The 288,358-nt window shown below is 36.3% G+C and overlaps 12 protein-coding genes and 1 long non-coding RNA gene across 23 annotated transcripts; 8 read left to right on the top strand and 5 right to left on the bottom strand.

The window, feature by feature from the left end:
- Nucleotides 1-106,170: 106,170 nt before the first annotated feature.
- Nucleotides 106,171-107,508, bottom strand: LOC126912949 (uncharacterized). Its single transcript, XR_007707572.1, has 2 exons — nucleotides 107,114-107,508; nucleotides 106,171-106,338 (listed from the first exon to the last, which is right to left on the bottom strand). It is a non-coding gene; the product is annotated as an uncharacterized LOC126912949 (long non-coding RNA).
- Nucleotides 107,509-111,129: 3,621 nt separating this feature from the next.
- Nucleotides 111,130-111,981, top strand: LOC126912868 (uncharacterized). The gene has a single exon (XM_050707186.1). The coding sequence runs from the start codon at nucleotides 111,130-111,132 to the stop codon at nucleotides 111,979-111,981; it is 852 nt and encodes a 283-aa protein (XP_050563143.1).
- A 31,591-nt stretch (nucleotides 111,982-143,572) lies between these two features.
- Nucleotides 143,573-150,561, top strand: LOC118276217 (uncharacterized). Its single transcript, XM_035594453.2, has 3 exons — nucleotides 143,573-143,757; nucleotides 147,204-147,666; nucleotides 149,265-150,561. The coding sequence occupies exons 1-3, from the start codon at nucleotides 143,688-143,690 to the stop codon at nucleotides 149,380-149,382; spliced, it is 651 nt and encodes a 216-aa protein (XP_035450346.2). The 5' UTR covers nucleotides 143,573-143,687; the 3' UTR covers nucleotides 149,383-150,561.
- Nucleotides 150,562-151,504: 943 nt separating this feature from the next.
- Nucleotides 151,505-155,628, bottom strand: LOC118276224 (crossover junction endonuclease MUS81). The gene is made up of 3 exons (XM_035594460.2): nucleotides 154,325-155,628; nucleotides 153,570-153,996; nucleotides 151,505-152,596 (listed from the first exon to the last, which is right to left on the bottom strand). Exons 1-3 carry the CDS (start codon nucleotides 155,359-155,361, stop codon nucleotides 152,222-152,224), a joined length of 1,839 nt encoding a protein of 612 aa, XP_035450353.2. The 5' UTR covers nucleotides 155,362-155,628; the 3' UTR covers nucleotides 151,505-152,221.
- Nucleotides 155,629-155,951: 323 nt separating this feature from the next.
- On the top strand, nucleotides 155,952-167,011 carry LOC118276253 (RNA polymerase-associated protein CTR9 homolog). Its single transcript, XM_035594499.2, has 19 exons — nucleotides 155,952-156,126; nucleotides 156,215-156,313; nucleotides 157,954-158,193; nucleotides 158,282-158,550; nucleotides 158,890-159,085; nucleotides 159,180-159,407; nucleotides 159,614-159,820; nucleotides 159,913-160,067; nucleotides 160,361-160,531; nucleotides 160,983-161,197; nucleotides 161,498-161,655; nucleotides 161,943-162,071; nucleotides 162,468-162,911; nucleotides 163,130-163,344; nucleotides 163,845-163,971; nucleotides 164,385-164,629; nucleotides 165,009-165,125; nucleotides 165,235-165,336; nucleotides 165,597-167,011. Exons 1-19 carry the CDS (start codon nucleotides 156,091-156,093, stop codon nucleotides 165,817-165,819), a joined length of 3,576 nt encoding a protein of 1,191 aa, XP_035450392.1. The 5' UTR covers nucleotides 155,952-156,090; the 3' UTR covers nucleotides 165,820-167,011.
- A 392-nt stretch (nucleotides 167,012-167,403) lies between these two features.
- On the bottom strand, nucleotides 167,404-174,664 carry LOC118276401 (solute carrier family 35 member F2-like). Its single transcript, XM_035594699.2, has 4 exons — nucleotides 174,523-174,664; nucleotides 173,787-174,154; nucleotides 170,440-170,588; nucleotides 167,404-169,895 (listed from the first exon to the last, which is right to left on the bottom strand). Exons 1-4 carry the CDS (start codon nucleotides 174,581-174,583, stop codon nucleotides 169,727-169,729), a joined length of 747 nt encoding a protein of 248 aa, XP_035450592.1. The 5' UTR covers nucleotides 174,584-174,664; the 3' UTR covers nucleotides 167,404-169,726.
- On the bottom strand, nucleotides 174,621-175,477 carry LOC118276402 (uncharacterized). The gene is made up of 3 exons (XM_035594700.2): nucleotides 175,267-175,477; nucleotides 174,995-175,186; nucleotides 174,621-174,770 (listed from the first exon to the last, which is right to left on the bottom strand). Exons 1-3 carry the CDS (start codon nucleotides 175,323-175,325, stop codon nucleotides 174,677-174,679), a joined length of 345 nt encoding a protein of 114 aa, XP_035450593.1. The 5' UTR covers nucleotides 175,326-175,477; the 3' UTR covers nucleotides 174,621-174,676.
- Nucleotides 175,478-175,707: 230 nt separating this feature from the next.
- Nucleotides 175,708-177,224, top strand: LOC118276220 (THO complex subunit 7 homolog). The gene is made up of 3 exons (XM_035594455.2): nucleotides 175,708-175,877; nucleotides 175,960-176,083; nucleotides 176,203-177,224. Exons 1-3 carry the CDS (start codon nucleotides 175,868-175,870, stop codon nucleotides 176,687-176,689), a joined length of 621 nt encoding a protein of 206 aa, XP_035450348.1. The 5' UTR covers nucleotides 175,708-175,867; the 3' UTR covers nucleotides 176,690-177,224.
- Nucleotides 177,225-179,234: 2,010 nt separating this feature from the next.
- Nucleotides 179,235-236,055, top strand: LOC118276225 (5'-3' exonuclease PLD3). 11 transcript variants are annotated; one of them, XM_035594461.2, is made up of 11 exons: nucleotides 179,235-179,574; nucleotides 221,743-221,855; nucleotides 223,113-223,277; nucleotides 223,886-224,063; nucleotides 224,155-224,289; nucleotides 224,537-224,659; nucleotides 225,096-225,164; nucleotides 228,479-228,610; nucleotides 233,296-233,435; nucleotides 233,867-234,032; nucleotides 234,311-236,055. In XM_035594461.2, exons 1-11 carry the CDS (start codon nucleotides 179,311-179,313, stop codon nucleotides 234,584-234,586), a joined length of 1,761 nt encoding a protein of 586 aa, XP_035450354.2. In that variant the 5' UTR covers nucleotides 179,235-179,310; the 3' UTR covers nucleotides 234,587-236,055. The 11 variants fall into 11 exon arrangements, with proteins under 11 accessions (XP_035450354.2, XP_050563482.1, XP_050563481.1 ...); XM_050707525.1 differs by lacking the exon at nucleotides 179,235-179,574 and adding an exon at nucleotides 180,236-180,377; XM_050707524.1 differs by lacking the exon at nucleotides 179,235-179,574 and adding an exon at nucleotides 220,080-220,222.
- A 680-nt stretch (nucleotides 236,056-236,735) lies between these two features.
- Nucleotides 236,736-253,640, bottom strand: LOC118276240 (structural maintenance of chromosomes protein 3). The gene is made up of 23 exons (XM_035594483.2): nucleotides 253,487-253,640; nucleotides 253,260-253,374; nucleotides 252,972-253,111; nucleotides 252,386-252,544; nucleotides 251,887-252,012; nucleotides 251,267-251,434; nucleotides 250,889-250,980; nucleotides 250,494-250,647; nucleotides 249,880-250,109; nucleotides 248,986-249,195; nucleotides 248,563-248,662; nucleotides 248,130-248,276; nucleotides 247,254-247,412; nucleotides 246,502-246,660; nucleotides 245,166-245,377; nucleotides 244,650-244,812; nucleotides 244,085-244,248; nucleotides 243,433-243,640; nucleotides 242,662-242,838; nucleotides 241,924-242,060; nucleotides 238,591-238,771; nucleotides 237,320-237,502; nucleotides 236,736-237,162 (listed from the first exon to the last, which is right to left on the bottom strand). The coding sequence occupies exons 1-23, from the start codon at nucleotides 253,499-253,501 to the stop codon at nucleotides 236,950-236,952; spliced, it is 3,612 nt and encodes a 1,203-aa protein (XP_035450376.1). The 5' UTR covers nucleotides 253,502-253,640; the 3' UTR covers nucleotides 236,736-236,949.
- LOC118276241 (gastric triacylglycerol lipase) lies at nucleotides 239,291-241,301 on the top strand. Its single transcript, XM_035594484.2, has one exon. It carries the CDS (start codon nucleotides 239,930-239,932, stop codon nucleotides 241,259-241,261), a length of 1,332 nt encoding a protein of 443 aa, XP_035450377.2. The 5' UTR covers nucleotides 239,291-239,929; the 3' UTR covers nucleotides 241,262-241,301.
- A 4,441-nt stretch (nucleotides 253,641-258,081) lies between the features above and the next one.
- Nucleotides 258,082-266,123, top strand: LOC118276407 (organic cation transporter protein). Its single transcript, XM_035594706.2, has 7 exons — nucleotides 258,082-258,588; nucleotides 260,538-260,748; nucleotides 262,429-262,529; nucleotides 263,439-263,590; nucleotides 263,685-264,311; nucleotides 264,414-264,595; nucleotides 265,442-266,123. The coding sequence occupies exons 1-7, from the start codon at nucleotides 258,419-258,421 to the stop codon at nucleotides 265,643-265,645; spliced, it is 1,647 nt and encodes a 548-aa protein (XP_035450599.2). The 5' UTR covers nucleotides 258,082-258,418; the 3' UTR covers nucleotides 265,646-266,123.
- A 424-nt stretch (nucleotides 266,124-266,547) lies between these two features.
- LOC118276354 (histone-lysine N-trimethyltransferase SMYD5) lies at nucleotides 266,548-276,117 on the top strand. The gene is made up of 7 exons (XM_035594629.2): nucleotides 266,548-266,743; nucleotides 266,817-266,944; nucleotides 267,997-268,233; nucleotides 268,557-268,794; nucleotides 271,548-271,725; nucleotides 272,169-272,383; nucleotides 272,668-276,117. Exons 1-7 carry the CDS (start codon nucleotides 266,705-266,707, stop codon nucleotides 272,785-272,787), a joined length of 1,155 nt encoding a protein of 384 aa, XP_035450522.1. The 5' UTR covers nucleotides 266,548-266,704; the 3' UTR covers nucleotides 272,788-276,117.
- Nucleotides 276,118-288,358: the final 12,241 nt, after the last annotated feature.

The following is a 288,358-nucleotide window of genomic DNA, read 5'->3' as shown; positions in this document are numbered from 1 at the left end:
TACGGTTAAAATACCTTTATACACCTAATAATTCAAAAGATATTATGTAAATATTAACTATTTTAAAACGGTTTTATTTTTCATTGTTCATCAACTTATCTGGAACTAGCAGCCGACCTATAAAACGTAACAAAGAAAAATAAAATAATTGGACATAAATCCGTTCTCATTAGTTTGCTGGTAGAGAAAAGAAATGAAATAATATTTTAATGACATTCGAACTAAACATGTCTCTTTGAAATAACTCCCAGGAAACCGTGTGGTGATGACAGAGTAGACAATACTTTTTTGACCACCACTACTCTTTCCGCGCGCTGGGTTTTGACTACACATTTAACAAGACATGGTAACAACGCTCTCTGATAAACCAGAACATTTTTAAACTTCGATCTGTAGCTATACGCCAAGCATGGAGATTATGGCACACCGTCTTAGGAAGTTATCCAGCAGTGAAAGGCACAAATATGGAAGAACTTTTTTCCAATCACATCTGGCACATACTGAACGTCCAATGATGTGTGCTAATTCCCTATTGGACGAAGAACGAGACTTTCTCACTAGTGCCATTCGATGAGCAAAAATAAGGTAGGCCTCATTGTCATGGGCTGACAGACTGATATTCGAATCTTACTTAACCGTACTTACCGTGTAATCAACATATATCTTAGTTATCGACAATATTCATTTATCAAGTCTACGAGTACTTTCTCCATATTTCTCAATAGGAAAACATTTCAAGAAGTAAAAATGCTGATGTCTATTCCACTCCAACACTTTTAAAATTCAAACTAAAGCAAACTCCACAATATTTTTATTTTCCCTTCATATTCTGAACTCCGTGGCTTCACTTGAAACTTTGTGAAGTACGCGTAAAATCCATTTCCTGTTTTGAAGCCATTTCTGAGAAAACATCTGACGGTTGCCCGGTTGGTTGGTTATAAAATGATGGTTATATTATTATTGTATTTGACTTTATATTCCATTTCTATGGTCATAAGCTTGTTTAGGAAGTGTGTGGTACTGACATTGATCTTCAGGTTGGCCGGTGTGGGCACCAAATTTAAGGCGACGACCAGCTCGCGCGCTGGTTTCATCCCAGAGGGTCATGGCCATTCGGATGATCCGTGGGTACCGCACGATCTCCGGGGAGGCGGCTAACCTCCTTGCCGGATTACCGCCGTGGGATCTGGAGGCGAAAGTTCTCGCGGACGTATATAGGTTACGTGCGGAGGCGCATCGCCGTGGCGAAACTCCGCTGCCGCGTCAGATCAGTGCGTGGCGGGATGAGCTCCGGCGGGATCTCATGGCGGAATGGAAGCAACGACTGTCGCAACCGAGGGCTGGGCTCGCTGCTTGATAGTTTCAAGAATATAGTCAAAAGTTTCTACACTCATTCTGAGTGTAGTCGCTAGAGATTTGTCACGGATTTTGTCTCTGTTCTTCGAGGCCTGAGGCCTCAGGTGCTTACCGGCCTCGGAAGTTTCGGTAGCGTACCTGTTTCGGATTCGGCGGGAGCGGGGCGGCGGCGGCGGACCCGTTCTCGAAACTAGCGGGCAGATCGCGCGGCACTACAGCGGTGTAGTGTTGTGTTCGTGGTTGTGTTGTCGAGATATTTGTTTTTATTAGCGAACGAAATCTTTTTGATTCAAATTTATTCCTAACGCTCGATTTACTGTGGGCAAAAGAAGAAGACCTACTATAGGGCAAGGAAAATAAATGGCGAGTTTTATCGAAATTATGAAGAACAGAGACAAAATCCCGACAAATTCTACGACTACACTAGAATGAGTGTAGAAACTTTTGACTATATTCTTGAAACTATCAAGAGTGATTTCAGTTTTTGCTTTAGTCTTCAATATTCAGTTCGTTTTTTATTTCTTCCCATAATTGGTTAATTTTTCTTCTATTTTTATGGTTCACATCTTTGCTGTTCCGTATGGGTGTCCTCTCAAAGATTGCCGAAATCATTTGCTCTTGCACGTCCGAGGACATTTTGATACGTCACAAAAAAATGTAGGTACACAACACGATACACAATGCAGACGCGCAACGTGCGTACGGCGCGTCGCGTTCCGCGCGCGCCTCAAAGAGCCAGACCACCACAGATGGGGCCCAGTTGGGCTGATGCCTGATCCGGAGCTGCGGACAACGTAAAAGGTTACCGGGGCTCCGGCTCAAAGCAGGAGAAGGAACGGGGTGGTTTTTAGTCAGTAAGAGTCTGACACTCCCTCCCGCCTCACCCAAGGCGGGAGAAGTCATTGGATGATTTTCCCCCAGTCAAAAAAAAAAAAAAAAAAAGGGGTTGGATAAATCATAATTTGGTAATTTACTTTTAGTGTGTTTACTGAACAGATATAGGGACATACTTAGTAAGTTCTTTTTTGTGTGTGAAAAGTAGGTTTAGAGGTTTAGAAATCACGTACTATTGCTCACCTAGCCAAGTTATGTCAAGTCTGTGGATGACGAGCAAGGGTAACTCCGCCTGGCCAAAACCAGACCCGTGCGTACGGCGCGTCGAGTTCCGCGCGCGCCTAAAAGAGCCATCAGACCACCACAGATGGAGCCCAGTAAGGCTGATGTCGACCCGGAGCTGCGGAGCCCCTAAACCCGCTAGGGTTTAGGGGTTCCGGCTCAAAAAGCGGGAGTAGGAACGGGGTGGTTTTTAGTCAGTAAGAGTTTGACACTCTCTCGCCTAGTTTGTTTCGCCCAAGGCGGGAAAAGTCATTGGATGATTTTATTTCATCAAAAAAAAAGCAAAGTCATTTTTTTACAAGTAAAAAGTATAATTATACGGTTGGTGTGTTACGCTAAACATGCAATTTAATTAAGCTTTACATACACATAATTAGGTTAATTAGAGTCTGTGTTTAAAACAGCTCTATACAAAATTTCTCTTTACATTCTTACCTGCATCCCAAAAAGGTTGACCTACAGGATGTTGCTCAATAATTTATTATGATCTTTATAAATAAAACATTGTAATAAGGTCCTAATTTGCACGACATACGGCACCCACGTCACTTGTCAAATTTATGTTGAAGACGTAATGTGTTTTGACGCTGTTATAGCATCCTCAGCTGGCGCAAATAAATTTTTATTACGCACATATTTGACAGCATAAAACATTACGGGAATATTGCCTTCATACTGAACGGTGGACCTGTGTTCTGTATTGTACTACTAAAGTTGTCAAGCTTCCCTTTATCATTTTATTGTTGTTACATATCATTTTTATATCTTGTTCTAGAAAGTCGCAAAAGCTAGTCACTTTTGGACCCTTGAAAAGGGAACGACATTCTTATTTGGCTTAGCAGGGGACTTATGAATGAGCTATAAACTAATATTTCTATAAGAAATCATTGCTATGTTATCAAAATCATTTGTTAAACAAAAAACAACAGTAAACAATCTACTTTTTAAGACTCAAAAACCCGTGACAAAATACATTGAATTACTTACAAATATTGCAAGAAAATGAATTTCCCTTAACAAAGTAAACACTACTGCGACACTACTTTATTAATTACTTGCTTCATAAGGATATGTGAGAAAATGAGAGTTCCTTCGGAGTGTATTCTGAAAGTTATACCACAGAGGAAACTAGACCGCGGCAACAATTTACATTATAATTAAAGTCATTTTCGAGGAATTCTCTGACTTTTAAAGGAAATTAAACTTTCACAGTCAAATTCTGTGAAAGTATTTTAATATGACACTGTATATCAGTTGTTCCAGTGACGAACTTATAGAATGTAAAATAAAATAAATAAATAAAATAAAAGTATTTTGTTTTGGACGTTGCACCCATATCAATTGTTGGTTAAAAACACCCTGTTTAAGTATACAGCTTAGGTGAACGGCATTCTTGATCTCCCAATTTTTAGTTGGGTAAAAATGTTATACAAATTATTGTGTTAACCATAAGCTCGTAGACCAAACTGTTTAAACTGTTAGTAACTATTTATTATTGTTTTTTATAACTTTTTGTGATTTTAACGGCACTAGGCGATGTTGTCTCTAAGCTACAAAGTCCTTTAATAAATAAAAAAACCTTACAGCTTTATTATCTGAGCAACTAAGAGACTCAATTCCTGCCATCGCCCGCCCAAAAGAGTAGGGTTAGAGACCAATGTATCCACTTTACCAAAATCCCGAAGTTAAATAACAATTTGACGCTAGGAAAATCGGTGAAAAATCGTTCATAACACTTATTAAAAGTAGTGAAATACTACATAATGATATGTAGTCAGTAACTAGTGCAGTTGAATCTGCCACGCTCACGGTTCCAGTGAGCGGCATAATTAGTAACTTCACAACTTCGTGACAGTATTCAAACGTATTAGCCCTAATTAGTACGTGATGCATATTAATTTTAATGAAGTTTTTTATATATCTTTCCGTTTGTTTTTCTATCTCTCTTTTTTGCTTAGTAAATTAGTGTTATATGTACTTATGTGTATTACATTACATAATATAAAAAATATAAATGTAAATCTTTACTTGTTAAGATGTTTATCCTTCAATCACGTTGAAACTACTGAACGGATTTTGACGAAATTTTGTATACAAACAGGGTTGGGCTGGATTTTGATCTTCTTTTAAACGCGGGTGAAGCCGCTAGAAGCTAGTGGCAGAAAATTTTTAATATGTTAAATTATGCGAGATCAATAAAAATAATACGAACCACAGTATTTCCATTATTTTAATAGTATTAAAAAATATATTGTTGGTCATTTACCTGTACACAGTTTTCACGTAAGTTTAAGTTTACAATTCAATGTGCCAATTCAATACAATTTAAAATCCAACATTAAAATAGTTTCATTGTTAACATATACATTCTATTACTATAAAATAATATGCAAATTAGAAAATTCACCAACTAACAACAACAAGTACCAACAATGTAATTTATTGTTGCACTTAAAATAAAGCTGTATTTTATAAAGGCAATAAAACTCAAATTCTTTAAGCAGTATTAAAACAATTGAATGTTTTCATTTATCTTAAATACAGAATAAATTATTGTTAGATCCAGAATTTGGATTTAAAATAAATGCTAATAAGACAGGATTGAAAAACGAGACTCTGTTGCACTATAAACTAATTAAATTAGAAAAGCAATAAGGTTTCGAGTGTATAAATAAGAATTAGGCAGATGAGGGGCAATATTTTGTGCATTTTTTATTCAGATTTATTTGGTACTAGTGGTCGAAATTCGACCATATACGATTTAATTTACAATACCACTTAACATACGTTCAAGGATAATTTTTATTTAACTCAAACTCAAACAAACTCTTTTATAAAACTCTATTCATATGAGACGTCAGAATATCATCGCAATGTCTATTGATTTTGACGTTTTGTCAAATACGATCAGATACTATGCATGTGTGTGTAATGTTTTATTTATTGATTTAATGTACTTTATAAGCATTATTTTTGAAAAATATTAGCGTTTTGCACTTCTCCTACACATAAACTATAAGTGTACCAAATTTTATGCTCCTACGTCCGCGCAATTTTCGTAAAAAGCGGTCCAAAGTTTTTGCATCACGTATTAATATATAGATTATCAATTTTCTTTTATGTTTTAATCCAAGATAACTCAGAAACGATTGCGATTAAAACTTATAAATTTCGGGTTAGTTTGCAATATAAAACTTTTTATATTATGAATAACTTCTACGACAGTGATAATCGCGTCAATGACATATTTATAGGTACTAAAAGTACTATATAAAGTCTTTAATAACAAAACATTATTCGAACAAAAATGAAAATATGTATTTCAATACCTAGCGGTATCCGGGAAATGACAAAAGTAAACACATAAACGTGCACACAGGGGTTCCGCGGTGATATAAACATTGAGACCGATTATTTACCGTTTCTATTTGTATTGTCAATTACTATTCACTTCCCCGTTTACAGTAAACAATAAAAGTCGGGCTTCTGACTCCGTGGCTTCGCTCCGACAAATATCTTCTACAAATAAACTCTGACCCAGTCCGGAGCAAGGAGTAACAATTTTATTTTGATCTATTTCCAAACTTCCATCCTCTTTTGTTTTCTCAAGCTGAACGTATTTTATGCCAGGATTTGTTTTAAACTTTCGCAATTTCGTATTGTTTCGTCTGTTTTGCTTCTGTTTTAAAATCTGATTTATTCGCTAAAGAGACAACGTTTTTGCTTTCCTTTTTCGAATTGAGATTGTTTCAAGACTGCGAAGCGTTTTTAACGAGGTTGATTATTGTGCGGTTGATTCTACTGATTGTTTTTGTTGATTTCTCCCTTTGTTGTTATATTTTTTTATGTTATAAGTCGGTAAACAAGCTGACGGATCATTTGATGGTAAACAATCGCCGCCACCCATAGCCACTCGAAAAACAGGAGGCGTTACAAGTGCGTTGCCGGCCTTTTGGGGGTTAGGAATGCAATGGTTGAGGAATCGGAGATTGGGAAGATTAAGAAAGGGGAGGTGGGGTAAAATTGTTTCACAACATCTGTTTTCTGTGAGGTCATTGTATCAGTCCGATTGGACGGACCCGAAGCATGGCACTCCCACACTTAAACTATTATTAGTACGAGTTAATCCAACCAATTATTGGTTCTCTATTAGATCACGTAGACTATCTTGATGAAGAATAATGTTTAGTTGAAGTTAAAAACATAAATCCTTAAGACAGCATTTGAATGGAAAGCTGCAACTAACTTGGTAAAGTCAAAATTAGTTTTCGATTTAAGTAATTTAAAGTTCTAAATGACTTAGCTCGTAGTCAGTGAAACATATTTCACTGAAGACTATGTAATTTAAGTGAGTGCTACTGTTTTTTTTTGTCATCTTTTCTTCAACTCTAATCTAAGCCATTTATATACCTATATATGAAAATTTATTGGTCTTGAATCAGCTGTGAAAGTCCAGAAAAAGGTTTAAAAGTTGAAAAAAAAAATTTCACCTTCTTCTTCTCTTCTCTTCGAAATAAAAAAATGACTTTGAGAAACACAACGTCACACCTTTTCATCCCCGAAGATGTAGGCAGAGGTGCACATTACGGCACGTAATGCCGCTATACAGTGTACACCCACTTTTCACCATTTATGTTATAAGTCCCATATAATAGGGGGTGAGCTTATTTGCCATATTTCGAGCACAATTCCAGACTCCGTGCTAATCCGAAAAAAGCCCAGTAATACTTTGCCCGACCCGAGAATCGAACCCGAGACCCCTTGTCCCTCACAAACACATTTAATTGAAAGCTTACCCCTAACACTCTTAATACTGAGGTATCTCAGGAAATTAATATGGAATCTGTGAGACACAATTTAATCTGAATTATACCATATGGTGTGACATGGGCTTAGAAAATGAACTGGATATGTTCATCTGTATTAATATTAATAGGTATTTAACACAAGACGAGTACAAGTAACTTTGAAAGTGTATACATTTACATATGGACAGTTAAAAGGAAATAGGGTATAAGCGACAAAACATGAAATGTTCAGGAGAGCTGTTTAAACTCGTCGGTCGTCGAAAGAATACTAGGAAAATGTTTTTTTTTTTTTTTGCTATGGAATAAACGCCTAAAATGTCATCGTAGAGCCATGAGAGTAAGCGCATTCGAAAGAGCGGAATATTTTACGTAGGTTAGCATAATAAACCCATTTTTGACCAAAATGCCGCTTATACCCTATTTCCTTTTAACCGTCGATATACATACCGTACTTATTTAACTAAGAATTTAGTTATTCAACTTAAATGTATAGTAATTCAAAAGTTATCATGTAATATCATCTGCTACGTGTTTTGTAAGTCAAATTATTCATCTAAAGTTTATTATATGTGTGTGGTGTTTCTATTATTTATGTTAGTGTTAGTGACATTTGAATTTATGTGCTTTAACTTGTATGGTTGTAAAATAATTTTAAAACTACAAGTAACTACTCTGAGACTGCCTAGAACATTTTTATGTTTATCGAGATCAAAACGTTAACGTTTCAAATGAAATGCATGCACGCAATGAAACAACTAATTAGAGGGCTATCTGATTGGTTGTTTCATTGGAACTGGCCAATCTGAGTGCCGAACATAGCAATGTTTTAATCTCGGTAAACGTATAAAAGCTCGTACTAAGCCCTCTGAACATTACCTTTACTATAATCTATAGAAGAAGTAGGTACAGTTACATAAACTGCAGTATACCGGCAATATATTGTTCAAATTCAAATTGTTTATTCGTGATCCACAGGTTACATAAAGGTCTTAGGTAATAGTCTTAGGTCTTAGGCTCATTCCGTGATCCGCCACATAGGGCATACAAAATTGTTACTATTACTATGTCCATAGTACAAACAGACATACTTTACAAAAAAAAAATGTTGTATATTAATTATTTTCTTAAAAATAATAACTGTTATATACATTTTGAAACAAATTAAAGTTTACCTTAAAGCATCAAAACAAACTATTAATAGAAACATAATCCTTTTAAATAGAAGTACTCAAAACGTACTACAAGTCACGAGGACCATCTAAACTAATTCTCAAATAGTAACAACAAGAGTAATAAAGCAAAGATTGTTGAATTTAAACAACAATTTTCGGATAAAATTACAAACACTCTGTATGCACATGCTGTTCAAGAGATAAGTCGAACCCGTTTGTTAAAACTTTGCACGATTTATGAGACTTAACTCTTTTGTGCTATATCGTGAGACTAGGTTTTGTCCGCGGCTTCCCTCGTATTAAGAAGTATTATTCTTAATGGCATTTGACAAAATCCTTTCCTAGGGAATGCCTAAGTTATAGTCGTTTTATGCATGCAAATTCTCAGTCCAATCAGTATAAAATTGACAAACTTTCATCCCCTATTTTATGCCCTTTGGGGTAGACTTGATCAAAATCCTTTCTTTGTGGATGTCTACGTCATAGCATCTACTTGCATACCTAAATTTCAGCCCAATACGTCCAGTGGCTTGGGTAGTCCAATGGTTTAAGTAGATCCTCTCAATTGTGACATGTATTTATTAAGCGTTATCTTTGTGTATGTTTCTCATTTCGCGGGTCATATTTTGCCTTCTATGGACCAATGGCGGTCCACGGATTACCGGTTTAGAACCATCTAGAGTGTGTTCTTCAGTTCATTTCGGTGTTTCTTCTCAGAATAATCAGATCTTAAATACCGGTCTCATCTACCTTACAAGTGATTAAATATTGACGTATAGTATAAAAGAGCATTGTAAATAATTTCCTTCCAAAGCAAAACTGTTATCCTTTCTTTAATTATGTTAATCCTTATTTAAATCTGTCGTCATTTTAAATCACAAAATGAACCTCAAAAATCTTTTGCATTCCATTGCCTTAGCGGATTCTTAGCATTGAGCACAAACGGTCTAAAGGGAGAGAGATAGCGCTAACTGCTTTGGAAAAAAGACAGTGCAGAAAGTATAAGAGCTGTGAAGGAAATGAGGCGAGCCTTTGTCGACAAAATTATATCTTTAATGCGCACTGTAAAATGTCTACTGACATTTCTTTATAGCATTGAATTCTGACCTGATTGCCTTGTATATTAATCGAAGTGTATTATTAGGATTTAGTTATTTGAGAATTTGAGTAGACGAGTAGCGTGGTGGTTGTAGTTTTATTCATGTTGATATCACTATCGTACTCATATTATTTGTAACTCAATGGAATTGGTGAAAATTTTGTATATTATGCGTCTTACATATCAACGTAAGCGCCTTTTAATTTAAGGCTCATTCTTCTAAGAAAAAGTCTGTAATATATTTAAATGAATCCTGAATATAACGAACATTTAAGATAAAGTACTCTCGTATCAACCAAAAGAGAAAATACAAGGAAATATCGAAGAAAGGATTAATAAATTGACGTGACGACGAAAAAAGAATGAAAAATGATGATAAATTTTCTTTACGAGGATTTCATATAATACACGTATAACAAATGTAGAGTTGACAACGATTTATGTGATCTCTCATTATTTATTTTATTTTATGTGATACATAGATTTCCTATCCATCAAGTTATAGGTATTAAGCAATATCAACAATAACAATTGGATATAAAGTCCGATAGGAAATGCCGGCCTCATCTAAAAGTAGTTATTTAAGAAATTGACGTGTAAAAGAGTTACATTGTAACCTATTTGCAAAAATAAATATCATTTATCATTTATAAGGGTGTCGTCTGCATAAGAATGATTTTTAAATCGCCACACTCGATAGACAGATTAAAAGTCGCAGCTTAAAATGTTCCATTTATATACAAGAAAAAAAAAACGCGTGTTTAACAGAAAAAAACTTGCCATGATATGTTCACTTCATTTAACTCCAAAAAAAAATGGTTTTGACACTTAAGAAAACATTTTAAAGTTGTATTTTGAATAACACATTTTTTATTGATTTAAAAAATGATACGATAAGTGACATGTCACTCACAGTATGTCCCATTGTTTTCTATAAAGCATCAACACAACAACGTGAGCCCAAAAAAAAATTAAATTAACAAATGAAATGGAATTTTCTTTAGCATTGAACACATACAATTTGAAGTATTTACTTCAATTCACACACGCAGCGAACCATGAAGATAGATAGCACCCAAAGGACTTTTAATGTAGGTAAACGAACACGAAATAAATTTGCCAAAAATCTCTCAAAGGATGAGAGACTTTGGCGAAAACATTGCAGGATTAAAGGATAGGGAAGGCTCTGTAATGATTTAATTCTCAAATCTCTTTGATTATGTCGAGGCTGTGTTTTAAGAACTCACGTTTTAGGTAAAGGGATTTTAACTTTCGTATATGTTGAAAAAAGGTTATTAAAATACTTTGAGCATTAAAATTTTTGTCAGCGATTTTTTTTTTTTTAGCTGGTTTTCTTCATTATAATATTATATTAGTAAAATTTCATTACGTTAGAATACAAAGATAACTCAGATATTATTCTTGTAAAGTTCGAATCAATCAAAACTAGAGTTGTTCAATTCTTGGATGAAAAACTAACTCTGTCAGTTTGATCAGTATAATGTCATAATGGTTTCTAAATTCGGTCCCATTCGTCCCGATCCCTTCAACCGTATAGACGTTAATGAGTGACCCACACCATAATTTACACAAACTGATACAAATTTCATCCCGATCTTTTCAGCCGTATGAGTGATAAACATTCATAAAATTAGTAAGATGTCTCTCTACGAAAAACATACAGACGAATAGAAAACCTCCTCATTTATCGGTCAAAAATTAATTCTTTTAAAAAATACCCATGAAACATGTCCTCACCTACCTATAGTAAGAAAACAAACAAACAGAACGATTCATGTATGAACGCTATTTCCCCGTAACTTTGTAAACGTTACTTTGGCATTGAGAGATGTCGGAAGTCGTAAAATTGTGTTGCAATTTATGAATGCCATGTTACTCGTACCAATGAATTATTGAATCCGAATCAATTCATACGTAGTCAAAGAAAATATGGGACGAGGAAAATTATTGCTTTTAGCCTTTGTACTTTGAAGGTGTTATTTTTAACATTTTTCAGGCTTGAAAATTTCGTACCTTTCGGCTTTTGAAAAGTCATATTCATTATTATACCTATTTATATTTTAAATATTAAAATTGTTGTAAGCAATGCATAATTAGGTCACTATTTAACATTCTCTTACTATATAGAATAGAATTAGGCGTTGCTTTGTGGAAATTCACGCTACACTAACAATACAATATATTTTTTGGTTTTCATTTCATTTGTCGATGTATTTTTAGCATGCAGTGTGCCCTCACAGTTTCACTCTCGCCGCTTATATCAACTATCAAGCATTAGTTTTTATCGAATAAAAAAAAATCGACTCTATCTCAATTATAATTATAACGCCAACAAAGTGACAGACAGAAGCTAGTTCCACTTTAAATAAATCCCATTCGCCAAAAACAAAACAATACACACTGCTCTCTTACACATGACGTGTAAATCACAACACACCCACATTAGGACATGACGAGTGAAACATTTACACCCGCTGAGTACACAGAAAATATCAAAAACCGCATTATGTTGGCAACGCCACGGAAATATCATAACACTCCAATTGTGTTTGGTAGGAAGTGCGGGTGTTTGGACAGCGAGCACCGGCCATTTTGTGGGCGTTATGCGAAAGGTGATCATGCATTTAATGTAATTTTGCACGCTTTAAAAACACGTTATGTGGATGGTTGTAATGTTGAATCTGAGGGAGTGTAGATATTTTTAACCTGTTTTAACATTCAATCATTATTTGCAAATATCACTACAAAGTATTGGTAATTCATGTGCATTGAAGCTAAAGACATATTGCGGGCCATACAGTTCTGTGTATTTAGTATTCAATCACCTCTAACTGCCGTTCTCAGTTATTTAATGGTTGCTTAACCCAGTCCTTAGCAATTGTTTTCTATACAAAAATAGTTTAAGCAATCATTAAATATCTCTGAGTACGTCCGTTAGGTGAATTACTAAGAGTGCAGAATAGAAGCGCAAAATACCTTAACTATAGGTATAAGTTATACCTATAGTTATACCTATAGTTGTTATAATATTCAAGTGTTATACCGTATAACACTTGAATATTATAACAACTTAGACGCCAAAAATACCTTAACTATACACTTGAAAATTACGAACTTAGACGCCATTAGTGGTAAAAAGAAGGCAGTTATAAAGAGTACGCTTATAAAAGGGGAAGAGCCGGTTCCGTAGAAGTTTTAAAGACAATATTTATTTTTCAATTTGAAGCCTCAAAATGTCGATGATGGGAAAAAAATCCTAAGAAATTTTCATTGTTGATGCCTTTTCATTCCCAAAATGCTGATCATTGCCTTTTGTTGTTTCTTATTCTCGTTTCCACCATAACTTTCCATCAATGACAAACTGCAACTTTTCCTTGAAGAATAATTTCGTATTGACGAAACAAATTCATTAAAAAGTCATCAGCTCTCCCACATTTTATTTTCGCATAAATATTATTTTCTTCTCGTCATGTTTCGTTACAACAAAACACAATAGGACGAAAAAGTTTATTAAAAGGGAATAAATTTTCAAGCAAAGTCTTTCAAAGTACTCAAGTACTTAGGGCCACTAACAAAGCCTGGGACGATATAAAATACTACAATACCACATTGTCTATAGTTTCTACGTAGAAAAAGTAACTAAGAGGTAAGAGGACCGATCGCATAAATGTAAAGCTACGCTAGGTTAGGAATGAGTGATCACTCTCATTATAAGAATGATAATAATTTCTTTATTTTATATTTAAACTCATTGTTCGCTCGTTGCACCCATAGTATACTCCTGTCTGCATCACCTAAAGGTCAGAATGGGAGATAATGCAACATTAAGTCCGCCTGATGTATGAATGTGCATAAAGCTTAAATAAATAAATAATCATACAAATAATGAGGGTAATCACTTTGGTAAAGAACACATTTGTATGTATTTAGTTATTGGGTTTTATTGCCAGAATAAAATACCAAATTTATTGACAAATTTTTTCTACGTTAAATTTTATACCCTGATTTTTCTATTCTGTTCAATTCGATAAATCATTTATACGATTTGTCAACTATGCAGTCAAAATTGAAACTTCACAAACCAAAAATCGTCAGATTGTTCTTTCTATAAAAAAATATTTAACTTAGTTGTTCAATCACTACGTTTCTTGTATTGCTAATGGTACCAGTACAGATTTGTCGTAAAAACTCTTGATTAGCAGCCAAAGAAAGTGTAATTAAATCCGGAGTTCCTTCTTTATCATAATTTAGCCAGACATTACTTCGTAATTACCAAAGGGAGCATGACGATGTATAATTTAAAAGTAATTTGTCTTCAGGAAAATGTCAAAGAAAACAGCTAGAGTCGCGAAAAAATGGGCATTATTATTTTTTGCATTAACGAGTAAATGTATCATTAATTGGATTTGTTCTTAGAAATATGTTTCATACTGAATGCCTAATGCATTAACTTTTATTAATATTAATATGTAACTGACTACAAAAATATTGTTAATGAATGTGATTTATTTAATTAAAGGTTTCTTTTTACTTTGACTTGCAAGTAAATAGAAAAAAATATATTTTTAGAGTAATTTACTGTATATTCAATTCATACTAATAATTTCTAGAAATCTCAAAGCATAATACCGTTACAAAATACTGAAAAAGGTATATTATGTACATTTTGTGGCAGCAATAACCACACTCATCATTATTTAAAATTAACGTAATGAATGGAAAGTTGTATAAAACTACGTTTAAAAAAACCGACTTCCAAAAAATAAAAACCTAAAAAGCAAAAAATAACTATCATTTGATTGTAGGTACTGCCTGTGTCTACCCACTGATAGTTGAGAAGTCGGTGCCACAACCTTAAAATATGAGGTATCACTCCGGTCGAGCTGGCCCATTCGTGCCGAAGCACGGCTCTCCCACACTTAAAATCCACATAGCAACAAATATTAATCATTGTTCCGTACTAAGTAAATACAGATTAGAATACAAATATGGCCTTTTCAGTAAATTCTATTTAAGTACAAAGCCTATGTAGGTCCAAATACCAAAGCCTACCCTCATCAAGTAGCGCGCAACAATTAAAATCCTCCTTTACACAGCCTTTAAAGCGTTTTTATATAATTTGAATTGCTAAACAGCGTTCCTGAACAGATATTAAGGAATATCTTCATTTTATAAGAAATTGCTTTCAAAAATAACGTATGAATATAATCAGTGTACGCTTTTGATGAAATTGTTCGAGGTGTGCGTATTATGTACAGTTCGCAAAGAGAGTAACAATGGATATTGTAAACGATACTCCTAACTTTATAAACGTAGCAAAAAGTTGAACATGCGATATGAAAGTTTTGGGTACTGAGAATTTGTAGGTAATTCTAACCTTTCGTCTGGCACTGATACTAAGTTACCTAGATTTTCGATAACTATTGTTCGAGTTGTTTTGATATAAGTATTAGAGTTAGGACTACATTTTAGCACTTGAAAACATGTATTATGGTACGTTTTATATAGAGGTTTTCAGATACTTTTTGAGATATTCAAGAGAAAAGTCTGTGCGTGAAAGAGAAGGATTACAGCTGTTAACCCACAAAATAATCTCGGTAAGGGTAAGATAGGTTTATTTCACAAACCATTTTTTACGCAAAAAACGTAATATATCAATTTACTCTACAAAAAGTATGTCTTTTTTGTCGCTCCTACGTCCTCAGTACTTTACTTTTGATAATGTGTGAAATGTGAATTTATCTCGATCGCGATTACGGACGGGCGTCAGAACATCAATAACTCAGTAATACGAAAAGCGTTTACGAGTGAAAAGAAATTGAATGTCTCGGAATTATCAAGTCGTGTTTTGGTGTGTGTATAGATAAATTTCCGGATATATGCGAAAGCTTCTGCATACTAGAAATACTACTTAAGTTATTTCTCGTCGTCTTTTGCAAAAAGCTAGGTAATGGTAGGGTAGTCTTTATTATAGTGAAGTCTCTATTTTACTAGAGTTGCGGACTGCCTAGCGGGTTACCGAAGCTCCGGTTTAAAAAGCAGGAGTATGAACAGAGTGGTTTATAGTCAGTAAGAGTCTGAAACCTCCTCTCGCTTCGCCCAAGGCGGGAAAAGTCGGATGATTTTTGCCCCTAAAACACCAAAAGTCTCAATTTTAAACTTCGAGTCTAGATTTTTCATTAACTGATCAATTAAAAGTACGATATTTAATGTATTCATTTCAGAAGTTACTAAAAATATTTACATTTCATTGAATACAACTACAGCCTTTTAAGGTTTCATAAAATAATTCCATGTCCAGATTTTAGCACAAAATTCCTTCTCGAAGTTATATTTAACATCAGAATTCGTGGAACTCAACGAAAAACAAATGAACGTGCTCCCGTATCGTATGCGGTCTTATTACTCAAGTGACCACTCAAACACAAAGCAGGCTCATCTAAATACTTGCACTATTCAAAAACGCATCATATTTCATGGTCTACAGGGTGCAATTTCCACTAAGTACCCCAGTAAAGTTTCCGGAGTATAATACCCTCGTAAAATGAATTGTGTATTTTAATAGCAATAACAAGAAATGGGTTTTGCATCGAAATATCTAATCGATTAGGAAGTTTATCGTTATACTTCTAATCGATTACGCTGTAACTTCCATGTAAATGGGATGTTAATAGTTTCTCGATACTAGAAATTGTAGTTTTATGTCTGCTAATGATAGTTTGGTAGGCAATAGATATGATTTAAGTACTTACTCATGATCGGTCTATTAAGCTGTCTGCAGACTGAAGATATCAGTGTAACACAGATAAAATCTCAAGATAAATATAATATTCCTTGAATTCTCGTATATATCTATCTGCATGCGTATTTCGACAAAGTTATTTGTTTTATACTAAGTGTACTTCTTTTATACTTAAGTGTGCGAGAGCCATGTTTCGGCACGAATGGGCCGGCTCGACCGGAGTGATACCACGGCCTCACTGAAAACCGACGTGAAACAACGCTTAGGTTGTGTGAGTGAGGTTACCGGAGGCCCAATTGCCAATTCCGCAACAACCCTTAAATTCTGAATCCCCAAAAGGTCGGCAACGCAATTGTAATGCCCCTGGTATCAAGTAAATCCGCCTTGTATATTTCATAATCACTTTGTACTTAATAAATATAATCTACCTTCTTTTATCTTGAGTTTCGCTCGATTCAAATCTAGAATCTCAAGAAGCTAAGCTATCTCAATAACACTTCTATAAAAACGTAAAGTTGAATGTCTCACAGCTAATATAATTAACATTACGATGGCCATTTATCTTCAAGTTTTAATTATTTTAAACTTAGAAATGTGCACTTTAAGTCTCTTGAATAGTTCTCTAGCAATCTACACCTACACTCTACGGTGCTCGGTAGTAAATCGTCTGCACTCATCAATTCAGTGTTGAACGTATTCGTGAGTTACCTTATAAAGTAGTGTGTAAATTACGTGAGGACGTTATTCGAGTTTTAATCTAAAGTATGCTTTACAGCGAATTTGGAATGCTATACTCTGATATATCCTAACATAAACTATAATATCCCAATTTAGTTTTACTCTTAAAAGAGAAATCATCCATTGACTTCTCCTGCCTCGGACTCGGCAAGAGGGAGTGTCAGACTCTTACTGAATAAAAACTATCCCGTTCCTACTCCTGCTTTTCGAGCCAGAGTCCCACTAGGTAGTCCGCAGCTCCGGTTCGGCATCAGCCCTACTGGGCTCCATCTGTGGTGGTCTGATGGCTCTTCGAGTCTCTAAAAGTGAAAATCTCTAAAAACGGACTTGTGTGTCCTTCCTTCATTAACATGCCTGCACGGTTGGCGCAGTGGCTGGGTAACCAACGTGTAGCGGGTTCGATTCCCGCATGGAACAGCTCTTTGTGTGATCCACAAACTCTTGTTGGTCCTGGTTCAGGTACCACGTGTATGTGAACGTGTGTCTTTGTAAACGCACCCACAACACAGAAGAACATGCTAGTAGGTACATGGCAAAGCTAAAAACATACAAAAACGTCAACAGCTCTATACAATTCACTATTGGACTCTGTCACACTCGGACTGAGGTTTGCATCAAATCAACAGTCTTCATATCACAGATACACTAACAGCATCCTTTACACAATATAGGTACACATCTCAACAATCTCCACACGTTGTCACAGAAGTCTATTTACTTGGTCTCCGGAGCGTGAACTAAGTCAATTGTGTTCCGTCTACTTCGACGTTAAGACACACTATGTATAGAAGTCACGCTGGTTGAATATTTGTGTCAATATGTTATTGCCTATAGTCGTATGTGTTTGTGTATGTACATAAAATATGAGTGTAATCCCCTAAGGAATTTAGGGAATCCTTGTCTTATTCCTCTTTGTTTTGACTGAGAGAAAGTGCACGTATAAATCTGTCAGGCTTTGTTTGTAAACTATATCAATGATTACATAATATAACACCATTTTTTTGGAAATGTATACAGTTGTTCGCATTAAAGTATCTTACAAAACTTAAAATTAACGATAATAGGGCTTTTTAAGGGGGAAATCATCCAATGTATTCTCCCGCCTTAGGCGAGGCGAGAGAGAGAGTGTCGGACTGAACTGATTAAAAACCAACCTGTTCCTACTCCTTCTCTTTGAGCCGGAGCTCCGGTAAACCCGCTAGGTAGTCCGAAGCTTCTTTTTAACATCATAAACAAACAAGTAAAGTCCCACCAATCTATTAACTAATGTCCTCAAAATAGTACATAAGCGGGCGACCGATGAACAGCTCTGATACCAGGCAATTACGCCTGATTGCTTTCTAATTAATTAGAAGAAATTTTCATCAAGAAACTTTTTCACACAATGTCCTCATCACTACATATTATAAAACTAAGACGCTTTTTCTGTCCCTATCTCCCTTTGTAAAGTTAAATCTTTAAAACTACGCAACGGATTTTGATGCGGATATTTTTAATAGATAAAGTGATTCAAGAGGAAGGTTTTATATGTATAATATATCAACGTTGCACCCATGCGAAGCCGGAGCGGGTCGCTAGTACAAATTATATAAACGTCGCTAGTACAAATTATATATACAAAAATCGGAAGCGATAAAATACCGCTTTCATACGACAGTGAACAGTTATCCTACAATCTAGTAGGCTGCGTTCAGTCTGGCAACATTCCAGAATTGCAATACGTAGAAAACGGACTTGTAAATTACACCTACCATTGATCCAAGTTTTGAACTGCATTTTAATGGCACCCCTTTACGCTTCCTAGAAACAAGTAACATAGTATTCATGCATAGTTAATACGTAACGTGGTTTTCCCAAAGGATATAGGAATAAAATATAAAAGAAATAAATCCACGGAGGCGAACGCTGCAGGTTATTTTGTGCAGATTAATTTTTTTCCATTACTGTGATGTATTTGTTGGTATTTCTTTCTATCTATATTTAAATTCGTTCTTACAAACATTCAGTAGCGAAATAAAAATATGTCGTGTTATGTTTTGGCAATGCAGATAGCATTTACACTAAAAATATTTTATTCTTAATGCCATTCCATAGCTAAGTAGTCTAAAACAATTAAAAAGTAATTACCTACTAACAGCTTACACATACAGGCTATTTTCCCAACAATTTCGACGACAAAACTCCCCTACAAAAGCAACTTGAATCTATACCAACCAGAAGGGTTAATACGAGTTTGTTTTACGTTTAACAAAATCAAAACGAGAGCGCTTTCGGCGATCTGATTGGTTAGTTCATTAGCGCCGGCCAATCAGAGCGCCGAACGCGCTGTCGTTTCGTTTTCGTTCAACGTAAAACAAACTCGTACTAAGGGTACAGTATAAACCTAAAACACAATGTTTAACTTCCATTACTCTTCATATACATCAAAGCGTATATTCACAGTACATAAACTGCAGTAAAACAAACAAGAAGTTACCGCGCGTGGTCGCTTTTGTTGCAAATTGAGAGGCGCGCCGTAATATTGCAGTAGATACTTGTACTTCTGTACTCCAAGCTCTAATACGCGTTAACTTAAAGTGATGGTGGTATCGTTACATGGTTGCGTACTTGTGTTCCGATACCCTTTGAGTTTCGTTTCAGATATAAGTAGCTACTTAGATAATCATCATAGAAAATCACATTACTGTTCGTCTCGCTAATACTCTTGATCGCTTGGACCGATTTGGCAAATTTTGGTCTAGAATAATTATTTGTGGAAGCCCAGGAAAGGTTTAAAAGTTGATAAAAAAAATTAAAATAATTTCTTTATTATATCTATAGGTTATAGGACCTTTGTTGATTTTTTAATAATGATAATCAATGCTATTTTTTTACTGCCTTAATCTTTGCTTTACAATGATGATGATATGACAAGATGTATTAATAATTTATACCCTTAATGCATTTGCTTACGAACTAATTTACCACAAAAAAACACTAGAGAAAAATGTTTAAAAAAATATAATTAGTTAAACACAATCAAACAAGATACTCAGTGTAAAAGCGCACACATACAAACGGAGGTAGCCGCTGCAACGTGATTAATTACAAAAGTAACGTAATTAAAATGGTAGCAACGAAGATTATGTTAAAATTGCTTTTGTCACTTTATTTAGGAAAACTACATATTCAAAACCCTTAATTTTATTTGATTACGGACTGATTTAGCACTAAAAAACATTAAATAGAAACATTTTAAAAAACATAATTAGTTAAACACAATCAAACAAAATACTCAGTGTAAAAGCGCACACATACAAACGGAGGTAGCCGTTGCAACGTGATTAATTACAAAAGTAACGTAATTAAAATGGTAGCAACGAAGATTATGTTAAAATTGCTTTCGTCACTTTATTTAAGAAAAACTAAAAATTTAAAACCCTAATCCATTCAATAACGGACTGATTTACCACTAAAAAAACCCTAGAGAAAAACGGTTTTAAAAAACATAATTAGTTAAACACAATCAAACAAGATACTCAGTGTAAAAGCGCACACATACAAACGAAGGTACCGCTGCAACGTGATTAATTACAAAAGTAACGTAATTAAAATGGTAGCAACGAAGATTATGTTAAAAATGCTTTTGTCATTATATTTAGGAAAACTAAAATTTAAAAACCCTTAATTTATTTGATTACGGTCTGATTTAGCACTGAAAAACTTTAAAAAGCATACCAATAAAAAAACCCTAGAGAAGAACGTTTTAAAAAACATAATTAGTTAAACACAATCAAACAAAATACTCAGTGTAAAAGCGCACACATACAAACGGAGGTAGCCGCTGCAACGTGATTAATTACAAAAGTAACGTAATTAAAATGGTAGCAACGAAGATTATGTTAAAATTGCTTTTGTCACTTTATTTAGGAAAACTAAAATTTCAACACCCTTAATCTATTTGATCACGGACTGATTTTAGCACTAATAAACTTTAAAGAGCATACCAATAAAAAACCCTAGAGAAAAACGTTTTAAAAAACATAATTAGTTAAACACAATCAAACAAAATACTTAGTGTAAATGCGCACACATACAAACGGAGGTAGCCGCTGCAACGTGATTAATTACAAAAGTAACCTAATTAAAATGGTAGCAACGAAGATTATGTTAAAATTGCTTTTGTCACTTTATTTAGGAAAACTAAAATTTCAAAACCCTTAATCTATTTGATTACGGACTGATTTAGCACTAAAAAACTTAAAAGAGCATACCAATAAAAAAACCCTAGAGAGAAACGTTTTAAAAAACATAATTAGTTAAACACAATCAAACAAAATACTCAGTGTAAAAGCGCACACATACAAACGAAGGTAGCCGCTGCAACGTGATTAATTACAAAAGTAACGTAATTAAAATGGTAGCAACGAAGATTATGTTAAAAATGCTTTTGTCATTATATTTAGGAAAACTAAAATTTAAAAACCCTTAATTTATTTGATTACGGTCTGATTTAGCACTGAAAAACTTTAAAAAGCATACCAATAAAAAAACCCTAGAGAAGAACGTTTTAAAAAACATAATTAGTTAAACACAATCAAACAAAATACTCAGTGTAAAAGCGCACACATACAAACGGAGGTAGCCGCTGCAACGTGATTAATTACAAAAGTAACGTAATTAAAATGGTAGCAACAAAGATTATGTTAAAATTGCTTTTGTCACTTTATTTAGGAAAACTAAAATTTCAACACCCTTAATCTATTTGATCACGGACTGATTTTAGCACTAATAAACTTTAAAGAGCATACCAATAAAAAACCCTAGAGAAAAACGTTTTAAAAAACATAATTAGTTAAACACAATCAAACAAAATACTTAGTGTAAATGCGCACACATACAAACGGAGGTACCGCTGCAACGTGATTAATTACAAAAGTAACGTAATTAAAATGGTAGCAACGAAGATTATGTTAAAATTGCTTTTGTCACTTTACTTAGAAAAACTAAAAATTCAACACCCTTAATCCATTAGATTACGAACTGATTTACCACTAAAAAAACCAGAGAAAAACGTTTTAAAAATTATAATTAGTTAAACACAATCAAACAAAATACTCAGTGTAAAAGCGCACACATACAAACGGAGGTAGCCGCTGCAACGTGATTAATTACAAAAGTAACGTAATTAAAATGGTAGCAACGTCTTCTCGATTGATTTATTACTCTTACATTTCCTTGCAACTTTAATTAAGAGAACAAACTCGAATGTATGGTCTGTTAAAAGTGAAATGACAGAGTTGAAAATGTTTTTTAATTTAATTACGAGTGATCTGATTGTGTTTTTGCGAAGATTTTTGGTTGATTTGAGGGATACGCTTTTTTTGAGGGGGAAATATCATCCAATGAGTTCTCCCGCCTTGGGCGAGGCAAAAAAGAGTATCAGACTCTTACTGACTAATAACCGTTACTACTTTTACTTTTCGAACTGGAGCCCCGGTAACCCGCTAGGCAGTCCGCAACTCCAGGTCGGCATCAGCCCTACAGTGCTTCATCCGATGTGGTCTAATGGCTCTTTAAGGGCTCCTTGAGATCTCTCTGTACGAATTTATGTAATGTAATATTGAAATTAGTCGCACTGGTGTGAATAGGCCTACAAAAAATCTTGCGATTTCATGAAAATATCATAGGTATCAATGCAGTCAACAAATCCACAAAACAGCTTTCCTAAAGAAATAATTACTTCAAGCAATATAACTTAAATTCCTTACAAGACACAATTACCTGCACAACTAATGCCATTAAGATGTAAATTAAAAAAGATGTTAAGAGAATGGCTTCAAGTACCTTGAGACTTCAAGTACTCACAGTACCTTCCATTTTTATATAAAATGCGCTCTCTTTGCTCCGGTTAATAAGTGCTTGAATATTTCCTCGTAGCAAGGCAAACCTTTTACTCTCATAATTACTCTAAGTAAGTCAGAAACGCACTAAACGTAGAAAGCTTTGTGGGGAAACATTAGTACTGGTACACTTGTGGAGGGCCGATTGTAATACAATGCTGTTTGTGGAAAAATGTGAGGGAAGTCGTCTATATATTTACAAATGAATGTATAATGATACACACATGAAATGAATGTATGTGAGAGTCTATAGGTATATATACATTGAATTACGAATTATCGTAGTGTACATGTACATGAATTATCGTATCGTATTAACATCACTTAACACATCTGACACTTTATCCCACGGGACCCCGGGTGAAGCCGCTGGCAGAAGTTAGTTTTAACTATTGAAACTTCTGCATTCTATAACAATATACACGTATTATTTACATCATCAGCCTATAAATGGCCACTGCTAACCAAACCTTCTCGCACGGAGAAGATTTTTTTATTAATCACCACGCTTGCTCAATCCGGGTTGGTGATTTCAAACTTATAATTAGAAATTATAAGCTCAGGTTTCCTGTTGTTTCCCTTAACCGTAAATAATCTTAGAAAGTATCACCAAAACGTAAATAAGTACACTTGGAACCCACGCCCCACTCATGTAAGGAACTAATCAATCAACCCTAGATTTTGCTCAGCACTACTTTCGGTACTTCATTCTTAGTCTAGAAGCAATTAAGATAACACACGAAACCTAAGTATATAATTCAATTAAGACATTTCTTAATGACATTCCTCGTTTATCACGTGCAACGTCTGCATTGTCAGTTAACACCGTTACTGAATAGCAGTTAGATTAATTAATCAAATGTTCACCTGAATGTGCTATTAAAGTGTTTGTACTGAATTAATGTCGGGGGACCACACTCAAGAGAGTCGTGTGTTGACTTTGCAAATTACTCTACTAATGGCCACGTTGCTGTTGGATTTAACAGAGATGGGATTTTTGGTTTTGTGGGTATAAGTGTTATATATGTACATATAAGACATATTAAATGGTTGATTTTAAATATTTGAGTGTGATTACATATTATTATCCTAAATTGAAATACATTCCAGATATTAACTATATAAAAATTATAACTATAACTAAAATGTTTACAAATTAAAAATACGGACCCAACGGCCCTAAAAATAAAATAAAATTAAATTAGTTGTAGTTATAGTTGTACGGTTCATTCAAATAACTGTTCGACAAAGGTGGTCGACTACTTTCGAGCTACGCAGGGGACCATGATAATCAAGTACAATTTAACAAGTTTCTTATCCCTATTTATAAATTGTGGGTAACAAACTTGGTAAGGTACGTTTCGAATATGTAGTTTGAATAGTTTGCCATAAAAAAGGGAATACATTCAAAATGTATTACTCCAGTTTTCCAAAACATACCTTACGTTACAATTTTACAGTCCGATAGCTGAAGCCAATATTGGCTCCTCTCCATTTTCCGAATAACTTCCTGGAATATGTCTCATACCTTTCCTTGAGCTCAAAGTCATCCCTTTGTTACTAACATTCAAGTGTATTCATACAAGTTAAGCCTCGCCCTATCGTTTCCTGGAACTATACATTGGGCAGCATCTCATCCTACACCTTTCTGTCAAATATCTGTATTAGATTTTCAACTTTATATCTTTGACGTAAAGTCGAAAATTATTGTTTTAAAGGATAGCTTGACATGCTAGTGTCTGTATATACAATGTTGCAGTTGATTGGTTGTCTAAACTCGATACTCGTCAGGCTATCTCGAAGCATATGTTCATGCATCCATATCAGATGATATTGACTGTGTCGGTGATGGTCGGACAATATTCTAATAACTTACTGCCTCTATTGTGACTGGGTTTTCAAATACTGACAAATGTGTTGTTGGGAACTCTAGTTCTAGCTTTAATAGAGATTGTGTTTTTTTATTTTATTTTTGAATTATTTTGTCTACATCGTTTGATTGTTGTAGCATGATGAAAGTACAAAGAGGAAATGGCATAATGTGATTGTGCACAGTAACGCAAAAAAACGGCTCTGTCCAATGATAAGCAAAAAGGAGTGGATAGGTTATCGGCACAGGAAACGGCACATTGAAATCTGAACAATTGGCAACCTTTTGCTAATATAGGACCGCTAGATGGAAAGATAATAGAAAGGGGTGTAGTTTGTAACGTCCCGCACTCCCCGTAAAAAAAAGGTATGAACATCTCCCTTTTGTATTTGCTTCATGTGTTACTATAACTAGTATTCCATAAATCGAACAAATTATTCCAAATTTATACAAATTCTCTTAACGACGGTTTAGTTGAAAACTACCAATGTAACTAGTAAAACTAAAAAAATCATCCATTAATATATCCCATCTATATACATTCCGTGTATATCCGTCTTAAAATATCAAACTATTTAAAATTAGTTTTTATTCCAAAAATACTCCTTATATTCTACAATTAATGCAGATAAGCTACTTAGCACAGTAAGCCCCACTACAATGAACGTGGTACCAAAATGGTGCTTTGTGTGCAGCATGAAATCTATAATTAATTAACTAAGACCTAACGAGGCAGCGATGGGCGAGGGTTGTCGGAAACCAATCAATTGATGACTCGCTAAGTTAACTTTGTGGGGACTTGGAAAATTGATAACTATCGCTACTTAGGACCAAGTTTATAGTGGCTAGTTTGAAGTAGGGGTTGTATTGATAGGAAGTGTTGCGATTGAATTGCTTGTTGCTAAGTAAGTGTTGAGACTGATAAAAATAAGTGCTATGAAAATTCAGGATAATGTTAAATAACGAAATATGTAATAAATAGTAAATAATAATTATTAATAGGGTTAACCCCCATTATTGCATTCACCAGTCACCTTCCTATTATTTTAACAAAAATAACAATACATTGAAAATCGCATTTCATATTACAACATTCTAGGAAAATAATATTAATAATATGAAAAATCGAAGTTCAAATAGTACACACACACACTTCACTAGCAAAATAGTACAGTAACAATTTCCAAGAACTCGCCACAAACGCTACAAATAGCGTGAATAATAATTATAATCTCTCTAAATTGACTAATTGGTAGTGGCTGAACTATTCAACGCCCTCAAATAAGCACATAAGCCAAGCGGACATTTACACAAGCCGACGTATGTTGATTCAAAACCAAACGTTGAACATTCGAATCTGTTCAGAAAACTAATAGAAATTCAATAAAGCAACCACAATTCAGCTAAAGCTAATGCCTAACAAGTTTTATTGCGTCGGAAACTTCTACGGGTTGACGTTTTGACAGTTTTACTTCAGCGAATTTTAAAATTTTCGTTCCGGAGAATCGACAGCACACGTGACGCTACATCTTTTCTCGTGTGATATTAAAGTATTGAAGCTAGCTAGCATATATATGCCCGAAACGGAGTGCTGCGACACGCGAAGGCGACTATTATGAAGGCCGCTCGGCAAAACGGGGCGCCTTTAGCAGCAGGGCGGCAGATGACCGCCTTGCAAAAAGAGCTGGGGGAGATGCGGCGGGAGATGGCCCGGTTGACAGCCTCCAATACGGCTATGGAGGCCGAGCTTCGGTCGGCTAAGGCCGAGCTCGCTGCTGCTCACGGAGGTCGAGGCCAGCCCTCACAGTCAGCGGAGGCTGACATGATCGGCCTGGTGCGGCGGGAAATGGCTGCGTTCCAGCAACGGTTTGACGTGCTGGAGAGCAGGATTCTCCGCCCCCCACTTGCAGCGAGTCAAGCAGCGCCAAGAAGTTTTGCAGCTGCAGCGGCGACCAATTCTGGTCAGTCAAGCCGCTCTGCTCAAGGCCAACCGCCGGCGAGAGAGCTGGTAGCCTCGCCAGCGCAGGCTCCAGCTGCACCGGCTGCCAAGGCGCCGAAAGGTCGTAGGCGCAGGGGCACAGTGAGTCAGCCAGCTGTTGCCCCAACCGGAGTAGAGCCTACCCCGGTCTCGGATTTTCTTGTTGATGGCGGCGAATGGCAGGTGGTTGGAGAGGCTAAGAAGGCCGCCAAAGAGGGGCGAAAGCGCCGGAAAAAGGAACAGCGGCAGCGGCGGCAGCAGCGGCGCAAGGAGAAGCGCGCTGCGGCAATGCTTGTCGCCCCTAAAACCGCGGCGGTAGTAATAACTCTACAGCCCGACGCGGTTAAAAGGGGCGTCACGTACGGCGACGTCCTCGCCAAACTAAAGGCGGCGGTAAATCCTGCGGAGTACGGGGCCCCAGACGGGTTTTCTATGAAAGTCACGGCGACTGGAGCCCGCCTACTGGAGGTCCCCGGCGCGGCCAGCGGTCCATCCGCTGACGCTCTTGCCGAAAGGCTCAGGGCGTGTCTCGGGACGGACGAGGCTCGCGTGTCCAGGCCCACCAAGTGCCTAGACTTACGCATATTGGGCCTGGACGACTCCGTGACGGCGGAGGAGATAGTGGCTGCTGTAGCCAGGACGGGAGGGTGCCCTGCAGACCAGGTGAAGGCAGGCACCATCCGTGCAGACAATTCGGGGTTGCGAACGGTTGTTGTGAGCTGCCCCGTCTTAGCAGCCAAGAAAATAAAGGAGGGTCGAAGGCTCCTGGTGGGCTGGGTCTCGGCGCAGGTCAAACTGCTCGAGCCTCGGCCTATGAGGTGTTACCGCTGCCACGTGGGTCACCACGTGAGCGTTAAGTGCACCTCAGAGGTGGACCGCAGTGACTGCTGCTTCCGCTGCGGTCAGCCCGGTCACAGGGCCGGCTCGTGCTCCGCCCCGCTACACTGTCAAGCATGCGCGACAGTTGGTAAGCCGGCCAATCACCGGGCCGGGAGCAGAATCTGCTCCCCTCCTGCCAAAACCAGGGGCAAGGCTAGGCCCCCGCCACCCCCGTCGTTCCCGTCGCCGCCACTGCAGTAGCAACCGCTTCCCCTACTGCTGCTGTCGCCGCGGCCGCTGCCGGCTGTAATGCCGCCGAGGAGGTCGTGATGGATTGTCAATAGTGACTTCATTACGCCTCCTCCAGGCGAACATCAACCACTGCGCTGCCGCTCAGGACCTACTAGTCCAGAGCATGGCGCAGTGGTCTCCGAGCCCTATTTCGTCCCGCCCAGGGATCATTGGGTGGCGGACTTGGATTGCTCGGTGACCATCATCTCGTCGGCCGCCGCCGGTACCCCGACTCTTGAGGGTGCTCAAAGAGGCCGGGGTTGTGTCGCAGCACGGTTCGGAGAGATCGCTGTGGTGGGCGTGTATTTCTCTCCGAACCGAACTCTCGCCGAGTTCCACAACTCCCTGAGGGAGTTGGTTGACGTCGTCGTCGGGTTCCGTTCCCTCCCCGTGCTTGTCCTCGGGGACTTCAATGCCAAGAATCTGGCTTGGGGTTCCCGGATCACTGACACGCGGGGTAGGATGGTGGAAGACTGGGCTCTGGAAACGGGCCTAGTCGTCCTGAACCGGGGTTCTGTTCCCACGTGTGTGCGGATGCAGGGTGAATCGGTGGTGGACATCTCGTTCGCCAGCCCCGCTCTGACACCGCGTGTCGTCGACTGGTGTGTCATGGAGGAGGTGGAGACATATTCCGATCACCGGTACATCCGGTTTGATGTCTCCGCCGAGTCCGCGGACCCACCGGTCAGACAGGCCCCATGTGGCCCGCGTTGGGCGCTGAGGCAACTGGACCGGGAGCTATTCCTGGAAGCCGCCATCGTGCAGGCCTGGGTGATACCACCGGACAGGCCTGCTGACATTAACGAGGAGGCACGGTGGCTCCAGGACGCCATGTACAGGATTTGTGACGTGGCGATGCCCCGGGTCCGTCCAGGACAGCGGAAGCGCCAGATGTACTGGTGGTCGCAAGAACTAGCTGCTCTGCGCAGTGCGTGTGTTGCTGCGCGACGCCAGTACACAAGGCACCGCAGGCTTCGTATCCGTCCTCCAGACGCGGAAGCTAGGGAGGCGGAGTTATATGAGGGGTACAAGGCGGCGAAAGACGCCCTAAAAACGGAAATCCGGCGGGCCAAAATGCAGGCCCGCCAGGAGATGCTGGAGACTCTGGACAGAGACCCGTGGGGACGCCCTTACCTAATGGTGCGTGACAAGCTCCGCACACAGGCTCCCCCGCTGACACAGAGTCTCCGGCCAGAGGTTGTAGAGGAGGTGGTCACCACCTTGTTCCCCCAATCACAGAGGGGCTACCGCCGTGCATGACTCCGCCCCCTGCGGTGCCCGATGCGGGCCACAGCGACGACGACGACGACACAGCACCAGAAGTGACCGAGGCAGAGCTGAGAGTGGCGGTGCGCCGGATGGGCGCCAAGAACACCGCCCCGGGACCCGACGGATTGCCTGGCAAGGCATGGGTCCTGGCTTCGGAGACTCTCAGGCCTCGACTAATTGGTCTTTTCAGCGCATGTTTGGAGAGGGGCCAGTTCCCGCTATCATGGAAGGCGGGTAAACTGGTCCTCGTGAAGAAGCCAGGGCGCCCTGCGGACTCTCCGTCCGCGTACCGGCCCATCGTGCTACTCGACGAGGTGGGAAAACTATTTGAAAGAATAATTTCAAACCGCTTCGTCGCGCACCTGACGGGAACAGGGCCGGACCTCGCGGACGGCCAGTTCGGTTTCCGCAGAGGGCGCTCCACGGTGGACGCCATCATGCGCGTGAGGGACCTTACGACGGGGTCTGCAGTGTCCAGGGGTAGAGTCGTCGTGGCGGTGTCTTTGGACATCGCCAACGCCTTTAACTCTCTGCCCTGGAGCTGCATTTTGGAGGCACTACGATATCATCGGGTGCCTACCTATCTCCGTCGTATAGTCGAGGCTTATCTGACGGACAGATCCGTCATCTACCCCGGTCACCGAGGTGAGTGGAACCGGCGAGAGATGTCGCGCGGTGTTCCACAGGGATCGGTCCTGGGACCGCTCCTGTGGAACATAGGCTACGACTGGGTGCTGCGCACCGACCTCCCGAGCGGCGTCAGCGTGGTTTGCTACGCTGACGATACGCTGGTACTAGCACACGGGAGGTCGCACCAGGCGGCGGCCGACCTGATGATGAGAGCGGTTGCGATAGTCGTTGAAAGGATCCGGCAGCTGGGACTCGAGGTGGCGCTTCATAAGTCCGAGGCCATGTGCTTTTATGGCCGCGGGAATGCGCCACCTCCGGGTGGGTTCCAGATCATGGCAGGAGGGGTTTCCATCGGCGTCGAGGTGACGATGAAGTACCTGGGACTCGTCCTCGACAGTCGGTGGAAATTCGAGGAACATTTCCGACGTTTGGCTCCCAAGTTGGAACGGACCGGGGCTGCCCTAAAGCGGCTCCTACCCAACCTTGGGGGACCAAACGCCTCCTGCCGGAGGTTGTACGCGGGGATTGTGCGGTCCATGGCCCTCTATGGGGCCCCGGTGTGGGCGCCAAATCTACGGCGACGACCAGCTCGTGCGCTGGTTTCATCCCAGAGGGTCATGGCCATTCGGATGATCCGTGGATACCGCACGATCTCCGGGGAGGCGGCTAACCTCCTTGCGGGATCACCGCCGTGGGATCTGGAGGCGAAAGTGCTCGCGCACGTATATAGCTTACGTGCGGAGGCGCATCGCCGGGGCGAAAGTCCACTGCCGCGCCAGATTAGTGCGTGGCGGGATGAGCTCCGGCGCGATCTCATGGCGGAATGGAAGCAACGACTATCGCAACCGAGGGCTGGGCTCGCTGTTATAGCAGCGGTAAGTCCCCTCTTTGAGGAGTGGCTAGAGAGGCGTCACGGCGTCCTCACCTACCGCCTGACGCAGGTGCTTACCGGACACGGAAGTTTCGGTAGGTTCCTGTTTCGGATTCGGCGGGAGGAAACGCCCGGGTGTCGGCATTGCGTGGATCACCCGGAGGACACGGTGGAGCATACAGTAGCGGTGTGCCCTGCATGGGCTGAGCACCGCCGTGTCCTTAGGGATGTGATCGGCGACGGTGACCTCTCGCGTCCGGCTTTGGTTCAGGCCATGATGCGGAGCGAGAGGGAATGGGACGCCGTCTCCTCCTTCTGCGAAGCAGTCATGCTAGCTAAGGAGGAGGCGGAGCGCGTGAGGGAACGATCCTCCTCACGCCCCAGCCGCCGCAGAAGACACTCCGGGCGTCGGGGATCGCGTGACGATCTCCGGCCACCGTAAGTGCGGGTCTGCGGACGGCGAGCAAGGGTAGCTCGCCGCCCGACCAGAACCAGACCCGTGCGTACGGCGCGTCGCGTTCCGCGCGCGCCTCAAAGAGCCCGACCACCACAGATGGGGCCCAGTAGGGCTGATGCCTGACCCGGAGCTGCGGACAACGTAAAAGGTTACCGGGGCTCCGGCTCAAAGCAGGAGAAGGAACGGGGTGGTTTTTAGTCAGTAAGAGTCTGACACTCCCTCCCGCCTCACCCAAGACGGGAGAAGTCATTGGATGATTTTCCCCCCTCAAAAAAAAAAAAAAAAAAAAAAAAAGCTAGCATATTTATTTAAAGTTATAAATTGATTTTGGAAAAATAAATTTATTTTGTTGGTCATAATGGTGTCTCATTAAAAAAAAAACGTGCCAAGGGTAAGGCAAATAATACAATGCTTTGAAAAAAGAATATAAACTAAATTCATTATTATGTTATCGGCTCACTCATGTAACTGTTTGACGAGAAACTCGAATAGTTTCAAGTCATTCTAGAGGCTCGATACCATAAGCATTAATTTAGGATATCTCAAGAAAGTTATAATAAAATTATAAACTAAATTGTTTTCTTACATAATAAAATTAAAAAATAAATCTTAACAACCAACAACTTCATAATAATTTTATTCACTCAAAAAATGGTACAGAAAAAAAAAATGTTGTTTTACAAATCCTATGGACATTTCGAGTACACTTCAAGCCGTAGCTTCTCTCACCGGTTGCAATGTAGTAATTTAGGCCACAGCTTAGTCCGCATCCGACAGACGTGACCAGTCCAATCCCACTTTAGTTCAAGGGCTTTATGAGCAACCCGGTGATTTACGACGAAACAGAACGTGGTCCTTTGAACCGCGGTTTTTTATCCGTCTTTTTTCTGCAGTTATGGGATGTTTCTATCTTTTTTTATTTTACCTTCACATTTTTTAAAGACTTTTCAGGCATTTCCTGTTTTTATTTATAGTGCATTTTTTTATTATTTCGAGTAACGATACTTAACACTATAAAATGTTAAACACTCTACTCCTAGACTGTTCAGAAAATATTTCATCGTTATTTTATAGTTCGTAATATTGTAACAATTGAATAATCGATTTAAAACTTCGTAGAATAATTAATTTTGCAAACAGGCTCAGCATAATATACATACGTGGGTCGTCTAAAATATATTGCTAAGTGGTCAAATATCCATGAACGTAACAAAAATATTAATTGTTAAAATAAAAAATAAAGAGGAAGCATATATGATCTGGATTTTGCGTATATTAAGAATTTATGCAAATAAATGTACTCTTTACATAATGAAGGAAAGTAACGGTTGGTCGGATGGACGCTTTTGGTGAAAAACAAGGGCTGTTTGACGAGAATACTTCATTTACATGATTTTTTTTTTTCACCAGCACGAGAAAAATATGAGTTTATTTTTTACTGAATTTTTGTATAAAAATTTTGTAAATGGACATTTTCTCTTTTGTTATTTGCTCTTTGCTTACTTTAAAAAATGTGTAATGTTTTTCCATCATATTGCGGCATAAAATAGGAACACGTTAAAATCTTTTACCGTATACTGAAAACCACTATAATATTGAATATTTTATTCAATTTCGGTAACATTTTAAAACAATATCTTTAAAACCCTCCGGCTCGAAGGACCAAAAACCTATCTCAAAAAGCAAACAAAAAGACCAAAACTCAAATCGCTTGGAAAAACGAAACAGCCCCAAAAAGAAACGTTTCCCTATGTATCAACGTTACTTGAAGAACGTGATAAGCACAAAAGAAAACTCCACAGCTTTCAAGATTACAAGAATTTACGACAATAGTTCACGGTGTACGGATACTACTGAAAGTAACCCCTTTTTCCCTCGATCGAGCTATGTACAACAGGTACATAGTCCTATTCTTTATTTGGGTATTGGAATCCAACTCAGGACTAGAATTGGAATAAAATGATCACGTTCCTTTTATATTGTGTCGTTTTTATTACGTTGTGATCGCGCGGTCACCGCCTCTATTCTTCGCTACGTCCCAAAGCAAAAAGAAAAAATATTACGCTACACGTCTTTCTCCTCGCACCACGTAAAACCGCAGAGTCGTGTGAACGAAGCTCCGTGCTACTTTGTAATTTAAAATTACTGAATAGCAAGAGAAAACTGACCCCTTTTTTAACCGACTTCATGTTGTATTATGAACAATGTTTACATAACAAAAAATAAGGATAAACAGGGACGTGCAAAAACTGCTTTAAAATAAAAATAAAACTTTTTGTAAACGACAGTCTATATCAGTGACAACCGCCGTCCTGACATCAAAAGACGATACAATAAAAAAAGCCTTTGTGCCGCCTAAGCAACAAAATGACCAAACATAACCCACAACACACAAGACCTATCTTTCCAATACCTAAGAGCAATTTATTTTGAAGCAATACATCTTCGGTGCCCACGACGGAGAAAGGTTCGCAGAAAGGGTAAAATTCTTAGTGTAACCCGACAAATTTATGCCCGTCATCTATATTTCCAAAAGTTGTTTGACCCCCGAAGACCAACGCACAGGTGAGCAATTTCAGCGACCGCAAACATAACTTTGTCGCCCAATACGTTGAAGAATGCGAGTCGTTCAGTCAATGTTGCCATGTCGAATATTTTTCGGTACATTTTGTTGGACTAAAAATATTTATAGTAACTACAGTTGCGAATATTTTGTTTCAGTTAAAAAGGACCCTTTGATCGGGGAGTCGGACGAGTCCTGTAAATATTATATTGAATCGCAAAATATTCACTTTTAAAGTTCACTTGCATGGTTTTACTTTGCGAATAAAAATTTGTAGGTCGATGGAATTTTTGGATTGCATATATATGAGTTACTAACGTCGCTTAATTTAATAAAGCATGAAAAAGTCTGCATATTTGTGACGATGTACTAGAGTTTGTGGCTCACGTAACACACTTTTCAAATCCGGCTCGATTGACGTGGCTGTTTCCTTTGATGCTGGACGTCAGTTCCACTAAGCGGATGACGAGAGGGAAATACAACTCGCAAACAGTTAAGTTACAGTCACAAACTATAGTACAGTACGGTACAGTTAAGTAATTTTCCATCAACCTTAATTTTTAAACAGAATATTTGTCTCAAAGATAATCCGTATTTTCTCCGAACACTGCCTGCTTGAATTTTTATATTATAAAATGTACCTAGCTGGTAAATGATAGAAGAAAAATATAATTCACTTTACTTTTCCACTAATTTACTGCCTTTGATAATTTTTCCACTAATATGACTTCTATCGTAAACACAAAGAGAATTTCTTTTAGATAAAATGAAACACAGCTAAGGATCGTTAACATAAACATAATATCAAGATTTTAATATGAAAAAGTGTTTCATAAATAAAGGAACATCTTATAATTGTGAGTGCAAGTCTGCTGTAGCAATTATTTTATAAGGAAAACAATACTTTCATTTCAATACCAATACACTCATGTTAATTAATTTCCAGTATTACTAAAGAAATTCCTATTTACTAAAGTATAGATACTTGTTGTAGGTTAAAGTGAGACTAATTGAGTTTTTAAGATATTTTGGACAAACCATTTACCTTAAGCTTAATCTTCATTAACATCTGAAAACGTACGATCATCAAAACGGTTCAATGATCAGAGATAATTAAAAACTCATAACAGCCTAAGAATAGATAATGGATAGGTACTATCAATCATAATTGCTCAGAACCCAATTTATAAATTGTATCAAGTCTGAAATAAACCTAGACTTAGTGCTGACCCTAACCAGGTAGAAAAAGAGCTAGATAAAGATCCAATATTCTCTAATTAAGATAATTAACGTTAACGCCTTAATGGAGTAACCTAGGCACGTAGCTCCGAATTTATATTCCCGGTGAGCAGAAAATGTTTTTAGGTTAATGTGAAAATTAATTAACGCATAGATTTGTGCTGTAATGCTAGGTTTGCATTTCAAATGTATTTATGTCTAGAATGTAGTTATTTCTTCTATTCTAGTCTGTATGAATGATTCAATTAGAAACTCTAATTATTGTTGGTAAACATAACCAAAGTATTGGATTAAATTTCCGAGCTGCCTGAAGTATGTTTCATAGTATACATACATGAATATATAAAGGAATTTCACCAAAATATATTTTATTATTACTATTTTTGTATTGGTATTAGGTCAGCGTTTGGCCGTTATCTTGCCTAGTAGTAAGCGATGATGCAGCACTACCTATAACTTTATTTTAGTGGTTTAAAACGGTTGACTTCATTACATGTTTAGCATAGGGTTTGATGTCACTTCTACGTATCTTTTTATTTTTGTTGGGTATTCCTAACTCATTTTCATTACTAATCAAACAAAACTGAACTAAAATAGGAGCATAACTAGCGGTATTGGCATAAATTATGATTTGTATTGAAACCTACACGTGCCTCCTATCGGTATTATTCTATCTTCATGGATGAAATAAATGTGTGTGTGGGTAGACCACTTAAATTAATATGGTTCATTTACTGATGGTGTATTTATAATTATAGTTTTTCAATAGCGCGACCGTTACGACATTTTTTAGTTAGAACTTAGTATTTATTATATTTTTTTGAATACGCTTTCTTAAATTTAATACAAAATCAGTTACGACTTAAGATTATTCTTGTTGCCAATCTTCGAGCCTGTCTTCTAGACACCCACACATACTTAGTCAGTCTCTCACTAATCCCATCTCCTATTATCCTCCTAAATTGGATAACGTAATACTAGTATGCAATAAGACATGTCAGAACATCATTTGGTCCTTTAAACATGAATATTTGATTCCCAATACCTTCAATCTGCGTCGAATACAATTATATGTGATAACAAAAGCTTTTATCTTAATCTGCTATTCATTGTAACGTGAGCATTGTTGGAAAATAGGCTTTATGATTTAGTACATTACTTTGAAATTGAGTTGTGACAGATAATTGACAGAGAATACCTAGGATTTGGGTCTGTCTTATATTCCCTATTATGGACAAGAATAATAAGAGCAAGTAAGAGTTTTATATTAGACCATACTCCAAATAAACGATAATCTTTAAATGATATCGGAAATTAAACAGATTTCTCTTTTATGTCTTTGATTCTTAGCGTAATAGTCGCATTATTATCAACCGGCTTCTGCCAGCGGCTTCACCCGCGTTTTCGTGAGTTAAAAATTGCCCTAACATCAAAATCCGTTCAGCAGTTTAAATGTGATTGACAGAAAAACCTCCAAACAAAGAAACTTTCACATTTATAGTATTAGTGTGATTGGAAAACTTAAGCTTTTCCAAAATCTACGTTTATTCTATACACATCTCTACAAAACAAATATATTTTCCAGCTAGGCTAAGGAGTGAGCTAGCAAAGGGGTTTATGTAAGGACATAAACCCCGAAACAATTTCCCAAATGACTTTAAAAGAACACGTAAACGATTTTATTCGTTCTCAAATGAACATGGTTAGGTTAAGCGGCCATGTTGCCGATTGACAAATGGGCGACAAACTGAGATTGATAGGTGTTCCTTGTACCCTCTTGAGTACGGAACCCTTATAAATTAGGTAACTGCAATACGGTATCCTGTTCTTAGTATACCGTAAGGCGCACAATCGATGAAAATATCACCCGTAATCCATAAATGGCGACTTTTATGGCCTTTATGTCGCAGATTTGTGTAAAGAAGATGTATTGGGCATTTGATTGTCATAGTGATAGAGCGTCAGGTGATTTTGTGAATTCGTGGTAAAGCGTCTGCTGTATCAATTCTTATTCTAACTTGGAACATAATGTAAAATGGGACATAAAGTGTCATAAAATATACTATAAAAATTTTCTTTATAGTTTAGACCTCCACGTAATATAAATGTTTTATGATAAAGAAGTTCAATATATTTAGCATTTTTTTTTAAGTTTTTTAAGACCTTACATGACCTACTTTGAAAAATCATCAAAGGTATATGTAAATATTCTTCCTGCTCATTAGACTCTTCTACAGCGACTGTTCTTTAATGCAAAGGAACTGGTCTTTTGATCCGCAGCCATTTTAAAATGAAAGTGGTCCTTAGAACGTTGTAAACTCAGATTTACAATGTCATCAAAAAAATTGGTCCTACAGAAACTTGGCAACGTTTTGAGGTAATATAATTTTATTCCTTATAAAGTTTGGAAAACTGTAGGCGTTACAAATCAAACTCGATTGTTTTATAATCCGATTTTCTTTGAAATATTTGTAGATTAGAAAATTTATTTATTTTGAGTTTGAAAGTCACAAATGTCGTTTTTGCTTAACAGTACGTAATTACATTAGAACTAATTAATAAATGACTAGAAAGCGCTGGTCTCTCACTACCATTACTGTTACTGAAAGGTAAATTAAATAGTATAATGACACAGTACTGAATGTGCATCAAATAACATCATCATATCGACGTGGAAGTAATTCACCCCGAATTACTTCATGTCAATTCCAAATTAGTCAGCTATTAGTACAGGTAAGATGCGTAACAGACAGTGTTTTTGAGTTGCGTTTTTTTGATAAAGTGTTTTATAAAACAAAATAGGTACTTAATAATATTTTTCTATTGACATTTATTTAGATTAACAAAGCTAAAATTTTATTGCAGTATTTATAAATCGAACATGAATTTTACTGAAATCTGTAAATAAAAGCGTGTTAAAACACATTTTTTAACCAAAAATCTATTCCTAGCCTACAAGATTTAAAAACCTGTAAAACATTTCTAGTTTTCCTCCATCGGCGCGTTTACAAACACTTTCGTTTGCACACGAGTTTCGGAACACGGTCTATTATACAAATATTGGGTCCGTGGATACCTAAATAGAACGCACAGAAACCAACCGATTTAAAACGTAAATTCCCTAAAATCTCTTTATCTCACTTTAAACAATGCGATTTCTATTCTATGAGGAATAAACTTGCTTCCATATTGTTGCTGGTAACGCAAACTGCAAGCCACTAAACCCGAGCGTATAAACGCGCGAGCGATACGGTCTGAATCTGCCTTTACATTAAATGCTTAGCTTAAATTTCCATATGCGTTGAGCTTGTGACATTTGAAACATTAAACCGTGGTTACGAGTAAACTGTTAAATGTATGCACAAGGTATGTTTGTGTTTGGAGTCTCAAAATTTATTGCGTAATGGGTTTATGGGCGGCATTCATTCACAAAATTAGCTAAGTATAGTTTCAACCTAAATAATTTCTTATGGCCATTCTGACAAGGTTCAATTCGACACTGAGACTATTATATGTAAAAAAAGTATCACACGTCGTTTTAATATAATTTATTTTGTACAAAAATTTGAATTGTGCCCGGTATACGGCAATAGCCTCACCCCCTATTACATGGGACTTATAACACAAATGGTAAAAAGTGGATGTACATTGTATAGCAGCATTGTAATCGTACCGTAATATACACCTCTGTCTACAAAAAGCGTGACTTTGCCTATTTTGTACAAAAAGATATGAACATTTCCATCCTACCAATTAAGAAAGTTTTCTGCTGCTACTCAAGGTCAAACCCAGGATCAACGCGACTCCGTTGGGTGACAAACTCATGAATAATGGCACCATTAAAGCTTGATAGTACACACCCGAAGTGATTATACGAGCACGTTCCTGAAATACCAAGCATTTTAGTATGTTGTGTACCTAAACTGAATATTTCCACAATATTTTTTGTTTTCACAATGTTTTCCATAATTTACGAAAAAAAAAACCGAAAACACTGTAATTCGTTGAATATTAAGAAACGCTTAAGTTTAGCTTTTTAGTTAACAAAATTTTAATTTGTCTTAGCTATGATAAGATAAAGTAAAAAATATTAATTCCTGCCGTAAAATACCTAATAGGGTTGATAACGGGGTATGAAAATTAAAAATGTATTTAGTCCGTTAGTTAGGTAAAGAAAACATATTAGACACGTATTTTTTATTATGTCATTTAAGATAACAATACCTCGATAAAACTAATCAAAGTTTAGAAGTGGGAGCTAACCTAATTTCTACGTTAAAATAAAATCATTATCCACAAGACGGACATTAAAATAAATATTACTCATCTGCCTTATTATAATCATTCAGCCACTCATGAACCACATAATTTCGTTGAGAAACAATAAATTGATACCTCTCTAGAGATGAAGAAAAATACAGAGAGACGTCAGAGTCGTTCAGGATCGATCGTGGATTTTAAATAATTGTATTGGCACCGACCGATCTGTTTGATCCTTCAACGGTAAAGACAATCGACAGCTCGTAATGGTGTTAGGTACTATGAGTAAAATAAGAAGGCTTTTAATTTTAATACTCTTTTACTGGCAACGTGCCTTGAACTAACTTGACGTGTGAAAGTCACTTTTGTCAAGGTTGGTTTGTATGATTTTTAGGTACGATAATATAGGTATAAGTTTTTTTCGTTGTTGAGATATTACTACTTAGGCAAAAAAGTATCTTGTGCCTTTGTCAGGTCGGAAAGTATTCAAACTCTTTTTGTATTTTATTAAATTCCTAATCCCCAAAGGCCCGCAACGCACTTGTAACGCGTCTAGTGTTTTGGGTATCCATTGGCGGCAGCGATTGCTTACCATAAAAAAATCATAACTCAATGTAAATACGATTATACAAACTCGAATTTTTAGAAAAAAAAATCTATTTTCATTCCATTGATGGCTGTACAATTTTATTAGAAATAGACACGCAAAATAAAGCGCTTCCATTTAACACAATGTCAGCTTCATACAGCGGAAATTACTCGACACGAATCGAATGGCGATAAAATACACTAGAAAATGATGTGTGCGGAGAAATGACGTCACAATATTTTGTTCTTTAAAATTCTCTTATATTTTGATGTAACTTCTATTTGTGAGTTGATTCACTAGGTTTTTTTTTAAAGTCTTCATTATTGTATTATTTTGGAATATTCGAAAAATCGCTGCTAAACAGCCGCCTAGTAGATTTGGTCGTCGAAGAAACAGCGAGTTGGCGTTCCATTGTCTCTGCTAACCCCCATAGGAGACAGGCGTGAGGTTATGTATGTATGTATGTAGAAATAGCGTATGTTTATATGAAGACAATCAAACACATTTTCGCATTTGCAAAGCGAAAGTGAGCTATTATTGAAAATAAATTCTACCATTTAAGTTAAAACTACTATAAAAACATTAAATTTGATTAACAATAACTATGTTAACTATATTTACATATCGCATACCTACATCCATAAAGCCATTTTCAAACTGAAGCTCTGAGGCCTCGGCCTCGAATTTTGCGGGCAGCGGGGCGGCGGCGGCGGCGGCGCGGCAGCGGCAGGATCTTTTGCGTATATTCAAATGGACCGGTTTTCGAAAACAGCGGCGCGGGAGCGGCGCGGGAGCGGGCAACGAGCGGTGCACTCCAGTCAAGCGGTGACCGCCCGCGTTGCGCGTCTGCATTGTAGTATAGTGTTGTGTACCTACATTTTTTTTTGTGACGTATCAAAATGTCCTCGGACGTGCAAGAGCAAATGATTTCGGCAATCTTTGAGAGGACACCCATACGGAACAGCAAAGATGTGAACCATAAAAATAGAAGAAAAATTAACCAATTATGGGAAGAAATAAAAAACGAACTGAATATTGAAGACTAAAGCAAAAACTGAAATCACTCTTGATAGTTTCAAGAATATAGTCAAAAGTTTCTACACTCATTCTAGTGTAGTCGTAGAATTTGTCGGGATTTTGTCTCTGTTCTTTATAATTTCGATAAAACTCGCCATTTATTTTCCTTGCCCTATAGTAGGTCTTCTTCTTTTGCCCACAGTAAATCGAGCGTTAGGAATAAATTTGAATCAAAAAGATTTCGTTCGCTAATAAAAACAAATATCTCGACAACACAACCACGAACACAACACTACACCGCTGTAGTGCCGCGCGATCTGCCCGCTAGTTTCGAGAACGGGTCCGCCGCCGCCGCCCCGCTCCCGCTCCCGCGCCGCCGCCGCCCCGCTGCCCGCAAAATTCGAGGCTGAGGCCTCAGGCCTCGGCCTCGAATTTTGCGGGCAGCGGGGCGGCGGCGGCGGCGCGCGGCAGCGGCAGGATCTTTTGCGTATAATCAAATGGACCGGTTTTCGAAAACAGCGGCGCGGGAGCGGCGCGGGAGCGGGCAACGAGCGGTGCACTCCAGTCAAGCGGTGACCGCCCGCGTTGCGCGTCTGCATTGTAGTATAGTGTTGTGTACCTACATTTTTTTGTGACGTATCAAAATGTCCTCGGACGTGCAAGAGCAAATGATTTCGGCAATCTTTGAGAGGACACCCATACGGAACAGCAAAGATGTGAACCATAAAAATAGAAGAAAAATTAACCAATTATGGGAAGAAATAAAAAACGAACTGAATATTGAAGACTAAAGCAAAAACTGAAATCACTCTTGATAGTTTCAAGAATATAGTCAAAAGTTTCTACACTCATTCTAGTGTAGTCGTAGAATTTGTCGGGATTTTGTCTCTGTTCTTCATAATTTCGATAAAACTCGCCATTTATTTTCCTTGCCCTATAGTAGGTCTTCTTCTTTTGCCCACAGTAAATCGAGCGTTAGGAATAAATTTGAATCAAAAAGATTTCGTTCGCTAATAAAAACAAATATCTCGACAACACAACCACGAACACAACACTACACCGCTGTAGTGCCGCGCGATCTGCCCGCTAGTTTCGAGAACGGGTCCGCCGCCGCCGCCCCGCTCCCGCTCCCGCGCCGCCGCCGCCCCGCTCCCGCTCCCGCGCCGCCGCCGCCCCGCTGCCCGCAAAATTCGAGGCCGAGGCCTCAGGCCTCGGCCTGAGGGGCGGCGGCGGCAGCGGCGCGGCAGCGGCAGGATCTTTTGCGTATAATCAAATGGACCGGTTTTCGAACACAGCGGCGGCGGAGCGGCGCGGGAGCGGGCAACGAGCGGTGCACTCCAGTCAAGCGGTGACCGCCCGCGTTGCGCGTCTGCATTGTAGTATAGTGTTGTGTACCTACATTTTTTTTGTGACGTATTAAAATGTCCTCGGACGTGCAAGAGCAAATGATTTCGGCAATCTTTGAGAGGACACCCATATGGAACAGCAAAGATGTGAACCATAAAAATAGAAGAAAAATTAACCAATTATGGGAAGAAATAAAAAACGAACTGAATATTGAAGACTAAAGCAAAAACTGAAATCACTCTTGATAGTTTCAAGAATATAGTCAAAAGTTTCTACACTCATTCTAGTGTAGTCGTAGAATTTGTCGGGATTTTGTCTCTGTTCTTCATAATTTCGATAAAACTCGCCATTTATTTTCCTTGCCCTATAGTAGGTCTTCTTCTTTAGCCCACAGTAAATCGAGCGTTAGGAATAAATTTGAATCAAAAAGATTTCGTTCGCTAATAAAAACAAATATCTCGACAACACAACCACGAACACAACACTACACCGCTGTAGTGCCGCGCGATCTGCCCGCTAGTTTCGAGAACGGGTCCGCCGCCGCCGCCCCGCTCCCGCTCCCGCGCCGCCGCCGCCCCGCTGCCCGCAAAATTCGAGGCTGAGGCCTGAAAGGATAAACGCGAGACGAACACGTAAATGCGCGCGAACGTCCATTGTTTCACAAAACAATGCACACTAGTGTTGTGCTGATTCCAACATTAAACGTAAGCCTCATGGACACGCTTCAATGACGTATATGAATGGTTGACTTATCCATTCAGCCAATCAGAATGAATGAATAGCAACGAGTAGGCCCGAAAAGTAAGAATGACCAGAATGCTTTTATAGGAGAAATGCACTCAATATAAACAATTTGATGAGTTATTCCATTACTGATTATTGAGAAATAAGAGTGTACGGACATAATAGTGTCTTAGTGTTTGTGTATGAATAATACTCAGAAATATTACGGTACCGATCATTTACGTAATTTATCTTTCAGACAGACTGTGTTATATTAAGTGTCACTGTAAGAATTCTTAATGGTGTCCAGTAAATATTTTTTTTAAATATATATATTGAGTCTCCATAACAGCAGATTAGTTCCATGTTCTAAGAAATCATTTCAGAAGAAACGAGTCAAATATAAAAAATATATATATAGTAAGGTAGAAAGAGAAATAACATATTGTAGTGACAGAAACGTAATATTGATACAACCATTTCTGGACATTGTAAATTGATGTCATAGTACTACGTGACATTGGCAATCTTTGCAGCACTTAAATAGATCTATCACCAACCTCGTATTGGCTACAATAGCCCTGTCAGTGATGATTGATCGGACTGGACATAGAGTGGGATGCCCGTTTTAAGAGAACTGGGTCGCCCTATTTGGTTCAGTACTAGAGGTCAAGAGATTCTAATGGTATTTTAGAAATGCTGCTTGAATTTTCCCACGTGTATGGATTGATTAACTTGTACAGATTGAATTGTAAAGCGCTTTTATTAAATAAAAAAAATCTAATTTTATCTCAATTACTTTAGAATCCTTTAACGATGGAAATAGAATCAGGTATGCTTCAGCACGCATACACCGGCTCAGCCGGAGTAATACCACGGCTTCACAAAATCCCTGATTCCCCAACAACCCTTAAATTCCTAATCCCCAAAGAGCCCGGTAAAGCTCTTGTAACACCTCTGGTGTTTCGGGTGTCTATTGGCGGCGGTGATGGCTTACTATCAGGTCAACCATCTGTTCGTTTACCGGCTTATACCATAAAAAAAACGTAACAATCAGCAAACCATTTTATTTCTTGTTTAACATTGACAAGTGCAGGTATTTTTACACTGAAAGTGTTTCATCGCAGTAATCTTCTTTAGTTCTAAAATTATAGGTGACATTACTATTCAATTTAATATCAGAAACAGCAGATTCACCAGAATTACATACCTTCACATACCATCAAAGATAGTTCAACTATTCAAGGACGGGCATCCCAAAGCCTTCATATAAGTGGCCGCAAATCACTACATAGCACTGACCCATTAAAATTGTGTTACCAAAGTCTCTCCAACAAAATGTCCGGATCCAATTTGTCTTACAATAAGTTCAGAAGATCGAACCGCGGCTGGTAGTCAGGGTGATAGCAATTTGCGGCCGCTTCGAGTGGCCATTATGAATCCATAATAAGGTCACCATCGATTTCCGAATTACAAACGACTAGACGTTCTTTTTACAAGGAATAGGGAACTGGTGATCTGTTGGCTGTGTTAGTATGTAGAGGAGACCTTTGAATAGAAATGTGGACATTTTAGTCACTGAGTTGCTAGATGCTACTAGGCATTCCAGGAAAAGGTTTTAATTTTTTATATGGTAAACAATCTGACGGGTCACCTGATGGTAGGCAATCACCGGCGCAGATGGACACTCGAAACACCAAAGACGTTACAATGGCGTTGCTAACCTTTTAGGATTTAGGAATTTAAGGATTGGTGGAGAATCAGGGATTGGGAAGAAGAAGATTAGTTATAAGATACCAATCATATTATTATTTGCACTACATTTTAGAGCATGTTATATGGTTGCCTAAATAGTTTAGCTCAAAGCCTCAAAGAATTTATTGACTTGTCACGCGTGTCGTGCAGTTAGTTAAGTAAGAAGCTGCTCTAGGGAACACAAAAGTCCTTCAAAAGTTGAAGTTGCGTATACAGTATTTCATCAACGCTATATCTAGTTTTTTCTAACATTAGTTCATCGTCGAAGTCCACATGTAACAAGGTTTGTTGGTGAGTTTATTATACCCGTGGGAGACCAGCCAACAACTCAATATCTGCGGTAATAACGTGTCTACTAGAAATGTATTAAAAATGCTTTTGTATCTGGATAGTATTGAATCATATACAAAAAATTTGGAGATAAACCTAAATTCGTTATGTACAATTAGGATATTTTTTTATTATTATTACATCATAATTATGTAAGTAGGTAATATATGTACAATGCAAATTAAATACATTTAAAACGTTTAAAAATGCCTTGATCATTAGATATCTACTTTCTGCCCATTTTTTTATTCATATCAAAAACTAAAAGAGCAGAAGTTATAACTATTAGAGTAACCTAGTAAATAGCCAACTCAATTTGTCAACTAATGAAATTTGTAACACATAAAAAACAACATAAGTATTTTTGAAACTAGATGTGGTCACCACTTCCAACTAACTGTTTCATTTACTTTTTTTAGACTAAAAATCGTCCCATTTCTTCTCCCGTGTCGAGCCGGAGCCCCGGTCAACCGACGCTTCCGTACTGGTTTATACAGCGCAACTAAATTCACTAAAAACATTTTCCATTTGCATTGACACAGAGCATAAACTTACTCCCAGTTAAAATTTCACTCGACCGACCAATAGTATACACATCAAACCAAAAAAGCGCTTAAGCTACGAAAATATTCCGTTTGAACCGAGAACTTATTTAGCTTCGTTTTAAAATTGTTTTGCACTAAAATACTGTTCGGATATAACTGGCTAACTCTGTTAATTTGATTTTTTGCAGTTTTCGTTTCAATGTATTTGCAAATGGAACAATTTTAAGAGTTATTTTCGCATGTACATTTTCAATTAAGTGTCTTGTGTTTTTAGTATGACTTTCATTTGTTTTCGACTCAAGCTATATGGTGCTCCCACACAGCGGTTATATAACGTTATACAACAATGTGTAACAATAACATTTGTGTTTAAACAAATTATAACAGTGGTTGTAGAGTATGTTACATGCTGTTATAAATGTTACACATTGTTGTATAACGTTATATAACTGCTGTGTGGGAGCACCATAAGACTGCGGACGACAAGCAAGGATAGCTCGCTACCCGACCAGAATCAGACCCTTGCGGCGCGTCGCGTTCCGCGTGCGCCTCAAAGAGTCATCAGACCACCACAGATGGGGCCCAGTAGGGCTCGAAAAGCAGGAGTAGAAACGGGGTAGTTTTTAGTCAGTAAGAGTCTGACACTCCCTCTCGCCTCGCCCAAGGCGAAAGAAGCCATTGGATCTCTCTGTCTTTCTACATTAAAAAACTTAAGATTGAAAAATGTAATACGTTTCAGTTATGATTTACCGTTTCAATCTGAGACTTTCGTGCAGACTTGTCGTATTGCTAAATAGAATGGAAATCCAATGCAACAAAGACCTCAAACCTTCCTTTAAGTCCTTTTATACGTTGCTCTATGGACAAGACAACTTCAAATTGATTTATGCCTAAGCTGCATCGACGATGGTCGGTACAGTAGACAATTAACTAAGCTACCGTCGACTGCCGCTTCATTGTCATGCATTACCCCTTTTGTTGCCTTAAGACAATTTTCAACCGATTAATTCAGCTCTTTGTTGCTATTAATTGGGTGCAAGGAAAACAATAGACCCGGATTAAAATAGTGTTGGGTACTTTAAGGTAGATATTGTTTTAAGGTTAATTATAACAAGGGATATTTATAGAGGACTAGCAAACCCGGCGAACTCCGTTTCGCCACCAATGATTTTCCCTGTTTTCCTGCTTTTCCATTGATTTTTTTTTCCTGAATTTTCTGAGCCCAAGACCTTTCCATGGAATGCAAAACCGTGAAAATCGGTTCGTGCGTTCTGGAGTTATAGCGTAAGGAAGGAAAACCCGACTTATTTTATGTTATAGATTTAAGTTAATACAAGTAGTAAAAAATATTTTATTTGGCCATCCCATACTTAGGTAGGTACAGCAATAGAACCAATAACTTAGATGACAAAAAATGTGCCACAAAAAGTTAACAAATCCTTTAAAATGTTTCATACAACTCAGTACCTTTCAGAACTTTTCATCTTGAGTTATTATATTCACAGAAAACCTTTTTCACATATGAAAATATTCATAAAAAAATCTTGAAGAGTAAACTTATAAAATTGTAATACTAATAACTTAGTTTCGGAAAGCCTCCACAAAATTACATTACTTACCCACTTGGCTTCAGTACCAACGTTTGTTATGAAATTTCAAGTGCACTCCGTTTCGGTTGGAACTTTTTCAATATAGGTATGCTTGAAACACTTTTTGGGTCAAACAAACCCGTATACGAATTGAAATAACACGTTCGTTCCACAAAAGTACTTTGGATTGGTTGAAATCTTTAGTAACAGTTCGCATAAGCGGTTCGCGGTAAGTAGGGTTATTCTGTTCCACATTTGAACACTTACAATAGAGATGATGACGGGGTATAAAAATGGAAAGTATATTCAGACTGTCAGTTGGGTTATGAAAAGACAATAGACACGTATTTTTATTTAAAAATGTAATCAACTTCAGGACATCATGAACTAACTTTAGTTGCTTAATATACATGAACCACCACAAATATATTAGTGGAAATATTTTTAATCTCTTTCTAAATATTAATGTAAAATGTTCACAAAACTATTTAAACCGCAGCGCATTTCTACATAGTATGTAATGCATTTTTGAGGAAACCACTGCTAAGTGATCTTGTTAGAGGATCTAAAGTGAGCGGTTACCTCTGCATTCCGGAGTTAAAGCTAAAAATTGTGAGCTGAATACGCTTAGTATAAAGATAAGATATTTTTAAAGAAAACCAAATAAAAAGTCTTTGTCATTTAGTATGTGGACATAAAAATATGTAAATATTTATCACAACATTTCACATTTTAACTTATGTTAAAATATTAATTATTATGTTATCGGCTTACTCACGTTAGCAGCAGTCGCGGAATGCTACTCATGAATATGAGCCTCTAGCATGCCTTGAAACTAGTCGAGTTCCTCGTCGAAAAGTTACGTGAATAAGCCGATAACATAATAATTAATTTAGCATGTCTCACAAAAGTTATAATAAAATTATATTAACATACTTTTGCTGACATATTAATCACAATAATTATATTTTAATCAAAAAGTTATTATTAAACTATATATTTTTATATCAAATTAAAAGTACTCTGATTATTAGGTAGATGATGAATGATCTTTTTGGAATTCATTAAGATTAATTGGACAAAAGGATATCTAGGTATTAGCCGTTTTTAATATCATAAAATAAGTCCTTCTTTTTCACAAAGACACGGTCATTGCCCTCATCATAATTAACAATCTCATGACGTTCACAGTTGAACACAGCCGGGTATCATCTCTGCCCGGGATTGCGAACGGCAAGCAAGGGTAGCTCGCCGCCTGACCAGACCCAGACCCGTCTGTACGGCGCACGGATCTGATTAAGCGATCTGATCACTACTGATGGGGCCCAATAGGTCTGATGCCTGATCCGGAACTGCGGACTATCTAGCGGGTTTACCAGGGCTCCGGCTCGAAAAGTAGGAATAGGAAAGGGGTAGTTTTCAGTCAGTATGAGTCTAACAAGCCCCGCCCAAGATGGGAGAAATCATTGGATGATTTTACAGCTCAAAAAAAAATCCCACTCACAGTGACAGTATTTCGAAATCAATAACGAATTCAATACATTACATACATAGAAATTACGCAACCACCATCAAAGACGTCACCAATTTCCCCGCTCACAAACAAGGTTTCAAAACACATTTTCCTTAATAAAAACATACAAGGGAACACAGACCAGCAAAGCCCTCCCATCCAATCAATCGGATCGTATAGGTACCATGAATAGCCAGCCTAATCACTCGGCAAAGTACTATCTATGTTTATACTTTCACTTTTGAGATACGAAAAACTTTCGGCCTCATTCGACGAACCTTAATGAGTTTCGGACCCCTCTGTATTGTAAAGAGTAGGAAATGAAGGACGTGGCTAGAGTAGTAACTAGATTGACCAGAATTTCAGCGTAGATTTGTACGAGTTGTAATGTATTTGATTACCTATACGTTGATTTTGGGCACACCTGGGATTTGGCGTTTTGAATGCGTATAATTACTGTCTTGATGATTAATTAGGATTTTCGTTGTTATTCTTTAAGAATTTATGTGTAATTTTTATATGTGTGGGAGAGCCATGCTTCGGCACTAATGGGCTGGCTCAACCGGAGTGATACCACGGCCTCACAGAAAACAGACGTGAAACAACGCGTTGTGTTTCGTTGTGGGAGTGAGGTTATCGGAGGCCAAATTATCCCCCTCCCCAATCTTCCGAATCCCTGACAACCCTTAAATTCCTAATCCCCAAAAGGCCGGCAATACACGCCTCTGATGTCTCTGTCTATGGGCGGCGGCGATAGCTTACTCAGGTGATCCCTTTGCTCGTATACCAGCTTATAGCTTATACCCTACAAAAACTCTTTTCCTGCCCCAGTATGTAACCCAAGAGCTTTCAGCTCAGCAATCAAAAACAGTGACAGCAAAACCAACAAGATAAATCTACAGTGTTTTTATAAGGAAGGGGTATACGATCCCTTAAGAATACCAACAGACAATAAATAAAGAAATGAAGAAGTATGAAACCCCCAAAAGTCTCGTATTACAAATTAAATTTAAAAAGTTGAGGAAACCCCTTACTCTTGGCCCCTGCTCTTTACTGAAAGAAACTCGATACCAAAGTAAATTATCACCCTTTTAATACCAAACAAAGTTTAAGTTAATTGTGTAAATAAACGTCTTTAAATAAACTTTAAACCAATATCATAACCATAGTTTAAAATGATCAATAATAATTTAATTTACTGTCTAGTTGGCGCAGTGGCTGGGCAACTTGCTGCCGTACAACGCTGCAGCGGGTTGAATTCCCACACGGAGCAACACTTTGTTTGATCCACAAATTGTTGTTTCAGGTCTGAGTGTCATGTGTATGTGAAATTGTACGTCATTTCATTAAATGAACATATTTTAACGTGACCCCTCTTAAGTCTCAGAAAATTACGGGATATTTTATAATTATTGAAAAACTTTTCTCCTTGTCTATATACGGCTAGGGCTTTACATAGAGAAGCGGAACATACCTATTGCAACATAATGCAATGTAACGTCACGCGTTTTATCCCCGAAGGGGTAGGCAGAGGTGCACATTACGGCACTTTACGCCGCTATACAAAACACATTGATCATTTAATTAACTCCATAATATTGGCATATTTAAAATTCGTCGGCTATTTATACCCAGTTTCACTTTATCCAAAACCATATTAAAATTCCAATTACTAAACCAACAAAACGGCTTGTTTTAATTATTTAGTACCCACATAGATAAACCGCTAACCAATTTGAGTGAATAATTAATAGCAACTGATATTAAAATGATAGTGTGTTATTGTTAGACTCGTTAATAATCGATTTATTAAATAATGAATACCTATTATTTAACAATACCTACGTTCTTCATAGTGAAACCTAAAACCACGAACACAATTTTAATCATAAAGGTGTTTATTGTAATTAATGTCTAATTATTATGTGTATATGATATGAATTTGACTGCTATTTTGGTGTAATGGATTGAATAAGAAAGATGTGTCTTGGCTTTTAAATTATTGTTAGGTTGTCTGTTTGTCGTTCCCAAAACGTAACTGTTACCGTCGCGTCTCTTTTCGCACATAATGTTCATAATCATGGCACCTGACGTGGCTCAAAACTAGTCGAGATACTTTGTCGAATAGTATCGTCAACACCGTACATTATAATTAAGTGTGGGAGAGCCATGCTTCGGCACGAATGGGCCGGCTCGACCGGAGTGATACCACGGCCTCACAAAAAAGCGACGTGAAACAAAGCTTGCGTTGTATTTCCTTGTGTGAGTGAGGTTATCGGAGGCCACATTACCCCCCTTTCCAATCTCCCCGATACCCGATTCCCCAACCCTTAAATTCCTAACCCCCAAAAGGCCGGCAACGCACTTGTAATGCCTCTGGTGTTTCGGGTGTCCATGGGCGGCGGGGATTGCTCGATCCGTCTGCTCGTTTACCGGCTTATACCATAAAAATAAATTGCTATAATTAGGCTGCTCGACAGAAACCTAACATCACTTTCAGTTAATGTAGAAATCCTACCTACCAGACTAACCTAAAAAAGATAAAATTAGTCGTCATCCCTATTCTAGACAAAAAGTACATTCGTTCAAGTTGCCTAACTACAAATAAAGTAGAACATTTATTTAACTAAGACAAATACGTGTCTTGGATTTAGATACCTATTGGTTTATCCAATTCTATTGCTTGAGAGAACGTGCAATCAATCTGGCGGGATAATTGAGTCTGGATAGTGATGTAGTGTATCATAACATGGATATCACACCTAGTACATGTATCTTTGAAAGTAAATAACAGTACATGTACCAAAAATACATGTCCCATTAACTGATGGCTTTTTTTTGACGTGGGAAAATCATCCAATGACTTCTCCCGTCTCGAGCCAGGCGAGAGGGAATGACTAAAAACCACCCCGTTCCTTCTCCTGCTTTTCGAGCCGAAGCCCCGGTAAACCCGCTAGGTAGTCCGCAGCTCCGGATAGGGCATCAGCCGTTCTGGGTCCCATCTGTGGTCGTCTGATGACTCTTTGGGGCGAACTGATGGCTATACCTATTAGATTGTGAATTAGGTATATTCACAGAATATACAAAAAGTTTTTGTATAATTTTCGTTGATCAACAATTTACGCTTGAAAAACTGGACCGCTATAATAAAAGAAAACTATAGTCATTTACATTTACATAAAAACTTGAGGAACTTATCCTTTATTTTTTGCCTTAATGAAGATATTTAAGAGATTTACTTAAGACGTTAATGGAATGATGAAACAACAAAAACTTACCAACAAAGAAAAAATCACTATAAATCCAGTTCAAACAACATACGAACAATTTTCTTTCCAGCTTCGTTAATGTTCTATTCATCTAAGTTTCTTTATTATATCGAATGTAAATTGAATCCACATCCAATACCAACTGGCGAAGTAAAGTGCAAATGAGGGTTCTTTCACTTCCAAATGCCAATGAAATTAATTATTTAGGTATTCCTTGTCGAAGCAAATTGCCAACGAACGCCTCCATTCATTGACTCTTAATAAAATCTCTAATACCCATCATTGTAATTTGGACCTTATACTTTAATCATAAGAGTCATCGATATTGACATTGTTTAATTATTCGGGGACTTTATATAAGTGACAGGGGACGGTTTATGTGACATAATCCGTAAATTTTATGTCGTGGAAAATTGGGTGCTGTTTATCAATGTTGATTTGAGATCGGTGGACAGGATGACAGTTCGACTTTGAATATCATTACATTAGTGTAATGACCCTTATGTCAAGGACCGAAGGATCAGCGAACGATAGCACTGACAAATTGTTTAGCGTGGAATAGTGATGCGGGCGTTAAGTGAAGCTAAAATGTACTTTATTTTCAAAGTAATTAAGCTCCCTTTTATCGACTTATTGGCTTGGCTGCGGTAATCTGTTAAGCCTCCTTAACTAAGTACGGGCTAAAATATTGGGCCAGATTTGTTGATCACCAATATTGGGGAATAATTTAGTACATTCACGATGTTATCGTCACTAAACTTATTACTTACACAGAAACATTAAAATTTCACAAAATTGATGTCTTTGTTACTTACCTTAAGAAACTTTTCTAATTTTGGTTACAAATTTTGTAATACAGAATTGAGCCTGATATCTGACAATTGAATTAGACTAAGCATTTATACAGTGAACGTAATAAATTAACTATAAGTATTTCTATTTATCCAATGATGGACTGAAATAAATATATAACGTTGATTGCACGGAATACAATACGAAATTACTGTATTGTATTGTATTGTATTCAGCACGTATTTCTACAACGAAATACTTCTCGTATCTTACTTTTGTAAATGGATTGGCATCTTGCCATAATTTACTGCCACATATTCTTCACAGTAATAAACATTTATCTCGGTTTAGAAAATGGAATAAAAATGTAAAAACCGACGTAGCAACAACAGAAAACATTTTAAGAACTCTATAGGTTTAACCAAAATTATTAATTCTCAGTCTTTTTGGGTCAGTGATATTCCGTATTTTCGAGGAATTGTTTGTAAAAAAAATTAACATAAAACCTGGCATGCCAGGTAGAAACAGACTTTAGAAAAATTTCATTATCACGCGTAAGTCATGATAATGTTTAAAAATAAAGAAGATAAAATAAAAAAAAAAATGTCTTTTACGTACTCCTACACTAACTCAACAACCTTACACAAACTTCATAATTCACAGAAGTCCCATCACTGCACTGGACCAAAAAAGGGTAGACATAAACATATTATAAACAACCACTACATCATACTACGGTAGACTTGTAAGTTCCCGTGCGTGCGGCGCGTCGCGTTTTGCGCGCGCTTCAAAGAGCCATCAGACCACCACAGATGGGGCCCAGTAGGGCTGATGCCTAATCTGGAGCTGCGGACAACCTAGCGGGTTTACCGGGGCTCCGGCTCGACGGGCAGGAGTAGGAACGGGGTGGTTTTTCAGTAAGAGTCTGACACTCCCTCTCGCCTCGCCCAAGGCGGGAGAAGTCATTGGATGATTTTCCACTCTAAAAAAAAAAAAAAAAAAAAAGACTTGTAAGTTATTTTATCAGCCACATTATGAGGATCATTTATTTTCTCATGATATGCCAGGATCATTGAAAGCTATTGCGAGGAAGTAACCATTATGGGCCCACTATGGAGTTATTGGGGTGTAAAGAACGTCGTAAAAGGACACGAGGGTGTTATTGTCAAAAACTCAGGATCTTGAAGGAAAATGTCTTTGTATGTGTGGACAAGGAGATGCTTGAACTTGAAAGATGGTTAAAATTGTGGTTATACTAATAACAACGAATATTTCTTAGATTTCTATTCCATATTATCATATTATGTCTGTTCTTTACATAATCTCGGGACCACAGGGTCCCGGACCTTTGGAAGGCGTACGAGGGGCCGAAGCCAACTCGCAGAGGCCCGTTGAACAATTTTGATCTAAATGTAATGGGACATCAGCCGGCGATTATCCCTGTATGCACTATGGAAGTACACCAAAGGACAATCCCCGGTAGATGCAGGACTATTGCGAGATATGGTAAAAGGAAATGATAGGGATATGGGTGTGGGTGGCTGTGGAATAGTTAACCGGTTAACTATGGGGACTATGGCCCCTGCCCCTGACCAATATTGAAAAATACGGATAAACAGGCAGGGGGTGACTCGCAAACTCAATAGTGGGCCCCCGGAAACGGCCGCTAGCATGTAGCGACAAGGGAAGCAACATCCGTTGAGCTGCTTGAGGAAGGGGGGGCATCCCACGGCTATCAGAGCAATCCCGGAAGTACGGTCAAGACCCCTACCAGCATCTTACTGGGATACGTCCTTCCCCCAAGTGGAGCTGAAGGCAACTCCACTCTTGCGAATCTCCACTCAAACCAGCCGATTAAGGCAAGAGTGAGGTAGGAGAGGCCACTCCGGATAGTCACGAGTACTAACCGGAGTTAAAAAGTAGGGCCTCTCCCGGGAGTCAGGTCCGTGGGGTCGCCACTGCCCAACAGCTCGCCACAAGCTGCCTTTATTATATTCCATATTACATATCTTATTCCATACCATCAGTAGATCCGTCTGCTCGTTTGACCCCTATTCCATAAATAAGTAAAAAAAAATTAAACAAGAATACATTACCACTTGGTCATCTTATTGGTCGTAATTCTAACTATACCAACCAGTTACCAGGGCTCCGGTTCGAAAAGCTGAAGTAGGAACGGGGTAATTTTCAGTCAGTAAGAGTCTGACACTCCCACTCAACTCACCCAAGGTGGAAAAAGTCAATGGACGATTTTCTCCCTCAAAACACAAACTTCTAACTACACATATCCAATTAGGTACTAAAGTTTAGTATGAATGAATTTGGCTTACATTGGCAAATTCCTGAACCAAGTATGAAACTCGTCGCACTCATACAATCGTACAGAATCCAAAAAGCAGTCCATGGAACAGTAACACATTTCAATATCCGCGTATTTCATTCGCACTCAATTGTGAAAGAAAGCCATCCATTTGTTTGAATGAATGAAGTATTTCTAACCGAAGAATTTTTCAATACACTTTCAATTACATAGAGAACAGACGGTATCTGATTAAGTTTGAAAAGCTGCGCCAAGATTGAATTGAGTTCGTGTGTCGGGTTTTGAGAACCTTTTAGAATAAAGGACACAATCTCAAGCTATTGTTTGCGTCGAATGATTACCTAACGTATTATTTATACGATGAGAGACTGATTACTGTTGTTGATTTGCTTTGGGGGGTATATAATTGGGTAAGATTAATAAAACTTTTTTTAAACGTTGCCCCACACTAGGTTCTTTTCATGTGCCGTAGGTGCGTTTAGTTGCCCCACACTAAGTTTTTCTCCTATGACAGACACGAAACGAACGTTTGTATGCGTGTCGTAGGTTCGTTTCGGGTCTGTACCCGGGAACAATAATTTGTGGATCGCAGTAAGAGTTACTCAGTGCGGGAATTGAACCCGCTACACGTTGCCCAGTCAACCGCACCAACCGTGCAGTCAAGTCAGGTAGATTGCACAGTCGAAAACAAATTATTTAGACTTTTCAATTTGATAAAATATTTAAAAAATAATCATACCCCAATATCTTTAATATTGTTTCCTGTATCTTGTTTCCTTTTTACCAATAAAACACACGTAACACCAATTAATTATTAATGAATTATCACTTATAAAAAAACATAATAATATTCTGGATAATTTAATTGTTTTTACCGAGTTTCGAGTTCCGATATCAGAGAGAATTAAGTGTTGAAATGTACGAAATCTGAACTTATAATGAGACTCATTTCGATTTAATTCCTCAAAGGGCACAGAGGATTTATTTTTGGTATTCCCGTATTCTATATGCAAAGCTTATTACAAATAATGATAGACATTGTATTATTTGTATGTAGATGTGGAACACTGTTATGTTTGTGACTGTAATTAGGATTTTTTTTTATATTCAGAGGCACAGCTTGCTCCTAATAGTACCAGTTAGTTTTAATGTTAAGGCCAATACATTTTTAGTATACAACATTTTCCAGGACGAAAGGCTTTTTATCTTTTTTCATGATATCTATAAATATATACCTATTTAAAAGTAAACTTGAACCTTCTGTACTGCTATCTCTACTGCCTACCAAGCGAGAATAGAATGGCAAACTGTTTTAAGCAGTGTAGGCCCATAGTCCAGAACTGAACTGTGATGAGCTATTGATGTTGATGATGATAAAGATGCACCCACGGAATTGAAAAAGCCTTACGATTTTTATTAAAATTTACGTGAGACGTACTAAATTAATTATTATCTTATCGGTTTACTCACGTAACTATTTGACGTAGTCGATGTCAGTAGCAGCGCGACAATCACCGCGTTGTGTGTCGCGGAATGCTGCTCATGAATATGAGTCTCTAGCATAGCTTTAAATTAATCAAGTTCCTCGTCAAACAGTTACGTAAGTAAGTCGATAGCATAATAATTAAGCCTTACGTTATTATTGTAACCGTAAATATTGTACTACCAAGTTGTTTAAAGTTTATTTTATAAATGAAATATTCCAGGAAGTGTAAAATTTATTGGTTTACTCCATAATAATATTGTTTGCAGTTTCATAATAAAATTCTGCGTAATATTGGAAATGCCTTTTGGTAAAATCGAGTTTAACCGATGCTTATCTCTTGTTCGGTGGGTTTTCGTAGATTTATTGGAACAACAGTATTATAATTTTATTACGAATTCCACGATTCTAGAAAACATTAAGTACAATCCTTTCTGATCCGAAGCTGCGGACTACCTAGCGGGCTTACCGGGGCTCCAGTTCGAAAAGCAGGAGTAGGAACGGGGTAGTTTTTAGTCAGTAAGAGTCTGACACTTCATCTCGCTTCGCCCAAGGCGAGAGAAGTAATTGGATGATTTTCCCCACTCAAAAAAAAAAGAAAAGTACTATCCTTTCAGTCACTCTCCAAATAAATATACCAAATAAAGGCTATCATTTAGGTACTTAACAATATAAATTCCTTTATAAATTCAAAATGATTATACAAACGAAAATGACCTTTATAAGCACGTGTATAAAAACAAATTGTTAACTTATCATATTATACAAAATGGCCTCAAAAAGGGCAATTTACGGTAAAAAATGATGAAATAAACGTAAAAGCAAAGAAACGCTTACGGTACTCGAATGAATCTGCCCTTTGATGTTACCTAAATGCTGGGGGCTTAATACTTTCAAATCAAAACACAGCATCAAATGAAATGCTTTATTTTTCTTTATATTTGCTCCATATATTATGCTGTATTTTACGTACAAACAGCAGTCGGATGTGATTAAAAATCAGTGCTGACTTACATAGCAGGTTGAAAAGGACAGGATAAATAATATCTTGCTCTATATTTGTTTCTGGATTCATGAACTAAGTGAGTCGATCAGGTGGTCAATGTATTAGGTAGTTAATATGTAATTATATTTTAACGAAGATTTTTATGCACGTTGATCGCTACTACCTAGCAGGTTTAATAGGGCTCCGACTCGAAAAGCGGGAGTAGGGACATTGCGGGTGTAAATCAGTAAGAGTCTGACAGTTCCTTGCACAAGGCGAGACAAGTTATTAGATAATATTCCTCCCTTAAAAAAACACGTTGATCGCTACATAAGATGAATGTAAAAATTATTAAGTACAGTGTTAATATCTATGTAGATTGTCGTCAAAAATGATTCAATACATTCCCAAACAATCTACAAGGCTTTACTTACCAGTCTAGAATTCTAGATCACCTAAATACACCTGTAGTCAGCACTAAAGCTACCGAGAACGGTCCTTACCGTCGTTCAATCATTAAATTAGGTCGGCCGTGGACTGTCTAGGCGTGTGAAACGACGCTATTCCATGATTTGGCTAACTAAGAACAATTTGCTTTACCTCGTTTAATCGTAACGAGCGATCGATACTAACTGGCGAACGTAATACCTACAGGCTGAACCTAAATGGTAAATTACTGGTGCTAGCAATACCTGAACTGCGTATTGCTATTTGATACTAGCTTTATTACGTAGCTATATCTGAAATACTATTACTTTCATTAGTATAGAAGATTTACGGAATATGATGACTGTGTTTATACGCACCTTAAGTTTGGTAAAATCACGTACTTATAAAAAATGATCAATACCTATGCAATTTTTGATGATCAAATTACTAGGTATGATAAAAAAACATGCTTAAATGATTATGAAGAGGAAATAAAACGTGATTGAAATCGTTTGACACAATTGCACCAAAAATAATTTTAAAATAGGCTAGTTTCCTACTCTAGTATATTATTTTTTCGTAACGTTAAATACAATATTTTGCATGAATATTGTATGAAATAGTGCGTTATGACGTCTTCAGATTTTACGCTTAATAAAGCTAAGTCGCTTCGAAATAATTAATTTTTAACTGAGGCAACTACCTGATTAAAAAAAACTGACGATCCACAGGATTATTAGACATTTTGTAGGTTTATTTAACATCCCACTTCGTTGTAATATTCTTCCTAAATACTGAAGCAACAGTTTTAGCAATGATTCGCTTTAAGAAATTTAAGATTAAGGAAGACAACAAAACCTCGTAATTTAATTATTTAAAAATAAGAAAACCATTTAAAAAAAACATAACCATTAACAATCCATTACAACAGAAATGACCAAAAAACAAACAAAACGCTGCACAAAAGTAAAGCCTTGAAATAAATGGATACTCATTTGAATAATGCAGTCGCCAGCAGACGAGTGCGATACGCCATTAGAATAGTGTCCCAGTTCCACTTAAATGCGTGCTGAATGCATTCCTATTGTTAATTCAGAACAAAAAGTTCCATAATTACTCTAACTTGTTCTTCTGCTTGGCAACAACGATTTGATTTTATGAAACTGTTTCAAGTGTCAGCGTAACTCGGTGACTAGAATAGAAGTCCTGAGTGGACTTGTATTGGATTAAATCTAATTTGTACAGAAGTAAGGGCTCAGAAAATGGCTGTTTAAAATTATATTATTACGTAATTTTATCATATTTGAAACTGATTGTTTGTTTTTTTGGGCTGCGCCGCTAAATTCAATTTTTCGTGAAAGACTTTAAGGTAGATTATGTAATTTCTATACCCATATAATATTATAAATGTGAAAGTTTATTTGTTTGTTTGTTTAGATGTTGGTCCGTCAATCACGCTGAATCTAGTGCTAGGATTGCTGTTTTATACAGGGTATGAGTTGACTTGGGTGAAGCCACTGGTAGAATCTAGTTTTGGTATAAAAGTATTACTTAAGCTTAATTTCAATATCTCCGCCATTAAAAGTAAGTTCTTCTCCAATTTAAATCAGACAAAGATAACATAACAGGTAGTAAGTACTTATCTGTAAGACCTAAATCTCAGGTCTCCTCCTAAACCCTCCTTCCTCCTTTACCTTTTCAAGAAAAAAAAAATAGAATTGAAAAAATAAAACTGTATCCGACTTTACACTCGAAGTGGAAACGACACTTGACATTTAAGAAATCCGTACCTAAGCTCTGAAGACAGAAAACAAACTACAACGACTGAGCCTACTCGCTTAATCGGTAAACATAACAACACGACTGCTATTGTATGAGAAAGATAGACATTGTCCTTACTGTAAAGAAACTTTTTTTTCAATTTTGTAAATAGATTTATTAAAGTAAGTTAGCCTATAATGAAAGATGGAGCTCCGGACTACTAGCGGATTTACAGGGGCTCCGGCTCGAACAGCAGGAGTAGGAAAGGGGTGGTTTTTAGTCAGTAAAAGTCTGACACTCTCTCTCGCTTCGCCCAAGACAAGTCATTGGATGATTTTCACCACTTAAAAAAAGTCCCATTATTGAAAGCCATTAAAATATTAGTTGTGTATTAACAGTAACACAGTCATTTTTAATTCTCGTCGACAGTACCCTTAATACGAGCTTGCTTTACGTTTAATGTAATCGAAACGAGAGCGCGTTCGGTGCTGTGATTGGTTGATTTGTATGAGCCGGCCAATCAGAGTGTACGCTCTCGTTTCGCTTACTTTAAACGTAAAATAAACTCATACTAAGCGTACAGATTGTACAAAGTAAATACTGATTTTGAGATTGATAAATGACTTGACCTTGAGACATTGGAAGTCTTATGACAGATGATGATAATGATGACTTTATAACGTTCTTCATTATAAAAACCAGTTACAAAAAGTAAAATGCTTTTAACTTTACAGCTTGGAAATAAAAACACGTAAAATTATCATTAGAATTCGGCTTTGAAATAAATAATTCGGTGAAGTACTAACTAATCTTCCTTGAGCATCATAAAAGAAAAATCTCTCAGTTTTCTGAGACGCAAATCCCACGGACATCTTGAAGGGAATTAATTAGTGGAAGTGGATAAACAGGAGGCCTTGAAAGAATTCAAAGAGCTACCGGCCCTTCAAAGTATAGTGAGGCGCCATCTGCCGATGGCCTTAGAAAAACAAAGTAATGTTTTTTTTTATTAGCTATCATTTTTATTTGAAGATTTAGGTTAGGTCATTGACACCGTAAAAGTGTTTTATATGTTTAGGCCCGTGGTATTTAACAAAAAATCTTCTCGTATCATTTACAATCGTATTAGCTTCTTCATATAATTAATTAGATTTAGTTGGGATTTTAATCGTATACATTAACATAATCACCAGTTGGTTTTGGCAACAAACTTGACTTAAAACAACATTACGAAATAAATAATTCCAAAACTTCTATTATTTGGCTAAATTAAATATTACGATTGTCAATTTCAATATGCAAATGATATTTCGTCGTCCTTATTTAAATCAGAGGGGAAGTCCAAAATATCAGCTAACTCCAAAACAATGGCCGCAATGAATCAAATTCATCAACGCATTAATTTAAACTAAGTAAGGATATTATGACCTGATGAGATCTTCATGGAAATTTGATCATTATTCAGGATATATTAAAGATTAGAATTGATGAAAACAATTTTCTATTCTTAGCTTGTTATTAAAGACCAAAATGGGGTATCATAAATAAGTACTTACAGATTTTCTAATACTTACAGGTTCTTGTTTAATTTACGTGTGAGAGTCATGCTTCTTACGGCTTCACAGAAACTAAGCGTGAAACAACGGCACTTTTTATGCGAGGGGAAAATCATCCAATGACTTCTCCCGCCTTGAAACGACGACGCTCGCGTTATGTTTATTCTGTGTAAGTCAAATTCACGGAGGCACAATCTCCCCAAAGCGACAACACCAACGCAATTGTAATCCCTCTAATACTGCCTGTATTCATGAGCAAGACTGATAGCTTACCATCAGGTGATCGGGCTACTAACAAACCCGTAAAACCTGTCTTCATAGAAAATAAAACACTACCAGCAAATACCTACTTCAAGATAATAATATTATATAAGTTCCCGAGTAGCTCAACAAAATGTATCGCATCCTGATAACTTGGAGACACACTCGATCATACGAGTGACAATAAATTAATAAAGTAATGGAGTGTATATGAAATATTCAACACACCACTTCATATATTCGCTGGCGGGAACATAAATCTAAACTGTAGCGACTGGACACTATATTTTCGCGGCAAGAGGTGCCGAAAAGGAAATGTCGGTCATTCGTGCATTTTATTTATGGTCTCTTATCATATTAAATTATCGGATAGCGTGTCGGTGTTTTGATGAATTTGTGTTGTTATATCGTTGTGGCGATGTAAACTTGTAATATGGACTTGCAGGAAAATGTTTTAAAAATAGAAAATATAATAAAAACTCGTTTCAATCAGTCGATCTGAAATCATTGAACGATAGTTATTTTTAGCAGTTTACGTCTTGTAGTTGATACTTGATATATAATGATAATTGGTACCCACTTTAAAATTGGCCTTAGATACTACTTTAAACACGACTAAAAACAAAACACACTTTATTACATGGCAACAAAGGTCCTTCAAATCTTTGCAATCCTGCAAACCAAAACACTACACACGAACTCCTTTTCTAAAATCAGGGCAAGGACTAACAACGTTCTTTGAGCAAAGCAATCCATTAACATACGTTACTAAATTGAGCTCACGGTCTGCATCTCAATACCGTCGCATGTCCAACTGGAATGAAATCTTAGAAATGAGGGGACTCAGATATCTTTGTTCTAATGTTCTGCTTTCCTTTTCCGTGGCCTTTTCTTTACTTGGGTGTAATTAGAATCATCGTTTTGAGTGAAGAGATGGTTTGAATCATTAAGACTGTAGATGATACGGTTAGTTGAATGGTTTTAGATTCGTTTATAAAACTCTTTATTGTACACCATAAAAACACAAAAGAAACATTCAGAAATTGATAGAACAATGGTTATTAGATTCTTGATATTTTAATTAATTACAACACGACAGCATTCTGCGACAGACGACGCGGCGACTATCACGCTGCTACATGAATATGAGCCTCTAGCGTGGCTTGAAACTAGTCAAGTTCCTCGTCAAATAATTACATGAGTAAGCTGAGAAACATAATATTGTAGAAGTCACAAAAAATCAAAACCAAGATACGATATTTCTATTTAGTATCTAGTTTAGTACAAAGGGTATTTCATCAACTAGATACATTTTTCAAAGACCTGATACCTAATAAAGTATGTAAATTGACGTGTAACCCACATACATATTCATCTCAGCTCGGATCTTGTAGGTTCATCCCTGAGGTATTAACAATATTCCATGGCAGCGATAGTTTGTAACCTCGTTAAGAAGTTCCACAGAAGATTTTGATAGTTTTAATTATATTAAGCCTGTAATTTACTGGCTCTTAGCACTAACTGAGATTTTGTGCGAACTGAACTTTAGTTAATGGGATTAAAACATTACATACCAACACGGTTGTAGGGAGTTATAAGCTTAGAGAAGCAAAGGGTTACCATAATGTTGTTGTATAAATTGACTGCACGGTTGGCGAGGTGGCAGGGCAACCGGCTGCCGAGCAACATGAAGCTGGTTAGATTCCCGCACGGAACAACTCTTTGTGTGTCACAAATTGTTGTTTCGGGTCTGGGTGTCATGTGTATGTGAACTTGTGTGTTTGTAAACGCACCCACGATACAGGAGAAAATCCTAGTAGTCTGGAGCAACGCAAAAAAAAATGTTTCTGGTTGACTTTCACTAGCACGGCCTTGCCAAACACTTATCATAGCTGTGTACAGATATACAGACTGAGGACGAATGTGATATTACATTTACATAAAGTGTTGAAGTAAAATTTAACACCAACCCTAATCAAATTCAGAGAATGAGCACAAATGATAACGTGACCCTAGAATAATAATAATTATCATCAATAACACCAGAACCACATAACTTTTGAGGGGATATCAGTTATTCAAATACTCCATGTCATCATAACTTGTGATCTCGAAACTTTATGAAGGTCGAAACACAATAAACAACAGCTATACAGATCCTAAATAATAAAATTAGACCTTAAACTAATTTACCAGTTTGGAAAGCGAATTAAGCGACATTCAAACCTTTTCATTTCTAGAATTAATTTCGGGACGAGTTGGGTACCCTTTCAAAGTCGACAAAATGAAATCCTTTTTTCGAGAATTCACTGAATTGATAAACATTATATTAAATTGTGGCTTCATGTATTCGTTTACGATGTTGCCATGTGACTTTTGCTGACATTAACTGTACATTTGTGACCTTCAATTGTACAGGTGTTGGCTACAACGTGGGTGTTCAGTGAAGACAATTATCACCATTTTGTTATACTATTGAATTGTGTCTAGTATATTATGGCAATAGGCTCACCCCCTATTACATGGGACTTACTTATAACACAAATGGTGAAAAGTGGGTGTACATTGTATAGCGGCACTGCGTGTCGTAATGAGCACCTTTGCGTTGCGTTTGTTATACTGACAACTCCAGAGCTTTAGGTACTAAAATTTACCTACAAAATCACTATTCCGCACACATCTCTTGCTTAATGACTTAGGTACGTATTATTTTCTTCATTTAAGTTCTCCAATTAAAACATTTCTTTGTTTTTTTTTTTAAGAATACTGAATGACACGAACTTAATTATAATTTTATCACAGTCACGTACATTTTTGATGCCACTTACTTACTTGTTAGAAAAAAGCAAAATCAGGATAAATAAAATCCAATTAGAAACAACAATCTCTTTTATTATTTCGTTCACCTTTCTTGTGACTCGACTGAAAACGGTACACTCTAACACAGGGATTTAAGGTTGATTTTGACCTGATCACCAAGATTAAAACACATATAGATCTAAAGAGCCTGGCTCTGGGGATTTTTATAGACATGAAAAAAGCCTTTGACACAGTAAGCCATCACAAGCTGTTACAGAAATTAAATAACATAGGTGTCATAGACAGGGCCCTCAAAATGCTCTCATCTTATTTAGAAAATAGAAAACAAGCCGTGAAAATAGGTAATTACACAAGCTCAGTTAAACACGTGCCATTCGGCTGTCCTCAAGGATCAATTTTAAGTCCGCTATTATTTTTAATATATATTAACAATATTAACCAAATAGGACTGTCAGGACACCTAACATTGTATGCGGATGACACATGTATTTTCTACTTCGATAAGTCCATTCACAACATTATAAGTAAAGCACAGAAAGACCTGGACTTACTCAGCGAATGGCTAAAATATAACCTATTGACAATAAACACAACAAAAACTTCATTTATGATATTTGCCGCAAAAAATAAACCGATACCCGAACACTTACCTCTCACAATCAACAATGACGTAATAAAACGCTCTAACTACGAAAAATATCTTGGTCTGTGGGTAGATGATAAACTCACCTGGAAAAATCACATCGATCATGTCAAAACAAAAGTGGCATCAGTACTGGGTGCTATACACAAAGCTGCAGGTTGTATTCCGAAAAAGATACGCTATATCATATACAACTCATTAGTCAAATCACATCTGGAATACCTAATTGAGATCTGGGGATCAGCTGCTAAGACTAACCTAAATCCACTACAAAGAACCCAAAACATGCTCATTAAAACCCTATTCCATTATAAATATTCTACACCAACAAAAACACTGTATGAGAAATCTAAATTACTCAATCTAACACAACTATACACATATAGCACATGTGTTCTCATAAAAAACATCACCAGTCATGCCATTCAATCAAACATACAGTTACATAGAAAAAAAATCACACACAACTTAAGAAACAAATACAAACTAGAACTAAAGACGGCACGAACAAATTATGGAAAAAAAACGCTTTTGTTTGAGGGAGCACAGCTGTTCAATAGATTACCGGACGACATAAAAAACTGCGATAACATTAAAGCATTCAAAATTAAACTTAAAGAACATGTTCAAACATTGTAAATCTCAATCTCATTAAAACAAAATGAATGTAACTTCTTACCGCACTAGAGGATATTGTCATATTGTTTTGTCATAGAAAATAAGGAACACTATGTATCTCATTTTAAGTGAACAATGTATATATGTTCTTATGAGAAATAAATATCTTTAAACCCATTTTTCCGCATTTTTTTTCTAAGTAAATAATTTATGAAGCCAAGATTGGTAGCGCAGACGATACTCGGATTATCGTTGACAAGTTGACAGAAGTGACGTTCTTGGGACCCTTGTCATACTGCCTTTGGTCTAACGCTAGACTAGAATGAAATTACAATCAGGCTTGGAGCTCAATCTCCTCGCTCGAAGTACGTGGCTTCTCTGTAAGGCTTAGACGTTGTGGCACATACACAGTGCACACGGTTCACGGATGAATCGGGATTATATGCAATTAGGTTCCAGCTTGTTGTTGGATATAGTGATATTATTTTTATCGAGAAACGATGTACAGTTATGTCCATACGAGTTGTTGGTATTATAATGAATGAATAACCATATTGTATAAAGGGTGCTTTCGCATGATTAGCTGTTAACAGCGAGTAGTCCGCACCCGCGTTATCGGAAGTCTCGTAGGTATTTTAGAACTTAACACGTGCGTGCTAATGAAAGGGGATTGACCAACTTGTATGGGACTTGGCTATTTTTGAACAAGCACTTCAGCTAATAATATATATATGTTTGATTTATTAGTTCATATCAGTAAGAATGATGATACAAACTTAGTTTTGTATCAAGATTTATATTTAGATATTTTTTTACATTTTATTTAAACTGGTTATGCATGAAATAAAACATTTTTTTCTATTAAAATGCATTATTAATCCGATTCATATGTAATTAAAATATGGTCAAGGAACTCGGCAGGTGGATTAATAATTTTCTGGTACCTTGCCCAGCTCAAAAACCAAATAATAGTTATTATATGTGCACATCAACCTACTGTTCTACGACCCACCATGCAGTTGCAGCAATATTGTTTTATGGCTGTCCTGCCTTTAGTGTTATTTTCATATAATATATATACAAAATATGTTTTCCTACTAATGTGTCTACTTTGTATTTTCCCACGCAATAAACTGCAGTTGCAACACTCACAATGCAAAAGAACAAAGCGAATAATATCTATTCTGTCATTTTGACGAAAAACACAACAGATTGACAGCAGATTGGCAGCACTAAAGTCAAATTCAAAGCCAACTACTACAAAAACTTGGTCTTATCATAACAAATACCAATAATTATCGAATTTTTATAGTGCTAATTCCTACAAAGTTATTAGCATCAGACATTTACTAAAATATAAATAAAATTATTGGTAAATTACATTTTTGTTGAGCAGCCTGTTCAAAAATAGCCAGATTTGGACAATCTCCTTTTATTGTTTTGTTTAAACATCCTTTACTAATTACCAGTCACCCTATATAAGATAAATAATATTCATTAATCCAACTGACTCCATGTTTAGCACACTGGAGTGACAACTGGTTGAAGGTACTTTTACTTGTCATCGGTTAGATTTAGGCAAGCAACGACTTGTATGACCCACAAATTGTTGTTCTAACTAAATGATGTGTATGTACATTTTTTAATTATTTCTAACAGCATCCTAGACAATATCCTAAAGTACTGTAAATAACTAAAATGAAAGAAACAAGCAAATGTAAATATAACTTGTTGATACATTTTTCAAAGAATAAGGTAGTAATTGACTTGACAGCAACTCTTGAAACGAACTGAGGAACTAATATTTCACAGAAGAAGCCTCCCACACAGCTTAAGGGCGCTTTTTCACCAGGGTTGTGCTATGCAGCTATGCTACAAAGATATAATAGCTAAGCTGTGGAACTATGTGACCGTTTCCACTGATACTAAGCTATGTAGCGCGGAAGACATCACGAGTAAGCCGTCCATAGCACACATCCCTAGAACGCAGCCATAACACTCATCTTTCCATATAAAAAATATAACTTAGCTGAGTCAATTTCCAGCAGTGCTAAGCTATATGTGTCGCGAAACGCATCCACAGCAACGTAGCATAGCACATCTCTGTGCTGAAAAACACCCTTAAGGTAGTTATCTACCGTTATCGTCCCACGCCTGCATTTCTTAACTTTTAGTTATAATAATATTTATTCCTTGTGGGCGTAATCTGCAATTATGTGGATAGGTGAAAATGAATACTGTTGAAGATACTGACCATTCTATACTAAAGACACCCACGTGTTTATGATATTTTAGCAAACAATTAACTCTGAAGAACTAGAACGTTTATCAAACAATTTCTTGCTTTTGAAGAGAAGTACCTAAATTAACGTGAACTAGGTTTTACTGAATAACTACTTCTAAGAAGTCCTTTGATACCTTATCTAGTAAGAATTTAATACTTCATAGCAAGTCTTACTTGAGATTGGATATTATTATTAATCAGTAATCTCTCTCCTTCTCTCTCGCCTCACGGAGAAGTCATTGGATAATTTACACCCTGAAAAAAGAAAGGTTTAGGTTTATCGGAGGATTACTGACACATCTCGATATTTTTATGGTATAAGCCCGTAAACGAGCAGACGGATCACTTGATGGTAAGCAATCGCCGCCACCCATGGACACCCGAAACACCAGAGGCGTTACAAATGCGTTGCCGGCCTTTTGGGGGTTAGGAATTTAAGGGTTGTTAAGGAATCGGGGATTCCTTAACAACTTCCCAGTCGGGAAGGGAGGTTTGTGCTTCCGGTAACCTCACACATATAACGAAACACAACACAAGCGTTGTTTTATGTCGGTTTTCTGTAAAGTCGTAGTATCAGTGCGGTCGAGCCGGTCCATTCGTGCCGATAGTCACCACATCGTAAATACGGCATTATATCCCATACAATCAAATACATGCATATGCAAGTAAATACCCCAACATCTCACTATTCACCCGAGCTGATTGGTTTGACCAAACAGCAGCTCTGCTACCAACACACTGCGGTTAATGATCATACAAACTCAACAGTCCAGACAAACAGAACATATTCATTAACAGAATAATGCACCTTGTTTACATGTACTGTAGGTGTAATTTGCAACTGCATTTGTATTGATTACGTACAGATAAAAGTGATTAATACACATTTTATCAGATGAATAAATATAAAGTTTATTTGTTTGCGTTCGGTGTTTTAATGTTTTGCTATACAATGATTAAATATTAAAAATATTAAAATTTGTTCATTAGTGATCATCATAAATGCCAATAACAATTGCCACTAAACTGTCAATTCCACTATTCTCTAAATAAGAAATCAGACGCACAGAACAACAATCTTCACCATCAACAAACTCATAATGAAACACTTAAAACAACAAATTATAATCTTCGAAAACCAAAGCAAAAACATCTTAAAGATAAACAAAAGCTAAAACGAAAGCAAACTCAACCTTTGTAGGTGGAAATTTTAATAACAAATCATTTCCACGTCCACAAGGTTAAAATCTCATTTTTCCAAGAAACTCTAGGTACCTTAGTATCATGTTCATTTAATGCAAATTTTTCAACAAAAGCATTTCTCCCGAGGTGTAGTATTTTTACAGCGTTCGAATAATGAACTCGTCCATCACCGAGTATCCTTAGAAAATTGTTGTTTAAAAAGAAATGTACTTGTCCGGGCGCCGCCATCATGGTTTCGCGTTGTAATGCTTTGTTACTGTAGCTGTTTTTTCTTCTCAATGCTGTTTGTATAAATCTTGTTCATGAATTTATTTTATTCTGTCTGTGTTCCGTGTTTTATAGTAATGTGAGTATCATTAATTATAGAAATTATTTAAAACTCCTTCATTGGTTTCATATTTAAGTGTGGTAGCGCCATGCTTCGGCTCGAATGGGCTGGCTCGATCGGAGTGATATCACGACCTCACAGAAAAGCGACGTGAAAATAAGGCTTGCGTTGTAATTCACACTCACACAACAAAACATTGTTGTGTGAGTGTGAATTACCCCCATCCCAATCCCTTTTTTCCCAACAATTATTATATTTCTAACCCCCAAAAGGCCCGCAACGTATAGGGAACGCCTATGGTGTTTGACTATTACCGGACGTTTACCGGCTTATACCATATAAAAATCGTTAATTTCCTCATGATATATTCATCTAATACTTTTACTTAGTGACATTAATTGAATAAATGTTATGTCTCATTACACACATTAATACAATCACGTACGAAAGATACATTCCATTTCATACATAAGTTAGTAGTAAGATCAAGTCGTGACGGTTGCTCAACTTTCTTCTCCCACGTCATCTCACTTAAAACTAATTGAAATTATTAACTATACGGAAGACAACTATTAATTTCAATCTACCCTTACACTTGAACATCGTTCTCAAATACCAAAATGTACCCCTCAATTTCTACATGCCTACACAATTAAGAACGACATACCTACGTATATATAAATTTGGTTTAGAATCACCCTAACTCATATAACTGGATTGAATCAAATTAAACTGGATTTCTCAACCATAATAATTCTAATTGGCACAGAAAGAGCGCAACGGAGCGTGCCGAGGCTCATTTTAAAGTTAAATAAAGCAAATTGACGTTTATACCTGAAGAACTTTGTGTACTGATAATGATAATGAATATTTCTTAGATCAATTATCAATTCTTAAATTCCTTACCATCTATTGCTTACCATTTGGTGATCCGTCAGCTCGTTTACCGGCTTATGCCATAAAAAAAAAAATAGTTGTTGGTACAATATATTTTGATGGAAAATGTGAATATTATCCGTAACAGCACACTTCTGATCTAGATCCCCACTCTCCTCCGTATAGGAAGATTTGCCATCACCACACGGCTCTATAACATCATTCACACTTATCATAACAACATACTTTTAAGTACCGGACTATGAAAAAGCTTTACCACACTTCAGATCGCAAATTAAAAGGCAAAAGATTACAATTGCCTTACTTATTATACCTCTAGTTAAAATTAAATACTGTTCATTAATATATCGCTTTTATACAAAATGTTTCCCTCTTGAGGGAGTAGAAAGCCACTTAATATTCGCAGCAAGGATCCTCTGATCTCAGGGTCGGATCCCCTCATCGTCAATTAAGGCCTCCTTCGTTATAAACTACATCAATTTCCCGACTACCATAGGTATTTTGTTACAACGAACCGAACTACTTAAATAAATTATTATTTTAAAAAAAGGTCTGCGCAGTTGGTCAACCTCTTTATAGATGGCTTTTTAATAAAGGTAAGGCCCTGTATCCATTTTAGAAATAAGATATTTTGGATTTTGTGGTACTTTATCACATCTGTTGATTTGATTTATAACTTCTAGGCGTGGATTAAATTTATAATTTTCTAGGAACAGGACCTAAATTACGGAAACCAACGACTTATTTATAAGAACCATATTGCAGTATTTTCAACCAATACAAATATCTTTTTCTTGCTCGAGTTCTTACACAATCATCATTAGTCATGTAGTTTTCTTATAGACAAGGTAGGTTATTGTCTAACATTTCTAGTGAATGACTTGGAATTAAGGCATAGTCTAACTACCGATTTTAATAACCGATCTTAATCCAAAATCTTTGAATCGATCTCCGTTTTTGATAGAAACTCTATAGAACTAAGAATCTAATACTCTATAGAATGAAGATCGGTTATTGAAATCGGTCGTAAGGGGATAATCTAACTATCGATAATCCACTACAAGTTATATTACTCCACCAATTACCCAACAAATGCAGAGAAATCCGCAAATTCATGAGGAACTCAGTAACAGGTACTAACATTATGCGGACAGGTCCTAAATGAAACACGTGCATGTCGTTCAAACCGGTAGACTTGTGGTTTCTGTGGCTAATCGTATTAGGAGAACAGAAACATTTCGGTTGAGCTATTGAAGTATAGCCAAATTGAAATGAGAAGGAATTACATGACCATTTATTTCTAGAACGAACTAAGATATTGTAAAAAAATATTAGGTATGTACCTTTTATGGTATAAGCCGGTAAACGAGCATACGGATCACCCGATGGCAACCAATCGCCGCCGCTCATAAACACACAAAACTCCAGAGGCCTTGCCGACCTTTTAGGGTTAGGAATTTTAGGATTGCTGGGGAATCGAGGATTGTGTAGAGGGTTTACAAACATACTAGTTCATATGATATTTGTATCATACGGGAACGGGAAACTCCAGTAAAGTGTGCAAAATCGCGGGGAGAAGCTAATAATAAATCAAAATCGTCTTAAAATATTGTGTTACATCTGTATTGCCTTTCAAAAGAAATGGGGACATTGTATTTGTAGTTCATCAACTTTTAGTTTTAAAAATAACTACTTACATAAATATATTCTAGAGTACGTGCTTTTGTAAAAAAAAAACACAGAATCATAATAATTAGAAACATAATAAAAAAAAAATATGTGCAAAACCTAATCTCATGCATCAAAAACATATCTTGTTTTAACAAACCACAAGAGAAAAGCGAATTACTCCCAAATAAAAAACCAGTACATCATACATTTAGAAAATATTACAAGAAACAAAAAATCTCTTTCATTCTATTCGTGAACCAATCTCGTACATAAGATGGTTATTAAATTTTCAACCTCAGACAACAAGTCTTGCACGACCTTAGGGCGGTTACATAGTCATCTTCAAACATGACATAAACCATTTTAACACTTATGTATGTTCATACTTATTAAAATATTTTATCCATATATTTACTTTACTTTCTTTACTATGTTAAAATAAATCTATTGTTATCCACTCGTAACTCCTCTCTAATTACGGTTATCCATGGGTAGTGCTGAGCACTTAATACGAATTTGTTTTACGTTGAACGAGAACGCTCGACGCTCTGATTGGTTGGTACATTAGAGTCGGTCAATCAGAGTACCGAACGCGGTCTCGTTTGGATCTCGTTAAACGTAAAGCAAACTCGTATTTACTAAGCCTTCTGATTAATAACATATTTGTCATAAGAAAATAATAATAAATAATCAATTTTAATAAAGGCCATCATTATGCCCAGGTTCATCGTCAACTGAGAATAGACCTTCCACTTTATCTGTCATACATACATAGTTACATATTTTAGTTTCCTTGAAATTACCATTTTCATTTACAGTTCAACCATCAAGCAACAACATGAATACAGTGTGTAAAGTCACACAAAATAATTATGTCTACTTGTCACTCTGTCTGTCACGTATGTAGCCGCCCTAACATGGTCACAGTGCCCGGGGAATTCAGGCTTCACCTGACTTTTATTACCGTCATCTATGTTTTATTTAGACCCATTCTTTTGCTGTCGCTCGCTTTGTAAAGGATACGTGTGATATTTTATCTGTCTCGGTATGTCCTTATATTTTACTCGTCTTCTGAATTGTGTAGATCATTTTGGGCGGTATTTAATAAAAGCAATGTCATCATATTATTTAGTTTTAGATGTTCATACTCATAGCAGTAGGATACAATCTAGAACATACACATACACAACCTTCTAGAGATATACTTATATAGCAAACCATAATTATATTATGTTATCGGGCTTACTCACGTAACTGTTTGATGAGGACGCGACTAGTTTGTAGCCATGCAAGAGGCTCATATTCATGAGCAACATTCCGCGACACACGACGCGGCGATTGTCACGCTGCTACTAAATAGTCGAGTTCCTCGTCAAACATTTACGTGATAAGACTTAAGATAGATATTAAAATGATTTAATTAAGTGTAAGAAGCCTGAAACGCCTGGTTATTAAATATTTGATGAAATTTTAATATAAGAAAGGTCAACAAGACTTTTAAACACTTTTTACCTGACTGATTTACCCTTTACAGTAATAACTAGCAGTACAGTCGATATAAAAATATACTCAAGTATTAACAAATTGATTAAAACTAACACTCTAGATCACACTAATTTGACGGAAGTAAAATATTTTGCTAAATAATATGTTGTATAAAACTACGTGTAAAAAAACCGACTTCCATAAACTGAAAACCTTAAAACTAAAATTAGATTATATTAAAACTTAAGTAGAAACCTATGTACACTGTAGGTATAGGTAGTATTGGTAAGTTATATTATGTTCTGAGTTATTCCAGACCAAACTCTACCCCTGTTTCAAATTTCTTCTCGATCCCTTCAAACGTTTTAACATGTAGGATTAACAACCAAACATACAATCTTTAGCATTCATAATATTTGTAAGATAGTAAGATAGTTACTGGTATTACAAGTATTTAACACGACACGACTGTACTTTCACTCTTAATTAAATTCGTTTCTATTTTCTACTTAATGAAATTTTCAACTCGTTTTTAATACCAAAAATTTGCTTCCACTCTTGCCGATATTATCCAGTCGATTGAAATCAGTGGGAACTTTACAAGTCTATTTTAGTGAAGTGGAAAGCCTTACACGAACAAAGTTAAACCAAGTGAAAATTTAAACGGAGTAATTAATTTAACTTTCATAACAGGTTTTAAAGTAATTTAGATACTTTATAGATTACGAATTGGTTGATAAAGACTTATTTCATCTAAATATTAGGGTGGTATTTATGTATGTCTTCTTAGGCCTTGCATGCAATCGTAGTATGGCTTTGGCTTAAGTAGTGTTAGGGTAGTTTCGGAAACATGGTCTGAATATAAAGGCTTAAAACTAACAATTACCAACACAACGTCTATGCACTTTTAATTTCTATATGTCTCTTAGACTCTAATAATATATAGTCGCGGAAAACATCGAAACCTAGACGAAATTTTTTTTAAACTATGACGAAAACTTTATCTTAAAGCCCACTATGAATTACTAAAATACACTGTAACAATCCAATATTGAACAGACACCAAACCGTGACCATCTCAATTCCACAACGACGTATGTCCCCACTCACTTTCTAACACCCCACTATAAATCAGGCATCCATTCGGCTTACTAACTCAATTGCACGCCCGCACGTCTTCACCCTATCTCAGATCAGTTTACACTCCCCTTGATAAATTAAACGATTTATGTGAACATCTCTGTCTTACTACACCTTGGTGATAAGAACTGACTTGTATGCCCAGCGATGGATGTGGTTCACTGATTTGTAGTCGTAAATCAGTCAAAACGTGACGTGACTTTCTTACACAGAGTATTGATAACATAATGAAAATTATGAGGTGAATTTTGGTTGGAGCTGTAAGTTTTAGCAAAAATATTTTAGAAGCAGTTCTTTAACAACATTTTGTTTTTCGTTTTTTTTTTGTGTGTAATGAGCTGGTAAACGAGCAGATGGATCACTTGGCGGTAAGCAATCGCCGCCACCCATGGGCACGTGAAACAACAGATGCTATAGTGTGCGTTGCCGGCCTTTTGGGAGTCAGGAATCTAAGTGTAAGGAAACCATATCAAAAATGAGAATGAAATACGTCTTTATTACAACAAAAGAAAGGCCATAAATTCTTGGCAGAACCAATACGTTTCCCAATGAAGGCAGTTTGATAAAGCCCTACCTTTTCCGAGCTATCACAAAAGTTTTAAGACTAAAGTCTAGACACACAAATCATAGAAGCTTCTACGTTGCCAAACAGGTTATAAATAAGAATTATGGTCGTATAACAATTCAAAAGAATTTCAGCTACATTTTCTCTTCAATGAAAGACGTGAACAATGGAATTTCTCTAAACATTGTTGATTGTTATGATCAAAACGTACTTTGTGAGAGGTAATGTTTTAGTTCTATTCGTTTATAATTTAAAGTAAACTATTATCGCCACCTTTTATTTAATGTTTTTAATTTCAATTAATTATCAAGTAATCAAGTATTTATTACATCTATAATGTACACAGATGATAGAAATACAGTTTTAAATCATAATTAGAGACTCTGTCAGACACAACATATTATAAAATTAATAGGAAAGAGGAAGGGCTTTTAGAAATAATTTAGATCTAGAATAATATTACGACAGACTTAACTTGGGGACCAGATGTGAAAAGTTTGAACGCAATCATCTCCTAAAGTACTGCGTATTTGTGTGCGTGATAAATTGTTTTTAAACTCTTCCTATCCCTTTAATGATTAAAGGCGTAACTCACAACACCCATTTACCGATAAAACAAAGCACTACAATCACCGTACCACATGTTTGGCAACGTTGCAGAACATAATTTTGCAGAGAAACGTAACACGTCGTGTATCGTGTTGCGCAAACATCCGTAGTCAAACATTCGTTGTTCTTCAGTGTACGTTGATTCTGTTGCATGTATTGTGAGGAAGCTGGTTCGTCTTGGCGTTGCTGGTTGCATGTTTATTTATGTGATGTTACATAATATACATAATTTCACGCCTGTAATTATTCCCCCTAGGTGTAGTACCAACATACACAGACCTGTCACATAAAATAATAGTGGTTAATGGTTATACATGATGTTCGGAGCTCGGAGGTTTAAGATGCCCGCTTCTCATACATGAGAGTGCGGATTCGAAACCTACCAACGGCAAGTACCAATGTGACTACTTGCGATTTATATGTACTTTCTATGTTTAAGTATTTAGACGACACTGACAAACAGTGAAGTTAAACATTGTGAGGAAACCTGGGGTTATATATTTTTATTATATGTTTGAACACAAAAGTTAAAAGTTTTAAAAAGTTTTTACTAACAACCATTTAAGTTTAGACGGATCAATCAAAACGCAATTAAACTATTCCATGAATAAAAATATGACGGTATAATCCGGTTAAAAAACTGATGTATAAAAGTTTAAAAATTAAATAAAAAAATACTGAATATTTCAATGCATACAGGTGACAACAATCTCCACGTATAAACACGACGCGACGCTTCATGGAATTTGTGACAAATAACTAAAACATTCAAAATTCCACTACAACACAACAGAATGCCTAGTATTTGTGAAATAAAATTAAATTATATTATGAAACAAGTGTGGGAGAGCCATGCTTCGGCACGAATGGGCCGGCTCGACCGGAGTGATCGAGCCTTACAGAAAACCGACGTGAAACACTGCTTATGTTGCGTGTGTGAGTTGCCAAATTATCCCCCTTCCCAAACTTCCCAGTCCCCGATTACCCAACAACCCTTAATTCCTAAACCCCAAAAGGCCCTTTTAACGCCTCTGGTGTTTCAAATATCCATGGGCTGCGGCGATTGCTTACCATCAGGTGACCCGTCTATCCGTTTACCGGCTTATTCCATAAAAAAACAACATTTTATTTTATTCTACGAACTGAAATGAATGTAGGAATGATATTGTTCCTAGCGCCACACTGCGCGGTTGAAAATACTTCCGAAAACAGTGGTGAGCTCGTTAACTCCAAATAAAGTGTGAAATGAATATTCGCTTTCCGAGCGCCTAGCATTGTAGCAGCAGTTTTAATTGTACTTAACCAACTTCATTTACAAACTAGCGCTAGTTATTTAAGTGATTTTAATGTAAGATATAAATATTTGATCCCTTATAGTAAATAACAGTTTAGTAGCGTTATAGTAAACCTTGCTATTTATTTGGATGTAAGAAGTTGACTTTTTAAACGTTGCCCTACATTAGGATATTTTCTGTGTCGTGGGTTTGTTTACAAACATAGAAGTTCATGTCGTAGTCGTCGTCGTCGTCGTCACACCAGACCCGAAACAACAATTTGTGGATCACACAAAGAGTTGCTCCGTACGAGAATCGAACCCGCTACACATTGCACGGCAGCTGGTTGCCCAGCCACTGTACCAACCGTACAGTCTACTATTAAATTATTATACTTATACATTTTCTTGTTTTTTTATTTGATCTGTAATATACGACAATAAATGGTTTCATAAACAATATTCTTACTACATCTAGCGGGTTACCTGAGCTCAGGCTATGGCTCCGGCTCGAAAAACAGGAGAGGAACGGGGTGGTGTTTAGTCAGTAAGAGTCTGACACTCCCTCTCGCCCAGCCCAAGACGGGAAAATTGACACACCCTGTCACTTTTCCCGTCTTTTCTTGTCCTGTAAATTTTCCATTTTATAACATTTTTAGACTAAACCCTAAACTTTCATCCAGTGACCATATTTCCTCAGTTTCTCTTTTTGTTGTGTGTTAATCCTTCTCTCCAACAATACATAGTGCCCCATTCACCTATGGTGGGTTGCCAGTACATTTTTACGGTAGCTGGTTTACGTTTATTGTGTCTATAAACTTTAAGGCTTGTAGTTGCCAAGATTGGGGGGTGAAAGTTTGCACGGCTACCGAAACTGGGATTAAAAGTATGGGACTACTTTAGTAAATGTTTAGTGCTGTTTGCAGTTTTACAAAAGAATATGCTTTGATTGTTTCAATCATTTTATTACTAAAATTCTAGTTTAAAACTGTGATTAGTTTCCGAGAAACTTTTTTACTGTCTCTTGAATTTTCGATGATCTAATTCAATGTTTCTCAAAGTGAGGTACGTTCGCTGTCACTTGGAAATTTTAATAGGGGTTCGTGGAGCCGAAAGTTTGAGAAACCCTGATCTAACTGTATTTCTTTATTGTCAAGCGTGGATATTGCGACAAATTCCTATTTAAAATGTATTGTACAGCAGAGGACGAGGATGTATTCTGTCTAATGGTGATGATGGAGAAGCTTGACTTGAATATAGTAGGAACACAAAATACCCTTTGCCATAGTTTGAACTTGTGACAAAATATGTATGTTATACATACTTCTGCCTACATGAAACGAGGAAGACGCGTAATAGCGCATTGTATCTAGTTATCCCTTAGGTTCTTAGTTTGATTACGGTCTGCATCCCGTCTCGAAAAGGTCTTGAATGTTAGCAATAGACATATCATAGACGTTTCACTAAAACAACCCATTCCACCCTGATCATAAAGCTGAATTTTGATCAGCAAAGCCATTCTGAAGTAAGTACGAACATCAGCATAATGTCTGACTGGAGTGGTCAACAGTTAATTCTACATAAACCTAAATGTCCAGTACTAAACATAAGTTACTAGAATAGACCGCTATTATTTGCGAAGTGTTTATTTTATGTCATAATCAACATACATCCAGTTTGTATGACTGGTATTATCTTAATCTTATGTAGCGTTTCCAAGACTTCTACTGAAGACAAATGAGGCTCATTATCCCTTTATGTTTATGAAATGTTTATGTCTATTTTCATAATCCTTATGAGTGGGTCTTGGTCTCATTACCTCAAACGCAAACAACTGTTGCTCACTTAATATTCTTAAAGCCTCTATGTACACATATATCTTTATTGTTTCACAATTTTTCGTTCAGAAACTAACTCCCAAATGTCTTCCCTCCGGAGATGCGGACTACCTAGCGGGTTTAAATGGGCTCCGGCTCGACAAACGGTGTAAGAACGGGGTGGTTTTTAGTCAGTAAGAGTCTGACACTCCTTCTAGCTTCGCCCAGGGCGGGAGAAGTCATTGGATGATTAACCCCTTCAAAAAAAACACCTCTTCCTTTATAACTTAAAGACAATCAACGTCGATTACACCAAATCATCAATCCCTACATATACATGTAAACAACAACTACATAGAGTTAGCAACACAATAGACCATCCATCCTCAACTCCGAACAATACCGTCCTAATTGACACCACTCTAAACCGAGATCAAGTATCAAAACTTCACAAACCCAGTTAGCACCCGTACAGTGCAATCAGCCGATAGATAATTGAAATTATAACAAACGAGTCGTTAACCGTAGCTATCTTTACATAAAGATAACTAGTTTTGATGTTTACAAGCAACGGAGCGAGTTTATTACTTAACTGGCTATTACTGGAGGATTGGGTGCCAACTATTGCATCTCGAATATGTATGCAAAAATTTTAATATCGATAAAACGTTTTTAGCTTGACATTTTAGATGGTGGTTATGGTTGTAATCGATATTTTTATATATTCGATGGTCGTGCTAAGTGTTGAATATGAATATGAAGTAATTGCGTCAACTGGCTGTTTGTTGAGTAGGTATTCATAATTACATTATTTCTTGTAAGAATATTGCTAATCGATCTTTAGGGATACGAATATTTTATTATTATGACGTTATCGGCTTACTCACGTAACTGTTTGACGAGTAACTCGACTTGTTTCAAGCCATGCTAGAGGCTCATATTCATGAGCAGCATTCCGCGTCCCATGAGGCGACGATTGCCGATAATATTTTTTTGTCTGGATTGTTAAATTGGCCGACGTTTGGCCGCTATCTCGCCTGATGGTAAGTGATGATGCGGCCTACGGTGGAGCACGTCTGCCCATAAGCAACCTATTATACGATTAAATTATACGAATATTTGTCTGGACTGCTTCGTTGGTCGAGTGGTCGCAAGTGCGACTGCCGGACAAGGGTCTCGGGTTCGATTCCAGGGTCGGGCAAAGTATTACTGGGGTATTTTCGGTTTTTCGAAAATTTCTCAGTAGTAGGAAGTCCAGTAATATGCTCACACTCTATTACATGGGTTTTAAAACACAAATGGTGAAAAGTGGGTGTGCACCTCTGCCTACCCCTTCGGGGATAAAAGGCGTGACGTTGCTGCTTATTTACGGATATTTGTTTACTTCGTATAAAATGACGAAATTATCTCATGTCACAGGTTTTAATCTCACACATATCAGTTACTGCAGGCCAACACTTCAAAGCCGTTGACTGACCTACATTGGCACGTAATTAAACAGCTTACAAAGCGACTTTCCGTAAATCCGGTACAGCAGAGCCGTGCAAAAATACACGTTCAATCCTTGTTTCCCATAATTTTCGACGTCGGTCCAATAAAATGTCGTTCCGGGAAGTTAGTCTCACAATACGACACGATAAAATGCCAACAGTCCCTAATAAATACTTTGGACAAATGCCGTTTTTTAGATTTTGTTGGTTTTGTAAAAAAAAAATTACAACGTTGTTAATCGGGTCGCGAGCGCTGCCTGATGTGCTAAGGTTGCTGAAGCTTGGGTGTAATCCCCAGGGCCAAATAATAAATATTACAAAGGTTTCTAATGGACGATGAAGGTATAGTGTTACGCTTATCATTTCATAATTATCATTTACCATACTCTCCATGCTTGGCAGATGGGTTGAAAATAGCAGTTGAAAAGGTTTAAAATCCACCACGGCCTAATCTCTGTCTAATGTATAGTCATTTAGACGGCTTTAACCAAATATTTGGGAACAGTGACAAAAATGTACTCAGCCATCACACCAAAGAGCCATTAGACCACCACAGATGGGGTCCAGTAGGGCTAATGCCGAATCCAGAGCTGCGGACTACCTAGCGGGTTTACCAGGGCTCCGAATCGTAAAGCAGGAGTAGGAGCGGGGTGGTTTTTTGTCAATAAGACTCTGACACCGCCTCTTGCTTCGCCCAAGGCGGGAGAAGACATTGGATGATTTGCCCCCCTCAAAAATAAAAGCTACACCAACATAGTTATCAATAAGCTATTATTATCTCATACTACGTGGAACTCGAACGATTTCAAAGTGAACTATGACCGACTACCTAAGGTAGCGTTGTCTCCGAAGATGCTAACTGACTCGTGTGACAATTACGGAGAGCAATTAATGATGTTATTGTTGATCGAGTTTGCTTACGTTTGTGCCGTTTCAAGACGATGTCGTGTCGAGTTTCCTTCAGTAAACTTCGTGTAAATGATTTTAAGATAGCCTCGGTTGTAGTGATTTGATTTATATGTTGTAGACTTATGTACAAGTTCGATTTGATTCTTGAAACTTTTGAGAAAATTAAAATTAATTGTCACAATAAAAAATATTACATAAACATGAGGTTTAAATAATGAAATCTGTATAATAGTTGTAGAATGTTCTTTTTTAAATATCTTAGTTACCTGAGTGATAGGTAAAACAAAATACATTCAATTGATCTTCTCAGTCGTTTTCTTCATTACTGAAGGTCGTGTCTAGTCTGGTGCATGCGTCACTTGATGTACGACCCTCCTCCAAGCGCTCCTCTTATCCAAGCGTTCAATTGATATAAGTTTTTAAACTGACATGGTCACTAACACTATTATTAGAACTTATTACGGGATATTTACCATGTTTATTCAATTTGGTGAGTTTCCGATATTTAATCCGTGATCATGGCGCTTGCAACAGTGCAAATATAATATAAATAATACTGGAAATATCCCTCCTGAGTTCTCCTAATGTTCAATATTATTGTACCTTTAATTGTAATAAACCAACCATATTTACGGAACAACTTGCTTAACTAAACATTACCAACATAACCCTTACACTTTCATATTGTTTTGTTGACAATCTGTATGAGAGACGAGATACTTGGAGAATATTGTCTGACCAAGAATAGATCAACCTTTTCCCTGGCGTACGTGCTCCAAGTGACGAATAAGGGATTATAGCAGATGGAAACGAAGAGCTCTTACGGGGAAATCAGACGCCTTAAGGTCAAGCAAGGCTTTCTTAAATATTATATTGTGAGTTTACACTATTTAAATTGAAACAAAAAAATATTTTATTAAACTAAGTGTGGTGTTGGTAAACATTTTTGTGTGGACAAAATAAATAGTAATGATAAACTCGGCCGCTAACATAATGTTAAACCTATTTATGTAAACAACTCCAGTAAATTAAGTGCTATTTTATTTTAATTTTTCATCTGCTTAAGCGTACCCAAAATGTTTTACGAACGAACTTTGAATATTTAAACGCCCGAAATATTTATTTGCTCCCAACTTAGCACTTCGCCCGTTTCATACGTACTTTATTAAATGCTAATCTGAATGACCTCATAAAATCTCCGACATCTTGGTAAATATATGAAAATTGAACATTGGGAACTCGTGCAAGGGCCTTTATTCGTGAGCGCTAATACTCCCTGGGGAGAAGTTCCCGAAACGTGATTATGGCGTGCCCAAAACAAGTTGTTCATTGGAACAAAACAGTCCGTTTTAAGTGACCCATTTTGTGCCACGCTTTGTGGGGAAGTGCAAAATCTTGTAGACTCACCAGAAACTCCCATTCGATTGCACTCACGATCGATTTATTGGCTACACCTCAGTTGAAATTTACTGGCAATACTCTCACCGTCCCGGTCATATAAAATTCAAAACGAACGTATATTCACATTTGGAACGGCAAATATAAAACTGTGGTCGTTCTCTTTCGAAACTGGTGATATTTTCCATATATTCGTTTATTCTTAAAGCGTGGTTTTGTTTGAATATATTGTATTTTATTGTTTGTGGTATTGAAGTAATCTGATTTTGTACAGAATTTTATTAAAATATATTATTTGTTCTGTGTCCAACGTGATGTGATTTATTGTGTTTACAAATTGAATTAACGTTCAAAATAAAATTTCCCATCCAGCGTAAATTATTTTAGAATTTGTTATACGAGTACAATTGAAACGCACATAATTCGTAATTTCCAACAAGTAGGTACTTAGAATTATTTACGTAGAAATACGGCAAACAGCTCCAAAGCGATTATTTTTGAACAATGTACCAAACAATCTATTTCTTTAAAAGCAATTGAACGAAACATTTACACTCGAGTGTTAATCTAATCAGGTTCCAACAAAGAGCGGAGTTCAGACGAGATTGACGTCACTAACCGAACGTTTCTATCACATGTAACAGCAGCCACAAGGACTTAGCTCAAAGTATTATGAAGCCAAGTCTTCGGAGTTAGGAATGAGATTTTCACACTTGAGCGGTGACCCCGAACGCGAAGGAACATGTATTTTGTTTCACACTCCAATGCTTTCGAGACTCGAAGCTGCAATCAGTGTAGTGTACTTACAACACTCGGTGCACGAAATTTATGTGACGTCATATTTGTTGGGATTGTTCTCGCTTTTTGCTCTCTGTTTGTGAAAGCATTACTTAAGAACATTTTTAGAAATTGAACTTGTAGACAATACAATAGTTACATTATTGGTATCAACAATCCATGACGGTATATTAAACAAATTACCACAATATGCACTTGGATGGATTAGAGATGGAAGTTTGAAAATTCCAGATTCATTCAAGAGAGCTCCGACTCTGACAAAAGTAGCCCAAAGTCGGCTCTTACACCCGCGGTAATCGACTCTGCCGTTATTACATAACTTAAGTATGCATAAGAGTTTACATATGGTTTAAATACACGCTGACTAACAGTGAATTAAATGAGAATTTTCTAAAATGGTGTGGAGGTAATAAGTTTCCTAAAACTACACTTTTTCTATTTTATTTTTACGCTGTAGCAGCGTGTTCGGGGTAATTCCTTTTAATTAAATTTTTACTTCGCTTTTGCACCACGAAGGAATTATATGGAGTGTGCATTGTCGAATTTCACTTACAATTTTCACTTAGAGTAACTTCGCTTTAATTATAATTGTAGAGTAGCAGTGGTAACAAATGTTTTTACGGGTATGAGCGCACTATTAAAGTGCGACGTATAATCGCACATAATCACAAATCTAAAAACGTAGCGGACATTTTGGAGGGAAAACAACCAGTGACTGAACAGTCTTAGTTGCGACTGAACAGTCGTTGTTGCGACTGAACAGTCGTTGCATATATTAAAATGAAAGCCCAAAGATTGGTTTAAACTAATTAAAGATTTATTTTAAGTAAGAAATTACAAAAAACGTAGCGGAAATTTTGGAGCGAAAACAACTAACTACTGAACAGTCGTAGTTGCATCTAAACAGTCGTTGTTGCGACTGAACAGTCATTGTTGCGACTATATAGGCAGTCGCAGTTGCGACTGAACAGTCGTTGTTGCGACTGAACAGTCGTTGATGCGAATGAACAGTCGTTGTTGCGACTTTCTTTCTAACGATTTATTTTAACTCTTCCGCTAACTTTTCTTAAATAGCTTATGCTTTCATACATCGCTCAAATATAGACATTCTGATCCTGGAATCGTCTATCATCAAATACAACGATAGGAACGTGATTGAATACCTTTTTGACCTCTAGAAATGGGCAGCACATGTAACACAACACGGATAGTCTGTTCCTAGCTAATTTAGCCTATATGATTGATTCATTCTAGACTTGGCACTAGGTAACGTCTACTTATGTAGATTATACCTAAACACTATTTCAGAAGACGTCTAGAATTATTGTGTTATATATACATAAGTAGTCTTAAAAAACTTCAAAAAATATATAAAAACTACGTATAAAAAACCGACTTCAAAAAACCAAAATCTAAAAATAAACAGAACGAATATTATATACTGATAGGTTATCAACCCACTGATAGGTTCGAAGCCGGTGCAAAAAAACAAACCTCCGAACGCAGTACGTCCTTCATTTCTGAAGTCGGTAAAAAATTATCAAGATCTAGTCACAGTTTTTTAACAATCTTGGTATGTATTATTTCGCAATTTACCAATAATTCTTTACCTTACTCGAAAATTCAACGCAAACTACAATGTATAATCAGCTGTCATACTCGCGACTTAACTAATGAGGCAGTAGACAATGTATACTGAAATCATTATACCAATTAAAATAAAAGTAAATAATATCCTTCATTTCATCCCTTTGAAATGAAATTAACATAATTAAACAATGACAGTTTATTGAAACATCCTTCAATATAACGAGTAATATTTTATAATACTCGGCGTTCTGAATAATAATCCGGAGCAGGCTTTTAATGGTATTAAAATTAATAATTAGGCCCACGAAGATAGCTAAGACTAAAGTAACTTTCTCATTATAATTAAATTCCCCACGGTCCATTTTCTGTATAAAAATTTTAAGTTTATTTTGACCCTAGAAAGCGAAAATTTGCACGAAACAAAATAGAAATTGAAAATGGTGTTAATTGTTCTTTTTTAATGTTGTCGCTCTCGAGTGTATAAAGTTCATTATTTTTCGTGAAATGGGTTTACTAAATTTCCCTGTAGCGTAATAGAAAATGTGATTATTTAAATTCTTTCCTTGTTTATGCCATCGCATCGTTTCATCTTCTACTTTTTTCGAATAAAATAAGGAGTCAAATTGCAACTAATCTGTTATACAGCGAGTGTATTAATATCCAGTCCCAAAACTCTCATCCCATGTAAAATATGCTTAAAAATGCGCCTGGCCATAACATGATGTGGCACAACTTACACATACGTTTACCAGAGGAACGTGTCTAATATAATGACCATTTCATAACGTCAAGCCTTGTATTCCCGAAGGAGTAGACGGAGGTGCATATTACGACACGTGATGTCGCAATGTACACTCACTTTTCACCATTTGTATTATAAATCCCATGTAATAGGGGGTGAGCCTAATGTCATATACTGGGCACTATTCCAGATTCAAGCACTTTAGTACTTTGTCCGACCCGGCAATCGAGCCCGAGACCCCTTGTCCGGGAGTCGCACTTACCACGACTCGACTAGCGAGGCTGCAATGTATGTCATGAAGCCTCTGTATCATTCTTACCAGAAGGAAGACTTCTTAATAACTTTGTTCACTTCTAAACATACTTTGTGAATTTAAAAACTTTGTATAGTTTAACAACTCACTGAATTTCAGAGCAACGACGTCACGTACTCCTAATAGACAATATGTTACTAACTTTACTACCGGAGATTCGAACGAGGAGAGACTTAAAATATAAAGATGATCACCTATGAAGACCGATCGCATACAGTGTAACTTAAATTTAAGAGCAGTTGGATAACAAAGAGCTTACAACATAACAAATTAAAAATAAATATTTGTACTTAAGCTAAAATTTCTACGTAACGTAATTCTAGCTGAGCGACATAAATTATTATCAAAATGTGAGATTATTTTTATTATATTTGTGAAGGGTCCCATGAAACAATCGAATCTTCTTCATACACAATACCAGATTAAGGATTTTGTATTAATTAATAAAGGAGAAAATTTTAAATCCAAAAAATTATATAAGTTCCCACGATCTGCAAATTACACTCAAGATCCTTTGTTCCATACCTACGCTTACTGCCATTGAGGTGACTAGATTTCAATCAAATCGAATCCTTTTTATGTGTCTGAATGACCCATTTGGCTAAAAATAGAGAGCTACCCGTTTCGCCATGTCGGCGTTTTAGAATTGCGTTAAAATACATACATGCTCCTGTATATTCAAGTTTTATTTTATTTTACAGAGCTTAAAAATAAAATATATTTTGTATCTATTTTATTTACTGAGGTACATTTTGGGACGTGATATTCGAAGTTTACTTATCCCACGTTTATTTGATCGTTTGTTACTAAGGGCCCTCTCTCAATATGTTACCATGGTCATACGACCGGTCGTGAAAAAAGATATCTAAAAAGACATCAGAACTAACTAACCGCCGTACCCAGAGTCATTTAATGATTACTTAACCCAGTCCTTAGTAATTATTTTCAGAACAAAATCGTTACTAAGGAATAGTTTAAGTAATCATTAAATGTCTCCGAGTGCGGCAGTAAGGTTCATTTTATCGCCGTCCACTACTTTTTTCCTTCTTAGCAAATAACATAGGACACAGTCTGTTTATTCCAATATTCCTGCAGGACTTCTGGTTCAGAAAATAATCTTCTGAATTCCACGCAGGCGAGGTCATTTAATATATGGTTCTAAATACATAATATCATTCATAACTAAATTTTCAACTATCAATCCTTACTAACCTTATCACACAAACATAAATTCGGCTTTATTATTCCTTTAACCAGATTTAAATTCCTTTCACAAAAACGGGGTATTTTTTGGAATTAACAAAACTATGGGTCTGATATGGGTAGAAGGTAAGTTGGCTAATCCATCATTAATCTGGGTTTAAATTTACGCCTGTCTAGTTCCCATCAGTGATTAGGGTCGCTGTTTACCGTTTTTTATCACACTTTAATCGCTTACTTTACTTAAATTTTCTTACAGTTTAAAAATAGCTATACTATGCTCTAGCGTCTCTAGCTTTTATTAGATCTAAAAAAATCTACAAACAAGGACAATAAAGGATGACTTATTTTATTTATTTATTCTTAGGATGGATTAGGATTCTGATTCTGATATGGATTAGGATTCTCAGGATGACTTATTTTATTCTTAAACATAACTTATCAACAAAATAAGATTGCATTTCAAAAAATGTCTTACATAAAGTCCAGCTTCGTGCATCAAAAATCCGTCGTCGCGTTGGTGCAAATACCAAACCATATCTGAATAAATATGTACTCAGTTACACACACAATAATGAACCTTACAGCCAAAGCCAGCGAGAACAGCTTGCATACAAACGACGTAAAATATTGATAGCTCTTCGCACGTACACGATCCAATTTACTAACATCTGGTCATTTCGAAACACGCTAGTATCAAAACACATCGTTATTATAACAACAAAGCAATACTATGTACTTTATATGAGTAGGAAGAATTTGTTGTAAAGGATTATTGTAAAATAAATTTTTCGACTGCACGGTTGGCGCGGTGGCTGGGCAACTGGCTGCTGCGTAACGTGTAGCGGGTTCGATTCCCGCACGGAGCAATTCTTTGTGTGATCCACAAATTGTCGTTTCGGGTCTGGGTGTCATGTGTATGTGAACTTGTATGTTTGTAAACGCACCCACGACACAGGAGAAAATCCTAGTGTGGGGCAACGTTTAAAAAAAAAAAAAAAAAAAAAAATTACAAAGAAGAATAGACAGTTCTGTAGTTGAGCATTGAATAATGCGTTTTTGTGAATGGAATAATATTTTAAAGACAAACGTTTTCTTTTTTAGTGATATAACTGCTTTATACCTTATTTTTAGTAGTTTTATAATTATAATGTATCTTGAAACTGAGAGATACGGAATTTCTATTTGTGCCGCAAAAACTATTATTGAATTTTCCAACAGATTGGATTTCTCAAACGAAATATCATTTCTTTACACCAAAATCAAGTCCATATTGCAATTGGAAACTGCCAACATTTCTATAAAGGACACTTTACACGCTATAACAGCTCGCTGCAGATTGTCACAGCATTGTTACGACCTACTTCAGCATCGTCGATAGTCTCTAACGGTCCCTGACATCGGTCTGTAACATCGGGCCCCTCTGATAATAGTGCTGTTTTCGGTTTCGGAAATGCGACGGACGCAAAGGAAATTCAACTGGGCGCAGGAATTCAAATGCCCTATTGGTATTCGAACTGTGCTCGGCGGTATTTATTTAGGGCAATGAACCTTAAAATACCCTTCGACAAAATACGCTGAAGGAAATATATAAGGCTGCATTGGATATACTTAACGTAGAGGTATCCTTTTTTATTTTGCTTTCATGGGAATCAGTTAAAATGTTGTGTATCTGAGAAGTATATATAAGCCATTTCTGTAATTAATAAGGATCAATAGCTAGTTTTTAGGGCCTCGTGCTTATTGCATTGCGGCGTTGAGACCACTCAAGCCCAAATCTACATATTTTGGTATTTCAAAAATTGCATAACAGCAAAAGTTCTAGAATTGTGTCTAGTATGTTTCCATAGGCTTCACCTAAGCTGTTATTAGATCTATTGTATTAACATAATTAACCTCTGTATAGTAAGACCAGGTAATGATGTCCCGATCTCAATAATTAATCTAAGCATAACAGATACGCTTGAGTGACAGAATGGGAACCACACTATGACCTTATTAGCACCTGGATAATGACGTCATCGTGCGGTCAATGATCTAAATCCGGTCATATTAATTACGATGATGATGGAGTTAAGGCACGAGCGAGTTACTTGGGAGGTTACTTAGTTGGGATAATGTAGATAGAGCACGTTAGCATATTACTCTAGTAGTTATAAGAAACTGCCTCGTGTTGGTGTAGTAGGTGCAGGCGCAGTACGCAGCTGTCAAACAAGAAATCACCAGCATCATCACCAACAGCCGGACGACATCCACTATTGGACAAGAAATATCGGATACAAATGATAAAAAAATGTTGTTAAGTTTCTTCAGTCTTGACCAAATATTTTACAAAAGCACTCAGTCTGAAATTATACCTGACCACGCCTTTTCATATAAATATAGTGTTGAGGTGCACAGGAATAGTAAAACACCAGCTTTTCACCAGTTAAGTTATGAGTCCCATATAATAGAGGTCGGTCCTAGGACAAGTTTATTTCACCGAATTCAATCGGAAAGTAACTTCCAATGAGAACCTTCCAAAAAGGTTCTATTGAAAACCGTTACAAGAATACAACATCCGCCATTTTACACGAGACGTTTCAAATACGGAAAAGGTATATTATGAAATGTTTTGTTAAAGATTTCATTTCAATTCAAATCTTCAGCTTTCAATATAGTCTTCAAAAGACGGACAATGATTAAGAATATTTTTAATCACAACTTATTTTTATAATTATTCAGTATTTGGTAGCTAAAGCCATGAAAAGGCAAAATAGTAATATTTCTGGGGATTTTTTATTATAACGATAATAAACCTTGCTTGCAATAATGGCAGGCAAATCTTTAAAAAGAATGGGGAATCTAGGCACAACAATTCAATGCAGATGGTAGCCATCGGGGAGGTTTTAGTGAAGTAAAAATGGTATTTTTTTTACTCGCTAACTTTGAAGGTTTCACTACAAAAATATATTGGACTCGAGACCCTTTCACTCAACAGTCACACTTGTGACCACTCAGGTAACGAGTGGACTACATTATAATGTATAACATCTAATCATACTACTCTAAATATTCAACATTAAAAAAACACCACCCTACGTTGAGTGCGCGGCAAATCCCAGAACATAACGTTCAGTAGAAACAGTCACATACAAACTATAAACCTTTGCTATAACAAGTAACATCACATAACTTTCGAATTCAGTAATCGTAAAGGGACCATAAAACCTCCGTACCTTGTTCAGCAGTATGAAACAAAGTAATGTTGAATGATCGCGTTGAGAGAGCCTTGAATACCTACAGCCACTTTTACAGTTTTCATAGCATTAAGAAAATGTTACGGTTTAACAAAATGTTCCTGCTGTGTTTCATGGTCTGAATTTATCAGTTTTATGTCTGCGGTGTTTTACATGTAACACAACATTGTATTGCATGTTATTTTAATCTTAATTAGATCTAAGAAGACAACTAAAGTGGTGCTTTAGTTTAAAGGTATTTCACACATGTTTATCGTACTTTGATAACTTCAAAGCAAACAAATGTAACAAATTAATCGTTCCCTACATTATTTAACAAACTAACTTCGCGCACAGAATACACACAGTGTAACCGCGTAGCAGCGTAGCTGGCGTAGCAACGTAACTGGCGTAGCACCGTAGCCGATGTAGAACTGTAGCGTGCTACGATCAGTTTGTAAGTTGATTGTTCCGGCTTTAGCTTGTTTGACTTCAAGTTTGATCTGAGTTTCGTGTTCCTGTATTCACTATGGAGTAGATCTGAATGCAATACACTACAAATTGAAATGACGTCTACAACGTATAATATTGAATTGTATTAGTATTCGACATGGAACTTGCTATCTTTGAAATGGACTCACGTTTTGCTAGATACGGTTGAATCTATATTGCTTCTATCTTTTTGAACTAAAGCCAAAGCATTAAATTTTATCATGATCTGTCCTCTACCCATATCACAAAACTTAATCTAAACCTAACATGGAAGAGGGAATACGTCAAGATAATTACGCATGTAGGAAGTTGGTAATACTTCCTATACGGGTATAACTCACCGTATCGTATCCAGAAAACGATCGTGGATAATTTATGCGCAATAAATCTCCAAAGTTAGCGTTCTAGGCATAATTTATGTCTATATCATCACACCCACTCGATAGGACTTTGACTTCACGTGGTTGAACTACATAAACTTTATTGGGCTTCGATAATTAATTGTGTTTTTGTGCGGATAGATTGGTTATAAAATTGTTTATTATGTTTTATGAAGTCTCGATAAATTGACTTTTGAAAACAATCTATCTAAGGGTATGATTCTCGGGTTAGTGATTTCAAACATGTAATTAGAAATTATAAGCCCAGGTTTTCTCACGATATTTTTCTTCACCGTTTGTCAATGGTGTCTAAATAATTTTAGAAAGTAGGTAGGTATAACTCGGAAAAACTCAAAATCGTACTTGTCTTAAACCTCTGGGCCACCTGGAAACCATACTATTGCTACTAAAATTCTAATTTTACCGAATTAACTATCGCGATCACAAACAAGTATTCCTCAAAATAATTAAACTCCAACATTTTACCAAACATCTAAAGATATTTCAGAAATTATAAACCTTTGACAGGACTCGTTAAAGTCAAAGCTATCGATCAAATAGTCATTTAATGATGATTATTTATATCAACATCAAAGGAGTAATTGTGAGCCATTTTACGTTGAAAACGGCTTAAAAGGCCTTAAATAACTCGAGTAAGTAGATACTTTTCCGTCTATTTGCTTCCTTTTAAGAAAAACAGGAAAATAAAGGTACTTTTCTCAATCGTCAGTTGAATGTGTATGACGGATTCGGTCGATTGCTTCCTGAAGTAAGGCAGAGCATACGAACGAATTTGAGCATAGTATACAAAGTAGAGTTGGGTTGTAACATGTTATATATATTTCCTTCCTGTTACTGTTATATAAAAATAACAGTTTTAGTAACTGTTATTTTTACTGTTATAATACAGATACTGAGTACAAATTGCACTCTTTATATGCAATGCAATAACAATATAACAGACTGTTATTCGAACCTTAACTATAACTTGATACGTGTTTGTGACATTGTGCAATTTGACATCTGACAAAACAGCTGTGATTGTAATTTGATATAATGTTCTCCAGGGTATATCAATGATATGTGATTATGATTAACCCTGGAAGACAATTAACGGCAATTAGTTATTATAGTATTTTATAACTTATGCCTATCTTATTAATATTATAAATGCGATTGTGTTGTGTTTGTTTATATGTTTGTTACGTCAAAATGGCTAAAAGGAAAAAGATAAAATTTGGAACAGGGGTAGATTATGGCCTAGAATAAAACATAGGCATTTTTTTCCTGTTCTATAGGCCGGGGACGCCGCTAGAAGAAGCTAGTAGAAAAAAACATAATATAGTTATCTATGTGATACCTGTTATAAATACATGTTATGATAAATACGTCACAGCACGCCTAAAACAAAGTGAATCCCAATGTTATGGAGCTATACAGGATGGAGTAGTTCTTTCTTTGACGTATCAGATCTTCCACTGAAGTGAACGGGGACAATTGTTTCGGCATCCTCGTTGGCATTCTGTTTGCCGTTCAAATGTTCGAAAATATTTGTCAATTTGTTTGTTTGGGTCTTGGAAGAAAAATGGTTTATAAGTTTCTGTTTACTACTACTTATAAAGGGTGTCCCAACAAGAACGCAAGATTTAAATTTTAAATAAAACGCAGATATTTTTAAAAAAATCGTGAAAGCTTTATAATATCGTAAAGTAGAGAGGATGAGGTTATCTATGGAACAATACATCGGGCAGATGGCTGCCGCTGGTTTACTGAAACATACGCGATCTTTCAATGAAATTTTCAATGATCGTTTTGCATAAATGCTGCGGTATTTCATTAATACAGGGTCCAATTTCCTTTTTAAGGCTTGAGTCGTCGTCGGCTTATTCGCATAAACTATCGACTTTAAGAAACCCCAAAGAAAAAAGTCTAATGATAAATCACATGATCTAGGCGGCCAATTCTGGTCTCTAAAACGTGAAATAACACGACCGGGACATGACTGATGCAGCAATTCAGTTGTTTCTCTGGTTATATGACATGTGGCGCCATCTTGTGGAAACCACATGCCTTCCAAATCCATTTTTTCAATTCGAGGTACGAAAAGACTGGTTATCATTTTACGATACCGAACACCATGATTGACTGTTTGCGCTTGACCTGCTCATTTTTAATCGTGTAGCGGTCCATTTTTACTAACCTCATCTTCTTCTTCTTCTTCTTTCTACAGCCCATTACATCCACTGCAGGATATAGGCCTCCTCCAATGCACTCCATACACTTCGGTCTTTTGCCTTCCTTCTCCACATCGGACCTGCGGCTTTCGCGATATCATCGCTCCAGCGAGCTAGCGGTTTCCCTCGGTTCCTGTGGCCCGATCTTGGTCTCCAGTCAAGCACCTTTTGGCTCCATCTTCCGTCCTCCCTACGGCTTATGTGCCCGGCCCATTTCCACTTAAGCGAGGCTACTCTTTGAGCTATGTCGGTGAGTTTTGTTCTCCTTCTGATCTCGGTGTTCCTGATCCTGTCTCTCAGTGATACACCTAACATAGCTCGTTCCATAGCTCGCTGTGCCACCTTAAGTTTTTCCATGGCTTCCACTGTGAGGGTCCAGGTTTCACAACCGTACGTCATCACGGGGAGGACGCATTGGTCGTACACTCTCCGCTTTAGGCTCATAGGCAGTTTCCCTTTCAGGACATCCTCCAGTTTATTGAAGGCTGCCCATCCTAGCCTGATCCGCCGCTTTATCTCTTCCTTTTGAGCATTTTTATCGAGGGAGAGCATTTGACCTAGGTAAATGTAGTGTGGAACTCGCTGTATTTTTTGCCCATTTACCTCAATATGATCCACACCGTCCTGGGTCATAAATTGGGTTTTATTGATATTCATTTTTAGGCCGATTTTACACGAGGCTTGCTGCAAGTCCTCGAGCATACTTTGAAGATCTTCTACAGAGGTGGCTATAATAGCAATATCGTCAGCAAACCTTAAGTGTGTTAATTTCCCTCCGTTTATATTTATGCCTTTGTTGGACCAATCTATTGTGCGAAACATATCCTCCAGTGCCGATGTGAACAATTTTGGCGAGATGGTGTCACCCTGTCTTACACCACGAGACATTTTAATTGGGTCTGTCAACTCATGCAGGCTTATTTGTAGGGTAGCCTTGCTGTATATGTCTTTGATGACTTGAACATATCGATCGTCCACGTTGGATCGCTTGAGTGCATGAAATACAGCCCAATGTTCCACTGAATCGAATGCCTTCTCATAATCAACAAACCCTACGTGCACCGATAAGTTGTACTCCCTACATTTCTCGAACAGCTGCCTCATGGTGAAGATGTGATCAATTGTTGAAAATTTGGACCGGAACCCAGCCTGTTCTACTGGCTGCGCAGCATCTAGGCGATTGGCAAGTCTTGCACAAACTACTTTGGTGAAAAGTTTATATATGTGGCCTAAGATACATATGGGCCTGTAGTTTGCGATTTTAGCCTTATCTCCTTTTTTATGAATTAAGGTCCCTATGGCGTTTTTCCATTCATCCGGAGTAACTCCCTCGTGGATAACTTTGTTAAATAGGACCTGTAATTGTTTGAGTATAGCCTTGCCACCGTACTTTAAAAGCTCACTTGTAATTCCATCTTCCCCTGGGGTCTTTCCTGACTTCATTTTCTTCAGAGCATTTTTTATCTCATATATGCTTATGTCTGGCAAGTCCTCAGTGAGATGACGAATAAGCTTGGCTCTTGGATCAGAGTTCGATGGTATCAGTTCCTCGGTCTGACTGGAGTACAGTTTGTGATAAAATTCCTCCACAGCTCTGAGTATAGCTGGTCTTTCGGTTACTGTGGTTCCGTCCTCCTTTGTTATTTTATGTATCTGGGCATTTCCTTTTTGCAACTTTCTTCTGAACACTTTTGGGCCGCGATATTTCTCTATAGTGTCTTTAATGATGTTATAGTTGTTCTTCCTAACGTCATGCCTGATAGAAGTTCTAATTAATTTATTAAGATGGTTAATTTCTTGTAACGATTGTTGAGGAGTAAGGTTTCTTCTTTCAATAAGTTCCTTTGTAGAATCACTGAGAATCGTGCCATATTTCCCTCTTCGACTCGGTTTTTTCATCGCCTTAGCTACATCTGTTATCGCCTCATTGATGTTTTTACTAATTTCGTTCACTGTCTGGCCCAGGGGTAAAGTTTCAAACTTGCGTTCTAGCTTTTCCTCGAACACTTGTCTCTGATCTTCAATTGAACGATAGTCCCATCTTTTCGGCTTGTTGTAGCATAATGTTCTACGCTCCTTCCTTAGGTCGAGTTTGATCTTCCCTCTTACGATTCTATGGTCACTTCCAGCAGTAATTCGATTTAGAACCTCTACGTCCAGAAACATGTGCTTTTTGTTAGACAGGATATAATCATACTCGTTCAGAAGGCCATCTGGGTGTCTCCATGTCCATTTGTTTTGGGGCTTTTTCTTGTAGAAGGTGTTCATGGCGTACAAGTTTTGGCTTTTTAGGAAATGAACTAGCATTTCACCCCTTTCATTGCGCTTTCCAAGCCCATAATTCCCGATACAGTTCTCTTCCTCCGATCTTTCTCCTATTCTGGCATTAAAGTCGCCCATGATGATAGTGAAATGGCAGTAGTCCTGCTCGGTAGCTTTTTTGATGTCATCGTAGAAGGTTTCTACCTCCGTATCGTTATAGCTCATTGTTGGTGCGTAGGCTTGGATGACTTTAAGCTTGTATCGCTTGTTTATGGATAATGTCGCGTAGATAACCCTATCTGAGATGTATCCAGTCGATACTAATCTATTTGCCATGGATCTGTGAATAATTAGGCCTACTCCTCCTTCAGATTTGTCGTTATCTTTGCCCTTATAGTAAAACAAGTGTCCAGAGTTCAACTTAAAAAGGCCTTCTCCTCTCCAACGAGTTTCACACAATCCAAAAATGTGCCAATTTATTTTATTGAGCACTTGACTTTCTAGCTCAACTAGTCTTTCTTCACCTAAAAGAGTCCTAACATTATACGTTGCCAAGTAAATCGTTTTGTTTTGGCAGCCTGATCGAACCCAGAGATTCTTAGCACCCCCTGTCCTGTTGGTTGACCGACCGCTGCCTTGGCCGGGCCATACAGGACTGCTGGGGACTAGGGGCCTTTCTTTATTTGTCTTGTGCATGAGGGTTTTATTTGGCCTTGAAACACCACGCTGGCCACTGCGGGTTGGTGAGTCCACCTATTTTGAGGATATTTCCATGCCTCACGGCTTGTGGAAGCCGACCTGGTCGCTTCTGGTACCAAGTTGGTCAGGTTATTTACCGCCGCCCGATACTCGGCGTTTGTCTTTCGTTTAGCACCACCCGGGGGCACGTGTAGGGTAACATTGGGTTTTCTACCTACGGACGCGAAAGACTCCACCCACCTCATACCTCCACTAACCTCGTACCTTATACTAACAAACAATAACACGTGTTCAAATGTCAAACAATGATACTTCGAATGCCGCCAAATTTAAATCTTGCGTTCTTGTTGGGACACCCGTTATTATAATTATAAAGTAAAGAATTACTATAATCTATAGTTCTATAATAGAGAATGTTCCTTTATAGCTTGCCTTGTTGGTCGAGTGCTCGGAAATGCGACTGCCTAGCAAGGGGTCTCGAGTTAATGGTCGATCGAATGATTTCCGTGTTGGCCAAAGCATTACTGGATTATCATCGGCTTTTCTAAAATTTTATGAACAAATGTGGCACCAAAATATAACGTGTACAAATCAAAATATTGTGTACTGATATCAGAAAAAAATATAAATTTAAATAACTTCTAAATACATACTCAGTGATGGAAATTACATTACATTTACTGATTCAAAAATAAAACCACACGTTATTTTAAACAGTCAGTTTCACTTGACAAACACTTCGCAAAGACTTAATAAAAACGTTGAACAAAACAAAAACTTATATTAATTTCCAAATCTCTAATATACAATACAATAAAATTTCTATTCCTTCTCTTTATAATACAGTTATACCAATAATACTGACGTCCCTACACTCTAGTCTAGATTGAACAGAACACAATCTAAAAAGCAATTTCCTTTGCGATTTGGTTCCTTAAAACGAGTCACAAAGACTTTCTAGTACTGACTCAAACAAGTCAATGTTCCATTTATATTTAATCTAAATGGCGTTTCTGTAGTAATAGATTACGTACATTGACATATAACAAGTGATCAAGTATGAGAGAATGAGACCAAAGTCCGTGAACACTTCAGGAACTGGCTTTGACGCATACCCGAGGATCACAATCATTCTTGCTGCTGTAAACATTCTGAATAGACTTATCCCAATGTCCGAAGGCGGAGTCGTTGTCACATAAAGAGCTCCAACCAACCAAAACGGTGCTAGATTCTTCAACTCCGATAAATACGCCCTTCTCACTATATCTGGATTTGAGAACACACCTTTTCTCACCCAAGTCATTGCAGCCATAGGACTCAGAGCTAATAACTTCACCACTAATAGCGCCGAATGCACCATGTACGTTTGTATTAATGGATAATCTAACGTTATTACTATAGCCATGTTTATTTAGTATTTTACTTATGTATTTATTTACAGAAATTTTGACATCTAAATGATAATGACAGTGACAGTACTTACTTTTTTTAAATATGTAGACTAAATAAAAGTTCATTTGGCAAAGAAAATAAGAATACATTTTTGGCAAAGATGAGAGAGTATGAGCTAGAATAATAAGGGCATTGTCTCAATGTGTGGGGTCATAAACTTGAGAGAATTTCATTAGCTCTGCCATACAGAGGCTTAGCAGTATATAAAAAAACAAAAATGTGATCGCTGACAAAAGATAAAGAAAAAGCTGTATATCTTTCTTTATTTTCAAGATTGAGTTGAGAATTCTCCTTCAATCTATGTTTGTAATAATAACACCGAGTTTTTTTATAAGAAAAATTGTTAAATTGCATTACTAGTGAACTACAAATTCGGGTATATGGATTTAACACTTTCTCTGTGTATATGTCTAATACCTAGAATATACACGTTTCAATTCAATGCTACTTCTCGACCATGTACCTCTTCACCAAATCATCGTTACCGAGCTATATACAGAGACTACCTACAATACTAGTACATGCACCATCCGATACAGAGCCGCGGAAGACCTGACGGGTTACCAGGGCACCGGCTCGAAGAGTAGGAGTAGAAACGGGGTGGTTTTTAGTCAGTAAGATTCTGACACTCCCTCTCGCCTAACCTACAGAGAGAGAAGATACTGGATGATTTTCCCACCTCAAAAAAAAAAATTGTACGTGAAAAATACGTGGCTTCACACCGTTAAATTAGTGACTTAAAAAACACCCATTAATAAGCGAATGAATAGTTACCATCTGCAACCAAAAAATACTATTTTTCACCCACAAACTAGCGCAATCTGGCAAAACCCCAACGAAACTTTTGAAATGAAATAAAGTTGATGATGCATGTCATATTCGAGCCAAAAGCCACCGAAATTCACAAATTTCTGTGAACATAAGTGTGTCGGTGAACTACACACAAACTTGCACTATGTTGCATCTTTGATGCTTACTTTGTAAACAAACAACTTGTAACTTAACGTTTGGTTTTCTTTAGAGACTTACATTTTGTGACTTATGCTGAATACTTTTTTGGTTTAGTTTCTAATGAATAGATTACTCATTCGTTTTGAACTCTTTTGAAAGAGGTGTAGCGTAATTATAGTTCAAAAAATCTTACATTATTAGTTACGATCAAGAATGTTTAAAAAAATACCTAGTTGTAAATGAGTTACATTAATAAAATACTAGCTTTTACCAGTGGCTTCGCCCGCGTTCCCGTGGAATAAAATCTATCACCTTAATGAGCTCATACTCTGTCTGAATTAAATCCGTGATCAAAATCCGTGCAGTAGTTTCAGCGTGTTTGACGGACAAACATCTAAACAAACAATTTTTCATTTTTATAATATTAGTGTGTTTAGCCTAATGAGTCTCGTTCAACATCAATCTCAAACCGAAGAATAAACAAGCATTTATTCAAAATAAAAAACAAGACACATAAAGGTCATTAAAAAAGCCTACTTTCCATCATTCTAATAAGTCCTTACAATTTCAATAATTCATCTAAAATATTCGACACACAATAAGTACTTACTTTATTCATGAATTATTCACAAAGCGTCGCGCGTTAGCTTTAAAAAGGTTCGTCGTTCATAGGAGGTCGTTCCTACAAGTTTGTGAAAGGAAAGTCAACAAGTCAACTTTCAAAGATTGTGAACCTGAGGAGTGAGGACGCACCGACTGGGAAATCTCCAAAGTTTCTAACTTGACTATTGATTTGCAAACTTCGAATAAGTACGGTACACGGTACATATTCGTTTAAGAGAGACTAAAATCAATTAGCGATTAAAACTTGTTGAGCTTGAGGTCCTGACGAGATTTTTTGAGCTACAACAGTGGAACATAAAACAAGAATGTTTCTGTAAAACATGAAAACTAACAGACATGGGCTCAAGGAGAAATATATCTAGAATCTAGATACTTTCTCCATCAAGTATAACTGTTTGCACATAACCATTAACCACCTTTAATAACATGCATTCTACAAAATAACATTCAGAGATTATTACCCAAGAGAAAGAAGTATTATCTTTAAAAGTACCGAAGGGTAAACGGAGTAACTCCAGTCATATTTCATTTCAGTCGCAAGAACAAAAAGAAACAACAGTCGTATGATAAACTTTAACATTATATTGACAAAAGTATACATAATCATTTTCCTTTATAGCGACATAAATCTTACGACACATTCTTCATAATATGAATTTCAAATGCACAAACATTTTTGTGAAACGATCACAGTGTCTATAGCGCTTCTCTATACGCATATACAACACTTGCACCCATATAACCTGTTATTAGAAACGACACGAAGAACGCTGAGTCCGTGACTATTCTGGGTAGCTTGTATATGTAACCCATGGCAGCTACTACTCGAGCTACGACGTACACCCGAAGGAGTGACCTTGCAGTTATAGGTTCTGGAGAAGTCGTCATGTACAGGGCTGCCACCAACCAGAACGGCGTTAGGTTCTTCAAGTCACTTATATTCGCGCGCTGAATTTTCTCTGGATTACACACCATCCCTGCTAAAGGCGCCAATGCTAATAATTGCAACGCAAGCAACGCTGAGTACAGAAAGTAACTCTGCATTAGAAATGAACATGGAGTTGCACACGCCATTCTGTTTAATGTAATAAAAAGTACGAGATTTTATAAACCATGTATACTTTTTCAATTTAATGTCTAAACTGTCATAGAAACATAGTACAAAGTAAAGAAGCGGCCATTAAATGTCAAAACAGATTGTATCTTTGGTCATTGTATATTTTTTAATGTTTAGAAAAAGGGCATTAAGCCTTCTTTATTGTGTCTCCATCCGTTGTAACATAGGTTTTGCTTTCTGAAATAAATCTAACTTACATTTATATTAAAAGCAGAAAGCGTGAATAAACATGAAAATGATATTATCTTAATACTGCATATCAAGTGATTTCTGCGTAACGGTATATATTTTGATTAATCACCGTAAGGGTCATATTTATAAACATTAATTGGGACCTCCAATACGCTAAAATATTTATAAATAAATGGACGTTTTTCCCTTCGATGATGAGGGTGATTCCTGACATGACATCAAACGTATTTTTTAATTCCATCAATTAATTTATTAATTATAATCCAATCAGTCCCGAGATAATTAAATTTACTGTCGATATGAATTGGCAGCTGAGTTACACGTGTTAGCAGAAGTCATGCAAGTTCACTGGAGATGCCAATTTACTTGTGATTACACTCATTTTCTGCCTCATCGCGCAATTTGATCATACGCGCTACTGCAAGCCGTGGGTCAAATTACCGGGATGGGCAAATTATTATTACAATCATGTTGGTCTATTTTTTTATGAAATAGAAAGCAGTACGTATAACCTGATGAAAGCAACTAGCGCCGCCCAAGAATACCCGCAACACCAGTAGAATCACAGTTGCGTTGCAGGCTTTTTAGATAGGAATACGATCTTTTCTTGAAGATTTAAATATCGTATCGGTTCGGAAATAACTGGATTATGGGTCTGCTCTACATAACAGGCTTTTCCATAATCTTCTTCACGCTTGATAACCGGAAAGGTTAGAGATTGCAGTTTAAAAGGTTCCTCGTCCTCTTTGCATCGTTTGTCTTTAATGAATCACCTTCTTCCGGACTATCACCACCACCGTTCACCATCTTGTGGTCTCTGCAGCGGTGTGAATGGCATCGTAGACTGTTGTGTTTAGTTGCGCTGATTTGGTCAGTCCAGCGCGTGGAGCTTCGAGCTCTGGGTCTCTTTCTGTTCGCCTTGCTAGTCAGTAGCAGTTTTTCTAGCTTAGTAGATTACGGTTTAACAAATACCTCTGCTAACCCGTCTCTGTTATATGTATAGTCTTTAGTCTTTATATGTATAGTATTTTAGTTCTTACAAATCTCATAGAAAGAGATAAATAAATATATGATCTGCTGTCACGCCACAAAAGTAAGTATCGATAAAACGAGACTACCTTTTAGATGGTAATTCTTTTAAGAGTTTCTCCGTTCCTAAAACACGTAAATCCATTTGTTATTGCTTTAGTACTAAAATACAAATACTGAAGGAAGAATTGATATGCTGTCATACATGTATGACTGTTCATATCATGATATGTAAAAGATTTATAGGATTGTTACGACTTATAATAAATCTTCGATAACTTACCATGATAGTATGGGTCGAAGGTTACTCTGTTTACAAGGCAAACTTACGCCTAGTTATAACAATAAATAATTTATGATAAACTAGTTTTCTTTGCAGATTTCATCAATAAACGAGAGTCAATTCGTTAATTTTTTTTTTAAACCGTTTTCCACACTCCGATTTTCTCCTGTGTCGTGGGTGCGTTTACAAATATACAATTTCACATATACATGACACCCAGACTCAAAATAACAATTTGTGGATCATACAACAAGTTACTTCGTACAGGAATCGAGTCCGCTACCTGTTCCACGGTAGCCGGTTCCCAGCACCGCGTTAATCTTGCAGTTGTCATGCCACACACAGCCACACACACCACAGAATACAAAAATAGTTAGGTAATCATTAAATGTATGAAAATACCGTACTCAGTGACATTTAAAGCTAATTTAAGTTGTAATAGGACCACTGAAACCAGCTTTAATTTTTAACATTAGGTACATACATACAACCATAAAATTTCCGGATCACTGGTTATCATCCTCACACGAGTAAGCAATTAATAATACCAATTTATTTCCAATATTTCTGAACATAAAATTAAATTGTACATACCAATTCATGTATAGAAAGAGATAGCGAAATACATAAGACATTTTATTTAATAAATGTTGAATTATTGTATTTTAGCAGTAAATACCATTTGGATGAAGTGCTAGAAATAGTGTGCAGTCAGCCAAACTATTTAGTAGGTCTGGTCTATTTAATACCAGGTTAGAAAATAAAGATTGATTCAGTTCAGAGACACTTGGGCGAGTATCGAGTTGCCCAAGGGATACATTTGGTTTTCGTTAAATAGCATAGAATTGTTGTTTCAGGTCTAGGTATCATGTGCATATATTATTATATATTTGTAAACGCACCTACGATACAGGACAAAATCCCAATATGGGCCGAAGTTTTTTAATAAATAAAATTAGTATTACAATAGCTACTTTTGATATACCAATTTAATCTTTATTTCCTTAACGTAAATCAAATAGCCAAAAATAAATAATTAAATCAGTTATTTTACCACTTTGATAAGTATTCCGGACACAATTGATTTTAACATCTTTCTATCACCATTATCATCATAATCGCGACAAAATGACCCCCCTTGAACATTGGCATGCCTCGTATATCCATCTTGTGGGTGGACGTCTTACGCTGCGCTTGCCGGTACAGGGAAGAAAGTTTCTCGTCCTATTATCGACTAAAATTACGAGCAACAAAATACCAAGCAGAAACTCCAACTAACAATGTGCCATCATTATTTAAAAAGTTTATCCTTTGTAAAGAATGAATAATTCTGTAGGACATTGAAATTGATGTAAAACAAGCTATTGTTTGGTAACATCTAGGGAAAAGGCCTTCGGTCACAAACTTGTATTGTTTGTTCACAATAAAACTTGTGAGAGAATCATTTAGAAGGCTAAACCCCTTTTTAGATTTATATCCTTTCCTTCTGAGGTATTCCCTGCAGCCCATCTGTTTTGTAGAACACGGAATCGTAGAACATATAGTACTTGGGGAATACTTCCAATTGTTCTTACACTAAGACCGAAAAACACTTGAATTAGATTTATTGAGTCTTCCTAGTGATTGCTCATGTGATCTTGAGGAACTTAATTTGGTCCTACGAGGAATTATTTAATTTACAATAAAAAAAATCAAGCAGCCTTCTCAAGTAGTATACGCACACTGCTTATGATGTAGAATCCCTCAGTGACTCGAAACTAGTAGAGCTTTTCTTCATAAATTTACATGAGTAAACCGTGATTTTAAGTTAATTTAGTACGTCTCACGGTAGTTACTCTACTTAAGTCTTCGTTGCAACACTAGCACAAAATCAACCTTTAAAAGTAAGACATTTATACCTCACATTTCTTTCTTCTTTTATACTTACAAACTCTCAGTGACTCATCCAATTTAATTTAAACTCACTCTCACATATCAGAAACTTACCTGTGATAACTGAACACAAACTTTTAGAGTGCTGTAAGTAACCTACGTTTAAACTATTGCCATAAGGGAGATTGCAGGAGGAATTCCTGACTTTCTCGACTCAAGCATATTACTTCGGGAAGGTTCCTTGGGAATCGCGACATGCAAGCATTTCTATTTAAGTACATTGCAAGTTTTAACTTCCAGCAAAGTAATACAGAGTTTAAGAAGTTAAATTAGTTCTTCGTACGAATTCTTACTCCACACTCAAAAGTTTGATAAGACGAAAATTGTTGAAACACAATGTATTGATGAAGTACGTCTTTAAAGACTTTGTTGCAGGTTAATTAAAACTATTTGAATGGTGTTACAAGTTCAGTGGGAAAACGAATCTATTTTGTTTACGAATGTTCTCGTCCAATAGTTAAATAATTTCCGGAGCTGCGGACTACCTAATGGGTTTACCAGGGCTCCTACTCGAAAAGCAGGAGTAGGAACGGAGTGGTTATTAGTCAGTAAGAGTCGGACACTCCCTCTCGCCTCGCCCAAGGCGGGAGAAGTCATTGGATGATTTTCTCCTTTAACTGCCTTCCTTACCTACTAGAAATATTAGTCATCAACTAAATCATCAAGGGAAGTGATAAAACAAATATTCACTGGGGATAAATCAAAAACTCAACACACCAGACCAATTTTTAGACAATAAGGCCTGGACAGAACGACAAATGGATAGACAATTGCCTCAGGCAGTGAAAACTGTGCAAGGTTTTGCTACTAGCAGATAAAAGTAGTAAAAAGTTAGATTAGGAACAGCTGGCACTCTCGGCGTCCTGAAGTAGGACGTTTTTAAATATACTTTGTTTGAAACTCCCAAGTAGTTTGAACTACATAGAACGAGACTCCCCAGTGTCATTTGTAATTTCTTAAGTCCTAAGCTCCACATCGAAGTTTTAATTAAAAAAATCTGAATATCATGAAGCTAGTTGGAAACAATTTTAAATTCCATTCATCCCCCTTTATAAGAGTTGAACGTTTAAGTGGCCAGTCACCGGAAGTGAAGCCACTTCATCTTTTGTGACGGAATTTCCTTTGAGCGTGTTTAAAATTCATGCTTTTCTTGTTTTATTAAAATGACTTAGAAAATTGCCATTTTTTGAGGTACTTTGCAACAAGTAATAAAAATTATATTGACATTTTTATAGTGGGGCCATAAGACTATTACTTTCAATGTCTTCCTATACTGTTGCTTTTAATATAAATCGTTACACATTTTGAATTTATGTACTGCCAACACTATCGCCTTTTTAAGGGCGAAAAATCATACCCGATGATCCCGCTAGCTAGTCCGCAGCTCCGGAACACTATTGCCAGTAGACAGTACCATTAATATTATATAAGTACTTCCATCGCTATTAGCACAAAATTAACGTTTCCTTCTCTTATCAAAGCCCACAAAAAACCCAAATCTTTTTATCCAGTGAGCAAATATCTCATAAATCGTGGCAAACCAAACGTTGGCATACTCGAACGGATTAAAGAACTCGAACATTAATCTCATGTACTACCGATGTGAGGGAACTTAAGCCGCGAAGGCTTTAGACGCGAGCCCCTTAAGGAAGTTCCTTGTTTTTGTCCCTTCTGAAGTCTTATTATAATAAAGAACTGAGACGCCCTTTTGTTAAATTTTGAAAGAGCATAAATGTATTTCTAATGAAACAAGTATTAAAATTAATATAATTCTGGAATAAAATTACTGCCTCGTTGGTAGATTCGTCGCAAGAGCGACTGCACTGAGCGACAGAATTATTGGACTTTTTTCGGTCTTTCAAAAATTTCTCATTTGTAGCACGGAGTCTGGAATAGTGCCCGGTATATGGCACTAGGCTTACCACCTATTACATGGGACTTATAACACAAATTATGAAAAATGGATGTACATTGTACAGTGGCATTACGTGCCGTAATGTGCTCCTCGGCCTCTTCAGTCATAAAAGGCGTGACGATAGGAAATTGAGGTGAGTAAATAAAAAGCCAATAAAATATGTTACAGTTATTATTCTACTATAATTATGTAACGCTCATGTTGCGGTAGTTTTGCGATTTCGATGAAATTATTTCATTAATTTTATGTTGTATCACGACGTGGTCTCTTCCAGAAGTTGTTCAACGAGGACTCTTTCTGAGCATAGTGTAAGGCGATGGCACCTGCGAATTAAGTAAAGAGTAACTTGTTAGTAAGCCGTATGGACTTTAGGGAGCTGCGGACAACGTATCAGGTTACCGGGGCTCCGGCTTAAAGCAGTAGAAGGAATGGAGTGATTTTTATTCAGTAAGAGTCACTCCTTCCCGTCTCACCCAAAGCGGGAGAAGTCATTGGATGATTTTCCCACCTAAAAAAAGGGTGCTTTCCCTCCAGAGATGTGCTATACTACGTTGCTGTCGATGCGTTTGACTTCCACCAATCATATTTATTGGTACACATGGCATAGCACTGGTGAAAACGGACTCAGATTAGCTATGTTTTTTTTTATATGGAAAGATGCGTGCTATGGATGGCTTCACTACTATTGATACATCGTATACTCGAGCTGCGCATCTTGCTCGCACATCTATATACAGCTTAGTAGCAATGGAAACAATTGCGTAGTTTCACAGCTTAGTTTAACATCCTAAAAGTGAAAACAAGCTATAGACGTTTTGTCAGATATTGATGAAATTTTATATCACACTAATATCATAAATGTGAAGTTTGTTTGGATGTTTGTCCGCCAATCACACTGGAACTACTGAACGAATTTTAATGAAATTTGGTATACAGACAGGGTATGAACTGACTTGTGTGATGACACTTTTATCCCACGGAAACGCGAGGGAAGCCGCTGGCAGAATGTTTTTCTAGAATAAAAATAATCCCGTTTCATTCCAATTCTAGTGTTAGTGACCATGTCAGTTTGAAAACTTATAAAGAAAATTTACTTACGGCGCTTACTGGACTCTTGATGTCTCATATTCGTGTGACCAGGCTGGTTGCCCATGACAGTCTGGAGACCACTACATCGCACCGTTTGCTTGAAGATACTGCGTCCGAACCCCATCACTTTAGCCATATACCGTCCAGCCCTAGAAAATATTGCCATGACCTCTTAGAACCAAAATTATATAATAATTTCATCAAGATGCTACATTGTATTTTAACATGGCTGATGGCTTTTTTGGATCCTCATGTTCACAATCGATCGTCGTGGTAGCTGTTGACAATGTGACAATGAATATGTTTACTTCTTTTTAAAATTCTAAAGTTTGTTAGTAAGGAGGTTGGTTACATGCGTAGATAAAAAAGGCTTTAAGTTAATACATATTTGGAAGTGTATATTTGTTGATCCACTCTAACGTCCATGGATAGCACGGTATCCAAAAAAAGGAGCGTCATACGTCCATGGATACTATAGTATCCAAAGCGACGAGTTCTGTTTAACTCCCTCTAGTTTAAAATACGGTCTTGTTTGGTGAGTTTTGACTGATTATCTATACAGCTGAATAAATTGTTCGACGAAAAAATAAGACATGGCGTTGTAATATGCTTTGACAAACAAAATATAAATTTTTAAAGTTAGTTGACTCGTTTTTGAAGTGTTTTTGTGAGTTCCAACAATTATGTCGTAAATACTACAGTTTTGTTTAATTTATCTTGCAAGTGTTATACATCAAAATAAACTAGAAGATTTGTGCTTTACGATGATGTATAAATACCACAGTTTTAGCTGATAAATCTAGTCTAATTTTAACTTCAAACGATTGTTGTTTCGAAAAAAATGGCCGGTCTGGTGTTGGCCACTTTTAGTTTTGTTTATACATATTTTACATACTTTGCATTACAATAGTATATAAAATATCGAAATACATTTCGTAATAAGCAAAATAATACATTTTTCAAAGAGAAATATACTAAATTCATTGAAGATTCCATAATAATGTCAATGTGTTCCTCAGGTTTTTTGATGTGTAAAATTACGAGTAGTGTTTTCTTTCGATTTAATTACAATACTTAGAGTTAACCGAATATAATCATATATACATCAAAAGAAAGGGTAATGAGTCTAGTTTGTTGTAAAAATATTTTATTGATAAAATATGCAATAGTTGTGCCGTATATTCTAAAAAGGTAGAAATAAGTCTGTTTTTTTTCTGTGTTTCATGTTTAACCCGTTTTATTGTATTTAAAAGATTAACTAAAGATTTAAAAAAATCGTTAAGATTGATCAGTATTCTTCAATCTTTTTTTTGGTATTCTTTTCTTTATTCTAGGCATTACGGTTCAGTAGCTATATAGGTTTTTTGTTACGACGAACTTGCGAGTCGCGCGCGGTTCGGATGCCGTGCGCGGCTGGACGTTAGAGAGATAAACGGTCGCGCGGGCCGGACGTTAGAGTGGTGATATTAAATAATCTTAAATGTATGTAATAATAATTCCTATATTTGCTTCATATTTCAGTAAATTTAGTACAACCACGTACAGATCCAGTTTAGGTAAAAACATACGGGATTTTAGACATCTTACACTTTTACTTATAGTTGTACCTACTTGATACTATTGAGACTTTTATTGTTATTAACTCACATGAGACAATAACCATTAAAGTTTAATTAAAGGAAACATTTTAGAAATAACTTCATCTATTTCCTCGTAAGCAAATATGAAATTATGATATAGTATGAAAGACAAAGTACAACAAAAAAAATGCTGTAGAATTAGTACAACAATAGATTTTAATATCTCTATTACGGGTTCAGTAACCCAATTTATGTTCACACGCAGAACCATCGGAACATAGAACCAAAGACGGAACCATCAGAATACATCTTTCGATGCCGGCTCTTATTAATTATAATATGTTATCGGCTTACTCACGTAACTGTTTGACGAGGAACTCGACTAGTTTCAAGTCATGCTAAAGGCTCATATTCATGAGCAGCATTCCGCGACACACGACGCGACGCGGCGATTATCGCGCTGCTACTTAATAGATAACATATAAGCCGATAACATAATATAATAATTAATTTAGTATGCCTCACGAAAGTTACAATAAAGCCAGCTCTTATCACCACCACGCTCTTAGTGTAATGACACATATTTGCAAAGGAAATCATACTCATGAATATCTAACGAATTGAATGTATCCTCATTCAATAACGACTACATTTTGTGCTTAAAATTGAAACTGTGTTTTGCTTTGCCAATAAGGTAAAGTCGTCTCGATGAAATACAAACGTTATGTCGCAACGATTTGTTTAAATATAGCTTCTATTTGTTTCTTTGTAAAGTCTTAATTGGGTTGGTATGTAGTACATGTATAAATGTAGAAATGAAATGGATTCAAAATAGCTTTTTAATTACAAAAATACTTACAATACACCTTTTAATTACAAGCCCACCCCATGAATCAAATCCAAAGCTTACCGAGACTACATTGCGCGGTTACCGGGGTCCCGGCTCGAAGATCAAGAGTAGTTACGGAGTGTTTTTAGTGAGTAAAAGTCTGACTCTCCCTCTCGCCTCTCCCAAGGCGCGATGAAGATGATTTGATGTTTTTCCCCCCTAAAAAAGGGTTATTGAATAAGAACTCTATATTTGTACTGCTGAACACTCCTCTCTCTTTAATAGTACACTTAATTAAAAGTATATTCGTATCAGAAAAGTAGTAAACACTTGCAGCAACAAATCACAACACTACCCTTGCATCGTTAACATAAGAATCTCTACTCTATTCTAATGTGCAGACAATGGACTTTTGGTTGAATTCCTGGCATAGTGAGGTGCCCCATCGCCCGGAAACGTTCATAGCAAGGAGTCCCGCGTCACATACTTCAGACGCAACTATGTCGCGTTCTAAGACATTCTTCAGACTTACGTAGGTAAGGGATGGAATGATGGGAGGATGATGATTTTGTTTTCAACTATAACGTTTTTCAGCTTACTCACGTAAGTATTTGGTGAAGAACTCGACTAGTTTCAAGACATACTACAGCCTCATATTCATAAGCAGCATTCAGTGTCCCTTATTAACTGACGCAACGTCTGAATTTATTTTTAACTAAACCAATATTTATTATCAATTTGCTATAACCAATACTGTGAGCAATGTATACTAAGTTAGTTTACCTTGTGTACATTCTATTGCAATGTGGCTTCAGCGTTCTTTAAGTTTGTATTTACATGAGATGCATGCATTTGTGGCGGTCCAGAACACTCGGACCCCACCTCAAAGCGCAAGCGAAATCGCTCCGCTTGTGGACAGTGCGACCGCACCTCAAAATCACGCCACCTCAAGAGGTCTTTTGTTAATAGCTTACACGTGCCGCGCGCACGCAGCGAGCGAGTGATTTTTGTATGAAAGCAGCCGAGAATGTCCTTGAGAGACCGGCACGAGTAACCACGACGGGGCGGTCACCGGGCAGTCTGCATCGAGCTAGCTTACGCGCTGTACACCTCGCAATCGTTCCCGTGTTTATGATAAGTTATGCTTTTACGCTTTGTATGTTAAAGTAGTGCTTAATGTTTGGCTATATTAAACAATTAACTACGCGCATAATAATAACCTTCATTTTTGCTTTCGTCTATTTCATTTTCCTACTCACGCTTTGCTGCTAGATTACATAGCTTGTAGCTTCACGGTATATGTGGTGTGGGTTCGATTCCCGTGAAAGTTAGGGGTAAGCTAATTTGGCTTATTCCTACATTGGTGACCCCGACGTGATCTTCGCCCGCGTCGCGGCGTTGTTTTACGGAAGACTCCCGGAAGATCCTGAATATCCAGAGGTGCATCCAGGTTCCCGAACATCGGTACATCCAGGCTCCAGAACATCGGTGCATCCAGAGCGGCCGAGTATCCCGAGGACAACAAGCGGACCTAACGCTAACCCAGTAAATAACCGGAAAATATAAGGGTGTGGTCCCACAACCCATAAGCGGTGAGCGATTTAATTTTTTTTAACATGGCGGAGTCAGACGGTTTCGCCGATTGTAAGGACGCTCCCGTTATCTCTGGAGAGGTAGCGAAAGTGGGAATGCCATTGCGCTGCCCGGCATTTACTCCGGAGGAACCAGCATTATGGTTCGCGCAGCTTGAAGGCCAATTTATTCTGTCTAGGATAACCAGTGACTCGACAAAATTTTATTATGTAGCCACACAACTTGAGACTGAATACGCCAAACAAGTTAAAGATATAATCACCCAACCTCCAGAGACGAACAAGTTTGAGAAGCTAAAATCCGCCCTTATCAATAGGCTGTCTGCGTCTCAGGAAAAGCGGATCCAGCAGCTCCTCCTGCACGAGGAGCTAGGTGATCGTAGGCCTTCGCAATTCTTGCGACACCTACAGGGTCTCGCAGGCCCTTCGGGTGGCTCCGATTTTGTGAAGAGTGTCTGGACTAGTCGTTTACCCCAGAATATTCAGACTGTCATCGCGTCGCAAATATCTGAATTACAGGTGGAGAAGTTAGCGGAAATCGCAGATCGTGTGCACGAGATAGCACCGATGACACCGCAGGTCGCGAGCACCTCTTCTGCTGCAAGTACTGCTTCTACGGACCTGGCGGCGCAAGTGAGCGAGTTGACAAGACAGGTAGCCGCACTCAAGTCACAACTGAGCAGCAGAGGGAGGCATCGCTCGCACTCACGATCTAGCGAGAGCCGTCGAAGGTATGACCGATCTAGCTCTAGACTGAAAGACCCACCCAAGAATCATCCGCACTGCTTCTACCATTTCAATTACGGAGCGAGGGCGCATAAATGCAGGAGCCCCTGTAACTTTACGGCGGGAAACTGCAAGGGCAGTCGCAAGTAGCGGCCAACGACTGTCCCATTTCTTCAGGCCGTCTGTTCATCACCGACCGGATTTCGAAAATGCAGTTCCTGGTGGACACCGGGTCAGACTTATGCGTTTTCCCCCGGTCTGCTGTGAAGACGCCCTGCATTCGATCTAGGTATGATCTAGTAGCTGCCAATAACACCGTAATCCACACGTACGGTGCCTTACACCTCACGCTGAACCTAGGCCTCAGAAGGACCTACCGCTGGACCTTCACCATCGCAGACGTATCGAGAGCCATTATCGGCGTGGACTTCCTAAACTTTTATGACCTGCTGGTGGATTGTAGGAACCAACGTCTGATCGACAACACCACGACCTTGTCTGTTCCTGCCACGAATGGCAACTCCGGGGACGTCGCGTCCGTGAAGGCCGTGGTTGGTGACAGCGAGTACCATCAGATATTACGTGAGTACCCAGAGATTACCCGCCCACCAGGCAGACAGCTACCAGGCAAGCACAACACGGTGCACTACATCAGGACGACGCCAGGACCCCCGGTAGCATGCAAGCCTCGACGTCTGGACCCTGCTAGACTGCAGGCAGCGAAGAAGGAGTTCGAGGAAATGCTCGCCAGCGGAGTGGCACGACCTTCGGAGAGTGCATGGTCCGCACCGCCACACCTGGTGAAGAAGAAAGACGACGGATGGAGACCATGTGGCGACTACAGGGCACTTAACGCGCGAACAATACCGGACAGGTACCCCGTCCGTCACATTCACGACTTCTCTCACCAGCTCGCAGGTTGTACCGTGTTCTCTACTATAGACCTCGTAAAAGCCTACAACCAGCTGGAGATAAACCCGGATGACATACCGAAGACCGCCATTACGACACCCTTTGGTTTGTTTGAGTTCCCCTTCATGACCTTTGGTTTGAGGAATGCGGCTCAGACTTTCCAAAGGTTCATAGACGAGGTATTACTTGGCTTGGAGTTCTGCTATGGCTACATCGACGACATTGTGGTGTTCTCCGCGTCTCCTGAAGAGCACAAGATGCACTTACGCCGGGTATTTGACCGGTTAAAACAGTACGGCATAGTCATCAACACAGCTAAGTGCAACATCGGTCAAGCAGAGGTTGCATTTTTGGGATACCGTGTGTCAGCCGAAGGGACTAGGCCCCTGGAGACAAAGGTGCAAGCAATCCAGGAGTTCCCAATACCCAAGACGGTTAAGGAACTGCGCAGGTTCTTGGGTATGATAAACTTTTATCGCCGATTCGTCCCAAACGCAGCTAAGCTTCAAGCACCTTTGAACGCTGTCCTTGCTGGGCCTAAGGTAAAAGGGTCACACCCGGTGGACATGACTCCGGAACTGCTGAGGGTTTTCGACGACTGCAAGTCTTCGCTATCCAAAGCGACTCTCCTGGCTCACCCAGACGCCACAGCAGAGCTAACCATCGTGACCGACGCATCCGACACTGCCATAGGAGCCGTTCTTCAACAACGCAAAGGTGAGAACTGGGAACCTCTAGCCTTCTACTCTCACAAGCTCAGCAGTGCTCAGAGGAAGTACAGCCCGTATGACCGAGAGCTGCTAGCAGTATACGAGGCCATCAAATACTTCCGGCACATGGTGGAAGCCAGAGCGTTCGCGATCTTCACGGACCACAAGCCCCTCACCTTTGCCTTCAAGTCAAATAAGGAAAGCTGCTCGCCGAGACAGTTCCGGTACCTTGACTTCATCGGACAGTTCACGACGGATATAAGGTACTTACCCGGGCCAGAGAATGTTGTTGCAGACGCACTGTCGCGTGTGGAAGGGATATCTGCAGCTGGCATGAATTTCGAGGATCTTGCAAAACTTCAGGACGAGGATCCTGAACTGCAAGATTTACTACGTCACGGCTCGTCACTGAAGCTAGAGAAACTAGCCACTATCTGCAGCAACTACTTGCCAGTGTACTGCGACGTTTCGATGCAGATCCCTCGCCCGTATGTCACTCCGACGCTACGTAAACAGGCTTTCAACTCACTGCACAACCTTCATCACCCGGGAAAAGCCGCTACAGTGCGACTGGTCACGCAACACTTCGTGTGGCCAGGGATCCGTAAAGATTGTAGAGAGTGGGCAAGGCAATGCGTGAAATGCCAGACGTGTAAAGTATCACGCCACACCAAATCCCCACCTACATCCTTCCTTACTCCCTCCTCTCGTTTTTCCCACATTCACATTGATATCGTCGGTCCCCTAAAACCTTCTTATAATTACAGATACTGCCTTACCGCCATCGACAGATTCACCCGATGGCCTGAGGCGTACCCACTGGAGGACATCACGGCGGAGAGCTGCGCCGCCGCGCTGGTGTCTGGCTGGATAGCCAGGTTCGGTTGTCCCGCACGGGTGACCACTGACCGTGGTCGTCAGTTTGAGAGCCACCTCTTCAAGACGCTCACAGTCTTGGTTGGCGCGCATCATCTTCGCACCACCGCCTATCATCCGGCGGCAAACGGTATCGTGGAGCGGCTGCATCGGCAGCTGAAGGCTGCTATCATGTGCCACGATTCTTCCCAGTGGACCGAAGCTCTGCCACTAGTACTGCTCGGAATGCGTAGCGCTTGGAAAGACGATATCCAAGCTACGCCGGCCGAGCTCGTCTACGGGGAAACACTCACTCTTCCTGGCCAGTTCCTGTCACCGAGAGAGGACTACGCGGCGGCTGACGTCACCGAATTTGCCAACCGGCTGCGCCAGCAAATGGGCAAACTCGCTCCCCGACCAACTGCTTGGCATACAACGGCTACGCCATTCTACGTGCCCCGAGACCTGCACAGCTCTTCTCATGTGTTCCTGCGACGAGACCATGTCAGAAGTTCGCTGGAACCGCCCTACGCTGGACCCTACAGAGTGATACAGAGACATCCAAAGTACTTCACCATTGATGTACAAGGTAGACCAAACAACGTCTCCGTTGATCGTCTCAAACCGGCCTACGTGATGCGTGAAGACACAGAGGTCGCTGAGCCAGGGACCACGACCACGACCACGACCACGACCACTACCACTACTTCCAACTCGAGCACTACGGCTGCCGGCGACGCAGAGAAGACGACAAGAAGTGGACGTCGAGTGAGATTTCCTGATTTCTATCGACCGTAGTCACGGTCTGGCCGGGGGGAATATGTGGCGGTCCAGAACACTCGGACCCCACCTCAAAGCGCAAGCGAAATCGCTCCGCTTGTGGACAGTGCGACCGCACCTCAAAATCAAGCCACCTCAAGAGGTCTTTTGTTAATAGCTTACACGTGCCGCGCGCACGCAGCGAGCGAGTGATTTTTGTATGAAAGCAGCCGAGAATGTCCTTGAGAGACCGGCACGAGTAACCACGACGGGGCGGTCACCGGGCAGTCTGCATCGAGCTAGCTTACGCGCTGTACACCTCGCAATCGTTCCCGTGTTTATGATAAGTTATGCTTTTACGCTTTGTATGTTAAAGTAGTGCTTAATGTTTGGCTATATTAAACAATTAACTACGCGCATAATAATAACCTTCATTTTTGCTTTCGTCTATTTCATTTTCCTACTCACGCTTTGCTGCTAGATTACATAGCTTGTAGCTTCACGGTATATGTGGTGTGGGTTCGATTCCCGTGAAAGTTAGGGGTAAGCTAATTTGGCTTATTCCTACACATTAAACATTTCCTCGCCTGAGTACCGTAGTAACGTAATGTAATTATCGCGTAAAAGAAACTAAAAGCTTGCAGTCGGATTAAAAACCTTCACAGGTTTTACTTTGAAAGGATAAATAATATATCTGCTGTAATTACTTATTTTGTATGTGGTTCTTATTTAATATACAAAACTAGCGACCCGCCTCAGCTGCGCATGGGAGCAATGGTGATATATTATGCCTGTATTATACATATGAACCTTCCTCTTGAATCACTCTACCTATTACAAAATCCGCATCAAAATCCGTTGCGTAATTTTAAAGATTTAAGCATACAGATAAATAGACAAACAAACAGACAAAAATAGCGACTTCTTTTGCGGAGTCTCTGTTTCCTCATGCGTATAACCTGGGTGACTTCAAGGCCCGAGGAATTGAATTGCATAGGTTGCTCATGGACAGACGTGCTCCATAATAAGTAGGCCGCATGATCAGTTACCAGTCAAAAAAGGGGCCAAACGTCGACCCATAAAAAATATTTTGTTCTTGTTATATGACCAAGAATTTAGAAATTATTAGGGGTTACTTATTATTTTAAGTTCCTATGTCTATTTTTATAAACAGTTTGAAATTCTAGATACTGAAGATTCTCAACAAAAGGTATATTTTATAGTATTTCAATCACATTAAGGCTAACAACTCTCGTTCCATACTCACAGACATACATCATTTTACTTTACAACAAGACGACTTTAATTATTTTACTTTAAGAAGTTCAAAACTTTCAGAATAATTTACTTAAACAAGAATAACCTACACACGCTCTAACTAATTAACATGTAAAATATTTTACGCCCTTGAGCATTACTTTTTGTCTATTCTATATGCTCTAACAAAGAAAAGCGAGAATAAGAGCCCTATTACATTAGGACACCAAAATCGTGCGAGTAGGCACGCAACCATAGTGCTTAGAGCTACCAAGTGAGAGACACCAAAGCAAACATTAATAAAGCTGTGGATTCCAAAATGATGTGGTGAATTGAATACTTCTTTCGTTAAAAATACGACGGAAAACAATGTTTACAATTAACACATGGTCGCAGAGTGCTTCAAGCATCGCTTGATCTGCTGGTGATTCGGATAGCAATAGCATAGTTGTGCAACTAAGTTGATATGAGTAGTATGAGTTTACTTTACGTTTAAAGTAATCGAAATGAGAGCGCGTTCGGCGCTTTGATTGGTTGGTTTATTCCAGCAAGCAAATCAGATCCCAGAACGCGGTCTGGTTTTGTTGTTGTGCGACCTACGTGCCCTAATGAAAAAGGCCTTTAAAAAGTTTTTACAATGTAATTAGTGCTGTAGGGCGGTACACCTAATTCTTTAGACGATGGCAAAACTTTCCCGGGTATTAAATTTAGGAACTCTGAAACATTATTTGAATCTTAATTACATGCGTGCGAAAGAGATGAAGTTATTCAGAATAGACATGACATCTCTGTCTTATATATTGAAACGGTTTGGTTTGTATAATTATAAATAATGTCTTTTGATTAATTTTAGAACTGAAAAGTTAGTCGTTCCATTAAAGTCATATAAATTACAGATATTTTTGATTTACGGTAACTACAGAGGTCTTAATGTTTTTCAAAAACAATCGCCCAAACTAATGTCAAATTAATCATGAAACTTGCTCAAAGGACCAAAAACTTCGAAGTAATTTTTATTGAATGGCTCCGATGCAATTTATTAAGCCATTAACTGCAGAAGCTATTATGGAGGAACATTTTAAAGTTTTAATTTTTCAATGAAGTGAGATTTCAATTACACTCATACGATACGTATTTTATTGTTCAAGTTTGGACTAGCGAAGAAAATATATTGTTATTATAAAAGAATCTAATTAACTGCTGTACTGCAAACGGAATTAAACTCTATAATGTAAATAAACTAATTCCTTTTTGATATTTCTTGAGGGCAAATTATAAATACAGAAGGACATCGTAAACGACAACGAAATCTTGCAAAAATCTTATGACAATTTATAGGATCATCATTCATCGTCCAGTGACTAATTTTCATTTTTTCTTACTGATTATTTGAAAAAGTGATCGTAAAATAATTTAAATGATCACTTTATTAAATTACATTACCATATGTCACGTAAAAAGAGACAAGCCCAACTCAAAGAGCTGTATAACAGTGACTCGTTGAAACTGAAAAACATCAGAAGTACAAGCACGCAACTCGATCATAAATCCCTTTGTGAAGCGTCATCATGTCGCGAATGGGAGTTATGGAGTTGTCTATCTGATACCGCTGTAATTTATTGGCAGACCCAGTACCAACAGAAAAGTAAGCGTTTTTTTAGAACTAGCTTTCATACATTTTATAATGATATACAGATTATATGGGGAATTTGGGACGTATAAATAACAGTAAAAATATTTTCAAAAGATAAATAATTGATTATACTTTTGGTGTATACTAATAGACTACTAACACACTATACTAAGATTAGTAAAATAATCCTAGAAAATGGAAACATTGGTTTACAGTGTTTTACTACGACAGTATGACTTACTTAACTTAAGGTCCTAAGACCCCTGGATAGGGCAAATAGCGTCCACAGAGATTCGTCCTCTCGACCGGTCTTGAACTTTCCGTTTCACCTCGCTCCACGTCATACAGATGCTCGGCGCATCTGCCACTATAGTACGCCCCCAGGCTTACCGGGAATGGCCACGCTTCTTTTTGGTATGACAGTATGATATGTACTAATGCCAGTTACAAAAAAACCTTAAGTACAATGACCTCACATAAATATTAAAGGTCAATAACCGATCCATTACATATACATTACATAAATACGTATCTTTAACAGAAATAAACTACCAGAAAGATGTCGGGACAAACACGAATCAAGACATCGAACTTGTAAATCAGGTGCCGAACATACAGTACCAGGCGATAAATATTGCACATCGGCTTTTGGAAAGAGACAATTTTATGTGATAATATGATTATCCATTTTTTAAATAGATTTCTTGTTAACACGTTTTTATTAGGTCGATGTAACGAACTAGGTAATTAAATGTAAGAATCCTAATTAAATACACTTCTTATTCCTGTGTCATCATGAAACGTCGGTAATACACGCAAATTACATGACCATACTACAATATTATGGTGCAATCGACTTGGTCTGACGATAGATTTGAGAAATGGTTAAACCTTGGACTATGTGATAAGTAAAGATACCGAGTGTGGGCTCATTGGATATGTCTATTTTGTTCTGATGACTAGGATATAATTGGTTAGTGGCGTATTATTAGATTTTTAAAGTAAGAATTAAAAGTACATTAAAAAAGTACCAATAACCGACAAGCATGTATGAAAAGACTGATGACTGTTGATGAAGCGTAAGAGGTATGTAAGATTCGTAGCAATTGGGGTTCCATTGTCTTTGCCCATGGGAGACAGGCATGAGGTTATGTATGTATCTTTTTATTTTTAGTGTTGGACAAGATTTAACGATTCATAATCATGAGCAGTATACATCGATGTGCCATATTTATTGCCAGGTACTATACCGTGTTTGAACGATGCGAGTTTTATCAAAGTTTGATTCCAGTTAAAGCGTCGTTTACAACTTAGGTTTGTTCTTCCTTTTGATATACAACTTCTAAATACTATTTACATTTAACTCTCAGAATAACTTCGCAGACTTAAATCAATGTTTGGGTTAGAAAACAGGCAAGTGTAAAGGACCAAGTACTTCATTATTAAAGATTGGGTGTGGTCTTTTAATATTTTGTAGGTAAGTAGCTATTTTTAACGCAATTTTTTACTAATCTTAGATTTATTGATGTCTGAAATTGCGTCCAGTGTATGATAATTGGGTCACCTCCTATTATTCTTGGCACTTATAACATAATTGTTGAATTGTGATCACTATATTTAGGCCCATAATATGTACATATGGAGCTTTGTCCTAACCCGTTAGAGACTGAAAAGCCTAACCTTTTCGTCCCTGATGTACTGTATAGTAAGTACTTTTTTATACAATCTTTTTAATTATTTTTAGTCACACTATTTTATCTTTCTATACTATCTTCACCCAACTCACGATTTCCATTCATGCAAACGTATTTTGTTAAGTTTTTGTGCCTCAAACAACATTCGGCTTTTATACGGGAAACATTCTCGCGGACCCTCGAAAAAACATTTTTAATCTCTCAGAGTTCACTCACACATACAAACATAGACATTTTTATTGAAAATCCCCAAAACTTTTATATATATGCGAATAAAAGAAATCCTTATCAAGTTTACGAATGAATAGAAAAATATACGTGTTCATTTTTATTAGAATAACTTTTGAATCTATTTACAAAAGAAGTCGCTTGTCTGTATTTTTGTTTACGTAACATGTTTGTAACACCATGGTTATTATTCCACGAATATATGAACAGAAGTGTTATATAATACCTATACATATATTTTGGGGTACATAAGTCATTGGGGGAGGCCTATGTTCAGCAGTGGACGTCTTATGGCTGATATAATGATAGTGATGGTGATTATGATGATACATACTTTTTACTAATATTTTTTTTAAAGTCAAAGTTTCAATACTTACTAATTTAGTATTATAAAAATAGTATATTTGTTTGTTTATTTCTAGATGTTTAATGAGGTATTTTTGTGATACTAGATTAGTAACTGGAGACAATTTTGAGCTTTGAAAGTTGATATAGGACATTTGGCCATTTTGACGAATCTGTAGGGAAAACTAGGGCCTGAAACACCAAATCCTAAAATCGAATAATACTTTTGGAGCCCAGTGTCGATCCCAAGACCTTGTGCTTTACAGTTGTTTGTAGTAAGCGACCATTTTTCATTATTTCTGTTATCTTCACATTATAATGTATAAAAATCACGTAAACGTACAATGTCATAAAATACATTGTTGTCACAATATTTAATGGCGTCGCCGCGGTCGTGCTTCACTGCAGCTCGTGGTTAATGCAAGCCACGCAAAACTTGACCGTTTTATGTTTTGAACTCTGGCCAAGGTCGTAAATTTTGAAACGAGACGTGTTATGTTACTTAAATATTATTACAAAAAAATGTTTCATGATGGCTAATCTTTTTTTTAATAATAAAGGTGCAATGATACATATTATTATGTCGTATCTTGGAACTCTAAAATAAATCTAGTGACTTAGCAGTTTCTAAAAATAGTATCCATTTCAAGATATTTTCACTTCACAAGAACCTTTACAATAATTCGAGCATGATTTTCATGTTTATTTCTGTTGAATGGCTACGAGATTTGCTACGGCGTAGCGTACGTAGCACTCGCTACGTGAGCTACGCAGTGACGTCATTGAGTACTTCATACCTTTTACACCGAACCCATTAGGTTGAAGCAAGAGTAACGTAAAAAGCTAAAAAAAGGTATGGGAACAATAAAAATGACCTCTTGTTCTTAATGCGATGCGTTGAGCTGGAAATATGGTAATGTGTCGCCCGTCATCCTCCATCCATGCGCGCTCCTTCCCATACATTATTCATATACCCGTTTAATTTCACCCCACACAACAATTATTAGTACACGCTCTCGACTTTTTCCTTTCCATCTGACTAGTAATGTAATTTCTAAGACATGTTATTTCCATAAAACTTCAGTATTTATACTGTCAAAACAATAAAGACGATATTAACGGCAGCCATTTTGTTACTTTGCATAAATCGACGGTACGAACGTTATCTGCGCTTCAATAATACAAATTGTATTCAATTGGAATGCGCTGAGAGTATTGAATAAAACAATAGATACCGGTTTAAGCCGGGATGCATCGTCCCAACTCTTCAATTGACTAATTTGCATTGTGTAGATTAATGTTTGGGACTGCTGCATTGAAGGATTATGGAAAAAATGTCCATGGGTGGCCTTGATCGCTTACTATCAGGTGATCGCCTGCTCATTTTCCCCGATCCGACAAAAATGTACAGCTACAAATACATAATATGGAGACCGCGGGAGCATTGTGGTAGAACCATGGCGGTTTTTAGCCCGGTGACTTTACCCTAGTTTTTTTTATACTAAATAGGATGGTATTTCCTGTGGGTGGTGGTTGATGGTGTGTGGTGGTTGGTTGTAAGTTATGATGTGGCCATGAAGATCGCCTTTCACAAAAATAAGCGGTTAAAAACTGCCACGATTACACATCAGTGTAGCAGAGGGCCTTAAATCTATGTAAATGTTTAAAAATATTAATCTTCCAAAACAAAACAAAGATTTTTATTACTAAATACCTCAAAAAACTTAAGCCGAATAACAACAAAACGTCTAGAACTATTTTTCAATCTCCACTGACGTTTTTAGACTATACCTACTTTTTGCCTTCAAAATTCAAAGCCTTAATTTGAAGTCTTGTAACGACGATATCATAGCGTGACTTAGATTAATGTTGACAAATTAATCGTGATTAATCCATTGGTATAAATGAAATAATAATTTGTCTCAAAATGGAGGATTCCTGTTAGCTAGAAATTTAACTGAAACAGTACGGTACAATAAATTCACGTTCTTTTGTTTTCTGATAGATTAGTCAGGAATTCCAATTAAATGTTGGTTGATGTGATTTAATTGTTTAAATATTGTGTTAATCCTTAACATAATCTCCTTACTAATTCACGTTTAAATGTAAATGATTCTAATTTAAATTATGACTGCACGGTTAGCGCAGTTGGTCGCGGTGCAACGTGTAGTCTTTTCGATTGCCGCACGAAGCAGCTCTTTGTGTGATCCACAAATTATTGTTCCAGGTCTGGATTTCATGTGCCTATGAAGTTATATGGTTGTAAATGCACCCACGACACAGGACAAAATCATAGTGTGGAGCAACGTGCAATCTCTTATCTATCTGTTCCGTGTTTTAAGCAAACCAACGACATATTAAAAAACAATAGTGTGAGTCAACATTTTAAAAAAACTATGCATCTCTTATTTGTCAGTGTTTCTATTATTTCATTATTTACTTATTTGATTCCACTCCTTAAGGAAATAAACAAACAATAAACTTATTTTACCATGTAATTCGGTTAGTTTTCGATAGAGAAGGATACGAAATTATACGGATGCCATCGTCGGACGCATTTTTATCAGAAAGCGGCGGAAAAATATTGCAATCATCTTTCTACCTGCCATAGATAAAAGGTAAATAAAGGTAGGAATTTAGTATGAGTATGCAGGTAATAAATACGCTTTTGTTTTCGTTCACTATATTGTGCACAAGATGTTAAAAGTATTTGGTTATAATATTATTTTTAGATTTAGATAGACTGCCTCATTGGTCGAGTCTCGGGTTCGACTCCCGGATCGGTCAAAGTGTTACTGGGCTTTTCGAAAATTTCTCATTAGTAGCACGGAGGCTTGTATTGTGCCCAGTATATGCCAATAGGTTCACCCCCTGGGATTTATAACACAAATTACTACGTCGTAATGTACAGTACACCTCTGCCACCCCTTCGGGGATAAAAGACGTTTCGTTGCAATCAAATATTATTTTTGTATTCAGTGTTATTTAATTTTGAACGTATGTAAAATGTTTAAACATCTTCACACATTCATCGATTCTATTTTTAATCATCATCATCATAAGCCGAGAGACGTCCAATGTTGAACAAAGGCCTCTCACCCTTAGTATTCCACGTAGAACGACAAGCCGCCAAGACAACGATTTTTAATAATCCCTGTAAAATTTTGTAGAACATTATGCTATATTAATATTATTATTTTGCCAAACCAAATTACTATCTTTCGTCATTCACTACCTACGAAATATTCTTAGCACGATTTCGAATTTCTTAGAAAGATTCTTAGCATTAAGTTAAAAATAACTTACACAACCTGAACAGTAATCTTTTTGACGTCCAAACAAAATTGACTTGGTAAGTATTTATCATTAATATAGATTGTTCTGTCTGCTTAGGACTGTCAGTCAACATTTCTTTATCTATCTTTCCAGACTCCAATTGAAATCTATTTATAAACATTCACTGAATAATATAAAAACAACAGTAATACGTACAAATATTTTCCTCTATCAACTTTTATTTACGTCAAAGGTTTGGACTTCAAATTAAGCCTACATTTTTCTGCGAATTCACGTACTTATATAGTTGTTACTGAATCATCTTTGAATGGGTCTTTGTGAATCTCAGCCCTTTGTTTTTGGTTCAAGGTAAATTAGACAGATTGCTTTTTTCAATTACCGTAATCACTTGTATAAAGCGTTTCTGGTTATTTTGTAATCTGAATCTTAAATATTCTCCTTGACTTTTACCGAGAAGTAACAAAAGCAATTTTTTGAGTAATAAGTTGTTTTCATAACGCAAATGATAGAAGAACTACACAATATAAGCTGATTGTTAGAGAATGCCTTAAGGCATTAACTGCCGTACTCAAAATCATTTAATGGTTACTTAACCCAGTCCTTAGCAATTTTTTTCGGAACAAAATATTACTAAGGAATATTACAATATAAATAAAATTATTAATAAGTAAGTCCGTCATTCATTGTTATTTGTGTGAAGAGAAATAAATGAAAAACTTTACCGATACTTACGTATAGATAAATCATAATAAAATTAACTCAAGACTACAAAAAACTTGAGATGAGATTTAACAATAACTATATTAATTATATAATACTGTGAAGAAAATAATTAACATTACATTACATGTCACGCCGGTCACTGGAGACCGAAGTTAGCGGATGATTTGCCTTCAACAGATCTCTGATGGCAATCATAAGATTTATAAAACCCTTCAAAGAATTTTAAATATGCTTTAAACGAATTAATTGCAAAGCAAACGTTTCACTTGTCTACCGACTGCGGAAATGTTGAAACTTAATAATGTGAAAAGTAAGGCTTCGTTCAGATTTATTGCATTGATAAATTACCAAATTAACGGAATCTGGACTATTCGTTTAATTAGCGAAGACCGCAGAAATTCGGATTTATTACTCCGCCCCGGTGAAATTGGTGGCGGATATTTTTGGAAATATGATTCTTCACCTTCGCGCCCTTATTAATTTTCGGTGGCTTTTAAGGTGTCAAATTAATTTTAATATCGCTTTACTACCGGTTATTTTTTTATTCTTTATTTTATCTGCTTTGTATTCTGTTTTGTGGTTTAACGCAAATATAAAACATATGTTACGTGATTTGTTTTAAAGGGGGAACGTCATCCAATGACTTCTCTCGCCTTGGGCGAGGCGAGAGGGAGTGTCAGACTCTTACTGACTAAAAACCATCCCGTTCCTACTCCTGCTCTTTGAGCCGGAGCCCCGATAAACCCGCTATCATTACTCGCCGTCTGCAAACCCGCGCTTAAGTTGGCCGGAGATCGTCGCGCGATCCCCGAAGACCGGAATGTCTCTCGCGTCGGCTGGGGTGTGAGGAGATTCGTTACCTCACGCGCCCCGATATGTTCCGTGTGGAGTTCTATTCAGAGCAATTTGCTATAAACGTTATAACTCAAATATTTATTCAAGAAATATGTCAATCACGAAACATTCTTAAACATGATTTGTACGTTTTATGATAGCCTTTCCTTACCATCAAAGAGACTTACACAAGGTATTTTATTTACTGCATTGTTTCATAACCGATCACAATTATTAGCTATAGTCATGACATTTTCGTATAAATCAACTAGCTATAAAGAAAAAATATGCCAATAAACGTTTCAGAATCCGCCACCGCATGGTACATCACTATAAAGTATAAAAAATTCATTCCATTCAATTGTCAGCTTTAATTCAGTGAAATAAAGTCGTGTTTTTTGCAAATGTTTCACCCTCCTGTGTGTCGAATCTAACAGCATTTGGCTTTGCGAATTGAAAATGTTGAAGTGAGTAAAAATATCGTCGCGGTTTCGAAACACGTACGTTTTTTGTTTTATGCAAATACGTGCGGATGGATACTGCGTGTCACTTTCAACGTTATATTGAATTTTGTCGTGGAGTGGAACATTTCGACAGTTCATTGACCTTTGGTGCTACTGCCAAAGAATTCGTCTTATTTCTTTATTTGTAAATGGTTAGTACATGTTCAAATGATAAAGTGAGTCCAACATGTTTCATAGGTATAGAAATATTTATCAACTATTTTTAGACGTGATATTTTACCCGTATAAATTACACCAGATTCAAAGAATCACTTTAAAAAATCCGAATTCCTAACTAACCTAACTAAAAGGGGAAAAGCCTAATGTGCGGCCATGTAAAAATAAATCAGTTTGCACTAATCAACAAGCAACAACTTCTAATAAAATCTACCTACGCCAATCATAAACGTATAAAGAAGTTACATAGCGATAAAGAAAACAACCCTCAAATTCGTCGTCACACCCTTTTAATAACAATTCCAAGAAACGCAAATTAACAATGAACTTCGTACAACTTAGGTGGGTAGACGAAATTCTCAACTTGACAGCCGCCATGTTGTGACGTCACACGTTGAAATAAGCTCTGTTACCTCATTTGAGAACAACCGGTGCGTGCGTAAAGACGTGTCGTAATTTATTTGTTAACAGTTTCGTGAGTTCTTGTTGTATGGTAATTCGTCACTTTGCAAGTTATGAAATTGAAGGAAATTCGTATTTCTTACTTTAAGGAATAAAGGAAAGTTTGCTAACTACCTATGTTTTATGGACACTTATGTATGAATTAACACAAAATGTTGTCACTCAGTTATTTAAGTAAAAGGTTATTTCAGTGACATCGAAAAATAAAATTGTGTTTCTACATCAATGATTTCAATTCGACAAAAAGGTTTTTACTTACGTTTAAAATTATTTTCTTTTAGACCTTTTCCCTTTCATTTCATATTGGAAATCCATGTTGTGAAAGGACTTGATAAATATGAGAGAAAGTAAAATACATTATATTTTATAATACCGTGAAGATTATATGTGGAAAGGATACACCATCCCATGCACCTATAGCAACCCTTTGCTCTTGTATGAAACGTATATCGGTCAAAGATATCAAAAGGGTCGAAAGTGAAAGAATGAAACACGTGCTACCAAACCCTAAAGATTAGCAAACATAGAAGATAATTATGATAATGATGAAAATTATGGGATGATTTCCGAAAAGGTCTGGTTATTTATAAAGGTATCTAGATATACCTTTTTATCAATCGTTATCACAAAAGTAATAAATTGAAACCAAAACAAATTATTGATCAGAAAACAATAAACAGCTATAATTTTAACTGCACGGTTCCCGTACGGAGCAACTCATTGTGTGATCCACAAATTGTTGTTTCTGGCTGGGTGTCACTTGCATATTTGTCTACGCACACACGACACAGGAGAAAATCCTAGTGTGGGACGACGTTTAAAAAACAGATTTAAATTAATTCCAAATGATCAGTAATAGGATAAATAAGAACTTCAAGATTGAAAAGTTTGCCCTGTTTCGTATCTCACACAAGATAAGGTAGTATACGGAAACCACAAAACGCTGCTTAAAAAATATAAAACACGACCTAAAACAACACACAACGTCTCGCAGCGTGTGGTAATCATAAAACTTGGCCCATTTACTCGCAAAGGGTCTTCCCAGGCGGATTTACATACAAGAACAAACTTCTTTTTATTCTTCAAAGTACCGGGAAAACATCCACAAATGCTCTGATTCAACGTCCAATTGATTTGTGTGATTTTGAAAGGTAGTTTTTACGAGTATTCAATGGTCGGCGCCGACATTTATCCCACGGTGAAATGTTCAATTTCTGTTCGATTCAAATTTTATTTCTCTTTGATGAATATTCATGTTGATTTTCATACAGGCTTCCCGACTACATATATTTTTTCTTGCAATATTCTCGAGTGTTGATTGGTTCAGTTATATTAATTTGTTGTTTGCTATGAAAATATATCGTATTCATGTTTCACTGGGTTTTTACCGAAGGCATAATATCTACAGCACATACTTCTTTAGTAGTTTCGTAAGTACTACATATGTAGGTAATAGACAGCAAGAGATATGTTGCGCACTATCTTAATATTGCTATTCGTAACACCTATTGAACACAACGCTTATAGTTTTATGGCTCATTTTCGTTTTTACTTTCCGGTATACGTGCTAAAAAATGATAAAGAATGTTATGCCCAGAATGTAATGTTATACTAAGATGTTATGCACAGCCTTAGAGGGAAAATAAAATTTTAGCACAAGATAATCGTGAACTAAATCAACTTTTAGTAAATCGTGAACATTTCCAAATAGCATACTGAACGGCTAAGTTCGAATCTAAATTGCCCTTTATCGTAGTAAATATTTAAAACCTTTTATTTTTATAGCGGGGGTGGGAAACCTTTAGAAGGCGCCTAGCTTTTTGGGGATAAAAGACTAGGTAATATGGGATACTTACCTCACTTAAACTACTCCGGTGGCCACACTCAACACCTGTAAGGAGCACCGGGTCCTCTTGCCTGGCCTGTTACGACACATCCCTAAGAAGACCTGCATCTCCTATGAGCCTTTATATTAAAAACCTACACATCTTTATTTGTACCTTACATGACATACATATTATGATAGTCTATAAAGTTTAAAATCGATTGCACGCGATAAGAGTAAAATTAACACACAGAACACGCACCAAACATTTTCACATACTAACACAAGAAAGATAAAACAAACACACGACTTTCAAAGATAAAGTGTACTTTGTTTTCTTGAAAATTTATGAGATAAATTCGCTAAAACTCCATATAGGTGAACGTGGGAGACTTTGAGAAAATAGGCGGCGAACATCGTTGCATGAGAAGTGAGGTGCTGATAGAATTTGTCTTCTAGAATATTTTATGTGGGTACTTAAGGCTCTGTTTTTGTATTGCAGTTTTAATAAATGAAACTATAAAGTCAATCATATTTATAAAGCTTAATTAACAAACAGAAAGATTATCCCAGAGTTTTTTCTGTGATTTTTCTCAAGGTGTCCGATGGAAAGTCCGGCTGACAGCTTAAAATATTGATGTGTAAAAATGCTCATTGTAGCCTATTTTTTATTAATAATTTTTTTATTTCGATAGACTAATTTACAGACAACTAAAGTCGACGATAAGGTGTATTACGAAATTCATCCCACTCTATTTCAAGATACGATTTATTTCAAAATGCATTTCTAACAATAAACCCAACTAGGCACGCAGTACCTTAACTTTCAAACAAACAGAATTCCTACAATCATATTACCAATTTAGCGGCTAAAACAACAACGAAATTAAAACTTCACCTCAAAACCTAAAGATCAGACAAAAAGATGAAAACCATTATCGAGTTTGAAATTGAAAATTATCATCCAATATCGTACAACCTTTAACTTTTCAAATGCAAATTGAGTTCCCCTTAAGTTGTTAAGCACCGAAGTTAGGGGCTTCCTTTAGGTACCTTATTTGATGGGTATTATTAATTAAATTAGGGGTTCTAATTCAAGATAGTCGATATGTCCGTCCCTAGTGGCAATACAGAAACTATTTACTTTCAGGAGTTGATAACAAGTTTAAGACGTGTTTGTTATCATCGCTGCCATCTCCTTTATGTATATCCATTCCATATGATTACATGGACGTTTATACTAAAGTCTTAACTCCCATTTCAATCAGTACTTTATTTTGAGATAAGGTTGCATACGAATTAGCTAGTTGAAATGGCTATAGACCAGTCACATTTTGTATAACTGATGACTGTAAATGTGTAATTAAGTTCAGTAAGCTAAGCAGTATACTTGAACTAAATAAAAAATCGATCTACAGCTACGCAAATAGGCAAGGAAAAATCCATAATAAAGTTATGGTAAGGAAAAATTACAATGATATTAATAACTATTATGATCGTAATCTTCATTTAATTGATACATATTTTTCTTTTACATATTTATCAAAGAAATCCAGAACGGTTTATAAAAAAAAACCAAAACAACAATTTTCACTTTCACAGTCAACCTGCGCCAATCCCATCGCTTCAATAGCATTAACCCATCACAAAAGCATACAGGGCTCACATTAAGGAGTGACCTCGCAGAATCCATTAGGGGCATTACTAGTCTGTTCATATATTTCTCCATTTGCACAGGTAGACGCTCCGTCGCCCGTTCTCGGCACGTGATGGAATTTTCGATAAACGCCGACGGCCGCAAACGGCGTTCCGATGCAAAAATTGACGTTCCTCGCGATCTCGTTTCCAAGATATTATACAGCATAGTAAATGGCAAGTAATAAGTGAAGGAATCATGGACGGCTTCCGTATATTTTATGGTGTTTTGCAAAGAAGTGACTGATATTCTTATAGTTCTACTAGTAGAGGTAATACATTTTATTGAAAATTATTCAGGGATTCATAGTGACTGTAATCACTGTATTTACCAACTTTGTATTAAACCAACTGAAGATTTTCTTTTCTAGCACAATTTTTTGCAGCAATATTAATTGTGCTCAGTAACATGTGACTACCTGCTGTACAATAGTCTTCCCTGGATTAATTACCTGAAGAAATATTGCTACTTATCAATTACACTTATAAAACCACATCCCCAAGTACAATTGTAATGTATAATGGACTTTTTCTGTGCATTTCTTTATCAACCTTTTGCAATTGCAAATATGCGAAAGCTTTGTGTACTAAACATTCATCTTACGTAAATGTCAAGCTCATCTGCTGGGTGCACCCCTAGCCACTCGCCGGCCGATGCCCGCGAGAGAATAATTAATTGTTTGAATAATAAATAGCAACTGGCACGGTAGCTTGCAGGTAAAATAATATCGAGTTTAAGATGCAGTATGTACATACCATACCTATATACTCTTAGTATCTGCCTGTTGGGTAAAAAGTAACAGGGACATTAGCAAATAAAAAAGTTTATAAATATTTAAGTTTTTAAACTGACATATACATTAGATTTATATACATAAATCATAGTAAATATCCCGTCTTAAGTTCTAATATCAGATAATTGTAGCCACGATTATAAGCATAAAAAAATATAATATTACCGAACTATATTCTACTGACTAGGTCAAAACCTGTCTCTAGAAAGGTTTTTGAACTCTACGCAAAGTTTCTATGTTCGCAAACCATTATGTCGTACAACAGTAGAAGCTAGACGGATAAAATAAATTATTCTAGTCCTAACAACGACATAAACTGGAACAGCAAATATCACGTTTCCACGAATTTGCCTGCCTGCTAAAATATATTGGAGTTTTTATGAAACCTTCACCCCTAAACTGCTGTTACCAGAATCGTTGACAACTAAATTCAATTACTGTCTCTTTTGTACAAAGGTCACATGACTAATAGTTTAAAATTCAATCGCGTTTTTATATAAAACTTTAAAAGAAAATAATCAAATTCCAACAGAATATGTAATAGATACCTAGGTACGCCAGCTCTGTAAATGTCGTTTTCCCTTTTGCAAAAATAAGTAAACGAGTAACAGTTATTTTTCAACTTTTTTATATACCTAGATTGCAATCGGCTTCGATAAAACTGCGATCAACCACGAGAGGGACAAGTAGCAGCATCCTCTCTAAAGCATTGGTGATCATTATGTACACCTTCGCTCTACCTGCCAAGAATGGGGATGAATACAAACCCAATCCATTCACAGAAGACAGTCTATCTATATTTAAAACTAAAAACGTAAATGTGTATTGAGTAAACAAAGTAAATAGGTATCTGATCTACACCAGGAACTCCAATCACACCAAATAAAAAGCCAGAGATTAATAAAACCGATGAGATACTCCTTCAATTTTCCAATTCACCTCACTATCAATCATACGTAGATAGCTAATGGAACAGTCAACGCGTATATTACGACAATAAATAAACGCTGATATATTACTGAACATTATTGTTTAAATAAATCATTTGCAGATTTTGGGTCAACCTTTGTTTACTCGCTAATATTTACCCTACACAGTTTTTTCTAGTAAATACTGTGTCATTTTTTTCTCTATAATATTGTATTGGGTTGTTTAAAATTGTATTAATCAAATCAACGCCATTTAGGCTTGTAGAGAATTGAGTCTATAAATAATGACTTTTTGTGGGGAGAAAATCATTCAATAACTTCTCCCGCTTTGAGTGAGGCGAGGGGGAGTATCAGACTCTGACTAAAAACCACCCCGTTCCTACTCCTGCTTTTCGAGCCGGAGTCCCGGTAAACCTGTTAGATAGTCTGCAGCCCTGGATCAGGCATCAGCCCTGCTAGGCCCCATCTGTAGTAGTCTGATGGCTCTTTGAAGCGCGCGCGGAACGCGACGCACCGTACGCACGGGATAAAGAATGAGAAGACGTTTCGATAACATAATCTATTTCATTACAAAATGATTCGTAAAGTATCTATGTAATAAATTACATTATTTTGAACAGGTAACCATGTAATGCCAAAATATGCAATTAATATTTAAAAGGTCCCCAAAAATAATAGATTTTCTGTGTTCTAATACCTATAATGTAAACTTTTCAAAATTAACTACGAATGAATCTCCAAAAAAAAAACAAATGATTAATTACAAAATAGTTGAAAGACTATTTTATTATTAAAAGTATTAGATTAACTTTCTTAATGGAAAACTGACGTTAAATTATATTTAAAAAAGTTAACTTTAAGAAGATTTAAGTTCTCTCAAATCACGTTTCTAAGAAACAAGAATATCTTACTCGATGTTTAAAAAATAAGAATTGAATCTTTCTCTAAAAAGATTTTGAAAACATGAGTCTCCCATTTAAAAATGAACTGAACAGAATAAAGGATTAGTTCAAAATCTATTTATTTCAAAATGAAATGAAACTTTATTACAATACTATTAAAAAACGTTTTACGATACATTACATAATTGATTGAAGTATTTATAAGTACATGTACTCCTTGCCCTAATCTTAATTATTACACTAATATTATACATTATTATAATAGGCCAGCAACGGATCCGTGACTCCTCTGGTGTTGAGGGTCCGTCCATGTGCGGCGCTGATCGCTTACCATCAGGTGACCTGTATACTTGGTTGCTCCCTATTCCATAAAATTTGTGTATTTTTTGTCTGGTTTTTTGGATGTTTGTCCATCAATCACGCTAAAGCTACTAGCCGCTTTTAATGAAATTTGGTATTTACACAGAGTATGAGCTAAGTTAGGTAACGTAAGACTTTTATCCCACAGAAATGCGGACGAAGCCGCTAGCAGAAGCTAAAACTCATATTTTTGTTAAAAAAGGGATATATAACCAAAAGTATGAGTAACTTATTACAATAATATCTACTTATAACTTGGCCCAACACAAAGAAAACTTCTGACCAAAATCTAATTCTTCTACCAAAAAGAAATTCATTGAACACGAAAACTTTACGCAACACATTGAATCAATGAACGTAAGATACATCCTACAAAGCATTTACAACACAGAACTTATCCAACATTTTATACATAAGTACTATCTAAACTCACGTAAAAAGCAAGAAATTGAATAGCCACGATAGTCAAGTATTATGGCCGGCTTTGTGGGTAAATATAAAAGCAATGTTAAATGTCAGATTCACACGTAACCGTAGCCGAGTGAACGGGCTAGGTATATTATATTCATGAGTGGACCGGAATGTCCAATGTCCATACTTACTTATACTTTGATATTGCGAGATTTCCTCCACATTCCGGCAAGTTCCACAACTGTAATGTTCATGTTTATTTTAGAGGTTTTAGAAGAATATATTTTTGGAACGTCGTTGTAAATGGTAGTAGAGGACTGTTTATATTCAATGTTCTGTTAAAAGAGATATCTTAGGAATGTAAGCCTTCTTCATATTTGGTTTTATTTTCTTTATAGTCGGCTGAGTTCGAAAATGTGGATCTGTACCCTTTTTTAAGGGAGGAAATCATTCAATATTACTACTCCCGTCTTGGGCAACGCGAGTGTCAGACTCTTGCTGACTAAAAACTACCACTTTCCTACTCCTGCTTTTTAAACCGGAGCACTGGAAAACCCGCTAGGTAGAACCAGCTCAAAAGGAGAGCGTGTTCGGCGCTTTGATTGGTTGGTTTATTCGAGTCAACCAATCAGAGCGCCGATCGCGCTCTTGTTTCTATTACTTTAAACGTAAAGCAAACTCATAGTAAGACTACTGTTTACAGGTACTTATCTGTTTCTTTGACAAATATTAAATAAGTACTTAATTATCAAATTTATTTGACTTGTATTTATGTTGCCAAACCCTGTTTCTGTTATTTAATGAGTTTTCACGTTTGTCTCACTAGAATACCGTAAGGTTTCTGGACTAATTGAATATCAATTCATTAATAAATATTTTGATTACACACTCTAATTGCCACCGTAATTATTATTTTATTAGGTCACTTGTAATCAATGTCAAAACTGGTTATTCTATTAATAGAAAATATATTGTGTTTCTTAATTGCCTACTAATATATACATATTTCTTTTTTATATGACGAGAGAAATATTTATAAGGCACCTAGTTATTGAAGGAAAACGAAGATTTAAAACATAAGACCAAAATTAACCGAAGTTTGGTCTTGAAATTCTCATTAGGTCGAGTGGTCGCAATGCGACTGCCGAACAAGGGGTCTCGTATTCGATTCTCGGGCAAAAGTATTACTGTTCGGATTTTCGAAAATTTCTCGGTAGTAGCACGGAGTCTGGAATTGTCCAGGATATGGCAATAGGCTGCACCGATTTAGGGACTTTAATACAAAATGGTGAAAAGTGGTCCAGATTGTATAGCGGCATTACGTACCGTAATATGGCCTGATAAAAAAATGTTTGAGGCGGTACGAAGTTTGGCTGGTCAGCTAGTCTATCTATATACAGAAAAACTAATTTATTTTTAAGTTTATATAGAACAAAAAGTCAAGGATCTCTTAAAAAATACATAGTTACGTACCAAAAATCTGATAAGTTATAACAAGCATATTGCCCAATGCCTACAGCTACCCTTTTCCAAAAATAAATATTGAGAGAATTTTTTCGTATATTTCCGCTTCATCAACATTTGCTGTACAAGACGGCAATACTAAACGTTACCGTTCTTCAAAATATAGCACAACAGTACTTACAGTTAGACCTACCAGTACACATGTTTCTTTTATTATAGACCAAGAACTATTGTTGCGTAAAAAGGCCAAAATCAAAGAATTTGTGAGTAGAGAAATAACTAGGCACCTATTTTATGTGGAACTAAGGCCTGGAAAATTGTTAGTGTAATAATATAGATTCTTTATAAATATAAAGTATTTTATAACTTATACGTATATGTAGGTAAGTATTATATACTAGTGTAGAACGAATAGCTTTATAACAATTTTTTAACGCTGATAAGTCTGCGTTTGGCCACCAACCCGCTTACTGCCTTACACTTTTAACAACGTCTCTTCTCTCTTCTACACAGCAGTTACATTCCGACTAGATGTTTTTTTTAAGAGGGGAAAACCATCCAATGACTTCTCCCTCCGTGGGCGAGGTGAAAAGGAGTGTCAGACTCTTACTGAATAAAAACCACCCCGTTCCTACTCCTGGCTTTTGAGCCGGTAGGTAGAAACCCACTAAGTAGTCCGGAGCTCCGTAGAATGATAGCTACGTAGGTATATCAACATAGCCAAAAATAAGCGAAAAAGTTTACCTAAATAGTTTATTATTAACACAACTTTGATTCCATGTAACTGTAGTTATAGTCATATACATAATTAGTTACCTATATACCTACATAGTTAATTTTAGTAACAGAACTAGTGACATCGCTGCCTCGAGGTTATTAATGTTTCAAAATTACTCCATCATTGCCCTTCTATTAATCGTAATTTATGAATCAATTTATTATGTTACTTCTATCATGTATGGGTAGGCCATTAGAATGTTATATTTCACTGGCCAGAAATTAATCGGAAGACTTTTTGGCCTTTCTCCTGCTAAATTACAAATGATTTGTTTTATGGAGCGATCAGCGCCGCCCATGGACACCCACAACACCAGAGGAGTCACACGTGCATTGCAGGCGTTTTAGAGAGGACGTCAACGGAAGCTCATTCCGCAGTTTATATAATCTAATCTGAATTTACCTAAGTAATCATCAATAGGTAGATATAAAGATCTATAACAAAATTTCTATCATATGTCGCTACTACAGGGTTTATTCGAATTTATCTAGAATCCAAGCTACCGTACCTATCCAGCTTATCTAAGTTATGCAAAAAACGCTAAAAGGAAAGTCGAAATGCAAAAATTGTTCATTTCTCGTTTACGAAGCTGCCGTAGTGCTCGGCGAAATGTCTTCTGATTTCCGAATGAAATTCCAGTCGGTAAAGTGTCTCGCGTCAACCGGCAACACCCAGAATTTTATATTATTCAATCTTACATTCGCAGCTTCGTTTGAAGTACCTAGCGATGTGGCCCAACAGAAACGTCGCGTCGTTTCCTCAAAAATTCGACTTTACTCATCCACTCATTTTTCTATCTCAATTTATCTTATTTGGCTTCTTTTTCATTTGAATTTTTCTCAATTTGAATATCGAGAGTTCGGAATTAGCGGTTCATCGATTCCGCGAAGACTTTATTTATACGACGAATTTTTGCTTTCTTTGATCACTTGAGCAGCTATTTACGTATCTATTAATAATTTCATTGTTTTACTACCTATTAGATGTACCACTATGACACCATATGAATGCCACATAGCTGTTTTCATACCTTTCAGCATATTACAGAGGGATCTAAATAGTAGGGCTACATATTTATGTCAACCAAACCACCAAACGAATTTAGATAAGTGGGCTCTACAAACTCTCCGTTTACTCGTTATTTAACTAGAAAGCAAAATATAAAATAATGATAACAAACAAGCTTAAAACGCAGAAAATATTACAAAAGAAAGTTTGGAAAACTTTGTAATTAAGACTGTTAAACCCATTTAGAAATTACGACCCCAATGTAATGCAATAATCGAAGGATTAACCACGAAATTATCTAAATTCTACTCACACATTAAGGCTTAAGTAAATATCGAGTAATTTGGTTCGGGATTTCTTGCAACAGTTTTAGTTTAAATGAAAATCTTTGGACCATAAATATCGTATTATATATCGTATTTAAAATAAGATGATAATATACGGCAACCATTTCGAAATCAAAGTCTAAAAAATTATTAAGATGACCCGATTCAGCCATTCATAGGCACCCAATGATGAGATTATATATTCAGGACAATCCTAAGACACCCCCTTGTCTTTAATACAAGCCTAGTAGCTATATAGTACCTCTTGGGCTTTCGGATCGGAGGTATATTATTCGTCTACGGATTTCTAAGCCCCCAATCTCAAAACTCGGTTACAATACTTACAATCAAGGAACTACTAGTGTAGCTCCATATTAAGACTCTAGAGAAACATTAATTCCATTTTTTTATCGAACACGGCGTAAACCGTAAACGTATCACCTGATGGTAAGCAATCGCCGTCGCCCATGCACACTTGAAACACGGGGATTGGGAAGATTGGGTAGGAGGGAATTAGGCCTCCGGTAACCTCGCTCACACAACGAAACACAACGCAAGCGTTGTTTCACGTCGGTTTTCTGTGAGGCCGTTTACTACGCACCTAACTTCTTGGTGAGTGTATAGAACATAGTAATTTTCTCTCACCCTTCGGAATAAAAACCAAACCTCGCAACTTAACAAGCTCATCGAAACTTTCTCTGAGTGAAAATCTTTTTCGTCTAACACGTCGTAATTTTGGAGGACAGAGGCCTCGTTGTTTTTCTATTAACCTAGCCCTTTCCATTATAAGTCGTGTAACTTAGTTTTGAACGAGCGCCCTGGGCACGGCTTAAAAGTAGGGATGGCAAGTTTTAAAAGATAAGTTCATTTTAGGGTTGGTCAGTAACCCGAATGAAAGTTGTTCAGGGTTGCTGGTGCTAATTTGTAGGTCTTTAAGCCGGTATTTATGTCACGTGACAAGGCTACTGGATTATTACCCGACTGCCAAGGAAGGGTTATGTTTTTCGCGCGTATCTTGTATGTATGAGCCTAATATTCTTTATTACCTCATTTCTTCGAAACGGCTTGATGGATTTCGACAATCAGGGCATCGTTGGATTCGTCTTAATTACCCAAGTGTTCTTAGATATGTGACGTAAAACAAAAACCAACATGGCGGCCGTGAGGCGCCCTAGATAGAAGTAAAAAAAAAATTTTTTTTATTTGCTACAATATGGGTATCAAATTAAAGAGCTCATCATGAGGATTCCAAAATGGTATATCACTGACATATAAATACTATGTGCAATTAGGTTCTTTATTATCCAAACTAAATACTCGTATAGGTACTACGCGACGCGATTGACTAGCGGTTTCTGAACTGTCGTTTCGTGACGCGGGTGAAATCTTGAGAAACACATAGCCGTATTTTAACTAACTAAAAAGTGTTAAATAAAAATAAATAAATTAAAAAAATTAAAAAACCCGACTGCATAAAAAACACTTTAAATAAAAATAATAATCTTATGCGAAACATAATTGAGTGTAACAGTCGGGACCCATTAAATAAACTAGACTAAAATCATTCAATATGGGTCCCGACTGTTGCACTCAATTATGTTTCGCATAAGATTATTATTTTTATTTAAAGTGTTTTTTATGCAGTCGGGTTTTTTAATTTTTTTAATTTATTTATTTTTATTTGATTAAATTTGTTAGATATTTTAATCAAGTTACATTGAGCGGATATCCTTGTCAATCTGAATTCTGCAGCAAGACGTAGCAATACGTAGTTAAATCATATTTATTTAAGGAACACTGCTTCTATATTTTCTTCAAATGAATATTGATTTCACAGTCACAAAAGAAGACTTAAGTTAAAGCAAACATTTCTAATGATTGAAATCCGAATATTTTTCCGAAGTGAGTAATATAAAACCGCGCCAAACGATATCCTTTTGCGTCGATTCTTTTTTTTTGCAGACCATCAAAAAAATATCAAGTTTTGACAGCCCTACAAACTAATCCATTTAACTTTGGCTTACTTTTTTTTCTTATTTATGTATTGCGTGAACGAGATTAAAGGATGTCCGTTCAGGTCAAAGTTTTACTTATTTACATGAAATCCCTTCAACAAAAGGATTACGGAAACACGATGTATTTTTTTTTTTGGTCCTTTTTAATAATTTTCCAACATATTTTTCTTGGTCCTGTCAATGAAATTTGACTGGACCTCATTTCGCGATGAAATAGGAAGGACCCTTCTTCATGCGTGACAGCGTAACTTGAGATTGAATTTGTTTTTCATTATTTGCTGGTGGTTGTCGCTATTTTCTGCTGGGTTATGGGAGCCTGGTACATAAAAAGCAATCGTATTTTATAGAGTATATGACATTTTATTCAGTACATAACTAAGTATCGCTAAAAACTAAATCTCCGTTTCGGCCTTGGACTAATATAAAACCATTGATAGATAATATTGTAAACATAAAAATGAATATGAAAACTGAATATTCCTTATAAAGACTGCAAGAAAATACATATCATCTACGAGTCCAATTTCATTCGATGAGTTGGAAAAATTTGCCAGCTCCCCATAAATCATGGGAAGTCACGTAGATTGAAAGATGCAGCGAACCCCATAATATCAGCCGACCCCTAAATTGCCACACCGGGAGGAGTTACTAGCGGACCATCCACGGTATTGGGTTGCATAACTTGTCATCAATCAGTTTTCACATAGAACTTTAATAGTCCCGCAATAAGAATTAGAATTGTATGTATAGAAAGAATTAGAATTGTATGTATAGAAAGAATAAGAATATATCCCATATACATAATATGTCATAGCAATTAAGTTCTTTTTTATGTTTTCTTTTTTTATGTTTTTCTTCATTTTATTTCAATTTTATTTTTATAATTCTATGTTTTGTGTGTGTTAATGTAATTGGTTTCTTAAACCGTGTTAACATATAAATAATAAATAAATAAATAATTAAGTACTACAAAATTCCACATCTAGAATCTTACTTCTTTGCACCTAACAAAATCGAGGCTTCATGCTTCGTAGTCCAAAAAGATTAATTATTTTAGGTAGGTATAGGGTTTATACAAAATGTACAATTTCATTGACAAAATGGAATGACAAAGCACGGTGAAAATTAAATTTGTGAGCTCGTTGCCTTAATTAATGGACAACGGGGGCTTTAAAGCTTAGCCTATGAATAGATATAGTGCTACTGATAAATCTCGCCAGTGCACGCTCACGGGCCGAGGAGAATTGAATCCAGATTAGAAGGTGGAAGAAAAATTAGGTTAATTTAAAACAAACAATGGAAAAAACAGGCAAATAATTTTAATTTCGGAAGGCCATGTTGCTTATTTTAAGTGATTAGATTTGTAGAACTGGTTTGTTTGTTTTTTAAAAAGTTTTTTTTTTAGAAAAAACTTTACAGCACCTACTAAACTTTCAATAGAGTTATCCGCTGACCAAAAAACTGTTGATTTAAAATGGTATTCATCATTAACAAAATTTGCTATACTATTGCTTATTGCAACACTACCGCTAGTTTATAAGTGGACAGTTGCAGATTATACCGTATGCCGTCATCTACCTGAGTACCTAAGTACTCAACTATTACGCATAGACTTATATATACTTAAATATAAATTCTGACGCCAATAAAGCCCATAAGTAGTTGTTGTAGTCGCATTATTAGATTATGAACCAGGTAAGGCTTCACACGTCGTTCAAGTTCGCACTACTTATTTAGAACATTAAGTAGGTAGATAGGTATATCTATTTATTATAAAAAAGGTGTAACCGGCTATAAACTGCACCTAGGTAAGTACATGTGTCCCGAACCGGAGCTGCGGATAACATAACAGGTTACCGGGACTCCGGCTCAAAGCAGAAGGAACAGGGTGCTTTTTAGTCAGTAAGAGTCAGACCCAAGGAGGAGAAGTCAGGATGATTTTCGCCCCTCAAAAAAAAAACTGAAAGTTAAGTACATACATTGCATAATGTTCCTAACTACCAATAAATATATTTATTTAGAAGTGAATAAATGCAAAAATCATTAGGTTCATGAATTAAGCAATAACCAAAAGTACCCATGTAAATATAATCTGACTTAGCCAGTCTCAACTTGCTGCCCATCCTCAATGACTCCTCTGAACCAAAGGGTTCAGAAGTTAAGATACACGAACCTTTGTTCGAACCTCACGCTACCCTCAAGCGATGCTATTTGTTGATAGTTGTATTTGTAGCCACAGTGTGCTAAATTAGGAATGGTCATGACCGAAATAAAAAAGGGTTCCACAACAAAAACGGATCAGCTAATCAACAAGGATCTCCTAAGGGACAAAAATAGATTTAGAACATCTAATTTTAACCGCCCAAGGTCAATTAGGTAGATGACTATTTTTTATTTTAATGTCCGTCTTGTAGATTATTTTAAAATATTACACACGTATTTTTTATTTTCTTACGAAAACAAATACTTTCGAAAATATATCGATTTGAAATATCGCGTGACGTCACTTTTAGGTACAATAATTAATACGTAGAAATGACGTATTTGCACCCACTGCTAAACTTTGATTCATTTTATCTAAGTATAATTATCTTATATGACTAAATATTAAATAGGTGTCTATACCTAATGCGCCGTAACAAGGTGCGGCTGACAGATTCAGTAACGTTTCGTATCACTCTTGAAAGTTGCTGCGATTTAAAAATTACGCCTTAATATTTTAGCTGTATCACATTCGTATTATGTTAAATCCAAATAAATTAAAACCAACCGGAATGTTCTAGTATTTAATTAAAATCTAATGAAATGAAAAATAAAGTAAAGTGTTATGCGTATATCGTAAAGACATAGTCGTGTTTAGTGATGGGATGTACGGCTACGATGGATAGGTAGTCGATGTTTTTTTAGAATAAAAAACGAAAATCGTGCGTCGTTCAATTATCATTCTTAAAAAACCTTTAATTATGTGGGTAAATCTACTGTAGACGCTCTCTCTGCCCAAACCACAGTGACATTATCTGAGCAGAAATATGTAGTAGGCATTTTTCTAGACATTTCCGGCGCCATTGATAATGCGTGGTGGTACTTAATCTAACATATACAAACTAATATACCCTTGTTTTCTTCACGGTTCTGTAAAACTGAAACTCTGAAACACCTCAGGGCTCGGTCATAAAATATTTATTTTGACAAGTATATACACGTAGTTAGACTGCACAACTAAATAACACACACATTTAATAAAAAAATTAAAGAGAATTAAATGTATGCTGCGGGTATCGATAGCGATAAAAAAAGATTTTTCTAATGTCCATCCCTAAAGAGAGACGTCAACGTCATACTGGCATCTGTTAGCCGCACCTTGTTACAGCGCATAAGGTATAATATTTTTTCATTACCTAACTGACGGACTAAATACATTTTTAATTTTCATACCCTATCATCATCCCTATTACCTAGAATCAACACCGTAACAAAGTAAATCCTCTTTAGTAAGAGAAGGCACCTCATACATACATACGAAGTACATGTACATGTGAGCTTGTGAATTTCAATGTGTAATTCACTTAGCGTCGAGGCTCCCCGCTACTCAGTTCACTTACTTACACTACCTACTTACCAATCTAACCTACTACTTACCTACTTAATTCGTGCTGATTACGCTGTTACAGTACCATTATTTTACAGGATTTTATTTAAGAGAATCGCTACCGTTACTAGCAATTCGGTTGCCAGATCCGGACTGATCATTTCCTGGAAATTTCTAGGGCCAAAAACGGGATCTGAGTTTTGGTGTCTCATCTCAGACTAAACGGTAAAAATAGGAATTAATTAGGTACCTAGAACTCACCCTTTTCGCCCCTGAACTGTCAAATCACGCAGCTTGATTGACGAGCACGTTACAACGTTTGTTTGACTTTTGCAACCTTACTACAATATATTATTTTACTTACTATTTTTGTGAAAAAATCTAGTATTTTTTCATTCTGGGACAGTAAAGTGAACTTACTGGACACGGAACAGCACACAACATTCCGGGACAGTCCCGGAAATCCCGGCTATCTGGCAACCCTACTAGCAACTACCGCGCGGTTTTTCCCGGTTCACCGCTAGATCGCCTTTCTCGATAATGGAAGATTTTTGGAAATCGAAGCAGTAGTTCCTTGTATTAACACGTTTATGCAAACCAACTTGCAGCCCTACATTATTATTAAAAATATTACACAACTTCTGTACCTGAAACCTCTCTAAAATGCTAGAATCTATCTATCCATGTGGTTTGTATGTGATTATTTATTTATCTATGTTATTTTAATTTTTGAGAAACGAATACTTATGTCTAATCAGTAGATACATTTTCATTACTTTTTTAATAATTAATTAATTATAAAGCAATTTTAATTTAAATTCCAATCCAACTTGATCATTGTACAAGCTTGAATCGTTGTTAGCAGTTACTAAAGACAAATAAAACTTAATAAATAATTAATTTCATCCCAGTCGCTTGAACTTACAACGTAAAATATAGTAAAGTAATCAGTAATTTATTTTTATTTTTACCAATAACTCAATCGTATGACGTCGATGACTCAATCAGTATTTGTGATTGGTTCCGGATTCCCGACGGTGTGACCAGTATTCTCAAACGTGCGCGCACTAAAACTTAGAAAACTTAATACAACATAAATAAAATACAAATATTTTATAATTATATACGTTGCTATTTCCATTTGTAATAAACTCTATTCAAGTCTACAACAATAAATCGATATAACTTTTTACTACTAGCAACACAATAATCGACTAAAACTATATTTACATAACGTCACAGCGTCACCTCACTGGTTTTTATTATGTGAAGTCGTTTTTTCTCTTCTCTTGTCTTGTCGGCAATCAGTGGAAGCGTAGTATTAGAATTTTTGATAAATATTAAATTGACTGATATTTAGCGGTAATCAAGATGAAGAAAGTAATATTTGTATGTTTGTTATCACTGTCGGTGTGTCTCAGCGCTCCTAACCAGACTCAGGGTAAGTAGAACTAATTATAATTTGAGAATAACTAAGTGTTTCATAAGAATTTTCTCACGTTAAGATGCGTAGTTTTGATTGTTGAAGTATGTTTTATGTGGAATGGTGTATATTAGTCAGAATATTGCGGCAAACAGTTATTATCGATTTTTCCATGTTGAAATATCCACGTAGTTTGTCAAGGTCAAGGAAGTATTTTGCTGTTTTCCTATAAACCAGTTGCTTGCTGAGATTTTTTATGACGCGGCAATGTTGCTGTATTGCAGCACATCATAATTATTTTAATGTAAAACCTACGTAGAAAGGCCATAATTAATAGCATTCATGATAGCACAGCATTTAAAATAGTACTAAGTACCTGTTCTTAATGTGAGATCCAGTTATACAAGCTTAGGAATGACGATTGCACAATTATTTGTTAGTGTATTAACTATTAACTAATAAAGTTATCAGTAGATGTGTAAGTATGTTTAACTTGCAGATCTTTTACTAGTGTTGTTGTTAAATCAATATTCTTATAAGATTCTAACTAATTGACAATGTACCTATATAAAATAATCTCTCATTGTGTGATAATAAGATATTTCTTGATATCCTTTGTTTTAAACATAATTTACATGTGGCAATCACAGATTCACATTACATTTGGATATTCCATGTGACTGATGGAAAAAATTGTTCTGGAATTCTTATTTTTCACAACATTCTATTTTGAACTCATGTAATAAGCAAATAGATTTGTTACAATAAACAATATCTTCTTAGTTTGTTATTTACCTACATATTTGAGTGGGATTTTAGCGATCAAAAGAGTTACTGGTGAAAAATGTTTCATACATTACGCTGAATACTCTATTTACGGACTAGAGACATATTTCTCAACCAAGCCTAATACATGTTGCCATAAAAACTGTAATACAAGTAAACCATTAACATATTTTTTGATTGCACAACATCGCATAAAGTAATGTAGAAACATACAAAAACTATAACAATTTAGCAATGTAGGAAATAAAATTTCAATACATAGACATGCAATAGCCCTACTTTGATTAAAAGTGTAATTGTGATCAACTTTATTATGAAAACAAACATGTTTTTGTTTACTTTAAACTCGTAATATTATACAAAAGAGTATTGTTGCTTTAGATAACACAGAACAGATGTTTTATTGACATGTGTAGTCGGTATAACCTCCCTATCATTATGAAACAGTCATCAACCTTTGGCCACCTTGAGGCCAATTATTCAATAACCATACATTAACATGTATTGGTATGAGAATTTGAATAATAAAACTACTTTTGGGAAACATTCAACTGGAATGTCGCAAGCTATTTCCTAACCAAATGTTAATTTGACATAGGGCAATGATGTTCTCCGCATTTATTAAAACTGTACACATACATCAAAAGCCTTACCTCAAATATCTTTTTTATTTTTCATTGAAAAACTACCTATGTAGGTTTGTATCCGATGAATAGCGACTCTGTTAGGTTCTACAATATATTCTATTATTGTAAAACCCGCATTATGCTAATGCTTCCTGTATAAACAGTGTTTGTATTGTTTACATTACATTAGAAACAGTACTAGTTTGTACTACAGTACTGTAGTATTACAATTAATTGTCTCAATACAATTATTTTTCATGTCCAAGGTTAGAACTTAGTCCTACTGCACAAGCCATGTATTTCTGAAGTACCTAACTCATTAAAATTTATTGATTCTATGGTTGATACTATTATCCTTCCTTACAATACCTAATTATATAATACAAGGGGAAATCCCTGATTTATAGGTACTTAAAATACATGCCATTGTTATTTTTAAACTGGTGACCTCCCAACAGGAAAAATTATCTTAAAATCAATTTATTTTTGCTATGGCAACATACCATTAAGTACTGTTATCTTATTTCATGTAACTCTAGAAAAATGTTCTATGATAATTATGTTTGTAGATCAAAACTAAGGAAATGAAAGTTGTTGTTTCAAAAGTGCCATTAACGCATTGTATGTCAGAACACAGATCTATGTGAGACACAATGTGTTTTCTATTGTGTCTCATATTGTATTTATATTACTGGCAGACAAGAAAGAGGTTAAGGATACTGTTTAATTTAAATAAAAGATTTAAAAATGTAAATTATTACATTAGTATGTACAGAACACTTTTTTGAGGGGAAATGATTTTCCCTCCCTCAAAAAGTGTTTCAATAAGTCATTGGATGATCCCAATGACTTCTCCCGCCTTGAGCGAGGTGAGAGGGAGTGTCAAACTCTTACTGACTAAAAACCACCCCATTCCTATTCTTGCTTTTCGAGCCAGAGCCTCGGTAAACCTAGTAGGTAAGTCCGCAGCTCTGGAATAAACACTATTTTACTATAATAACATATTAACTTTGACAGTTTTCTGTGGACAATCAAAAATAGCTTTACTTAATAATTTGCAGGTGTTAAATGAATCTATAACAATAGGAATTTTTAGGAATATTCATGGCTCTATTAAATGTTTAAGTATAGACTGACATTTCTATATTTTATCTGATAAGGTCTATTTTGCATATAGAATAGTTGTCTACGCTGTTTGACATTTAGTTTTCGTTTATAATTTTAATGTTTTTATTCATCTTATTTTCGATAAAATAGGCTCACTGTAGCTTATTATGATATAGATTACATGTTATCTATAGAATCTAAGTATCAGTTTTTATAATCTCGCCCACAGTTGTCATCTGATCAACAATTTTGATAAAAAACATGATCAAACTAGATTTTCTTCTAATTTCAACCGTGATTCTGTTCGTGCGAATTTCATTGCTACGTTTTAGAGTCGTGGTTAACCAATGCCTACACTTGAACACAACAGTGTGCTGGTATTTTTGTATCGAAATTCTAGGACACTGCCTAGCCGAGTAAGCTGTAAAAATATATCCATAACAAAGGAACAAACAGTGTTATTGTTCACTCACCAGCAACCTATTTACCACGTCAATAACGGTAACACTCGTCACTTGAGCCAATTTGAACCTAATTACGTCTCAAAAAAGACTTTTATGACCTGGATCCGTGATTTGAATCAATTAATCGAATTATAGTAATGTAGCCATATTTATTTGAACGTAGTACTAAAATATCAGGTGTTCCTAAAAAGCTGTAGGTATGTCTAAACAACAAAAACTATGGAATGAGCAGGTTTTTTTCTGCTCAAGGTTACTCAACTCATTTTATGTATTAGATATTGTTACTATAAATATATTAGTTATGTGCTACGAGTTTTAAAAAAATGCTAATTTAATGTCATGATTGAGACGAGTGGTCGGAAGATAGAATTACTCATTTTAATGTAGTTAGGCATTCACACCTGTTTATCTAAAGTAGGTTCATTATAAAAATAAATTATTTACTATACGTAGGTAATATGAGGGTTTTGTTTATTTTTAGAAGCGGCTCCGGCACCCGCACCGGCGTCTCCTCCCGCAGCTCCGGCTGCTGCCGCTACAGATGCGAACGCTGCACCGAAACCCGAGCATCCTGTAGCTAAGGCGAATGAGACCGCAACCAAGCCGGCTGCTACGGTACCGGCACAGAACACTCCTCCGGCTACCAACAGTACGCAACCCGCTCCAGCGTCTAATGAGACCTCAAAAACCAATGAAACTAAACCATCTGAAAAACCCAATACGACAGACGCTAAAACCAACACGGACGCCACAGTGAAACCCACTGAGAAGGTACCAGAACCACCTAAAGACAAAACTGAAAACAAGACAGTAGTCCCTGTTGCTCCCACTAACGGTACTAACGCAGACAGCAAGGATGGAAAGAAGAATGAAACTACCACCACGCCGAAGGCTGACAATGTTAGCCCCACTGTTGCACCCACAGTCCAGACTAAAACCAGAGCGTAAGTATCTAGAATTCACATATTCTTTCACCTGTTATGTTATCGGCTTACCACGTACTGTTTTGACGAGGAACTCGACTGGTTTCAAGCCATGCTAGAGGCTCATATTCATGAGCAGCATCCCGCGAATCACGCCGTGAAACTAGTCGAGTTCCTCGTCAAAACAGTACGTGAGTAAGACGATAACATAATAATTAATTTAGTATGTCTCACGAAAGTTACAATAAAATCATATTCTTTTTGCATAGAAAGTAGATTATCGAAGTACATATTCCAGGAATACAAGTGAATGTAAACAATAATATAGATAGAGGAGGTGATATAAAACCTTGTCATCTCATATTCTTAGCTAAAGCAATGTTTTATTCACAATTCCGCGGAAACCTTATTACTGAATATTTTATTAGCACTACGTATTGGATTGCCGGACCTAGCCGTTTCATAATCGTTAATTACGCAGCATAGAGTGCTTATTATCGTGGCAAGGGAATACCGCGCAGTAGTCGCATGCGTTTTATAGATATACATTTTAGATGTTTATTAAATGAATCTATAGAATTGCAACCAGTTATTGATCTAATAGGAAAATACTAGCGTTAGACACTGAACAGGAAAATCAGACAGTGTTGCGTTTAACTGATCCGTGTCCATTACTAATTCATACAGGTATCGATTATTGCACGCTACCGACCAACTACGTAGGACATTGACGTGTTTGAGCTATCTTTAGAGTATAAAAGTGCGGCTATACGTTAGAGAGAGTATTCAATGTCTTCGCTCTGTGAAGTATTTGAATGTTTTTCCCGATATGTACCTATGACGAATGTTCTGTTTTGTACAAACAGTACCTCAAGAGCATTATTCTTTGCTTTTGCCGTTTGTTTTATTACTATTTACACTATTCAAGTGAATTCTCAAAATTAGTTGGATGCACATGTAAACACGTAAAGAAGAAATCAGTTCCGTGTTAATTGCAACGAGCACGTTTTGTGATGATAACAGTTTTTGCACGGATATGACGCACGTTTTTGCAAGCGTATTACTTTTTGTTGTAATGTGGTTTTAACCTGTTTGCTTTTATGTTTTGTTCTCAATTCACGCGTCATTCCGTTAAAATTAGCTTACATACTTTTCGGGTCAACCATTCATGTTACACTGATATAAAAATTAAGTTATTAAAGTACCAATATTATAGGAAATTGATGATAAAATAAGCTGGGGTTATCGTAATACGATAGCCATTTACGCTTGTAATGACAACACACGACTCTTATCTACCAGTTGCACGAAGATGACAATGAGACTATTCACAGGATAGTTACGTCATCGCAAATAGAATACCGTACTCTAGTCTACAATAAACAGCTAAATTACTGTGCTAAAAATAAATACAAACTTACATTGCCACTAATGGATATGGGAACTTTTTGGCGAAAAACATTGATGACACATTGGCACTGACTGTGATTTCTACACATCTGTTTCAGTTACTGATAAAAAAAAAACAAATATTTACAGAAACGCGATACATATTAAGCTTCCTAGAAGTGTGAATTGTTTTTGTACATGTTTTAATTCAAACTTGTTTATGTTTTCAGATTTGATGGGCCAAGCTTCATTGGAGGCATCATTTTGACTCTCGGTCTTCTAGCCATCGGCTTCATGGGATTCAAGTACTATAAAAACCAAACCGAAAGAAACTACCATACTCTCTAAATAATTTTAAGTTCTCACTCTATTCTAAGTGCACCAAACTATGTATAAGATTTATAATTTTATAAATTGGATATTATTTTTCCTTCTCTCAAACTTTTAATCTTTCGAGTGCACATTAGTAAAATACAGGTATATACTTATTATACATTTCCTTGTAAATTGTGTTTGTCTCAATATTTTGACGTAACTTAGCTTTTCCGAATTTATAAATTAGGGTGATGTCTCACTGGCGTCTGTCTAGCCACTAAACCTAAGCCGAACGAACGGTAGGGTATAATATACCTTGGTGGTTGGTCGTTAGGTATAATTTACGATTCGAATTATAAATTTGTTCTTATTAAATAGAGTAAGGTTTGTAACTTCTAGTAGATTGTTTGGCATTTATTTTTCTATGTTGCATGCTTCATTTTAAGTAAGCAAGTATGTATCTATAATTTTAATCCGCCAGGTTATGTACCTAGAGTTATGACATTCGTATATTATATGAAAATATGTGATTTGTACATTTGGAATCTATAAATGTTTATATACTGAATTTTAAATGATTATGAAAATACTATATGAAACCCGAAATGAGCCACTAAAGATTATCGTACTATTTCATCTTAGAGTGCAATTTAGTTGTAGTATTGATGTCCTTTTCCTTGGAACTGTGCCATGTTTCGGATTTCTATGTGGAACACTGCATTTGGTAAAAATTATACAGCTTCGTACACACTATATTTCAAAGATGTAGCTATTAAGTATATTTATTAATGTTAAGTGTTATTGTAAGGAAACGCAATGTGATGATGAAAATAAGGGTCTAAAGTAGTACCTATCTTGGTTTGGCATAATTAAGTTTACTGAATCTCTGTTGTACTCGACTAATTCAATTATCTCGTTCTCGTTACTAAGCTCGTTAGAGAATCTCAAAATTCCACTAATGACTAACTATAGAAACTTTTTTGTGCCAAACCATAACAAATTCTGTATATTTTGTTTTTTATTTGTGATTTTAACACGCTATTTGTAAACTGGGGAAAGTTGATTCCATCCTAAAGTGCTCTTAAATCTGAACTATTTATGGATAGTTATTCGAAAGGTTTACACGCCACTATGAAAATTCTGTCTATCTTACTGCTACATTCATGTCTGTCAATGGTTATGTTGAATAAATAAAGGTATACATACATACGAGATTTTATTTCATCTATTATATAAAAATAAGTCGGGTTTTCCTTCCTGACGCTATAACGCCAGAACGCACGAACCGATTTCCACGGTTTTGCATTCGTTGGAAAAGTCTTGAGCTCCGTAAGGTTTATAGCAAAGAAAATTCAAGAAAAAAAAATCATGATGGCGAAACGGAGTTCGCCAGGTTTGCTAGTTCCTTATAATTATACCACACTTCAATTCTTGCTTAGATATATATTTCTTCTTACGATACCCTGATTAACCACGCACCAGTATATATAACTTATGTGAGATCTAAATTCATTTCTGCATACATCATATAGGTACCTAATATGAGTACAGGTGGCGGCTTGTCCTTCTACGTAGAGAACTAAGAACGAGGCCTTTGTTCAACAGTAGACAATAACACACACACACACACAACGTCACGCCTTTTATCCCCGAAGGGGTAGGCAGAGGTGCACATTACGGCATGTAATGCCGCTATACAATGTACACCCACTTTTCACCATTTTGTGTTAAAGTCCCATGTAATAGGGGGTGAGCCTATTGCCATATCCTGGACACAATTCCAGACTCCGTGCTACCACTGAGAAATTTTTCGTAAATCCGAAAAAAGCCCAGTAATACTTTGCCCGACCCGGGAATCGAACCCGAGACCCCTTGTTCGGCAGTCGCACTTGCGACCACTCGACCAACGAGGCAGTCCTACGGCACTACCTACGGCCTAGGCAGACCAACGAGGTAGACAATAATACCTAATATAATAAATTGATATTAGTGACATTTCCATACACTTCACGATTGGCGCAGTGGCTGGGTGACCGGATCGGCTACTGTGCGATGGGTCCCATCTGTGAAGACGCACCCACGCCCACAACACAGGCAAATTCTAGTGTAGGGCGATCTTTTATAAGGCCCATAAGATTTATCAATAACACGATAATCAATTAAAAATAGTTTTTATTTTCAAATTCCAATAATAAATAACAATCATAATATATACTTATAAGGAAAAATCACAATTCAAGGCACAGTTTTGTTTTGTAAATAGCTAAGGATTAGACTAAGGACTATAAAACACATGATTGATGATCCTTACACAATAATTTACAAGTATAGTCCTTATTATTTACATATCCCAATATTATAAGAATATCAATGTAAATCAACATACCTATTTGTGATCTTAGATCATGATTTAATTAACAATACTTGACTTTAACATTAATAATACTTTTGCAATGATAAAAGATGCTTAAATATAACATGGTTTATACAATGGTGTTTTACGGTCCATTTATGATTATCGTGTAGAAAGTTCACAAATTATCAAAATAAAAAATTACCACTATCTTAAAGAGGTCTTTACCACGTCAAACATTCTCCTGAACGAATTTTAATAGCAAAATTTTACCGGACATGTAATCATATTGGATATTTAATGTACAGGACATTATTTATTGTTGATTCTTCTATACATCCAATGTTTGCGTAAAACCAAAACTACAAACTTACAAAATCTTTTCCAATTTACTTTTTTCACGTTTTCCATTCAATGAATTACTATTCTAATTTTAACAGGCACTTACTTAAAAATAATAAAAATGACTAAGAAATCCCAGGCTTCACTTCGCATCAATTCATCTAACGAACATAATCATTATTTTGGATTTAAAGTAGAAAATAAATGATAAACAGATTTACTTAAAGCAGGTCCGATATTGCGAGTTTGATCACCATACTTTAAACTTGCCAGAAGTAGTTCTCCTTCTTGTTGATCACATTTATAGTAAGCAACAATCAACGAATGTGGTGTAGGATATCTATTTGTTATTGCCAAAGCTTTCTCCACAGAAACTCCTTTTAACTGCAGAAGTAATTTGATAAAAGTATCCTTAACTGTTAGTGGTTTGGTTTTAGCTGATGATTTGTTAAAGTATTCAAATGTCATCAGTTTCACAATCTGAGGTGCCCCAAACCTCATATCATCATGAGTATCATCGCAATCTTCGCCGCCATTTCGTAGTGTCATTTTCTGAAAAAGGATAATATACATTAATTATTACAATAAAATTAAACAAGACTACCTTGTTGGTCGTGCAAGTGCGACTACCGAACAAGATGCATCATCCTTCGAATTAGACTTTCGATTCGGGAAGTTTTGTTGGATTTTTCGGTATTCAAAAATAGCATGGCATCAAGTTCAACCCAAAATTTAATAAGGTGGTGAAAAGTATACACCTCTGTCTACCCCTTTGAAAGACGTGATGTTATGGCCGAAAGCGAAAATGTTACTAAAATCATATAAGAAGCCCCCGAGGCATCTGTGCGTTCCATAAGACTGAACATAAAGGAATTATTGCTAATAATAATAATGTATTAAATCCAGAATAATTTAAAAATATTCACACAGGACCTCTGTCATTGTCACCGTGTGTGGTATTTTTTTTTCAATGTAATCTCAGATCATGATAACACTTAATTGTTTTTTCTAAGAACCCTAAAATTTCCAAGACACATTTTTACAATAGAATCTCATTGGTTTACTGATAACGGCAACACAATGCACGCGTCTTTGAAGATTTTAAATACCACGAAGCGTTATAGCCAAAATCTACCTATACCTACATCTATTCTATACTAATATTATAAAAGTAAAATTGTGTGTATCTGTTTATTTGTCCGTCTTTAGCGGTAAAACGGAGCAAGGAATTGACATCATATTCTAACTAGAGATAGTTGAAAGGATTGAGAGTAACATAGGCTACTTTTTGTCTCTTTATAATTCTGTCTTCAATAAAATGGGGGTGGAAGTCGGTATAGACATTGGAGCATTTCGCCATTAGAATTAGATTCGAATTCAAATTAGAACTCGAAAAATTGCTGGCACCCGCGGAGAGTCGAACATAAACATTGAACGCAATGGTGCGTGCGAGGCACTCTAGTAATGTCTTTTAATTCGGGTACTGTAAAAATCCGCAGAGCAGTAAATGCGTAGAATTCCTTACCCCATATCGTATTGTCAGCCTTTTGGTCATCATAGCCAAAAAACGCACTGATTGGTTGAGAGAATTAGTAGAACGAACTTTAAATCCATCTTGGACTCTTGTATTAGTCAAGGCTTGCAATAGACTTGGTAAAGGCAGTCCCAAGCCTTTATTTTTGTCATACTTCTCTACTAAGTAAATAACATTTTTCAGTCCACATCTACGGAGTCTGAATTTTTGTTCATGGAATCTCCCATCTTTAATACTTGCTGCAAGGTCATCCATTCTCTTTCTCTCTACTACATAGGGTAAAACCAGTTCTTGATCAGGGTGATTCTTATGTTTGGCTATCCAAGTAAAGTCTCCGACTTTCAAACTTCTGTAATCATGTTTCAAGTCTGGATATTTGTTGAATTCCATTATTGTTGGATCATTTCTTTTTTTAAGCCTGGAAAACAAAAGAATTTTAAATTTATTAAATTTAGTAAAGAAGTATAAATGTAAAACATCTTGTAGCTTAAATTAAATTTAAATAGCATTCAATTCTTGTTTGACAATTGATGCCATGAATTTTGATTGGTGTTCATAGTCACATGACTTGAGGGTGGAATATTTATTAAATTCTATTAAATAAAAAATTAAACCCTAGTTCAGTAAAGAAAGTATTGTTTTTTATTATTTTTATTATAGAAACTACATTTTCATGGTAAAATAATTATTTGAATACAGTATTTTAGAATTTATTCCTTAAATTATTTTTAGAACAATGTACTCACCCTCCAGTTTCATTTTTATCAATCAGTAATATTATATCAAAATCACCAGGTTGCATTTCTATTAAACATTGTTGTTGTGTTGTAGATGGTCCTTGTTTAGGAGTAGTATTGGGGACCTGGTTACTTATACCACTACTTGTGGAAGGTATATCATTAAAAATAATATCATTTACAGTAGGAATACTTTTACTAGCTTCTAATAACTCCATAGCCAACTTTTCACCTTCTGAAGTCAATGAGTATTCAGCATTCTTCTTCCTAGTTTTAGTAACCAGACCTTTAGTCAAAAGTCTGCTCATGTTAGACCAAGCAGTATACATGGACCCAGCTTTAGGTCTCACAAATGACTCCTCACAGTGAATTTGAGCTTTCTCAATTAAATGTTCCTTGATCATTGAACAATTTGGAGGGTTTTGTTTACTGTGTTCCAGTAATGTGACTAAAATAGCATAACTACCTGATCTATGAGCAGGTTTATATGTACCAGCTTTACCTCTCTTCTTTTTATTACCACTGGACAAAGCACCAGAATCACTTGATACATTTTCTTGAAGATTCTCTGATACTTCACTATCTGGATTTGATGTTCTTGATGAAACATTTGTGTCTGGCTGTCCAGGAAAACTAACAATTGGAAAACTTTCTGACACAGGACTATTGCTGCTACTTCTGGTACCATGCTGACTAGGCAGGTTTGGAGATCTTTTAGAAGATCTGCCAGAGTGGCTGGGTTCTTCACTACTTCTATTTTCACAATAATCAGAGAAGTTATTCTCATTAAAAGAAGTTAAACATCTTTCAAGATATAAACACAGTTTTTTGTTAAAGCCTTTAAGTATTATACACTCAGATGCCGTCTTCAGCGGTAACGGATATTTCCCCAGAGACTCTGCTGCCTCTTTGAGCATTGGTTCGAGGTGGCTTTTCTTTGCTTTCGCTTCAGCACACAAACGTAATAACCAGTCTTCAAAACGAGCATTCGGCCTTACCCTTTTACATGATACTTTTTTATCCATTGCTATAGCACTGAGCGGCATAATGTTCAAAATAAATAAGCACTTGAACAGTATAAACAAACACTTTTGATGTAATTATTCTACCGCTTGCAGAAATAAATTAAAACTTTAAGCTTGATAACCAAATAATTTCTTCAAGTGTTTGTTAATGATAATAGAAACTATAATAAACTGCCAATATACAGAAATCTAGATAATAATTTATTACTTTATCTTCCTGTCTTCATTTAAAGTTCATAATATTTACATTATTTTACTGTTTACATCTGTCAATGAATGAACGACAGGAATGATAAATGATTTATAAACATACATCATGACATTTTCGTGACGTTTCTACACATTTATTTATTACTAATAATTTAAGTTTTTATTTCATGAAGATTTATATAGTAATTATTATTTATATAAAGATAATTATAGCCTTTAATTAAAATACCTTTATATTTGTCAATATTATAAGCATAATATATATTACATACTATATGTAATAGCTACAAAATATTTACTTACCAAGTTTGGTAAGTAAAATAAAAATAGTAATGGCAACACAGCAAAGAGTGGGGGTAAGAGACAAACTCGGTCGCGTTCGCCTCGAAATCGGTATCAGTCATTCGTTCCGTCATTCGCATTCGCTCGCTCGACCGTAGCGTTAGTTCGTCAGCGCCGCGTATTTTGTGAAATTTTATTAAATATAGATTTAGTATTTGGTGATGTAGTAGTGTAGTGTGTAATAAACAAACAGCAAAAATGTCGCTTGAAATCCCGTTAATGAGCACGGACGAGGTGATTGTTTAGTGTTGATAATATGAAATGTTTAATTTTAGTGTAGCAAAAGTGACAGTGTCGTAATACATTATTTTTGTTTATTTAGGTGATTGAGTTGGATCCGGAGCAATTACCTTCTGGAGATGAAGTGCTTAGTATACTGCAGCAGGAGAGATCGCAGCTCAACGTCTGGATCAATGTTGGGGTAAGTAAACTAACCTCAAAATTTGTTTACGCTGGTTACACGTAGCGCTTCCAAGCGCCTAACAGCAATAATTTTATTAGAACATTGATTTTCAAGAATGAAATTAAAAGTACAATATGTTTTCTACTATGTATGCGTTATGAAAGCTTATTCTTGTCCATTTTTCGTGTGAAAGTTACTGATAGTATAATATGTCAATAATAGTTTTGTAATGAGTCAAATAAGGATAGATATTAGTTGTTTTTCTAGTCGAAAATCTTTAGTTATACTTGTTTATGTGCATAATTCTTACAATAACACTTGTATCTATTTGCTGTTAGATAATTTCTCAAGAACCACTTAATATTATCACTGGTTGGAATATGGTAATTTCTCAGTACATTTAGAAATTAAGAAACACTTATACTGGTTCCATACTTTCCTATGTACCTGTAGGTTTTAATTCAATGTTCTATAACTCAAGTAATACCTGTTATCTTAACTGCAATATGCAGTTGGGATGTTCAAGATCAGGTTTCAACAGGTTGTTGGAACATGGCATTCTCATAAAATCTAATGAGATTCTGTTCTATGTATGTAAGTTCAGTAATAAAACTAATGAGTTTTGTTTAATGCCCATACAAATCAATTAAAATATAAGGGCTTAAATCTATTTTTCAACAGACCAGGAATTAATAAACAAATCTATTTTCTGATATCTCTAATGCAATTGCAATTAGTTAATATCAAAGAGTACATCATAAAAACCAGATACAAAATTAGGTATTTCTATCCTAACTGGGTTTAGAAAATAGTATGTAATTCTTCTGTATTAATAATCCAATTGAAATCAGTTAAAGTAATTAGAAATAGAAAATTTTATTTATTTTTCTATTTCCTAACAGCCATTAGCTATTTGTTGATAATTTGTCAAATTATCCATAAGTTTTAAAGGATCATATTATCATAATAATCTTTGACTTGTGGTATTTTTTACAATTTTTGTGAGAAACATGTAGGTAAATTCCAGTAAAAAGTGAACAATAGAAATGTCCTTAGAAAAGATAATTAGGGAACAATAGGGCTCTATTCAAAACTGATAAGGATTTTGTATGGTATTTTTCTAAGAAAATATGTTTTAAAAAGTGTGAACTAGTTTATCTATTGTTTTATAGGCTTATCTTAAATAATACCTAAAATAGATAAGGTAGTTTATCTCCCTATTCAAAACCAGGAGACAATTCTAGGTAATTGTCTAAACAATAGGAATCTATTCCAGGTAGTCCCTATATGTAAGTTATGATTTTTGTGGGAATAATATTTTCACATTGGTATTTAATGTAATGCAGTTAGTTTGTAAATGTGCACTAAGAATTTGTTCTGATTGCAGTCAATATAAAATAGGTATGTCATATAATTGCTTAAAGGTACAGCATAATATTATTAGTGTAGGTGTAGATAGTTTTGTTTTGAGTTTGTTGATATTATACTATCAACCAATTTGAAAAATTATCTATTTAATTTACAGCTTAATTCAATACAACTGAAGGTTGAAAATATTTTGCATACAAAAATATCAAGGTTTTATGTTAGGCACTACTTAAAAGACATTTTTGCTTCAACAAGTATGTTATTAACAAAAAACTATAATTTCCTTTCAGCTTGCATATTACAAACAAAAGAAGATCGATGACTTCCTCAAGATATTGGAGGCCTCCCGTACGGAGGCCAACATTGAGTACAGGGACTTTGAAAGAGATCAAATGCGAGCCCTCGACATGTTGGCCGCATATTATGTACAGGAGGCCAATAAAGAAAAGTTGAAAGACAAGAAAAAAGAGTTGTTCACTAAGGCAACTCTTCTCTACACAATGGCTGACAAAATTATTATGTATGATCAAGTAAGTTATTTCAAATTAATTTTATTTTATATATTTTGGAGTCAAATCTATATAAAAGTATATTTCTAACAACATATTTCCCTTTCAGAACCATCTCCTTGGTCGAGCATACTTTTGTCTCCTCGAAGGTGATAAAATGGAACAAGCAGATGCCCAGTTTAACTTTGTGCTGAACCAATCTCCTAACAATGTGCCTTCGTTGCTCGGTAAAGCATGCATTGCATTCAACCGGAAAGATTACAGAGGAGCATTGGCTTTTTACAAGAAAGCTTTAAGAACTAATCCTGACAGTCCAGCTGCCTTAAGATTGGGAATGGGTCATTGTTTTATGAAGCTGAATAATCAGGAGAAAGCAAGGTAAGATATTTTTTTATTTGTGAAGAAGTTAAAGCCCGCAAAATAAGTTATTTTCTTTCATTTAATAACTCGTCAAATCCTTAAGAGAGTTGTATCCTGTGATGATGTGAAAGTCTGCTGTAGCACCGGTAGTGGATTGAATAAAAGCCGAAACAAACAAACATCATCTTTAGTAGAACTTATTGGAAATAATTTATACTTAACTCAAAGCCAAAAACTTATTGATTTAGAGAAAAATGGTCATGAGAATTTGTTACTGGTTTATGGATCATGTTCTCATATTTTTCCAATAAAATTATAGTTAATCGTCATTTTCTTATTTATATTTTTTTCTTCCAGAATGGCCTTCGAAAGAGCATTACAGTTGGACCCACAGTGTGTCGGCGCCCTTGTGGGCTTGTCTATTCTCAAACTGAACTTACAAGAGAGTGAATCAAACAAAATGGCTGTGATCATGTTGTCAAAAGCTTACGCTATTGACCCCAAAAACCCTATGGTCTTGAACCATTTGGCTAATCATTTCTTTTTCAAAAAGGTAAGTTGGTGTTCTTATACCTATTTAAATATTTTGTTTCTTTTTTATGTTAATGTTAGAAATATCTAATTAACAATCCTCTATTTTTTCGTAGGACTATAGCAAGGTACAGCACTTAGCTTTACATGCGTTCCACAACACGGAAAACGAAGCCATGCGAGCAGAAAGTTGCCATCACCTCGCTAGGGCGTTCCATGCTCAAGGCGACTGTGACCAAGCTTTCCAGTATTACTACCAGGCTACTCAGTACGCGCCACCCAACTTTGTTCTGCCACATTACGGGCTGGGACAAATGTACATCTATAGAGGGGATACAGAGAATGTAAGTTTTTATCTTTTTATACGATAATTGCCTCAGTTTTTTATTTAGCTCATTTTTTATTATTAAAAATAAATAAGTTACTTGAACTTTTCGAGGATGCTCGACGACTTTCGAGCTTTACCAGGGTTCATAACACTTGCTTAATTCTTATCAGATTTGTGTTTTCTTGACTTAATACTAAATTCGTGTATTTTTGATCTATACAGGCAGCGCAATGTTTCGAAAAAGTACTGAAAGTCCAACCAGGAAACTACGAAACAATGAAGATTTTAGGATCTTTATACGCAAACTCTCCTTCACAATCAAAGCGAGATATTGCTCGCCAACATTTGAAGAAGGTCACAGAACAGTTCCCAGATGATGTTGAAGCTTGGATTGAATTGGCACAAATATTGGAGCAAAATGATTTACAGGTAAGGTGTACCAAGTTTTATAGTTTTGGAGTTGGTGACCAACATTGGTCATTCTATGTGCCCATGTCTAACACGATATGTTTCTTTTGTAGGGTTCTCTCAACGCGTATAGCACAGCAATGAAGATTCTGAAAGAGAAAGTGAATGCAGACATACCTGCAGAAATATTGAACAATGTGGCAGCCCTACATTACAGACTCGGGAATTTGAATGAAGCCAAGAATTATTTGGAAGAAGCTCTTGAAAGGTAAAATATTTTCTTACATTCTATTATCCCGATAATTAAAAAAATATGGGAAACATTTATATGAAATCAGTCTAGTTAAGTGGTATGCAGTTGAGAATTGATTCATTTCAGAGAAAGTATCTATTACTCTATTAAATTGTATATTTATATTTGTCAGCTTAGTAACCAACCAATACCTACTTTTTCTTACCTTCTATCTTAATATTCTTTATTGCATACCAAATAAGTAGTCTGTCTATACATTGTTATTTATAAAAATATGACAAAATAACAAATTTTAATTATTCTTTCAGAGAAAAAGCCGACGCAGAAACATTAGATGCTCAATACTACAACTCAATAGCGGTAACAACTAGTTACAATCTGGCGCGGTTGAATGAAGCGCTGTGCATGTACAACAAGGCTGAGAAACTATACAAGGACATCTTGAAGGAACATCCCAACTACATCGATTGTTATTTGAGGTAAGATAAAATACCTTTATACTTCCATATTTGATTTAAAAATTTAAAAGTAACTTATTAAAGAAGAGTATATTGTTTCTTGGAATAAGCGAATAGCTTCACATTTGTCATCAGGAATTTTCTTTGGTTTTTGAAATATTGGACAGACGAACTGACTAAGGTCGCACGGAGCCGCTGGATGGATGCAAGACGCTTCCAACCAGCCTATTTGGAAATCATTGGGGGTGGTTTATATTCAGCAGTGGACATTCTATGGCTGATATGATGATTGAAATTAATTTTGACTTTGGCTAATTTAAAGTTTTGTATTGATTTTGTATACAGTTATGCTTTAGATACCTGATTAATTAGATAACCCTTAACCTACTTACATATTATTGATCTTTGTAGAGTTTTATGCTTTCTGATTATGTCTGTAAACTATATTTAAAACAACACATTCTCCATACAGGTTAGGTTGCATGGCCCGCGACAAAGGACAAATCTACGAAGCTTCTGATTGGTTCAAAGAGGCTTTGAAAGTGAACACGGAACATCCAGACACTTGGTCGTTGCTAGGCAACCTGCATTTGGCTCAGCAAGAGTGGGGACCGGGACAGAAGAAGTTTGAAAGGATTCTACAGAATTCTAGCACTTCTAATGATGCTTATTCGCTTATTGCTCTTGGTAAGTTCATTTTGAAATTGTGAACCTTATTTTCTAGGTTATAAAGATTATTTATAGTGCCTTCCTGGTCAATTAGAAATAAATAATTTGGACTTTGACTTTATTAACAGCCTATTGTAAGATTAAATTTTGGCATTACTTGTATAGAAAGAAATTAAGAAGAAATTCTGTAAAAAATTAAGAGATTTTAAATTTCTATCAGTCATTTCAGTCGTTAGTTGTAGTGAAGACATAAATTCCTGTCTTTCATAGTTCTCTCATAACTTATATGATTATTAATGAAATTAATGTTTCTTTCAGGTAATGTATGGCTCCAAACTCTACATCAGCCTTGTCGTGAGAAAGACAGGGAAAAGCGACATCAAGAGCGTGCGCTCACTATGTACAAACAAGTACTAAAGAGTGATCCCAAGAATATATGGGCGGCTAATGGAATTGGATGTGTGCTTGCACATAAGGTAAGTTATTGTTTACTTTCTATTAAAATTGTTTTGTTATTTCACCAGTTATTTTTCGTGCAGTTACACCTGCTGCCCGGTTTCTATTAAATTACTTTAGTCAGAATGTTTCATGGTCTATAGCGTTCTTTGATAAATGGACTATCCAACCGAAACATACTTTTCGAATTTGAACCAGTAGTTCCGGAGATTAGCGCTTTCATAAGTTTCAGCACAAATACTTCAACTTTAAAATATTAGACTAAAAATTATTAAAGATGTTAACTTATCTTTTTATTTTGTAACAGGGTTGTATAAACGAAGCTCGCGACATATTCGCTCAAGTGCGTGAAGCGACGGCCGACTTCCCCGATGTTTGGATGAACATCGCTCACATTTACGTCGAACAGAAACAGTACATCAATGCTATACAGATGGTAAGTGGCAGATTGCAGCCTTAAAATCGTTATTGTCAATATTCGTTTATTTTTTGTAGCTTCTAAGAGTCCACTGTTTGACTGTGAGTCTCTTCTATAAAAGGGGAGTTTGCCATAAACTCAATACTTTTACTAGTTTGGCAAATGGGGTTTAGGCTTTTTCAATAACACGTCTCTAAGATTTTCCATTAGCTTTTTGTATTTCGTATGAAAATTGATTTTCGTTCTTTATATCTTTCGTCTAGTAATTATACGTCAATACGGTAGTTTCCAACTTGTCAATATTACTACTTTCATTGTATTGAAAAGTCAAAATAATTTGTTTTTTACCTAGGAAACTACCCAATTGTGTGTTACGAACAGTGAATAATAATATAATTGCATTTCCCCGTATAGTACGAGAACTGCGTGCGCAAGTTCCGCATGCACCACGACGTGGAGTGGCTGACGTGGGTGGCGCGCGCGCAGACGCTGGCGGGGCGGGCCGGCGCCGCGCGCGCCTCGCTGCTGCGCGCCCGCCGCGTCGCGCCGCACGACGCCGCGCTGCAGTACAACACCGCGCTCACGCTGCGACGCCGCGCCGCCGCCGTATTAAAGGACGAGCGATCCGACCTCCGCGTTGTACTTCGCGCAGTACACGAACTACACGTGTCTCACCGTCACTTTGCACGCCTGGGTGAGGCCGAGGCAGGAGCCGCTGCGGCCCAAGAAGCTAGAACTTGTGCTGATTTATTGTCTCAAGCGCAGTGGCACGTCGCCCGTGCGAGAAGGCAACATGATGAAGAGCTTTCGCTCAGAGATAAACAACGTGAGCAAAGAGAGGCTTTCCGCAGACAACAGGTATGCTATAACTATTTCCTTACACAATTATATAACATCTTACATATTTACCTAAAGTACAATTCTTACAGACTATTTCTCTTTCAAGTTCCATCACATTCGCAATTGCAAAGATCAATTTGTACAATATTTAGACTCATAAAATATTTATTATTTACTTCCCTGTTTAAAAGTGTTTACTGTCAAACAAAAACTAACCAACAATTTTCTCTTAACAGGAAGAAGAACGCAAACGTCGCGAAGAAGAACAACAGAAGAGCACAGTGGAGATGTTACAGAAGCGTCAAGAGTACAAAGAGAAGACGAAGAACGCTCTGTTATTCGCCGACATGCCGACTGAGAACAAGTCGAAAGGAGGCGGCCGCGGCAGGAGAAAGGATGAGTACGTGTCAGACTCACCTGGCAGTGGAAGCGAAGGACCTAGAGAAGACAAGTAAGTGTTCAAATAACTCTCTAAACAAATATCAACTTTAACACAGTGTAATTAAAATCAAATTTTGACTGCGCTTTTCTTGTTGCTTGACTCAACACAAAACACTTCTTCAAACAAATTCCAACTCTAGTTTGATATTATTAAAGCTAACTTTTAACTAACTTTTGACTGCCTCGTTGGCCGAGTGGTTGCAAGTGCGACTGCCGGGCAAGGGGTCTCGAGTTCGATTCCCGGGTCGGGCGAAGTATTACTGGGCTTTTTTCGGTTTTTCGAAAATTTCTCAGTGGTAGCACGGAGTCTGGAAATGTGCCCGGTATATGGCAATAGGCTCACCACCTATTACATGGGACTTACAACATAAATTGTGAAAAGTGGGTGTACACAGTGGCATTACGTGCCATAATGTGCACCTCTGCCTACCCCTTCGGGGATTAAAGGCGTGACGATATGTACTAACTTTTAACTGTAAACTGTAACTAAACATATTCATTTTCTTGCAGACGTGAGCCGAAACGTAAACGCAAACGTGAGCCTGGCGAGCCTCGGAAGGGAGGTAAACGTAAGAGTAGGAGAACCTCTGGCAGCGATAGTGATCGCGACCCACCTAAGAAACGAGGCAGGAAGAAGGTCAGTTGAAAACTCTATACATTAATCACAGATAAAAGTCTTACCTCCCTATTACATGGGACTTATAACACAAATGGTGAAGTGGGTGTACATTGTATAGCGGCATTACGTGCCGTAATGTGCACCTCTGTCTACCCCTTTGGGGATAAAAGGCGTGACGTTGCATATAAAAGTCTTATTTTTTTATTAATTAAATGTAAAACATTATTATAAAAAAGTATAGAAAGATATCTTGACTCAATACTTGAGAGTATTTCATATTTTTGTTAAATGTAAATTAAGTACTTACATAGGTTGCGGTGTCCACTTATCATTAGGTGGGCCGTCAGCTTGGTTTACCGGTAACAATACAAAAAATAGACCATATATCTTATCATAAACTTGGTATTAAATTAACAATTTCTTATACACAGGGTGAAAAAGGCATCGGTAAACGCGAAAAGGCAAGAGCAGCGAAGGAAGCGGATAAACTGGGCGCCAAACAGCGCGCGAAGATTGTTTCCAAGGAAACGATATCGACTTCCGAATCGGAGTCGGACACTTCTCGCAAGTCCCGGAGTAGAAGTCGCAGCGGCAGTGGAAGTCGGAGCGGTGGAAGTCGCAGCCCTCCGGCGAATAAAGGAAGGAAACGGATCATGTCTGCGTCGGATAGCGACAGGTATTCATTTTTAAGATTTTATTTATAGAATATTTCTTTATTTGCAAACTGTCCTACTGATGGACAAAGATCTCTTCTTACAACAAGAACAAAAGTTTTAGCCAAACAATTTTTGTCACATACTAGTCATTCCGAGTATTGATCTCTATTGTGATTTTTGTCACATAGGATTATATGTGACAAAAATTGTTTGTCTAAAACTTTGTAGACAGATAATATAATCAAGTATGAAAGAAGCGGCGTTTGAAAGATTATGCGAGTGTTTTACATCAACCGCAGGCAAAGCTAGAAATGGTTTTAAGCAATTCAACATAAAAAAATATATCAAGGATTATCTTTGAGAGTGTGAGTTTTTAGTCTAAATGGCGAATTTTTTTAGATCAAGGTCCAAGTCAAAATCTCGCAGTCGATCAAGGTCGGGATCCGCAAAAAGTCGTTCAAGATCCAAAAGTAAATCGCGTTCTAAAAGCCGTTCCAGATCTAAAGGCAGGTCTAGGTAAGCGTCTTTCGGGGTTTTTTATTCAATAATTAGCATTTAATTATTTTTTGTTACCATAGTAACAAAGAATATAGTTGTAAGTTCTTATTTAATTGATACATTTTAGGTCTAAGAGTGCATCCAGATCTAAAAGCCGTTCAAGATCCAAAAGTAGGTCTCGTTCAAAGAGCCGTTCCCGGTCTAAAAGCGTTTCTAGATCTAGATCCAGGTATTGACAATTGTTTTGTTTATATTATCGTCATGAACATCATCGTTTATATATATAATATAATAATATAAAGATATTTAAGTGTGTCATTGCTTTTTAAATAAGTAAGATTTATTTTCCTTTTTGGAGCTTGTAAGCAGCGATTCTCATTGTGCTTGATATGCTTCATAATTTATATAAGTAGAGCATTTAGTCTTTAAGAATCCAATATTCTGTTGTATATTACGTACAACCTCTTAACGTCTATTATTATTTCGCAGGTCAAAGAGCAGATCCCGTTCAAAATCGAAGAGCGTATCGAGGTCGAGATCCCGTTCAAGGTCAAAGAGTGGATCCCGAAGCAGGTCTGGCTCCCGAGCTGGATCCCGCGCATCCAGATCCAGATCCCGATCTGGATCGAGGTCAAGATCAGGATCCAGAAATTCCCGACCAGACACACCAGTATCAAGAAAATCTGTCTCCGCCAGTGAAGATGAAGCTTAGATTAAGTTGTAAATATTTCATTAGTTTTAGGGTTTTGTCTTTAGTTTTCTTTACCTGCAAGGTAAACTTATTTTTCAGTTATCTGTAAGTATATGTATTTACAAATGTACTTTCGTTGTTCTTGAGCTAATGGACAGTTAGGACAGACGCTTGATTTATTAGGAAGGAGTGTTTAATTGACACTGGTTAATATCAGATTAGTTGATAGTCAATTGAAGGACATTTATTTAGATGGTGTTTAGTGATCGGCACTCGTATTTGGGTTGTTTACAATTTGGAACGCACTATGCCCGTTAACTAAGTTCCATAGGTCGGTAAGGGACCATCAACAAGCAATAATTTAAATGTGCAAATTGATTGTGCTAGATTTTGTACAAACATTTTGCGCAATGCAAACATTGTATAGTATATTTTGTACGACATTTATTTACCAGTTGCGCTATTTCAAGTTTAGCCACACCTTACTTGCGCAAAGCGTACTATGATGTATATAATTTGCGCAAAGTAAATTGGCGTTTGCGCAATACTAAATCAATAAGCGCAGCATATGTTCATGATGACTCTAGATATTGTCACATTAAAAGGATTGGATTTTTTAACGGCACGTTGGTGTCTTGAGTGAGCAAATTTAAACTTGTGTTACTAAAAGATATAATATTTACATAGCTTCCTGTCGAATGATATTTACACTACTTAGATAAATATTTTATACAATTACCGAACTTCCTAATCTAATCTTCCAGTGTAATGAAATGCTAGTTTAGTTCTTTATTAGCGCAGAACATTGGATTGTGGAACTTAGAAATAAACGCAATTGTAAAACATGTCAGTATTTGATTTCAATCATTTGAAGTGAAATAATAATATATTCGCGGCATTTATCTTATTCATATTGCATGATAACTAAAATTTTGGTAGTCTGGCGACTTCATTTCAAGTCTTATTATGTTGTGTTAAAGTTGCTTTTAGGACAAAAAAAAATAGTGCTTGATTTATCATATTTGTATGTTATCTGATTATTAAATTATTCCGACGTTCTGCGCTAAATAGTTGATCTTTCTGTTACTATTTTCTTAGACTATTTCTAGACTTCAAGTTATTATAGCTCTGTTCTTCTCAAATCTTGTACCTATTATGTTCTGATATTTTAAAGAGCGATGATTGTAAACGAAATAAAAAATATAAAATGTCACTCTTGTGTTTTTATACAATCCTTTCGTCCGATAAAAATCAAATAAATACCACAGATTTTTATAACAACATTTATGATACTCATTTAATCTACGTCGCTTTAGGCTAAGTTTTCACTAATAAATAACAATGCAAACTTATGTCGTTAAAATGCGGTCAATGGCGGAAACGTGCACAAACGTCACAGACGGGTGCTGTTTGTTGCGGGGTTTACACAGACCAAAGATTAAAGGTAATCAGCAATCTCAAAAATCTTACTAGTGTAAAACCGCAGGTGGTGAATTGCATATGACAGTCGCTCCGTGTAAAATACTGACATTCAACCGAATCTAGCTAAGACTCAGTGTTAATACAAATCTGAAAAGGCCAGGTAAAAGAAGAAATACAACAATATCATGAAAACATTGTATATTTAAGTCCCAATTTAGAAGTACATATTATTATTATATTTAAATTATTCGCATTTTACATTCGAGAAAATCAATTTTTATACATAGTTTAGTTATATTGTGTTTAGCGTTTAAATAACTTGCAACAATTTAATAAATAGCTTAAATATATTACAATTAACATAACACAACCATCATATTGGTGAAATAACCTTTTCTTTAGAAATTCTTATGAAATAATAATATCAATGTTTTATATAATACTATACAAGTTGTAGTTGAGACACTGAAAAGATTGATCAGTGATGAATTTTGCACAAAACGGCAGTTTTGTTAGTACTTTCAATAAGTTACATTTAACCAAATAATTTATTACGTTTGATAAAACTAATAATGGTATGTAGGATCCGTAGCAATTGGCTATCTCTTCCTAACACCATGGGAGACAGGCGTGAGGTTATGTATGTAAAACTAATTCCTTATACATTTTTTTTTCTATTACGGAAATGTTAACAGACATGTTTCCTTACAGAGTTCAATCTTTTCAGTTTCAAAACAAATTCTAAAAGAACAATTAGTCAATTCCAATGACAATCCCAATTACTGATAGATTTATCTAAATAATGGACTAAATTTTCACTATTAGAAATATTAATACTTACTCTTAATAATTGAGCGTTATAACGATACTAGAATTTGAAATAAAAATAATATCAACAATGAAATATATTTTGCTAATAAATACTTAATATCGGAACGGAATTCGTTAAAAATGTACAACTGGGGTAATGTTAAATTGTTATAAATCGCTAATACTCTGCTTCATAATAATAACATTTATGTTTAAAACAATAAAGCTCAATCAGGAATCATAATTCAATACAAAAATGAATGTTGGACTTGTGGCGATCTAATGTTAACTATTATACTCGTAATTCCGCGTTCAGCCTTCGCTAAATTTAAATTTTCTAAAACTTACAAAAACACGATCGATAAGTACAATTTCTCACAATTTATAGAAACTAGATTCCAAAATGTTATATAAAGATTACTATTATTTTAATATTGAGGATATAAATTTGAGTCAAAATTCGAACAGGTGGCAGTTATCGTTACCTTCATTCAAATCGAAATAAGTTGGTTATAATAAAATGGAGCATAATATAGATATAAATTACTAAAACTATTTAACTTTAATGTGCGCTAATATATTAGACTATACTATCAATGACTAGTAATCTAGGTAGTTGGTGTTTCTATAGCTAATATTCTGTGAGGTTAAATATTTCATGATTACATTTCTATAAATCTTTCCAGTCCAATCATTAGCTCTTAAATGATTTTATTTTTTCTTACAGTATGCTGTAGTAAGTATAATAATTTGCTTGAATGTCTTTGTGTATTTTGTATCTGTGGTTATTATAATATGTCTTGTGTTTTTTTAGTGAACTTTCATGGATTGTGGAGAGGTAAGATCCAATTTATAATATTTTTTTACTGCGTTTACTGGTTTATTGTGCATTTCAACAAAGGTTAGTGTAGCTATAGGTCTCTTGACCAATAGATTATTTCCTCAATGTCTATCAACTCGGGACTATTAGGACCTTACGACTCACTAGCGATATCTCCTGAGTGCAAAATCTTCATGTTGGGTTATTTGAAAAAGACTTGTAAGCCACAGTTTCCAGAACGTTCTTAGATCATTCTAGAAGCTATATCCTGTAGCTAGTTATCGGCATGATAATAAAAAAAGGCGGACAGTCTTATGTCTACATGAGAATGACTAGTAAGATGACAGTGAAACCTTAGCACGATATTTAGACCTTACAAAATGAGTAATCTAATACTCCGTGTGATATTATGCTAACATTTATGTTTTACATAAGAAAAGAACTTTAATAAATTGTAAATCTTTGTCAAACCTTTTGGTTCACTGTCAGAAATCTTATTATTTGTAAATAGGTAAAAATAAGCATTTTGCATAAAGATTACAATTACGGGCAGAAGATACAAATATTTCTAATTATTCAATTTCGTAAATATTTTCCTAGCTTAGACCATAGCTGGAGATTGCCTTCACAAAATAATTTATATTTTATTTGAGAAAAAAAATTTCTTTTAAGTTATGAAGATATTTTTTGTGCATGTTATTATAAGCTCGAAAGTATAACGTCTATTAAATATTATCATGAAAAATATGAAGTTAGTAAAATTGTTTTTCATAACCATTTTACAAATAATTTTATTCTTTTTCTTTGCTATTTTAGTTAATGGCATATTATAATCTCCAGCCTAAGTTTCTAAGGTTCCTACGACACAAACTTACATTAACAGGCCTCTTTTGAGTTCTGCGCACCGTTGGTTTGCGCGAAGGTAACGGTGCCGTTAGGAATTGTTTGTGGGCCTCCTAGGAATGATGTGAATGTCGTGTCTCTGCTCATTGGTGGCTCCAAACCTTCTATGGGTATACAGTCTAGGGTCGGGACCGTGTATTCCCTGTAAAAGAAAGATCATATAAAAATGTAGTTAACTATTTATTTCGGGGGCATAGTACTAGAAAATTCTGAGTAGAAGCAAAGACGAGCTTGAAATAACACCGAAAGGCAATCGGCTTATCTCCTACTTCATAGTATGACTATCATAACTAACTATGTGGTGCATGTCTATAATTGGCATAAGCGCATGATCTTGTGTCTTCATCTTGTTTTTCATTAATTTTGCGTTTATTCTGTTGACATGCCTTATAAAATAAATTAAATAAACATAACTGGCAAAATATAGGTATTGAGGAATAGGTTCATCAACTATATTATAAAGAACGATTTCACAACCAAACATAATTACAGGTTACAGAACCCAGACATTGGCGAAAGGAAGGTGTAATCAACACTTAATAATAATAAATAAAGACATACATATGAGGCCAAAGCTAAGTGCTAAGCTTTGGCCTGTACTGACTGACTCTTAAACACGGCCTAGAAGCCGAGCTAATAAAAAGGAAAAAAAAATATAATAAAGAAAATACAATAAAAGAACTTACATAGATACATTATCCTGTGACTGTACCGAGTCGTTGACTAGTTGCGGCAGTCTGTCTGGTTGCGGCGGCGGTTGTCGCGTCGGTCGCGAGCTGAAGAGGAAGACTCCGACCATCGCCAGCGTATACGACAGGAAATAGAGAGCGTGGAACTGAAATGTAACAGTCATAAGACTTGATTCGTGTATACAATTTTACTTATTGATGTTTAAAATAAATGTGTGGTAAATGTGTTTGAGTTTTTATTTGTGTTTACATGCCCCTTATTTATTTTTATTTTATTTATTGATTTATATCAGGCAACGAAGGCCCATATTAATACAATAATACTATACTAAAACATAAAATACTATAAATACATAATTCTTATATTAGTCGCTATTAAGGTCACACGATGTGACGATGCGTGGCGTCGTATTACGCTGCTCGGTGTCACGTAGCTTGCCTCGAAAACGTTAATCTTGATCATTTTTATGAATGGACCACCTTCTTCAAAACACGATTTCTATTAATTTTCTCAATAGAAAAAAATCATAAACTAACCATTTAAATTGAAATTCTAGCCATTGTAACTATATTATTTATGAACATATCTTAATAAAATTAATAACAGTGACGTAATTTAAAATAATAAAGGGATCTGCCTTATTTATTTGTCGATTGAAATGAGATATTTGTAAGAATTAATATAATTCATGATAAATAACTCAGAACGAATCGAACAAAACGTCGTCCGATCATGACATCTATTCGTTTCTCTTTCATTCCTACGCGGACCGGCAGTGACCGCTGAGGCGCGCTGCTTGGTGGACCTATGTCAGTTTGTGTCAATCGCCGCTCAGAAAATAATCATTCACTAACATATCTTTTTGCTGTTTGTAATATTTTATTTTGTAATTAGCTTTTTCTGAGTTGGGTTGTCAGTATATTTTTTTGTACGAAATCGATTTGAATTATAAGTTGTGTAAATACAATTAATTTTTTCATATACTATTACCGCGTAGCATGGTGCAGATGACACATTCAGTAACGTTCCGTACCATTCTTGAAAGGAGAAGGGGACTTTTGGGCCCAGCAGTTAACTAGTTGAAATGTATATTAAAAAAAACCGTAATTTTTTTCTAAGGGAAATCACAAAATATGGTACCTTGTTTCTATCTGGGAAGCGAGAAAACTTAAATTAAGTTATCAAACATTTATGATTATTTAATCATTTATGTATAACGTACTCTGTGATTTAAACTTCTTACAACACTCCTGTCTGATATCAGTCATATACCGATTGACAGATGACACTCGTTCATTGTGTTTCGTTCTGAGTGTGCACGTATTTTCCATGTTTTATTGTTTAACCCCACGACCTCGGCTTTATAAAGGACTTTTGACGGATCTTGCATCTCTAAATTACCTGACTCTCTATTTTGGACAACTGTTTAAGCCTATCAATTGGATGTTGACGACATGGATCGCTGTGTAAATTGTACAATTGCGACTGGTCGCAGTAACTCTATTGGCAGAAGAGTCTTGGAATTATTAGTTATTCGTCAGTGGCGTGCATCTCGGCCTGTATAATATGGTATCTCAGTTGGGAAAGATACCAAGAAAATATACCCCGACCCCCTACCCAATTCTTAGATGACATTCTCCTAATTATTGAAGATGAATAATACATATTTTATACTAATATTGGTGTTTTATTTATATATCCTCCTATCCCTTTTTTAGTTTTTAAAAGGTTAGTACTGCTTATAAGTGCAGAATATTGAATGTAAAAACTTATCTTTGACTGTAGCGACTGTTTAGGGTCTCAGCACACATATGGGATTGGAAAGGGATCGTCACCGTATCGCCTCGAGCCGTTCAGAATGGTTTGTATTAAACTCCCTACTGCAACGCACACTAATCGGAATAATAACGTAATCGCCTCGCCTCGGAACAGGCTCCGAACTTGAATTCCCGCGCTTACGGCTCATCGTCCCCACGCTTACGTTTCTCCGTCCCCGCGCTTACGTCTCTCCGTACCGACTAACTATCGTGTTAGTCTAGTCGGTGTCGCCTAGCCGTAGCCGAGTTGACGTACAGGCGCTGCTGATACGCTTTCGTTACGTGCATACGGTAGGTTGACGCCTGGTTGACAGCGAGGCGAAAGGCGTTACGGTTACGATCCCTTTCCGATCCCATATGTGTGCTGAGACCTTTAGGGTCCGGGAGAGCCAAACGTGTCAGATCTTCGACACGTCACACCAATGAGGTTTTACTAATAGAGACGTCATACTTATTGTAAAGAAATAATATTCAGATTCAGATAATATTATATAATATGTATATATATATATATATCCTCAGATTATATATAATATCATTGCGTCACACACGCTCCTTGACTGACATAGACGTGTTTAGTGATGAGATGTACTGCTATGATGGATATGGATAGGAAGTCGATGATTTTTTGGAATAGAAAACAAAATATATTGTGCGTAGTTTAATTTTTATTTTTAAAAAACCCTTAATTATGTTGATGAAACAACGGAACATTATAAAATGGGTTAAAAAGTTGCTAAGAAAAATTATTTACTTTTTATTCGTCCAAACTCATATTATTATCTGAGTCAGGATCATCTGAATCTGTATCTGTATATCTGACATTATATACACGCAGATACACTGCACAACTAAACAACACACTTTAATAACAAAATTAAAGAGAATTCAATGTATGCTGCGAGTATCGATAGCGATAAAAAAGATCTTTCTAATGTCCATCCCTAATTATGTGGTACTGAGAGACGTCAACGTCATACAGGCAACTGTCACTAGCGCAAAAACTATAGTAGTAGTAAGTTTGAGTAATTTATTGTTCGATTTCGGTTTTAGTCATAAAAAAACTAATAAAAAAAATAAATAAAAATAAAATAAAAATGTATACAACATAATATTGAAAAAATAAGAAAACAAAAACTAATACGAGTAATGAGATTCGATCTTAAGGATCACGGAACGCGAATCTAGACAGCAACGCACTGGGCCACTCGTCCATGAAACTATAGTAGCGAAATTACGCTCCTAAATAAAATGGAATACGCGTATCAATGACATTTGCACGGTGCACCCCTCAGTACACGAGACCCACTTCACCTGCTTCACCCCTCAAATACATAAAAGTTGTCTATTCACCGCGCCTTAAGCGTTGTTGGGGAATTGGGGATTGGGAAGATCGGGAAAGGGGGTAATTGGGCCTCTCATTGGGGCAAATGGGGGTAAATCACAATTTGTATGTATAAATATTATCGTTATCAATCAAGATAAAAGAACAACTGGTTTGTAAAACATATTAAAAACAAACTCACCTTAAACTGGAATATGTACATCCCGGCTATGAGAGTATAATAATCCGCTGACAAGAATGACAAGTGCAGTATAATAGATCCAGCATCCCTTAGCATAAAGCATTGTAATATCTGGAATATTGTCTGCACAGAACAGTAACTGCTAAGTTGGACTATAGTGTCCAAGTCATACCAGTTAAACTCCATTAATTCACCAAATTCTAGGAAAAATGTTTGGGTACAGGATACTACACTGCCTATAAGACCTAGGAATGCTAGGTAGTCTGAGCAAGATAGTGTGTCGAGCATCATTTCTTGTAGCACTGTGACCATGGAGTAAAGGAGGGATCCTGCTAAGCAAAGCATGTCGCCAACTAGCTGGTTCTTGCCTGAAAAAGAAATTAGAAAATGTTTTATTGTCTGTTTGGTGTGTTAGTGTTATTGAATGAAAAATTAACTTATGAATTACAAGGTCTTGGGTTCGATCCCCAGGTTTGTTGCAATTTATTTTTTATGGCTGATATTTGACCATTTATCTACATATTTTACTGTGCTACTGATACAAAATCTTTTGTTTGGGACAAACCTACCAACTGGTGCAACTCCTGTAAGCTAGGATGTAAACTAGATACAATCATGATCACCGGAACACTGTAGTTTGGCACACCACACAGACAAGAATAACTGTCTTGGATCTACTGCTAAAACTTTAAGGTCCTGTTTAGTAGCACTACTCATAATATAAAATTCCACAAACCATCAGTAGGAGCTCCTTCCACATCAGCCCAGACAACACAGACTACTGCCATGAGGCCCATAGTGGCGCCTGCAACATGGACTACTCCGAGTCTCTGTCCTCGCCATGCTCCTCCAACGAGGGCGGCCCCCACTCCACTGCAGGCCAGCAGCTGTCAGCTCAGTACTGATGTGAAGCGCTGTGACATTACCAACAGCCAACTTGCTGTCACATCCAGGGTACAGGCTATTATTACCACCCACCATTTTCTGGAAAGTAGAAATTAAAATCATGTTATCTTTAGTTATGTTAGTTATGCTAACAGAAACTTAATGAGCAGTAAGTAATGGAATAAGGTCTTAAACTGCCTGGCATTATTATTTTATAGTTTACAATGAAAACTAAGTTGAAAATTGTCATTGAAGTGCAAGATTAGAAAAAATAAACAGTAGGCAGTAAATATTGGTAACATAACAAAGAAAGCTTGACTTACTTGGACAAACTCTTGAGCCCGTTACAGAGCAGGGATGGAGTGAACAATATAAACAGTGCTAGGTACGGGACCACGAGCTGCCCAGTCGTGGGAAACTGCCAAGTAGCACTTTGCAATAAAGTGGTCAATATACATTTTCCACTCAGCAACAATGACAACACCTGACCCAAAAGAATACTACGCCACACCCTCCTGAAAACGAGTTACAAAAATATTACACTTTTGTTTATAAAACCAGCAGAAACAAATCAATTTGAAGACGGAATACTAGCCATCGCCCGAGCTCCGAAAGGTACTCTTCTATTTTATCACTAAAAGTAGGGTCTTCCATGATCTTCTCTAATTTAGATCAAGTTTTTAAGTAAATACTGTAATGTTTAGGATATAATCCTCGAGAATAATCAAATTATCCCAATAAATAGCCATAATTTTCTTCGCACGGGCTGAAAGGCAAAACAAAATCTGACAATTGAATGGTTCGTTTAGAAACACCACTACACGAACTTACAGACTTACAGTGTATTTGAAATAAAATATTATTAAATAATTATTTCGTAGTTAATATAATATGTATAATAAATATAAATCTTTTTATTCATAAAATTAAATGTCGCTTTACTTTAATGCAATTAAATTCGTTGTTATTCCTTAATTGTCAGAATAATAACATGCAGTGATTTTCGAACGCAAAAAGTAAAAAACATTCCGTCAAACAAAGTAATGTCAAAATGTCATTAAAACGCGCTCTTCGGTTCGGTGTATAGCACTGCATTATTGTTTGTTTATTATCTAAATATCTATCAAATATTTGCATACATTTTAATAAGTCATCAAATAAATACATTATTTAACGAACTGCACCAGATATTCAACATGGGAGACGGTAAGTTGAGTTATAAGCATCGATTATAAAATGTTTGTGGTGATTATTCGTGGTCATTAATATTGTTTCCCTATTTCCACAGAGGATGTTATTCGCAGAAGACTCTTAATAGACGGAGATGGAACAGGAGACGACAGGAGACTGAATGTGCTGTTAAAAACATTGATAAAATGGTGTAACAGCACTGATGACAAACCTGAAGAAAGGTTAGAATTTGATAAACAATATGATTGAATTATGAATAATAACATGCATTTGTTACATTAACTGTTAACTCTCACTTATATAGACACAAAACTAAATAAGTATTCTTTTTTAATTTCAGTAAAGCAACACACGACCGAATGCTTGCCCAGCTAGCACAATGTGAATTTGCCGTGACAAAATCTCAACTAGGCTCCGAAATGATGTCAGCCGAGCTACAAAGTTACGAAGCAATGTCAAAAGTACTGGAGAACTCAATAGAAGTAGCCAAAAGTCACATAGAAAAGAGTAAAGCTGACCTCGCTCAAGCAAAGACAGTGCGTAAAAATCGCATAGAGTATGATGTGCTAGCAAAGGTAATTAGCGAACAGCCAGACAGGAGAGAGACATTAGAACGCCTTGGCACTTTGAAAACAGAACTGGCCAATCTGGAGTCCACAAAACAGCAGTTGGAAAGCCGTTTAGCTTTAAGAAAAAAACAGTTTCATGTGTTGGTTACTTCTATACATCAACTACAAGCATTGCTGGATGAACCTGATGATACGGAGTCTGTGTCTGATGATGTTGAAATGAAGGACAATTTGAAGGACATTCTGAATGAACCCTAGTGTTACTAATTAGGTTTAGTGTTATGTAGCTCTACTATATTGAAGGAAACTGACAAAATAGTATCTGTAAAAATCCTTGATTTGTTCATAATCATCAAAGTTCACAGCCAGATTAAAGTTCTCTTGTGCATAAGCCATTATCTTTTTGTCAGTTTGGTGATAGCTGGTTAAAAGGTCAGGTTCATCAGTGATGCTGACCAGTCTGTCAAATGTACATTTAATCACCTGGTTGACTCTTATAACAACTCACAGAAAACCGGCATGAAATAACCCTCGCGTTGTGTTGTGATGTGTGAGTGAGGTTACCGGAAGCCCAATTACCTACCTTTCCATTCCCCATCAAGCCAAAAATTCCTAACCCTCAAAAGGCCCGCAAAGCACTTGTTAAATTGATTGTTTAGTTTAATCACGTTATAGGGTCCAAATGTTTCTGCATGTATAGTTGAGCTATTCTGTGTATTCGATAAAATAAGGAAGATTATTTTCTATTGACTTGTAATAAAACATACCATCATGTATTTTGATGGTGTTCCAATAATAATTTTGTTTTATTTTGCTTTGAAAGAACTTTGAAAATTCTATGAAATTGATACAAACCATGCCAAACAAGGGTGATTCCAAGAATAACGCAGTATATTTTAGAAGGTGCTAATAGTTAATTCAATACTGTGCTCACCCATTAATGTTTTACTCCACTTTACCTTGAGTCATGAACAAATACAAAATGTCTAGTTTTTACATACTGTGTACATACAAATGGTGTACTTTATTTTACTGGATATATAATGAAATGACTGACTGACGTAACCCTGTAGCTAGTGACTGTCATGGGAATATAGAAGGTCGTGCTTAATTTTTTTTTCGGTGCGTTGTCTAGCCTTATGTGCTTTTATAAATAGGTACCTCTTATTTATTCTTTTCCAAGTTCATTTATTTTTGAAAGCGGCATAATCTTAATAAATATTTTTAAAAATAACTACTTGCACAAGTAACGTAAAAACGCTGAAAATAAAGAAAGGCGTAATTTTATATTCCTTCAGTCTATCCTGGATGTTATGCAAAGCTCATACCATTCCATGGCTAGCCTATAGGCCTCCTTTGCGTAGGGTTAGGATAGGGTTTGCCATAATCTCTACGCTCGGTACCCTTTAGTCCAGGTTTATCAGACGGCCTAGTAGTCTCTAGGACTCTTCACTTGTGTCCCTATGTAGTTAATATACGGCGACTACGACGCTGCCCTGACGAGATGTATATAGCGTATCTACCTCCCTACCTATGCATAAAATGCATGCTTATGTCTGGCTACAGGTCGTTTGCGTGTTCACTTATTTGTTTGCGTGTTGTAGCTCAAATACTTAGATTAGCTATACCTACATACCTACCTCCTACCTATAGATCATATTTACCTAGACGCAAGATAAAGGTACCTTTCTTTATTTCTTCATTGATTGACTTATTTTTTGGGTTAAGTAAGGGCCTAGTTAATAGTTAGCAATCAGCACTCGCAACACCAGAGAAGTTACAAGTGCGTTGCCAATCTTCGAGGATTGGAAAGGGGATTGAACTACTCCACTCACACGGCGAGTTTCACACTTTCTTCAAGTACGCAAATTGAGTTAAAAATCATAATAGTCTCCCTTAAGATCAATGTTGGTAAGTTTGTGATGATTTTAGTTAAGAGACGTGTAAACCGACAATTTAGATGATCAGACAGCTGATTTTTGGTTTAGTTTTTCTACTGAAAGCGAGAAGTGGACGCGCGTTATAATGTGAAAGTGCATCTCTACCTGCTCATTCGCGGATTAAAACCCGAGACGTTATGTTTAACTTTTTGTACTTGTTTGTTTGTTACTGTGAGAGCACAACTAAAGTCTCAACGCACTCTTTGCCAGTGCCAGCAAGTTCACTGTTACTTTATGCCATCAAGGACAATAAGGTTTTTCTTATAATTTATTCAACAATTTGTTGCGTTGCGTGTCTACCTACTGTCTAGTTGAGAATTCACATATGAATTCCCTAATTTATCCATCAGAATGTGCCATCGAAAAGTCAATAAGAATGAATTAATTAATCATCCACCTGCGGAACGTACTATCGTCGAGAAAATACTCTTTGTAATGTAGAAAACTTTACTTATTTTCATCGTAGTTAATCAGACATATTGTTGTAGATAGGTTTTTAGTATTTTAGGTGCGGTACCTAATGTTGGGTATGTGACTTACGTGCTACCTTAATTATTTTGTAGTTCTGTTAATTGTATAACGATTTGCACACATTATTTGAATTGTCTTATTTTTTTCAGATGATTAGGTATTAGGTAAATATCGGCGGAACATAAACTATTGACTACGTAGATTCCTAAACATGAACGTTCTGCAAGTTCATAAGAAATAAGTACGCAATAGGGTTCTTGATACCACATACCTAAAAAATACAAACTTAAACTTAACTCTGCGACAGTACCAGTAGGTACATTGTCAAAAAAACTAAGTTGAACGCGCAAGTCTACGTTGAGACTTACATAAAGGCAGAACTCGTCACTTCGTTTGAGCGGCCCTGTCGAACGCACGCGGCTGCCTCGCACCGCCCGCGGTCCAACTAAACACGTTTCATCAAAGAAAATGCCTTCCTGGTGGGACTATCTCCATTTCAATCGACAGTACCACAACAAAAGAAACTTAGAGGAAGGTCTTTTTCAAATTGCTTCGCAAACTTGTAATATTTTGGTGAAAGTTAACAACACCAACAATATAAATCTGACAAGGAACAATAGAAGTGATGAGTACGGTTGTGCCGGGCCCCCTAAAAACAAGAGCTCCATGCAGATCTGCGTGCCCAAGTTCAGGAAGAATTCCATCACGTCAGGCTGCAACCCTGGACTATCGGTGAGTACACTTTTTATTTAAAGTAGGTCATCGGCAACCTAGTGTTGCTTTATCTAGACACACGGCAGTGTGTCCGCCAAGTTCGAGCAAAAAACCGACACACCGGCCGTGGGTTATATTACACGAACCATTTCGGGCCAAGTTCGACCCACCTATAACTCAAAATCTATTTTATCTACGCATATGAAATTTCTAGTATCTGTCGAGTACTTACTTATCTAAAATACAAAATTTCATTAATGTACCTACTTGAAACTTCGCTATTTTTACTATACACTCACTGTGACTTCATCAAAAACCTAGACCACTAATGGTCGTATTGACTTGAAATGGCATTCAGTTACTAAACTTATTAGTTTACCGTACTCGTGTTTCGTTAAAATATTCCAACATAGCAGTGAAAAGTTTTATTGACAGCGATAAATTTTATTTAAAGTAGGTCATCGGCGACCTAGTGTTGCTTTACTGCTATTCATAAATGAAGAGTTGCATGGTCATTCGCGTAATAATAGTGAACTGACGTCAGTGTGACAAAAACATACGAGACAGTAGCAACAATAATTGAAAAGTGAGGTGTAAAGTTGGTCGGTTGGCGCGCGGCCACACAAACTTTTTGAACGAATGCATAACTTACGTCCTTGTCTTCAGTGTAAAAGATGCATAGGCGCGCAAGGCATGTGCAGTCCACCCTCATAGTTCATTGGTAATAAACGATATCCAATAACAGTGCTAAATCGCCGGGAGTGCCGCGGAGTGAATTGTGTCGCTGTCATTTCAACATTCGCAAGCTGATTCCGCTTGAGGTGGGCGAACTTGCTAACTAGTGTCGATTATGTTGTGTTTATATTGTTTTTTATGGCGGCGTGCGACGATGCGACCGTTGCTACTATATCGATTTTATGTGAAGGAAGACATCGGTCGCAGCAGACGCCGTCGGCCCGACATTCGACCTTGTTCCAATTATTCACTTAGAATGAGGTTTTATTTGCGGTATATACTTTATATAGGATATATGCACTATATGCTTGTTAACAAGGCAAGGTATATATAGCGTACGATATTTCTATTTACCTAAAAATTTTAATCAACGGCTTAAAAAGTAATATCAAATAATAAGTCAAAGTGATAACTTAACTTTTCCGAAACTTTAATTATTACCAGCTGTTACAAATAAAACATAATTTATCGAATAATTAATTGGGTAGGTCACGTCGAATAATTGTTGAAATAAGAAAATTTATAGAAAAATGCCTTCTGTAGTCTTGATTAATTTACGTCGAGTGCTTTGGTTAATATTTTTACATAGTATACGTTTTTAATCGTAACATATCGGTTGAATGTAATTTAACGTAATCATGTTTGTTAAAACAACGTGACTTCAAGTAACTAATTTACAGTTCAAACGTCTTCTAATTTGTGTTCAATTATTAACGTATCGTTTATTTACTTTGAATATGACTTCATTCATATATCAAAGACACAGGAAACATTCTACAAAATCTAACAAAAATACCTACACTCACTATCTATGCAAATCGCTCCACCTAAATAATACAGAAACAAAAACAAAAATGTAGGCACATTCTGTTTTCAGTCGTTAGTTAGATTGGCCAACTGATATTTGGAACTAGGCTAGTTCTACATTAGCATAACACGAAGACCTTCAGCTTTGTATCAACAGAAAGGTCAGGAAGTTCACTACGGCTTTTAGAGTTCCACTGTCGAAATAGGAACCAAACCTTGTGAAACTTTCTTAGATATTAGTTTTGAGTTTGTGTGAAAGATTTCTCGAAAATAAACTTAGGTACTGTGGGTCTAAATAAAAGTAGGTTACACTACACTATTATTTGAAATCAAAGTTAGTAATCTTTCTTGATATAGCGATAAATATTAGAAAATAACATGGGTGCGAGAACCCTTTCTTTCTTTTTTCTATACAATTCTAACGTCAATCTGATCTTGATAAAAACAACCCCATAAAATATAATGAACCGGATCTTTGAGAATAGTTTTTTAGCATTTGTTTAACCCTAAAATGTTATAGCATAGAAATTACTAGGAAATTATGTCGTGTTTGCGGCTACGTTTTTCGTAGCAGACTACGCCGTAGCGAGCTACGACGTTCGTAGCCGGCGGCTACGAACTACCAACCAATTACTGTTCAATTTCTGAGTAGAGCGTGAGATTAAGCAATTTAAAATTTTGATGTTTTATTTGTGAAATGGTTTTCTGACAACAGTTTAGTAATTTTGGGTACCTACTATTATTACATTTAGGTTTAACTAGTATTTGCCTTAAGCCTTTGCTGTCACGAATCTAATCAATTTACGTACGATATTTTTTTTTTTCAAATAAGTTACTGTATAATTAGCCCTGTCATAAAAAAGGAGGCTATTACTCAGACATGGATCCCATCCATCCACAAAACGTCAATTACTGAGCCTAAAAAAACAATACTTAAAATGACTCTCGATATTGTCACTGGAGAAATCTGTGGTTTTAACAACCTTCAGCTAACCTATTTGAACTTTATAGACATGTAAAAAACACCGTAAAACTGGCCCTATAGAAATGTACATAGGTATTATAAAAAGTTTATTCGAAATTCGACCTAATGTTCACTGGAATTACCTGTAATCACGTGTTAAAATTGATTCCACGAACGAAATCGTTCGCAATTATTTTTAACCTTTTTTATTTTAGTTGTGGTCGTGTTATATGGAAACTATAAATAAATGGTATTGTCGATTAATGCGAAATAGCATGTTTCTGTTTTTCCTCGAAGAGTTTCGTTGCGCGTGTTTTCTGAAAGGAAACTGTTTTAATTGGGACTAGACCTATATTTATGGTCATCAATCATCACATTTGCAAAATAAATAGCAATTATTTTTAAAGATCTGTGGTAATATGGCGCTTTAATTTAACGCAGAAGAGTTATATTAACGCACTTTATATTTCTATACTGGCCATAAGCCACCTTTCTAATTGTATTAAACAACAAAAATGAATGATAGTTACTTCAGCAACATATAGGAACCAATTCTGCTTCAGCGATAAGTGATACAATTCTACATAAGTTACATGTAACCATAAAATCCATTATTCTCCCGCTTTTAAATCCAAATACATTACATACTCCACACAAACCTATTTAAATTTTCGTACATACATAGAGATATAACAAACACCCATACAATCCATACATATGTATTAGTAAAACACAAAACAGCTTTGTACTGGTGAACCACAATTGACATGCTAATATCGCGTGCCGCCGAACAAAATCATTTGCATATCACTTTGTTGAGTATATCCACCTTTTGATTTGAAGGATTACGAAGGGTTTCATATATTTCATAAATACCTATCAATCTGTTTTTTTTTTGTTCACTTAAGTAATTGGATTATCTAGTAACAAAATTAAATTAAATCAATATCTAGTCTAGATATACTTGATGAACGAAGCTATCTATTAAAAATTTTTGATCAAATAATAATATGTTGGTCGTTTACAATTTATAATACTGTAAGAACAACTAGTTTAAAGATAAAGGAAGAAAGAAAAACATTTATTTCTCAAGCAAAAAAAGCAATGACAAATAGGTACAGCAAAAATTTGACAATGCATGTATTTTGTCTGCGGTGAAATGGGATCAGTTCAGCATGTGTAATTATCTCGTTATCATGTAGTTTTTAAACTGCTGATTTCATTTTCATAAAACACTCCTAACAGCCCCCGTGCTGAACAAAGCTTCTATTTAAAAAACTACACTAATTTCGGTTAATTTATTTACGAGTTAAACTGCCATGTACTGACACAAACAAACAGGTCAAAATTGCATCATCCATCCTTCTTTTTCCATCGGAGGTTAAAATTAAATCGATGCTAAGTCGAAATCCGATTAAGCGTGATTCATTAAAATAGGCTTTGGGTCGTGCATAACATCATAATGACGTCTGTTTACTAATCCTAATGTGAATAATACGTTCGCTTTTATCCGGTAATACCTTATGTAATATTGGCTTCGGTTTATTTCTATGCACATGTAGGAAAATAAACGTGCCTGCGAGAATAACCTGGACTAGGCGACATACAGTTATTATTTTATGGCGCATACAGGCCGGTAAATAAGCAGACGGATGACCTGATGGTTATTAATTGCCGCCGCCCATGGACACCTTAAACACCAGAGGCGTACAAGTGCGTTGACGGCCTTTTGGAGATTAGGAATTTTTGGGTTGTTGGAGAATCGGAGATTAGGAAGGGGGGTAATTGGGCCTCCGGTAACCTCACTGATACAACAAAACAACGCAAACGTTGTTTCACGTCGGTTTTCTGTTAGGCCGTGTTATACAGTCGATCCGGCCCATTCGTGTCGAAGCATGGCTCTTCCAGACTAAAACACACCTGAAAATTACAGTCTTAATAATAGTTACTATTAAGACTATTACGTGTATTGTATCAGTAATAATACTGAATTTAGGAACACCATGCAAAGACGCTCTTTAAAATGTGTAGTCCAAATATGTCTTAAAGTTATTAATCATATTTTTCTAACAACATAATTTTGCGTTAACAATCCAACATTTTGTCGTTGACAAATCACTACCTAAATTACTTTACGAATTCCATTAAATTAAAATATCGCATGACAATGTTCGTCGGAAATATCGTTATTTAATCGTTTCCTTAGTTATTATTTATCCTTAAATGCGAACGGAATCTTGCACGCAAGTTGACTCAAGTCATAAGTCTATAATAAGCATATTTCCCTTTAGCTTGTTGTAAACTCCTTTATGCGTGTAATTATTCAGTAAAGGTGCTATTTATTTACCGAGAATGCTGCTATGTTACACATGGGTAAATGTTCAACGTATGAAACTCGCAGAGTCTTTGAATTATTTACGAGTACAAGCTTGAGTGATGCTGTGATTCAAAGTGAGAGATAATGTTTAAACGTCTACAGCTTTCGAGATAAATGGTAAGAGAAATATTTATACTTTTGGACGATAAGGTATATTGTTTTTATTTGCATATTATGTAACTTTAATGTTTTAAAGGATTTTACCGCCAATAAGTAAGTACAAATAGCATTTTTATTAGGTGTCCAATACACCTATAGTTTAATTAAAAGTCCCCCTTTTAATATTAATTGATTAAAGTAAATAAAAGCGTTTTATGGTCGCTTTATCTATGTTTGTATACGATGCACTATCCCAATGGCGTGTGATAACAAACTGATATGCATCTTACTTCCTATCGGTTAATTAAAATAGGGACAATTAATTCTCAAAGCGTGTAGGTATAGTCGTTTGGCGATGGCAAAATACTTGCACCCCACAGATGTCGTAAGAGCTTACTAAAAGACTACATATTTAACAGAGACTAGGCAGAAACGCTCTTGCATAAACCTGAGCGCTTACTGTTGAAATCAATCTCAATATCAAAACTTTACAACTCCAATCGTAATTTTTAAATACAGCAATTAGATTATGGAATATGATGCTAAACTCAATATAGTTTTGTTCATTAAATATCAACGCAATACGGATGCAATGGGCGCTAGTGTTGCAACTCAAGAGTACGAAATTTCACAATATTAATGTCGATCGATCGGAATTGGATTCAAGAGTTTCTCCAAAACTTTTTAAACTGCGATCTCCTACCTGGCTGTCAAGCGTGCAGATTATGGTAAGCGATCTTATGTAGAGAAGGTCCCTAGTTCAGCAGTGGACTATCACGGACTGTTGGTGTGATAGAGTAACAAATTGTAGTATTTACTAATAATGGATGAATTTCTACTATTAGGTAGTACTACAATTAAAATTTGTTCCTTTCCAATAGATGAATTTCTACTATTGTTTAAAGCCATGACAATTTTAACTCGCGTTGTGTTAGGCATTTAGCCTTGACAATAAAAATACGATACAAATAAAAATAGCTGCTAGTAATTTTATTGCTTTTCTTTTTATACTGAAATACTACAAAACAATGCTGGGTGGGTTTATAATGTATAGGTACCTATATAAATAAAAGTGATCAATTGTTTTGTATAGCTATACTGTTCAGATGTACGCAGATTTTACGTGAGGAAGCAGGACACAGAGTAGAATACGAATTTTCACTGTAGATAAGTATTTTAGCAATAAGTCTTTACTGATATACATAATATACACAAGACAAGAGGACATAGGCTTCATAAAAATCTCCAATAACACGTTTAATTGCAAACACGAAATAAAAATACATTTCTTTACAAAACATTTACCCATAAAAGTTCGGCTACATTAGAATGAATGTTTGACTCCAATGAGGTCGGAAAAAGACCTTAAAGAGACCAAATGAAGTTGTACGTTTTACTTAAAGTTTCGCGTTTCGTTAAATTACAATTTAGCTTCTTGTGAGGTTAGAGGCTACCACTACAAAGTTAAGAAAATAATGGTTGGGTAGCGGGCTCTAAGCAGAATTAGGAACGGGGTGGTTTTAGCCAGTAAGAGCCTCCTCGCCTCACCCAAGGACTGCAGCAGTCATGGGATGATTTTCTATGATGATGAAGAGAACTTTGAGTTATTGGAAACTTTATATATTTTCTCTCGTTGTGGCTAATTAAAAAAAATTACATTAATATAAAATGATTATAATTGACCGTATCACACCCGTGATTCTACTATGGCCAAGCTTAGCGACTATGGCCAAGCTTGGCGACTATGGCCAAGCTTGGCGACTATAAGTTTAGTTTTGGCGACTATGGCCAAGCTTGGCGACCTTGGTATGAAGTTAGAATTTTAATTAATATCTCTCTAAGTTTTGCTGCATACGTCTCCAGGCTTGCGATTCCCAAGTTATTTATTGGCTGACTGAAAATAGCTACAAAATTCACGATGTATTAGACAGCAGCCTATCGATCAAGCATCTCGCCCCTGGCCTAGTTCACCTCAAACTGTTCAAAGTTTCTTTAAAGGTTTTGTCTTTACCATACACTTATAGGTGAGCTTGAACGAAAATAGACTGCATTATGCAGAACGTGGTCGTTTACAGACGGAATATTGGCATTCGAGGTTGAAATGCTTTCCGGGTGGTTGTGTGATTGCCTTCTTTTTATTAAATGACACTATAATCTTACTGTCTTCCGATCTACATACTTATTGCTTCCTTCACTTGTAAGGTTATATAGTGTTGTTCGATAATAAAAAATATCGATTAAAGTTTATTTTAAAGACTTGTTAGTGATCAAATGTTTCACTTATCAGCGCCACTTATGTTTTCTTTTACATACATAACCTCACACCTGTCAAAGCCCATGTGGGTATATAAATCTTACATAAAAATTCAGTCTCGTGTAGTGTCATTAACAGTCATCAGTCTTTGTTAGTGATTAAATATTTCATTTATTTGATTTATAAAAACAAAACTTATAGTCTTTCTTGAAAATCTATAGAGATATCATTGACGCGTGTTAATTTTATTATCATCATCTCATCACATCACATAATACTAAATCATAGGAAGCTAAAATTTTCGAGTCGTTTTGGTTTAATACTACAAAAATAATTCAGTAGCTAGGTAGAAATGTACAGTCAATAACTTAATTTGAGTAATGACTACTATCATGTATAACCTCGTTTAAGAATTTATACGGAATAAATACATACATGAACTTTTACTTTTAAAATTTAGAGAATAAATGGAAAACCTTATTAAGTATTTGTTTACACAGTTTTGTGACTTAGTCAGTTAAGTACAACAAATAATGGGAGTAAGCAACCTATTAGATCTATTGTTCGGTTCCTTTAAATAAAACTGCTTAAATGTTGTAAAGTTCACCTCAGCCTCTATTCTATTGCATCATCGTCATTTAAACATATGGTAAATAGCTCATACAAATTACGTTCTATATTCAAATCTGGTTGATAGATTTTGAGTGGATATAATGGTCCAATGCCTTTTCCCGTCTCCCGTCGGCAAGGCGAGTGTTAGACTCTTACTGACTAAAAACCACCCCATTCCTATTCCTGACATTCAAGCCGGAGGCCCGGCAAACTGTTAAGCCTTTTAGGGCTCCGCTTTGGGCCTCAGCTTTACTGGACCTCATATTCTGTAGTGCGCTCTGATGGCTCTTTAACGCGACGCATCGTACATTCGGGTTCTAGTCTAGCGACGAGCTACCCTTGCTCGCCTTCCGCAGGCTCGTGCAAAACATAGATTGGTAATTTTTTATCACCTAAATAACTTTACGATGACAATATTACCGATACACTGCCATTTACCTCTAAGAAAAGAAGTGATGTCAGTCTATAGACATTAATTACCCACGCAGTAACTTTTTATTAGCGCACTTAATTTCCATAAGAAAGCATGCGACTTCAGGGAAACGCTATCGTGGTGCGGTTACTTAGGACCCATTAGTTTCCGGGTGCCTCATAGTCTTTATCTAGGTAATCAACCAAGGTCAAACTCACCACTGACATGAGGTCAAGGTGATTTATCCAAGGTCATTTTTACTCTAGAAAATTAAAACTTAGTATATGGACTTGTACTAGATTAATGATATGGAATTATAAATATTAATGAGCTTCTTATAATTAATTCGTTAGTTAGAAAAGCGTTATTAATGTAATGTACTTATAATTTTCTTAGTCATACGAAAAATATTATTTGATACTTATTTTTACCGTCGCAGTCAAGCAACTTATTAACCGATTTCTTTTCACCTCAACTGTTTGAAACATTTTTTTAATTTTCTGCGAATCACGCTTTAACTTTATGTTATGGGTGTTTATTTTGCTATGGGTGTGACACCAATAAACTTGAAAACTATCAAATTATACAACCCCGTTCAAACTCCACCATTATAAAATCCAATGGCCTCAAATTTTCATCCATATTTGAGGTCATTGTCAAACACTTAATATCGATTAAAACAATTAAGTTGTGAATCGATTTGAATGAAAATGTCCTAGAAATTGTAACAACTAATGAAAATTAATCGTATTATGCCTTGCGTGTGGCTCCTGAGCAATAACTATTAGGTAAGCCACTATGTAAATTGCTTTTTAAGATATATTTTATAGATTTTAATAAAATCGATAAACGTGTGATCGTTATGATTGATATTGCCCAAAAAACAGTCTTAACAACTTAACGAAAAAACGTTGTTAAATATAATAGTCAAGTAGTGTTCAATTATTCTACTTATTATTTAAATCAATTGTAAATCGCGATTGAAACAACAATACTATGAATAGAATAGAATAAGGCGTTACTTTGCGGAAATCCATGCTATACTAACAATAAAATATTTCTTTTTAGTTTTCATTCCGCTTGAAGATGTATTTCCAGCATAAATGCTCACGCAGCAGAGGTGCAATACATAAACACACACACCACACGACACGCAACAAAACACTCGACATATGTTTCGCTCCTCCACGGAGCATCTTCAGGAGGTGTTGACTCAGCGGCTCCCGCAGCTCGAAGAAAATTATTGTAAAAAAATATTGTATTGTTAGTGTAACACATACTCTCATCATCAGCTGAGAGACGTCCACTGCTGAACAAAGGCCTCCCCCTTAGACCTTCACGGAGAACGACAATCCCTGTAACACTACTATGATTTGTTCATAGTAATGTTGTTGTTCATGCTATATGATGTGAATGTCATTCTTTTTGCTTTTCTCCCGTATTGATTTTTTCTTTTTTAATAAGGTGACAAATGTGTTACTAAACCAATACTTATTGTTTGTTCTGATAAAGCAGTAGATTAGTTCTATAGGAATTTTCTAGAAAAAGTAAAATATCGTGTTACGTGTAAGTCTACACTTTATACAGCGGTTGACAAAAAAACAATTACTTTGTTTTACATTAAAACATTACAAGCGAACTGTGTAGTTAACCTTTTTTAATAGTTCGTTTTGACCGCTATCTAAGTTAAATCAACTGGAGGTACACGGGTTAAACCCTAGTTCAAAGGGCAGTAGCTCGTGACCTTTGTGTTTTTTTAAACTGTTGGTTAGTTTGTTAGTAGATGTCAGACGCTTGGATGGACGGCACGAAATGTACCTATAGATTGTATATGTATAGTCGTAGTTTAAGTACGGAGTTTCAAAAGAATAGAGGGACTTGGTTACAGACTACGTATGACGAAATGTGATTGAAACTAAATGATAAAAATATAATTTTGTAAAACAATAATGTAGGTAAATTCTTTCAAAGTCTTGTAAACAAGTTTCATACTTTAAAATTGGAGCTTTATAATAAATACCTTTATTAGCTGTATACCGTAGACAAATACATAATTACCATTAAATATCTATAACTAAAAAAACCAGATCGATTACACGAATACGCCCGTTTTGGAGTTTGACCCAATTGTATATAGTAGTAAGTAGGTTACATAAAAAACAAGTACTTATAAAAACTAAGCAATGTATAGTACCTATATATTATTATAGTATATGCACTAAATAGGGTCACCTTACTAGGTAAAAAAATACCTAACTATTCTTGAAAGTGATGTCATTATCATTAACCTTTTATTTTCTAGAACTTGCGATTTAAGTAAATAGGTACTACCTACTAACCACTTTAATTCAGTGTTTTTATTCGCCTACTAGTAAAAGTGACTAAACATTTTCATTGGAACTCATTTACCTACATTTATATTGTTTTGCATTTCCAATACACGCAGTTAGAATGACGTGTTCTATATTTAAAAGCTTTTACATTCGTTTAATTAACAACCATGGACCATGACGTCACCTGAGCTGCCAGTGTTATAAAAAGTCAGTTTATTTTTTTTCCGGGTGGAAAGTTGACAGTTATATCTTAGATTTGTTCTTGTACATTTTGTTATTTTTCTTTTTTGGTAGGGGTGTTAATTCGATCAACAAAATGTAGGGCAACTATGGAATAATTTATTGATGTTCGTTTTATACAAGTTTTGACCAAACAATATGCGTGAATCATCAAATGATTATAGTTTTCACATCTATTACTTGATGGAAAATGGAAATGTCAAACTTTGACATTTGCGGAAAAGTGCTGTCTTTTAATAGGTTTTGTAAAATGCCCGTGTAGTCGGAGTTGTTAAGAAATGTTTTAATACTTTTGAATCTATTTGGAAGTTAGGAAATGTCAAAAGTTATTTGACAATTTAATTATTTAGTTGAGCCCTCACTGTGCAACGTTTGGCAGTGTAATAAAACCAACAATCTTGAACTACCGAAGATTTCAAAACTGCAAAATCGAAATAAGCAAATCATGCTGAGTAGTATCTACCATATCAGACAAACGAGACTGAACTTTAATTAAAGCAAATAAAAACCATTTTCCTATGAATATTCAATGTCACTATCCACTTTAAAGTTCATTACTTAGTATCAAAGGTTCATGCATTTGCATGATTAGTTTTTTACGAGTTGTCTGCAAAATGTGAAGAGCTGTTAGGCAGTCGTAAACCCGCCCATTTTATTGAACACTGCCGATATTAATGAGCAGCTATAAGGAAGAGAAATACGGTATTTTTTGATATTCGTGTTCTTCGAAAACTGATGTCACAAGTTCTGGTGTGTTTTTTATGGGATAAGCTGGTAAACGAGCAGATCACCTCATGGTAAGCAATTGCCGCCGCCCGTGAACATCCGAAACACCAGAGGCATTACAAGTCCGTTGCTGGCCTCTTGTAATTAGGTCTCCGGTAACCTCACTCACATAACGACAACGTTGGCGTTGTTTCACGTCGGTTTTCTGTGAGGACGTGGTATCGCTCCGGTAGAGCCGGTCTATTCGTGCCGAAGCAATCGAAGGATGGCTCTCCCACACTTAAAATGAAAATGTACTCTTTGCTGTTAGGTACTATAGCGTACGTATATCTCGTGTAGTCAATTTTATAATTCTTCTTAATTAGAGAGTAGTTCGATATTTTGCGAAGTCTCAGTTTATACAATAATGCAATTTAGAGCCTATTCAACAGTGTAGATTCTTGGTAATTCATTAGAATATTTAGAATCTGCTAATTCGAGATTGTAATGAAAATACGAAGAAATTATGCTTAGCAAGTAGAAGCACTTATTACGTGCTCGTAACCGAAAACATACGAATTTTAACTTATGTAAATACCTAAAACTCAATAAAAAAATTCCAAAAGTTTCCAACTGTAATTTAATAACAATAAAAAATATTAATTGGTAAATTTTGACGTAGAAACTCAAACTAGGTAATAAAATCCGACCCACAAATAATGGGAAAGTTCAAATAATGCCAAGGCCACACTCGCGTCCCTTGAAATTACATTATTAGTCATGAACTTGTAATAACGAAACAAACTAATAATAAATCAATCGCGTGACGTATAAATTATTACGAAAGTACTAAAAAAGAGTTTCTATTATAGTATTTAGGATTTATATTTGTCCTTAATGCTTAATCTTCACGTTACAAAAAAAAATCATTCGTAATTCAAAACATTCATTCTTAACGTTATAAAGTTATTCGTTCTTAATTTAAAATATTCAATCTTCACGTTTAAAAAAAACAAAGGGAAATATTTTTTGTGCACTTTCATTCTCTGCGTTATAAAAAAAAATATCCATTCTTAATTTAAAATAATATTAATTCTTCACGTTTAAAAAAACAAAGGGAAATATTTTTCGTGCACTCAAATTCTTTGCGTTATAAAAAATATTCATTCTTAATTTAAAATAATCATTCTTTACATTTAAAAAATACAAAGGGAACTTTTTTCTGGGCTCTCAAACATTCATTTCTCATGAAGTAGGTACATAGTGATCGAAACATTTTCTCATTCTTTATAACACGTACATTATTTTATAACACGTACATCATATTATATGAATAATGGGGCACATACTCACTTCTACACATATCTTCTTACAGTATTTCGCGCACTCAAGTAGCTAGGTACTCAAATAAAACACGTATCTACATATAGGTAATGGAATAGTTAGGAATGTTAGCAAAATATTCCAGAAATTTCCAGACAGTGACGTCACGAAACTTGAAGATATGAAATATAATACCAGGCGTGACGGTATGACTCTCGATGAGCAATACCTACGTCTGATATTCTGTCTAGTCCAAGTAGGTACTGTATCTAATCGTCTGATCTTTGTTTTAGTGTGTCCATGTTCCTAGTTTAGTGTTTTGATTTATGATGAACTAACTTTCCGCCCACGACTTCATTCATGTAGACATAGGACATAAAAACCTAATAGAAATAAACAACAAACATACTAAACTCAAGCAATAATAGTAAGAATATGCATTTTTATTATTTTCAATTTAACAATCTCTTTAACATGTAAAGTTAAATGCCACCTAAAAGTCTTTCTTCGAAAAATATAATCCGTTAAAATTCCTTTGTTTTAAAAATCCAATTTCATCAAGGTAAAGCATGATCACATGAAGACAAGTTTTGTTCAGACAACACATGCATTTAAGTGCTTGACATTTCTGAACTAAATTGTTACTGAGGAACGAACAAAGAATATCTTGGTGCACAAGTTTTTCAGTAATTTAGTCTCGTCTCGTATGCTACTCGACTATGTACTATTTTATGTTATATCAAGAAACTTGTACAGTCGCCAGCATATCTACCTACTCTGTCAATTTTATTCATTGAATTTTAGACTTTACACTAATACTATAAAGTTCAAAATGTAATAAAGAATAGGACAAAAATATAGACCGTACATTTGAAGCAGGTATCCAGACGTACCTACAGTAAAGGATTTATTACGCTCGGTACACGAATGAATACGAAGCTTATAAGATTGAAAATGTAATTTGAAATCCGAATTCGAAGCTTTAAAGCCATAGATAAACTGTTCTAGTGTGCTTTTTTTTTAAGAATTTAAATATTTAACTATTATAGTGATGGAATATCTATCCTTTATTGAAGATAGTCTTAAACATCTTGCAATCAAAATAGTACTCTTTATGAGAATACATACGTTCTAAAATCATTTATACATTTCAATTTCAAGAAATGATGCCACTCAATAAGTCCTTAAGTTTCCTTCTGTATTACGTCTTCTTATAGACATAATATGTCACCTTTTGTCATCTCAGGACTTAAGTTACTCCTGAGGGCTCTAGAGGATTAAGAAGCTTATTGAAATCCTTCATTCTTCTTCATATTTGGAGAAATGAAGAAAGATTTCAATATTTAGGCAGGTTACCAATGCCTTTACAATATACTGTTTTAAAGACAATAATTAAATATCACTTGAATATTTAGATTAGGACGGACATTTAGTTAAAATATTCATAATTCCCTCTTTGCTTTTAGTGTTCAACTTCAAAGTCGTTAATGTATAAGTTTTTAGCAGAACATTTAGTTTTTAATCCCTTGCCTAAATTATGATCTAAATATTTTCTCGACGACACGCGACTGGTGAAGTGAAGTTAGGACTTAAAAAGTGGAAGGAACCAAAGATTGTATGTATGTTTAAAATGTATGATATGATGGCTATTTAAATACATTTCTTCTCTGTATTGGAAGATTAAGCTGATCGTAAACCGACACATGCATACTGCCATCAGAACGGGTCTGCTCAAACTGTTGTGGCTCTTTCTTCAAAAGGTCACTACAGAACGAACTTGCACTATTCTCACAGATCACTTATTTAAATTTTGTCTGGACTTTGAAAGAGACAATGACCTCTGAATTTGTTTCGGCATTTGTTCTCAGAGTAGTCCGTTAGGAAATGCTAGCTACATCTAGATTTTTTATATAATAATTTTGACGTGTAAAAGTGTTCTTTTGTAGCCTATTTACAAACATAAATTCATTGTTTCATTGAAGAGGCTGGACAAACCAGCATAGGAACTATTTAGGCAGATGTTGAGCTATCTAATCAAACGAATTCTACTGATTCGTAGATATCTAAATATAGACGCTAATTATACTGAAATAGGCCCTCAGATTAATGTACGATTGTCAACAAAGTTCATAAGTATATTTATAAAAGATAGATGCCTACCTTTATCCACAATTTAGAGTACGAATGGTTCTAGACCACTCGATACCCACGCTATACCGTCATTAGGTAGAAAACAACACTGGCCTTAAAATTTAACAGATACTTTGTCGATAAAACCCATGTTTTCACTTGTCCTTCGATATTTAAAATATCGTTAATCATTGTTGATTTGTGTGTAGGTGAAACGACTTGAGTTTGATCGATTTTAGGAGTAAAGTCAACAAGAAATGTCTAGGCTTCTAGTTTGATTAATAATGTAGGTGTTAGGGTAGAGTAATTGAGGTATAAGACTTTCGTCTTTACAATCGTAAGAGGTGATCGTCACGTCTTTTATCTCCGAAGGGGTGGGTAGAGGTGCACATTACGGCACGTAATGCCGCTATACAATGTGTCGATCGCACCGTCGTTGCCAGTCGTAATTACAACCACTAGACTATTAAGGCATGGCGGAATGGCAGCAGCGACTGTCGCAACCAAGGGCTGGGCTCGCTGTCATTGCAGCGGTAAGTCCCCTCTTTGAGGAGTGGCTAGAGAGGCGCCACGGCGTCCTTACCTACCGCCTGACGCAGGTGCTTACCGGACATGGAAGCTTCGGTAGGTTCCTGTTTCTGATTGGGCGGGAGGAAACGCCCGGGTGTCATCACTGCGAAGACCGCCCGGAGGACACGGTGGAACATACGCTTGCGGTCTGCCCTGCGTGGGCTGAGCACCGCCGTGTCCTCAGGGATGTGGTCGGCGACGGCGCCCTCTCGCGTCCGGCACTGATACAAGCCATGGTGCGGAGCGAGGGGGACTGGGATGCCGTCTCCTCCTTCTGCGAAGCAGTCATGCTAGCTAAGGAGGAGGCGGGGCGCGTGAGGGAACGAACTTCCTCACGCCCCAGCCGTCGCGAGAGACACTCCGGGCGTCGGGGATCGCGCGATGATCTCCGGCCACCGTAAGTGCGGGTCTGCGGACGGTGAGCAAGGGTAGCTCGCCGCCCGACCAGAACCAGACCCGTGCGTGCGGCGCGTCGCGTTCTGCGCGCGCCTCAAAGAGCCATCAGACCACCACAGATGGGGCCCAGTAGGGCTGATGCCTAATCCGGAGCTGCGGACTACCTAGCGGGTTTACCGGGGCTCCGGCTCGACGGGCAGGAATAGGAACGGGGTGGTTTTTAGTCAGTAAGAGTCTGACACTCCCTCTCGCCTCGCCCAAGGCGGGAGAAGTCATTGGATGATTTTCCACCCTAAAAAAAAAAAAAAAAAAGACTATTGAGGCAGTGCGAGGTTTAACTTTCAACCATTTACTTATTTATTCATAAACACTCAGGAACTCTTTTACTTTGGTTTTTTTTCAGTTTACTTAGTACTTTTGATGCTTCTAAAGTCGACCAATGGTCCGTAGACAAATTTATAAAAGTCAAATGACCACGATAAATAATATTCTTATCGATGTAATGGCAAAATAACCTTGTAATTAATGAACTAATGACAAATGTACCTAACACATGAGTAAGCATAGGTTTAATATTTTAAAACAGCTGACATACGTACGACTCATACAAGTATACTACAAAAGAAATAATAAATTCAGTTAAACGACCCGTACAATTGAAAAACAATTTATTTTATACAGAAATCAAAAGAAAATTTGCTGCTTATTCATGTCAAACGTTCTAAGAAAAAATGGAATCATATGTAGCTTGTATTAGCAAAATAATAATTGCTTGATAAATCTTTAATTTCAATCATACTACTTTAATTTTACTTTAACACCCTATAAGTGACCACTGCTGACCAAAGGCTCTTCTCGCACGAAGAACATTTGATCATTTATCTTGCTTGCTCAATGCGGTGATTTCAAACTTATAATTCGAAATATGAAATTATAAGGAAAACATCAACAAGAATAGAACGTTTGTCAGAGGTGTCTAAATAATCTTAGAAAGTATATATAAATCTGAAAAAATTATATTGGTACTTACCCTTGTTAGATTTTGAACCCACTCTCTCATGCATCCATAACATCATATTTCAATCATACGTATAGGTATAATTATTAAGACGGATCATACGCACGTATGGCATAAGTATAATTACGTTATACAGTTTCACACTTTCGTCCAATTAATGAGTGCCTTGACTTCTAAAGTTGTATAGTAAACAAAAATCAAATTGAACACAAGTTTCAAACATCTGGCAAAGTTCAATAAAGTTATACATTCCCATACATACACGAAAGTGCTCACAATACGATACAACTCTATTCGAATTCTGTATAACATTTAGTTAGAGTACGTACTAGCACATTGGAATTGCAAATATATGAAACTGGCAACACCTGCGCTGTGTATTGAGAAGTAAATTTTAATGCTTACTCGTCTGTAGCACTTCTCAAGTGCTTTGAATATTCACTTCAATAACTTTGACATTTTTATTTTCGCTTACAAACAATGCACGAGTTTCTTTGAGTTTAACACTTGTCTGTACATTCTGTATTGTATTTTTTATTAAGGGCATTGTTCTATCACGTCCTTGATAATATCTTGTGCGAAAATTCTAAAGGGTTTTTGTATTAGCTCGAGGGCGGAGAAGGTTGAAAGCGTTTTGATGTGTCACTTAAGAATGTGTGTTTAAATAACGTTTTATGGAAGATTTTCAGCACTTACTCAAGTAAATAGACTCATAGTGGATAATAAAAATGGGACAAAGACGTGTTTTTGAGTCCTATGCTCTTATGCTTTGTTGTAGTAGAACTGTTCAGTAAATTACGCGATATTTTATGTATTCTAATGCATTATTCCGTAGCTGGTGCAGTTTAAAGTGCCCATTTATCGTATAGCGGTAGTGGAAGGTATTGTATAACGGCGGAAGTTTATGTGTGGAATATTTAAAAAGGCTCTTATGCATAGCATAGGAGAACATGCTAGTTAATAGTTTCTGTTTAAGAAGAAAAATCGAAATTTCGTAAAGCGTAGCCAGTCGCGTGCCTGTGCGAAATATGATAATCGATATTTTATTTTCGATTTATTACTTATCACTCTTTTCTTAAAAATAAACTCAATGGAAACTGGATTTTATAGATATCACCTGCTAACTTTAATATCTTATTTTGAAGTTATATTTAATTAAAAATCTCCAATACCGTCTCTGAATATCGATGTATCGCTGACCTCATCTACGTGATGCAACTGTTCCGAACAACTCGATCCCAGAAACTTCGACGTCAGTCTAGTGAAACTTTCAATAAATACATCAAAACTTTATATCGGTGTGTTTGAAAAACGTCTCTAGTTGTGATATTGATAATATCTTAATTATTATGTTATCGGCTTACTCACGTACTATTTTGACGAGGAACTCGACTAGTTTCAAGCCATGCTAGAGGCTCATATTCATGAGCAGCATTCCGCGACACACGACGCGGCGATTGTCGCGCTGCTACTGGCGATTCGAGGATCGCGCCCATCGCGCCCTCTGTCTGGAATCGCGCGCACTATCTGGCGCGCGCGACGATGTTGGCTCGTTAGACTCGTTCGCCGGCGGCTGCGCAGGTGTTAGATTCGATTCTCGGGTCGGCGCAAAAACGGTGCTACATACCGCGCTCACTGTGTCACACTCCAGACCCGCAACATTGTAGGCTGACGCAGATTGTAGACTCGGCTTCCAGGCAGGTGGTAATGCCCAGCCACCGTCTCTGTTGAAGTTGGGACGGCGACTTATTTCGATGGCCTCACGTACTTTCCGCGGTACAAAGTATTTCTCCCTCGCTAGTACGGAGACCTTGTCGAAGCGAAGGAAATGAGCCGTGCCCGCGCTACAAGCATGCTCGGCTACTGCCGATGTATGGGTGTCCCTGTTCTTCACACTGCGTATGTGTTCTTTGAGTCTGGTTGTGATGTTGCGGCGAGTTTCCCCAATGTAACTCGAGCCACAGTCGCACGGTATCATGTATACCCCGGGAACTGCCAGTGGATCCTTGTCCTTAGGCGAGCGTAACAAGTTTCGTAATTGACCGGGTGGGCGGAAGATCGTCCTGATGCTGTATCTACGGCGTAACAGGTGTCCGATGGTGTCGGTTACTCCTTTCACGAATGGTAAAAATGCTGGAGTCCGCTCCGCAACTGCCGGTCGTCTTTTACCTGATGAATTACTCGCCAGTCGAGTACATTGGCGCCAGTTGTACCCATTGGTTTCCAGTACCCGTCTAAGGTGATCAAGTTCTGCGTCAATGTACTGGGGATCACACAGGTTCAGTGCCCGGTTGATTAAAGTACGGGGAACAGAGGCAAGGTGGGAGGGATGATGGTGTGAGTCGGCTCGTAGGTACCGGTCTGTGTGTGTCGGTTTACGGTAAACCGTGTGTGACAGGCGGCCGTCTGTTTCACGTCTCACGAGCACGTCCAAGAACGGCAACATTCCTTCCTTTTCCTCCTCAGTGGTGAACTGAATGCTACCGTGCACCGAGTTTAGGTGTCCCACGAATTCCGCCACATGTTCCCGGTTGATGACGGCGAATACGTCATCAACATATCTCCACCAGTATCGCGGTCGTACCGGGGCGGATGTTAAGGCTTGACCCTCAAACCACTCCATATACATATTAGCAACCACTGGCGCTAGCGGCGAACCCATAGCAACTCCGTTCACTTGCTGGTAATAATCCCCTCTCCACAAGAAATAACCTGTTGTCAGGCAATGGCTTACACAATCAATGTATCCAGTAGGTAAATCTGTCCCGTTCAATGTTGTGGTGATAATATTTATTGCCTCATCTACTGGAACATTTGTGAAAAGAGATGTGATGTCAAAGCTCATAATTATCTCCTGTTCTTGGAGTCGGATATCAGCCAGTAGTGTGATGAAGTGACGGGAATCCTTTACATATGAGTTCGTTTTCCCAGTGAAAGGCTGTAATATAGTTGCCAGATGCCGCGACAGTTTATAGGTTGGTGCATCAATCTGACTAACTATAGGTCTCAGGGGCCAGTTTGGTTTATGTATCTTGGGCAAGCCGTAGATCTTGGGCGGTGTAGGGTTATGAGGGCGTAATTGTGCTACCAAGTCTTTGTCACCTAGGCCTTGTAATAACTTAACAGTTTTTGTAGTCACCCGGGCTGTCGGATCGTATGACAGTTTCTTGTAGACTGAGGTGTCACTCACCATTTGCGTGATCCTCTCTTCGTACGCCTTGGTATCAACAACCACAGTCGCGTTGCCCTTATCAGCTGGTAGCACAAGAATGTCCGGATCGTTACGTAATTCGCGGAGCGCATACATTTCCTCCCGCGGTATGTTACTCTTGGGGGGTGTAGATTTACGTAACAACGATGATACATCTTGCCGTAGGCACTCGGCATCACTGCGAGGTATCCTATTCCGTATAATAGTATTTTCTATACTGCTGATGATATCCTCAACAGGTATTTTCCGAGGGGTTGGAGCATAATTTAGGCCTCGGGCTAACACATTGACGAAGAAAGGAAGGAATGTTGCCGTTCTTGGACGTGCTCGTGAGACGTGAAACAGACGGCCGCCTGTCACACACGGTTTACCGTAAACCGACACACACAGACCGGTACCTACGAGCCGACTCACACCATCATCCCTCCCACCTTGCCTCTGTTCCCCGTACTTTAATCAACCGGGCACTGAACCTGTGTGATCCCCAGTACATTGACGCAGAACTTGATCACCTTAGACGGGTACTGGAAACCAATGGGTACAACTGGCGCCAATGTACTCGACTGGCGAGTAATTCATCAGGTAAAAGACGACCGGCAGTTGCGGAGCGGACTCCAGCATTTTTACCATTCGTGAAAGGAGTAACCGACACCATCGGACACCTGTTACGCCGTAGATACAGCATCAGGACGATCTTCCGCCCACCCGGTCAATTACGAAACTTGTTACGCTCGCCTAAGGACAAGGATCCACTGGCAGTTCCCGGGGTATACATGATACCGTGCGACTGTGGCTCGAGTTACATTGGGGAAACTCGCCGCAACATCACAACCAGACTCAAAGAACACATACGCAGTGTGAAGAACAGGGACACCCATACATCGGCAGTAGCCGAGCATGCTTGTAGCGCGGGCACGGCTCATTTCCTTCGCTTCGACAAGGTCTCCGTACTAGCGAGGGAGAAATACTTTGTACCGTGGAAAGTACGTGAAGCCATGAAATAAGTCGCCGTCCCAACTTCAACAGAGACGGTGGCTGGGCATTACCACCTGCCTGAAAGCCGAGTCGTCAGCCTACAATGTTGCGGGTCTGGAGTGTGACACAGTGAGCGCGGTATGTAGCACCGTTTTTGCGCCGACCCGAGAATCGAATCTAACACCTGCGCAGCCGCCGGCGAACGAGTCTAACGAGCCAACATCGTCGCGCGCGCCAGATAGTGCGCGCGATTCCAGACAGAGGGCGCGATGGGCGCGATCCTCGAATCGCCAGTAGCAGCGCGACAATCGCCGCGTCGTGTGTCGCGGAATGCTGCTCATGAATATGAGCCTCTAGCATGGCTTGAAACTAGTCGAGTTCCTCGTCAAAATAGTACGTGAGTAAGCCGATAACATAATAATTGATAATATCTTATTAATATCGGATTTTATTGTCAGAGAAACGTTCACTTTCTCTCACTCATTTTCACTGTTTGAATAACAATTTATTATAAAAGGTCTTACTAGTTGATTTATTGATTAATTATTTTATCATAATTTTATTCTCGTTAGTTTCAAAAGTCATCCTTAAACTCTTGTATGCTGGTATATGAGACACAATACAAAATTCTTTGTACATATCTCGCGTAGATCTACGCTCGCGGCATACTACAGGTAAAGGCGTAGAACAATGGTTCCACATTTAACATATCAAAACAAAAAACGGGAGAGTTACTCCATTTCTGTTCCCCTTGCCAGTTGCAAACACCGATTGTCTATTAACCGTTTTCCATTTAGCGGCGGCCACTGGCCATATAACCTGTGGCTTTGCCCTCTGTATACTATATACCTTAATACTTATATAGCGGGTTGACACGCGATACTGTTGACGTTTTATCTACGAAGCGATTGAAATATGTACCAGTGTGCTCTACGGTGTACCTACAGCTAATGTCTACTATGAGTCAATTGTAGTACATTAGCATTTTAGTGTAATTAGTACTTATTTCAAAGATGATTTATCATATGATAATAACAGGCTAATGTTTAGGTGTCATTTTTTTCTACTTACTCGAATCGAGCCTAGAATAAAAATGTGATCTTTCCACGATATAATGTGTACTATCATCATACATTTTTAATTATTTTTCTTTCCTTCTGATTTATTTCGTTGCGGGATCCAAGGCAGTGTTCCGGTGTTTTCATGGTTGTATCTATTGTAGATCCTGGTTTTCAGGAGTTGCAGCGGCATAGGAGGTTGTGGAGGGCTTGTCCGATAAAAAAACTTTTTTAATTTATCTATTCGTGACTCACATACGTTACACACAAGGAAACATTTTAAGACAAAGATAATAAAAATAGTTTCAACTCACCTTGCTCTTTCATTCCTTTTCCTTGAAGGAAGAGACCTTTGTGCAGCAGTAGGACGGTTAAAGGCCAACACGTTATTAGATATTTTTCGCACTTCTTACTATAGCTAATTAGAACATGAATAGTTCATCTCAGTAGAGTAACGCTACCAACCTTATTACTGCGTACTGGTTGCTCGGTTTTGCTGCTAAGTGTTGGTACTTAAATAATTACGTGTACTGAAGTGCTTCATTAATAGTGGTTGCTATTGCTTACTACGTATGGATTTCATCTTTGTATTGGGAATAGTAGAACGCTAAATAGACTATTAGGGACCTACTTAAAAAGAAGGTGACTAAGTAAAGTAATACTTTATTTGTCCCGTACTTAAATTCTGAGTGAACATGGAGTGTTAATGGAAGTATACTCAGTTTACAAATATACAATGTGATAGGGGCGAGACTTCTAACCCGTTAAGGCTGAATACTTGGGCTCGCTGTCATTGCAGCGGTAAGTCCCCTCTTTGAGGAGTGGCTAGAGAGGCGCCACGGCGTCCTCACCTACCGCCTGACGCAGGTGCTTACCGGACATGGGAGTTTCGGTAGGTTCCTGTTCCTTATTGGGCGGGAGGAAACGCCCGGATGTCATCACTGCGAGGACCGCCCGGAGGACACTGTAGAACATACAGTGGCGGTGTGCCCTGCGTGGGCTGAGCACCGCCAAGTCCTCAGGGATGTGGTCGGCGACGGCGACCTCTCGCGCCCGGCACTGGTTCAAGCCATGGTGCGGAGCGAGAGGGACTGGGATGCCGTCTCCTCCTTCTGCGAAGCAGTCATGCTAGCTAAGGAGGAGGCGGGGCGCGTGAGGGAACAAACCTCCTCACGCCCCAGCCGTCGCGAGAGACACTCTGGGCGTCGGGGATCGCGGGACGATCTCCGGCCACCGTAAGTGCGGGCCTGCGGACGGCGAGCAAGGGTAGCTCATCGCCCGAACAGAACCAGACCCGTGCGTGCGGCGCGTCGCGTTCCGCGCGCGCCTCAAAGAGCCATCAGACCACCACAGATGGGGCCCAGTAGGGCTGATGCCTGATCCGGAGCTGCGGACTACCTAGCGGGTTTACCGGGGCTCCGGCTCGAAAAGCAGGAGAAGGAACGGGGTGGTTTTTAGTCAGTAAGAGTCTGACACTCCCTCTCGCCTCGCCCAAGGCGGGAGAAGTCATTGGATGATTTTCCCCCTCAAAAAAAAAAAAAAAAAGGCTGAGTACTACATCTAATTTTATCGACAAAAGTCGGGGGTCGAAGGGGTCGAATCCCCTCCCCCTAAAAATTATGGCTATTTTAATATTTTTTTAACTTTTGATATCAAAGGTTGTATGCGTCGTAGAAACAAAAAGAAAACGACAAACGGTAGCTAATAACCTTGGCTAACTAATTCATTACTTTTTTCATATGTTTGATAATGTTTTGGTGAGAAAAAAATCATTTGTGAATTATTCTTACCGAAAAAATCACTATTTTTCAATATTTTCAATTAGGGGTTCAACCCCCCATATATTTTTTTTGTCGATAAAATTAGATGTAGTACTCAGCCTTAACGGGTTAGAAGTCCCAACCCTATCACATTGTATAGAGATTTGTCGCCGTTATGTAGAACTTTTAATACAAGTAAAAATGTACTGAGTACGACTTATATTTACCTACCTTCTGTTTTGTGTCGTTTTCCGACGTGTGTGGTAGACAATATTTTTTTTATTAAAAAAAACTTCACTAGGTTTTTTCTGTTCCTGGGTGCATTTACAATCATACAAGCTCACATACACATGAAATGTATCGAACCCGCTCCACGTTACCCGACAGCCGCAGTCCTATTAAACTTAAAAAGGACAAACTACGAGCAAACATATAAAAGCTGAAAAGTTTCCATCAAATCGTACCTCAGAATAATACAACAAACATTTTTCATATAAAACTATGAAGGTTGTAAAGTCCTTGGTTATTATTATATCGTTATCTTCTGTTTGTATTGACGTGGACCCCTGTCAGTTATGAAGTCATTCATTAATATTTTATTCATAGTTCACACCTATAAACATTATATTTGTGTGTAGTTGAAGTTTATGAAGACCGAGTGCTTGTTATAAGGGTCGGGATTAAATTAGTCCCACGCTTTACAGCTGGTCGATATATAATAATTAGTCGAATGAAAGGTCGGTCATTGAATGTATTAAGGCTATAATTTATGCTAAAATGTAAGTACTCACTAATAAGACTTAGAGCACTCAAGAACGTATGTCTTATATGTGTATATTTTAGAGGGTTTACTGTCTCGATGTTCGAGTGTATACATATATGTATGTTTGTATGTATATATAAAACAGAGCCATTGACGTAAAAAAAATTTGACGGGCCCTCATGTAAAGAAAATCTTCAATGAAATAAAAAGTAGTGTCTATAGTTCTTCGTTTTCGAGTTATTGTCTCACTGCAGAGCAAAGTGTTTGGAAATCCAATCTCGGGGTGAGGCAAAAAATTGACTGCACTATTGACGCGGTGATTCATAAATTGATATTTCGGGTCTGGGTGTTTTGTGTAAGTGAAATTGTATGTGTGTAAATGCACCCACGACTCTGCAGAAAATCCTAGTGTGGGGCAACATTTAGGAAAAAGAAACTCTTGAATTGGACGTTGTTTGTGGCGATAAGCCCAACCTCTATTACATGGGACTCATAACGTAACATACTTGGTGAAAAGTGAACGTTATGTGTGTGTAGTACATATTTGTACTGATAAATACACTACATACACAAGTACTACACCACCTCCACCAACCAGTTTAAAGTCATGATATTGTTTTACATATTAGTTAAACCATCAACCGTCTTCCTTGTAATTACTATCTGAAATTATCGTTTTATTCGCAGTCTGTAATCATACAAATGTTTTCTCCCAAGGGTAAACTATAGGAATAGTATCTCATGGCCATACTAAATTGTAACGTGAATTTGTTTTCTTATTACTTTGAGTGGTCAAAGGAAATATCGAAATTATTTTTAGAATATTTGTGTTTTTGCTTTTATCCACTTTGCTCTTGACGTTCATAAAATTGTAATGGAAAATACTGACGTGAATTTCATATTAATTGGTTTCTTTGGGATGTTTTGTGGGTTGTTTACTTTCATTAATCTGAACCGATTGTAAATTGTTGGGGCATATTACTGTTAGGGATAAAATCACTTCTGGACAAATATTAATAAATATTTTTATAAACCTAATTAATAAAACTAAATTATATCTGACGACCTGTAGTTGAAACGAGAACACGGTCTGTACTCTGATTGGTTGGTTTATTCGAGCCGGCCAATCAGAGCGCAGAAAGCGCTCTCGTTTCGATTACTTTAAACGTAAAACAAACTCATTGGTACTAAAGGTACTGAATGGCAGAAAATAAAAATATTCAATGTATTTTCCCGTTTCGAAGCGTCCATTAAAAGAAATGCAAGTTTCATTACCCCTTTTATTACCCCTAAGAGTCTGAGAGCCTTTGTTTTATGACAAAGGAGTATAAAAAGTCGTGCTTTATCTAAAAGCTCGTACTGAGTCTGCTATTGCCATCGGACAAAAGGAAGCTCCGTTATATTAAAAGTCTGTTTGATTTAACAAACGTTTGTTAAGAGTATTTTGAAGAAGTAGCTCAATACTTTCTTCTTAGATAGACATAATACCAAATCACATCAACAGCCTATTAGTGGCCAAATTTGGTCATACTTTTTAATTCCCGAGCCAAAGATAATGATGAACTATGTAACATCCACTTTTCACCAGCTATGTAAAGTCCTATGTAAAGAGTACGCTTACATCGGACGCTATTCCAGACTTTATGACATACAAATGAACATTATGGAATCTAAAATTACTCTAAATATCTTTACCTCGGTGTTGCTTCGCACACTTAGTTCACTCAATCAACGAAGGAGGAGTAATACTAAACCATTATAATAATATTTCTACATAAAAACTAAACCACAAAACTAATACACCTGCAACAATATCAAGCATATCAACGTCATGTTCGTTTTCACGAAAAAAAAACACTAAATTCTCAGAAACTTAAACAAAATACTAGGTAACATTACATTGTATACGATACAAAGCTATTCAATATACATATACAATTACACACACATATACATACAGTTTTATAAGTAGACGATGTAATTATACGCCATCGCGATCATAACTCGCCACATAATTATTTCTTCGCCAGTAATAGAGAGGTTTATGTACTACGAGTAGTAGCTGCAGTTATTGACCGATCTTATCAATACGTGTAATCGGCTCGCTGACCAATTATGCAATATTAAAAAGCAAACTAACCTGAATAAACACTTGACTGCTGTGCAGGTTAAACAATAAGTGTATGTTACGTGCCCACCGGTAGAAATGCAGTTTTGACCATTTCGGTTATGTTATTATTATGTGTCCCATACTTAGATTTTTTTTTCGGAAAACCGAAAAAAACCCAGTAACACTTTGCCCGGGAATCGAACCCGAGACCAAGCAGTAGCACTTGTCATACAGACGTTAATAAAATATACACTTTTTTTTTAAGTTTTACTCACCAAGTGTTGACATTTATTTATCATCAAGAATTGCTCAGTAATACCTAGTAATAGGTTGCGTGGAAACCTTTTATGTATTTTCTGCTTTCAAATTAAATTTATTTATCGGAATTGATTTTGATTACGCTCGATATGCCATATATTAGATTCTCAATGTCCAGTATACGTTGACCATTAATTAAGTAAACCTTGCATTCTTCGAGAGACCAATTTATAATGGAAGTTTATAGTCTGAGGCGCTGTCGTCTATACATCGGTTCCCAAACTTAAGGGTGTAAGGTCACGCTATATAGCAATTACCTAAGCACGTTAATAGTGCCACTAAAATTCCTAACGATTTCAGTTATGAATCGTAGCAGTTGTGCTACGGTGCTACGGCGTAGCGTTGCTACGTAATAAAGGTAATGCAGTGTATTGTTTTTTTCTCAATAATCGTATTTCGTTTGTGATAATATAGTGATTAGCACTGTTATGGATTGTTGATGAAGTTCATTAGAACTGAACAAGGCGACTTTGATTATGTTTTATCTGAAACCTCTAGTTTAGTCCAGTCACAATTCTTTTAAAATTTCTTGAAAACATAATTATAATTGTCATTTTTAATTATAATTTAGGAAATTATCTATAGGTACTACTTTAATACTCACAATCACCTGTTAATCTCTTCCTTTACACCATTGTGTGCTACGCTGTAACTACGTAGTGCTACGCGCGTAGACGTGCTACGAGCTGGCTACGAATTATGTTTACTTATAATTTTTGACATAAGTAGGAACAAAGCGTAGTTGCTGGCATAATCATTGACTATTACATAGATAAATACATCATTAATCTAAATTAATGATCACAGAAAATTATTCCACTGATGTGTTCATGTTATGTAAGTTCCAAGGTCGTGTAATTTCCGTGTCCCATCGTACCAATCACCTATTGTAACTGAAAATGTTCCTCGTATTAGGACGCAAATACCTTCATTAATTCGTCTTCCTTCTAGACTCTAGCAAAACGTTTTAATGTAATAATAATATGATAATAATTTCGATAGGAACACACAAAGGAGGCTTTGTTGAATATTTAATTTAATGAAACGGATTTTGAAGCTCAATTTCCTTTGAATATAATGGATAAGGAAAATTTTATTGTTCAAGAATTTGTATGTTTTACATTTTCATAAGTACTTTGGAATTATTATATTAGTTCAGGGATTTGTGATACTATTTTTGTGTAATGCGATTGAACTTATGTAGGGCGTAGTGCAGTACTTAAGTGAATAATAATATTAAATGTAGTAGTAGGCTCACGCCTTTTTACAATGACAGTGAAAACCATATACATCACAACCATACCATCAAAAATACAGTCTCTATAGACATAATGCTGTCTTACGAGTATAATGACGTCGTTCAAGAAATAACTGAAAACAAGTGAAGAAAACAAAAGAGACAAATAAATGAAATTAGAAATATGAGTGGACATTGATTATAGTTTTAAGGCAACGGTTGTTTTTTAATAATTGTGAACCTCCTGCTTTTTGGAAAGTTGGTTAAAATAACAATTAACATTTTATTTCCTTCATTAACACAGGCATAGGACAGACCCTTAAAAGTTACTCAAAAATTTACGGGTAAAGTCATAAAAATATGATGTTGATGTTCAGTGTTCAGCAAGTAAAGCACGTAATACTTGATGCTGCGGAAGTCGTATAAAAGTGAGATAACATTTACAGAGATTGTCAGCGCTTAGTAAGTGTTTTTAGTAGGGAGAAAGTAGGAGACCCATTAGGTACTACATAAATACTTTGATAAAAACATTGAAGTAGAATAGAATGTTAGGTACAATAGTTAAAAGATAATAAATAAACAGATAAGTTACTTAATGAAGTGAACTCCGGATCAGGCATCAGCCTTACAGGGCGGTCAGTAGTGGTCTGATGGTTCTTTGAGGCGCAATAGTCCATTGCTAGAATATATACCTCCTTAACATAAAAGGGTTCGCCCTAATCTCTAAGTGGGTGTAAGTAATGTGTCTAAGTAATCTCTTTTAATAGGAAAGTTGGAGATCGTAGTTTAAAAGGTTCACGTTGCGAGCACTGCTGCCCGGTCTTTGTCAAATGTGTAGTCCCTAGTCATTTCAACTCTCGTGAGATAAATAATGAAGGTGACAAATGTACCTGGTCTATTCTAACTAATGTAGGTACCTGAAAAGGTCAATTAGAATATCAGGTCAGGGGTAAGCAGAACCGGCGCTGTGAATCCGTAACAACGATTCCAGTACAGCGCTGTCCAGAAAAGCCTGAGTGTGATGAGGATGGCTTCATCAAAGTTCAAAAGAAGAAGAAGAAGCCTACTTCTCGCAATCAGTGCGGTACTGGACTGACCGGACCAAACATGCTGCTGCGTCCAGCTGTACCTACGACGCTGCTGTATGTGTCCAGACTACACCACACCACGAAAGTTGAGGACATCGTGGAGTATGTGAAGGTGAAGACCAACTGGACCTTGAGGGTCGTAAGGTTGGAACCGCGTCAAAATACTAACTTCAAGTCGTTTGTCGTGCGAGTTCCAACTCAACATCTCGAGAAGTTCCTCAAGGCAGAATTTTGGCCGAAGGGTGTCAGATACCGACGTTTTCGAGGCAGGCTACGTGACACCGAGCAGCGTAATACGACGCCACGCATCGTCACATCGTGTGACCTCAATAATTAATATAATAATTATGTATTTATAGTATTTTATAATATGTTTTAGTATAGTATTATTGTATTAATATGGGCCTTCGTTGCCTGATGTAAATCAATAAATAAAAAAATAAAAAACAATTAACCCGGTATTACAGTTCGCAAACTATCTACAAGTTCCAAAGCGAAGATTAACTAAATTAAAGCGTTGAACCCTGGTTGAACTCATCAGCGTATGCTCAATTGCTCACTATGAACACATCAATAGATCTTTATAATACAATCACACTAAATGTCCCAAGACGAATTCGCAGGTCATTAGCCCTTAGAACTAGAGGGCAGCACCGTAGCCACTAGCTATAAAAACCTTTATCAAACGACTTTGTTATTCCACATTACATTAAAGAGACACGTGAAGAATAAAATGGGAGTTTACCAAGTAAATACGGAGTTCTTTGACTTGTTGATATTTTTGACCCAGTTGTTTGAAAGTTCTTGGCTTCCGTGCTGGTGGCTGGTCTTAAAGTTTTGCGGCTATGAAGATTGATCTGACAGTTTAATGAAACTGAGTTTGAAATTGTCGGAATAGATAACGCGGTTTCTATTTCAGATACAGTTTTAATAAAAAATATTCTAAGGCAGATTAGGAGATAGTTTCACTTATGACAAAATTACAATTTATTGAAGAACTCTGACAATGGATGGATATGTATATTAACAGGCCCAATGTTCAATATTTTCATTTTAATGTTAGGTCTCTCCTATTTGGCCTCGTTTGACTTTCACTAAATCCTAAATCAACATTTATTTAAGGAATACCACAAATTGAATGATAACATATGTAAACCTTTCCCTGTTTTCATTATAAACTGACTCTATAACTGAATAAATCATAAATGTATTTTAACAACCACACTAGTTAATTGAGAATAATATACGCTGAGTCGTAGAATAAATAGTACAATTAACTGTGCTTACTTAGTATTACTGAATGTAGCTCTTTCCTTGTTATTTCTAATTAACTATCAAGATATCTTCATAGAAAGTTTGTCTTGCTAATAATTTCTGTTTTTAACGGTTAAAACAATATCGCAGATCGGGTTCCCAATAAGGATGAGTATTGTACGACATTAAAACCATTTCAGAACCACATTAAGATTATGTACTTTGTTGTATACAAAACAATATATTATGTATTAAGTTATAATTTAATTTATATACAGTATCCAGATGTGAGAGAATAGAATACCAACAAAGACAAAAATAATCGAGAGCAAAGTTCTCCTAACAAGATCATGTTTGTACATACATAACATTAACCTCCTTTTTGAATAATAAATTACTCTCACGCTTCGACCGTGTAATATATCAAGTCCTCCTTCTGAGGTCATTGACTCTTCTACTTTCGATAAACAATAAAGTTTGGTCAGATAACAAATGTTGCGGTATCTTCTTCTACTACAAATGTTCGTTCACAACGAATGTAGCATAATGTTGTATGACGAACTTAGACAAGGAGGTTATTATGTAGATAGAAGTTTAGTAAGTAACTCGTCAGGCTTTATTCGGAGAGTTCAATGAACTGTATTTTGGCATTTTCCAGTACCGTTTGTTTCGAGTATTGTCTTAACTATTGCAGAATGTGTCTATGTGAATTTTATTGAGATTCTGTGTTAGGAAAATCTACTTATAAATGATCTTTCAGGTAGGTATTCTTATTTCTTACTTTTTTAGCTATTTTGAAATTGTAAGTAGGCACTTAGCTACCTATTTCTTACTTATGTTTATATCAACTGTTTTATTTGTCCTACAGACTGCCAACATCAAAACACAATCATCCTTTTAGTGTGACATTGTTATAATGTGATTGTCGATAGAACCTTTGTCGTGCTAAAAGGTATAACCATTTGAGCCGGATATTCGGCAACGATGCTAAAATGGCCATCGATCATTCTACGCCCTTGCAAACAACAGCACTTTATAAACAACTGTGATGTTCCACTTTTGATTTTTCTTTTTGTGGCCACTATGAATCTTTACATGAACAAATCTGCGAATACGGATTAAGTACCATTCAATGACTTCGAGTAAGGTGGTTATCGAATCATGCCTTCCCGAGTCAAATATTATGCTTGTACATGACTAATTTAGGTAGATAACTAATTTTTATTTTAATGTTCATCTCTTATATTACTTAAAAATATTAGACACGTATTTTTTATTTTCTTAGGGAAACAAATACTTTCGAAGATATATCGATTTGAAATATGAAATGACGCTACTTCTAGGTAGGTAACATTTTATACGTTGAAATAATGTATAATTTGCTCCCACTCCTAAACTTCTTATATAAGCATATTTATCTTATATGACAAAACAAAAATACATGTCTAATATTTTTTCATTACCTAACTGACGGACTATTCAGATTTTTATTTTTTATACCCTGTCATCATCCCTATTGCTGGCCGTTCCTTTTCTTTAATTAAGACATTACAAGTCTGTTTACTTACTAATATAAATTTTAATAGGTTCATTACCCTGCCCAAGACACAGAATACTAATTAAACTTTGTCAAATGATATTCCAAAGGGTCTTCCTTTGAGAATACCTTTCGAAGGTAAATCCAATTATCTTCTATACATTTTAGATATACTATTACCTGTTCTTAGTAGCCTTGATTAATTATAAGAATGTTTTAGGATTACATTATAAAGTCGTACAGGAATTAAGTGTAGGAGAGCCATGCTTCGGCTCGAATGGGCCGGCTCGACCGAAGTGATATCACGGCCTCACAGAAAACCGAAGTGAAACAACGCTTGCGTTGTGTTTCGCTGTGAATAAGGTTACCGGAGGCCCAATAAATTATCCTCCTTCCCAATCCTCTATTCCCCAACAACCCTTAAATTCCTAACACTCCAAAGGCCGACAACGCACTTGTAACGATTATGGTGTTTCAAATGTCCATGGGCGGCGGCGATTGCTTGCTATCAAGTGATCCGTCTGATCTTTTCCCGGCTTATACCATAAAACAATGGATTAATATTTTAATGAACTACTAATCTAATCTGCTGCACTACTCCACTATACACTTTCACAAAGGTTGGTGTAAACAGGTACCTACCTAAATACGTATTTTAGTGATGAGTATAAACTTGATGCATATTTTAGTTAAGTAAGTATTTTGCTTAGAACAGGTTATTTGACTGAAAAAAGTTATTTAAAAAATACCAATTTTGTGGTAATGTTAGTAACTTCATGTTTATTCTACATATAATACACCCAATTACTCACCCTATGATGTAAGTGCTACGGTACCGTTTTAAATAACACGTAATTTCCATACTAAACTACCATTATTTACATTTGCATCGCATATAAAGCGAATATTTTTGACATTCTGCCACGTCCCAAGGTCGTCCATTATCAGCGAATTACGCAATCGAGTGCTCAAATATTTGCCTAATTTTGTTATTGCACCCGTTACCATGGCAACAAACATGTAACTTTTACATGTAAATTTTGTTAGATACGTACCTAGATGATTTTCCGTAAGCTAAGTAGCTATTTAGACGAAGCTACGTGGGAATTGTACAAGTGAGGGAGAGTCATGCTTTCGGCAGGAATAGGCCGGCTCAAACGGAGTGATACCACGGCCTCACAGAAAACCGACGTGAAACAACGCTTGCGTTGTGTTTCGTTGTATGAGTGAGGTTACCGGAGGCCCAATTACCAATCTTCCCAATCCCCGATTCCCCAACAACCCTTAAATTCCTAACCTCCAAAAGGTCGGCAACGCACTTGTAATACCCCTGGTGTTTCGGGTGTCTGATTGCTTACCATCAGGTGATCCATCGGCTCGTTTACCGGCTTATACCATAAAAAAGTTAGCTAAAGTTAGTTAACATGTCTTTAACAATCAATTCGTAAGCCAAACAGTACGAATGAAAGACTTATGATTAATTACGAAACATAATTTCCAATGACCGTATTTATTGCGTAGTAAAACATTTTGTAAACACAAAGCTCCTTAATAAACGGTAAAGAAAGTAATTAACTAATTACCTTCAGATAGTACCCATTCTTCCATAAGTTTAATTACGTTCAATTTTCAAAGAAATGTTCTTGTTTACCTCAAAATAATCATTACTTATAACAATGCCTAAGTATCGTAAGTCAAATGGCTGTTACAAAGGAGTTTGGTATTAAATCGAAGGACATTAGAGTCCAATGTTGATTTACCAAATTCTTGCCCACACGCAATGCTCGCGACCTTTTGCGTTATCATCAATTTGTCTTCTAACACTGTTGTTAAAGTTTCTATCATTAGGGATCATTTCCTTGGATATTAGACGTTTAAATTACACGGTACAGTTGCATGTCAACCTACACCAATTTTCATTGGATTTTCGACTTTACATAAAAATTATAAGGTTGAAAATCTTATAGACAAAATGTTCTAATCACCTCTAACGAAGATTGTAATTGTATAAATATTAACCTAACCAAGGACATCAATCACACTGGAGGACAGGTGGTAGTTGAGTTGTACAAGACAGTAACAGAATCTAGTCAATAAAAAAAAAAATAAGTAGGTAAGTACTGGGTACTACAGTGAACTGAAGTCTAGGCTCCGGAGCTGCGGATAACGTTAAAGGTTACCGGGACTCCGGCTCAAAACAGGAGAAGGAACGGCGTGGTTTTTAGTCAGTACGAGTCTGGCACTCCCTCCCGCCACACATAAGGTGGGAGAAGTCATTGGATGATATTTTCCCCCTTAAAAAAGGCTATGTTTTTGTTAGAACGCATAGCTAAAGTTTGAAACTACTAATAGAACTAGTACCTATTCATATTATTAAAAAGGTTGATAAATAAATTATTTATTTCAGTAAATTATTCCATATTTATAAGGATACTCGTATAAAATTAAATAATGCACTGAATCTAGTACTTACTTAGCATTATTAAACAAAACTGCGACATTTAAGAATGGCGTACGTGATCGAAACCACGTTATGAAGCGAGACTGCCATTTTTACAGTAGACTGTTATACCCATCATAAAAACCAGTTTTTTTTAACACTAGCTTTTACTTAGGGCTTTATCCACGTGAAACTTAGTTTATCAGTCGAAATTAATAACCGATCTGAATCTCAAATCGCTTGAATCTACTTAAGTTACTGTCAGACACTCTATAGAACTAGTGTCAAAAATCGATCACAATCCAAAGATTTCGGATTGTGACAAGCTATTAATTTTGTCCGTACGTCTTTCTCCATAATCCACTAAAAAAATAGATAAAAATATATTTGGAATAAATAAAAGAATAGATTAGAGATATAAAAGGCCAAATTAAAAGTACCCTTAAACGACGAGCATGCATGAAAAGACTAATGACTGTTGATGAAGCGAAAGAAGTATAATAAGATTTGCAGCAATTAGCGTTCCATTATCTCTGCCTACGCCCATGAGAGACAGGTTGATAAAAAGTGAATAAGTAAGAAATAAACAAACTTCGTTCTCATTTATAATACCTCCTTGCACTGGTTCAGATTATGAAGATAAGTATTTATTTAGACTACTGTATTTACGTTAAACTTAAAATATTAACTGAGTTAGGTACACTAACTGAATAGAGATGTCAAGACGTCGACCAGCCTGAATATTTAATCAACATAATTTAGACGTAGAGGAAAGTATTTTACTTAGTGGGACCGTAAAGTCTTGTTCCCACTAAACAACTTTTGACACGCAACATGTTACGCTTGCTCAGGAATGTTGCACGACATCGGGCAACGTTGAATGGTAGCCGCATAATAATAGGTGGCATGTAGTTTGTGTTTATGCCAGATGCTGTTGATAATAAAATATTGTCTCAGAATAATAAAACTTTGGAATGAGCTGTCGTTGGCGGTATTTCCGAACCGATACGACCTTCAAACCTTCAAGAAAAGAGCGTATTCCCTTTTAAAAGGCCGGCAACGTATCTGTGTCTCCTCTGGTGGTGCGGGTGTCCATGGGCTGTGCTTATCGCTTACCATCAGATGACCCGTCTGTCAGATTGCCAAACATTCCATAAAAAAAATTTCGAGTGGAAATGTGACGTGTGATATTTGTTTCTCTAGCAACATGTTGCGATCGAAACCTAGTGTAGACAGACAATGTTGCTGTACAACTGTTTTGTAACTAGTCCTCAAAATGATGAACAACATTGTCAAATATTGCATATAGTGGATACGAGGCTTACTTCGGTAGACGACAACCTCGTTGTTTCTGTCCAAAAAAATTACCTTGTTTTGCACAGGAATAAAGTTCACTTGTAGGTTGATTACTACTTTATATTTATGTGACTTGTGCTGAACGTGTACCTGTGCACTGAATAAATTATGAGACCTTCGTGAGATGTCTTCTTTAAAAGAGTTAGGTAACGTCGCGTCGGAGATTATTCTTAATGTAGGTTCGTGTTTACTCCAGTAAATTTTAAATTACTAACCCACGACACTAATTAACTTACTTAGGTAGGTACTGTACAGCCATACAGAGTAGTCCACAATTAATGCCACAGATATAGCCTTTAACTTTTATTTAGCCAGATTTAGATTTAGATTTCAGCCATGATTCTCCCACTGTAATACAAAGGCTTGCCTATCCTCCTTCCACTCCTCTCTGCTTAAAGATTTTTGCAGTCAATCCTTGTCATAGATGTCGAGTTCGTCCCGTCATCTTCTTTTGGGCTTGTCGCGATATCTGTGGACGTTGAGCGGGCTACACTCATTAGTGAGGTAATTGATTTAACTCGATTTAACCAGATATTTTTTAAAATCTATGGGTGCAGTTCGTTTTTTTTTTTAAAGTAACTTCCTTCCATGTGGTAATGTTGCGGGCAAGTATAGCGTAATAGGTAGGTACTCACTATACTTATATCTGTCTATAGTTAGACGAAAAAAATCCATAACAAGAATATTAATTTACCTAAGTAAAGAGAATTTGATAAAAAGAGTTAGGTGACTCTCAATATAGGAAAGTTTTGGTATACGCACCTTTCATTACTTTCAAAGCTCTACGGCCTTGACCAACATAAACAAAAACTTCGGTCAAGGTTGAAAAGCAAGTTTTTATTATCATATGAGTTTACATCCAAATTGTTGATAGTTCAGGCTTGCTTTAGTACTTATAGTTATATAGATACCTAGTACGTTGATACGTATCATTTTGTTGCTTGATAAAATACATTTTTCTTTGAATAAGCCAGGGACTGCATACCGGTATAAATTTCTGTACAATTTTTTTCTGTATGACGTCATACCATAAATGTTCTGTTATTCAAAAATAACAGTACAGATATTCAAACAGTAATGATTCGTGTACATATCTTAATTATTCTTGTATCGTATAATATTGGTACATATATAACAGATGATTAGGATAGCGGTTATTTATCTATATTATATTGATATTCTTATGAATTAGCAGGAGTAGGAACGGGTGGTTTTTAGTCGGCAAGAGTTTGCCATTTCCTTTGGCTTCGTCCAAGGCGGGAGAACTCATTGGATGATTTTCCACTCTTAAAAAGACTACTTAGAAATGACACTGATGAAAATAAGTAAACGTACACTTATTTTCATGAACACATTTGATGTGATAGTGTCTCAACTACTCTCAAACATCAACAGCCCGTGACAATCTATTGCTAGTTTCCTCTACATACATAAGAGGGTTTGCCAAGTTCGAAGGTTGGAGTTTTTTGTTTAAAGAGTTTGGAAGTGTAGATTCAGATGTATTGGAGAGCGCTGCTGTCTCTGTATCTCACGTGTGTGTAGGTATTCCTGTAACCCTAATGAAAAAGCTACTTTGAAAGTATTCACCACCTAAATGGCATGTCTTTTATACCAGACCTCCCATTACTAGTAATGAGAACCAATTTTCATTTCATATGGCCCCTACATTTCCATTTTACTAACACCTAACGAGCGGTAGGACTATTACCTACCGCTGAAATAACCCTAATCTCAGTGTCATTACTTTTAATTATGCCCGTTCACTTTACATTTTAGTTCCCTTCTAAGTAATTGTTAGCGTTACATATAGCTATTTTAGTCCTATACTTAGGAATATTATCTTTCCAAGCTATTTGTGGACAAAATTGTTGTTGTTTGGGTTTTGTTGTGATTATGATGATGTAGGCGTACCTAAGGGTAATGTAGGGATAATGTTACATGCTCACTGCCACACCCAGAGACATTTGATGATTACTTAATAAAGATTTTGTTCTGAAAACCATCGCTAAGGACTGGGTAAAGTAATCATTGACCTTTGAATCTTTCTTAGTAATATTGTAAATGAAAGCGCGTTTGTTTGGCTTTCTTTCACGTTGTAATTAAACGGAGCGTTTTTATTGTATGACTTTGTGTCTGGATATACTTAGTTGGGAAGTTGGAAAGTGGTTACTACTTTTCTGCTGCGGATAAATAGCTAGTAATTAATTTTATTTCGTTTTTGCTAAGCTATATAGCGAAGCATCTACGTAAGTGTAAGGGACTTAATAATTATTTAAGAATCTCAAAGTAGAAGTATTATAATACACAGGTAGATACCTGTTCTGACGGAAAAAGATTTTCACTTTCTTCTTCTTTCACGGTACCTGCCGATTTACTGTGCTGAAGCCATATTCAAAAGCTATGAAGCCCGATCCCTTTACTCAACACCCACCTACAAAAAGTACTTACTTGAAACAGAAAATATTGAACTTTCCAATATTTTATCAGAAAAAATGTACAATCATAGTTGTCTGGGAAAACGAGGAACCCGTCCGCTCGAGGTTTTATTGTCCTGTCTCAAGTCTAGGGGGAGTCAGATTGGAGTGGTCCTAACCAATTTTCTATTACATTGCCCAACATTGTCTGTAACAAGCGGAACCTTCCTTGCTACTCTAAAAGATTAGGATCTATAAAATGCATGAAGAAGGTAGGGAGGTACATAGACTCCCTAGAGTTTCTAGTTCATTATTGCTTATCTCTAAGTTACGGATTGAGAGATAGCACCTTCCTAAGTAGTATCTGATTCCATGCTGTCTTACTTTACGTACTTAGCGTTATCGCTCAGTGATTAAGGTAACTAACGACGGGTATCTACCCAATACCCTGAACTAAGTTTAAGAACTAGAAAAATATACCAAACATTCCCACCTTTAGACACCAGACCTTCAATACGTTTTTGCTTTACGTTTAAAGTAATCGAAACGACGCTTTCGGCGCTCTGATTGGCCAGCTCGAATAAACCAACCAATCAGAGCTCATACTAAGGGTACAGACTTAGCACTTACTTACATTGTGTGTTTATATTATCTGTGGCAAGCTGGCCACTTATAAGAGTGGAAACTATTTTATGATCTTCTTTTGTTTTTATGAAATATATTGAGTGTGCTTCTGATAAAATATTACAACAAAACCTATATATTTAAAATATATAACAAGTACAAATTATTTACAGAAGTTAAGGTAGGTACTATAGTACCTAACAAGTTATTATTTTATTATATACCTATGTAACAACTTTGTATTTACCGTGTTTCTGGCAAATAAATATATTATTATTATGTTTGTTCTTTACATAATCACGGGACCACAGGGTCCCGGACCTTTGGAAGGCGTACGAGGGGCCGAAGCCAACTCGCAGAGGCCCGTTGAACAATTTTAATCTAAATGTAAGGGGACATCAGCCGGCGATTATCCCTGTATGCACTATGGAAGTACACCAAAGGACAATCCCCGGTTGATGCAAGACTATTGTGAGATATGGTAAAAGGAAATGATAGGGATATGGGTGTGGGTGGCTGTGGAATAGTTAACCGGTTAACTATGGGGACTATGGCCCCTGCCCCTGACCAATATTGAAAAATACGGATAAACAGGCAGGGGGTGACTCGCAAACTCAATAGTGGGCCCCCGGAAACGGCCGCTAGCATGTAGCGACAAGGGAAGCAACATCCGTTGAGCTGCTTGAGGAAGGGGAGGCATCCCACGGCTATCAGAGCAATCCCGGAAGTACGGTCAAGACCCCTACCAGCATCTTACTGGGATACGTCCTTCCCCCAAGTGGAGCTGAAGGCAACTCCACTCTTGCGAATCTCCACTCAAACCAGCCGATTAAGGCAAGAGTGAGGCAGGAGAGGCCACTCCGGATAGTCACGAGTACCAACCGGAGTTAAAAAGTAGGGCCTCTCCCGGGAGTCAGGTCCGTGGGGTCGCCACTGCCCAACAGCTCGCCACAAGCTGCCTTGCGGACTTATTATTATTATTGTTACTATGGGTAGTATAGGTAGGTAACCAACCCAGCAATTAATTCACATTGCATGACTTTCGTTATGCAAGCTCTTTGTGACTGTACAAGTTTTTTTTAATGTTCTGATTTCGTGCAGCCATCTGTATAAAGTTAGTTCTTGTAAATTGTAGTTAGCAACCAATTTTCGTAATGAAACAAAACACGGACGGTAGAATTGCTACCATGAGTTAGGTAAATAATAAAAGAATTTGAAATAATGACTGTGTTGTTCGCCGTAGTAAAAAATAGGTAGGTAGATGGGTAGGTACAGAGCACTAAAAAGTTTCTCGGGTAAAAAATGTGGGTGGATAAGAAAGTTTTAATTAATGAATAAGTACCTTCTAACTTAGAAAAGTTACCTATTAATTGACATAGGTAGGTAATCTCCAAATGACAGAACAAAACGTAGTTCGGTACGTAAAGAGTGTAGGTACTTGTAAAGCCTACCCAATCACTTTAATAGTGTTGCGCAAAACTGCGATTAAAATAACTTTACAATCGATAAAACCCATTACATATTCTATTGCTGTAAATATCATTAGGTATAACGGTAAAATTGTAAACACAATCTAGTCACTTCACTACGTGTGCCATCAAAAGCTTTTAATCCTATTACAACCTCGTACAACTACACTGCCTATTAAGGAATTTATTGTTAATGTAGGTAGGCATCCATTTAGGCTAGGTAAGGTTTATTTTCTTGCAATTTACTTCAGTAGAGCCGCGGTTAATGTCGCGTATAATGTGTATTTTCTGTTATATCACGGTCAAAATATTTTGTCACAGTGTAATTTAGTGAGTTGCCGTGGCCACACGACAAAGCGGTAAATAGGATATATTTTTTCCAGTAATATTAAAGTCGAATCGTCAATCACGGCGTGCTCTGTAATTTAAACAGTGTGATTAGTTAGGTGTGGTGTCAGTGTATAATTACAAAGAGTAACAAACCTGTGTACTTCCAACTGGAGGTAGGTAAATAATATTAATTTCGGTGTTATCTACTCATTAGATAACCAAGACTTTTTTGTATTCTTACATTTGTCACGATCACATTTCCTTCATGTATGTATATTGAGCATATCTACTAATTAAACCGTAATCGTTACGTTAGCAAATGAATATTGTTACCAAGTTAAATTAAAGCAAACTAGCGCAGTAGTTATCTAGCATCGTTGTAATAACAATGTTCGAAACAGTTCTGCCCTGAATAGTTTTACGGTTGATACTAACCTAGTATTTAAAATGCACATGTACAATGCAGTGGTTGCCGACGTCATCTACTTTGCAGTAATATTTTTGCCACTAATGCGCCTGCACGGTTCGTAAAGGAACGCCAGGATACACAAAAATGCAGTGTAATACGTGTTGGTTTCGTGATTGCGATAGAAATTCTTTGTTCAGTGAACTTATTAGTTTAGTGTTAATTAGTTTATACCCTTTGGTTACTTAGTGAAGAAATAATAATAATATTATGGTCAGTATGAGTTTCGTGAACATTTAATAAAATAAATAAACGAAAATAAATAATATAAACACTGTCAATAAAATTTTAAACTGATAAATAAAATCATAGTTTTGAATATATCGATTAAAATTAAGTGCTCTAGATGTAACAAGACGCGGGGTCTGGTTTAATTGTCAACAATGTCAAAAAATAGTGCTCGGTCTGCAGTGTTTTGAAACGTTACGTCAGTAGCATCTAATACAAACAAAGTTTCTTTGTTTAAAAACTTAGCCTTATTTGTTTCGTATTGTTTTGTGTTAGTTATGAACTGATAGGTATCATATTACTCGTTAATCATGGGCTACTTAATTTCTTTTGTTAAATACATGTTGGAATATTTTAAGGTTAGTCGGCTACTTCATTATTAAATGAAAATATTCAAAGATTTTGTGTTATTAGAGTGTAAAGTAGTAATTTATTAGTTAAATTATAGTGTAATGGGTATTGCGTGATTACTAGTAGTGGATACTGCCTGGATTTTACCATCCCTAATTTTTTATGAAACTTTTTTGTGCGGCAGACGATGGTTTTAAAATAACTTTTTTCGTATTTTTGTAGACTGTTCTTGAATCTGGGAGTGTGGGGAACGCGTCGTCGTCTGATGAAGAACTGGAGCAGTGGGAACAAATATTCATGATGCGAGATGAAAATGGAAATAGTTATAATGACAAGTAAGAATACTTTTGCTAATTATTTTTATTTAATGCTTAGCGCCTGCTTTGTTAAAAAGATATAAAAGATTAATGTATAAATATAGTGTTATGTCTATTTTTCATATTAGTATAGTACATTTTAATGTAGTTTTGTAAATGTATTGTTCATTGAATTTCTTTTTTTTCTTCAATTTGTGTTTTTTTCTCCATTTACATTATTGTGCATGCACTAACCATTCTCAGATCATTTAAAAAATCTATCCAAAAGTTGCCTAGAAGAAATTACTGTGTGTGATAAGACCACCCATTGTACTACAAATGATAAATTATATTTATTTTTGAAAATAGGATAGTTACAAGATAACACATTTACACAGCAATCTGTTAAATAACTAGACGATTTCTATCAGACTACTCTGAGAAAAAATGCGGAAACATATTCAAATTACTATTAGAATGTAAACATCTCTATGTGTCATAAAGTATAAAACAAATAATTTGGCTCTGAACTAGGCTAGATTTGTTTTAAACGCAACGGAAAAGAGTTCTATAAAGTTTTGATTTCAATTTACAATCTGCATAAGTACCTTCAAGGTATAAAAAAGCAGTAATTTAATTTAAAAAAATATGTTACTTACACTATAGTAATTAATTCAAACATGAAAACAATTATTCGTTATTTTAATACAGATAACCTAAGACATTGTACACAGTTATGATAACAATGAGTACCTACTGAGCAGATGATAAATACAACATGCAAACATGGACTAATTAAATTGCATTCATAAGTTTAAGATAAACATTATATTATTTCCTGTTATATTTTCCTCTATTGGATACTAGCTACACTCTGTGGTTTCAACCTCTTGTTCAGATCCTATTTATTACTTTAGAATGACGTTTTATAGCCTATAGCCTCGGCCGATAAAATGGACTATCTAACACAGAATTAACACATTGAATGTGGTGGTCACCGGTGACCGACATTAGCAAAGAATTTCCCTTCAACAGTTTTCTATTGGCAATCAAAGACTTGATCAATTTGATCCGGTAGTTCCAGAGATGATAATAATAATTATTATTTATTTCAGGCCATGTCATTAATTTTGTTAGTAACATTGAACTAAAAAGCATTACGCTTAAAGATTACCATGTTCAAATTAACTCTTCACCTTTAAATATTGAAAGTAACTATAGATAATGTGTTATCAAGAAAAAAAAATTATTTGAGCGGCACTATGCTTCATATCATTGCGTAAATTTTTGTTTCAGAAGAAAAAAAAGAAGTATATGGTGTCGTCCCTCATGCATCCCAGTGTCAATAGTTATAGTTTTAATAGTTTTGGTAGTGTTGGTACCACTGCTCGACCAACCTAACGCAGTGCAGATGAATGCTACCATAGCCGCTGTTTCTTTACATTGCTCAGATGAGTGTAGGTAAGTGAATAAATTAACCAATTCTATTCTATGCTATTAATGTTTGAACCTCTTTTTACTAATTAGGCACCTTTATTCACGAATTACACCATTGCAATTGATGATAAATGCATAAAAGTGTTATCATTTTTTATGAGCTCATCATTTGAAAGCCCCTACTTTTACTTTTTTATATTTCTACGTAATATTATGTCTTTGTTTACTACTAACTAAATTACTAATAACTGTAGGAATGATATTTTGTTTTACCTATTTATGATTTTGTAATAAAATATTGTCAAGATAAAGATACATAAAGCACATAGTTTGATTTCTGGGCTTTCTATAAGTTAGCCTTCATTTGAAAAATAATATTAATAATTCACTACAAGTACTTAAAGTGATTTCCACTACATCAAGAAAGTAAATTTACTTCAAGTAATTTATTACAAAACAACAATACATTCAAACAAATTTCAACCTTAATCCACAGAGTTACAGCTCAATTTTCCTTGATTTTAGTAACTTTTCCTAATGTCACTTAATTATATTTTTTTTCCACATAGGTAATGATAGAGTGAACAAGAGTGACTTTTAAGTATTGTGATTAATGGTGTTCTTTTTTTCAGGTTATCATTAGTTGAAAGTATACCAGAGGGTCATATGTACCCTCCAAATGTGACGCATTTACCTACGAAAAATGTGTGGTTAGACTTAATAGATGAAGCTCAAACGAAGATAGAAATAGCATCATTTTATTGGTCTCTTAGATATAATGAAGAATATCCTTATAACTCCTCTATAGAGGTTTGTAACCACATTCCATATTTGAAAATTAAAAATAATAGAATCATATTGTTTTTGGCGGTGTTATATTTCTTTTTTTTTTTGTTTTTAGGGCGAGCAAGTGTTCCAAGCTTTATATGCTGCCGGTTCAAAGAGAAATATAGATTTAAAAATTGCTCAAAATTGGCCTAGTAAACAATTTCCTAATGTAGATACTGAATATTTAGTTAAGAAGAAAGCTGCACAGGTATGTACCAAAATTAATATAAATATCAGAAAACTGACTAAAAATCACGGTTTACTCAAGTATACGACGCGGTCACGTCTCCATTTATAAGTAGGCTGCGCGACGTCGCCGCGTCTGCACACGCTGCTCATAATGAAGAGTCCTTCTGTGACTCGAAACTAGTAGAGCTTTTCTCCATTAATATAAGTGAGTAAACCGTAATAAATAAAAAACTGATGAATGTTACAAACTTTTCTCTTTTTACCAGGTGCGGAGTTTAAACTTTTCAAAATTACTCGGGAGTGGTATATTACACACCAAGTTCTGGATCATAGATAGAAAACACTTTTATATTGGCAGTGCTAACATGGATTGGAGGGCGCTAACACAGGTGAGTGTTTTAAAACATTGTGAATTTATTATCTTTCCAATTTATATTAAAGACGCTATACTCCTATCTTCGGCCACCGTAAGTGCGGGTCTCCATATGGCGAGCAAGGGTAAAGAACCAGGTCCGTGCGTATGGCGAGTTGCGATTTGCGCGTGAGTTGGGCTGATGTCGAACTGAAGCTGCGGACTGCCTAGCGAGAAAAGAGAGAAAAACAGGAGTAGGAATGGGGCGGGTTTAATCAGTAAGAGTCAGTGACACTCCCTCTCGCCTCGCCTAAGGCGGAAGATGGCATTGGATAACTTCCACCCTTTAAAAAAAGATGATCTGTCTGCTCTTTTATTCATACATCATTCTTATATCTTAAATAGTTATTGAAAATGTATATGTATATTCTTCTTTCCTTCATGAGTTGTTCATTATAAAATGTTTTGTTCAGGTCAAGGAGCTGGGTATAGTCGCGTTCAATTGTTCCTGCCTAGCAGACGACTTGGGGAAAGTTTTTGATGTAAGTATAAGTAAAGATATGTACTTATGTAGTTAATTAGGTACCTATATATCATCATCATCATCAACAGCCTATAAGTGGCTACTGCTGACCAAAGCCTCTTCTCGCATGGAAAAGGTTTAAGCATTAATCACCACGCTTGCTCATTGCGAGTTAACTATTTCCGCTATTTAAATTGCCCGTGTGTCAGTGGTGTCTAAATAATCTTAGAAAGTACATACCTATAACTCGGAAAAAGTCACATTGGTACTTGGCGTTGCTAGTTCGTCGCACCCTTATGCATAGGGAGTATAAGTCTGTCTTAAACCTCCGGGCCACCACGACATTTTATACCTATACATACATATGTACAAACCAAACGTGTGTATAATAATTTTATGAATTTGTAAATGAAAGCTAAAGTATTTCCACAACCTAAATAAGTAGAAGGTGCTTCGGTCGGTACCCTTCTAGCAGTCGAGTTAAGAAATTCTTAAACGTCTCAAATTCCTGACAAAGAAAAATGAATGAATACCGTGTTAGAATTAAAATTAATTACCGTTTTGATATTTATCAGCTATTTTCGTCCGAGAAATAGAACAGTTGTGCTTAACTGAGCTCCCTGTATTCACGAAGCGAGAGGTTTTAATTAGCGCGCCCCGCCAACGTGGCGTGTTAATATTTCATAGCTTTATATTCGTACGTTTGCTGTTTAAATACTAATACTTGTCGTGTTTTCTTGCTTCGTGAAATATTCGTTTTGGATTAACACTTAATTCCTGCTTGGAATTAATGTTCGATTGCAGACGAAAGTATCTTAACTTGATGAGGGACCTATTATAAATTCTTAGATTTGCCAATACTCAATGTTTTTCTTTTAGTCATATTACTTACATAGTTTCGAGTTTTGACCGAACCCTCTCATCTCTCAACGTTTTTTTTTTTTATGAAACACGCCGGTTAGCGAGCAGACGTATCACCTGATGGTAAGCAATTGCCGCCGCCTATGGACACTTGAAACACCAGAGGCGTTACAAGTGCGTTGCCGGCTGTTTGGGGGTTAGGAATTTAAGGGTTGTTGTTCGGGAATCGGGGATTGGGAAGGGGGGAATTGGGCCTCCAGTAACCTCACTCACACAACGAAACGCAAGCGTTGTTTCACGTCGGTTTTCTGTGAGCCGGCCCATTCGTGCCGAAGCATGGCTCTCCCACACTTCAGGTTGATCTCTTAATTAGGTATGATTAATTTTTAAACTGTTATAATATATAACCCGCCTGCCAATCGTAGAAATAATGACACCAACTGTTTATGTGAACCGTCACCTGTTTTGAAAGATATATCGAGAATTGACAGATATAAAATATACTGCACATAGTAGCATATAAATAGATACCTATATACGGAAGTAAAGAATGCCATTATTATCGTGTGCGACCGTGAAAGTACAATATGACCCTCAGTTACAGTGTCACTGCCAAGAGGACAGACCTTGTGTTGGTCAGCCACCGTATATTTAGTGCACCTAATGCATGCTACATTATTAAATATAGTATATAGGGACTTTTACCTTGTTTAATGCGATCGATATTACTTCTATATAATTAATTTACAAGATATACTTTTTTGTTACCTACCTACTTAATGCTTATTTTTGATGACTAGTACCATGTTATGTTACTTATAAAGAGCAAAAGAGTAGTTTATATTTCTCTACTTATTTATGTTGCTATATACATATCGATATGATGCGTTAAACCAAACTAATATAACCTATGCTTTATACAATTTCTGCATTTATATCTAGGTAGGAACTGACACAAAATATTCTGTTTTAAACATAAAATACCCAAACTATTTTTAGTATGATTCGTATATCCTACTTTGATAAATGTAGGTATGTAATGTGAAGCCAAAGTTTATCATTTAATACAAAACAGTAGGTTTAAATGAATAAAGTAACTTAATTATACAACAACAATTTAATTAATAAACTGCAATTTAATTATACAACAACAAAGTGCAGATAATATGTGATGACATCATAGTACCTACGAGTATTGCTGTTTATAATAATTCTAACATTGTATCATTTCATCCATATTTTTGAACCACATATAAAATGGAGGATGCCAATTCACACATACCTAATTACACATTATGGTCTTATTTAAATACAAAACTAGTAGGAACCTATTTTCTACTTATCTATACAAATAAAAATGAATCGCCAAAATGTATGTACGCGCATAACTTCTGAACGACTGCACCAAATTGGATGATATTTTTTAATGTATTCCTTATTGTTTAAAAAAATATTATAAGAAATTCTTATAAACTTTAATATAAACTGTTATTTATATTATACATATAATAAGACAGAATAACACTTAATTAACAAAGATTAGGAGATAAATTTCCATGGCGAAACAAAGTTCGCGTTGTCCGCTGCCTGGTTAAAGATAAAACTAAAACTACACCAGAAATGTCTTCATAAACTATGAAAATCAGTTTCCCTTTCAACAAACTAGCAGATAGCAGACAACCGGGCTGTTATCTTGGAAAGTTGCAACTTAACAAGCAAGTGATTGTCAAAGTTATCCGCTAAATGCCGGGTGGTACGGGGTAGCACGCTCAGTTACCGTCATAACTTTGTTCTAACACGTCAAACGATGAACAAATTAATGGACGGGCTAAAGTTCTTAAGGTCGTGGCTACACCGACTTTTACTTAAGAATAAAGACGAGTCGACACTGTGGCTTTATCTGTTTAACCCTTTAACCGCCTGTGTATGCAAGGACACAAACGTGTGTCGTGTACACAGGCGCTCATGTCATATTGCTGCGACAGAGTACATGCATGATTTTTTCGTTCTATTCACACGATTGCTCCTCCTTATTTAGCGTAGATATAATTATTTCGATTTGTAACCGCGCTAGAGGCACGGTAATTGATATTTAACTTGGCGGTTAAAGGGTTAAACTTTAAAGAAGTTATGCTATGCGATTTTGTTTAACTTTCTACTTGACTTGTTACGTTCGAAGTTGCTTACGTTCAGATTTGTTTGTTAACGGTTTCAATGTTTGGTTTGCATAAAATGTTTTGTGTATTTTGCGATTAATATAACGTGATCAAGTATCGATTTAGCGTTGTAAAGTACCTATTTATTTCTCTAATCTGTTCTGTAAAATTAAGATTTATTGGTCTTTTAAGATAAGATTCTTTATTCTAAAGCACAATACGACCATTCTACTCCTTTATTTGAACCACTAGCAGAGAGCTTCTTAGTAAGACCACCTTAATTGCCATCAATCTTAATTTTTTTATGTTTCCCCAGGTATACTGGAGCCTGGGTACCCCAGACGCAGTGGTGCCCGACAGCTGGCCTTCAGAGCTTAACACAGACATCAATATGGACCATCCCATCAACATATCAGACGCTCAACATAGTTACGGCGCCTACATCACCGTGAGTTTATGTTTCTTTAATTTTTTTATATAGAAGTCTGGCGAGCTTAAGTTCTTGTGACTTTTTTACACATCCCAATAATGTATTTGAAGATAAAATTGTTCAATATCACCTTATATTGGCGTGAAAGAACTCATGTATTTATTAATCAACATAGTTTTTCGCATTAAAAATTAAAAGAAAAGTTTTCTGCATGATTTCAAAACTTCAACACTAGTTTCTTTAGCTAGACGTTAGGATCAATATTGTATTATATATTCACAGAGCTGTCGCCCCACTGCTGTTAATTAATAATACATTTGTTTATAAATACATTATAATGCTAAACTTAATTATGGTGTGCGTGATGTCAACAGTCGGCAAAATAGGTACTAGGTATAGAGTTTATAATTTCTGCTTATTTTGTTGGTATATAAACAGCGAAATATAACACTACCAGAATAGGATTACGTTGCAAACATATAAGGTGGTCTAAAAGTATCTGCCACGGCTTTAATGGGAGGTAGTGTTGTGTTTAATTCAACTAATTCAATTTGAGAATATAAAAAAATAATAATAAACATTGTCCCTACTCTGCATAAAGTGGTTCACAAATACGCACGATGCGAGAGAGAGAGGCATAATGTTTGAGACATTACTGCACACTTAAAATTCGATGTTCTGCAATACCTAGGTATATACCTGTTCGGAAACGTCCGAACGAACATAAAACCTTACGTATAAATACTTTTTGTTTGCTGGCTGGCGACGGGAAAAGTGACGGCATCAAAGGGAAGATCGCGACTCGCCACTTTCGCCCGAGCAGCTGTACAAGCATCACATGCGCGCGTCGCGCGCATAAAAATTATTCTTTTGTTTTCTTTTCCTCATATTTTTCTCATATATTTTTATAATCCGTTGTATAAATATACCAGTACCTATTATACAGCCCAAGTACTTCTTTTCTTAACATACCTATTACCTAACATTATAATGTCTCCATAAACGAGTGTTACGTATAAGCCATAAATAAATGTATCAGCGTTTCTTGTTTCATGTCATAATAATCCCGACAGCGCCATTAAGGACGAGGCGACGCCTATTACCAATAAAAGTGTATGTTGTAAAGATCGTAATATTTTATCTGTCGTTAAAGCTAGACGGAATGGCGTTGGATCGTTTTAAATTGGCAATATGGCGAGTGCTGTGGCCATTCCATTTAAGGCTTTTATGGCCACCATCCGGTAACCTTGATAGGTGGCTATAGTGCTGGAAAGCACTGCTTCCTCTTGCATTCAGGTCGCTTGCGATTGCGGGGCTTGGCAAATGGATCTTTTGTTTATACTTACTAACGATCATTTAGGTTACCATCACTAATACTCGCGAAAAATATTTGAAAGGTCAGCGGATTACGAATCTGACTTGTCTGATTTCAGAATAATTTGTCAACTAATGTGATACAGCTTACCTATACTAATAAGTTTGGAAACATTTAAAATCACGATAAGTGCCAGTTTAACTACAGACAGCCCAATTAGTCCAGTCAAATAAGGTTAAATTAGGTAAGAATCTCGGAATACGAGATACCCAGCTGTAATTTTGTATATACTTGTATATTGACCCCCTAAAACTTGTCTCAAAACCTACATATGGTAGGGTGTAAGCAACCCTTAAAATTCAGGGTCAAAGGGCCCAAAAATCGTTTTTTTGCGGTTTTTTCGAAATATCTCATTTCTTATGGGTTTTTGGTAGTTGTATTCAATAGCAATATTGTGTAATACAAAATTCTCTACAACTTTTGTGTAAACTTTTTTTTAATACGGTGAACCGTTTTCGAGATAGAGGGCGGAGAGCGCGCGGTCACTGCATCTCTTAAAAAATTTTTTTTTTTTTCGTCTAACCTATCCGTGATGGTTGTCTATGGATAGGACATTAAAAAATACGTCATGGTTCCTAAAACCATTTTTCGTCAAAATCAATCGTTTGAAAGATAGACGCTTCCAAAGTGGAAAAATGAGGTCTATAGAATATGTCCTGCCCTCTAACTTTTAAAATAAGTGAGTAAGAAAACTAAAAAAAATATATGCTGTAGATTTTAATAGAAACTTTCAACGAAAATTGGTTTGTATGTGATATCATAATTAGTTTTTAGGAATTGATTAAAAGAATTGAGAAAGTGGAAAATTAAGTGTGTTGTTTTTAAAAATGTATCAATTCTTAAAAACTAATTATGATATCTCGTTCAAACCAATTTTCGTTGAAAGTTTCCATTAAAATCTATAGCATATATTTTTTTTCAGTTTTCTTACTCACTTATTTTAAAAGTTAGAGGGCAGACACATTCGATAGACCCCATTTTTCCACTTTGGAAGCGTCTATCTTTCAAACGATTGATTTTGACGAAAAATGGTTTTAGGAACCATCATGTATTTTTTAATGTCCTATCCATAGACAACCATCACAAATAGGTTAGAAGAAAAAAATTTTTAAGAGATGCAATGACCACTTGCTCTCCGCCCTCTATCTCAAAAACGGTTCACCGTATAAAAAAAAGTTTACACAAAAGTTGTAGATCTTTTGTAGTCTACAATATTGCTATTGAATACAACTACCAAAAACCCATAGCGAAATGAGATATTTCGAAAAAACCGCAAACGATTTTTGGGCCCTTTGACCCTGAATTTTAAGGGTTGCTTACACCCTACTATATGTAGGTTTTGAGACAAGTTTTAGGGATATACAAGTATATACAAAATTACAGCTGGGTATCTTGAATTCCGAGGTGAATTCCTAAATTGACTGGACTAAATACGAACATTCGTCTACTAAGCCTTTACGAATTAACATTACATCAACCGATGAACGAGCTTGTTTTGCTATAATTTTAATTATAAAAATAACTAGCTGAAAGTCACATTGAACTATGGTAACCAAGGAGTAACCTTGGTCGAGGCTGACTCAACGCCAACGTATCGGTGGAAATCAGACCTTTTTGCTTGTGTAACTAGACTACCTAGGTACTAGGTACATAGAGATGACCTATCCAAGTCAACACTAGGAATGGTTTAAAGCATATATGTTTACATGACTTGCCGTTTGACATTTAAAGTTATGCTCACTAGATAGTTTCGACTATGCGTTAATTAGTTTTAGTATCAATTATATTAACATGTTAATTATCCCTTCATAGTAAAATAGTATATCAACAGCTTTTTTATAAATAAATTAATCCTTATCTAACCCGTTATCATAGTAACAGCCATTGCTCATTATGGAAAACAACATTGATCTAAAAATTAACAGCAACACATAAGCTACGCCTGTGTTCTCGGGCACACGTTAAAATGTGCAGTGAAGTTACCTTAGCAGTTTTATACCTATGTGGGATTTTCATGTCATTTGTGTGTGCAATAGCATTGTGGATAACTTGGTGCATTTTACCAAAGTGGCGGACTCTTCACAACTACGTCATTGTGCAACACACCACTATAGGAGCGTTGAATTTAATGTCTCTGGGTCTCGTGTTCACAGAGCACTTTAGTGTATTCATATTAAGCTATGATATCTTCTTCCACGCGTCCATGAGCTGGTCCTTAGCCTCCTCACTAATCGCCTACTTTAAGCTAGTACTGGTACACTCGGTGAAAATAAGTAATGAGAAGACAATCATCACCGTGTTCGCTTTTGGATTAACCATAGTTTCTGTAACAATTGTTGGAGTAACCTCACAAATAGTTTACGATTTAGAACTACGTGAAACTGCTATTCTAGGACTGTTTCCCTTGTATTTAATATTGATGATGAAAATATTCTTGTTTATAAGTGTTATTGTATCTGTTATGTCATGTTGTAAACGAAGCATGTCTCGCAGGAAGTTTGGTCACGTGGTAGCGTTGGTAGGGGTAGCTCTAGTATCTGATATTGGGACTATTGTGTGGGTATTTCTGTTGCTATTCCTGAATTACAATATAATGGACGCCTGGTTCTACAACCGGTTGATTCCACAAGCACTATTTGTTCTGTTCAATCCTTCGTCACGTGCACATTGGAAGAAGCTTTGTAGTCGACGGAGGCGTATGAACGCAGTCGTGTAGTTGTTTCTCAAGTATAGTACAAATAGATTATAACTAATTTAATACATAAGTTTACCACTAAATCACGCTTACACTACGCTGAAGAGGAAGACTTAATAAATAATATGATATCAACGATACAGAAACACATCATGCATACATTCTTACATCGTAGTCTAACGCATAAAAGTGTCAAATTTTTGTACTATGTCGAGCTTAATCGCGAAGTTGTGTATTACAGTGATGAAGAATGAAAACAATTCAAGTTCCTAAAGGGAGGTAAGTCCAGTATCGGAATGCGTGCTGTATAATTAGTGTGACGGCTTAACGGCGCGTGTGTATAATAGGGCTGCCAATGGTCGATGTTTATCGCGGTAGGCGTGTCGGACTGTATTGTTTGGCACTGTTATGTAGATCGATAGTTGGTACCGGCTTTTTAAGGGTTTTGTATCAGGTGCACTCTGTAATTGTATGCTAACGTGGATTTGTATAATAATGGTACTAACTGTTTGTAGGTAGGCATTCATAGCTGAACATAGACCTCCCCCAATGACTTTCAGATCGACCGGTAAGAAGCGAACTGCACCCAGCCAAGGATTAAATAAAAAACAGATACTTACTTTTCTGTTACAGAGCTCCCCACCACCTCTAAGTCCAGTTGGCCGCACAAATGATGATCACGCCATCGTGTCCATCATAGAGTCAGCGGAAGAGTTCGTGTACATCTCAGTAATGGACTACGAGCCTATGTGTGTGTTCACGCACAAGCTTACGTAAGTATGAATAGCACAGTTTCTCTACTACAGGTTAACAGTTATGAACAATGTCAAAAGTACCCTCAATCAGGTAGTGTCTATGCATTCAAGAGATTGATGAATATTTGCTAGAATCAGTATCCTATTCTATTAAGTACTAGCTACTTCTGCGCGGTTTCACCCGCACTGCTCGGTTCCTATTCATAGTGGCGTGATGATTTATAGCCTATAACCTTCCTCGATAAATGCGCTATCCAACACAAAAATAATTATTCAAATCGGACCAGTAGTTCCTGAGATTAACGCGTTCAAACAAACAAACAAACTCTTCAGCTTTATAATATTAGTATAGATTATATAGATTTCGATCTACTTCAATTAGAAACAAGCGTGACCAAATGTAGAAAAATATTTAATAATAATTAATGTCTATTCTTTTTTCTTTCAAGTTTCTGGCCCGTCATTGACGATGCGATCCGGAAGGCGGCTCTCGAGAACAAAGTGAAGGTGAAACTGCTCATCAGCTGGTGGAAGCACTCCGCTCCTGCTGAGGACTACTTCTTGAGGTCACTCACTGACTTGTCGCAGTCATACCCGAGGGTCGACATACAAGTGGTGAGTTATTCAAGCATAAATTATTTTTTATCTAGGTCCAAACCACATGGCGATATCTTTCTTTAACCGCACAACACATGTAAGCAATCACCGCCGCCCATAACCTTACTGGCGTTGCGTTGCCGACCTTTTGTGGGTTTGGAATTTATGAGTTGTTAGGGAATCAGGCATTGGGAAAATTGGAAAGGGGAGTAATTGGGCAATACATTAATGGAGCCCATATTAATCCTACTGCTTAAAAAATAAAATAACATCAACACTAATTATTTTCATTACAGAAACGCTTCGTAGTCCCTTCAACACCAGAGCAAGACAAGATCCCATACGCTCGCGTCAACCACAACAAATACATGGTGACCGACCGAACAGCCTACATCGGCACTTCAAACTGGTCGGGAGATTACTTCACCACTACTGCGGGCGTAGCCTTCGTGTTCCAAGACCAAGCTGATGGGTTATCACAGAACATGACCAAGGATATAAGGAAAGATCTCCAAGAAGTCTTCGAAAGAGACTGGAACTCGCCATACGCAGTTCCACTCAGGCGGTTATAGCGTATAACGTAGACTTACTTAGTTACATAAGTTTTAAAATGGCATTGTGTCTTTGGAACTAACATTGGGGATATGAAAGTGTAACCAGCGCGATTGGTAAAAAAGTAATGTTAGGATTTCGGTTTTCTTAAATTTTCATTATAAGTGTGAGTATTCACTCTGTTACATGCGTCTGACAATTGGTGTTATCTTTATTATATGAATTCCTTGCATATTTTGAGACATTCTGAATTATGGGCTCATCACTCGACAGCCTCCGTGCAAATCTTAATCTAATAATACACCTATTGCTAAATATCTGCAAGATGATAGATTGCAATTTAAAAGGAAAAAAATACTCTGCATATTTATCTCTTTGGCGATGATGAGAAGAATTCCAAATAAAAAATATCCCATTGTTAGTTGTAATGATAGCAAACGTCTTATGTCAATATCTTCCTTCTTGTTGAAAGTTTAGTCACGTGTGAGCCTAAGTTTGTGTGTGAATTTGATTCGGGTTTACTCGTATTTATATAAGGGTTACCGGTATTATTGTTTGTGATATATTACCTGTATATTAAGCCAATATTTTATTAGATATTAACTCGTATGTTAGGCATTCAAAAAATTTATTAGTAGATTTTTAAATCTGTAAGTTCACCTTGGTATAATAGATTCTTCAAATTGGTTTTCCTTGTTTCCAAAATTTTAGTGACCATTTAGAATGGAATAGTTATCTAATATAAATATTATAATAATCAATTGTAAGATTGTACATCGAGTATTAATAAAATTTAATGAATTTTTAACTCTGTATGACTGTGCCTTCTTAGATTGAGCAACGAGTATATGAATTCTTCGCGAGTGTCTAAGTAGATTTTTATAACTTTTTAGATTTACAAATAAATATAAGATTAGGGGCGGTCCTAACTATGTAGACTTATAACTGCTATTAGGTGAGAAGTTGTAGTTCTTTCACATTAAATAAGTTGTAGGAAATCTTAAATATCAGACCCAAGAATAGGTGCAATTTTTATACATTGATTTTAATTTAGCACAAAATATGCTTACGTTTATTGGTTCCGCCCTAGTAAGATAATGTTTGTCTTTTAAGTGTAAATGTAAGCATTGAGAACTTTTTTCAAGTAGATCTATTATTTGTTGCTACAATAGTTCAACTGTAACTCCATAATAAATAAGTAGGCTATGGACATAGATACCGGGGTTTACATAATGATAAATATCGCCAAATAAATGTATTACGATTCAGTTAAGAGTACTTAATTTATCAATAACTGTATGCATAGTCAGTATCTTACATTTTTCGTGGACGTGTTCGTAACCCAAAATAATATCTATTTACAAGGTTCATTTTTAGTCATTTTCAATATAAGAATGTAAAATTTTTATTTAGTAACGGCATGGGCAATACGTTTATAATTTCATGACAATATTGTGAAATGTAGAATAAATTGGAATTATATTGAATACCTTTTGTTTTTTTTTACCATCACCTCTAACAACAAGGATTGAAATGAAACTAAAAAACACATTTAAAGAACTTTAATTAAAAACTAACTTAACTATAAAATGGAATATTCTTAACATCACTGAATACTTAAAAAACCAAATTGACAGTACTCAGTGATGTTTAGAAAAAAATATATTATTTTATAAAAACTTGAGAATCCAGAAAGCACTGCATTGACATCGTTGCTGAAAGTCAGTACAAAAATAGAAATTTCAATCAATGCAATTGTTTTCTGTTATTTTGTACAGTGAACATCTCCGTACTTAAATCTAATATAGATGAAAACAATGTCAACAATGTGTCTATAAAATAAATGTAACTAATAACCTTACAAATCAATTAATTTAGAAATAATTATCAAAATAAACTAAAAGAAAATCAAATCCATTCAATTCTTGAATTATATACGATATACATAACTAGTTAATTTCATGTCCAAACTCCATCAATGTCCATCCGAAACCTACTCAAAACATCCAATTTTCAAATACACTATATCACTGCCCTTAAATGGTGGAGTAAAGAAAAAATATTTTACTAAGATTAAACGAACAACCAGCATTCCAAAACTTGTTTACTCAGGTTAAATACATTAACACAACATGCTATCCCCGGAAAGGAACAAGAGGCTTTTTCTGACTTCGTCGATGAAGTTAACTTAAAATATTGTAAGTAATCATATCATAATACACATACAGGGCTTTGACGATTTAACCAGCCATCATCAAAGACATTCCCTACGCGCGAAACAAATATGTAATGCCTCGAACAAAAACAGTGCCTTTGCAAATATCTTCAGTGCAGCTGCACATGAAATTCAATTCAATTGTGTAAAATTTAAAGTTCATTATGCCTACGCATGTGTAGCGCTGTCCTCCACGAAGTCCCTGGCCTCGTCCTGCGTGACGCACTCGACGTGCGACACTTTGTTCCTGAACTTGACTCCGTAGAACTTGTGCGCGTGCTCCAGTAGTTCAGGTCGGAAAGTGGTCGTGATGAACTGAGCTGATGTTGACAGTTCGTGGATCATGTTGGCTATTGCTTTACGATGCTGTGCGTCTAGAGCCTGGAATGATAAAAGTTAAATGTTAGGGACTGTTGTGTATGCCTAATCGTACCAAATTATATCATATTTTGCTACAAATAAAGTTCATATGCTGTACTTTCAAATGATCATAGGATATGGCTGCTAAAGTGAAATACTAAAATATTTTACAACTCACCTGATCGATTTCGTCGAACAAGTAGAAGGGTGCAGGGTCACACTTCTGTATAGCGAAGATGAGAGCTAACGCCACGAGTGACTTCTGTCCGCCGGACAGTTGGTTCATCTCTCGCATGTCACCCTCGCCGCCGGTGAAAGATACTTTGATACCCACACCCGTAAATGGATCTGCTTTTGCACGCTGGAACAGATAAAATAATGGTTAGTTATGTATGTGTGTATCTATTTATTAATATTGACAACGGTCTATAGGTGTCTACGTAAGAGAGTTTGCTATAATATCCACGCTTAGCAAGTGTAGATGAAACTTTTGGTTTCATAAAGATTTATTTTATAAGGAAATCGATCCGATGAACAAGCTACACTAACCTACAGTCAAATAACTATTGGCATCTGAATATTTTCTTTGTGTAGAACTTCTCAAACAATTGTTCGTACGTAGTTTAAATAAATATTTAATCTTCGGTTGATTGATCACTAGATTAAATGTTTGGACTATTGTATCATAAGTTTGGTTATATGTAATTTATTTTGGTTATAAATGTAATTGTTTTTTTCTATAACTAAGCATGGAATCCTAAGAAATACATTCACAATTCCAAGTCTTAATTCTTTTCAGAAAATATAAAATAGATACTAGAGCAATTTTCCAAAATCAATTTTCGGAAACATAAGCATTCTGTTACATTTTAAAGATTAAACAGAAAAGTGACGTATTAGCGAATTACCGCAGGATTGCGATATTTTTTCAATAATGTCATACAGTCACTATCAATAAGTACTGCCCATGTTTTCATTATGTAGTAACACGAGAGTTTAATCGGATGCTTATCAACATTACGTGCGATTTAACAGTAATTTAAATTCACAATAGACATTGCTCAAGCTTTGGTCAATTGGTCAATCATTTAATTTAATTTGAAAATAACACAGTTTGCAGAACAATCAGTAGAGCTAAGTCTCCGTTACCGCACCCTATGAAATTTTTAAACAGATTCCTGGATTCAAAACCAGAGCGTGACGTGTTTTCGAGTGAAAGAAGATTATTTTCGTCGTTTGAAGTTTTGCGAAAGAGATGGATGAATGAATATTAATATCTAAATTTTGTATATTTTTATTTTCTCCATTTTATTTTTTTTAGAATTTGAGTAGTGTAATAGGTTTTTTGTACCGTTCTATAATTAAATAAATAAATAATAAATTAACACGATATATTATGAGTCTATTGTGTTAATAAAGACATTTGAATTTTATTTAACATAGACTTACCTCGGAACTAGCCTCCTGTCCGTCATCCGTAGCGCCCCTCATGATGAGACTGCCCCTGCCTTGTGGCACTAATTTCTTGAACACCTCCGTGAAGTTCTTACATACTTGTTTGAACGTGAACTGTATAGCTTCTAACTTTCTATGTTCTAATGTCTCTATGAGCTCACGGATTTTCTCGCCTCTGTAAACAAACATAATGTTTTTAAACGTTGCTTCATACAAGACTTTTTTCTGTACCGTTGGTGCGTTTATAAATACATAATTTCACCGGTACAATAATTTGTGGATTTCATAAAGATTTATTTTATAAGGAAATCGAACCGACGAACAACCTACACTAACCTACAGTCAAATAAGTATTGGCATCTGAATATTTTCTTTGTGTAGAACTTCTCAAACAATTGCTCGTACGTAGATTAAATAATTATTTAATCTTCGGTTGATTGATCACTAGATTAAATGTTTTAAATGTTTGGACTATTGTATCATAAGTTTACTCTTATAAAAGAATAATAAATGATAGGAATTAAAGTTATTCTTAGTTACAATACCCATAGTATGAGTTTGCTTTACGTTTAAAATAATCGAAACGAGATTGACCGAAACGAGAGCGCGTTCGGCGCTCTGATTGGTTGGTGTATTCGACCCGGCCAATCAGAGCGCCGAACGCGGTCACGTTTCAGTAAATCTCGATTACTTTAAACGTAAAGTAAACTCGTACTAAGGGTACAGATTAAATCAGCTCTATTTTATAGTGTGCTATGAGTTCAAGTGCAAACAGTGGATGTTACCATAACAAAACTAAGGTAATGGTCACTGCTAATGACAATATTAACATAGGTAAGTATTAATAGTACGAGTAATTGTTTGAGAAGTTCTACACAAAGAAAATATTCAGACACATGCTACTATTTCTATATTGACATTAAAATTCATTGGATACCTAATAAAATCGCAAGTACAAATCCCAGTACGTGTGTAATTTTCCACATGAATTTATTTTAGAGTTTTTCACACATACAGCTTGATAACACATTCAATGTATTGTTTGTAGTCGTTTAAAAACTACATGAGAGTAAAAAAACGATTAACTTTAACTCTCCATTTTAAATTGACGGTCTTTTGAGAAGTTTTTCTAAACAATTTTTCGAGAGCAAGCGTTGGAACCTAATTAACAGAGTAGCCTCGAACCACCGATCTAAATAAAACTGTGTTAAGATTATAAGCAATTAACAATGGGGTGAAGTTTAACAACAGGTGTAAGAACAATGATCACATATATATAAGAGAACGCATTGTTTCACGTACAGACGAGCCGCAATCGGCAAGGAATTATAAAATGTACATATACTTATTATTATTAATCTGCAAACTATCACACGCCAACTTGGTAGAGGATAGAAGCTTGTGGAGTATACTTGGGAGTATTGTGAGTTATTCTCAAGGTAAATTCGTACCAGAGGACGCGAACCTTTCCATCACTGAACTGGGAAAAAAATATGGTTATCACGTGGAAAGGCACACAGTGGTTACCGAAGACGGGTACATCTTAAATTTCCATCGAATACCTTCACGGAATAAGAAAGCCGGACCTGCAGTGTTCCTAATGCATGGCTTACTGGAAAGTTCAGACACGTGGCTGTTGCTGGGACCCAACAAGGCGCTCGCGTACCTATTAGCAGATCACGATTTTGATGTTTGGTTGGGCAACAGCAGAGGAAATAAGTACTGTGAAAAGCATGTGACGTTAAACAATACCATATCAGAGTTCTGGCAATTCTCTTGGGAGGAGATCGCAGTGAACGATTTGCCTGCTATGATCGATTACATCCTTCACAAAACTGGATTGAAGTACTTGTACTACGTGGGACATTCCCAAGGCACTACGACGGGCTACGTGTTGTGTGCTATGAAGCCAGAATACAACGACAAGATCAGCATAATGTTCTCGCTGGCCCCGGAAGCCTGGATGGGTCACCTTAGAAGTCCTATAGTGAAAATGTTCTCCCCCGCTCACAATTTACTCGCGTACCTACTCTCGGACTTCAACGCTTACTACGCAGGGGTGGACTTCTTCAATAAAATATCAACATTCGTGTGTACTATCGCGCCGGCGAGATGTGACAATATATTGTTTGCGCTGTCGGGATACGAGAGTAAAATAAACGAGACGTTTTTAGCGGTCATATTAGGTCATTCTCCGTCTGGATCATCGACGTTTCAATTCGCCCACTACGGACAGTTGGTGGAATCACAGCGGTTCTGTCGATATGACTTTGGCAGAGAACGTAATTTGATAAAGTATAACCAGACTATGCCTCCCGAATACGACTTGAGTCGAGTGTCGACGCCAGTGGTGCTATTTTACAGTGATAAAGACTTGTTATCGGACCCTAGAGACGTAGATATATTGATGAGAAAGCTTAAAAATGTACAGGAAAGTATTTTTGTAAAAGATTTTACACATTTAGATTATGTTTACGCTGAAGAAGCGGCTGTTGCGGTCTACAGTAAGATCGTAGGACGGATCATAAGTGACGAAGAGAGACGTGCTTCGGAGCACTACATGATCACGCCGCGACTCACTGACACGTCCGCTGCGGGTAGTAATAGTAGTACCATCAGTAGTACAGAGGATACAACAACCGAAGAGACATCAACAGAACAGTGAAATTAACTAATGAAATAAATAACACCTAATTTATTTTGTTTTCATTTGCGTTTAACACAAATAATAATTAACTTATGCATTTTAAGCAGCAATCATTTTCGACTGCACGGTTGGCATACGGTGGCTGGGAAACCGGCTGCCGCGCAGCGTGTAGCGGGTTCGATTCCCGCACAGACTAATTCTTTGTGTGATCCATAAATTATTGTTTAGGGTCTGGATGTCATGTGTCTGTGAACTTGTATGTTTGTAAACGCACCCACAACACTGGAGAAAATCCTAACGTTTAAAAATTAAACATATGGTCATGCAAACTAAACATGTACACAATTTTAGCACAATCAGTTGACAACATCTGCTTGAAAATTTAGTTACAAGATTCCAATACACAAATCTATACTATATAATATAATATAATATTATAAAGCTGAAGAGTTTGTTTGTTTGAACGCGTTAATCTCCGGAATTACTGGTCCGATTTGAATGATTATTTTAGTGTTTGATAGTGCATTTATTGAGGAACGCTATAGGCTATAAAACATCACGCTATGACCAATAGGAGTCGAGCAGAGTTGGTGAAACAGCGCGGAAGTGGCTAGTATATTAAATACAAACAAACATTACAAGTTAAAAAAGAGCTTATAAAAAGGTAAACACAAACTCACCCTATATCCAATTCCTCTTTCCTCTTGTAGAGTTTCTCTTTCTGTTCCGAGAAGCTGATGAACTGGTCCAACGCCTTCTTGTTCACATGGTTGTACTTCTTCAGGTGCTGGTTCGCCTTCTCGAGCTCTTTAAATAGCTACAAATAAGTAAACAAAACTTATAAATAACTAAGTACAATTGATCATTTCATAAAAAGTGTGTATGCATCATACTAATACATGAATAGTGATTGAACGCGTACTGGTGTGAATTGAATAATTATTTTTATATTGGATAGTCCATTTTTCGAGAAAGCCATAGGCTAAAACATTACGCTATGTTCAATAGGAGCCGAGCAGCGGGAGAAACAACGAAAAAGCATTTAAAAAAAATGGTTAACGAGCTGACGGTTCACCTGAATTGTGCAATTGCCGCCGCTCATGGACATCCAAATATCAGGAGTGTTACAACTGCGTTGCCGGTCTTTTAGTTAGAATTTAAGGGTTACTGGGGAATCGGGAACTGGGAAGATTGGGGTGGGAGGTAATTGGGCCTCCGGTAACCTCGCTCACACAAGTCACACATAATACAAAACAAGTACTAAGGTGCATCTAGTACAAAATAAGTAGTTTCTTTTGAAGGGGCAAAATCATCCAATGGCTTCTGCTTTTCGAGCCGGCGCCCCGATAAACCCACTAGGTAGTCCACGGCTACAACCGGTAGTCCGCAGCTACATAAGTACTTAGTTATCTCGTTACCTGTTTCAGTGACATTTTCTGATACTTGGCGTGTAGCTCGGGTGCGTTGGGCAATGTTCCTAGAGCTGCGATCTTGTCCAGGGACTCCTGTATTTTCTCCTGTAGCAACACTTCTTTGGACGCCATCTTTTCTAAGCCTTTCGCGTCCTCCTCCATTTTGTCTTGAGCTTCTTTTTCCTATTAAAAAAAGGTTATAAGTACTATTAGGCGTATTGTACCGTTAAAGGAAAGTTCTGATAGCACCTACGTAGTTTATTAAATCTAACATATACTCATACTCAAGCGCAGCTTGAGTATAGGAGGGGGGTTGAACCCACTTCCCCTAAAAATTATGGCTATTAAAATTTTTTTTTTACTTTATGTGATATCAAAGGTTGTATGCGTCGTAGAAACAAAAAAAAAACGACAAACGGTAGCTAATAATATTAACATTAATAACGGTAGCGAATTAACTAATTCGCTACCGTTATTATTAGTATTACCGTTATTAAGGTTTAACCTTGGCTAACTAATTTATTACTCTTTTCATAAGTTTGATAATGTTTTGGTGAGAAAAAAATCATTTCTGAATTATTTTAACCGAAAAAATCGCTATTTTTCAATATTTTCAATTGGGGTTTCAACCCCCCATATTATTTTTTTGTCGATAAAATTAGATGTAGTACTCAGCCTTAACGGGTTAGAAGTCCCACCCCTATCACATTGTATAGTATTTGATTACCGAAAATCAACTTTACAGCTTACAAAATAAGCATTAAAATCAAAACATACCTTATTCCTCCATTTATCGAGCTCCAATTTCAGTGCTTTTTCATTCTTGACGGCAGCTTGGACCTTTCTCTCGACCTCTTCTAATTCTTTGTTAATCTGTTTGATACGTTTCTCAGTGGCGGCGAGATCTGCCTTGCTGTTTGCCAGTCTACGCTTGCGGTCTTCTACTGATATTTCTTGAAGGGCTTGTACTAACTCGTCTTTACGTCTGTGAAACATTAAAGGTTAGGTTGGTGATGATATCTTAAGAAAATATACTGGTGTTTGAGACATTTTGGATGTAAATATACTATTGATTGATCTGGAGCAAAAATACTTCAAATAAAAATACATATTTTATCATTAACTCATACATACATTAATATCATCATATATGTAAATGGTGGTCATATAGACCTTTACAGGGGCCTTAGTACGACTTTGTATTACGTCTAACGAAATCAAAACGAGAGCGCGTTCAGCGCTGTGATTGGTTTGTCCATTTAACCAATCAGAAACGACAAGACGAACGAACGAAACGAGAGTGCGTTCAGCAGCTCTGATAGGTCAAATGAACAAACCAATCACAGCGCTCTCGTTTCATTTTCGTTCAACGTAAAGCAAACTCGTACGAAGCGTACAGAATGAAGCTAACTATAATCTGTTTTCTTACCGGATCAAGTTATTAGTGAGTAAATTCTCGAGTTTATTCTTGGTGGCTTCCAAGTTCATCCTAGCACTGAAGGCCTCCTTGTTCTCCTGCGTGAGACGCCGGATCGCGTCGTTCAGCTCGTCCACCTTGCCTTGGTCCGCCGTCGATAGTTGCTCCATTAGTTCCTGTTACACAAATCATAAGTTTTACGTGAAAAACTGTTTATGGCAAGAAAACTTTATAATGATAAATGATATTTATTTTGCAAATAGGTTATAAAATAACACTTTTACACGTCAATCTCTTAAATAACTAGATGAGGCCGGCATTTCCTATCGGACTACTCGGACTACTCTCTCAATATTGAAAGCTGGAGTAAGGCAAAGTATTGAATTGATGTAAATTTTTGATAATTTCTATTGAGGTTCGTTCAAAAATCTAGCTAGTTCGCTATAGAGATTTTGGTTTGAGATTAGATATTTATTTTAGCCATATAACATTAAAAGTTTTATATTAATAAGTGCATAATAGTATTTAAAGCTTTAGTTATTTTCCAAGATTAAATAATAATGATAGTAATATTTACCTGATGTAATTCAGACTCAAGTCCTTCCTTAGTAGCCTGCATAGCTTCCAAACTGGAGCGACACTGCGCTAGAGAGCGCTCCTTTGGTCCGCGGAATCTCTCTATAGATGCCAACTCTTCTTTCATTAGACGGATATCTGCCTTCACTTTGTCAAATATGTCCCTGTAAAGAAGTTAATGTTAGTTTATCAACTGAAGGGTTACATAGTCTATTAAATGCACGATTTTCTCATCATTTATAAGGCAAGATCTCAATAAAAACTAGAAAATTATATTTCCAAGTCTGTGCACAAGTATGATGCAAAATTATACTATTATATAAAGCTGAAGAGCTTGTTTGTTTGACGGCGCTCATATGTGGAACTATGGGTTCGGTTTAAAAAAAAACTTTTTGCGTTAAATAGCCCATATATTGAGAAAGGTTATAGGAAAGGTTATATAATACTAAGGAATAGTTTAAGTAATTATTAAATGAATCTGAGTGTGGCAGTTAATGCTTTAAACTTAATTACTTACTTAGCTTTCCCCTGTTTAGTTTCAGTCCTCTGCATCTCAGACACGATAGAGTTGATGCTTGTCTCAGTTTTATTCAGTTCCTGCCTCAATGTGCTCAACTCTTGTTCCAATGTGGTGATCTGTTCCATTAGCTCTGAACGAGTCTTCTGCATTTCTAAACGAGACCGCGACTGGTTGAAGTAACCTCCTGTTAGGGAACCTTTTGATGATACCTGTGTATAGGATAAACGGAGCGATTAATAAGACTGAAAAAATACCCAGTTCGAGTTTATTTTACGTTAAACGAAAACGAAACGAGAGCACGTTCTTCGCTCTGATTGACCGACGCGCGGCGATTGAACCAACCAATCAGCGCCGAACGCGCTCTCGTTAAGCGTAAAGCAAACTTGTACTAAGGGTATTGTTTCAATGACTTGAGTTTGGTCTACGACCTTTGCTTGCACATATTATGGAGCTTATAATTATTATTATTAAAATTTTATCTCTATACCTTGTGCGCTATAACAAGGTGCGGCTGACAGATGCCAGTATGACGTTGACGTCTCTCTTTAGGGATGGACATTAGAAAAATCTTTTTTATCGCTATCGATACTCGCAGCATACATTTAATTCTCTTTAATTTTTTTATTAAATGTGTGTGTTATTTAGTTTTGCAGTCTAACTACGTGTATATACTTGTCAAATTAAATATTTTATGACCGAGCCCTGAGGTGTTTCAGAGTTTCAGTTTTACAGAACCGTGAAGAAAACAAGGGTATATTAGTTTGTATATATTTCTACTCAGATAATGTCACTGTGGTTTGGGCAGAGAGAGTCGCGTCTACAGTGGATTTACCCACATAAATAAAGGTTTTTTAAGAATGATAATTTAACGACGCACGATTTTCGTTTTTTATTCTAAAAAAACATCGACTACCTATCCATCGTAGCCGTACATCCCATCACTAAACACGACTATGGCTTTACGTTATACGCATAACACTTTACTTTATTTTTCATTTCATTAGATTTTAATTAAATACTAGGACATTCCGGTTGGTTTTAATTTAATTAACTACGCATCCGAATGATTTAACATAATACGAATGTGATACAGCTAAAATATTAAGGCATAATTTTTAAATCGCAGCAACTTTCAAGAGTGATACGAAACGTTACTGATTCTGTCAGCCGCACCTTGTTACAGCGCATAAGGTATAGTAAGTATACCTACAGATAAACAGGTAATCGAGATTGGCTGTAAATTAAAGCATATAGCAAGACTACTAATATACAAAACTTTTGTCAATTACGTATTTCAAATATAAAAAAATGATTTAGACACTTATAACAGTACCTGATCTCCCTCCAACGTGACACAGTCGAGATGGAATTGTTTCCCCAGCTCCGTGGCACACTCCAAGTTCCTACAGATGAGCGTCTTGCCGAATATGTACTTCATCGCCTTCGCGTACTTAGGGTCGTACTTCAACTTCTGTACCATGGCTATGGCGTTCTGAAATAATATAGAAGCAATAATAATAACCGCCCTCATCTAGCTATTTGAAATATTGACGTGTAAAAGTGTTATTTTATAACCTACTTACAGAAATAAATATCATTTCATTTCAAATTGTAGATTTAAAATTTTGGATACCACAACTAATGGATAAGGAACTTCAAAACTTTCAAAGTAATTTATTAGTCATTTGTTAACCAAATGTAATTGAGAACCAATTTGGACATTGTAAGGTTTACTTTTACTTAACAAACTAGCTAGTATTATCGAGTTATTTCACAGCTGCTGCATTTTTTTTTTTTTTGAATTTTTTATATATTGACAGTTCACAATGTTCCAGTACCGTTAGCACGAAAATAATCGGAACGAGAGCGCTTGGTTGGTTTATTCGAGCCGGCCAATCACAGTGCCAAACGCGCTCTCGTTTTGATTATTTTAAAAGTAAAGCAAACTAACACTAAACTTTTATCTGGTAGATTGGTAGTAATCAAAAAATTACTTTTGTAAGCGTAATATTTGGTTCAAGTTACAATTATTAGAATACACCATAGTATATAGTTTAGGAGTAATAAAAAGTATGTAAAACTTACATTATCATTGGGATAGACCATGTCTCTGACTTGCAGTCGGTTGAGGGGCATGAAGGTGACCTCTCCAGGCAAGCTCTGTCGGTTCATCTCCTTCAGGATCTTCGTGCCCACCGTGTCCGACTCTACGATGTGGTGGAACAGTCTGTTACCTGCTGTCACCTGTTTAATAGAAAAAAGAGATTATATTAAACACTTGCTACTTCCGCGCGGTTTCACCCGCTCTGCTCGGTTCCTATTGATTGTAACGTAATGATTTATAGCCTATAACCTTCCTCGATGAATGCGCTATCCAACACAAAAAGAATTATTCAAATCGGACCAGTAGTTCCTGAAATTAGCGCGTTCAAACAAACAATCAAACAAACTCTTTAGCTTTATAATATTAGTATAGATTATGGCGTATCTTGCTTGTTATGGAGTTTTTTACTCATTCTTCTCTATAGGCATCTATAGAAAAGAATATAATTAATCATATTTTCTACACTTTGGAACGAACAAATGGCGTCACTTGAGGACTGACCGACTGTTTGACATATTTAACATTATTGTATGTGCTGTCAAAACTGCCTTCCTGGTCTATTTGAAATAAATAATGTTGACTTTGTCTTTCTCTATAATTTAGTTGCGCGATGCTATGAGCCCTAAGCGCAACTTGAAACCAGTTACAAACTATCGTTATTACTATTATATGGAAGTTTAAACCTTATAATTATGAACTTAAAGGCTAAAAACTAATAAAAAAACTTAGGTGCAAATCCCAACACACATAAAATGTATTAACCCGTTGTCTGTCGGAACGCAGATCTACGCGAGACACAATGTGTTTTCTATTGTGTCTTATATACCGACAGACAAGAGATTAAAACAAGTCCTTACCTCGACGGCAGTATAAATAGTCTTATCACAAGTGAAGTTCTCAATGACGGGTCCGTAGTACTGCGTGGCTATCTTGGCCCACTCCCCCCCTCGTTCCTGGAAGGTCTCCAGTACTTTGCGCACACTGTCTCTACCGTTCAGGATAGGCTGCAAGGAAATATCATTGTTAAGATTACTATAATAGAGTTTATTATTGAAGAGGAAAAAGTTTAGCAATCTCATTATAGGCAGGGCGACGCGCCACGCTGCTCATGATGAAGAGTCCCTCCTCCCTCGAAACTAGTAGAGTTATTCTCCATTAATGTACGTCAACCGTGATTTTTTTTTTTTGTCCCACGATTGTAAAAAGAGTTATTAAAAAAAATAGCATTCTCTGGATTCAAATCTGAATACAGAATTCGATATATAAAAACTGCTTAAACAATAAACATACCTTTCCCGCCATAGACCTCAGAGCTTGATCTGCTTTAGCCAAATCTTCTTTTAAAGAAGACAGGTTCTGTGTTAGCGACGTTTCCTTACGCCACAGTTCACTAAAAATAAAACATTTGTATTAATTATTGCCTCAAGGCCTAAAATTGAGTGACAAAAACGGGTTGCTAAGTCAGAAAATTCATTATTCTTTGAACTATTTTTTTTTTAAAAACGTTGCCACACGCTATGATTTTCTTCTGTGTAGTGGGTGCGTTCACAAATATACAAGTTCACATACACATGGCCCGAAACAACCATTTGTGGATTACAGAAAGAGTTGCTCCGTGCGGGAATTGAACCCACTACACGTTCCGCGGCAGCCGGTTGCCAAATAAGATATTAAATCTATTAAAGATCAATAGTAAGTAATAACAACACTTACTTCCTAGCACTCTGCTCCTGATCCTTCCTCTTCTTGCACTCGTAATACTGTTTGTTATGTTCGTCGATAGCGACCCTCTGTCTCTCCATCTCCTTCGTAGTCTCTTCTATTCTCTTCTCCAACTCCGTCAACTTGGTCGCGTCGCGGCGAAGATCGTCACGCAGCTTAGTCTCGTGGTCCTTCTTGTCTTTTATTTGTTTGTTCAGAGACCTGGGAACGGGAATTGGTATTTAATACTTAGATGTTAAGGTTGACAATAACTTTAGCACTATTATATAAATCTGAACCATTAAAACTGCGATCGGCAATCCACCCTGACTGATAAATAATTTGGAGATTATGCCAAAAAGTATTATGCAGTAAACGCCAATAGTTTAATGGGGGACTGTCATGGACTGCTAATGTAGTAGTAGTAGTATGTTAATTCCAGAATATTTTGTTTGTTTAAGTTAAGTGAAATTTCAACATGTTAAACATCCATATACAAACGAAACTAGATTGCTATCGTCGGTACTTGTCGATATTTAGCAGTGCTGCCGCTAAACGCATATGGATCACCTGATTGTTGGCAATCACCGCCGCCCATGGACGCCCAAAACACCAGAGGCGTTACACATGTGTTGCCGGCCTTTTGGGGGTTATTGGGGAATCGAGTTCGGAAAATTGGGAAGGGCCTATCTATACTAATATTATAAAGCTAAAGAGTTTGTTTGTTTGTTTGAACGTGCTAATCTCCAGAACTACTGGTCCGATTTGAATAATTCTTTTTGTGTTGAATACTGCATTTATCGAGGAAGGCTATAGGCTATAAAACATCACGCTATGACCAATAGGAGCCAAGCAGGGCGGGTGAAACAGCGCGAAAGCAGCTAGTAAAAAATATAATGTACATACTTGAGTTCCTTCTCAATCCATCTGTCCCTGTCTTGCTTGGACGTGAACTGAGTGCCTCTCCCCTGCTTGGCGTACAGTTCCTGTCGCTTCTGCTGGTTCAGTGCCAGTGCGCGCGTACATTCTTCCTCGCGAGCCTTCATCTCTTCGTATTTGGGCTTCAACTCTTCTAGTTCACGTTCTTTCTCTGCTATCTGTTGTCTAAGACGCTCGAGTTCACCTTCGGCGCGTTCCTAGAACATTATATACTTTAAATTAGAATACTTTGTATTTAATTTCGTGATATACCTAGAATGTGAAATTGATGAAAACCTATATAGATTTTATTACACAACTGCACTACATAGTATAAAACAAAGTCGCTTTCTCTGTCCTTATGTCCCTTTGTATGTTGAAATCTTTAAAACTACGCAACGGATTTTGATGCGGTTTATATGTATAATACATGCATAATATCAATATTGCACCCATGCGAAGCTGGGGCTGGTCAAAAGTTTACAGATTTACATAAAGTAATAATTGAAAACTTTTAGTTTGTTTTATAATACTTAATAACTTTCATTTATTATTTAGATTTTAACTAAATTAATAACAATAGCATTAAAAGCATAACTTACCTTCGACTTATTGTCTCCGTCGACATCGTCAGACAAATCCTTGATGCCAAGCTCTAACTTAGTCTTCTCTCTCAACAACTGTTGTTGCTCTGTAGACAATATATCTTTCTCTTCACGGGCCGCAGCTACATCTTTACGGGCATCCTTTAGCTTCCTATAACATAACAATTTGTAAATCTATAGAATAGTAAAGCCTCATCTAATACTAGTAGTTTTTTTTTGAAGGTACACAAAACCAAAAGATTATTTATTTATTATAAGCCTAAAACGTAACGCAACGCATCATCACACACGTAATGTCGCTATACAATGTACACCCACTTTATACCATTGCAAAACCTAAAATTGTAGCTTCAATAATAATTTGTATAGAGGATATAAAATGGATCAATTACCTGTTAGCTTCTCTGACATGTTCCTGTGCCTCCCTGACCATGTCAGCATAATGTTGCTGCTCTTTACCGCTGTTTGAGCGCATTTTCTCCAGCTAAACATTAACACAGTTAACTATTATATCAACCAAAAACGAAGTAGAAATCGAAACAACAGCATTCAAGAGTAGGCAGTTAAATCATTATTCAATTGCAAGTAAGAAAGTTCAGACTTGTACCAATAAATGATGAGACATGGCTTTATTAAAAAGCATATATAGCAATATATCCATGGCTGGCCACAGAGATATATCTCTGTAATGAATCTTGATTTATTATCTTGCCAACTTGGTTCAAACACTATAACAACCATTTTTAAAGTATTCACAAATCTTATCTCACCTCTTCAAGCTTTCTCTTGTTCTCTCTATGTTCCGTGTCATGTATTATGAACTCCAGCACACGCCGGGCTCTGTCCCATTTCTGATACTCTTTCAACTCCTCTTTCTCTTCCTCCAGAGTCTTCAGACGCTCCTCTATTGTTTGCAAGAACTCATTGATTTTTTCCACCTGTGTGAAGGTAAAAATTTTGTTAAGATCGCTGCAAAGATTCGAGAAGAAAGAAACAAACACAGCCAGTTGCTTTAAGGTCTAACTGTAAGATGAATTTAATATTCAGTCAGGCATATAGACAGACACTTTTGAAGTTATATTATGTACTAAGTAATAATGACGCACTATTGATTAGTGTAATGTAAAACATTGAACGCTGTTGTGGTCACCGGCGATTGACGTTAGCGGTGGATTTCCCTTAAACAGTTTTCTATTGGCAGTCAAAGACTTAATGATTCTTAGCACCCGTTTCATGACCTTCATGTAAACTACTTAATAAGCTTGTGTGGCAGAGTTCATACAAATGACATTCTGAATCCAATTTCTGGTACAAGGTGGCTATCCAGAGATTATGCTCTTATTTATTGTACTATAAACATTGTTAGGAGTTACATTATAAGAGTGAGTACCTTTCCAACAGTTTCTTTGAGAATGGTGACGGATTCCTCTCTGCGCTCATCATACACTCTGGTTCCAGCCACTTCTCTGAGAAGTTTCAATCTATGGGAGTCAGGGGCTATAGCCATTTGATTAATCTGTAGGAAAGAATATATTTCACTTTATCTTTGCTCTAAACATTTCAAACAAGTACAAAGACACAGATAGCATTTTTCTTTTTTAAATTGGTTCATTCTAGAATACAACCTTTTTCAATTTGACTCATATTATCATATATTATGAAGTATTTTTAAAAGTGTATTTAAATCACTATCATATAAATGGGAATACAAATAAATAAAAGTAAAAAAACTGATATGTATTTACTACACTTAATATTATGTATACAGAAGCTGTTGGTAAAACTTTATTAATAAATAAATAAATAAATTAAAGTAATAACAACACAACACAAATTAGGAGGAACCTTATTCCAATTAGAACAAAAAAAAAACTTTATGTATTACTTACTTTTCCCTGCTTGACAATGTAGTATGGATTGGAGTTAGACAAACCAGCACTTTCAAGAAGATTGAGTACCTCGGATCGAGGCACCACTTTCTTGTTGAGGAAGAACTGATCTTTCTTTGATCCAATAACACGGCGCAGGAAGATTTCATCTTTCTCAATCTAGATAGACAATTGTTTTTAATTAAGTTATATTAAGGTTAAGTAGTACCTAGTCATTGTAATGATGGAAATGTTTTTTTTTAACGGACAAGACTGCTTCTACCTCCCCAAACCACTGCAACTCTTGTAAGCCAGGACCTACAGTAGGTGCAACCATGAAAACACCGGAACACTGAAGTCTGGTGTGTTTCAGGGACATGAAGGACTGTCTTGGATCCCGCAACGAAATAAATTATAAGATATTATTAGATTAGAAGAAAAATTGGAAATGGTTACCAAATGGTATATTGGCAAGTTCAGGTTATGAATACTTTATAGTAAATACAACTTAGTATTCAACATGTCAATCTATTTATATTCCCAAATAGAAAAAGATTAAAATTACAATCTTTCGGAAAATTAAATGTTAATGTACAAGAGTACTTACTGGAATCCGATTGTCAGAATTGTCAAATATGATCTCGACAAAGGCCGAGATGACTCTAGGGCCTGTACCTTCGTGTAATAGGGCCAGCCTTTGCTCCGGTCTAAGATGAGAGAACTCATCACTCAACACAAACTGTATGGCTGAAAATTAAATACAAACATAATAAAATTGTCAACTATATACTTTAATTCACTATAATGTTATTTAATTAATATTTGCGTTGGTTTAGCAACTTTGTTTAGTTTTTCTACAGCAGTGATTGACAAGCGTGTCACAAACATTACTTACCATGGAAAAAGTTACTTTTTCCCGAACCATTTCTGCCAACAACGACATTGTGTCGCTTGTCGAATGGCTCGACCACAATTTGTTCCCGGTAACTCTTGAAACCCTGGATTATCACCTATAAACAGAGGCACTCACATTAGCGTCACTTTCAAGTTACCACAATTTACTTTAAACTAGTATAATTACAATTTTATTATTATAATAGTAGGGAAAAGCACTTAATATACCTGTTTTATATGCATTTTTATAAATTGTCAGCGTCTTTAGCATAAACTTTTAATTTATTGTTTACAGTGGCGATGATACGTTGACCGCCATTTCGAAATGCCAAATTTGACATTACGTTTCAATCGGCACAGATAAAAAGAGAAAAGCAAAGAGTTCAATGATGTTCTAAATTCTCTATGGTTACCAAATAGCGTTCGGATACACACACAAAACTTTCTAAAAATGTTGCCATACTTTGGCATAAATTATAATCTGTGATTCTAAACCGTTTTGTGTACACTAGATGGCGCCACTCCATTTTTTTTTGATAATAGCGCCATCTATCGAGCAAAACAACAGCGCCATCTACTGAGCAAAACAATAATAAGTCTCCTAGGGTTAATTGCTTTATATTTTATCGTATGCTATATATGAAAATTATAATTTACTGAAACTCTTAGAAGTTATAGATTATATTATTATTAAAAAGAATTATGTACGCTTTGTTCTTTAAAATGAATCTATATTTACATTTTCTCCTGTGTCAATTCATTGCATTTAAACAAGTAGGTACCTATATAGCTATTTTTTTTGAGGGGGAAAATCATCCAATTACTTCTCCCGCCTTGAGCGAGGCGACAGCGAGTCTCAGACTCTTACTGACTAAAAACCACCCCGTTCCTTCTCCTGCTTTTCGAGCCGGAGCCCCGGTAAACCCGCGAGGTAATCTGCAGATCCGGATCAGGCATCAGCCCTGCTGGCCCCCTACCTATATAGTTTAGAAGCTCATTTCTTAAAATAAGTATTGTTTTTATGGATATCATAATAACAGTAAAACGAAAAGTAAGTGACGTATTTCAAACATACAAAAATATATATTGTTCAAAGATGTGTCTCTATGATCGATGAACGAGGCCACACACTGATGTGTATGTTAACTAGTCCATTACAGGCAGCCCTAAAAATAATTTAAGGTACCTACAACACTTACCTTGACACAATCCAGAAAATTACTTCTAATCTATCTCATACGCACTTGAGCCTTGAAAATAATTATCAAACATTTTTAATGAAGCCTACTTGACTAAACAATCGTCAAGTCAATGTGTGAATTAGTTTGAGCTTCAAACTCCATGTTGTATTGATTTTAAAGTTTGTCACGTGTTTGTTTTGAAAACTAGGATACTGGCCGCTATGTCGTCACAGCCACACCTCCGTTAGCATATTGTGTTCACCCACTGCTTAAATGATCACAATAAATTGTCCTGAATTAAACCTTCTGTCTCTTGATAAACGGTTTTTTTGCATAAATGTTCTGAATCAGACCTCCTGATTTCGTAATCAACGGTTTTCATTCAACAATGCCTGTAGTCTCTATGCATTGTTATAACGTCATTGATTCGAATGTCTCACTCACAGAACAATCTATAGAAGACCCATTATGTATCTTAATACCTAATTAAATAAAACTGGAGTGAAGTAGTGAAAGTGAGTGTTTTCACGGTGTTCACAGCCGCATACTAGAATTCCTCTATATTACAAAATTAAATACAAAATATGCATATCACATCTAAACCCGGAATAACAATTTGTGGAAAAAATAAATAAGTAGCTGTTCCATGTGGAAATTAGATCTATACTGTGACATGTTGTGCAACAGTCTAGCGTTTATCTTACCGCATATAAATAAATACATACAATACTACTGTTGGTATATGTCTACAAACACTTGTATTTTTCGAATTTTGTAATTTTCTTTAGGGCTTTAATTAATTTAAAATGCAAGACGATTAAAAACTTTATAAATAAATGACTATTTATTATAAGTAGATACCTACCCAATATTTATGAATTCTTGGAACCCACTCTAAAGTAAAAATGAGAAATTTTAACCACTTTATCAGATAATCATTTACGTCACAAAATTGTACATAAATGGCGAATTATATTAGTATAAGGTTATCGAACTTGATTCTCCTGATCGATTTAAATGAATCTGTTATATGTGAACAAGAACATACTCACACAGATACAAATCGCCACTTAAATGCTAATTCTTAATGCTGCGCCTACGTAGGCACAAGCAAATATCGGCCTAAGGTGACTTAGGAATCAATCACACGGTCCACTCGTGGAATGAATAAAATGAAAATAAATGTAAATTTTTGGGAATTAGGGAACGCCCAAAGAGATGATCTCAGAATCTTAGTGTACCTAAAATAAATAATAAATTACCTGCATTAATAAAACATGCTTGAGTGCAAGCGTTTTATTGTTAAAAATTTTAGAAAACAGTGATTATAATAATAAAATTATATGCTGTTATAGATATTTTTTTCTTTCTTGTTATCTTTTTCTAATAACTGACATTAACCAGATAGGACCGGAAAATCCTTCCGATATTCCGAATTAAATACGTTGAAAAAAAAAAACGATTAAATATCTCAAAAAGAATTGGAATAAGTAAGTATTAGGTAACTGGTTTGAACCAAACTCGCAGACATTTTACAGCTGTTACAGTTACTCGCAGACATTATAAATACCAATTTACAGGACAAAAAATATAGTTAGGTGAATACCTGTAGGTAGGTAACTAAAACAAAAAGGCAGACGTGATCCATCATTGGTCACGAAGAACAGATAAACTTGGCCAAATCACTTGGCACAAGGTCAAACGTCTACTTACCTATTAATTATTATAAAACTAATGGCAAAAAACTAAATTAAATGTCCGTAGGTAACAACTTCTTAATGTAAATTGATAACCGACAAAACAAACATGTTCTGAGAATTCGTAATTGGGCAAGACCAACTTTTCCATTACACTCGTCAAGCGCATTTCCGTCCATTGCTAGACAAAAGCCCCTCCATTCTCCATCCTCAATAGCACACCACTCAATTCATTTTTTATTATTAAACGGTCATATTTCGCTTCACCTGTTTGTTTGGTTGTTGGGTCAAATTTAGTAATTGAAATTTATTCGCCTTCCTCCAGACAGAGCAATCTGATTTTTGGTATACATTGTTTTTCTCGATGATCATACATATGAAAACCTTATTATTTACCCATCATCTTAAGCCTCATCATTGTGAATACCGTCACTCCACCATGTTGAAGGGCATTTTACACCAAACTTGCCAAGCAGTGGTCCATACTTCAGAATATTATGTTTATCCGAACCATCGGTTCCCATACATAATTATATGAACGCCTACTGGCCCACTGTCATTTCAGTTCGCTAAAGCTAAGCCTATGGTACAATGATAAAATTTAGCCTATATTCATTAGCAAGTACTCAAAATATTCTAAGTAAGTAAGTAGGTACAAGTTTCCTTATCTATGTAATTTCCCCAAATTCAAGATTAAGTGTTTTTTGAAATAGGTTTGTAGTTACATTATTTACTTGTAAATTGATGTAAGTTTCAATTTAACAAGATATTTTTTTCTAACAAAAACTATTCAACCTATTAGTAAAAGCCATCAACCTCATAATTACGTATACAGTAGAACTCCAATTATCCGAATTAATGGGGACCGGGACCCATTCGGATAATCAAATATTCGGATAATCGGATTTTTTAAAAAATATTGCCTTTGAAGAGAATAAAAGCTACGTTTTGATATTGCACTATTTTTTTATTGAATTAAATTGCGGGGGAAGTCAGTGTAGGCACAACGGCAAGTTAAGACAAGTCAAGTCAAGACTTGACGCGCAAACACTGGCTTCGCGGGGGAGAATAATAGCGCACTTAAGACTTTTTGGACAATTTTTGTGATTCGGATAATCGGCGATTCGGATAGTCGGAGTTCGGATAATTGGAGTTCTACTGTATATCGAATACATTACGTAAAAGTAAGTCAATAGAATACGTAAAAGTAAGTCACTAGAATTAGTTTTTAATTTAACATATAAATGTAATAATTCAATTGTTAATATTATCGGTAAAGATATAATACGTCGAATAAGTATGCATAGATATTTCTAAATTGACTGCTCGTATAATATATTGAGGACAAGTTTTAAAATGGTATAAAAAAAAATGAAAAAAAAAAACTAGGCATTGGAACGATCACCCAGAAATTGACTTTCAAACGAACGTTCGAGTTTAGTTTACATACATTTTGAAATTCCTCCTGATCTTACAAAACAAGATGTTATTTAGGCTTTGTAGCTCTGTAGCAATATTTATCACTTAGATACCTTTTAGACTTTATTCGCGACTTCATACCTACTTGTGAAATATGTCTGTAGCTATTTATTCAGAGATAAACATTAGCATATTATATGTTATTTCAGGCCACCTACTGCACAAATTCCATTAAAATAGTTTTGAAAATGTAGGTTACAAAAAAAAACGTTACGATAAAACTACTATTTTAATTAAAAATTAAAATAAGGCCCAAGATATACATACGGGGTGATAGTGTAGTTGCAACCTAATTTACAATATATAAACCTTTATGTCATCATGTTTATCTTATTTAAGCGACTGTTTACTGTATTAAAAAGCTACTAGAATATACAATTTTTAAATTAACTTAAGAATATATTTTTAATGATAACATTGTTCTAATATATAGTGCAGCACGACACCGAATTGTTAGTTAGGTGCATTATACATATTTGGCGCAACATACTTTTTTAAATGTCGAATACATAATATTGAATTTCCACTTAAGAAGATAAAATTCACGGTTCACGTCGTCCTCTTGACTGAGCCACTTTAATAAATATTTATTGTAATAACTGTATCTATAGTGAGCTGTCGTATTTGTTTCAAGAATTCCGAATTAGTACGATCTTGCCATTTGATAATAGCGTACCGGACGCAGAATTAAGTTAGCGTCGTCCGTAGACGTAGGCGTACGGCGTATACGCACATAGCGAAAATATACGTAATATAAAAAAATATTATAAATTAGTAATTTCTAAATAAAATATTAAATAATCATGACGGCGGTAAAAAGTGAGGAAAGTGATACAAGAAGTGATATTTTTACAAAAATAGAACGTTTCGGAAGATATCAAACTGTACAATATATTTTAGTTTGTTTGACTTTATTTATGATTTCTATGACACACGTGAATTATGTATTTGTGGCCGAAAATGTTAATTACAGGTAATGATTTATCTTTAATTAATTTATATTTATTTATTGTTTAATTTATTGTTTTTGTCTGTCTGTCGGTTGGTTCTGGCTAATCTCTGAATTGCCTTGCTGGAGCTGCGGACTACCTTTTACCGGAGCTCCGGGTCGAAAAGCAGGAGAAGGAACGGGGTGGTTTTTGGTCAGTAAGAGTCTGACACTTTCGCCTTGCCCAAGGAGAAGTCATTGGATGATTTAACTCAAAAAAAAAAAACAATTTTGACGGGACTTTTATTGGCAGGTAACTGATTTACTAAGGAGTAACTTAGGTTACTTTTATTTCAGATGAAAATAAAAATCCCAAATTAATAATATTCTAAGCGGACGAAGTTTTGAGCAACAGCTAATTCTGAAATAAGTTAGAAGAAGAAAACGTTTCCTTTTGCATAAAATTATGTCGTTTTACAGAAGTAGATTTTACTGTGCGGCTCGCTGGGCTGAATATATTCCTGTATCAGTTTGCAATTGGTTCATAAATTTTCTAGAATCAAACGCAATATTTTTGTCCTTGTCCCATATTCATTAAGGCTAATGTAAAGTATTTTTTTATCAAGAAGCATTTATAAATCTATAAGAATTTCCACGTTACACTGATAAATAATTTGCCAGAAATAAAGCTTTTGTCATAAGTGTTACACACTCTTTCAACTTAATTATACATGACATGAGTACTTCGTTTATTTTCCGCAATGTATTTTTTTTTTGAGTTTTGTTTTTACGATACTTCTTTCCGAATCTGGTATTTAATCTAGTGCTCAAAAAAAGTTCATCATCATCAGCTCTCACGTCACTGATCTCAAGCTTCAGTTATTGCCATCCGACCACTGTTAACCACCACAGGGGATTTCATTATTCTGCTATCGGTTATCCGAAAAGCTTTGGTAAAACGACTGGTTAATAAAGGGTTCAGACTTAAGCTTAACTTTCTGAAAAAAGTCTATGAACTTACTTATTCTAGACGTTAATATTTGTATGCTATTGGACGTTCCTAATCTAATTGTACATCGACCAACAGAATAACTTCAATATTTATATTCAAGCCCAGCCTCAAGAGCCTCACAATGAAATTCAAAATTTTCCATTAACTGCCTCTCTTGGGTCTTTTTAATTGTTGTCCAGGGTCTAATTTGCTCAGGACATTTATAATTTGTCTCATAATTGTCGAGAAGGTTAATATACTTTTAATAGCTTGTATCCATTCCTTGTGGAAGTTTTGCTTTGCTTAATTAAGAGCTATGGGCCCTTGACAACCATTACGTGTTAATTAGTTGTGGAAACGTACATAGAAATTAATAAACTTTAACAAAAACAGCGGAGCTTTGATAGGATCCAATTGACTTATGGCTGGATGTATCCCTGTATCAATTGAGCTCATTGTGGGAATAAATGGTATCAATTTTGCATTTTATTAGCAACGAAAGTACTTGAGTACATTTATCACTTACATTACATGATATAACATCATCATTACCAACACCTGTGTGCCTGTCTGCCTGCGCTGTGTTTGGTTGTGTGAGTGAACCTGTGTTACCGGAGGCCTATTACACCCTTTCCCAATTTTCCCAATCCCCGATTCCTCAACAACCCTTTATTTTCTAACCCCCAAAAGGCCGGCCACGCATTTACGATTGCTTACCATCAGATGATCCGTCTGCTCGTTTGCCGGCTTATTTCATAAAAAAACCTTTTATCCTCCCCATTTTTGGACACAGCTATATGTTTTGAGTTTCATGGAGTCGAGTCTTCACCATGCATTGCATAAAAGGCACACTTAAGTGTTTTGAAAAGTATAAAGTCTACGATTAAAAACAATGCGCAACCACTTTCTCAACTGTGGAATTTCCGCTTGACAATTTCGCGACCGTCCAGCCAACTAAACAGTCAATTAATTTCAAAGAATAATTTATTTTAATTTATCACAGATGTCGTGTCCCCGAATGCGAACATGAGAATCAGAATATGGAAATACCCACATGGTGGCCAGAGGACATAGATCCCAAGTGCTACAAGCCTATTCTAAATACTAAGAAATGGGCTTTGTCAAATGGAACCTGTACCAATTCTTCTTTCAATGGAGTAATAGAAGAGTGCCAGCATTGGATCTACGAAAACAATAATTCTATCGTTGCCGAGGTATGTATGTTGTTGTTGTTTTGAGATCTGCGTTTGTTGTGTTGCGTAAAATTAAAATCAGGTTTATGACGTACGATTTTGTGTAGATTTACCTTATTATTTCCAATAACTGGGCTTGTTTTCACCTCGCCTTGGATTTCGATAGGAAATGGAATATGACCTTAGACTTAAAATATGTCCTGCAGAAAACTTCTGGCGAATGTTTTGAATTATTGGGTCTATAATATTGAGAAAGATACTATTTAAGTTTTGCTCAGTTTAACCTGGAAAATAGTTCGGATTCGATCATTGAGTGAAAAAATTGATACCTATAGAGGTGATCTGCACTTTTTGGGAGCAGTAAGAAACCAATAGATAGTAATAATCGTAAAAACCAAACATTAAAAAAAAACACTAAACGAGGTGAATTAAACCAGTGCGTAGGTCAATCACCTGATGCAAATGTTACACTACGACAATATTATACTTCAAAATCCACAAGAAGCTCTTTGATTCCTTTATCAATATACAAGATTTATAAATGTAAAACATAGGGGCTTGTTATAAACACAATAAATATTTGTTCGTGCAGATAACTAATATGTAGGTAATTTAAATTACATTAAGTAAGTAGTATGCATTGCATATTTGCATGTATATTATAAGTATTACGTTAGTAATAATATTGTGATATTTTGACATTGAATTGTAACAACAGTAGTCTATAATTAACCTATAATGTAAGTAAGGGTATTCCCATAAAGTTAAACAAAAGTAACAAGTATCTGCAGAGAATTTTGATAATTTCATCCCACCCAGTGCAGTGTCATCGCTCTGAAATTAGAAGTGTTTTGTGCAGCAATAATTCCATAGAAAAACATTTCCTCTTTAAATATTTGGAAGAATAAATGAATTAGATCTTCTTTAAGACAAGTATGCATATAACATGAACTTCCTAATTGACAGGCATAGATACATATATAGGTACCCAAGATTTTCCTCATTTGTTTCCTATAATAAAAAAACGAAAAAACCCAAAAAATATGATGATCAAAACAAATAGGTACCTATTTAAAATGTTACGTAATTTATTTATTATGATTGGAACATCAACTTGGGCGCCAGTTTTCCTTCTTACATCATTGTTTATTATTGAATAATAATTAGAAGAAATCCTTTTTGGAACCCCACACTACGAGTTATTAATTAAATTAGCTAGCTAGTCAATTTCGGTGAACCGCCAACTATGTGTCAATCGGATTAGCACATGCAATGTTGTTTTCCGTTGATATCAGCGGAAAATGTCAAGTTTGCAGTTTTACTTATGACGTATTTATAGCCTAGAAGCTAATGAAAACAGGGAACTTTTTAAGTGACTAACTATATCCGGTACCTATTTTGCAATTTAATTGAAACAACAACAGAATGATTTGATGGAAATAATTTACTGAGAAACTTCGAATTTTTGGCTGGGTTATTTAAAAGTACCTAACTACAAAACCAGATTAGACTACACAGCTGTGGCAGTTTCATAGCAATAAGCTTTAAGTTAGACTCAAGCCGTTCCCACCCGCCATTTTGGAAGTAAAATTTTAGACGTCTATGTTCTACTGCGGACGCCTTAAGGTCGTTACAATGATGAAGATGACACGTATACACAATCTTTAGTTCTAGGTATACAATAAATTACTTTTGTTTCAGTTAAACTTGGCGTGCCAACCGTGGAAGATAAATCTAGTAGGAGGCATCCACAATGCAGGAATGATAGTGTCCATGATATTCACTGGCTGGATAGCTGACAAGTAAGGCAATACTAATGTTTGACTCAAACCTACAGGAAATTAGAAACCTTTATTAATTCGTCATTGACAGACATTTTATTTAGGTACGTTTATAAGCAAACCAGCTTACACTCAAATAGGTATTAGGTAGGTAATAAAATATAAAGATGTAGACACTAATTAAATATCCTTTTTTTGTAATTATATTTTTTACAACTTTTACAAGAAAAAACGTTGTGGTAAACAGATAAAGTGCAAGATTTGAATGCTTGTTAAACTGCCCAAACAACATTCTTCGAACAAGTCTTCCTAGAAAAATCTATTGGAATAACGAATAAATATTAATTATGTTGAAGTTTTACTTGTTAGCCTTGATCTCGACCACATCACATGGGCAATATTCAAGTTCATTACAATTTTTACAATTCATATTCCGCTGTTTTGCGTTACGGAGTAAAGGGTTATTCACCTTTGTGGTGAACCAATTTTTACCCCTTTGAAAACATTTTTTTCGCCTAAAACTGCACCGGAGAGCAAGTTACTTCTTTATCTTATTGTAGATCTCTATAATTACCAATTGAATACGCAGAAATAAATTAATACTCTTTACCTAACGTTATTTTTGAAGAATCTGCAAATGTTTGCTTTCAACTTGCCGCTACCGAATAATTTCTTTCCAACAGCTACTTACGTTATCATAAAGAATTAAAATGACTCTATTTTCTAAATATAATTTTCCTTAAACAAGAAGGATATTATGTTGAATTTGAATTTTCAAATTGTCCTCGTGCGCACTTCTTGTGAGATGAAAGGATAGATGTAGGTAGTATAAGTTTAACGGACTCGTAAAAGATTATAATATTATATTATATTTTACTATAGTTGGCTATGCATCTAGAAGAATTAAATTATTACATGGTCTTTTTTCAGAATCGGAAGAAAACCAACCTTCATAATTTGTGCTGTCGGTGCAAGTATTGGAGTATTTAAAATATTCATGACCAACTACTATTGCTACTTGGCACTGGAATTTCTAGAATCTGTTATGGGATCGGGGCTTTATACTGTGGGCGTGGTTTTATGTAAGTATTTTCTTATTACATATATAACTTGATATTTTGTTTTGTATAACCCTGTATACTTTATTTCTAATACCTACTTCTTGGTTTTTTTTAGTGATTGAAGTAGGAGGAAGTTCCAAAAGAGTACTAGCTGGAATTTTCTTTTCGTATGCTGTTTACGTTGGTGAAATTGTGTTCGCATTCTTAGCAATGAGCCTTCAATATTGGAAATGGTTGATTATAGTGGTTTATGCACCAATGGCACTCTTTGGCCTATACGTTTATTGTCTAAGAGAAAGTACAAGATGGCAAATGATACGTGGAAGATTGGTAGAAGCCAAAGAAACTTTAAAGGTTATGGTGAGAACGAACAAAATCGATTTGCCAGAAAAAGAAATAGACGATGCAAGTGACGACCAAATGCGACTGATGTTTGATGTGGTAGAACAAAAAGAGAAAGAAGATATGAAAGTAATTATAGGATCGAAGGAGATAATGACCCGTTTGTCAGTGACGTCATTCAGCTTCTTCACTTCTAGCTTCCTGTACTATGGATCCCTAGTTCATGTAGTTCTGCTACCAGGAAATAAATATACCAATTTTATTCTCGCTGCGTTTACGTCGTTCCCAGGAGAAATGCTTGCTTATTACACATTTAACAAGTATGGAAGAAGAATAACTTTGCAATGTGGTTATTTGCTTTCCGCAGTATTTCTTATAGCACAGAATTACTGCCCGTCTTGTGAGTATTATTAAACTATTTAATGCTTATCTTTTGCATAATACTATTTGCTTCATGTTTAAAGATATTTTATGATGACTGATGATGATTCTCTTTTTTCAGCACTATCTTGGTTGAAGGTGATATTGTTCTTGGTCGGTAAACTTGGAGTCGTCATTTGTTTTACTGGTATTTACACCTACAGTCTGGAGCTGTTCCCTACCAGTGTCAGAGGAACCTTGCTCGGCTGGGGGAACACTGCTGCCAGGATTGGCAGTATGTTAGCACCATTAACACCTTTATTGGTAAGGACATAAGAAACTTTCTCCATAATTCTTTTATAAAATCGTAATTAGAAATTGGAACATTTCAGGCTTTTCTTGTCATTAGGGATAAATAAATTGAAAGGATAATATCAAATTAATAGGCATCATCGATAAATAAAGTTGTTAAATCAACTGAGACGCACTTTACATCGAATTTGAATATTTAAATGAGGTCTATTTAAAGAGGTATTTGACTGGTCGCATCAGCTTATTACTCATTGGCCTACTCAAGGCTAGGCTAGCATATCTTAGCTATCAGTACATTTTCTATAGGTAGGTACTATAAAGATATATTGTAATCCAACTAGATGAAACTTATAAAAGTTGAATACGAATGGTATGTAAATGCGTGGAAATTAATATCATGCTTAACATCTATGCAAATTATCTATCTAGTTTTTAATTTCCATACTATCTATGCCTAAGAATAAAATTATAACGTTCTAAAATATTTTTTTATGATTTCACATCGTTACGATGACGCATATCCTAAACTTAAATTGAATAGCTAACACGGCTTGTTTAAATAACAGCTTAATGCTAAATAGGTACCAGTACTGAATTGAAAAAGGTACCACTTATTTGGTCTTTTGACTAAGAACACTGGTACGTTTTTAGATTATTCATGTAGGTCCAAAATGTAGCTCTCGTTTATTCTAGGACTCGGTGCCGTATTTTGAAATTCCCAACTTTGAAGCTACTGACATGATCTTTGAGGTACTTTAGAAGAACAATGTATCTTTTTATCTCTAACAACACAATCCATTTCTCTTTCATAATTTATTTAAATTCCTGTCTTTTTTAATCCACTTTTTTAAATTACAGATAACTGAAATACCAGCGCTTCCATCGTTTTTGTTTTCATCATGCGCTGTGATGGCTGCGCTCCTGTTAACCTTCACGCCAGAAACCAAAAACTTGCCTATGTTTGACACAATCGCCCAAGTCGATTCCTACAAAACTTCACAATTCAAAGAAGACAACGTGGAAACAGCGACGGGGCCAAACACTATATGTACGAAATTATAGACATAATTTATGTATGTTATTTAAATTGTGACAAAATGACAACGGTATTATAGTGCCTAAGTATGTATGTTTAGTGTGATAATGATAATGTAGAATATAGATGATGATTGTAAATGATTTGTACCTTTAGTACGAGTTTGCTTTATGTTGAACGAGAACGTGTTCGGCGCTCTGATTGGTTGATTCAATTGCGCCGGCCAATCAGAGCCCCGAATGTGTTCTCGTTGCGTTTTCGTTCAACGTAAACCAAAATTGTACTAAGGGTAGTGATATAGTTCATGTACCTAGATTAATTTACTCAATAAAATATTAATATGGTAAGAATTTAAATACTGAAACATACATTACTATAGAGACTATTCGTTCCTATAGATATATATGAAAAGTACATTTTGTGGTTACATTCCTTACTTACTCAATGTTAAGGTATTCCGCGTAGGTTATACAATGTCAAAGAATTAAATAATTTATAATGTTATTTTAGTTTTACTACCTTATACCTGCTAAGAATTAAATATCAATTCAGGAGAGGGGCTGAAAGCTGACTATGACTGCATACTGCGTGATTAGTAATCACGCAGTATGCAGTCATTAGTAATCACTGATTACAATCCATTACAATGTTAAAAGTGCAAAAGTTGAGTTTATTTTAATTTTGAAAAACTTTTTAATTTCGCTGGTTGCAAATGATTTTTTAACTTAAACAAGTTTTCGATACCCCGTCAGAACGTGGCTCATGCATTTATTTTATGAGATCAGTAAGATAACGTATTCTAACTGTTGTTAACAGGATCTTTCGCCGTCTCAGTAATGCCATCTAGTGAGCACAAAAAACATTAAGAGAAATGAAAGTGTATCCAAACGTATAAATTATTTTTTAGACTTGCAACTCCAAGCATAAACAGGAAATCGTTTTGACAGTACGTACATACATAACCTTTCAATCTTCCGCTAATGCATATTGGTATCGCAATTTTGCCAATTTCTATTGTTTATTTTCCTGAATAACAGAATAGTTCCTCTTATTTAACTTTTCCAAAGGTAGCATAAGTTGTTAAAATGGAAGGATTTGAGATAAGATTGACAAGCAGCAAGAAGGTAAGTGATATTCGTCGTATTTATTGTATTGTAATCGAAGTGTTTTTTTTTTATTGAATTGTAATTTTTACAGGGTAAAGGACTCTTTGCAACGCAGAAATTTGATCAGGGTGATGTTATTTTAGAAGAGGATCCTTTAGTTTCTTGCCAGTTTGCTTGGAATGCGGCTTACAGATATTTAGCATGTGACTATTGTATGAGGTATGTTTTATCCGATATTTTTATGTATTTCGTTTTATTTTGTATTTTAGTATCTAAACTAAATTTAGCAGTGTTATTTGACACATATTATATAGTAAAAAATAAAGTGCGTGCATAATTACTAATTTTACAACTGAGAAAAATATTGTGAAATGTCGCGTGATTTTGATGAAAAATTAATATTACTGTTCTTTACAAATGAACGAACATTGTGTGTTAAAGAAGTGCCTTAGAATTACCAAAATATGTTTTTAATAATGTGGTATCAGTAGGGATAAATTACCATTTACATTTAATTTCTAGTCATACCAAATGTTTTGCTACAAGGTATCACAAAGATGCAATTACATATAATAAAATAAATTCACAACACAAACTAAACCAAATTATTTAGTCTGTAACTAGTTTATTTCATGACTTTATAATAATTATCAAAATACAATGTCTTATATGTTAATAAAATTATTATGTATAGGCTTACTCACATAACTTTTCAGCCATGCTAGACTCTTATATGTATGCTATTTTCCTTAGTTTGATATAATCAAAGCCATTTTATTAATTTTAAACAGACAAAAACCTAACTCTTGCATGTTAAACAATTAAAATAAAACATGTGTATCAAACAGTCCCTTGTAGCCACTTGTCCACTTTTGTATTTAAGGGCCTAATGAAAGTTCCTTTTATAATGTTAGGAGCTCTGATTGGCCAGCTACAATTAACTAACTGCATTAACTACTGATAGCTAAATACGCTAACATTAAATAAATACCCTAAATAACTGAACTACTGAAATGAACTGAACTGAACTTTGACTGCATGGTTGGTGCGGTGGCTGGGCAATTGGCTGCCGCGCAACGGGTAGCGGGTTCGATTCCCGCACGGAGCAACTCTTTGTGTGATCCACAAATTGTTGTTTCGGGTCTGGGTGTCATGTGCATGTGAACTTGTATGTTTGTAAATGCACCCACGACACAGGAGAAAATCCTAATGTGGGGCAACGTTTTTAAAAAAAATCTGTATCAAATCTAATCAATGTTTACTGATTTCAGGCCACTGGAAACTCCAGAACAGAATGTAAGGAGACTATCGTGCAAACCAGACATAGTACTCCCACACTCTGATAGATTTGAGCTGAACCTTGAGAGTATAACAAGCTGTGACCAATGTGGCGCCCTCTATTGTTCCGAGGGATGCAGACAGAAGGCGTATGTGACATATCATAGAATATTGTGTCACAATCCGAGTGATGCCCAACATCCTATTGTTGTTCTCATGGAGACATGGAAGTAAGTGTGAGATTTATTAATTGTTTTACACATCTCAAAGTCAAATCATTTATTCCAATTAAACCATAAATTTAATTTTTGAGACATCAACAAATAAAGAAATAAATAATAGTCTGTCAGTCTGTCTGTCAATAAAGCTAGGTGCTTGTTCCAAAGTGTAGCTTTGAATGCAGAAGAAGGAGCAAGGAACTACATTCGTTATTAAATAAAAATACATAGTTTAAATAAATATTTACTTTCTGTAATAAAGTATATAATAAATAAAATATAGACTTTCTTGACTAATTAAATTAAAATATGAATAAAAATCTTCTTATTTTCAGACAAATGCATTACCCACCGGAAACAACAAGTATAATGTTGTTAGTAAGAATACTGGCTTACATACAGCAGAGTCCAGACCCGTCGGCTGCTAGAGCTAAAGTGAAGCAGTTCTGCCACCGCACTGAGAATGAGGACGCTGAGTTAGTACACAAGTTGCTCGGCGAACAGTTCACACATCAAATGAATACACTGAGAGAGATGACCGGACATGTTGTTAGCGGAGATGAAGTACAAGAGGTAAGGCTTTGTTTACTTTGATTATTTGAAGAGAGAGAGCAATACAGTATTTCTTTCTTTACATCTTTTAAGATATAGTACTTGAAATTATTGATACATGAGAGTATGAGATCTTTACCATCATCAACAGCCTTGCATGGAGAAGATTTGAGCATTAATCACCACACTTGCTCAATGCGGGCGATTTCAAATTTGTACTTAGAAATTATAAGCCCATGTTTCCTTCACCATTTGTCAGTGGTGTCTAAATAATCTTAGAAAGTACATAGAACTCGGAAATACAATACGGTACACTGGTGTAAGTACCAATGTGACTAGTCCGAGGTATATGTTAATAGGTTTTGAACTCGCATCCTCGCCTATGATAAGCTGACGAATTAACCTCCGGGCCACTACGACATGCGACCATTTAACATACAAAAATGGATGATCAATTTTTATACTTAATCTTTAACTAAATAAATAATGAGTTGTACTAATGAGGAAATATTAGACAAATAAAGAAGTTATTACTCCGTTAAATAGGAAGACATGGAATTTGGGTTCCTTGAGTCGTTGAGTCATTGGACAATCAATTAGAAGATTTGAATATTAATGTTTGTACTATAATATTGGTTTTGGGCTAACATGATTATAACAAAGGGGGCTGCGGAAGAATTTCGTTTCTCGCACCTTCGTACCCACGTGTAGGACGGGACACTGGGGTGGGTTTTAGTCAGTAAACATTTTATGGTCAAATACTAAAACATCACTCAATTTTAAGACGCTCTCAAGAATAGTTCTCTCTCTACAAATTCCTTATAAAAGACAGAGACAGAAAGATATTTAAGTACAACTTACAATTGATTAGAGTTTCAGTATTTGGGCATTACTGTCCCTTTCGTCCTCTCAAGACGACGGCGCTGCATGAGGATTTCCCACCTTGAGGTTAAAAAATACACATGCATAATAATACATAGACAAAGGGGTTTGAGTAACTTTGTATGGACTTGTGGCGTCATTTTTTTTTTCAGCGGCCACCAATAATTTTCATGTTACTTTGTTCTGCTGTGTTCATTACACATATATGTTCAATTATTTTTATCCTAAGTTATATCAAAGCTGAGATATTTGAGTTTGAAGAATTTAAAAATGTAGTCTCTATAAATACTTCAATTACCGTCCTGTGTGAAAAAAAATCTTAGTTATTGTATATTATTAGAAGATTGATATTAGTTATTGGCTTTACTGTTTCTCGACCTCTCGTCTATCAATGTGACGTTAGTATTGGGCCCTAGGAAATAATAAAAACACAATATTATACCTTATTGCATTTATTACATGATTTTTAAAAACACATTTACATATTAACTTTCTTAGTCCATTTCGTTCTCAATGTCATGTCGAATAATGGTATCTAAAAATTGTGCCGGCGGAGTCAGATTATTTTGATATCTGCCCCATCCCATGTACCATATAATGGACATTATATGCGAACAGCAGCCTAAGGTCCGTTTTCCGATTATACATGAGCAATAGTGGCCCAATATTGCATCTAGCCCTTGTACATCTTGCCCTTCCAGTGTTTCTACCAGAAAGTCGAACCATGAAATGTGCGACCAAAAAAAAAAAAAGATTATGTAATATTTTAAATAGATTCATAGGTAGTCATACAGACCTTTGCCAAACAGGGGATGTACTATGCTAACTAGACACATAACGCTCTGTAATGTCTAGGTACGCATTTTTCGGGGGGGTTTGAACCCCCCCCCCTGGCTACGCCTATGGTCGTTATAATTATCCACAAGTCCACGAGAGATTAGAAGCGCGCCACACCATCGGCCCATAGATAAAGAGTGCAATAACATTTAATAACTTCTTCGATTTCAATGACCAATATAAAACCAAATATCTCAGTTCCGATATGGTTTAGAGAAATATGACCATAATAGCTTTTGATCGCTGTATTCTGTTCTTTCATAATATTTAAGTTTCATTACTGGCCGCTCAACTTCAAAACGACGCCAACTTTACCCAAACCCCTTTGTGTAAATACTACTCAAAATAAATGTTAAATAAACAGAATAGTGCAATTAAATAAATGGCACAAGTTTTTTATTGACTTAAAATGTTTGCTCATTTATACATGTTTTGATGATGTGTTTTGCAACCTCCTACTATTCATATAACTGTAAAACTCTGTATAAACTGGTATACTGTTGTTTTTGAACTCTTATTGACTAGTCTTTGACTCATAAACGACTTTGTTTGTTATGACTATATTTCTCAGTTTGTCTTCATCAATAGATTTTAAACTTTATTTCTTTTGAATAGAGTTCTAAATCTATTAAAGTTAGTTGATTGAAGTTAAATGTGTTATAGCATCTTTATAGTAATAATACTTAGATTTGAATATTGTAGGGCCATAAATGATAATTAATGATATTTATTTTGCAAATAGGTTACAATGTAACTCTTTTACACTTCAATCTCTTAAATAACTAGATGAGGCCGGCATTTCCTATTGGACTACTCTGAGAAGAAATGCCGAAACAAACTCAGAGGTCATAGTCTCTTTTAAAGTCGAAGTAATTATAAAATACTTGCGAACTTTGTTTCGCCTTGGAATTGTTTCTGCACATCTTTGTTACTATTTCTTACATAACAATAAAAATACAACAAAAAGAAGTAGCGAAATTCGTTCAGCGGTTTACAAGATTTGCACATTCTACGATTCATTTTTATATTATAGTTATGTTTCTCTCTTTTTACAGTTTCTAACACCAGAAGGATTTTGCACACTAATGGCTTTAGTTGGCACAAATGGCCAAGGCATTGGTACCAGTCCCCTGGCTATGTGGGTCAACTCTGTGCTGGAAATAACCATGTCTGATGATGAGAGGCAACAGCTGGATCTGTTTATTGATAAACTTTATCAGTATGTGGAAGAAGGTATGTAAAACATATTAAAAATCTTGATAACTTAATGTAATATCATATTGTGAGAGCTTTACTAGAAGTCTGCAAGTCTCTTGACAAGCAAAGTGAAGTCTCTTAACTTGAATTATTGTATTTAGTCTCGTTGTAAGAGTGTAAAACTGCCTATAAAAAACGTCTAATTTTAGAAACCACTAAAAGCTACTATGTATTAACGGTTTACTGTCGTAAGTTAATGGAGAAAATCCACTAGTTTTGAGTCACAGATGAAGACTTCCTCTTCATCATGAGCAGCGTGCGCAGGCGCGGCGCCGTCGCTGCTATATAGCTTTTTGTCAATTTTAACATAAATCTCGCCTCTTATTCCACGGAAATTGTTATAGACTGGCCAATCTAAACTCAATGCTACTTATTACTGATTGGCATACAATATTTAATTTTCTACCATAAAATTACAGAATCCGGCTCATTCCTCAACACAGAAGGTTCCGGACTCTTCCAGTTACAAAGCTCATGCAACCACAGTTGTGCGCCTAATGCTGAGTCTACCTTTCCATATGGCAACCATCGAGTGCAGCTCAAGGCATTAAAACCTATAATGCCAGGTGAAGAGATCTGTATCAGTTACTTGGATGAGTGTACCCTGCAAAGGTCCCGCCATTCACGGCAAAAGGTGAGAGAAAGAATAGTTTTACCTTATAAATTATATTATTCATCTTAATTCACAAATCAACTCTTGACTTTACCCCCACTTTATCACTTTAGAGTATTATTGTATTAATATGGGCCTACCAATCTTCCCAAATCCCCGACAACCAAAATGAGTTCCTAACCCCAAAAACGCACTTGTAACGCCTCTGGTGTCCATGGGCGGCGGCAATTGCTCAGTAAATCAATAAAGTGATCGACCTGCTCGGTTTATACAATAAAATAACTCTTCACTTATCTCATCACCAGGAACTGGCCCAAAACTACCTATTCGTGTGCTGGTGTGAGCGCTGCAGCTCCCAAGCGTCGGAGCCAGACTGCACCAGCGAGGAGGAGATGAGCGATGAAGACATCGATGCAGATGACTGATGTTCCAACCTACTGGCCTTTTGCTTGCTCGGCTTATGATGCAATAAGTGCAAGAGGTCCAGGTATTACCAAAACGGTAATAAACATAATAAGAATAACGAATCAAGAATATGGTTCGGGGCAATGCTTGTATTCAGTCTTATATTCGTTGCTTTGTTCACTAAGAATGTCGTTTTCTTGTATATTGAGTTGATTCTGTAGTGTATTGGTCTAACTAACGTACTCGGAGACATTTAATGATTACTTAAACCCTTCATTAGTAACGAAATGTAATACAATAGTATCGAAAACAATTGCTAATTGAGTTAAGTAATCATTAAATGACTGAGTACGGCGATAAGATGTATAGTAATGGACAGATATGATGGTAAATTAACTATTTGATAGTTATGTTGTTTGGGTTTATTACACATTACACAGGTAGGATTAACCTTAAAGTATTCTCATGACAGATGATTTATGAAAATATTCGTGTTGGCATTAAAATATTTCTATTCAACTCGTTAGTAGATAAATAGATGTTACTAGTAGTAATAATAATAATTACTGTTATTAATAAAATATACTATTAAATGAATTGATACTTCCAATAATGTGTGATTCATGTACATAGCTTTTGTTCTAGCACAATTTAGTACATGCTCTACTTGATAGCGAAGATACTTTTCCAGCTGTTCCATATTGTACTTTATTTCAAAGGTGTTAAGAGCGATATGTGTAGCGTAAATGCATTTCAAATTTTAAGAGCAATATATTTTTAATATGACATTCCCTAACGGCACTAATCAGAGTATACTTATATATAGTATAAAGTACATATATAGTTATATGTATATGTCACTATACGTAATTATAACTAGCACTTGGCGGTAATGCTATATAACGAAACAAAGGAAAGGAATGTGTAATGTTTGGCGAAATACAACTTTGTGTAGCTGGTATAAGATTTAAATTGGTGTAGCTTATTGACATTTATTCGTATGACTAAAGTATTGAAACTATCTATGTTTTAGCTTAAGAAGAAATAGTAACTGCCGTTCTCAGAGATGTTTGATGATTACTTAAACTGTTCCTTAGTAACGAATTTGTTGAGAGAACAATTGCTAAGGACTGTGTTACATAAGTAACTGTTAAATAACTCCGAGTACGGCAAAAAGAGTTTAAGTATTCTTCAACGAAAATATTATATAGGTATTGAATGATAAAGGGCCCAAAAAGCGGCAATGGAGCAAGTAATCGAATTTTGTAACGTAAAGCCTCGGAGAGTCGGCCTAACGATATATAATTATAATAAAGAATATTACTATTATTAATAGATATCTAATAATATTGTTCTCGTGTCAAATTATTGCAACGATGCACAATTTTTGTAGGCTATTACTGTTGGTAGCGAATGTAGTATGAAAACACCTGGGAAGGAATAGAACGATAGTGTTACTAGTTAAGAAATCTAGATGTTTTAATTGAAATATTTATAGCATGCATTGGGTTACTATAGTTGGACGATAATGAGCTCTAAGTGTAATTGTTTTAAAGCATATTTTGCAACAGGACCAAACTTTATAACATCATCAATAACAGCTTATGACCTCCTCGTATAAGTGGTTGGATATCGCAATTTTAAAGGATCAGGGATACCAGAGCTGTTACCCTATTTCTGTCAAATGTGCAGAATGTGTGTGATTGAGATAAAAACTTAACAATATTCAGTACCCCTACTACAAGTTTGTTTTATGTTTAACGAAATCGAAACACGACCGTGTTAGGCGCTCTGATGGGTTTATTCATTCGCACTGGCCAATCAGAGCGCCGAACGTGCACTCGTTTCGTTTTCGTTCAACGTAAAGTTAACTAACATTACTAAAGGTACAGGCTTGTACGCTCTTGGCTACACCCAAAAAGTTTGGTTTCTCGTACATTAATGAGTAGCATGTTAAAGTTTTTAACTTAATATTTAACACCAAATTATTAATATTACTATAGCATAATTATTGCTAAACGAAATTGTTATAAGTAAATTATATGTGGCACTTAAGCGGCCAATAAACGTTACTTCTACTATGTAGGCCTAACGATAAATACATATTGATATCTCTGTCTTACACGTTTATCAGCAAAACGTGTGAGTGAGATAGGTATATTGATCAAAGAAACATTTTGGCTCTTGACTACACGACATGTGTCGCGCAATGTTACTCATGATTATGAGTCCCGAGCGTGGCTTGAAACTGCTCGATTTACCTTGTCAACCAGTTACGTGAGTTACGTTCAAATACCCAACGCCACTTAATTTTAAGACGCTCTCAAGAATAGTTCTGTCTCTACAAATTCTTTATAAAAGACAGAGATAGTATGATATTATAAACAACTTGAAATAAAATTAAAAATTAATATATCCTACAAGAGTTATAATACAAGAAGTAACGTTTGTTGATCGCATTATTATTATTATATTATTGCATTTCTGGCAATCTTATTATTGTTATAGTAAATCTATATAAGTATATAGGTGTTATAATATCAGGGTACTAAATTGTGCCAAATAGTAATAGAGTAGAATGTTCCGAAATAGATTTTAGAATAATAATAATAATTGGCATTTGAATTTGGAATAGTCTGTTCATTTTGTGACGATAATTATTGTATGAAGTTTTTTTGTTTAAAACCTTGTTTCGTTAAGAATGTTGATTGATGTTTAAAAAGTTAGGGTTTGTGTTTTTATATAATATGTATGTTTTTTATGACATGTTTGTTAAGTGCTGGACACCTAACGAATACGTGAGTTTAATTTAAAATAACATAATGTATAATTCTTAAGCACATTTCCACGACGAAGTAGTTGTATACGTTAACATTACATAATATATGTGTGCTTTTGGGGTCTCAATCTGTACTCTTTGTACGAATTTGCTTTATGTTAAACTAAAACGAAACGCGTGTTCAGCGTTCTGATTGGCTGGCGCGAATGAACCAACCAATCAGAGCGCCGAACGCACTCTCGTTTCGATCTCGTTGAAGTAAAGCAAAGTCATACTAAGGGTACTGTATCTATTCTGAAATTCACTCTACTTATGAAAATGACAAATGGGCATAAATAATAAAAGTGAATAAAAATGTTTTTAACAAATAGGAAATATGCTTACGTTTATGTGTAGCTAATCATCGGAAAATGAACAGCTTTAACTTATTAATGATGAAATAGTATGTTCACACATTATATTGTTTAATTTACGTTATGGAACACACAATATAGTTTGTTATAGGTGAACAGTACCTTTACCATGAGTTTGAAGCAATAGTATTTGTCGATAGTCGCTAGCGATGACGTAAATTTTTGTTTGGCAAATGTTAGTTTCACAGGTGACCTATAGAGGCGTTGTAAATTTGCCATACAAAAAATTTACGTCGTCGTTCGCTAACGACGACGTATTTTTTGTATAGGTCGCCACCTATCAACAAATACTATTGCTTCAAACTCATGGTAGAGATACAGCAAACCAAGCTATCCGAAACTATCAAATTTAAACTTTCTGGCTTTGTAACAAAGTTCAAATTCGATAGAGAATTTGATAGTTTATGATAACTTGTAATCTGATGGTGAATAGAACATTTTATTGCAGAGTTAATTTTATATGCAAAGAAATGAAATATAAGAAAAGTAAGAGTATATTATATTCTATATTGTCAGCACAGAATTTGTTTCCAAGAATCACAGAGTGTAATGAATGTTGCTTTTATACAGAGAGTGTTACTCAGCTTATATTTTTGAAATAAACCCTTTGACCATACACATTGAATTGCTTTTTACTTAAGTAGTTAAGTGTCTGCTTCGTTGGTCGAATGTGCTATTTGCCAGACAAGAAGTTTGGAGTTTGATTTGGTGTTTCGAAAAAATTCTCAGTAGTAACACGGAGTCTGGAATTGTGCCCAGTATATGGCAATAGGCTCACCCTCTATTACATGGGACTAACAACACAAATGGTGAAAAGTTGATGTACATTGTACAGTGGCATTAAGTGCCGTGATGTGCAAGTGCTATTTCTGCCTATCCTTTCGGGGATAAAAGGCGTGACGTTACGTTAGTTAGGAAGAATTCGAAAAACCATTACATGCATCTTTGTGGAATTGATCAAGTTGTGCAACAGTCTACCGCTTAACTTCTACCTTAACCTTGCATTCATATTATTATTCATTAACTTTACATATAAAAAAATAAATAATAAGAACAGTTACTGTTAAAGAAAATAGTAGAAAATCTAAATACGTCGTATGTAGGTACTATACGTCCTTAGTAAAAACGACTCCACGATCGATGAAGCGAACAATAATAGACCTATTGGGTAATCTCTTAGGTACTAATTTGCGTAAATCAATTAGTTGGGACGAGATACCTATAAATATACGTCGATATGAATAAACGTCTTATTCGTATCTTGATTAATTAATCGGTCGAGAGCAGTCTTTAATTACCCGATAGTACTTCAGTTCTCGATGAGCTGACTTGAACGGTGAAGTACATATTGAGTTATACAAAACCAGTTTATCGTGGCCTCGCATTGTATGATTTTTCAGCTGATTAAACGGTCAGTTTATACTGGTTTTGTATAGGTTTATGTGTAACCGTGAGTACTACGGTTAATTATTGAAAGGAGAATGGTACGTTTGTTGTGGGTTTGTAAATTGAATGAGTTATTCTATTCTAAGTTGGTTACGGACTTTGTGATTAATGGGATGGAGTATGGGGGATAGTTTCCAGTTGTAGAATTATGGAGTTATTGCCTTTGTAGGTACCTATCAAATTTCGAAGTTCTTAATAATTTCAGGTCTTGTAAAACTGAAATCCTATTGTCAGGTCCTACCTATATACCTACCTATCTACTACCTAGCTTTGGTTTTTTAATTTTTTTTTCTAAGCTTTTTATAAAACGAACGAAAACTCAAAAATAAAATTTTGAAATATTGTTTACATTGTTACATTGAAAATAATTACAAAGGCCATCAAACCTGCTATTTGAAAGAATAAAATTTTACAACTGAACAAGAGCTCCCCTCCAGCGTTTACGCAGCGCAATTACAACAAAATGTCCGGACACCACCGCTGTTTTACGATGCTGAATATTGAAATGGCAATACATAAAAAATAGCCGTGAACACAAGCATAGAAGACAAAGTCTCCCCGAGAGAGCATAGTGCAGCCTAAGCCCGGCTCAGTGCAAACATTCATTCGTGCCCACCCCACTTCAAACGACGTCTATCCTTAAAAGGGAGGAGAAAATTATCTCGTGAATAAATTATATTTTCCCCCCTTTATGAAGACAGTTGAAGTGCATTTTCGTTCATGTTTTTTTTCTCTCGTCTGACTTAGATCAAAGACATTGCAGGAATTCCGGCCGCGAGCCCGTGACCCCGCAAAAATAAAATGAATAAAGAATTTAATGTGACTTGATGTCTTGGGATAATAACGTTAAAGTGCTTTAGAATGTTTCCCGAGCGAATTGTTTGTTTTTCCAATTGTATTTGCCCGCCAAATTCTGACCTTTGGTGTTGTTTAGCATGTAGAGGTGTTGTTGCTCGTCGCAGGGAGGGTGGGACGCGGAACGTGGGACGTGACGCTTGTTTTGTTATGAATAATATGTCAATGAAATATTACGAGTGATCTTTTGTGTTTTTGTTGAGGCAAATGTTACGGTTCCTGGTATACCTAGCTACTGTTTTGAATCAAGTCAAATTTAAACGTGATGAAATTTTTTTACGGTTCATTGCGTGGTCCGCTTTCATCGCATAAACCGATTACGCATGTGCCCATAAAGGGATTTAACCAACAATAGATATCATTCTGCTTGCTAGTTCCTTTAAATTTCGAAAGCAGCGTTCCGTTTGATTCAATTTCTAACAGGGCAGCCGTTGGTAATCGGCCGAGCGAAATTCCTGTAGCCAGGGCAACTGTGCTCATTCCCCACTCTTTGATTTACGTGAGTCCCTTTGCCCTCGCAAAACTGAATACGATTATGCTGCAAAAGGACAAATCGTTAATGTGGTTCTCAAAAGCGGTCTCTGGGAGGACATCGCTTCAACAGAATGTGCTAATAACGGCGACCAGATATGGATCGCTTTAAAGGAGGGCTAGATTTAAATTAAAATCATCCCTTTACTTTGAAGAATTGGTTGGGAGGGTATTTAATTGTGATCCGTTCCGAATATTGGTGTTTTCGTGAGTGGGTTGAATATAATTGGCGAATTTTATACTCAGATGCCTTTTGTCGTCTGTTATTGAGTTACTCGAGCGTCCCTCCGTGGAATTGCTTTGAGTAATGAAAAATTTGGTGATAATGCGGTTTCGTAATTTTGTGCCCGGTATTGTATTTTGTGGGTAGCCCGCCTTTGACGTAATTAGAATTATGGGCGGCCATTGTTTAGTTTTCTGTTATAATTGTCTTTTGTAAAAAAAATTAGGCTTTCAATTTTTTGTTTCTTTTGGTGAAATTAAGGCTTAAGAAACTGAAACACCCACTCTGTCTAAAGTTCAATGGCATACCGATGTAACTAGAACAATTTATCTAAAAGGGAACATTTACGACTGTACAAATCTAATAGACAGATTTGATTTGACGAGAAGTGAATCAACAAACCTCAATCTAGTACCTGTCTGGCTGAATAAACGAGACATCATTTAGGCGAACATTCGTAATTGTAATACAATTACTTATTGAAATAGTAATACTCGATGTAGGCTCAGGCCCCTACGAGAGCTCTACAAACATAGACTTGATTCGGACCTATTGAGGCTGTACCTAACCTAGCTTTGTGTTTACCATCGGATAATAGATGCTCGATAGAGATTACCAACTTGTATTAGTGTTCTTGTTGGTATTCATGTGATCGATCGTGTTATTTGCATCGTGAATAGACCGATATGTAGTCGGTTTCATCGGCAATACGATAGTTTCCAACTAGTCAAATTCAATACTTTTATCTGAATGTCGAAAACGATATGTTACTATAAATTTTGTAGGAGATCGTTACTTATGACCTCATCAAAAAGAAAAAAAAATAGAGAACAAGTATATCGTCAAATTAATGAATGATTATTTTGGGATATTATATTGTGTTGAAAAGTCCTACCCAATTGCTTGTTGTCAGATGTTTTAGGTGAAACTTTTCAATAGATCAACGAATGCTGTGCTCATTGGTTTCATTTGAAACTATTCGAAATTACAAAAAGCTTCTCACTCTACGATAGGTAACTGAAATAGAATGAAAATCAAGTCTCCTTTGAGTTGATAGTTCGTGTAGTCTCGGCGTCCATAAAATCTTCGCTTTATTTGTCCGTTCATCGTGACGACGGTGAAACAGCGGAGGGAATAAAAACGAATCTCCTGACTTTAGGTTCTCAAGGAACGTCTCACATCCGACAATTTCGCGTCGAAACTAATTAAACAAACAAAAACCGCTGCAGTAATTGTTTCGAACCACGTAAGTAGAAGAAACTTCACAGAGTTTAAAGCTAGTAAATTGAAAACCACAGCGGGCCCGCATAGACCCCGCATCGCTTTGAGGGAATAAAAACACGAACGAAATGAAAATAGGTTAAGCGCGCCCTCGGGGCGAGAGGGCCCAGATATAGGTTTTTGTATCAACGAGGCACAACTCTCCCTAATAAAAATTTAGCAACGCACTCAATAGAAACTATTTGACCAGTCACGTATCGATTGTTCGACTTTTTACGTGATTGTGTCCATGAATTCTCGTTTACCCAAAGGTTGCCGGTCAATATGTAGAGTGGAGAGGTTACTAGCATTCATAAAGATGAATTTTCTTTGTATGCACAATAGTTTCACGCTCAAATAAATTCATTGGAATTTTGCGCTTGTTGCACAGATGTTTAAGTCTAAAGTAATTGTGATGGTTCTGGGAACGCTTTTGGGGTATTAAGTGAAGACGCAAAAGAGCATCTATACGACTGTGACAAAGAGAAAGAGAGAAGCGATGGCAGGAATGAGAAAAGTAATGAGAAAGTCACGGTATAAAGATGGCTCTATGCATAGACGCCCATTTGAATATCTAAAAATAATATCTTTATTAACGAACCAACCCACAAAGAGTTTTAAATAGCTACCAAAGAAGATTTAATAGATCGAACTACAAATTATCGCCAGCACTATAAATAGATTTCCTTGCAAATCCTTCTAAATCCGTTTCTGTCTCTCGTCTGTCCAAACAATCTGGCTGCTTAGAACCGACACGTATGCCTCAGTAGCGATGTCAAGAAAAGTTAGGGTACTGCTTAATTAGGGAGGCTCGGCGGCGCGTTGCTAAATAACACCGATTTAGAGCAACGTTTGTAAGGCTTAGGAGTCGGCTTCTGTAATCCCTCCCCTACCCTGCCGGTGACGTATCGTGAACGTACAAATGCCAAATAGAAAATTACACTTACTTATTAGCTTATATCGAAGGCTGGTTACTGAAATTGAATGTACGGTTGGAGAGTAGATTTGTTTTACCAATTTTGTTAACTATAATTACTAATCACTGCGGTGACTAAACAATAAAAATTGGCTTGTTTTGGAGTTAGTACGTTCCTATTAGGTTTACGATTGTCTCGTTGGACAAGTTGTTGCTAGTTCGACTGCCGGGCAAGAGGTCTTGGGTTCGATTCCCGGGTCGTGCAGAGTACCTACTGCTTTTGCCCGGGTTTGGCATTATTCAGTTTTTCGAAATTTTCTCAGTATTGGCACAGAGTCTGAGTCTGCATTGTCTAGTATATGGCAATAGGCTCACCTGTTACATGGGACTTTAACACATATGGTGAAAAGTGAGTGTACATTGTACAGTGGCATTAAGTGCCGTAATGTGCACCTCTGCCTACCTCTTCGGGAATAAAAGTCATGACGATACTATTAAGTTTAAATCTTTGATGTGTTAAATGTCAACGAAGTTTTTTTTGGGTACACAGGGCAGAGACGTTTGTATTTGTATTACGTAGTTAAACAAAAACAAAAGGAAATTTCGTTAAAAGAGAAACAGCTAAAAATATTCGAAGGACAAGCACGAATAGCTATTTATGGGTCATAATCCATGGGATTTGGTGGGTTAATTCCGTCCAGCGATCCGTTGGTTGGTCGTCGTCATCAATCTTGCTCAGACCCGCATAATCACAGAAAACGTAACCGTGGATTATATGCCGACCTCAATTTTTAAGCGATGCCATATGTCTTATAGTAGGCTCTATAGCGACTCGGGAAACGGACGGGCCGGTGCTATTAATCACAATCCCGCCTTCGTCTTATAAATTAGAATATTTGTTTCCCTGATCGAGGTTTTCGGGGATGATAGTGAGTGGTTTTAATGCGACAAAAATAGAAAGAGCGGTCTTTATCTATGTAATTTTAAATGCGAATCTAATTTGATTAAGTATTTTTTTAAGCTCCTCATATATAGGACTTCTATATCGTGGGTGCGTTTATAAACATACAAGTTCACATGCACATGACATCCAGACCCGAAACAACAATTTGTGGATCACACAAAGAGTTGCTCCGTGCGGGAATCGAACCCACTACATGTTGGACGGCAGCCAGTCAGCAGTCATCCATGTTACAAAATAATTTTCTGTGTATTGAAACAACATAATACAAGATAAATAACTAAACAACACTTGTAGATTATATCCTTACAACTCCTAATCCCTCGTTAACAAAACTATAAACAAATCAAAGCAGCATTAATAAATTTAATACTTCATCCGACAATTTGCTTCTCAAGGGTGAAAAGACGCGATCTAAGTAACGGAATGTGCTAATAACGAGATCGAAAAACCCTGGCAAGATAAAGCCAGACCTTTGGAGGGTGAATTTTAATTAAATGCGTCTACGGACATTAATGAGATGAAAGTGAACTTGCCCTTTAATCGTGATTTGTTTGTCCTAAAAGCGGAGGGTCCAAGGCTTGAGTATCAGATAAGTAGGAATACTTTGTATCTTAGGGCTCTTAGGTTACCTTATCGATGGACGACTTTCTTTAGACGTTCTTATTTGTTTGTATATAGGTATTCAAAGTTGTTACTTTACTTTCTCACTTTAAAGGAGAAATGTATACTCGTTAGGTACTATAGCTTTGAATTCGGTAAATTGGACAAGTTTAATAGAAGTTAAATTTTTCTTCTAATGTTTTTAAGCAAAAGCAAAATATCTCGGTCTCCTGATTTGTATTGATATGTCTCGGTGTACAGTTCGAACGGTCGGTACGGTCTGGTAAGTTGTTCAATGTACATTTGTATGTGGATCATGAATTTTGATTAGATATCAGAACGTTGGGAACGTCCTATACTGAAATGGGGTTTCCTAATAACGATAAGCTGAATGGTTTTGTCCTCTTCCCTCGAATTGTTTAGTTCAATACTCCTTACAAAGCGTACCTACTGAGATTTCCGAAATGGTTGCCTATTGAGAAACACAAAGAGATTGTATGTAAAGTAGGTTGCTTTTATAAATAAAAACAAAATGGTCTGTATTACGGAATGCGTATAAAATCAGTCCCAAATCATGAAACGATTGAGCAGATTTTCGTCCCGAGACGCAAATTGTTCTATCGGCGGCTTTAAACGGAAAATGGCGCAGTCTCAACAGCGAAGTGATCTTAGCGCAAATAAATAAGTCAGGGGTCATATAAAGAGACTTTTAAAACAACACCTGAATGCAAAATTAGTATACAATATGCAAGAAGCGGGTTTAAGTGGTAACGCACGGACCACATCAAATTTTCACGAGCTCTGGCCGAAAAAAGTGGAGAAAGGTTTTTTTGACAAAACGGTGTCGTTTCGGCTCCCGTGCCTTAAAAGGATTCCGTATTTCCGATCTCAGTGGGACAATAAACCTATTTCTTTTTGTTTTATCTTTCACTTGAGTAGTACGTCTGGAGAATGATGTTCGGGTCCGATACTCGGATCTTATTATTTGTTTTGTGATATATGAGCGGATCGCTGTGTGACCAGATCGTCTGTCAAATAAATATTTCGGGTTATGCAAAACTGGGAACACGTAATAATGTTGCTTGACTACATTTGTAGTTTAGGATAGAAAACTTTTTGTGACTCTCTTGAGACTAGAATATTTGTCATTCGGTTTAGACATATTTACTGTACTACAGAATTTTGAATAGAATACGAGTTGATGGCCAGAGATGACTGTGAATGACTGAATTCAAGTCTGTTTATTTAGGTTGATTTAGGTATCCTACAGTAACGTCTTTTTTCATATAATCATTCTAGGTTAGACCATGGCAAAACCGTGAGCATTTATTTAACTGCTTTTTTTTATTATGACTGATTTATTTAGCTTAGATACCATAGAATTATTAATTATAGAATGTTTCGGTTGGCGCATTGGCTGGGCCATCGGCTGCCACGTAAAGTGTAGCGGGTTTGATTTCCGAACGGAGCAACTCTTTGTGTGATCCATAAATTGTTGTTTCAGGTCTGAGTGTTTTGTGTATGTGAACTTGTATGATTGTAAACGCACTCACGACACAGGAGAATATCATAGTGTACGGGTAGGGGTGTTTTTTTTTTCAAAAATGTAAAGGTAAAACGATCCGTACACATCATGCTTATAAATAAACTAATAAACTTTGTTTACTTACCTACTTTTCCTAAACAATACATTAAGTAATCTATACCTACTTAAATCCCAATCTACCGCTAATCTACTAAAGCGGGAATCGTTCGGATAAATCTTAATGAACGGCCCAAATAACTCCGTTTTCCTGTACACTATTATCAGAAATGATACATTCGTACTCACGCGCTTTATTTTCGCTCTTTTGTTTGTGGAAGTGTGTATTATACTGGGTAATTAGAAGGTCCGTTACGTTATTAAGATACTTTACCTTTTTTTTATATGTTGTGACTTTCAATGTACTTACTCTCGCCTTGGGCGAGGCGAGAGAGGTTTTAGACTCTGACTGACTAAAACCACCACGTTCCTACTCCTGCTTTTCGAACCAGAGCCGCGGTAAACAGGCTAGGTAGTCCGCAGCTCCGGATCAAAGATACTTTACGTATAAATATTTGTTGTGATTTTTATATTTACCTATACAATTGTTGGTAATCGATTTCAGCACGGTGTAGAACCATGATGCCTGAATACAATAGGGATTATGACGGGGTATGAAAAATTTAATGTCTATTTAGTCCGTCAGTTAGGTAATGAAAAAATATAAGACACCATATTTTTTTGATTTTGTCAAGAAAACAATAGATAAAAAGAACCAAAGTTTAACAGTGGAAGCAAATACGTAATTTCTACGTATGAAATGTGCCGAGAAGTGACCTCAGGCGATATTTGAAATCGATATATTTTTGAAAGTATTTGTTTCTGCAAGAAAATAAAAAATACGTGTCTAATATTTATTTTAAAATAATCTACAAGACGGACAGTAAAATAAAAATTAGTCATCTACCCTATTATGTTCATAGGTTCTTTATTATATAGAAGTCAGATCTTGACCGCTGTTTATAACTTCGTAGGACTTTAAACACCAAAGACCACATAAGAATTGTAACCAAAATCCACGTAATTAAAATAAAAGCTAGTGAAGTGTTATAACATTTTAAATAAAGATATATTGCCGATGTTTTATATTTTAAAAATATTAACATGTGAATAATTTAACATGTGAATTAAACAAATAGTCAGAAGCACACTGAATATATATCGTAAAACAAAAGAAGATCATCAAAAAGGTATCCACTCTAATAAGTGGCCAGCTTGCCACAGATAATATATATTATTACGTAACATGAAGTAACTATATGACGTCACAATCTACATACGATTCAAGGCAATATCTATTCGTAGAACAAACAAAGCCGTGTTTAACTTAAAAGGGGAGGTATTGTTTGCAAGTCGTTCACCTTGTGTCAATCGCGATCGATTTGCAAGTCGACACACTTCTAACTTGTGACATCCGATCGTCATATGTCTGTCAGTTGGACTAGAGACTACACATTGTGGAATTTGTGATGTGCTGCTTTTAGACAATTTTTATGGTATAAACCGGTAAACGGAGTAAACGACGGATCACCGGATGGTCGCCGCAGCAATCGCCGCCGTGCATGGACACCCGAAGCACCAGGGGCGTTACACGTGCGTTGCTGACCCTTTGGGGGTATAGTTTTATTTTTGTTAACGCACCGATGACATAGGAGAAAGTCCTATTGGTTCTTGTTAAATAAGAAAATTAACGATACCAAATATAACCAGTGAAGAAGGGTTGTATAACGTAACTCTGTTGTAGTGTAAGAAGAATGTTTATATAAAAGTAGGTACCTATATAAAAATCCACCACATAAAACCCTTAACTTTCATTATCACACAAGAGGTTCCTGTATTCAAGAGATACCTACCCACGAGTCCGTTTAAAATTTCAATCGCAACAAAAAATACCAATATAATTTGCATATCAATGCCCTCAACACATAAACGGGAATGACCCTATAAATCCATTTTTCCACCGACCCTTACAGAATGACCCCTCCGTTACCCTCCAGGACAGTGCAGTATTTTTTTCAAAGCTCCCGTTGCATATTTAAACATACCGTTTTGTACTACAAATTGGATTCTTCAATTTGCATTCTTTATTACTTACAAATAGCTCCTCGAAGAATGGATGATGGCTGACGAGATTGTGCCAGTTGGATGCAAAGAGTTCATGTCGACGGTTAAAAGGAAATAGGGTATAAGCGACAAAAAATTAAATGCTCAGGAGAGCCGTTTAAACTCGTCGGTTGTCAAAAGAATACTAGGAAAATTTTTTGCAAAATTTTTTGGTATAAACGCCAAAAATGTCATCGTCAAAGCCATGAGAGTAAGCGCATTCGAAATAGCGGAAAATTTTACGTAGGATAGCATAATAAACTCATTTTTGACCAAATTGTCGCTTATACCCTATTTCCTTTTAACCGTCGATATGCTAGTAGGTAGAGTGAGGGAAACAGGGAAATGGTATTCTGTGAGTGATGTCACGGGGTGAGTGACGTATGGTCTATAAATAATTTTATTCTATGTTGGAGGTTTTGATATTGTAAATTCTGCGTGACATATCTGCTGTATGTTTTTGTTTTAAATCATCTGTGACGTATGAAGTTATGTTTTGGGGTTCCGTGCTATAAAAGAAAACGGAATTCGTTAGGTAGGGCTTGTTGGTTGAATTTTTTGATCATTATTCAGCTAACTTCAGTTTAAAACAAAGATCTACGACAATAGTTTCTCTTAATCAAGAGAGAGATGACCTTTTAAATATGGCCAAAACGGCATACACCGCTTATGTACTTACTTTAAGGGATCTAGAAAATAATTTGTTATTGGAAAATCTCTACAGTTCAAGGAAGCTATATGTTAACAGAACAGACACGTGGAACGTTTAAAAAAAAAACACGCAAATATAAAATGTTGATACATTTCCGAGCAATGTTATCGTTTTATACGAACCTATTGTGATTTTTATGAGAAGAGAGAAAAAATCAACGCTTCCACACGAACTGAAATGATTGTTTTATTTCGTAGAAGTCTTTATGAATATTTTGCTACCTTGCAATCTGCTGTGAAAGCTGTTTCCACTACTTTGAAGGTATGTAGGCGCTTGTCGTACATTTTTCCACGTGTATGTAACAACAGCTGAAAAATAAAATGGCCTTGAAGGTGCTTTTCCACAAGAGATGTGCTATGGAACATTGCTGTGGATGCTTTGGCTGCCAGCAATCATATTGATTGGTACACATAGCTTACCACTGGTGGAAATGGACTCAGCTAAGCTATGTTTTTTATTTGGAAAGATGTGTGGATACATCGCATACTCGAACTGCGCATTTTTCTCGCACAGCTACTTTGCGGCGGCGCATCTTCATAGCATATCTTACTCGCACAGCTACATAGCTTGGTGATAGTGGAAACAGTTTAGCTATACATCATTACCATAGCTAGCATATATAGCAACACCCTTAATCATGTGTTTTCTTTTAATCTTAATTTTATTCTTATTTAGGAAGGGTTAAGGTTTGGATAACTTTATTGGCATATTTTTCAGCTTCCAATATCTGAAAATACAGGGCTAGTTCTGTGTGTATAAAAGTCTAAGTTAACTCCCAAAATATTCATCAACGGAGTTCCATAGATATCCGTTTGAAAAACTTCATTCTCTCAAGGAGCCCTTGGTTCGCACGGCTGTTACTTAACCATCCTCTCATATTCCCAAAACACGTTGAAAATGCTAATTCGTAAAGTGTCTCTCAGATCAATAACCTCTAATTCAATTAAGTGTTCAGGTGTAATGGCGGGCTCCCTTATTTTCAATTAGAATAAAGTGTAATTGACACGGCAGTTGGCGTGACACACTTTGTCACAGATAGCAGTTACGCTGTCAGATCACTATTTCGTCAAATTGATATTCTATTTCGTATTTTTCTTCTGACGGTAATTGCCTCATAAATACTTTATTAATGTGCTTTGACGATTCTTTAGTATGGTAATAATTTATTAATACTTATTTTTTTATTTCTGGACTTTCTCGTCTATTT

The sequence above is a fragment of the Spodoptera frugiperda genome, chromosome 31 (assembly GCF_023101765.2).
Source record: "Spodoptera frugiperda isolate SF20-4 chromosome 31, AGI-APGP_CSIRO_Sfru_2.0, whole genome shotgun sequence".
Lineage (NCBI taxonomy): Eukaryota > Metazoa > Arthropoda > Insecta > Lepidoptera > Noctuidae > Spodoptera > Spodoptera frugiperda.
The sequence above is the reverse complement of the archived record's forward strand: the minus strand, read 5'-3'. Positions and strand labels throughout refer to the sequence as shown.

Bases quoted from the DNA above. Each gene is read 5' to 3' on its own strand.
- LOC118276240 (XM_035594483.2), bottom strand. The intron at 251,435-251,886 runs GTACTCACTCTT...ACCTTCACACAG, and splicing joins TCAAAGAAACTGTTGGAAAG to GTGGAAAAAATCAATGAGTT. The intron at 237,503-238,590 runs GTAAGTCTATGT...TATCTGTTCCAG, and splicing joins GACAGGAGGCTAGTTCCGAG to CGTGCAAAAGCAGATCCATT.
- LOC118276224 (XM_035594460.2), bottom strand. From the start codon at position 155,361: ATGCCGCTCAGTGCTATAGCAATGGATAAAAAAGTATCATGTAAAAGG. The intron at 153,997-154,324 runs GTGAGTACATTG...TTTGTTTTCCAG, and splicing joins GATAAAAATGAAACTGGAGG to GCTTAAAAAAAGAAATGATC. The intron at 152,597-153,569 runs GTAAGGAATTCT...ATCCTTTTTCAG, and splicing joins GGCTGACAATACGATATGGG to AAAATGACACTACGAAATGG.
- LOC118276402 (XM_035594700.2), bottom strand. From the start codon at position 175,325: ATGGAAGACCCTACTTTTAGTGATAAAATAGAAGAGTACCTTTCGGAG. The intron at 175,187-175,266 runs GCTAGTATTCCG...ACTCGTTTTCAG, and splicing joins CTTTCGGAGCTCGGGCGATG to GAGGGTGTGGCGTAGTATTC. The intron at 174,771-174,994 runs GTAAGTCAAGCT...TCTACTTTCCAG, and splicing joins GGGCTCAAGAGTTTGTCCAA to AAAATGGTGGGTGGTAATAA.
- LOC118276225 (XM_035594461.2), top strand. From the start codon at position 179,311: ATGCCTTCCTGGTGGGACTATCTCCATTTCAATCGACAGTACCACAAC. The intron at 224,290-224,536 runs GTATGTACCAAA...TCTTTTTACCAG, and splicing joins TTAAGAAGAAAGCTGCACAG to GTGCGGAGTTTAAACTTTTC. The intron at 225,165-228,478 runs GTAAGTATAAGT...ATGTTTCCCCAG, and splicing joins ACTTGGGGAAAGTTTTTGAT to GTATACTGGAGCCTGGGTAC.
- LOC118276253 (XM_035594499.2), top strand. From the start codon at position 156,091: ATGTCGCTTGAAATCCCGTTAATGAGCACGGACGAG. The intron at 159,086-159,179 runs GTAAGTTGGTGT...ATTTTTTCGTAG, and splicing joins ATCATTTCTTTTTCAAAAAG to GACTATAGCAAGGTACAGCA. The intron at 163,345-163,844 runs GTAAGTGTTCAA...ATTTTCTTGCAG, and splicing joins GAAGGACCTAGAGAAGACAA to ACGTGAGCCGAAACGTAAAC.
- LOC118276241 (XM_035594484.2), top strand. From the start codon at position 239,930: ATGTACATATACTTATTATTATTAATCTGCAAACTATCACACGCCAAC.
- LOC118276220 (XM_035594455.2), top strand. The intron at 176,084-176,202 runs GTTAGAATTTGA...TTTTAATTTCAG, and splicing joins GATGACAAACCTGAAGAAAG to TAAAGCAACACACGACCGAA.
- LOC118276217 (XM_035594453.2), top strand. From the start codon at position 143,688: ATGAAGAAAGTAATATTTGTATGTTTGTTATCACTGTCGGTGTGTCTC. The intron at 143,758-147,203 runs GTAAGTAGAACT...GTTTATTTTTAG, and splicing joins CGCTCCTAACCAGACTCAGG to AAGCGGCTCCGGCACCCGCA. The intron at 147,667-149,264 runs GTAAGTATCTAG...TTATGTTTTCAG, and splicing joins GTCCAGACTAAAACCAGAGC to ATTTGATGGGCCAAGCTTCA.
- LOC126912868 (XM_050707186.1), top strand. From the start codon at position 111,130: ATGGCGGAGTCAGACGGTTTCGCCGATTGTAAGGACGCTCCCGTTATC.
- LOC118276407 (XM_035594706.2), top strand. From the start codon at position 258,419: ATGACGGCGGTAAAAAGTGAGGAAAGTGATACAAGAAGTGATATTTTT. The intron at 260,749-262,428 runs GTATGTATGTTG...CTTTTGTTTCAG, and splicing joins ATAATTCTATCGTTGCCGAG to TTAAACTTGGCGTGCCAACC. The intron at 264,596-265,441 runs GTAAGGACATAA...TTTAAATTACAG, and splicing joins CACCATTAACACCTTTATTG to ATAACTGAAATACCAGCGCT.
- LOC118276354 (XM_035594629.2), top strand. From the start codon at position 266,705: ATGGAAGGATTTGAGATAAGATTGACAAGCAGCAAGAAG. The intron at 271,726-272,168 runs GTATGTAAAACA...ATAAAATTACAG, and splicing joins TTATCAGTATGTGGAAGAAG to AATCCGGCTCATTCCTCAAC. The intron at 272,384-272,667 runs GTGAGAGAAAGA...TCTCATCACCAG, and splicing joins CCCGCCATTCACGGCAAAAG to GAACTGGCCCAAAACTACCT.
- LOC118276401 (XM_035594699.2), bottom strand. From the start codon at position 174,583: ATGGGCCTCATGGCAGTAGTCTGTGTTGTCTGGGCTGATGTGGAAGGA. The intron at 174,155-174,522 runs GTTTGTGGAATT...TTTCTTTTTCAG, and splicing joins GGAAGGAGCTCCTACTGATG to GCAAGAACCAGCTAGTTGGC. The intron at 169,896-170,439 runs GTAAGTTCTTTT...TTTCTTTTACAG, and splicing joins TCACAGGATAATGTATCTAT to GGAATACACGGTCCCGACCC.